The following is a 288358-nucleotide window of genomic DNA, read 5'->3' on the forward strand; positions in this document are numbered from 1 at the left end:
CCCCGACCTGGGATATTCTATCTACTACCCAAGATCCATAAACCTGGAAATCCTGGGCGCCCCATCATCTCAGGCATTGGCACCCTGACAGCAGGATTGTCTGGCTATGTAGACTCCCTCCTCAGGCCCTACGCTACCAGCACTCCCAGCTACCTTCGAGACACCACTGACTTCCTGAGGAAACTTCAATCCATCGGTGATCTTCCTGATAACACCATCCTGGCCACTATGGATGTAGAAGCCCTCTACACCAACATTCCACACAAAGATGGACTACAAGCCGTCAAGAACACTATCCCCGATAATGTCACGGCTAACCTGGTGGCTGAACTTTGTGACTTTGTCCTTACCCATAACTACTTCACATTTGGGGACAATGTATACCTTCAGATCAGCGGCACTGCTATGGGTACCCGCATGGCCCCACAGTATGCCAACATTTTTATGGCTGATTTAGAACAACGCTTCCTCAGCTCTCGTCCCCTAAAGCCCCTACTCTACTTGCGCTATATTGATGACATCATCATCTGGACCCATGGAAAAGAAGCCCTTGAGGAATTCCACCATGATTTCAACAATTTCCATCCCACCACCAACCTCAGCCTGGTCCAGTCCACACAAGAGATCCACTTCCTGGACACTACAGTGCTAATAAACGATGGTCACATAAACGCCACCCTATACCGGAAACCTACTGACCGCTATTCCTACCTGCATGCCTCCAGCTTTCACCCTGACCACACCACACGATCCATCGTCTACAGCCAAGCTCTGCGATACAACCGCATTTGCTCCAACCCCTCAGACAGAGACAAACACCTACAAGATCTCTGTCAAGCTTTCTTACAACTACAATACCCACCTGCAGAAGTAAAGAAACAGATTGATAGAGCCAGAGGAGTTCACAGAAGTTACCTACTACAGGACAGGCCTAACAAAGAAAATAACAGAACGCCACTAGCCGTCACCTTCAGCCCCCAACTAAAACCCCTCCAACGCATTATTAAGGATCTACAACCTATCCTAAAGGATGACCCAACACTCTCACAAATCTTGGGAGACAGGCCAGTCCTTGCCTACAGACAGCCCCGCAACCTGAAGCAAATACTCACCAACAACCACATACCACACAACACAACCACTAACCCAGGAACTTATCCTTGCAACAAAGCCCGTTGCCAATTGTGCCCACATATCTATTCAGGGAACAACATCACAGGGCCTAATAACATCAGCCACACTATCAGAGGCTCGTTCACCTGCACATCCACCAATGTGATATATGCCATCATGTGCCAGCAATGCCCCTCTGCCATGTACATTGGTCAAACTGGACAGTCTCTACGTAAAAGAATAAATGGACACAAATCAGATGTCAAGAATTATAACATTCATAAACCAGTCGGAGAACACTTCAATCTCTCTGGTCACGCAATCACAGACATGAAGGTCGCTATCTTAAAACAAAAAAACTTCAAATCCAGACTCCAGCGAGAAACTGCTGAATTGGAATTCATTTGCAAATTGGATACTATTAATTTAGGCTTAAATAGAGACTGGGAGTGGCTAAATCATTATGCAGGGTAGCCTGTTTCCTCTTGTTTTTTCCTACCCCCCCCGATGTTCTGGTTTAACTTGGATTTAAACTTGAAGAGTGGTCAGTTTGGATGAGCTATTACCAGCAGGAGAGTGAGTTTGTGTGTGTATGGGGGTGGGGGGGATGTGAGAAAACCTGGATTTGTGCAGGAAATAGCCCAACTTGATTGTCATGCACATTGTGTAAAGAGTTGTCACTTTGGATGGGCTATCACCAGCAGGAGAGTGAATTTGTGTGGGGGGGTGGAGGGTGAGAAAACCTGGATTTGTGCTGGAAATGGCCCACCTGATGATCACTTTAGATAAGCTATTACCAGCAGGACAGTGGGGTGGGAGGAGGTATTGGTTCATATTCTCTCTGTATATATAAAGTCTGCTGCAGTTTCCACGATATGCATCTGATGAAGTGAGCTGTAGCTCACAAAAGCTTATGCTCTAATAAATTGGTTAGTCTCTAAGGTGCCACAAGTACTCCTTTTCTTTTTAAGTCCCATTGTTGCTTTTGGAATCTTGCCCCAGTGTGACCGAATACAACACAGTGTTGAAATTATTACACTGATCAATACTATCTGAAGTGGGCGAAAGCCATTTTTAAACAGGGAATGTTACTAACTGAATCAATACTATTCCAGAAGCACTGGTCTTCCCTCTAGCCTTCTGTAAAATTGAGCCAATATTCATACAGGATCCATTACCCAGCCAAACGTCCATTATCTGAAATAGCCTGGGACCAATCTGGCTACAACACTGCGAACAACGTTATCTGAAAAGGCCCTTTTGCTTCTCCCTATCCTTGACTCTTCACCTCATTTTAGAGCTCACCTGAAAATGCCTGATTCTCCCTTGAATATGACAGGTTGCAGAGTAGCAGCCGTGTTAGTCTGTATTCACAAACAGAAAAGGAGGACTTGTGGCACCTTAGAGACTAACCAATTTATTTGAGCATAAGCATAAGCTTTCGTGAGCTACAGCTCACTTCATCGGATGCCTCTTGAATATGCCTCTGAGGGAATAGCAGAAGGGGAAGAGAAATTATTCTTTAACTATATCATCAGGTTGTTGAGTTCTGCAATATGTTTGAGATACACTTTATATGCATGGTGCTGTACAGAAAGCAACGGCTAAATCCTGCAATCCTTTCCCATGCAAAATTCCCATTGATATCAGTAGGCAAGAAAGAACCCATAGCACTGACTTCCGAAGTTCTATTGCATTGTATTCACATTGCAGCTTGTTCTCTTTGCCAAAACTGAAATATACCATCTCTTTCTAGTAAACAAAACAAAAGCATTTACTACAGAAGCAAATGTCAAAATCTAGAGATAAAAAAAGGAAAACAAAGTAGGTTTTTAAGCATCATCATTAACATCACAATCCACTGGTAAATAAATGTGACTTTAGAGCCAAAGAACTGAAGGGTTATTTGGAAAATTGTTTTGGTTGACTTTATGACAGAATGAATTTTATTTAATGTACAGCATTGAACGCATACACCAATACCAGTGCCGTAACAACAAAAACGGAATTTGTAAAGTTAGCAGCAGTTTCTGCAAGTACAAAAATACACATTTATTTCAGACCATATATAATAGCAAAATTTATCAAGATATATTATACAAACTCAAAGCATTTTAGATAATGCATTACTTTTAATATATTATAAGATGATTTAGATGGCGCATAATAAAATTACATGTGTTCTGCTTGCAATGATACATGCCATTTTACAGCAATATCAATAAACTATTCACAACTTAAACATAAAAAGAACACCCAATGGAGCACAATAAACGACACACACAGAGTTGGGAGTTGTTCGTTACAAGCTTCAGCATTTAATGTCATTTCTTTTTCAAGCTTACATTGTTTTTCTTCTTTTGCTGCAAGATGGAGAGGACTGGAACTACTGAACAGTTACCTTGTTAACAGACAAAGCACGACACTTCTTCCTTGGAGGGCAATGAAAGTAAAAACCATCATAGTTTCAAACCAGTAGTAGAATACCACAGTTATGGAATCTATGCTGACCATGTATACTGCATCAAAACCACAAAGGACACCGACTTACATCTACAAGGCTTAACAGGAGTGGTCAAGAGGAGGACTCTATATCAAACACACTACTGCACTCGCTAGTGTCTTGGATCGGAGTGCTTCTCCTAACAATTTCCTGGGACCTTCCCAGATTCTAGGAAGATAGTTAATCACAATATTAGTATGTGGGGAAGTTAATTTGATAATTCCCATAATGACAGGATGAGTTCTGTAGCCCCCCACACTGAAAATTTGTCTCTTGGGATATCAAACCCTAAGCAGATCCGACACTAGTCCCAAAGGTGGTGATTTTAAACGTAAGATTCCTCGGCAAAAAACCTTTGGTCAAGCTCTTCAAACTGGGGATCACTGCAGTGCTTGTTTGGCCGTTCCTTTTTATTTTGGACCATGGTCTTGGTCCCTTCCTCTGATTTCTGAAGACATTTATTAACATCAGGTTTAAACAAACAGTCATCAACTGCCTTTGTGGTTTTTGGAGACTGAGAGAAGCCCCTTTTGGACTCATCATCAATATTTTTTGATTCAGTGCTTGGCAAAGATTTGTTGTTCTTGGAGTTTGTCACTTGCTGGCCTCCTAAGTCTGTGGAAATCAGAGTCTTACTTAAGCTGTCCTTGATGAAAAGTTCACGTCCAGCACTGACAACATCCTCTGGCTCAGGAGCATGCTCAGCCCTTGGATTTGTGCACTGAGTGAAAGTGTTGGACAGCTGTCTTTTATGTGACTGAACAAATAGAGAGTTTGCCTCTTCCTCTTCCTCCTCCTTGCTTTGCTCAGCCAAAAGCCCCAACGCCTTTAGTCTCTTGTCCTTGGCTTCCCCTGAACAAAGTGGAGAGCTGCATAGCTGCCCACCCCCCCGGGAAGAAGAAAAGTTGCCCTCCTGCACTGTTTCCGCAGCATTAATTCCTCCTGTTGACATAAGTGTTTTTAAAACTTGCCGTTGTTCTTGACATAAGTTATCTTCTGATGCATCCGAAGAATCCGTTTGTGGTTCCAAAGTTATTTTAACAACACTCTTCTTTTTCTCCTCTTGCTTGGACACTCTTTCCTTTTTTCGGAGAGTCCAATTTTTCATCGTGGAAGCTCCGTTCTTTAGCCATGTGCTGGGATGAAGAGTTACAGGGCTTTTTTGACTCTCTTTTCTAACACAAACGGAGCTGCTGCTGCTGGCTTGGTTAGGAAAAGAACTGAGGCCAGCACCCAGGTGTACTCCAGAGAAAGGGTTAAATTCAGGAGAAAGCTCTCCATGTTTCTTTTGAGGCTGAAAAGCACAATCCAAAGGAGAGGAGGTCTCAGTTGGAGTAAATACTGAATTGTCTGAAAACTGAGAGAAAGCACTGTCCAAGGAACTCATTGAGGACCCAGATGGGGACGTTCCGGGAGAAGATAAACTAGAACAGCTAGTTCTTGAGCAAATATTTAATCTCAGCAGGGGTGGGGGCAGGAGGCAATTGGACAAGTCTTTCTTTTCACCATTTTGGCCCACGGTGCCACTCTGACCTACATCGATACCCATAACTAAACTCTGATTAATAAGCTTTTGCCCTTCCACCTGTAATGAACGAAGCTGCTTGAGACAGTCTTCATCTACGTGCGACAGCACTGCATCACAGCTGGCTTTACGTACAGCATTCTCATGAACCTCACTGCGGTGGCTGAACTTAGAGGCAAGAAGGCCAATCGTGGGCTCTGAGCAGCGTCTCTGTCTTCTCAAGCTTTTGCGAGCATCCGGGACCATTACTGATGAGCAGCCAGAGGTACTGGAGCAAAGAGACTCATTCTCAGAGTGATCCTGTAACGCAGATTCATGGTGTGATCCAGTAGAAATTCGCACTGGTTTTGATTTGGGTGGCAGTTGAATTTTAATTTCTTCCACCTCAGGCTGGTCCAAGTCACAATCACTCAGAGTCAAAACTGAGTCCCGGCTCCTGTTATCTTGACCTCGTTTTTTGATCAAGTCACTAAATGAAGAGTCAACATCATCATTCAGCTCATTTTCCAAACTGTCATAAGAAGAATCATTCAGATGAAAGGAAGAGAAATCTGCAAGAGGATGAAAGCAGCATTAGCATGTCCATGATCAAACGACAGAGTTTACTTTTGAAACAAAATGTTTCTTTCCCTTAGGTAATTGTTTGTCCTTGGAAAGTCCCTAAAACTGACACATGGCCAAATGGGAGAAGTTTAGAATTCTTCCAAAATGATCATTTTAAGATGGAATAGAAATTAATTTTATTATTCCCCAGTGCAGCATTGGGACTTAAATACATGCTTAAGTGCCGTGCTGAATAGGGATGGATTTATGGATACTCCCTAGTAATCAACCTATGGATAATACATTAATTACAGACTATTAAATCAGTAATGTTATGAACATTCAATTCAATTGCTCTGATATGTGAAGAAACCAAGGTGTAATTTTATTGTGCTCCAGAACGTAGACAGTTTATATCCAATATATTATGAGAGATTCTAGTTTCAGTTACGGCATAGCAACTAGACTCAAGCCCATAGATTTTAAGTGGTGTAACCAAGGGAGAATTTAGCCACATTGCACTAGAGAGACTACATGAGAAGTTTGGGACAACCATATTACTCAGGAGTGGCAAAGTTAGTTATGTACATCATGCCAAACGGAGTGAAAAGAGCGACTGAGATAGTATAAGGTGCATGATAAAAATCACAAAAAGAAAAGGAGTACTTGTGGCACCTTAGAGACTAACCAATTTATTTGAGCATGAGCTTTCGTGAGTTACAGCTCACTTCATCGGATGCATGCCGTGGAAACTGTAGCAGACTTTATATATACACAGAGAATATGAAAAAATACCTCCTCCCACCCCACTGTCCAGCTGGTAATAGCTGGAAATGGCCCACCTGGTGATCACTTTAGATAAGCTATTACCAGCTGGACAGTGGGGTGGGAGGAGGTATTTTTTCATATTCTCTGTGTATATATAAAGTCTGCTACAGTTTCCACGGCATGCATCCGATGAAGTGAGCTGTAACTCACGAAAGCTCATGCTCAAATAAATTGGTTAGTCTCTAAGGTGCCACAAGTACTCCTTTTCTTTTTGCGAATACAGACTAACACGGCTGTTACTCTGAAACCGATAAAAATCACAAAACTATCACCATCACTGACGAAGGGAGAGTGCATGTTTGTGTACACATTTGTGTACATCTGAATATTTTGGATGGACACGTTATATGAATGGAAAATAACAGCCTTCCTAAGAATGTACGGAATCTTCTGACTGGCTGGGTTTAGCTAATATGAATGAAACATATGTTACCTGAGCCATCCTCTCTGTTGTCACATCGTATCAGTATGTCCCCAAAGAGGGTGGAAATTTCCTCTCCAAAAATCCTGCAGCAATTTTCAATTAGAAACTGTACCAGAATAGAAACCTGCAACAAAGCAATGGCAATGAGATTTCTATACAGATCTTGAACTATTGAGCTGAGAGGAGTATAGATTGGTAACAAAACCAATCCTATGTGCTTTTCCTTTGAATGAAAAGGTTGCTCCCAATATCATGTTACAGGCTCTCTGCCAATACTGTATATGGTGCTCCAGCCTTGGATTTACCCAGCACGTGCTAAATTTTGCAGGTAGTGATTTGTTCCAAAGCAGGTCTAGATGGGTTTCTCCTCTGGACATGTTTCAGAGTTTCTCAGGCCAGACGGACCACTGTGATCATCTAGTCTGACCTCCTGTGTAACACAGGCCATAGAACTTCCCCCAAATACTCCCTGTCTGAGCTAAACACACCTTTTAGAAAAACATCCAACTGTGATGTAAAAAGTGCCAGTGATGTAGAATCTACCAGCCCTTGGTAAGTTGTTCCAATGGTTGATTACCCTCACTGTTAAAAATGTCCACTTTATTTCCAGTCTGAATTTGTCTCCCTTCAACTTCCAGCCATTGGTCTCAACACAACTGTTAGGAGACTGATAAAGGAAGAGCCAAATCTATAAAATCATTCAAGACTCCCTGGAACATCTGAATGGCCCTATGTAGGTACCTCTCATTATGAAACCAATCCTTGCTCTCCCTGTGCTCATATTAACACTAAGAGTAATAAAGGGCTCTGCGCTATAAGAGACAGAAGACGAGCACTCTAGCACTACCCCTGGTGTTTTCCCCTCTCACTACCATTGTAGCCTCCCTCACCATAGTTCCTGCTCTCCCTTTGCACAGACTGAGCCTCTGATAACTCTAGCCCCCTTCACTAAGCACCAGATCACTTCCCACACCATCCCTGCAGGCCTCATGCTCCCTGTCTACCTCCTCTCACCTGCTGGCTCTGGCATGCAGTCATTTCTGCACCAGTTCTTCACACCCATAGCATAGCCTTCCAAGGTCAGCAGCTTCTCCCAGGCTGGAGCACAGACCAAAGGAAGGGTAGGAAACTGGCAGATGATGGTAGGTGATCACATTGGGAGGACAGGGCATGTGTGGAGGGGAATGGAGTGGTACTTGCTCCATCCACGCATCCTGACCTGCCCTTACCTCCCAGTAGCCAGGAACTCCCCCACCTTTATGGCACAGTAACCCCTAGCAGATCACCACACCCAAGCCCCACGAAAATAGCCAGTCACCCAGCGACATACACTTCTAGAACTAGGTTAGTTTCCTAAGGATAAACAGGCTTCCAGCAGATGCAATTTCTTTTACCTTTAGGCAACTGCCTCCAATTTTGCCATAACAGGGCCTCTGCATCTACACCCTTCTTCCCCCAAAGCTGGAAATGAACCTACAATGGATGGATTTTCAAACTAGTATTTAAAAGTTTCTGCTTTTGCACTTTCTCATTCGGCTCATCCGTATTGTTGCCTTTATGAACAGATTCCCAATGGTGCCAGATCCCACCGTCTTCAGCTACACCATCTTGCCAAGGAGGTAATTGGATAGATTGATTGTGCTTGGATCCCACTTGGCTCCTTCCCTACTGCCATTTACAATCTTCTCCTTGGGGCCAATGCTCCCCGAAGCCCCAAGCCAACTGACTGACTGCTGGCTCCTTCCTCTGCATCTTTTCCACCCCGACCTCCTTACAGGTTTATTTGGTCCTGCTTCAGCACAGAGGGCTGGACACGATAATGTTTCAAGGTCACTTTTCACCCTCCATTCCTACGATTATACAGAGAAAACTGTTCTAAGACCAGCTGAATTAAACAGCACCTCTAGGAGGACGTGATCGTTACAAATGCACTGGATATTTATAATCTCACTCCCCCTGTTTCAGGGACAGAGTGGGGATGAATTATTTAATGTTTGCAGAGGGCTCTGAAGAGGACAAGCACTGATCTGTATTGGTGCTAATCACCACCACCTTTCTGAACAGAGAGATTCCTTAGCAAAACTGTGGTTTCACTCACCTTTTTGGTGAATTCGCTTTCTGTTTCAGGGCTAAAGGGAGCAGGAGGCCACAGCATGCTGGGTGCGATGCACACAGCTAGATTAAATGCAGTCATCTGGTTATCTTCAGATTGCTTTTCTATACTGTGTAGTACTCCAAAGAGGTAACGTAAAAGAACCACATTGGCTCTGGGGAGTTGCTCTATTAGCCTGGAAAAAAAAAAAACCCATAAAAAGCAATTTAAGAAAACACTTCCCCCCACACTCACTAGAGTTAGCATCTCATGAAACCACAGAAATCGCAGGGAGCGAATGTGGACTCGTGATTAGAGCGGGAAATGGTTACTAGTTCAAAAGCTTCTCAGAAAAGACCCAACAGGTACCACAATGAGCTCTCATTACTCAAACTTCAGTGCGTTCCTCTGATATGGTGTAATTCAGAATAGTGGCTGATACACTGTGAACTAGTCTAAGAAATAATTAACACTGCACTGTCACATAAATGGACATGTACAATTTGTGACCGTTATTTGTTTTTTTTGTTCAATTAGTTGTCAACTCACTGGTTTACTCCGTTGCAAAATTCAATCATTTGCTTTGGATACCCAGTTGTTAACGTAAATTGGCAGGGCTCCATTTAATAGGCTGCCTAGTCCACCCTCCTGCCTGCATGCCGCATGCTCGTCCCTGGGACAAATGGGACTAGTGCTTTGCCCAGTCTAATTTTAACGTCCTCGGCAACGGGGCCTCCGCCATTGCCAGACTCCAATATTTCACTAGGACACAATCTTGGCTTCAGAACAGCCACTGAAGTTTGAAACGGATGCAAAGAGAATAAAATAAAATAAAGAGGAGCGGAACTGAATTGTTGCTGCGCCCCTTTTGCCAAAGCTCCTGCACCACCCAAATCAAACTCAGCCCATTTTGGCAGCAGGCAGAAGTCCTGATCTTCAAGAGCATATTTATAAACACGCTCCTCCTGTGGTCTTGGTGAAAGGAAATGACTGAAATCCACTTACCGGCATGTACTCCCACAGCAGGCACACAGGTACTGAGGACAGGATTGAGGAAAGCACCCCTATACTTCAGCTTGTGCTTAACCTGTCGCACGGACTTAACTCCCATTTAGGTCAATGGGACTTGAGCACGTGCTTATGTGCTCTCCTGAACTGGGGGTAACTAAAGCACATATTTAAATGCTTTTCTTAACTGGGGCCTGTCAAAAATCCCATTTGCAGGGTTCCGCTTCTGTGGACTCTGCAGAGAGACAGTATAAATAACTCTACCTTTGGATGCCGTTTATCTTCTCTTCATGGTTCCCTTGGTCCATCACAGAGACCCACTTATCACAGAGCTGGGATGAAAAAATACTGCCTGGGATGTTCCGAAGAAAATCCTGATTCCAAGAGAGGAACAACAAAACCGCGTGAGCCCGCCAGGCGGGGGAGGGGAAAAGGAAACAGCACGGGCCGGGGTGCACGGAGCCGCTGAGCCAAGCAGTAAATCTCTTCACATTAAGAAAAATTTGAATTATGTTGAGGATGAATATTTTCATACCCTCTTCTCCTGAACCGTTTCTGTCCACCGGGATGCGTTTCTGATGCTTTATCTGTTTTCACTGCACCAGAGAATTAGCTCAGGGGCCAGTTATTTGGATACTGGGAGACGCCTGCAGTTTGCTCATCACCTGATTATCTTCAATCCCTATTTATCCCAGCAAAATGTTCCCAGTGCTTGTCGTGGATCTGGCTAAGCAAGGAGCACACCCTTGCTGCACTCCAAGAATGAAGAGAAGACTACAAAAGCACAGCTGCTTTCCTACACGTGTCACAGCAAGACCTGGTCTATGCTTAAACGATTTACTGGTAAAACGACACTGGTTTGGGGATGGTAATTTTTAACCAAAGTAGTTATACCGGTAAAAGTCCTAGTGTGGATGTATTTATACCAGTATAAGGGCAACTTATACTGGTAGTTATTCCCCGTCCTGTATGGGAGTAGCTACACTCGTATAAAGCACCTTTATACTGATATAGCTGTAGTCACAAGTTGGCGGTGCCACCTTAACTGTACCAGTATAGTTAAAGTGGTACAAATGTCTAGTGTAGACAAGCGATACGTTTTACAATAATTTTCCTATAGGGCCTGATCCTGAGCCATTGAAATCATTGGTAAAAATTCCATTGGCTGAATGGGGCCCATATTACCATGTGCTTATGCACTAATTATTTTGTGTTCAGTTTGTGACCGTCACAGTACTGCTGAAGAACAGATTGATTTTGATTATAAAAATTAAAGTTAGTTAGTTCCGCCTGCACATTCTCTTCAAAGTAAGACTTGTACTTCCCTGAACTACAGACACCAAGCTCAATCCTGGTCTCCAATGTTCCTATAAATAATGAACCAGAGTAGCTGCATATTGCATGGCTCCCTCATTCAAGTGGCAGGAAATATTCTTCACTGATGTTTGACCCGCACCTGAGGGAAACTCTTTAGACACAAGGTCTGAGATGGACGCTCCCAAAGAACATTAAAGCAAAGTGAATCAGGGGATAAGTCCCCGCAGAGCATGGTACATTAATTCAGTTCTCTGTCAAGTTTTCAAGTGGCAGGAAAATTTGCTCTCCTCGCAGCTTAAATTACAACTAGCACTTACTCAGCCGATCTCTCTGACTTTGCCACATGAACTTTTGAACCACGTCTACGATGCATATTACACAAACAGGCTTTTCTTTGACATCAGACATGTACACCCCTTTTTCCCACAACTATTTTTGGGACGACTGCAGTGAAAATTATGATTTCCACTTAAAATTTGTGGTAACAAACAGGGTCCTGATCCATCAAAGCACTTCAGCAGTTGCTTAACTTGAGGCACACGAATAGTCCCATTGGAGCCAACAGGATAACTCAGATGCTTGAAGTTAAGCGCATGTTGAAGTGATTTGCTTGGTGAGGGCCACGCTGCTCAGCACTTGGCAGGATTGAGCACTAGATGTGCAAAATATTTGCAATGAAATGAAAAAGTACTACAATGCTTTTTCTCCCCCCTTTTGCTACAAACAAAATACGTGGGCTCATTTCACCCCCAAAATTTTGCCCTGTTTCATATGTTTGTTTTAAACCTTAAACAGGCCACTTTCCCACAAACAAAACAAACCCTATTGTGATGTGAAAAATGGGCAAAGTGAGGTGAAACGTATGCCAGGGCAGAGGATTAGTACCATTTTGACTCCATTTAGGCAGTATTTTGAGGGTCTAAAGTGGCATGCAAAGGTGCAAGCATGAGTCAGATTCATTCAATGTCTTTGATATTGAGAACACAAATTTCAAACGTTCTAGTTGAAGAAAAAGAAACTCATGTCAAATTGTGCAGAAAAACAAAATCTGAGGAGTGTCAAACAATTTACAAGGGTGAAACCAAAACACTTTTGTGAAAAATTTTGGGGAAGATATTTCACCATCTTTACACGCACAGATATTATTCCACATACAGGTCTTATTTTCTTCTCCTCTGTGCAATCCAAAACCAGCAGAAGCTGTTTCCCACAACCACCATTTGATTTCTTTAAAAAGAGGAGGTGTGCTTTTCCTTACGTCTACATGTTATCCAGAGAGCGTCTCTCTTTTCCAGTGAACATTACCAGCAACAGCACAGCATGAGGAGGAATCTGATTCCATGCAAACCCCAAGGCAAGGATCTAACTTCATTGCTTGAATTGTTCAAGATCTCTTGAGCTAATGGAGAATTTCCATTTACTGCCGGTAGTAACAGCAGCACATTTTAAGGCCTCCAACCACTAGAGGGCGGACCATTGCAACAAGATGAGAGGCAACAACTCATGGGCATCAGAAATGATGGCAAGAGGAATAGCATTCTCTGTTAAAAAAAGTCCTACTAGAGATACTACTTGAACATATAGCAATGGAGATTACAAGCTTCCATTGTACGTAAACATGTGAAGGGTCATAAAAAAACAGGGCAAATATGCCAGTCCATATTTGAGATTTATATACAAATACACAATCAGACTAAACTCTCCCAAACAGGCTAGTTGTGAGTTATGGATGTTCTCTGCATGAAACAATACCATTACTAACATACTAGTCCTTGTGCAAAGATAATCCACAGAGAAATGAACCTGAATATTTTGGGAAGCACAATACCCTCAAGAGTCTTGTAGGTTTATAGCATCTTTACAGAATAAGAACCCAACCCTGCAAAGAACTCCCACTGCCTTTAAGGAGAGCTAGAAGACTTGGAGGATCAGGTTCTAAATGAGATCGGAGGCAAGTTTTTTTTTGTTTTTTTTTAAATAAACTCCTATTGCAGAAAACAAATTGACTAGTTGTCATATCCCTCCTCCTACCCCCACACTCAGGGAGAGAGGAGTAAAGCTCTTTGCATACCTTAAACACGGAGGCTGTCACAAATATGGATTCACAAGCTAGGTGCACTTCAGCTCCCAAATTAAGCTTCTCCTTAAGTTCTCGGCAGGATTTCGCATTTGCTGAGCGTCTGAAAATACCCCTGGTAAAAGGCCCCTCTTTGTAAAGGAAGAAAAGCATGTCCTGTGCAAAATCAAAAAGCCAGATAGCCTTCCTTACATACAGATTCTTTATCTGTTAACTATTAAGATGTGGGTTTATCCTTTTCCACTTGTGCAAGCATGTCCTACAAAGATTCACAAGTCAAAAACACATCAGGGTATATTCTCTACTCCAGGGGCTTTGCCACCCAACCCTCATTAAAGCTATGGTCTGGGGCACTGAGTTCTTCAAACAAGCTGTGCGAATATCCTCACCCAATATAATATTACTACTCAACACTGATCTAGCACATTACCTCTTCAAAGCACTGTACAAACATTAGCCAGTTTATACTGCTGTACAGGAAAAGAGCAACAGTCTATCTAGTGTAGTATCCTGTCTGACACTGGCTACAGCCAGATGCTTCACAGGGAGATGTCAAACGTCCATTCACCTGTTTGTTGCAGCAATGCTGCAAACTATGTGCTAAGGTTTCTGACTCAGCTGATGATCAATTTGTAGCCTGAACAGCCTAACATAATTTTATCAGAGCTAGTAGGCTTCTCATTTCATATTAATCTGCACTTCTAAATCCTAATTAAGAGTCAGCCCTCACTCTGCCACCCTTACTCTGTGTGACCTGTACTTTAATCCATGGAGTGTTTTGTTTAGGAATTTTTTAAAATAGTGAGATATATATATACACACACACACGTTTGTCTGAAGACCAAACTATTCAAAACAAGGAAAATAAGTAGGTCACAAAGCAGCCAAGTACTGTTTGTTTTAAGGAAGGATCTCTGAGCCAACAGCAGGGGAATGGTGGCTGGTGGAGAACATATTATCATTAAATTGAGTTATAATAACTGTAATGGCTGAGAAGTAGGTTTTGGCTAATTTCGCAGTCTGGGCTGCTGAGGAGGTCTTCCTGAAGTGCAGCAATGCAAATATGCCAAATGGAAACTATTTTTACAGTCTACTGCTTTAACATTCCTCCTCTTTTGTAAGTTGGGAGCCAACTGTCCATCTACGTGCAAATACCTTTAGAGGCGCACCATTCACGCCAGCAATACTCACAGCAGTATTTCTCTTTTCTTTGCAAAGATTTAGAGCTCATTTGTTAAAAGAGAGCTCAATCCTGCAAGGCAAGTTCTCAACTTGAGAACAAAGGTTTGGTCAGACAAAACTGGTCAATGTTTTAGGGTGACGAGTTAATGGTTTGACTTGCTTTCTGTAGGGTAAAAACTAAAACAACCCTTTGAATTTAGAATGCAGGTTATAATGCTTTAATGCAGAGACTCTCAACCTGCGTGGGGCTTTAACACCCTCAGATTTGCCTTCTCCATACAGCATCCCAGATGCCATGTTTCATTCTCCAAGGATGCTGCGTGAATGTTACTTTTTGGGATTTAAACAAGTTTTTCAGACTCAAACTACTAATTGTACTAAGTAGTGTCCGTGCACCTAGTAACTTTACTTTTCCCAAACAACAGTTCCAAAAGGATTCAAGTTTGAGAGAGATTCTCAGAACACATCAGTGGCTGCACTGGGCTTGAAGGACCCAATAGTTCTAGAATAGATTCCTAAGATAAACTGCAGCTCATCTGTGGAGGGTTAAATTGGATACCCTAAAATTATCAAAATTCGTAAAGACTGCAGTTAGAAAACAAAAAATGCTCTGGAATGTACTGAAGAGTCCTGGTATGAGCATCCCTGGGTGATGTGGGGAGAACATACCAAGGGCAAGCATAAGAGCCAGATCCTCCACTGGTGTAAACTGATGTAGCTTCACTGACTTCACAGGCTCTCCCCTAATTTACGCCAGCTGAAGATCTGGCCCTCAGACTTAGGAGCCTGATTCCACAACACTTCTGTTGAGTAGTACATACTCCTACCGAGGAGTACTCAATGGGACTACTTGCATGAGTAAGAGTTACAGAACCAGGCCGATACAGAAAAGATAGATTAGTTTTTAAAAAGCTTCAGCCTGATTACATACAATTTGCAGACTGATTTGTATTAACCAGGTCTGACCACATTTTACAAACATTTGCTGCAATTTGTGTTGATAGCCAAAGTTCTGTCTCAAAACTGGAGAGAACGTTTCCTCCTTGTTTCTCTACTGAGGATCATTTCAGTGTCCTCACTACCTAACCCCCAACCTTCTTGTTTACTATGCAAAGAAATCCCAAATATTTAATAGCCAGCCCAGAATCCGTGACTTACCAAGACAGGTTTGGGCAGATTGTCATTCTCACAGATGGCTGGCAGCGACAGACCAAAGAGTTTCCCTGGAACAGGAGACGTTGGAGACAGTGGTATATTGTCCAGCTGAGTGCCTGGACCACGCCAAAAGGCCCAGTTTATGATCGATCTTTTCCTTTTAAATGGCTTTTGGCTTAGTTCTGGGGAAAAAGTAAGGTGTTTATTAGAAGAAATGTATTTCAGTTCTGTTTCCATTATTTGTTTTGTAGTAGTTGCTACGGTTTCAGATGCAAAAAGTTTCATGAACACAACTAATTCCTTGGTCTGGCTCAGCCTATTCCATTAGTGTGCATCCTGGTACATGCACACGCAGAGAACATGCCTTATCATCCAAGCACTCAAAAAGGATCACACAGATCTGCACTGCATTACTAAGCTGCAGCTGGAACTCTTACCTCTAAATGTAGGATTAAGAAAATCAGCCCGCTGAGTTTACATGCATCTTGATTGTTCCCATCCACCTGCACAAAAACCACAGAGCCTCTTTTTTAAAGAAGAGATTCTTCTTGTGCTGGCTGCTGTATCTTGGCATTCCAGTTCCCACTGGCAATGGGCTGGAGCAGCCTCTGCACAACTAACATCAGTGAGTAAGCTGATGGGGGAAGGAGTATTAAAAGCCAATAGAAAAACCCAGTTGCTTTTCCAACTCTTTTTCCCCAAAGTGAGCATATCTGTGTACTTGTTCCAAGCATTTGCTGACCAATGCTCAAGAACCAGTGCCTGCTCTGTAATCAATGTCTTCCAGCTGGCACTTCATCACGATGCCAACACACCAATGGGCTTGGTTATTCTTCATTCATTTTGATGGTTTTCATGAGGTATGGTAACAGTGAAAACTCCAAACTGCACTACTGATGGAAGCTCTTCTTTGCAGCAAAGAGAAGGAAAGCAAGGCAATCTTAAATAGAAAAGGGATTCCCTCATGTTTATCTATGTCATTCTATATAAATTCTGGCTTAACAGCAAAGGGTATTTTGGAGGGCTGTGTTGGCAATTTTAAAGTGGAAATATGAGCTAGAAAAACAGACACACACTTTCCCTTTTCTTTTGTCTCCAAAGTCATCTGATTCAGGTTTACAGGATCCTTAAACCTCTATGAACCTTTCCATATCTTGGCTCTTTCATTCCACAGAAGGGTTCTACATTGCTAGAATCCAGGTGTGGTACTTCTATAACCATGGATTTCAGTACAATATAGACTTCTATATCATGTACTTTATCACACATGGTTTTAACATCACTAGTGACTTCTGTTATACATCATTCCATTGTAGGAGATTACGTTCCCATTGGGAATGGGGGAATTCATTTCATTACAATTTGACAGGAAAGTTAGAATAACTCAAAATTTGAACGTTTTAACATTACAAGCTGATGAAAAATACTTTCCATAAAAAAATGAGGATATAAATTTAAAACGAACCAAAGCTTCATGAAAGAAAAGCCTGACAAAGTTTAAGATTGTGCTTTCATATGTCACGCTTTGGAAGAAAGGAACTAACCCCTAATGCCTAAAATCTCAATTTTTGTTACGGTTGAACAAGATATAGGCATATCTAAGGTTTACTACACTGGGAGTTCTGTTCTTACAATAGCGAGCATATACTTATGCTCTGTTCTTGCAATAAATATATTGAGCCCATTGAAAGGAACAATTAAGGAGAGTTTCTATTTTGGAGAGTAAGGAATAATATATTAAAACTTAAGGGAATTTATCTTAAAAATTAGGAACAATGACTAGCTTCTTGTTATTTCCTTCAATTCCAATAGGCCAAAGAATTTTAAAAAATTATGCAAATGAAAAAAGACCATTTCAAGGAAATGCAGCCACCATTTGGGAGAGAAACAGCATGTGTTTAACAGTGCACTCCAACAATTATTATTATTGTTAATTATCTAGATCAGAGAGTAGAAGAGATGTAAAACTATAAGGGGAATTTAGGTAAGCAGAATTATTACCCAATCTGGAATTTAGACAGGTCACCCCCACTCTGGTGAAAAACTGTTATGAAATTTCAGAAATGTATCTAAGTAAATGAACAATGTTGCAACTAACAAAATTTCAGCCTTTCCTTTGGCTCAGCTACTCTGCTGCCACAATATCAATGCAAACTTTTCTTTATCTCCAGCTCCGCAAGGCAATAACTCACTGGTCAAACTAAGCAGGAGTCCTAAACCCAGTGTTATGAGGTCTACTTTGGATGGTGGTATATCCCTGTCAAAAACACTTTCTATAGAGCCACCACTAGAGAACAAAGCCCTGGAGAAACAGCTGTTCCACTTGGCCACTGGCTTGTTAGCATTTAAATCTCACCATCAAGCCAGGAGAAGATTTCTTCCTATCTGAAGAGGACCAATTCAACGTTCTTGAAAACATTGGGACAGAAACCAACAAGTTTCCTAAAACAATGAAACACCAGCATTGTGTCAAAAATTGACAATGTCTGAGCATCAGGAAGAAACATCCTGTGGCCACAAAGAGATTTTAAGGACAGTAAAGCTACCGCAATATCAGTTCATTTACAGCTCAAAGGGAAATGGGAGATATCAAGGAAAAGAGTTGGGGGACAGAGGGACATGTAAGGTCTTTCTTTGCTTAAACATGTGTTAAGTTAAGATACAGAGAGAAGCACCGACATGGCTGAAAGACAGGCAGCGTATCCATTGTGCTGAAGGCAGTACTTTCATACTTTGGAACACAAACTTTGTACTCCTAGGGTCTCCTCCTCTAGGCAGTGGTGCAGTCCGGATATTTTAAGTTCAGGTACTCAGTCCCTGCCAGCATGGCCATGCACGCACTGTGCGAGAGGTCACACTGCACGGAGGACACTGTTTTGCTCTTTATAATGGCATCCTCCATAAAGCTGCATGGGAGGTCACATTGTATGTGGGGGATGCCATTTTGAGAACAATCTGGTGCCCCTTGGTTCTTCTGGACCAAAATGGGGAACACATTATAGCACCTTTGTTGCAAATAAGTTCGGTGTTAGTGAATCTGGCGATACTGACATGTTCAGGACATGTTGTCCACATTTTAAGTTAGGTGCAGGGAGTCCTATTCACATACAGTGTTCTAATCAACATGCTGCTACACAATGTGACTGGATTTCCCCCATTTCATGAACTACTAAGAAACAGTCTGAATACTGAAAAAACCTCTGGAACTTATTGAGCCATCTGGGGTCTTTTTGGACCAAATCTTTAACTACTGAAGGCTTCTACAGTTTATGAGACTATTTTTGTGATGCGACCAATCTACTGTACTCTGGTCTCCTTTTTACCAGATGATTACAGAACAATTTGGATGCCAGACAAACAGTTCACACTGTTCAAATATTTGAAGTTAAATGTTAAGCAAATATATGTTTATGATATTCATTTGATAGACAAGAGCTTACAAGCATTTTTAATCGTTGTTGCAATCAACTTAGCTAGCGATGTGACGTGCTATAAGGCCCCTAAAGAAGGAACACACACGTGTAGGTCCTTTCCACGCTGTACCTAGACTATGCTTTCGTAACCAGGTCGTGGCACAGCCACCTGACTCAGTTACAACACACAGAGTTGAATTCTGTCCACACAGTAACTTTTTTTCACATTACAATCATTTGTTAACTGTGTTCACGTGTCACCACCTACCAGGCTGCCTCTGTGTGTACCTGGGCACTATGGGAAAATCCAGGCAATGATTTCCATACTGCCTCAGTAGGGGAATTGTGGCACCAGTACCACATGACTCAGTGGACTCAAATATGTCCTAATGCATAGTGATGGAGGAGGATGCGGAGAGACCAACTTGTACAGAATGGCGCTATTAGGGGATATAATCTATGCAATGTGAAAGTATTTCACCTCTGCCAGTGACCTAGAGTGATACATGATTGAAACACTTATGCTTCTGTGCTTGCTAATTGTACGTTAACCATGTTGTGTGTGGACAACCACCATGTTTAGAGCCAATTGTATCCCTAACTGGCTACAAATTCAGTTGTAAGTTTTAGGGGACATTGTATAAACTCAGTTTCCAAGTCAACTATTTTATCCTATTTCATGGAAAAGAGAATAAATTGAGATGAATCCTACAATACTGAGGTGCAGCATTATGAACCAGACCACCTGTTACCTTACACACAGCACAGACAAATCTCGCCCTTTGTTGTGAACTCTTCTGGTATGTAGATAGAATTGTGCCTAGCGGTTACATAACAACCACCACCACCACATAGCCTTTGGCCCCTCTATTTCAAGATCAGCCTAAGGTCAGCTACTAGCCTCTGTGCTGCTCTCCTTATCCATTTCCTAAATTAATCTGTGAGTGGAGCCAAGAAGAGAAAAGGAGAGTGGATCCTGCAGCATACAAGTTAATCAGGTTTGCAAACAGATAAAGCAATTTAAAATGATGTATTGCTCAACCATCTGAGGAGGAGAGTGGAAAAATAAATAAATAGCCTCTCTTACTGCCACTTTGCACAATGCTTGTGCATCATCCATGGGCTGCCCCAAGCCTCAGATCCAGAGGCAGTCTTGCTTTCTCCAATAGTTTACACAGCGCTATTTATAATGGGTCTGCATCAGAACTTGAGAGAGTTGATTTGCATTTCTATTTTCTCTTGCCAGTCAATGTCAGCTGCCAAGCTGGGCCTATAAACCTAATCACAACCGGTTTACTAATTGCCTCATTCCTAAAATACACCATGAAGTATTAGATGCTGCATAACATTGAGGGGGAGAAAGGAAATTATTTTACGATATATAAAATGCAGTTAAATTTCCTGTGTAATGTGCAATACATACACATAACAAACTCTCGTATATTTAATTTCTGGATACATTAAAAATGGTGTTCTAGGCATACACTCTGAGAAATGATATCCAGGAAATAAAAATAACTGGTGAGGCACGTGCAAAAATTCTACATATATATGATTTTATATGATTATTAATACTACAGTAGCACAAAGAAGTGACAACTGAGATCAGGGTCCCAGGATGCTAACTGCAGTAAAAAAAACATATTAAGGGAGTCCCTGCCCCAATGAGTCTACAGGCTAAGGCCCCAGCCCTGCAAAATCTTACTCATGTGCTTAATTTTAGGCACTCTGAGTAGTCTGTCTCACTGAGGTCACTCAGTGTGTGCAAGAGTATGCAGGGTTTGGCCCTATACAGACAAGAGTATTATTATCCCCATTAATGGAAGCAGAGATGTACTTAAGTACATGCTTAACCTTAAGAATGTGAGTAGTCCACTTCTGGGAGCCACTTGGAGGACAAAAAGAAAAGGAGTACTTGTGGCACCTTAGAGGCTGACCAATTTATTTGAGCATAAGCTTTCATGAGCTACAGCTCACTTCATTGGATGCATACTGTGGAAAATACAGAAGATGTTCTTATACATACAAACCACGAAAAAATGGGTATTTACCACTACAAAAGGTTTTCTCTCCCCCCACCCCACTCTCCTGCTGGTAATAGCTTATCTAATGTGATCACTGTCCTTACAATGTGTATGATAATCAAGGTGGGCCATTTCCAGCACAAATCCAGGGTTTAACAAGAACATCGGCGGGGGGGGGGGGTAGGAAAAAACAAGGGGAAATAGGTTACCTTGCATAATGACTTAGCCACTCCCAGTCTCTATTCAAGCCTAAGTTAATTGTATCCAATGTGCAAATGAATTCCAATTCAACAGTCTCTCGCTGGAGTCTGGTTTTGAAGTTTTTCTGTTGTAATATCGCAACTTTCATGTCTGTAATCACGTGACCAGAGAGATTGAAGTGTTCTCCGACTGGTTTATGAATGTTATAATTCTTGACATCTGATTTGTGTCCATTTATTCTTTTACGTAGAGACTGTCCAGTCTGACGAATGTACATGGCAGAGGGGCATTGCTGGCACATGATGGCATATATCACATTGGTGGATGTGCAGGTGAACGAGCCTCTGACAGTGTGGCTGATGTTATTAGGCCCTGTGATGTTGTTCCCTGAATAGATATGTGGGCACAGTTGGCAACGGGCTTTGTTGCAAGGATAGGTTCCTGGGTTAGTGGTTCTGTTGTGTGGTATGTGGTTGCTGGTGAGTATTCGCTTCAGGTTGGGGGGCTGTCTGTAGGCAAGGACTGGCCTGTCTCCCAAGATTTGTGAGAGTGTTGGGTCATCCTTCAGGATAGGTTGTAGATCCTTAATAATGCATTGGAGGGGTTTTAGTTGGGGGCTGAAGGTGATGGCTAGTGGCGTTTTGTTATTTTCTTTGTTAGGCCTGTCCTGTAGTAGGTGACTTCTGGGAACTCTTCTGGCTCTATCAATCTGTTTCTTCACTTCCGCAGGTGGGTATTGTAGTTGTAAGAATGCTTGATAGAGATCTTGTAGGTGTTTGTCTGTCTGAGGGGTTGGAGCAAATGCGGTTGTATCACAGAGCTTGGCTGTAGACAATGGATTGTGTGGTGTGGTCAGGGTGAAAGCTGGAGGCATGTAGGTAGGAATAGTGGTCAGTAGGTTTCCGGTATAGGGTGGTGTTATGTGACCATCATTTATTAGCACTGTAGTGTCCAGGAAGTGAATCTCTTGGGTGGACTGGACCAGGCTGAGGTTGATGGTGGGATGGAAATTGTTGAAATCATGGAGGAATTCCTCAAGGGCTTCTTTTCCATGGGTCCAGATGATGAAGATGTTATCAATATAGCGCAAGTAGAGTAGGGGCATTAGGGGACGAGAGCTGAGGAAGCGTTGTTCTAAGTCAGCCATAAAAATGTTGGCATACTGTGGGGCCATGCAGGTACCCATAGCAGTGCCGCTGATTTGAAGGTATACATTGTCCCCAAATGTAAAATAGTTATGAGTAAGGACAAAGTCACAAAGTTCAGCCACCAGGTTAGCCGTGACATTATCGGGGATAGTGTTCTTGACGGCTTGTAGTCCATCTTTGTGTGGAATGTTGGTGTAGAGGGCTTCTACATCCATAGTCGCCAGGATGGTGTTATCAGGAAGATCACCGATGGATTGTAGTTTCCTCAGGAAGTCAGTGGTGTCTCGAAGGTAGCTGGGAGTGCTGGTAGCGTAGGGCCGGAGGAGGGAGTCTACATAGCCAGACAATCCTGCTGTCAGGGTGCCAATGCCTGAGATGATGGGGCGCACAGGATTTCTAGGTTTATGGATCTTGGATAGTAGATAGAATATCCCAGGTCAAGATTCCAGGGATGTGCCTGTGCGGATTTGATCTTGTGCTTTTTCAGGGAGTTACTTGAGCAAATGTTGTAGTTTCTTTTGGTAACTCTCAGTGGGATCAGAGGTAATGGCTTGTAGAAAGTGGTGTTGGAGAGCTGCCGAGCCCCTTGTTCTTTCCTACCCCCCCCCCCCCCTTCCTCAGATGTTCTTGTTAAACCCTGGATTTGTGCTGGAAATGGCCCACCTTGATTATCATACACATTGTAAGGAGAGTGATCACTTTAGATAAGCTTTTACCAACAGGAGAGTGGGTTTGTGTATGTGTGTGGGGGGGGAGGGGGGGAAGAAAACCTGGATTTGTGCTGGAAATGGCCCAACTTGATTATCATACACATTGTAAGGAGAGTGATCACTTTAGATAAGCTATTACCAACAGGAGAGTGGGTTTGTGTGTGTGTGTGGGGGGGGGGGGCGGGAAGAAAACCTGGTTTTGTGCTGGAAATGGCCCAACTTGATCATCATACACATTGTAAGGAGAGTGATCACTTTAGATAAGCTTTTACCAACAGGAGAGTGGGTTTGTGTATGTGTGTGGGGGGGGAGGGGGGGAAGAAAACCTGGATTTGTGCTGGAAATGGCCCAACTTGATTATCATACACATTGTAAGGAGAGTGATCACTTTAGATAAGCTATTACCAACAGGAGAGTGGGTTTGTGTGTGTGTGGGGGGGGGGGGGCGGGAAGAAAACCTGGTTTTGTGCTGGAAATGGCCCAACTTGATCATCATACACATTGTAAGGAGAGTGATCACTTTAGATAAGCTATTACCAGCAGGAGAGTGGAGTGGGGGGAGAGAAAACCTTTTGTAGTGGTAAACACCCATTTTTTCATGGTTTGTATGTATAAGAACATCTTCTGTATTTTCCACAGTATGCATCTGATGAAGTGAGCTGTAGCTCACGAAAGCTTATGCTCAAATAAATTGGTTAGTCTCTAAAGGTGCCACAAGTACTCCTTTTCTTTTTGCGAATACAGACTAACAGGCTGTTACTCTGAAACTTGGAGGACAGTAGATGCCTCGCTTAACAGCTTCCTTCCTCACCACCAAAAATCCACAGCCATCACTTCCCCTCCTGCCATCTAATTTTCATTGGATATTATTCTACAACTCTTTTCTTTAGATGTAATACCATTATGGATGCTGCTCCATTTCCAGACTTTCTACAAAATACCAAAAAGCAGAAGCTGTTTGGCAGCCCCCTTGCAGGCAGGATGGCTGACCAGGGAGAGGCTGCCTCTCTGAAACCAGATGCAAATATGGACTGGCTACAACAAATCTCAAGTCAACAGATGATCTTCAGAAAAAGAAATGATGATACAATGGTGATCAAACATATTACTAGTACGCTCCACACTAAATTGCGAGGCTTGGCATCAAGACTAGACGACGCTGAGAATGGAATCTCCTCACAAGAAGACACAGTGAGTAGTATGCATATAACTGCAGAGCAACAGGAAAGAACTATTAAAGCACCACAGGAGAAGGTTAAGGATCTTGAGGGAAGAATCTGAGATTCATGGGTCTCCCAGAGGGACTGGAAAAAGGGAGGCCTGTTGAATTTTTATCCACCATACTGCCAGCACTTTTGTCTCCGGCCCCAATCAAACTTAGAAATTTAGAGTGCTCACCGCTCTCTTGTGCCAAACCCCCTCCAAATGCAAAGCCCCGGGCCATAATTGTAAGATTTTAAAAATACAATATTAAGGAACGCATTCTTAAAAAAGCCCATGAACTGAAAAATCTAACATGGAAAGGACACAGGCTGATGATTTCCCTGGATTACACCAAGAACATGCTGGAAAAAAGGGCTAAATTCAATAGATCAAGAGCCCTAGCCAAAGGATTGGGTTTGGACTACTTCATTTCCTTCCCTGCTACTTTCAAAGTTAAAGAGGAAGGCAAGATACTCATGATTCCAGTGCACAGGGAGCACCATCTACCGTGAGGTCCTGACTCCAAGCAAATCCACAGGTATCGTTGCGGAGAGTGGACCAGATGATATGTCTGGGGCGAGAAAGCAGAAGGAGACTCCGCTGGTTGGAAGGCATGAGATGCTATGTCCTGAGGTTGGGGGTTCCACGACCACCACTCCCAAGAGGAAAAGGCGGGTGGTCGTGGTCGGGGACTCTCTCCTCCGGGGGACTGAGTCATCTATCTGCCGCCCTGACCGGGAAAACCGAGAAGTCTGTTGCTTGCCAGGGGCTAAGATTCGCGATGTGACGGAGAGACTGCCGAGACTCATCAAGCCCTCGGATCGCTACCCCTTCCTGCTTCTCCACGTGGGCACCAATGATACTGCCAAGAATGACCTTGAGCGGATCACTGCGGACTATGTGGCTCTAGGAAGAAGGATAAAGGAGTTGGAGGCGCAAGTGGTGTTCTCGTCCATCCTCCCCGTGGAAGGAAAAGGCCTAGGTAGGGACCGTCGAATCGTGGAAGTCAACGAATGGCTACGCAGGTGGTGTCGGAGAGAAGGCTTTGGATTCTTTGACCATGGGATGGTGTTCCATGAAGGAGGAGTGCTGGGCAGAGACGGGCTCCATCTTACGAAGAGAGGGAAGAGCATCTTTGCCAGCAGGCTGGCTAACCTAGTGAGGAGGGCTTTAAACTAGGTTCACCGGGGGAAGGAGACCAAAGCCCTGAGGTAAGTGGGAAAGCGGGATACCGGGAGGAAGCACAGGCAGGAATGTCTGTGAGGGGAGGGCTCCTGCCTCATACTGGGAATGAGGGGCGATCAACAGGTTATCTCAACTGCTTATATACAAATGCACAAAGCCTTGGAAACAAGCAGGGAGAACTGGAGGTCCTGGTGATGTCAAGGAACTATGACGTGATCGGAATAACAGAGACTTGGTGGGATAACTCACATGACTGGAGTACTGTCATGGATGGTTATAAACTGTTCAGGAAGGACAGGCAGGGCAGAAAAGGTGGGGGAGTAGCACTGTATGTAAGGGAGCAGTATGACTGCTCAGAGCTCCGGTACGAAACTGCAGAAAAACCTGAGTGTCTCTGGATTAAGTTTAGAAGTGTGTGCAACAAGACTGATGTAGTGGTGGGAGTCTGCTATATACCACCGGACCAGGGGGATGAGGTGGATGAGGCTTTCTTCCGGCAGCTCACGGAAGCTACTAGATCGCATGCCCTGATTCTCATGGGTGACTTTAATTTTCCTGATATCTGCTGGGAGAGCAATACAGCGGTGCATAGACAATCCAGGAAGTTTTTGGAAAGCGTAGGGGACAATTTCCTGGCGCAAGTGCTAGAGGAGCCAACTAGGGGGGGCGCTTTTCTTGACCTGCTGCTCACAAACCGTGTAGAATTAGTGGGGGAAGCAAAAGTGGATGGGAATCTGGGAGGCAGTGACCATGAGTTGGTTGAGTTCAGGATCCTGACGCAGGGAAGAAAGGTAAGCAGCAGGATACGGACCCTGGACTTCAGGAAAGTGACTCCCTCAGGGAACGGGAGTCCAGGAGAGCTGGCTGTATTTCAAGGAATCCCTGTTGAGGGTACAGGGACAAACCATCCCGATGAGTCGACAGAATAGTAAATATGGCAGGCGACCAGCTTGGCTTAATGGTGAAATCCTAGCGGATCTTAAACATAAAAAAGAAGCTTACAAGAAGTGGAAGGTTGGACATATGACCAGGGAAGAGTATAAAAATATTGCTCGGGCATGTAGGAATGATATCAGGAGGGCCAAATCGCATCTGGAGCTGCAGCTAGCCAGAGATATCAAGAGTAACAAGAAGGGTTTCTTCAGGTATGTTGGCAACAAGAAGAAAGCCAAGGAAAGTGTGGGCCCCTTACTGAATGAGGGAGGCAACCTATTGACAGAGGATGTGGAAAAAGCTAATGTAGTCAATGCTTTTTTTGCCTCTGTTTTCACTAACAAGGTCAGCTCCCAGACTGCTGCGCTGGGCATCACAAAATGGGGAAGAGATGGCCAGCCCTCTGTGGAGATAGAGGTGGTTAGGGACTATTTAGAAAAGCTGGACGTGCACAAGTCCATGGGGCCGGACGAGTTGCATCCGAGAGTGCTGAAGGAATTGGCGGCTGTGATTGCAGAGCCATTGGCCATTATCTTTGAAAACTCGTGGCGAACCGGGGAAGTCCCGGATGACTGGAAAAAGGCTAATGTAGTGCCAATCTTTAAAAAAGGGAAGAAGGAGGATCCTGGGAACTACAGGCCAGTCAGCCTCACCTCAGTCCCTGGAAAAATCATGGAGCAGGTCCTCAAAGAATCAATCCTGAAGCACTTGCATGAGAGGAAAGTGATCAGGAACAGCCAGCATGGATTCACCAAGGGAAGGTCATGCCTGACTAATCTAATCGCCTTTTATGATGAGATTACTGGTTCTGTGGATGAAGGGAAAGCAGTGGATGTATTGTTTCTTGACTTTAGCAAAGCTTTTGACACGGTCTCCCACAGTATTCTTGTCAGCAAGTTAAGGAAGTATGGGCTGGATGAATGCACTATAAGGTGGGTAGAAAGCTGGCTAGATTGTCGGGCTCAACGGGTAGTGATCAATGGCTCCATGTCTAGTTGGCAGCTGGTATCAAGTGGAGTGCCCCAAGGGTCGGTCCTGGGGCCGGTTTTGTTCAATATCTTCATAAATGATCTGGAGGATGGTGTGGATTGCACTCTCAGCAAATTTGCGGATGATACTAAACTGGGAGGAGTGGTAGATACGCTGGAGGGGAGGGATAGGATACAGAAGGACCTAGACAAATTGGAGGATTGGGCCAAAAGAAATCTGATGAGGTTCAATAAGGATAAGTGCAGAGTCCTGCACTTAGGACGGAAGAATCCCATGCACCGCTACAGACTAGGGACCGAATGGCTAGGCAGCAGTTCTGCGGAAAAGGACCTAGGGGTGACATTGGACGAGAAGCTGGATATGAGTCAGCAGTGTGCCCTTGTTGCCAAGAAGGCCAATGGCATTTTGGGATGTATAAGTAGGGGCATAGCGAGCAGATCGAGGGACGTGATCGTTCCCCTCTATTCGACATTGGTGAGGCCTCATCTGGAGTACTGTGTCCAGTTTTGGGCCCCACACTACAAGAAGGATGTGGATAAATTGGAGAGAGTCCAGCGAAGGGCAACAAAAATGATTAGGGGTCTGGAACACATGACTTATGAGGAGAGGCTGAGGGAGCTGGGATTGTTTAGCCTGCAGAAGAGAAGAATGAGGGGGGATTTGATAGCTGCTTTCAACTACCTGAAAAGGGGTTCCAAAGAGGATGGCTCTAGACTGTTCTCAATGGTAGCAGATGACAGAACGAGGAGTAATGGTCTCAAGTTGCAGTGGGGGAGGTTTAGATTGGATATTAGGAAAAACTTTTTCACTAGGAGGGTGGTGAAACACTGGAATGCGTTACCTAGGGAGGTGGTAGAATCTCCTTCCTTAGAGGTTTTTAAGGTCAGGCTTGACAAAGCCCTGGCTGGGATGATTTAACTGGGAATTGGTCCTGCTTCGAGCAGGGGGTTGGACTAGATGACCTTCTGGGGTCCCTTCCAACCCTGATATTCTATGATTAAATCGTTGCACCGGACCGGGGGCCCCTTACACCTATGGATCGGCAAGGCTCAACAGAGCAGTGTGATGCTGTTTTCTATCTGAGGCACTCTCCCTCCTGGTCCGTTTTCCAACCCCTTACCACCTCCCCCACCCACTTTTAAAAAAAATCTTCCTGCCTGATGATTTTACTTGGTTTCATCCCCATCTAATTCAGAAATTCAGGGTTTATAGTAAATCTGGAAATATTCAATCCATTTGCCCTAAATGTACATTTATAAAAGAGATACCAGATCTAAACAATGGAATAAAGATTTCAGATGAAGTGAGCTGTAGCTCACAAAAGCTTATGCTCAAATAAATTTGAGTCTCTAAGGTGCCACAAGTACTCCTTTTCTTTTTGCGGATACAGACTAACACGGCTGCTACTCTGAAACCAGTTTAATGATGAATCTTTTCAATTCTCCATGGTGAATAAATCTGATCTCCTAAAAACCTACCCAAGAATAATTATTATTGCTGGTTATGATTCACCAAATTACTGAGACTGTGTTAGTATGCAACCGTCAGTTGTCTTTTCTAATAATATTCAGGTGGGGTTTTTTTAGTTATTTTCATTAAATGAGTTGAAATAAATGTTAAGCTGATTTACATTGCTGATGTAGCTATTGGGCAATGGAGTTCACACAATACTCAAGTGTGGACAAAAAAACTAGGGGGTAAAGTTTAGACAGAACTGTTCTGCCAATGAACACTTATCTGCAAATGATCCCGTTATGTTAGAATAAGGTTAAACTATTTGTATACCTTTCTTATGTATCTACTATAGACTTGTTCTTTAGACACTAGCCTTCTTCCCCTTTTGTTGTCGTGAATAGTGCAGAAAGCATTCCCTCCCTTAATATGAGACTATTTCTTCTTTATAAAGTTAGAGGGAAATCAGCTATCCCCCACATGGGTGTTTTGGAGAGGTAGGGGGAGCGAGTGACAAGGTCACCCCCTTGTAAACCTCCTGGACTGAGGTACTAGTTCCATTTGGATAAGAGTTATGTATTTTTAAGTGATCCTTGGTCAGTTCTGACCACTTCATTTCTTTTTATTCAGTTTTTCTTATCTTTTAACTTTCCAGGTCTGCCTTACCTTCTCCCCTTTCCCCTTCCCCTCATGCCCCCATGGCAGTGAAGGGAAACCCAGATTTACCATTCCTAAGATCTGGAAGTAACAATGACCCAAGCAATGACACTATTCAGGTGCCTGATAAAGAGATATTTGACCTAAACACTTCTTATGGCTAATATTATAAATAGTGTTTCCTGGACTATAAAAGGAGTTAATCATTTGATAAAAAGAAAAAGAACGGTCACCCACCTAAAAACTCTGAAAGCAGATATTATCTTCCTATAGGAAACCTACCTTAATGACTTGGAGGCAGAGAAATTGTGGAGGGGTTAGATGGGGGGGAGGGTGGGGAAGGATGTTTAACAATTTCTCCTCTGCAGCCAAAGGTGTAGTAATATTGTTTCACAAAAGACTAAATTTACAAATTCTAAATGTAAATAAAGATGAAGGTGGTAGATTTTTGCTGGAGAAGGCTAAGATTTCTGACTATCAGTGGTTTTCAAACTGCGGGTTGTGACCCAGTACTGGGTCGCATAATGTAAGGCACTCAGTCACAGCGGCTCTGGTCTGCACAGCCGACTGGGTCTTTAAAAGTCTCGTCAGTGGTGTTGCCTGGCTAAGGCACGCTAGCTCATACCTGTTCTGACACTGCGTTGTGCCCCATAGACTGGTTCCTGGCCAATCGGAGTGCTGCCCCTGCCCGGAGCACCAGCTCCGCATTCCCATTGGCCAGGAACCAGTCTATCGGAGCTGGAGGGGTGGGGGTCGGTGCCTGCAGGTGAGAGCCACGCGGAGCTGTTTGTGCACCTCCGCCTAGGAGCTGGACCTGCTGCTAGCTGCTTCCAGGGCGCAGCGCGATCCGACATGCCAGTACAGGTAGGAAGCCTGCCTTAGCACCCCCGCTCCGCCACTTACCAGGAACCGCCCGAGGTAAGCCTGTGCCCCAATCCCCTGCCCCAGCCCTGAGCCCCTCCTCCCCAAAACCCAGAGCCCCTTCCTGCACCCCAAACCCCTCATCCCCAGCCCCACCCCAGAGCCTGCACCCCAGCCCAGAGTCTTGACCCCCCCTCCTGCACTCCAAACCCCTCACCCAGGCCCCACCCCAGAACCTGCACCTCAGCCCAGAGCCCTGACCCCCTCCCACACCCCAACCCTCTGTGCCAGCCCTAAGCCCCTCCCATACCCCAAACCCCTCATCCCCAGTTCCACTGGGTCATGGGCATTAACAATTTTCTTCAACTGGGTCACCAGAAAAAAAGTTTGAAAACCACTGCTCTATATACACTCTGATTAATATATATGGACCAATATAGGTGATCCAAGATTTTTTTTTTATCCCTCCCCCAACTAATTGTTATCCCACTAGAATCAATCGTCATAGCAGGAGATTTTAATGAGGCATTGGACCCTTTTTGAGACAAGTCAGGCCAGCCCCAGTGTAGACAATCACATGCTAGAAATGCATGGTTGCCCCTCGCTTCCCCCTCCACTCGGCCCGCTTCCTTCCCTCCCATCTCTATCCCCCTCCTCAGAACTTGGCTTCTCTTCTTTATCTGAACTTCATAATTTTTCTTTGACTAGTTGGATTTTTATAAACCAATTTTGTTTGTAAATCATGGAATACAAATAGTTGCTTTATATTTTAATCATTCATATTATAGATATAATTAAATGTTTCAAGTATAGCTAAAGTTAGGCAGCAAATGGTTAATATGAAACGTTTTTGTATTATGAGAAGTTTCTGTATATATATATATATATATATAAAAACAAGCATAACATACTATACAGAAACTTCTCATAATATTTTAAATTAATCATAAGCGAATTAAAAAAAAAGTGTGAATCATCCCATTGAAATAGGTGCTTAAAGTTAGCACCTTGCTGCACCAAGGACTAAGTGGCTTGTCTGAGGTGATGCAGAAACTGTGGGGCATAGCCAAGAATTGAATCCAAATTTCCTGAGTCCCACTCCAGAGCCTTAACCACAAAACTGTCCAGCCCCATTACAGAAAAGCAAAGCCTGTGGAGACATGAATTTTCTGATCAGCAAATAAACTTAAAATAAGTGAGCAGGCTGCCTGGAGGAGATTTGGCTATTGCTTTGTTGGTTTTGGAACCACCATTTGATAGGCATTTTCATAAAAACTTAACCTGGCTCAAAAAAAAAAAAAAAGTGTAAAAAATACAGTGAACTCAAAGAAGAGAGTTCTAGTGTAAAATCTCTCATATAGCTGAAACATACATCTGGACCTTCTTCCCCACATCTCGTGCCCCCATCACATGACTGCTTTCTATAACAGAGAGAGAACCTGAAGACTCTCTCAATGAAGGACGCCTCTGTAAGGGGAGCAACTCACCATTCAGTTGCTCGCACAAAGCCAGACGACTTGGCTTCAGTATAAACTGGCACTGCAGCTCTCGGGGCAGCTGTTCCATTAAGAAGGACCCATGAAGGCTGAGAGGGTAGGCACAGTCTTTCGATTCCTGTGTCTGGGGCACAGCATCTCGAATGTGGCTCATTTTAATTCCAAAGGGATATTCGTGTCCTGCTCAAAGAGAAATCAGAATCATCTATTTCGGCCTGACTGGGGACCAGCAAAATTCAATCTACTTTAGAGAAAAACAGATTTTTGTACACTGGCTTGCAACTGTCTCTGTTGGTAACCTCGGGATAAAGCTTCTCTGATTCTCCTCTCATTTCTGCTGGCATAAGTCATCTTTGACTCCACTGTAGCCAATGTTACAGTGGGTACAAGAAAATTCGGGCCAATTTTGTTAGTCAAATTGTTCAAACGCCCAGCAGAAAATTACAACCAACAATTTTGGAATCCAGTGTTTATTCTTTTTACTGCTTTATTTTCTTGGCTGAAAATCTAGGTACTGGTTTTCCACATGGAGCTGGCAAGAAATGAAAGTCCTGCTAGCCATTATCTGCTTTGGTAACCATTATTTGCTGAACACACAAAAAGTGTTAGATTCAATATGAAAGTGACCTCCCCTCCCTGGCCTTGGTAACTGGGACAACCATCAGTGCAGGCAAAGGGGACACAGTTTCAGTTCCTGTAGGATGTTGAAATAGAAAGGAAATGTTAATCACGCAATTAACTGAAACTAGTTGTCCATGGCCAATTGGAGTCTTCAGGGACTATTCAGTGTCTATTCATTTCGGTGTAATCATACAAACACTTCACTAGAAGAACTACCTCAGGGCTTGTCTACACACACAGAAGTTGAACTGAAGGTGTGATGTTAAAGTGAATTAATTAAATTGGTGTTAACTGTATGTAGACCAGGCGTAACCTGAAATCTGTTTGTGGATACAATCTTGATTAAGGATGATTGTTTCAGCTTTGTTCTGCCTCTTGCAGTTAGATATATATCAGCAGGCAGAATGAGATAAAAATTGGGCCCTTAACTTCTCCAAGCAAACCTTTGGGTTAATATCAAGAGTAGTATCAGTTTAACATAGCCATTACATGAGCAACATACCCTCATATCTCAATGTCTGTACTTTGACCAGTTAACCTTTTACCCCCAATCGGGAATATTGCAGATTATGTATTCCTTACGCCATCCGATCTTAAACCAAACTTTGCAGCCCTTGATAAACTGTACATTATTCCCTGATAACCAGAGACCTCTATGCTTAAACTCTGTACTGTTCACTTTTTTTAATCATCATCTTAATAAAATTTTTAAATCTGTTATCAGTTTAACATCCAATATGTCTTCTATTGAAAGGCAGGGCCGGCTCTAGGCACCAGCTAAACAAGCAGGTGCTTGGGGCGGCACATTTCTTGGGGCGGCATCCCGGCACCGGCCATGCTGCCCCTAGAAATATGCCCCCGCCGCCCCAGCTTGCCTCCGCTTCTCCCCCGCCCCCCAGGCTTGCCGCGCGCGAACGGTTTCGCGTGGCAAGCCTGTGAGGGAGGGAGGGAGAAGCCGAGTGGCAGCACGCTCGGGGGAGGCGGCGGAGGTGGAGAGGAGGCAAGCTGGGGCGGGGAGCGGTTTCTCTATCCCCCCGTTACTTCCTGTGCTCACCTCCCCTCCGCTTGCTCCCCTGAACGCACTGCCTCTCCCTTGCCTGAGAGGGAGGGGGGAGAAGCAAAGGGGGGAGAAGCAAAGCGGCGGTGTGTTCAGGGGAGTAGACGGAGCAGAGGTGAGCTAGGGTGGGGAGTTGCGGGGGTGGGGAGGGCGCGAGCAGGAAGCAAGTGGGGGGGGAAATGCGGCATGCCCAGGGGAGGAGGCAGGGCCAGGGATTTGGGGAAGGGGTTGGGAAGGGGCGGAGCTGGGGGCAGAGGGGGACAAAAAAAAAGGGGGTGGCCAAAAATTTTTTTTGCTTGGGACGGCAAAAATCCTAGAACTGGCCCTGTTGAAAGGATTATATTCTGCACATGCAGAAGGAGAGATTCAATGAACTGAAAGGTCTTTTCCTTTTCTACATTCTATGATACTATAGATAAAGCCACATCAGCATTTATGTCTGAACTAAACTACATACAATATGATGAATGACAGTCTGGTACTTTTCAAAGACAAAACAGTTTACGTTGTCTATAAGGTGCACACGTTAAGACATTTTATAAATAAGAATATTGTCTGATGCCAGTAAAGCATTTGTAGTTAAGGCTGCTCTGAGAAGGAATGCTATGATTTAGCTGCAGTTAGGTTTGTGAGAGGAGAATGGGAAAAACCTGCACGTTGTTGTTCTCTGTTTCTGTTCGAGACTGAGAATACTGTATATATGCTATGGCAATATAGGAGAAAACAAGACAAACCAGGTTGGTTCTATGAGAAAGAGAAGGTGTGTGATTCGAGGGGCTAGATCAAGGTTTATAACAAATCTTAGGGAGAAAGAAATGGTACTTTCCAGTTGCTAAGAGTGTACAACACAAGAGAGCTCTCCTGCAAAAAAGGATCAAAGAACTCAACAGTGTCTGGGGTCACCCTTAAGATAGGCAAATCCACAGGACAGGAAAGTATTAAAAATAGGAAACCACATTTCTTATTTACTTTTAATATGACAGTTAATGAAGTAAAACAAATCCGTCCCAAAGACTCACCAATAAGTGGGTAAGGAGCATCTTCTTTTCCCGAATTCACCCACAGCTGATAGTCTTTTTCAGAGCCCTTTAAAATCAAAACGACCAGCCATTAGGAGAGGGATGTATTAGGTTTCTTACAGTAATATGAGAGTCTATGTCTTGAGACTATGAGCAAGGGGACTCTCCAGAGGGTGACTATGCCTGTAATTCCCAAATAAGAACATCCAAACTTCTGATGTATTTGCATTATTATCCCATCCAATATGAGGTGTTAAGAACTAGCTCCAAGCAGCATGAATGACTGCTTGGAGTCCTTCATTTCTGGGGGCCTCTTTCAGACTCCCAGTTCACAGACTGGCAATTCTCTCTATACAGTAGCCAGACCAGAGGGGAGACAGTTTACCCTGACTTGGAGGTGACAAAATACGATTGGGTGCAAAAAACGTATGCCCGTTTTTCTGCCCCAGAGATCTGTTCACTGTCAAGAATGACTATCCTGCACTCTCAACATGTGCCTTGAAACTGATGGTGCCCTTTGCAAGCACACAATTGTGTGAAGTTGGATTCAGGACACTCGTGTCCATCAAGTCTCAGTATTGATCTACCATTGATGTCACATCGGAGATTAGATGTGCAACTTCTACCATGCCGCCAGACTTTGAGAAGCTGTGTCGCAACACGCAAGCTCATGTGTCACATTAGAGAGCATTAAATAATGTACTTAATGTGTAAACTCCTTGGATTCCTTGGTCACTATGTTACTTCATTGCTGTCTGGGGTCACAGGAAACAGTAAGTCTCAAAATGGGGTCACACAGGCGAAAATTTGGGAACCTCTGTGCTACAGCATTCTTAATCAGAGAGCATCCTGGCTGCAGAAATCTGGCAAATACCCAATGGTCCTTTATTTAGATCTAAGACAGAGTCCACCTTTCTTCCAAATAGATTTACCACTACCTCCAGTCTCATTTCATCTGGATATTCTACCTGTGTCCCCAATGCTCTTGAGCCAGTTTGTATTTTCCTCCTGCGCCCACCGATAATAATCTGGGTCCACCCCAGAAAGCCATAGCCACTTTCATTGCGACTGACTGTAGTACAGCTTTCTGGGCCACATCAGAACTGCTGCCAAGCTAGTTAGCAGGTGGAAGAAGGAAAATAAATAGACTCTGGAGACATCCCTGGTGCCTCATGGCCAGAAGCCAGGAGCAAATACATACAAGGTGAACAGCACAAAAACTATTTACTTTTTCTTTGTAAAATATATAGGAAGTAGACATGGGGGGAGAGGGAAGGGTTGGTGAACTCAGTTTTGAGGGACTGCCCTTCCCAATCACAAACGCTGCTCCTGTAGGCAATACAAGGCCATTTGCTTGCACAGTTGTGGCAGTCCTGGTGTTACTGAAACACTAGGAACTCAAAATTTGAAGGAACCTTCCAACCCCCAAACCCCCTTTCCTGACTAGCTTAATAGTTTAGACCAGTGGTTCTCAACCAGGGGTCCGGGGCCTCCTAAGGGGCCATGAGCAGGTTTCAGGGGGGCCTCAAGCAGGGCCAGTATTAGACTCGCTGGGGACCAGGGCAGAAAGCCGAAGGCCCTGCACATTGTGCTGAAGTCCAGGGCCCTGAGGCCCACCACCTGGGGCTAAAGCTGAAGCTTGAGCAATGTAGCTTTGAGAGGGCCTCAGCGGCATGGGGCCCCAGGCAATTGCCCTGCTTGGTACCCCCTAATGGAGGCCCTGGCTTTTATATGCAGAAAACCAGTTGTTGTAGCACAGACTGGCCATGGAGTTTTTATAGCATGTTGGGGGGTGGGGCACAGCTCAGAAAGAAAAAAGATTGACACTTTGCAGCAATTAGCTGCAGTTTCCACTTTGCAGGAATTAGCTGCAGAAAAAAGTACACTGCACAAAATGCAGCAAGATCAGGCACAGTAATAGCCTCATTACTCACACAAGATGGGAAATGTGTTTCCTTTAATTGTCATCGAAAAATCCTCCCCCTACTTTTCAGATGCTTGTTCCTGTGTGTCATGTTATGTAAGGAAAAGCAACCTATCTAACAGAAACAATTATCGGATGGGGCTTGTGTTTTCTCTTTTTAAGCTGGTCTCAGATGATTGCTGGTGTGTGATATGCCCATAATAAAACAGCTGTTAGGCCACCAAGACGCAGAGAAAATTTGTGCTGTTTTACTTAGAAGAGTAGAATAGCAACCAAGAGTCTAAATTGTCCAGATAGATTTTCATTTTTTCCTGCTCAAATTGATACATTAAACCAGGGCAAAACCTCAGGTACAGTACGTACAATGGAATACTAATGTGAGGTTAACAGTGAAGCAGTTCGTTATCAACTCCTCCCCTCATACCAACCAAAACACTCCTTTGCAGTGTCAGTATCTTCATGGCCCGATGATTGCTCTGCAGACATGTGCAAGCGTAATAGTGGTTAAAAATAAAGTGCATTAAGAAAAAGTATTGTTGGACTTGTAACTGTCATGCTGCATCAGCTCCCTTATGTTGCACTGTGGGTTGGGAGAGAAAGTGCGCCAGATTTCGACTTGCGCTACCACCTCTTTGCGGTGTAGGGGCTCAAAAAGATCCCAAAGCTACCCTAATTAGGCAGAAGGGGAAATCCTCACGTGGTGTAGAGCTTCTGATTTGGTGTAACAGGGGTGTTTGAGACATGCTGGGACGTATGGTTGCGTATTGTGCTCAAGAAATCCCTGGCCATCAGAATAGTCCCTTGGAAGTCCCAACAGCTGGTGTAAATTACAGCGGCCCTAAAGTTGCTCTAAATCGTGTCGGGACCCTTTGCAAACCCAAGGGAACATGAAGGTGGCATTCAGCCATACTTAACATTCCATAATTGAACCTTTGCTGAGAGCACCTTGGCCGGATCCAAGTTTCAGGACACGGACACACACACGGACACACACACACGACAAAACCATTTTTAAAAGGCTTATATCTGAAGAGCTGTAATCTTTCACTTAACATTATTTCTATTTTTGTTCCACTTGAAAGAAGGAAATTAACCACCCAGTCAGTGAACGCTCATCCACAGACTTCCACTACTGCCAGTACAGGTCAGAGACACTTTGAAAAATAGTGAGAGAAGAGGGATAGGGAAGTCAGAACTCCTGACATCTATTCCTGACCCTGACGCTCACTGTGTGGTCTTGGACAAGTCATTAAGGAAAAACTTCCAATGTAGGTGCATGTGTAACCCACACACCTCCTGGGTGTGGTGCTCTATTTGATCTAATGGCATTGAGACCACTTAGAGATTAATGAGTCTGCTATACAGCCTTAGCTAAGGGCCATGTGGCTTTTAGCTCATCCAGTAAAGGCTCATGCACTAAGCTTCAGCGGTCCCAGGTTCGATCTCGCCCACCAATGACTGGGCTCTGTCGGCGTTACAAGTGGGGGCTCGTCTTGAATTTCAACTGGGAAGTCTCTGAAGCTTGGGACGCGCTTCCTCAGCTAGGGGAAGCATGTAATCCACACACCTACTGGGTGTGGTGTTGTGTCCCATCTAGTGGCACCGAGACCACTTAGAGAGAGATTAATGAGTCTGCTCTACCACCTTAGCTAACAGCCAGTTGGCGTTTAGCTCATGCAGTAGGGGCTCATGCATTTAGCTCCAGAGGTCCCAGGTTCAATCCCACCCACCAACCACCGGGACCTGTCGGTGTTACACATGCAATTCCACACCAAAGAGGACATGCAGATAACTACCCAGTTTAGATATCAAAGAGCAGTACTTGGATGTGAGATTTAGGCACACAGCCGTACACGCATATTTGCAAATGTAATTGTGCACGTCCAACTTTGAAAACAAATCAGGCCAATAAGGCCAGAGCCAACTCCCAAGGTGAATTTCAGTCTTCAACAGGAGTTGTATGGAGCTCTTAACTTGTGATCACCTCACTTCACCCATCTGCAAAATAAATTTAATAACTACCACAAATGCGGGATGTATCTCATTGGGGTGTTGGGAGGCTCTCTCAATACCTGTAATGCATTTGGTGATCTGTAGATGAAAAGCACTATACTAATATGTGCCTCCAAGGCAGTTAAGAATCACTGGTCTCTTATGGTAACCGATGTAATTGGTGTCAATGTCTTCAATTTGGGTAAAAAGTAAAGATTTGATGATAAATAAATAAATAAATAAATAAAGTCATCAAATCTGATTGTAAGGACTTACATTAATCCCCAGCTGCTGCAGGGCTGTGAGAATCACATCATTCACTGTATCAGCATTGGTTACAGTGAGCGTTTTCGACTGTGGAGAGAAAAAAAAGGGAAAAGAAAATTGGCATTCTAGACTACAGTGTTTGCCAAGAACAGCCTCCAAATGACTTCGTACAAGAATAGTAGTAAATTACAGTGCTGAAAAAACACTCCGTGCAAGATACTCTGTAAAGATGTTCACTAATAAACAATATGTACTTTTTGTGCATAAGAACAAGCTCTCAGACCTGTCCATACCTGGACCCAGCCCCACTTTCCAAACACCGATATGGGAAGGGCAGGTTGGTTATGATTTCATGGTTGAGACTCCTGCATTAAAACACACAGCTGAATCAGCCGCTAAGAACTGCACTTTCCCTCTACACAAGACAAATAAAAGGTGCATTAATGCACGGACATATAGATATAAGAAGGAGAGAATGGAACACTTCAGAATGGATAAAGTGCGTGCGTTCAATGGAACAAATGGTCAGTGTATTAACATTTAATAACTCACTTTTCTACTGCACATCTAGCCAGAGAGGATAGTAGTAGTGACATCTCTATCCATCACCCACTTCCCATGTATATGCATCAAAGCCAAATTCTGTTTGATAGCAGAAATGCTTCCTCTCAGGAATCTCTAATCCAGTCATATTTTTACCTCCATAACGTACTCCAAACTTACTGATAAACAATATGAAACATACTATCCCTATTCAGGAAGCGATGTGTATAATGAATAGAAAGAGAACATTGGTTTGACACAGGGGATGAGCTGAGCACTCTGACCACCTTGAAGTCCCTCTTCTGTATGCACTGCTGTGCTTTGATTTTAATCATTCCTGGAAGTCCTGCTTCCTGGAAGCTGTTCTTCCTTGAATGATATTGCAACACCAGTATCACTGACTGCTGGACATCAATATTATTCCTGCCTTTTGAGGGGAACATCCTCCATGACGTGTCTTATATTTTATGTTACCCTGACACATGGTTTCTAATCTTATCTTCAAGTCCTCCCTCCAGCCCATTGCAATCAATCGTTATGCCCTTGCCTCTTACCCAGCTCCCAGCAAAAAATACTTAGACCTTGTCTGCACTAGAACTTACTTCGGTATAACTTACGTCACTCAGGCCGGTGTAGACAGCGCTATGTCGGCAGGAGAGCTTCTCCACCAACATAGCTACCGCTTCTCATGGGGAATGGAGCAATTAAGCTGATCGGAGAGCTCTCTCCCGTCGCCTTAGAGAGTCTTTACCAGAAGTGCTACAGTGGCTCTGATGCAGCTGTGCTGCTTTAACACTTCTAGAGTAGATGTAGCCTTACCCAGAGCACTACATTTCACACACACACTGTACAAGCATGACCTAATTAATTCTCAATACCCCTGAGAGGTAGATAAGTGTTACTGACCCCATTTTACAGATGGGGGGAAAAGAGTCACAGAGGTCCAGTGTCACAGCGAGAGTAGGTGTCAAACCTGGGATTTGAACTCTTGACTCCTTGCCCAGAATCAGTTTGCTAGACCCTGCTGACACATACAGCACATCAGTTTTAAATTGGACACAACATTTCCAGATAAAACAAACCCATGACATTTTGCCTTAAATAAAAGATCTGGAATGTCCTTCTGTCTAAGCCCCTGATAGTAACAAGCTGCCATGGCAATCAAAGGAAAGTAGTGAGAATACTGTATATTTGCTTCAGGATGTATCTGAATGCTCAGACCATAAAAAATTTAACATTTCCCCAAAGCAATGGCATCTGGCACTTAGGAGTAGGTCAACACATTTGCATACATTTTGCTTTGGGCTAGAATATAATAAAATATTTTTGTGCTACATGTCCCTCCTCACCCAAAATGAAACAATTCCCTGGGACCCCCAGCTCCTTTAGTACACAAGAGACCGTAGCATCATAAGACGTATTTAGATTATGAAGTTTCCATCTGCTATGCCTTTACTTCATCACTGATAATATCTAGATTGCTGTATTTCATTTCCAGGACGATCAGGCTCGGGCACCCAACTCTGGCTCATGAACTAATTTTAGCCAGAAAGGTTCTGAACTATTGCCCCACTCTGAACACACAAAAGATTCATAGACCCCTTTTCAGAAATATCTGAGCACAGCTTGATTTACTTCCTTCAACCCAAACTGCCACTGTTTGCATCACTATTAACATTGGGTTTAGGGATCCAGTAATTCTAGCTGTTGTGCTCTCAATGATTTCCCATGGAAGGGGGAATACTTTATGTCTGGACTTATTCAGTATAGTATTCTAACAACTGCAGATTGCCTCTTCTGGTAGAAAAGTCTCCTTAAGGGACTTACTTCTACAAAAACAAATTGCCTCAGCAACTGCCTTTTAGGCTCTTGAACATAAAACACAGATTTTTAAAGCAGCATTTAGAGGGGAGAGGATAAAAACAGACAGGATGGATGGACGGATCTATGGATGCTAGTGTTTCTTGGAACGCTTGTCTACATACAGAAAGTGAACTTGTTCAACTTAAATTGGGTAAAAACAAGTTAAAATGGTGCAACCCCCAATGTGGGCATTCTTATATTGATTTAAAATTTGTTGTATCAGTTTAGTTTTTTCCTGAAAACGTATTGATACAGGTCTTAGCATATGAGCTATGTGCCTCAGGTGGCATGTGACCAGGATTCACCAACGAATTTGGCCCGCTGGTTGAATCATTAGCTTTCCCGGCTTGGGCCGGATACTGGCGGGGAGTGCGATATGAACACTGATCCATGGGTAAGCTGATGGAAGCCAGATTTAAATTGATTTAACAGTGTCCATGCATCAAGTCATATCAGTTTAACTAAATCAGTACAAAAATCACCCTTTCAGATGAATCAGTACAACTTTGTATCTAAATCAGACCTGAGAGTAAAACCAGAGCGTCTCTGAAGGGGCCAACGTCTAAACTACTTCAGAAGGATTGCTCTGAACTGTAGACTCTCCAGCTTTGCTTTCTACTTATTGAGATGTGCACTTGATCCATGAAAGTGTTTCTGTTCCAGAACAGTATTTTTAAGACATGACTGCATGTCTTGAATAGAGAGGAAATGTTTCACAGATTCATAGATTCCAGGGCTAGAAAGATGATCCCTGTGATCATCTAGTCTGACCTCCTGTACAGCACAGGCCATAGGACTTCCCCAAAATAATTTCTAGAGCACATCTTTCAGAAAAATATTCAATCTTGATTAAAGATTTGTCACTGATGGAGGAAATTCACCATGACTCTTGGTAAACTGTTCCAATGGTTAATTGTCCTCACTGTTAAAAATGTACACCTTATTTCCCGTCTGAATTTCTCTAGCTTCACCTTCCAGCCATTGGATCACATTATACCTTTCTCTGCTAGACTGAAGACCCCGTTAAATATTTGTTCCCCACGTCATCCTGTAACCTTCTCTTTTTTAAGCTAAATAGACTGACCTCCTTGAGTCTATCGCTATAAGGCAATGGTTCTCAAACTGTGGTTTGGGACCCCAATAGGGTCACAAGGGCTAGCATTAGACTTGCTGGGGGCTGGGACTGAAGTCAAGGTCCAAGCTCCACCACCCAGGGCGGAAGCCCTCAAGCTTTGGTGCCCCCCAGAGTGGCGGGGCTTGGGCTTTGGCCTGCCTACCCTGGGCGGTGGGGCTCAGGCTTCAGTCCTCCTTCCCAGGGTCATGTACTATTTTTTGTTGTCAGGAAGGGGGCATAGAATCATAGAATCATAGAATATCAGGGTTGGAAGGGACCCCAGAAGGTCATCTAGTCCAACCCCCTGCTCAAAGCAGGACCAATGGTGCAATGAAGTTTGAGAAACCCTGTTATAAGGCATGTTTTCCTTAAAATCATAATAAATGCAAAGTAATGCACACTGGAAAACAATCCCAACTATACATACAAAATTATGGGATCTAAATTAGCTGTTACCACTCAAGAGAGATCTTAGAGTCACGGTGGATAGTTCTCTGAAAACATCCACTCAATGTGCAGCAGCAGTCAAAAAAGGTAACAGAATGTTAGGAAAGGGACAGATAATAAGACAGAAAATATCATAATGCCTCTATTTAAATCAATGATATGTCCACATCTTGAATACTATGTGCTGATCTAGTCACCCCATTAAAAAAATATATTAGAATTGGAAATGGTACAGGAGAAGGGCAACAAAAATGATTAGGGGGTATGGAACAGCTTCCATATAAGGAGAGATTAAAAGACAGACTTTTCAGCTTGGAAAAGACACGACTAAGGGGGATATGATAGAAGTGAATAAGGAAGTGCTGTTTACTTCTTTACACAACACAAGAACTAGGGGTCACCAATGAAATTAATAGGCAACAGCTTCAAACAAAACAACACACAGTCAACCTGTGGAACTTGTTGCCAAGGGATGTTGTGAAGGCCAAAACTACAACAGGGTTCAAAAAAGAATTAGATAAGTTCATGGAGGATAGGTCCATCAATGGCCATTAGCCAGGATGGTCAGGGACGCAATCCCATGCTCTCAGTGTTCCTAGCTTCTGTTTGCCAGAAGCTGGGAGTGAATGACAGGGGATTGATCTCTCAATGATTACCTGTTCTGTTCATTCCCTGTGAAGCATCTGGCATTGGCCACTGATACTGGGATCTAGCCAGGATACTGGGCTAGATGGACCATTGATCTGACCCAATATGGCCGTTCTTACGCTCCAATCCTTTAATCATTCTTGTGGCTGTTCTGTTCTCTGCACCCTCTCCAATTTATCAACATCCTTTTTGAATTGTGGGCACCAGAACTGGGGACAGAATTCTAGACACGGATGCATCCATGCCACATATAAAGGTAAAATGATTCTCCTGTTTATTCATCCAAAGATCACATTACTCCTTTTGGCCACAGCATCACAGGGGGAGCTCATGTTCAGCTCATTATTCACCATGGCCCTATTTGTTATAGTGGGCTGGATCCTGAGCGGGGCTGGGGCCCTAAACTCCCACTGATGTCATTTGGAATTATGGGTGCTCAGCACCACTCAGGTCTTTTCCAATTAAATCTTAATCCCCTTTTTCAGCACAGGAACACTTACATATGCACAATTGCCAACATCCTTCGCAATGATCTTCAGCGGAATGCTCTTGGGATAGTCTTTTTCTTTTTCTTCTTTGATTCGACTAACAAAACAAGCAAAGACCACACCATTTTCATTGTTATTAACAAAATTGGTAATATTTTGATTTAGTAACCCAAATAATACTGTATAAAGAAGAGAGTTGATTGCAAGGTTATCATATGCACAAAGCTCTTAGGGGGAAATGATGCATCTATGTTGTTAGAATAATATTCCATTTGGATGCTGACCAGGGTTTCCAATAAAATATTACACTTTTGCATGAATAAAGCTGATAGGTGGTGGAAACCAGTATAAGCAATAGACAAGCAAGGTTTAAAGCCCCTCTGAAACTTAAATGCTCAAACTTAAATGGATGCTGCTTTCACAATGGTTTGCTTTTTGGGCAGCCCACCAAAATAAAAAGCATCCTTCTGGTAGTAAAGGGCCCAATCATTTCCCTCAGATTTGCATACGAAGGAAATCGGTCCACACATGGGTCTCCCTCTCTTCTGGACAGAAGTGGGGTCTCGGTCATTTCCACACCACTGCCCTCTCCTTGCCCCAGATTATTTGGAGGGTGCCCCATAGATCTGGGAATACCACTCCTCCACCTGATGGAGATTCCCCAATAGAAAAATACGCATCCCAGGGCTGCACTACCTTTTCCGCAAAGCCCCCTCCGTGGCAGGGATCCCCCCTAGGAGGGTCCTGGGGATCATCTGTGGGTAGAAGAGGTCCTGGTAACACAGCCCCCACTGGAGCCTCACTGCCAGGGACCAGGGCCAGAGCAGCTGGTGGCACAGAGCCAGCCATACAGTGGTACATGACCTCCACTCCAATGGCACTGGTGGGACCTGTGGTCTATTTCCAACCGGTCAGGACAATCCTCACAGGGGACTCCTTTGTGCAGCTTTCTTTCTCTCATGGGTTTTGCTGTTGGAGGGAGAGATCCAGCTCAAAGGGAGGAAACTACCCTAACAAGTGAGGATAAACCCAGTGACTGGTACATTAAATCGTCATCATTATGGGATAATCCAGTGTCGACCTGGGACCATTGACAATTGCCAAAGGATAAATAGGGTGCACAAATAGCAAGGAAGGAGAGGAGCTGTATTTGAGGACGATACAGGGTGACATCACTAAGGGGAATGGGATGAAATTAAGAATGGGTAAATTTATGCCAAATACCAGAAGAAACTTCCCATCACCAAGATGCATTAGGCTGTAAAATAGTCTCCTAAGGGAGCTGGTTGAAGCCCCATTGCTTAGAACATTTAAAACAACTGGACAAAACAAGTGGGAAGTCTAAATAATTCCAAGTAAGAATGATTGATCCACCCCCAACCCATGAACTCTGGGGAGACAGACAAACAGACGCAGATCTGAACTCCTAGAACTTTGACTTGGAATACAAAATCCCAGCCAATGAAGTTTCTGCTCATCTCTATTTGAAATGGGACAGAACCAGATCCATGTACTCAAGCCTTCCCCAAAATCCCCCTTGACTGATTAGGTTTGGAAAAACCAAAACTAGCATGGATTTTGCCCATTCTTACTGGAAAGTCCACTATAGGGAACAATCCTGCATTAGCAACAGATAGTTTTGATGAGTGAATGAGTCTTTTCCATCTCTTCTATGATTATTATAAAAGTAGGAAAATAAAAGTACCTTTGCAAGGAAGAGAGCCACTTTTCCTTCTGCTCTGGGGAACTGCAAGGATTACAAAACAGTGACAAATATAGAAGTCAGCCAGCATGCAAGTGCCAAAGTAAAACCAATAAGAACCAAGATGGACGAGCATAGAGATTCACTGGCATATCCACGAACAACAAGCAACTGTTAAAGAACTGTTGTGGCAGAGTGACCAGGCTCTTACTGACCCCTAGAGCTGGCCCCTGTCCTAAGGAGTTGTCCTGTTGGAAGGGGAGAGCAGTGAGTTCAGAGCTCCAAAGGTTGCCAAGAGAGAACCAGACAGAGTTGGTCCTCTGGTGCCTAGAAGAGCCAGGAGAAGGTAGAGGCCAATCAGGGCCAAGCAGACCAGATTAAAAGGACTGGTTACTTCTACTAGGGACCAGTTCTGGGTGAAGCCAAGACAGGAAAGGCTCACTCTCTCTCTCTGCCCTAACCCAAGTAACCAGTCAGGCGTCTAACCTTGACAGCATTTGCTCTGGATCTCTGTGAAAGTCCACAACAAATAATAGTCTTTAATGCCCAGGTGGCTATTTTGAGTTCAGTGTTAATTTGTTTTCTGTAAACCTGAAGCAAACCTACACCATGGGGCAACTGTCTAAGGGGAGTCCTTGACAACTTCTGACATGATTTGCAACTTTCAGTGAAAGCCTGCTTCCTTGCAAATTGAAAAAATATTATCTGTATCGGGGTAAAGTCCTAGCGTTCAATTTTTCACCACAGAAGTTAAAGTTTGCCAATGAAGTCAATGGAAACAAAGTTAGGCTCCTAAGCTACAGGCTGCTAAAATGCAAACAAAAAACAGGATAACTTTACACATAGGTGTTTGATTCCTGAGTTTAAGGGTATTGCTGGTATAAAGATTGGTGAAGCTCCTCCCATTCTGTTGCTTTGTCTTATTAATTGTTTACAGTAGGTTAGTACTTAAAAGGCCCCAGTGAGGACTGAGGACCCATTTTAAACAAGATTTTTTAACTTTTATCTCACCCATACACTTTGAAGTGTACTAAGCTATCCAGTTATATGTATGATTGTTCTTTTATTAGGATAATTACAGTAATAAGGAGCCTAACCTAATTTTACTTCAAACTTTCTTGATCTAAATCAATGCCCTCGATGAAGAAAAGATTTTTCCCACTGCTGCTTTTGAAAATCAGTTCTCCAAATTTTTGAGGTTGCTATTTAGGGAACTATAATCCCTGGTCAATTTTCCTCCTTCAGGAATAAACACTTGATAAACATTTGAACTTTGGTTTTGGTTTCATTGCGTGGCAGATTCTCTTGTAACTTATCTCTACTTAGTGACTTGTATAAAACTCTTCAGATCTCCTATTTACCACTGGACATGAAATCACTCCACTTACATACAATCTAGGACTCCCTTTTGACTAGGCTGTCACTGTCACACCAGACTATTTCCTTCTAGCTTTAAAGGATAGGCTACTGTCTCTAAATCAAAGCTCATTTTTATTGGCAAGAGTTTAATTAAATCGAAATTTCAGCTTTGTTTCAGACCTATTCTGTTAAAAAAAAAACAGTCAGTACTACAGAGAACAGTTTATGCAGAACAGTCTCTTGGGTTACAGACAATGTGATATAAAAACAGAACTACAGGTCTCATCTCTTGCTCTCCATTAAGGGGAAAAATCCAGTTTCCAGTACTCAGCCCAATTATCTTAGCTGGGCAACATAGATTTATTGGGCAAAGATCTCCTCCGTTGGCCTTTCTGCAGAGACTAAAATTGACCTAATGGCCAAAACTGCCTTAATGGCCCTAGTGTGCCCTCACAACAAAAACTGTGCAGAAGCAGATTTAAATGCTCATGCCTGTTAATATTCAGAGTTTCTGTTTTAGGAGGAATTTTGAACTTATTTTCTCTGGCAGAGTTTAAAAAAAGAGAACTGGGTCAACATATTACTGAATGATTCTTGCTTGCACTCAATGCAAACTCCGCCCCTTCGCAGGTGCATATGATAGACTCTTTGACCCCTGGAAAGGGCTGACACAGCCTGGCTGTGCCTGTTCAATAATTACTAAGTAGTCAAGGTATTTACAGAAATGTATTTTAAAAACCAAGACAGACAGTTAACACCAAGCACGTACACAACACAAATCATACAGCACTTTGCCAAATCTTCAATTTTCTCCGCACCCATAAGAGCTAGGTAAGTACCACTGCCACTCTTTTTGAGATCTGGAAACTGAGGCAAAGAGGTTAGCTGACTTGTCTCAAGGCAACAGAGGGAATCTATGTCGGAGCTATGGAGATCCTGACTTCCAGGCCTGTGCGTAGACAATACGTCAGTTGTAATATTTTTATTACATTACTAACCTACCTAAATTTAATAAAGCAGGAAATACACATTTCAATTCCTACCTAAAATTAGCAACACAGTTGGTGGTGGGCCAGCCTATAACGAAGGACCTTTCCGGGTTAGTGCTGCCCTCATAGACCTCTTCCATGCAGGATGCCGTCCACATCTCACAGAGACGCACTTGGCTCTTTAGTTTGAAATGAGATGGTGACCTGTTGGCAGAAATGCCAGCTATGAGACACACGAAAACAGAGAAACCCAACTTATTAAATACGGTGTTGCTGACGTGTAACTTCCATCAGAGCTAATGGAGAGACTATACTTCTTCAGTTAGAGAAATACAATCTTTTATTGGGCTTCTCTGCTTATAGATAAATACAATTTACTTTCCATTCCACAAGCAGATGTCTCTTGGCTGTCCTAGCCCTGCACTATATCGAAATTATTAAAAGCATAAAAAATTAGCTGATATCAGCAAACTCAACTCTATAGATGTAACCCACAGTCACTACAAGCAAGCACTGTAATCACCACCACCCCACAGGCAAAAGGCCGAGTTAACAGATGGGTTTACAAAGTCCAACGCCACCTCTTCTGGACAAGCAGGGAAAGAGATTTCAAGAGATGAGGGCCCTTCCCAGAATTTGCCCTGCCTGCCACCAGGATGTTTTAAGCCAAGCACTGCAAACAAGAGTACATGATCTCAGCTCACCATGGTGAAGGTGAATGGGGATGGTGCATAGATATTATGGTGATTAGTGCTCTATAAATACATACACTAAATAAACGTATTGTAAGGAGAGTGGTCACTTTGGATAAGCTATTACCAGCAGGAGAGTGAGTTTGTGGGGGGGGGGGGGAGGAGGGGGTGAGAAAACCTGGATTTGTGTTGGAAATGGCCCAACTTGATTATCATACACATCATAAGGAGAGTGGTCACTTTAGATAAGCTATTACCAGCAGGAGAGTGGGGTGGGACGAGGTATTTTTTCATGCTGTGTGTATATAATAAGATCTTCTACACTTTCCACAGTACGCATCCGATGAAGTGAGCTGTAGCTCACGAAAGCTTATGCTCAAATAAATTGGTTAGTCTCTAAGGTGCCACAAGTACTCCTTTTCTTTTTGCGAATACAGACTAACACAGCTGTTACTCTGAAACCAGTTTTAGAACTGTGGAGGATCTGGAATACCTTCTTCAGGGTTAGTCTCATTTACAAGGTATTTAATTTAGGTCAGATTGAACTATTTAAGTCTGAAATGGAACAGGACTTGAACCTCATGGGTTTACAAGGATTGTGCTCAATTCACACTGCTCTGATTTCTGATGTCTTCAGTTTAAATTCTGAAAACCGCGACAGCTGGATACTGCACCACAGATGACCCGGCATTAATGTGAATATCCACAGATGAATGTAAAAAGGATCCTGCATGCATATCTCTACAGCCACTAGCATAAAGAAGTAGAATGTCTGTAGAATATTTTGAAGTTACATATTAAAATCATATCTTTATTTTTATTCTGCCATAAAGATTCGTAACCCACTGTGCATCTGACCTTTCTTAAATCTGTAATACTTGATTCTATTTGCTCATAAAATGATTGGATTTTTTTTTTTTTACAGAGCAAGTAAGAGCTACTGTCAAAAATATTGAGTAATTGTGCATAGTGTGACCTTGGACTGAACTGTTTAAAAATTTACAAATACAAGTGTCGGAGTGAAGTCTAACGGACTAAGCATAAGATCTAATAAAATAAAGTTCTCTCTGGTGTAACTCCAGTGACACCTGCAGCGCTACATCAGGAATTCATTTTTTGGTCCAGTCTTTCCTTTTCCATTTTCTGGTAAAGTGCAAACTTTGCCTAGTATGTTACTCTCTCAACATTTACAGCACACAATGCTGGATCCCCACAAAACCAAGCGTGAATGTTGGCAGGGGCTCACACAACACAGAGATGCTTTACTGACCAGAATTGGTGGAGTGGAGTCCATGGTGTAAATTCCCCACCATCTGCCTGGGTTAGCCAGAGTTGTCAACTATTATCCATATTTAGGTACCTGAGTAAGTGGCCTGGTTTTCAGACATGCTGAACACTAAGTCGCTCCCATTAAAGTCAACAGAGCCAGAGAAGTGTTACGTCATCCATGGGCCAGTGGAACCAGGGAGCTCTGGTGCCTTTGCAATGGAAATACTGTGCGGGCTCCACCTCTGTGTAAAATCGGACACAAGAGTGGTGCCCACCATTGCAGCCCCCAGGATTGGACTGTAGAGCAGGTAGGAATCCCCCGGACCCTCCTTCCCAGACTGGAGCTGGCTCCCCACCCACTGAATCTCAGTAATTCTCCTCTCTCCCCCTCCTATCCCTTTGTCCCCGCATTCACAGGCAGCCCTCCCCCGCATTTTCATCCCCATCTGCCAGGTCCTTTCTGCAGTCAGAGAGAGGTGAGCACTTTTGAACATTACGCCACTTATTTAAGTGCTTAAATACTGTCATTAGAGCCTAACTTTAGGCACCCAGTTGTGAGACTCTTGCCAAATATCAGTTTTCTGGTCAGTTCAGAATCAACTATCATCAAAACTTAATATTAACCAATGGGGAGGGAAGAGACTGACTGGCATAAGGAGAGATTGATTTTCTTTTCAAGAACATAAATTGACATCATTCCAAAATATGCTTGTTTTTACATTGCGGATATAGGACACCATCCTGCTCCTAGCGAAGCAAAACTGCTGACTTTAGATGGTGCACAACTGGGCCCTACATGAATGTGCAGGTACACCATCTCATACCAGCGTGGCAAATCTAGTTCCTTTTGCTTTCAGTAAATGCCAATTCAGTACCTTGCTGCTATTAACAGATGGAAGATTAACTTCTCACTAGGTTAGTTAATCTCCTTAATAGGTACTTCTGACAAAAGTGTTAATGGATCCATTGGGAAATTGCTATCATCATTTCATTTATTTACCCTCCTACTAATTTCCCCCAAAGCAGCCAGACTTCAGAACAGTAACCAAATGTGTGTGTTGAGGGAGAATCTTCTATCTCTACATTCCCATCCAACACACCTGTGAGCAATCATTAGAAATCTTTGTTAAAAACAGAAAGACACAAACTGCATTAAAATATCTGTAGCTGTTGGCACATGGCAACAAATGTGTAAGGTAAGGAACTCACTACCAACACAATGCACCTAGAAACGTTAGTTTGGAGATCACGGATCTTTCAATCAGCTAACTAGCGTATTCTCTTTTCCCCCTCATCTCAATATATCTGGATTCTCATACGTTCTCCTTTCACAAGGCTGGCAGAGGAGAAACACCTGTAAACTATCAGCTGTGGAGTTACAGCTGACCAACAGTGAGTAAACATGGCTTAAATCCTCATGTGGCTGCAGCAGAACAGGAGCATTTGTGTGTGCCCAAAGATATAGCTAGGGTGACCAGACAGCAAGAGTGAAAAATCGGGACGGGGGTCAGGGGTAATAGGTGCTTATATAAGACAAAGCCCCAAATATCGGGATTGTCCCTATAAAATCAGGATATCTGGTCACACTAGATAGCACAATTATGGACTAAGTTTAAGGCTTTGATATTCCACTTTGGCGATAGTGAAAGTAGCTGAAAGGGACCCTTGTGTGGCCCTCTCAGAGTTATTTTGCTTTTAACAAGCTGACTTTGTAGCTCTGTAAAGTATTGCCTGGATATTGTTGCTGTGGAGTTTGCCTCACTTGATAAGTGGATTACTATCTATCTGAGACTGCAGCTCTTGCATAAAACTGGGTCAGCCTAAAGAGGGATCTGATTCTTCTGTGTGGCATCAAAAGCCGTCAGCAGGAAGAGTGACTGCTGGTGGGATCACAGTCAGTGAAATTCCAACCTTTGGTTGAAATACAGGATGTTGTCTGATGGTTGCGAAATAGGATGCCTTCTGTATTCAGAGTGTGCACGGGGTTTTGGTGGCATTGTGTTACATAAACACAACAAATGCTTTCCATCTTGATATGTACACATTCTAAAAAACTGAGTTTTATCCACAATGCCAACAAGCCATTCAATTGCTTTTCCCTGCTGAGCGAGGCATCCATTACATACTGGGCATCAACTAGTCTCTTTACCTCCAGTCCAGATTGAGCAACTTGGTGCTCAGCAGAAGAAAATTGCCTCAAAATTATCTCAATTTTCTTGAGAGGCGGTAAATATAACTTGATTGTCTGGGTTTAAAAAAAAAAAAAAACCAACAACTCACCATAAAGCTTGGATTTTTTCCTTACGTAAGAGCCAGGACAGTTTATTCACAGAATCAAATTTTGCATTGTACCCAATCTTATATGTGGGTTAAATGAGACACAAAGAGCTCAAATTACCTCATCCAAGGTGATAAAAATAAATCAGTGGCTCTGTTAGAAACTAGGGTATTCCTGGCTCCTAATCCTTTATTACAGGCACAGGAAACACACAGCCTCCTTATCTGGATGTTCCCAGTCTCTTTCTTTCACCTTTCCCAGGTCTCTCACCAATGCTTTCTCTCCTCAACTCCTTCCCTCTCACACACACCTTGAATGCAAGGTCTGTTATGCAAGTGCTCTGGGATATGAGAAAACCAAGCTGGAGTCATACTAGTGAGAGAGCTAGTTCTGCATGAGTGATAGGAAACAGAATAAGATAGTGATTTGTCTTTGTGACACAGGGAGCCTTCTACTTCCAGACCAGCTCCATAGAGAAAGTATGTGCCTAGATTCAAAGAGGACCACATATCACGTAGTGAAGCGAAGCAGTATCTTCTGTTCCTTAAACCTCTCCCTCCTTTATATACAAAATCCTGTGCTCAGATTCTATAGAATCGGAGGCTTGGGGGACAAAGGGGCGGGAGAAGGGGGAAATGAGTAAAAGGTAGGGAACAAGTTGCTTAAATCAATGCTTTGCATAAAAGCGGACACAAACCAACAAATAACCCTAAAGTTCTTAATACTGCCATTCTTAGTCACTTTGAGCAGGACATATGCAAAATGCAAGGAAGGTTCTACTCAACATAAATATGAAGGGGAGCATGATGGGGAGTATGAACACTTGTCCAAAGAAAGATAAAGCCTTCTCTTAGACCAGGGATAGGCAAACTTTTTGGCCTGAGGGCCACATCAGCGTTGCGCAACTGTATGGAGGGCCGGGTAGGGAAGGCTGTGCCTCCCCAAACAGCGTGGCCCCTGCCCCCATCCACCCCTTCCCACTTTACACACCCCTCAGAACCCCCGACCCATCCAACCCCCCCTGCTCCTTGACCCCGACCGCCCCCTCCCAGGACCCCTGCCCCTAACCGCCCCCCCTACTCCCCATCCCCTGATCGCCCCCCCCAGAATCTCCACCCCATCCAACCGCCCCCTGCTCCCTGTCCCCGTCTGTCCCTCGGGACCCCCTGCCCCTTATCCAACCCCCCGCTCCCCACCCCCTTACCCTGCCAGAGCCAGCCACTTTGCCCAACAGGAGCGGCGAGCCAGAGTGTTGTCAGTGCGGCGGCATAGCTGTGGAGGAGGGAGAATAGCAAGGGAGGGGGCGGAGTAGCCTCCCCGGCCGAGAGCTCAGGGGCCGGGCAGGACGGTCCCATGGGCTGGATGTGGCCCACGGACTGTAGTTTGCTGTCTTAGACACATGCAGCCCCCAAAACTAGGCAAGTACTTAACACAGAAGAATATTACAGATTAGCCATTTTTGGGAAATAATTTTGTAGCTGAGTCAAATTCAACAGGATCCTCATTTCAGTTCAAATTTTACTCTGGCGCACCACACAGTCTTAAGTTCACATCAGACGTTAAGAAGTCAACATTTATCAACATATGTTGGTACATGATACACCCCAGGTTTCCCCTATATACTACTTAGAATAGGAAATAACTACAGTATCTCAGATAATACTGCATGATAACTTTTGGCAGCTGCTGAGTGTTTAAATAGTGCCCATTTGCGATAGAGGATTCAAATATTAATTGCTGATAGAACAGCTTGAGAGATCATATCCCAATTGGTACGTCAAGACACACCAAGTAATATTCAAAATACTGTTCTTATTACTATCTTTAACAACCAGTAGAAAAGGAGGATCATTTTCTTATTACCAGAGTCTCGCTCCATTTATTCCTCTTTAAACCCTAAATTACTTTGAGCTGGTTTAACTTGTATCAAATTCACACATAGAAAAACACACATTTTTTCAACTCCTTCAGAAATTTTAGACTTTCCTCCATGTTAAATTAAGTGCTGTGTATTCAGCTACCATTTCCTAGAGGCCATGTAGGCACTATGGTAATACAAATCTACTAAAAATAATAAATACACATGGAGTAAGTTACTCCATACATGAGTTAGTACACTGCTTATGCAGAACCCAGCACAGTGGGACCCTATTTTTCCTTAATGCATAAACAAGTAAAAGCACACTCAAGATTTGCCTTAAACCACAACTGCTGCAAGAGGCTAGCATGCTAGATCCATCTTGTAAATTTGATTTAATTGTGAATGGTAGAGTGAATAATCTGAGCTCAACAACAAGCCTGATTACACATGAACAGCTACCCAGACTCCTCAATACTACCACCTTCTACTTTGCTGCACCAGAAACAGTATATGGAAGATAATTCAAAGAGGACAGAAATGCTCACTGTAATACCATAATATTAAATTTTCCATAGAAATGTTAATCGTTTGAGGATATCAAATGACTTCCCAGACATGTATTAAATCTTTAACACCATGTGATGTAGGTAGTGGTATTATACACATTTCTCAAATGAATTAACTGAGATCCAAAACGCTTAAATGACTTGTCAGCGTTTGGACAGCCGGCTACAGACAGAGCTGGGAATGGAACTCAAGATGCTTAATGCCCACTCTATCTACTACACAATATTCCCACGCTCACCTTAAGACACCACTTCTAAAATACCCACCCACATTGAATTAACATACATGTTCATGATTCCTTTACCATACTCTCGTCTGGATTGATTGACTGATTTGTGAGTGTACAAAAGAACTTAAGGGAGTTAGGAGCTCAATTCCCATTGGCAGACTAAGAAGCTCTCATGAAATCCAGGGAAGATTCACTACTGAAGATAGCAATTAGGGAAATTCACGGGATGCTGCACTGAGGAGGGATGCTGCTCTGCAAGAGTATTCCCTTAGGAATGATACTTACTTGGACTTGGCAACAACAAGGATGTCTGTGAAGAGGAAAAGGTGCCGTTCCTGGGTCTGAAGGCCCGTCTTCAACTGCACATGACCATCAAGTACAAAGGCTCTGTTGGGGCAGATAAAGGACTGCACGAGGGGACATGCTTCTGGACTGATTGGGGAGAAACAGCTTTCCCTGCAGCAGGAACAAAGGAAAGAAAATCAGCATATCATAGATAACAAAGAATGGCAGAGATTTCCCACACTAATTGCTGTAAAGACAGAACATTTAATTAATTCACAGATGAACTAAAATATTACAGGGACGCTGACTTTTGCTTTGCATAGCTTAGCAGCACTGTCACCCATGCATCTTGTACAGCACCAAGCACATTGTTAGCAATTTAGCAAATAATTTAAAACACAACCCCTGCAACTCTGTATCAGACTATTAACAAAATACTGCACGTATTGTAGGTTCCCCATAAATGAATGTTCCTTGGAGCAGGGAACATCTGAGCACACCTTTGTGTGTGGGACTTTCAGTATGAGTTTGCAATTTTAGAAAGTTATTCAGAGTCACAGTGACCAATACTGAAAAAATAAACATGAATCAATCAGGTCAGGATGTACTAGTGACAGACCATGCAACTTTCAAAGTATGTATAATGTAAGACCTAAACTACACAGAATTTGGCAGCTTGCCTTTAATACTGTTTTATTAACCAAGTCTAAATTATTTCCCATTGCATTTATCACTCATATCAATAGTTTATGGTCAGATCCTTGTTGTAAATTCATGGCAGAGTTTTCAAACTGATTCAGAAAAGGTCATTTTGCATTGGCTCTTTACAAGTGTAACTCCCTATATATTAATAAAGCCAAGTTTCCATTCCTACAAGATGATGAGTTTCTCCAGGAGGCACTGAGCAGCCTTAGTTCCCAGTGAAGCCAGCAGCGGTTAAAGATATTCAGTACCATTCAGAAGGTGCTCAGCCTCTTGCAAGATATAATTCTATATCTGTTACCCAATCCTGTTGCCACTGCAGAGAACGTGAAATACATGTGATGCAGATAGGGCCTGATTCTCAGCAATGCTGAGCACCTGCAGCTCCCAGTTACTTCAACTGGAATTGAGGGTGCTCAGCACTTTTGAAAAATGCATGCCAGGGTGTGTGGCCTTTTATTTTGCTATGAACAAACGGGGCAGAGCAAAGCAGAAGTAAAGAGTTTTCCGACTAAGCCTGTTCCTGCTCCTATCGAAAGCGATGGCGAACTCCTACTGACGTCAGCGGCAGAAGGATGGACCTTGTAAGAGGATAGCCACAGGAGAGACCGGGAAGAAGAAGACTGCAAGCAGAGAAAGTGTTCTCAAATAAGGTCACAGGCCTTCCCAAATCTCTTGCACAATCTGGCTGCTTCCCTGTGTTTGTAACCCCTTGCCTACACTTGGATTACTTGGAGGGCTTCAGCAGTAATGCTGATTTAGGAAATCCGACAGCTGGTGCTGAAAGGACAAGCACTTTGATCAGCCTAGTGAGCGTGACTCACTTTCACTGATCTGCAAGGAGGCGGTGAGGAGCTGCCAGGGAATGTCCATATTTAGCCTAGTCGTGGCTGAAGACCTGCATTTTTAAAAATCATTCCTTCATTTTTTTGGGAGTTTCCCTCCACTTTCAACTCCCCTCTAGGCAAGGGGGAGAAAGGGAGGAGCAGGAGCTTTAAAAATGAACAATGCAAAAAATTTAAAAAGTTACTGTGGGAGTGGGGCCTAATCCTTCCTATGCGGTAGGGGGTGTCAAAAGATGCGGGGGTGAGAGAAGAAAGAGCTCACATTAGTATAATGCAACCGTAGGCAGGTCACTATGTGAGTGGGCAAGGTGAGGGAGGGTGCAATGAGCCACTCTTCAGCCCCACCTTCTCCCCAGACAGGGGCCAGCCACAGCGTGGCTTGGGAGTGCTGCCAACCCTGCTCCTTCCTAGGGCCCCTATAGGCATTAACTGCCCAAAAAGGGCATGGCCCTATTCACCCTGAACTAGCCAGCTAGCTGGGCAGGCAAGGGGAGCAGGAGAGAATGCTGAACCCTCTCCAAGGGCTGTGCCAGCGTGGGCTGCTCAGGAGCCCCCTGAAGTAATGGTAGCTAAGCCAGAATTCCTTCTCAGGGTCAGAGCTGCAGCACAGCACAACATCCTCTCCAGTAATACTGAAGGGTGTCAAGGGCACCCAGTAAGGGACCAATCTCCTTACCCGTCAAACACTTAGCACAGCGGTTCCCAACCCTTATCCAGTACTCCTCTCCCAAACACACACACCCCGACCCCATCTGGTAACAGGGGGAGAGCAAGGTGGCTGCATAGGTGCTGGAACTACAGGTGTTGGGGCTGCTGTCGCACCCCCTGGTTTGAAGTGGTTTCCATCATATGCAGGATTTACAGTTTGGTTGAATGGCTTTCAGCATCCCCAATATACAAATTGTTCCAGCACCCTTGGGTGGCTGTGACCACTGTTTGTGACCCTTCTGTTGAGAAACTCTATCGTAACACAGTACTGAGGGCTCAGTATTGGAATGTATTTAGAACCAGGAGAAGTTATTACCTCAGACACAGGGAGTATCCTCAAGTTGTCACCTAAACAACCACACACCAAGAGTTGTGATATTCCAGGATTTTCAGTCAGGTCAGATCTGAACATTGGGTTAAGCGCTTCAAAACGGGATTTTCACTACTTCAGGGGAGGGCAACTGTGGAAACACTCGAGAACCATTTCATCGACTCCTGTCCTTTGAAGTCCTCGGACTTTGGTTATTCAGCATATTAAAACACTTGCGGCCATGTTATCAGGGACTCCATTATATAAACTCACTCATCTAGTGTTCAGTCCAGAAAATGAAGCAGAAATGATTAATGCTTTGGGCTGGCGGAGTTTCTCCATCAGGGTGGACGCGATGCAGACGCAACACCCACTTATCTTTGAAGTGAGTAATGACAATTGTTAGAATAAAAACATGCTTTTATGTTATTATAACCAAACCAAACATAAACCTGTGAGGGTATGTCTACACTGCAACTAACCACCTGCAAGTGGCTCATGTCAGCTGATTCAGTCTCGCAGGTCTCGGGCTACAGATGTTCAGGCTCAGGCTTCAGCCGGGCTCTAGAACCCCATGAGGGCAGAGGGTTCCAGAGCACGGGCTCCAGCCTGAGCCCGAATATCTACACTGCACTTAAACAGCCCCGTAGCCTGAGTCAGCTGACAGGCCTAGCTGTGGGCATTTAATTGCCATGTAGACATACCCTTAGGGGAATGCAGAAACTGAAATGCAAACCTGGGCTCAGACTCAGACTCGAGCCCAAATTCCCATTCCATCCACATACATATCTCTGACTCTGGCTCGGACCCTGTGGGGGTGGAGGATTTGAGCCAGAGTCAAGCCAGTCAATATCCAATATTCGAGCCCTATTACTTTACACTGTAAATGCAGCCCCCTCCAACGCAGGTCCTGGGAGTCTACCAAAAGTATCCCACAGTCCTATGGGTCAACTTCCTTTGTCCTCTCTATACCTCTCAGAAGCTGGCTGGGTTATAAATTAACTGGTTCAGTGACCAATGTAGGGACCAGATTAAGTGGCTCAAGACTGAGTACCGGAAAACCAGGGACCGGAACTGCACCTCGGGCAACTTGCCCACCTCTAGTCCATGAAAATCATACATAACTGAAGCCCTTATTATTATGAATTATTCCTATTTAACCTATAAATGAATCTAAGGCACCCTTCAGGATCAGGCTTGTATGGCTCAATATGGGCAAGATGCATTTTGATCATTGTAGTGGAATGACCACCACCTCAGATTCAGAAACCAGAGAACTTCCCAAATCACAATACGGCATAGTAGCAAAAAACTCCATCATGCAGGTAAACAGAGAAAGTTCTATTAGGCATGTCAATGCTGTTGGAGGTCAGGCAGATTATATTTGTTTCTAGTTTGAAGACATGCAAAAACCTAAGCTATTTCATAGAATCATAGAATCTCAGGGTTGGAAGGGACCCCAGAAGGTCATCTAGTCCAACCCCCTGCTCAAAGCAGGACCAATTCCCAGTTAAATCATCCCAGCCAGGGCTTTGTCAAGCCTGACCTTAAAAACCTCTAAGGAAGGAGATTCTACCACCTCCCTAGGTATTTATCCAAATGGGACCTGCACGTTGACTATCATGGCTCTTTTTCACCCAATCAGCATTCCCACATGCTGCAACACTGCTTACCAGTGGCACTAAACAAAGGTGACATTCTTTGAAAACAAAGAAAAATCAAAGACATTACTTTCAATTGGCCCCTTATAACCAAAAGCCCCACTGACCAACGATAGCGAGGGAACGGAAAACTCTCCAGCATTGACACAAATATCTTTTGGAAAGTAATTTTTGATCCATATAGTTGAACTGTTCCTGTTACAGGAGATGAATGAAACCAAAGTTCCACTGTACTGGCATTCTTTCATGTCAGAAAATCATTAAAATACACAGTTTAACTATACTTGTAGGCCTAAATTTTCTTAAATGAGTGGTTATTTTGGACCCTCAGTTTTTGGTTGATCAGCTTGGTACACCTTGGAATGCTCATCTCTGAAAATTAGGCTACTTTTAATAGACATACTCAAAAATCACTGATCACTTTTCAATGAGGGCATTATTGCTTTCTTGGTAGATCAATGGCTGAGAATTATTTTAAAAAGACTTTTCCCCTGTTCTTTTACAAATTATTTTATGACTGGTTACTTTTATTACTACAGTTTTTTAAAAAATAATAGAATAGTCAACTTTCTAGTAATCTGTTTGGCAGACAAATTCTGTTTACTGCAATATCCAATTCCATTTTTCCTAGAAAGATATCCTTCAAAGAGAACATCTAAACTTGTTTCTCTTTGTGTAGCATTGCTTCTGTAATGCTATTGTTAAGGTTCAGATGGCATTTCCATTCTAACTCTCTATTGTCAGTTGCTTATTACTTTCAAAACATATTATCTTTGCAGCAGAAATTTCCAAAGCATGTTCTTAGTCAAGAGGTGAAGTTTGCTGCAAAGTTTGAAGAAAGTCCACAAAGCTGTTCTTTGAATTATTCAAGGATGAATTCAAATGATGGGGTGAAATCCTGGCCCCACTGAAGTTAATGGACATTTTTCCATTGGCTTCAGGACAGCCTGGATTTCACTTGCTATTTTTAAATGAATCAAAATATGCACCTGTTCAGCATCATTTTAAAGAGCTTTACAATCTGAGGTGTAGGGGCTACTCAGAGTCAGCATGAAGAATCAGCTAACTGTTGAAAGATACAATGACATTGCACTCAGTATGAAAACAAACATCTCAATGCCCACTTCATTAGGACAGCTTCTTTACTAGGAAGCACAAAAACACAGCCAACCAATGTTTCTAACCCCCATGGCTGTCATGAGCGTTTCCGAGCTAACCATATCTTTACGATGTAAGTACTGAGATGTTTATTTTCATTCAGAGTGCAACAGAGATGCAGTTTTTAATGTTTATTCACAAGGGAAACAGAGCAAAATATTAGTATTGTACTCTACACAAACACTTAACATCGCATCTGTTGAGTAATAAGGCCCTGATCCTAACCCCGCTGACATCAAAGGAGCTTTACATTGACTTCAATGGACTTTGGATCTGACCTTTAGGTTAATCTCAGACAGTATCTTCTCTTCTAGCCTCCTCTCCAGAATAAGAACTTTGCAGTTGTGTGTGTCAGTTTTCCCTAAGAGTGTAGACACCATGAATTTGCATAATTGGTATCTAATGAAATAAAACAACATTTTGCTCGAATATAACTGAAGCCCTTTACAAAGGTAGGTAAGAATTATTCCTATTTAACCTATAAATGAATCTAAGGCACAGCATGGTTAGGTGTCTTGCCCAAAGACAAAGAGTAAAGTCAAGAATAGAGGTCACATTTCCTGACTCCCAGTCTTCTATCCTAAATCCTGATGCATCTTCAGATGATTTTTAAATTTTGTGAATAAGTTTCAGGAACAACGAACACAAAATCCCTCCACTCTGCTTTACAGTGCTGCTAGGAGAACAACTACTGAAGTTATTCCATCTTACAGATCTGCTAAATGTGTTACAGTTACTGTCAGGATGTACCGAAATAGGGATGGAGCCAGTGTTAGCCATTTTGGGAGGATTTTCCCCTCCCATGTAACTGACTCCTGTCCACCTGGTCATATCATTGTGCCGAGGGTTGGTCTAACCTTTTACACTGTATGTAAAAAGGGAATCTTTTAGCCACCAACGAATTCAGGAGAACTGGTACCCAGCTGCTGATGTTACAATTTCTGCATTGTTTCCAATATTAAAAAAGTAGTTTTCTTAAAGACAATTGTCAAAATAATTGGAAGTCTGGGATCTACTAACCCCAGTCACTGGATGGGTGGTGAGTGCTTTCTACTGAACTTTAACACACATATAGTGCTTTTTAAAACAAAAATTAACTAAATCAGTCACCGCAATGAATATTTGTTTACCACCACCATCCCAACCCCTGGATATTATGTACGTTTCACAGATGAGAATGCTAAGACAGAAGGATTAAGTGGCTTGACTAAGGGCACTGAGTCAGTGTCAGAGTCAAGATTAGAACCTGTCAAGGCTGAATTCCCACCCTGTCACTCCGAGTGTAGAAGGTGGGGGCCTGCAAGGATTCTAAAAATTAATACTTGACACTCCAGGCTTGTATTACATTTCCAAGGTTACAGCTTTTTTCTGACCTTGGCTTGGTAAACGCTGCCACCCCCCAAACACAAAAAAAAACACCTTTGAACCCAGGAAGGTGCACTTGGGAATTCCTCCCTGTGGGGTACCATCAAGCCCTTTCACGCCCCCCTCCAGGAAAGAGCTGAGAAAGAAAACAAAGGAAATTAGCTGTGGCTACCAGCTAATCAAACAACATGCACAAACCTCTTAGAACATCAAAAATCCAGTCCTGTTCTTAAAAAGGGTAAATTTTATTAAAAACAAAAAGGAAAAAAAATACATCTGGAACTTAGGGTTTTTACTAGACCTTAAAACAATTACAAAAATTAAGCACCCAAAATAGCTTTCTTAGGGGTTCAGCTTAAAGGTTACAAGCAAACAAAAGCATCTGGGGTAGCACAGAGGAGATCCACAAGCCAAAATAAAGAAAATAAACCTGATCGCGTCTAGCTAAACATTCCTAATTTACTTACATATTTGGGGGGTTTCAATTAAGTAATTTTGGGTATGATCTGATGAATTTTCATACCTGATTCAAGCCTTACACAGCATTGTTGTTCCATGTCTCTTTCTCCAGAGAACAACAGACAAAGGAAAGTTTTTTCCCCCCAATTTTAAAAAGTTCTACCTTCCCATTGGCTCTTTTGGTCAGGTGCCCACTTCCTTTTCTTTTACCTGTGGGCTTCTTAACCCTTTACAGGTAAAGCAAGCAGAGAACAGCTACTAAGAGGAATTTTACAGCTAACTGGCTGGCTGGGTGTCCATCAAAGGGAGCTACCCCACCACTTTATTTATCACAGAACCTCTGAGTTCCTTGCAGTTCTATGCTTAGTTATGTAGACTTTGAAGATTCTTATGCTATGAGCTGCCCCTTAGTGTGTTGGCAGCTAGCTAGAAGGGAGCTTGTAGCAGCCCTAACACATAAATCAATTCCCTTTAGAGTTACAAACTAATCTCCTTTAGAAGGAACCTGTAGGTTCCTTCTCCCCGCCCCTGCCCCCCCCCCCACAAATGTAAAGGATTTCTTTCACATAGGCCAATCACTGGGTGTCTGTGGGAAGCCATTTATTTGCCTTTAGGAAAACCAAAGTTGGCAAACTTTTAATCCTAGCAATTGAGTTTCCATTTTCCAGGTTCTCTCTGTCACACGAGCTCCTTGCACAGTCCCAGAGTAACCAGAGGTTTCTGCTAATGTGATCAGCCCTGAAAAAGTCAATCATGTTGGTATTTACTTTGTCATCATTAGGCTCTATGTTTAGCAATCCACTGAGAGGAAGGGAAGCAATTCAGACCTTTTAGGGCACCGCTGTAGCACTGTAGTGTAGCTACTTGCTATGTCAACAGAAGGGTTTTTTTGTTGTTGCTGTAGTAAATCCACCCCCTTGAGAAGCAGTAGCTACGTCACCGGAAAAATTCTCTCTTGACCTAGCAGTGTCTGTACTGGGGCTTCGGTCAGTTTAATCATGTGTCGCAGGGGTGTGAATTTAAGTTGTAGACCAGGCCTTAGAGACAGGCAAAAACAATAAGTATCTGGAGACTAACAGCTATGTTTCCACTGCAGTTCCTATGTTGGCATAGCCCCCTAGTGTAGACGCGGTGTACACCGACAGCAGGAGCTCTGCCATTGTAGGCATGCCACTTCCTTGAACGACATTAGCTGTTAGACTCTGCTACCAAGAATTTCCCACCTATTACCACCACCAGTCCACTGGTGTAAAGAGGCCGTCAGGCAGGCAGCAATGTTTTTACCACACTGTTGCCCAACTCTGCTCAGCCCTGCTCAGAAGCCTGGTGGCTTTTTAAATGGAGGGGCGGGGGAGAGAAATGTGTGAAAGAGGAGGGGGTAAGACAGAGAGAGGAAGAAACATTTCCTCTCCCACCTTTCACCAGTGGAGGGCAACAGGAGGGGGAAAATGAAAAAAACACAACAACAATTTTTTTATTTGAATGTAATAAATATTTTAATATACACATTTTCCTTACATTGAGAGAGCCACTTAAATAGTGCCAAGACAGCACCCCAGCCCACTCTCATGCAATCCAAACCTCGTGGGGCCCTGCACTTGCTCGGCTAGCAATGTCATTTTTCTCACTAACCAATCGTTTTAGCCAACGCAACAGGGTTTGCCGCACATGCTGGGTCTGCACCAGCACACACTGTTCTAATTCTCAAGCCCTTGGCCAGAGGAGATGAAGTTGGGTCCAAGACTTTTTTTTTTTTTTTTTTGTAAACAGAGCTTATTTTGTAAGCAGATCAAGTGATCAGTGGTGGAGTTAATAAGGGAGCAGGAGAGGCCTTTAGATGGATGTGTGGCACTTTTCCCAGGCATATTATGCAATACACAAGAGGAGGAGTACAACATAAAATTTCATACGGAACAGGAGAGTGAGACTGCCCCTCACTCATTCGGCAGCAGCAGCTCCTGTCATATGGGGTGGGGCCAGCTCCCCACTCTGGGCTTTGTGACATGTCATACAGGGTCCCATGTCACTGTAACGCCATGCACTAGGTCACAATGCCTAGAGTGGTGAGCCCAGCCCCATCCCTCGGGACAAGAGCTGATGCTGTTGGATGAGTGCAAGGCAGGCTCGCTTTCCAGCCCACCACCAATGACATATTGACCATCCAGTTGCAAAACCTGGCTCTGCCACTGCAGGTAACCACTTTTGCGCTGTTATTGTCTCATTTTCATGTCCTCAATCGCACAAGACTTCCTTTGAGAAAAAGCCTTCAACATAAGCTTAATCCAAAACTTGTTAGAAGAAATATGAGGCAGGCATGCACTGCTAACTGGAGCTTAGGAACCATGTTGGCTCCCTGTTAGAAATACTTTTTAATGCACAGAAATTCTACCCATATTTCCTGGCTGGAGTTTTTGCATTCAGGGTCACTATCTAACAACTAATTAACAACAACTGTACTTGAACAAACCAAAAGGCAGAGCTCTAGTTTAGATTGCAGCCCTCAGATGAGGGGGAAAAACCTCCAAACCCATAACACAGCAGAAAGTACCCATCCATACACTGTTTATATTGCACTCAAAACAAATGTTAACATTTCAAGACCTCAACACTTATCCTGTTTCATCGTAACAGTAAAATGATAGCTTGGCTAATGTCTTGCCCATGTATTATGACCGTCTTGACAATATCATGGTAGCAGATCATCATGCAATATGTGTAAAAATGTAATGAGAGTTTCTTCTGTGATGGGATCAAACTCACCATGGGCATAAGCAGATGTGAGATAAAGGAATCAGGCCTGTGAACAGCAGTGGTAAATTTGGCCCCTAGCATGTGGATAAGTCGTTAGAGCACACAGCCTGAAGAGGCTCACTTGCCATGTCAAAAAGAATTAGAGAGAGAAACAGAAGACTGTTTTACACAGAGCAGGACTATTCCTGAGACTTCCCAGCAGGTAATCCAGTCTTTAAAGAACAGCTGTATAACTATCAAAGCCCAGTTTACGCAGCTTCTCATTTTCTCAAACCAACCGGAGATACCAATTAGGAGGAAAAGACGAAAAACTGGCAAATGTTTTACGGCTTCAGAATACTAATGATATTCAACTAGATAGGTTTTCGCTATGCTCCTGCTGCCTTATTCCCCACAGGTCTTCTGCACACAGGATAAGATTTTGAAAGGTGGGAGCCTAAAGATAGGCCTGTTCCTGGTATTTGTTCTGCAGAGCCTATGCCCACACAGAGAGGACTCAGAGTTCCCATTGCCTTCAGTGGGACTCCACACAGGGATCTGTCCACATAAAACAATTTGTAGGATTGGGGCCTAAAAGGTGCTGAGCATTCACTGCTCCCACTGACTAAGTCAAGATTGGTTTTGTTGGTTGGTCCAGTTAGATATGGTTCTCTACAGGCACATTTATCTTTGACAACCATGCAGAGAATGAAGTGGTGCCTTTTCCCATTGCAACTCTCCATTGAGTTAGGGGTTTATATATAAAGCTTGAACCGCATTTTATATTATAATACATATATCACACCATGCGGCCAAGAATAAGCAAAGATCTGCTCACAAGGGTATTTTTTTTCCCTGAAAGAGATAAGTGGAAGAGGTGATTGTGGAAAACTACAATGCTGCTGTAATATTAAACTGACTAGTAATACAGGAGACTTGGATACACAAGCACAAACATTTTCATCATAAGGGCAGCCAATCCATTTCTGAGAGTTAGTCAGCAGTAAATCTGACATAGCTCATTGTGAAACCAGTGCTGAATTCTAAAAAGCTAATTAATTTATTTTGTGCAGCACACACTGCAGATTTCCTTAACCACTATATATAGTCATATACAGTAGTGTAACCCTTCTGCCAGTCAGAGTTGGCAGCAACAAGGGCCAGATTCAATATCTACGGGTTCCTTTTCAACAATACAACACCAAACCGGCTCGAGCCCCACCCTCCCAGTAACCTGGGACAACTACATACCACCACCTGGGTGCCTCTAAGAGGCAATACTTCTCTTCTTACAAATACAGAGTTTGAGGGTAGAAAATAAACTCTTAATAAAAGGAGGGAAGTAACCCAGCATTAATTTGGGAAAATGCTGCATGAAGGATTCATAAACATAGAACCATGAGCAAAAGACCCACCCCAGAATATGTTGGACAGTGTCCTTTTGCCTCAGGTTCTGAAGTCCAGCAACCGAAAGTTCCTTTAACATGCCTCTCCCTTCTCCCTCCACTGCACCTCCATCACAGCTGTTGTCCTTGGTCCGTGAAGACCCACAGTTTAGAGGTACATCTGCGTGAGCTCACCTCCCACCCTGGTGGGGGGAGCACTGTGCTTGCTCTGCCATCCAGGTGCTTGCTCTGGTGTCAGCCACCTTGCTGGCTGCTCGCTGCTCCACTCTGCACCCTCTGGGATGTATTGAGGTCCCACCACTCAACACGGCTCTCGGTGATTTCAGCAGTTAGTGGGGGAGCCTCACTGCTAGTGGAGACTGGGCAGAGACACTGTCCCAAAGCAAGCCGAATGCAAAGACCTGGTTATCAGTGATTTCAGCTCTGTTGGTGTGCAACAAGACTCTCAGGTGAATCTTAATCAGCTGTGTTATTACACACTGGAGAGGGAAAGGGTCAAACAGTGCCTAGGACCCTTGCACCAACACCACCAGATACAAGTACCTATCCCCACCCTCTCTCCACTCACTGGGCTTTGGCACCTATGTCCCCTGCCTAGCAAGTGCAGTTTTGATGAGGATGAGTCTCTCAACCAGGGTATGCCAAACATAGTTCTGCTGCCCTTGATTCTCACAAATATAACAAGCCTTTAGTATCCCTGCTCTTGATAACAAAAAGTAACCTGTGATCCAACACCAGCCAAAAGTGATCATTTGGGCAGAGCAGTCCCATCATGCTGAGCGCCTAGCCAAGGGTAAGTGTGCCCATGCAAAGAAGGTCAGCTCCTGAAGTCCTCTTCCCCAGCTCAACACTAGATGTCAGGGGAGAGCTCATTCAGACCCAGCTTACAGTAGCTTCCATACAATTAAGCTTGAGAGATTTGTCCTGTATTAAAAACTGAAAACCAACCAACCAACGCACCCTTATTCTTGGAGTATTAGTATTTCTATTTCTTCCTGAACAGGATGTAATGTACTGAATGCAGTTCTATTTTAAATATCACTCATATTTCATTCATTCACTGGACCAATACTGGTTTTCTGGTTTTAATTCAACCACATATTGAAAAAAACTAATTGTACAAATACTTAAAGTCTCATCTTTGCATTATGCCAAAATATTATTACACTGAATTACTGGCAAGGGTTATGAAGTCAAACTGTGAAGTATGTTTCTTTTGTACTCTCCCTGAAAGGCAGTGAAGGAACCAGAAATCCAATAGAATACTCACATAGCTATTAGTGTGAAATATGTTATTTAAAAATATATCTCCACACCTTTTGCCATTGATGTCTGGCAGTTTAAATGAAAACAAACTTCACTGAAGTCATTTTTACACAGCTGAAATGACAACATTCTCTGTGCAACAGGAATGCACTGTAGTGTGGCGCCTAGAGTCAGGAAAATACACATGTGGCTTGGTTTACTTCCAGGTTTTTTGTTGTTTTTTTACAAAGCTTTAACAAACAGCTGCAAGGTGTTTAGTCTGCAAGTTTAACACAAAGAGCCAAATTCTCTGTTGGTGCAAGTTAGCATGGTACATTCCAATGGAGCTCTGACAATTTACACCAGAAAAGAATTTAGCTCAAGTTATTCAAAGAACTAACGAACACTTGAGACTTCAAATACTTGCTATGTGGATGATCTGCGAACTTTGCTAAGAGTTTCAATACTGATCAACTACAAAGTCAGAGGGCTTACGATGGAGGGAAAGTTTAAGCAAGGACATTGTTGCATGTAGAAGGCAATGATGTCTTTTTAGCCTTCAGAAAAATAGATCCTCTGTTCACAACTGCCATTTAAATTTTTATTCAGTGACGTAGCAGCAACACCACCTTGAACGGTATTCCCATAGCAGTGACATCAGGGAGATGCCGTTCCAGGAGTTATTTAAACAGGCAAAGATTTCTTTGTTCCTTCTACTCCCCTTGTCACGACAAAAAGTGATTTTTGCACAAAGTAAAAATAGAAAGGACCAAAACAAAAAAAAAAAAAATAGAGGGCTGGATCCTGGCCCCCATCATGACTTAGCCCATAATTTCCCATAGGAGATTCCCCTAGCGTAGGAGAATCGTAGGTGGTGTAGAACCAGCTACACCAATTCTACACCACCCCCATCCATCCATTCCATGACAGGGTAAAGGGATAACCACACTTTGGTGATCCCAGCTACATGGAAGGCCACTCAAGAGTCAGTGCAGCTAACACAGTATACAGCAGCCCTGAGGGGCAGAATTCACATGCTCACCAAAACACCCGTTTCATACTACAAATCAGCCACCAAACGTTTACAAGGTGCAGTGGGACTGTTTGTGGTAATGATTAGCATATCCCACTGCCCACATCTACCAGGAAACAAGTGCCTGGTAAGGCAGGACTTGGACAGCTACATAAATTACTTTTATTTAAGTAGTAGAGAAAATATCCAGAATAGTTCTAGATTACTGCTAAGCTTCTTACCACAGACTAATCGCCTAGCAGGGTTACCAGATAATAAACTGGTGTATGTTAATGCTAGGCAGGCTGCTCAGCCCCTAGCAGAGTCCCATACCAATGAGCCTTTCATTCCCTTTCAGCCGCTGAATATTCCATTCTCCAGCTGCTCTCCTAAATCTCTCTCCTCCCCAAGCTGCACCACATGGAAACGGTCTCCAGTTAGGCCACTGTATTTGAAAAAAAACAAAAAACAATCACTTGGTCAAGGTCCAAAGCAGTAAAAGACATATGAGTCTGGACAGGTAAAATTAAAGTAGATTTCAGCAGCTGTTAATTTTCAGGCCTTTTGGCAGATTCCCCTTTTTCAGGAGTCTTGGATGACTAAACGTACTGATTTATAAAGTATCAAAGTAATAAAATATAAAAAGCCTACAACAGGATTGCTAAGAGATAAATCCCTACATTACATATTCTAATATTAATGCTGGTTCTGTTCACTCTTTTTACCCGTTTCCTTTAATTTCCTTCTCTCAGGATTAACGGGATTCTATATTATGTTCACTTTTGTTACTATTTAACCCTTTCCTGCTTTAATTGGATACTTTATATGATCGTATAAAACCTGAATCAGCCACCTTCAGGACACGTACGACCGTGTCAGTTAGTGAGGAGGAGCTAAAGCCATCATGCACTTTGCCCTGCCATAGGCTGCTAAGCTTTACCAGTCTGTCCAAATGGCCATTCAAACCTGACTCTCTTTCCCCAGCCAATCTCTTAGTTCATTTTAAGTAGCCAGACTGGAACTCTTCCGGATTGTTTAAGTGGTCAGCCCGCTGATGTGACAGAGCTCATTGATTCAGCACTTATCAGACTGATAAATCACTGCTGAAACTCCACTGAAGTCAGTGGCATTACAGTGCAGATGAACTTGGCCCACTGTGTTTAGAAAGGACAGATTAATTCCCGCTACCCTGTTCTGATGACGGTTCGTCTTTGGATATTCAGGGCTCCCAACCACGGGTCACCAGGCTCCGTAAGGGCTACAGAGGAAGCACCCCCTCCCCCATCCCTTTCAAGAGGACACCCTCAGCAGGGTGTCTGTTCTGGCGATCGTTGTTGGCCCACCCACTACCCATCTCATTGCCTTTTAAACAGGCAAAGCAACAACAGTCTATGAAACAGCTGCTGGTCCAACTTTACTCCAGAATGCTTTGGGAAGCTCACTGGACTGAAAGAGCCTCGTACAGCTGGTGCAGGTGGCTCCTGCAGCAGGGCTCAATTCAGAGTGGTTGAAGCGACAGCAGTGCCACATGGCTGCCTGCTGATGTCCTCAAGCTTGTTAGGATCAGTGGGAGCCTGTTCCATGACCTCTTGATGTCCCTTCCTCTTTTGCATGTCCCAGATACCTGCAAAAAACACCCTGAATGCTGCATGTTGTTCTGATCACTCCATCACAAAAAATATATTAGAATTGGAAAAGGTACAGAAAAGAGCAACAAAAACGATTAAGGATATGGAACAGCTTCTGTAGGAGGAGAGATTAAAAAGACTGGGACTTTTCAGTTTAGAAAAGAGATGACTAAGGGGGGATATGACAGAGGCCTATACAATCATGAATGGTGAAGAGAAAGTGAATAAGGAAGTGTTATTTACTCCTTCTCATAACACAAGAACCAGAGGTCACCCAATGAAATTAATAGGCAGCAGGTTTAAAAACAAACAAAAGGAAGTATTTCTTCACACAACGCATTGTCAGTCTGCGGAACTCATTGCCAGGGGATGTTGTGAAAGCCCCAAATATCAGGACTGTTCCTATAAAAATCGGGACATCTGGTCACTCTAGTTGGGAGCCACAGCTGGGCAATACAGGAGAGAAAGGGAAAAGACACCTGAGGATGATGGTGATTGAGAATTACACTGAGCTCCAGTACTTAGAGACCAGTTTCCTCTCCTATGCAGACTCAGTCAACTGGGGTCTCACATCACCTGGAGAGGCCAGGAGAGACCGTGTCTTGGCTGAGTGAGAGGGTAACAGAAGGTCAGGAGGATATCCAGTGGGGGAACTGACCCACACTGCAGAAGGTCAGCTATTGATCAGCATCTCCTCCCACCACTCTAGTAAGACATGACCCCATCCCCATCATCAGGGGATGGGAGTTTTTTTCTGCTTTCACTGCAGTCTGTTGCTACCCGTCAACCATCACTGGTTTGTGAGTACCAAACAGCAGTGGGACTCTATGATGTAAATTCAGTATAGCTCCACTGAAAACTATTACTGAAGATCTGGCCTCATCTCTCTAGCTAGTTTGAGAAACTATTGTGCATTTCAACATGATGCCAGTCTGGCTGGGACTCAAACTAATGTCCCATTGAAGATTTAATTGCCATCTTGTTGAACTTAATCCCAGTGTTAATGGGAATGAATCTGTCTTTGGCTTGTTTCAAGGGCTTTAAACCATATTCTGATGCTAGTCCCATGGGATATGAATGATCCCTTTGCAGTGAGGAGATTTACTTGATACCTCTGGCTTTGCTAGCTATTGCATGTGTATGACCCAGATTCCTTTTGAGCTGCAGTAGACAAATTAGTTTCAACTGTGTCCATCTGTTGACTTCCTTACAATTCCTATATATGAAATTAGTCTTTTTTACAGGGATCTAGACCTATTTCTTTGAAGATTCCTATCTGATGCTAATATAGGTAGGGGGAGAGAAGACATACAAGGCCTAATTTTTCACAGCCTTGCACCTTTGTACAATCACACATGTGTAGAGTGGGTGCAGATAATGTGTAAGGCAGTGGAGAATTAGGCCTCGTGTGCTCTGAGGGGCAGCATGATAAGAACTTTTTGAATGGCAACTATTTTTATATTGGTTGCCACTTTTGGTTTGCCAGATCTAGGCCAGTGTCTGGTTATTGACTCTGGTGAAAAACGGTGTATTTGACTTTATACGTCACCCACCAAGCCAGATGTTCGCCTCTTGGAAAACACTGTTCACAGAACTCAGGAGAAAGCATGTGCAAGCTAGAGAAACTGTTGTCAGTCAAAAGGAATCAGTGATAAAAAGTTCCCAGGGGAGCCAGGACAAATCCAGAGTCTGACTACTTTCAGGGTACAATGCAAAACCCAACCTTTTGACAAAGATTTCTACCACAGCTTAATTAATAGGGCATCAGGAGAAGGCAGGGAATGGGGGAAAGGCACCCAGGAATGTATATTCTAAGCAGTGTCGCAGTCAGAAACTGTGGTGTGGATGGTCAGGCCTAGTGGTCAGAGCCAGAATCAAGACTCCAGAACAGGGCTGGAGTAAGAGCAAGGCTGGAGCAGGACTAGGAATATGGCTGGAGCAGAAGCAAGGCTGGAGCAGGCTAAGGCTTGTGGAGTCTGTTACCACTATCAGGCAGCAGAGAGTCCCAAGCCATGAAGTGACTTTGAGCAGAGACTTAGTTGCTGTTTCTCCTGTGAGGCTTATATACCCTGTGATAAATAAAAGGCGGGGGGTGGGGTGGAAGGGGGGGACGACGACTCCCTTTTATGGACCCAGTTAGCTATAAAATCCCTCTTAGTAGCTGTTTTCTACTTGCTTTACCTGTAAAGAGTTAAAAGTCTCACTGCTATCCGTAGGTAAAAGGAAGTGAGTGGTCACCTGGCCAAAAGAGCCAATAGGAAGGCTAGAACTTTTTAAAATTGAAACAAGATTCCCCTTTTGTCTGTCTGTCTGTTCTCGGGGAGAAGCAAAGACAGAGCAACTATGCTATAAGAAACTTGGGGCCAGATATGAAAAATCATCATCATCATACCAAGAAACTACTCATTTGAAATCCCACATATGTAAGTAGATCAGGAAATGTCTAGGAAGATGCGATTAGGTTTCTCTCTTTTTATTTCTTTATGGCTTGTGGACCTTATGGCTCTGCTAACCCCAAATGCTTTTGTTTTGCTTGTAACCTTTAAGCTGGACTTCAAGAACGTTATTCTTGATGCTTAATCCTTGTAAGTGTTTTTTTTTTAAATCTAGCAATAGCCTGAGTTTCCAGATGTATTTTCTTTCTTTTTGTTTTTAATAAAATTTATCTTTTTTAAGAACAGGATTGGATTTGTGAGTCCTAAGAGGTTTGTGCACATGTTTAATTAGCTGGTAGCAACAGCTGATTTCCTTTGTTTTTCTTTCTCAGCTCTTCCCCAGAGGAGGGGTGAAAGGGCTTAAAGGGTACCCCACAGGAAGGAATTCCCAAGTGCACCTTCCTGGGTCCCCAAAGGGATTTTGCACTTGGGTGGTGGCAGCATCTACCCATCCAAGGTCACAGAAAATCTGTAACCTTGGGCGTTTAATACATGGAGTGGCCAGTATTAATTTTTAGAATCCTTGCGGGCCCCCACCTTCTGCACTCAAAGTGCCAGAGTGGGGAATCAGCCTTGACATACCCATCCTGAGTGTCACCAGACCAGCTCCTGGCTTGTAGATTGGCTGAAGCCTAGCACAGGAATGAGCCAATGCAGGCTCTAGTTCAGGGATGACTCACACCTTACTGTCCCCCTCCATTAAGGAGACAAAAAACAGAAAATATTCTTGAAGTCCACATGTAACCCTACCATGCAGACCTAGGAATCTGAGAAGCGTTCAGAGAGGAGACCATTTTAAAGAAAGATAAAAGTAGATTATTGTACTTGTTGCATAGTTAGAACTCTTTATAGGCAGCACCACTTTATGTTCCAGCCGAATGTGACCCAGAGAGGTGATGCATCACCACATAAGTCCAGAATTCAACAAATATTTAATCCTGGCAATTTTCAGGGCTGTGGACACCGATGACTGCATATCATTAGTTGCTTTCCCCTTATTTACCTAAGACAAAATGTCACAAGAAACTGTCAGTCCCCGACTTCTTCAGCTCTGTCACTGACCAACTGCTATGCATAAACACAGTCATTTGACTGAGATGTTATTAACAAAAATCAGAGATATACAGGTGCTGAACGATTACTCATTTTGTCAAATGACCAGTCTCTTCTCCAAAGAACAATCTAAAAGCATGTGGGTACAGTACAATGAGAGTTTAGAACCTTCCTTTTACAGGATGTAACCACTCACCATCTTTGGCTTAAAACAGTCAACATTCTAAAGGAGAATTGGATTGAAGGACTTTTCAGCTTGGAAAAGAGATGATTAAGGGGGGATATGACAGAGGTCTGTCAAATCATGACTGGTGTGGAGAAAGTAAATAAGGAAGTGTTATTTATTCCTTCTCATAACACAAGAATTAGGGGTCACCAAATGAAATTAATAGGCAGCAGGTTTAAAACAAAAGGAAGTATTTCTTCACACAATGCACCGTCAACCTGTGGAATTCTTTGCCAGAGGTCGTTGTGAAAGTCAAGACTATAGCAGGATTCAAAAGAGAACTAGAGGGGGTGCTGATCTGCAGGGGACTACAACTCCCATGGGGCTCCATGGCAGCTCAGGGGCACACAGAGATTAATGTTGACCTAGCCTGAAATGTTTCATTTTGATCTTCTTAACGGCAAATTCTTCCAAAATAGATATTTTCCCACAGAAAAATTGTATAAACCTCATTTCCAAGGGGAATAGGGTTAGTTCAAAATTTTTCCAATCAACCCTAATACGAATATTATTTTGAGGTACTATGGAAGTGTCTTAATCACAAAACTTTATATATAAAGCGGGAATGTGATCATTTTGAGCTCACCTGAGAGAAGAATGACACTTTATAGAAGTGGCTACATATATTTTGTCATTCACTTTCTGCATATTTGCATTAAAGCTTAAACAGTACATTGCTTATCACAAACTTAAGCAAAGTCTCTATTCAGCAAGGCACTAAGAAAGTGCCTACTGTAAATTTGCAAGTTGCCCCGCTAAAGTCAATGGGACTATTCACATGCTAAAAGTTAGGAACATGCTTAAGTACACTTCTGAATCAGAGCTTATCTAGGGCCCTGATTCAGTGGTATGTCCTATAACAGGTCCTTTTCTTTTTGGAAGCTTGAATCATTTCCTGCTGAAGCAATGGAAAGGTACCCATGGACTTTAGTAAGAGTTGGATCAGGTCTTTAATCCAGTACTGCAAACTCCAAGAGTTCATGAATCATGGGGCAGGGGGAGGATTTTAAAATCAAGTTTTAAATGGTGGGTTTTTTTTGTGTGCCTTGTGGTTTGAGTCTTTAGGGTTCAGTTTTTCAAGTTTTTTCCATAACCATAAAGGCTAGAAACTTTTGCGGGGTGTTCTGTTTTGTTTTTTAAATGAAAGCTGAGATTCTCATTATCACATGACTCCAGGATCTAGGGCTCTAAGAAAGAAAGAATATTATGAAATATGTGATAAAAATCACAAGAGTTGGCAGCAGTTAATCCTTTGGTTTGGGAATTTTTGTTTATATTTTTCCCTCCCCTTCTCATTGTTCTGCAAAATGTCTCTTCTTTCCCATGTTGTTCAATATATATGATGTCTCTTGGACATATCACTCTAAACCCAGGAATGCAGAATCATAGGTCTGCAATTGTATTTTTCCTGTCCCTGGAATCCCGCAAATTCCATTTCTGCTTTGGAGGAATGCTTGGACAATACTGCCACCTATATCACCTTTAACCCTGAGAAGACAAAATCTGTTGTTGGAGAGGGATGATCCATATGAGGGGGTTTGCTCCTCTTCTGTCTCTCTCTTACTGATGGAAACAATTCAGGAGGTGAAGAATCTTGGGGTCACTTTTGACCATGCCCTTTCCATGTCCAGACAGGCAGTGAAAGAGGTGTTTCTTCAGTTGTGCATCACACCCTTATTTCTCTTGTGACAGCCACTGTTGCCCTGATGACCCAAGAGGTTAAATTAGTGTAATTCTCTCAGACTGGCTCTCTGCAGGGCTTCTCCATCACTTGCAGCTCAGAATACAGACACACATTTGCTCACTGGTTTCAGCAAACATAATGAACTAACTCCCATCAATTATTCACACCAGCTGCTTGTAAAGTGACAGACTGACTTTAACCTGCCACTGCTGTTTCAAAAGCACTTATCGTGTAGGCCCCAGGTACAGCAAAAATCTCCTCCCTGAGCCCACTTCTAATTGTTATCTCTGCATTTCAGGGATCATACCTTCCTTGTGGTGGGCTCTGGAATGTGGAATTTGTTTACTCAACATCCATCTCTGACAAGTCTTCCTCGCTTAAAGGCCTTAAATCTTCCCAGTTTCCCATAAAGGTATTTCTTAGTGTGACCTCACCTAGCCCCAAGATTACCTTTCTTGCTCATCTTCATTTTTGCCCTCTTTTCCTGTAACAGTATCCCTAAATTTGATGTGTTAACAATATTGTGTACTGTTTCAGTTTTGCACAGATTTCCTCCCCCACCACACCCCAGCACTTGGCAGGGGCTGCTTTACAAATACAATGATTAAGATTTGATTACATCAGTAACACACACACACACACATTTTGTGCATACCTAAAACTCCCACTGTAACTGGGATTGCAGTTTGACTGATTATTATTTATTACTGGTATCCCTGTAGCACCAGGGTCCCACTCTGCTAAGCGCTGTACAAAGAACAAAAAGAAAAGGAGTACTTGTGGCACCTTAGAGACTAACAAATTTATTTGAGCATGAGCACAGCTCACTTCATCTGATAGCTCACAAAAACTTATGCTCAAATAAATTTGTTAGTCTCTAATGTGCCACTAGTACTCCTGTTCTTTTTGCGGATACAGACTAACACGGCTGCTACTCTGAAAAAAGAACAAAAAGACTATCCCTTCCCATTACAATATTCTTCTTCACAGCCTGTCCTAAGCAGTTGGGTAGCAATGCTGCTGTAGTAAATAGCTGCCACATTCCAGAGTTGGCTATGTCTCAGCGGCAAGTGAAGCAATTCCTGTACATGAACGTGATTGAAAAATATTTGGGGATGAAATGCACTATGGGCCTGCATCACCGAAGTCAAATGGGAGCAGAATCTAACATTAATAGTAATGTGAGGTGTTAACCATCACCAAACATGCACAGGCTGTATTTTATCTAAAAAGAAAATGAAAATACAGCACACGGTTGCAAACTGAAATAAAAGTTTAACACGTTAATTAACATAGGCCTTTATTCCTCTCCTCCTCACACCCTGATTTTGATAAAACACTGAATACTGATCTTCCCAGGGAAGAGGGAATAGTAAAGGCTTTCCGGCAATTTACATTTATTAAATCTCTATTTTGGTCTTCCTCTAGTCACACAGATTGGCTCATCCACTATCTTCTGATTAATACTTTAGGAACAGACTGTCCAAGACTTTGGGAACACAACGTATTTGCCTAGAGCTGAGTGGCATGTATTACTGGATAACACATACAATCTTTGTTATCTAGGAATACTTAGCATTTGGCCAGGACCTTTCAAAGATAACGTGTCAGAATCATTTATTGTGATTTAGGAAAAGGAGCAGTGTTTCCACAAAACATGAAACGTTGATTCTATTTAATGGAAGGGGGGGGGGGGGAAACCCTAGGAAATTCCTTAAATCTATATTTTTTTCCCCCATGCAGCTTCAAATATAAACCTAAAAATCCAAATGAGGATTATTTTCTAATCTATTTCTTTCTGAGGTCCACTCAGAAGCCTTCTAAAAATATTATTTTAAACATTTAACACAATCTTTGCTCCTAGTCTATCAAAATACACTGAATAGCACAGGGCAGTTTCATTTCTAACCATTTCACTTGAACATGCAGGAGTCTATTTGCAAATTGTCAAATAGATCCAAAAATAAAACTGTTTCTAAAATCTCCTGAAATTATATCAGTGTGTTACAGCTTGCAAGAGTTTTGCCTTCTTCTCTTGGGAGAAGGAGTCAGCTTCATTTAGAAGCATAACAATTAGGGGGGTGTTTTTCAAAAAGCACGCAAGTATTTCCTAACTCTGCACCTGTTGAAATCAATGGGCGTTTCACAATTGACCCTCAATGCTCTGCTGAAACTGATAATTAGAAAAAGGAAATAGATAATGATGTCAATACTGGCCCCTGATACCAGCCTCCGTTGTTATATTTTCAAACCAGCACCTTCATGCTTTCTCCTATCCTGTCCTTCACTCTTGAGAGGAGTCCCCTAAAATATCTGCAAAGCTACCTCATTATTCTCCTTCAGATCTCTCCTTCAACTCTCCTCTGCTGTGATGGTTAAAAAAAAATCTTGATAATGGGTAGGCTGCTAGAGCACTGAGACCGCTGCCTGTCATGCTGACCAATATTGTCTCATTGTGTCCTTGTACTCCCCTGTCAGTATCTGTCTGCTGGATCTTGTCTTCTACTCAGATTGTGAGCTCTTCTAGGGTGGGGATGGTCTTTGGTTCCATGTTTGTACAGCACCTAGCACAATGGGTTTCTGCTCCATGATCTAGATGCTACATTAATACAAATTATATATAATAATGATAATACACACTTAAGTTCCAGACCTACCATGTGCTCAAAGTGGGAGTAGGTGTCACTTCACAAGAGCTCACTGAAGGCTCAGAAACCTGATAGCTATACTAACATCTAATGTCTCTTATCCCTCCAAACAATATTCCTGTCTGAAAAAATGAGTTGGCTTGAGACTCGTCACCGGGCTCAACGGGTAGTGATCAATGGCTCCATGTCTAGTTGGCAGCCAGTATCGAGTGGAGTGCCCCAAGGGTCAGTCATGGGCCAGTTTTGTTCATATCTTCATTAATGATCTGGAGCAGGGATCGGCAACTTTTCAGAAGTGGTGTGCCAAGTCTTCATGTAGTCACTCTAATTTAAGGTTTTGCGTGCCAGTAATACATTTTAAGGTTTTTAGAAGGTCTCTATAATGTATAACTAAACTATTGTCGTATGTAAAGTAAACAAGGTTTTCTAAATGTTTAAGAAGCTTCATTTAAAATTAAATTAAAATGCAGCTCTTATCAGTTTAGTGTGATCCTTGCCCTTGCTTTTCCTTGCTGACTTTTCAATTGTGGCACATATTTGGATATTTTAAGCTGCACACAGGCTTCTGAGTGATCAGTTGTTAACCGGCTCCGAGAGGGACAGATTTCACACAGGTATGTGGATCCAAATGCTGAAAGCATTACAAATGCAATTTTTTTCAAACAGTTAAATTTCACTGGCAGGGACATCCAGCAGGTCAGAATAGAGGCCCCATGATCTCTCTCAGTAGCTTTAAGTGCACTCCGCAGATCTCCAAACTTTGATGCCCAAAATTCTGAGCTTTTTTACTGAATGAGCTGCATTTTGAACTCTTCAACACCCATCCACTGAAATACAGACAAATCCAAGTCGCTTTCGTTGAACTTTTCAGGTTTAATTAGAAAAGAAACCATTGGGCCAAATTGCTGGAAATCTTGAAATATGTCAGAAAATTCTGATTCCAGTTCTTGCATGTACATTCCAATCTTGTTGATACTAACAGTGCAATGTGTCGATAGTTCTTATGTGTTGCAAGTAGCAGAAAGTCGAAGATCGAATATCCCAAGAAAAACTGCTAGTTTTACAACAAATGCCTTCCAGGTTTCATAAAGATCCAGAACACTTTGCCCTGGACCCTGGAGACGGAGGTTGAGTTCATTTAGGTGAGCAGTGATGTCAGTTAGAAACATGATCTTACACAGCCATTTGTCATCATCCACTTTGGGGTAGTTTTATCCTTCTTCTGACAAAAAGGCCTTGACTGCATCAAAACAGTTTACAAAGCGCACCAAAACCTTGCCACGACTTAGCCACCAAACGTTGCTGTGAAGTGAAATGAACGGACATCTAACTTTACTTTCTTAGGAGCTGACATTTTGTCAAATGTACCCCACAACTTACAGTGGGAAAAAAATCACGACAGATGGCACGCACATCATCAAATGCAATATGCTGTTCCATGTGACACGAAAGTGATGTAAGTCGCAAATCAGGACTTTAAAATATCCCAGTACAGTGGCACTGAAACAATTTTTAAGGTGGGGGTGCTGAGCTGTACCCCCTCTTGCCCCTGTCTGCACCCCTCACTGCCCCAGGCTGGGGCCAGTGGGCCACAGCTAGGGGAGGCTTCAGAGCCCCGGGCCAGCACCCCAGGATGGCAGCAGAGCTCCCGGGACCAGTGGCCGGGACTGCCAGCGGACTGAGCGGGGGCTGGCGAATGGGACCCTGGGTGGCAGGGGGACAGCGGTAGGACACCAGGCTGACAGGAGAGCCCCCGGTACCAGTGGCCAGGACCCGGGCAGTGTGAGTGCCATTAAAAATCATCTTGTGTGCCGCCTTTGGCATGTGTGCCATAGGTTGCTGACCCCTGATCTGGAGGATGGCGTGGATTGCACCCTCAGCAAGTTTGCAGATGACACTAAACTGGGAGGAGCGGTAGATATGCTGGAGGGTAGGAATAGGATACAGAGGGACCTAGATAAATTAGAGGATTGGGCCAAAAGAAATCTGCGGAGGTTCAACAAGGACAAGTGCAAAGTCCTGCACTCAGGAGGGTGGTGAAGCACTGCAGTGGGTTACCTAGGGAGGTGATGGAATCTCCTTCCTTAGAGGTTTTTAAGGTCAGGCTTGACAGAGCCCTGGCTGGGATGATTTAGTTGGGGACTGGTCCTGCTTTGAGCAGGGGGTTAGACTAGATGACCTCCTGAGGTCCCTTCCAACCCTCATATTTTATGATTCTAAGATTCAAAAGAGTTTTGAGACTCAGATTTCAAGGCCAAAAGGGATCACAATAACCATCTAGTATGACCTCACAGATAACACAGACCGTCAGATTTCACCCAGTAATTCCCTTTTCAAACCCATAAATTCTGGTGGATCTCTAGAACAGGTCATTCAGAAAATCATACAATCTTGATTGAACCACAATACCACCTAGTAGTAAACAAGATGATTTCAGCTGCACACCATTCTCAGGGCCAAATATAATTGACCTGAATTTGGTTTATGTCAATATTGCACTTCTTCATGTTGGCTTTGAGGGTGTCTTTGAAGCACCTTTTGTCTGCCCCTTGTCCAGTGGCCTGCTTTGGAAGTCAATTGTTTGGCATTCAAAGAACATGATCAGCCCAGTGGAGTTGGTGGTATATGATCATAGCTTCAATGCTGGAGGTTTTGACTTGGGACAGAACGCTGATGTTGGTGCATTGGTCATCCCGCTTGATTCAGATGATCTTGCAGAGGCACTGTTGATGGCATTGTTCAAGAATATTGAGGAGTCTACTGTACGTGACCCAGGTTTCAGCACCATACAAGAATGCAGGGATAACAATGGGCTGGTACATGAAAAGCTTGGTTTGATTACTGATGTCACAATCTTTGAAGACATTTTCTCAAGCATGTGAAAACTGCACTGGCACTTTGGCAACAGTGTTGAATTTCCTGATCGACATCAGCACTCTATGACAGATGGGTGTTGAGGTAAAGGAAGTGATCAACGTTCTCCAGAGTCTCTCTATTGATCTGAATTATAGAAGCAGGATCCCAGTGATTCGGAGGCTGTTGCGGAGTACTTCAGTTTTCTGATGTTGAGTGTGAGGCTGAGTTGGTTGTAGGCCTCAGAGAAAATGTCGACTATTTTTTTAAAGATAGTCTTCCAAGTGGGCACACAGGGCATAGTTGTCTGCAAATGGGAGTTCAATGACTGATTTAGTGATAATCTTGGTCTTGGATCAGAGGCAACTGAGGTTGAAGAGCTTGCTGTCCCTTTTGTTTTGAATGTCAAGTCCACAATGAGAAGGAAAATGACAGCAAGGAAGATGGAAAAAAAGGGCTGAAGCAAGTCGCAGCCTTGCTTGACTCCTGTCTTGACTAGGAAGGGGTCCATTTTGGAGCCGTTGCTGACCACCATCACAGACATGTTGTCATGGAGGAGTCAGAAGACATCAACAATTTTTGGTGGGCATCCAAATTTAAGGAGAACTCTCCACAGATTCTCACAACTGATAAGAGTCTAATGTTTTTGTGAGGTCAGTAAAGATCATATACAGAGGTTGATGATGTTTGCAGCATTTTTCTTGAAGTTGGTGGGTGGTGAAGATCATGTTGGTGGTACCTTGAGACAGTCTGAATCTGCACTGCAATTCTGGGAGGATTTCCTCGGTAAGAGGAAGCAGCCAGTTGAGGAGAATTCTGGCAAGAATCTTTCTGGAAGTGGACAACAGGGCAATTCCCCAATAGTTTCCACAATCCGATCTGTCTTCTTTCTTGTAGATGGTCATGATCATGGCATCCCTAAGATCGTCTGGGATTTCTTCTGAATTCCAAATCTTGAACATTAGGGCACGAAGCTGGTGATATAGTTCTTCTCCTCCTTCTTTGAAGATTTTGGTGGGGATTCCATCAGGTCCAGATGCCTTATTGTTCTTCATCTGCTTGATGGCTTCTTTTACCTTAATGAGTGTTGGTGGGGTTCTAAGGTCATCCTTAACTTAACCCCTCAACATCCCATCAAAGATGCTTTTGTCAACATTGGAGTCGTGATTAAGGAGGTCTTCAAAGTATTTTCCATCATTCATTGGTCAATTCATTGTCCCTGAGGAGGTTGGATCCATCCCTGGATCTAAGGGGGGTTAGCTCTTGGGTGCTGGGTCCATAGAGGGCTTTAGTGGCGTTGAAGAATCTGTGCACATCATGGGTGTTCGCGAGTTGTTGGGATCTCCTTTGCTTTGTTCTCCCACCACTTGTTCTTCATTTCATGTATTTTCCTTTGAACCTCAGCTTTGAGTTGATGGTGGACATATGGCTTCTGCTTGGAATTGATGTCATTCTGCCAAGCACAAAAGGCCTTGTGCTTACAGTTGATCAGATCTTGGATTTCCTGATCCTTCTCATCAAACCAATGTTGGTGTTTCCTGGCTGAGAAGCCCAGTGTTCTCTCACATGCAGCATACACAGCTGATTTGAGTGCTTTCCAGTGATCTTCGGGGCTCTACATCTCAGTTTTGGTATTCATCAGTTTCTCAGGGAGGCACTGCCAGAAAAGGTCACATTTAGTTGGGTCCTTGAGACTCTCAACACTGATCTTCCATCTGGTTGATTTCTTCCACATTTGTTGTTTTGATGCAAGTTTGATAGAAGTAATGGAGCAGATGCAGTGACTGTCCATCCAACAATTTTCGGCACCTGTCATCACTTTGGTGAAGTAAACGTCTTCACAATCACAGACAATGACATAGTTGATCAGAGGCCAATACTTAGACCCCGGGTGTTCTCATGATGTCTTGTACTTGTTCTTTTGGTGGAACCTAGTGTTCGTGATAATTAGGTTGTGTTCTGTGTATTTTGTTAGGAGAAGAATTCCGTTAGAATTGGTCTCACCCACTCCTTCCTTTCCAATCATGCCATTCCAGAGCTCAGAGTCACGTCCAACTCTTGCATTAAAATCTTTCAGGGAGTAGGAGTGTGTCCTCTTTGAGGATGATGGAGAAAATTTGGTCAAGGTTGATTTAGAATCCTTCTGTGGTTTCCTCATCAGCATCAAGGGTTGGAGTATATGCACTGATGAGTGTTGCATGCTGGTTCTTGGCAAGTTTAAGGCACAGGGTCATGAGTCATTCCTTGATGCTAGGTGATAATTCCGAGAGTTGGTTGACGATTTTTTTTTTAATGGCAAAACCAACACCCTGGATTCGTCCCTCATCGTCACCTGTTACTTTCCAGAACAAAGTGTAACTACCACTTTGTTCCTTGAGCTGTCCTTCTACATGTCAGGTCTCACTCAGTGCATCATTGTTGAGGTCATGTCTCCCGAGTTCTCTGGCCACGATTGCTGCTCCTCACTCTGTTTAGTTATTTTTTGGTGTTCATCTGGAAGCTTACTTTTCCGCTTTGGGTGAACCTGCCAGGAGTGCAAGACTCCCAACGGCACTGCTCTCAGGACCCTGGGAATACTCAAGCTGTTCCATATCAAGGTCACGATACACTGAGGCAGTCTTTTCATTATATTTCCAGTGTAAAACCTGCTCAAAGTACTTCAAATGCAGCCATCTAAATTACCTGAAAAAAGTGCTAGCATGATCATCCAGTGTTACTTTGTGAAGACAGACAGGCTGGCTTGTATGGAGAAGAAGAAAACCAAAAATAAGAGCAAAAGAACATTCCGAATATTTTCATCCTTCGGAGACAATAGGCCATATTCTACTGTTATTCTGGTGTAAATCCAGATTAATTCCATTGGTATTAATGGGATTACACCAGTGTAAATCTAGAGTAACAGCCACACAGCCCTAGATCACAGCACTATAGCAACCATCTTATAAAACATTCAGACTCTTCTATACTCCAAATTTCTGCCAATTGCCATGATAAGTAATTCACTGAATGCTGAAACAGCTAACTCCATACATCAGAACGGTTTCTTTAAGGGAAAAAAAAAAAAAAAAAAGTACTGTGAATAATCTTTACATTGCCTGAAGGCAAGTTTGCCCTGCACTTGCATTTTTATTAAGTTGTGTCGTATGCAGTCTGAGGACACCTGAGATATATAAACTGCTATTGAAATATGAACTGACTCATGTTTCGAAGTATTTCCTGCCCTTATAAAAATCTTTGCACTTGCTCATTAATTTCAACAAATATTGAGGCGAACCAGCTGTTGAGGTGAGACGATTAATATAAAACACCTCACAGATGTATGCTAACTTTGCATAGGATCTTATTATCTACAAGTGATTAATCAACCATTAACAAATCAGAGTATTGGAGTACTGGCATTGGGGATCACTGCCAGAAGGAGAATAATGGATTTTGCTTACAACAAAAGGGAACTAAGTGCTAAAATAGCTGAGAGAGAAAATATTTGGAGATTAGAAAACAGTTGTTTTTTTGTTCTTTAGCTTTCTTTTAAAATGAGAGAACACTTCACAAGAGTTAAACATTTACACAACAAGCAGAGCAGGAAGTTCAAACTCATCCCGTTTATTGAAGAAGAGGAATGCGTTTTGTGCAACAGAAGAGGAAAGCTGAATAGGGTAATACAGAAATTACAATCCTAGTGAAAAATGAAAATACCGGACGATCCAAAGGGTTACCTTGTATTCCTTTCTAAGGGCACTAGCCTGATTCTAGTATAGTGAAGGAAAGTTCTGTCACTGAACTCAACAGAGCAGGTCCTAAAATTTTAGGACTCTCTGTTGGTAGAAATGGCTCCTAATGATTGACTTTTGGGGGGATCATTATAAATGAGACCCATACTATTGGAAAAGTCCATTATCTGAGGACAGTGGGATATAACACTTAGTTCTTTTATATAGTTCTGTACGTATTGAAAGCACCAGACATTAATTAAGCTGAGCCCTTGCTTATCCCTTCCAAGGAGAGAATACTGAGCTACTGCAGATACAGCTGGCTGTAGACACGGGACCATTAAAGGGATGGACAGATGTTGAGCTAGATGCCAACAAGCTGAGGAAAACTCTGAAGACTAAGTATTGTGGGAGCCTGTCTCCGTGCGTCTAATCACAACCTCAAGCTTTCACCACTCACAGTATATAGGAAGATGCAAACCCCTCTCTGCTTTGAGAAATTCAATTCTGCATGAAAAAGTGTTCTGTGAAATCACAAATGTTAAGGTAGTTGCAAAGATGGTGAGGAAATAGTAAATAACAGATCATAAATATGAGTTACCATAGACTCTGAGTCATAACTAACCCCTTAATGAGGAAGGTAAGTAACCTAGAAACTAAAACAGAGCAGTTAAGTGACTGGTTCACGGTTACAGAGGAAGTGTCAGAGCCAGGGCCAGAACCCATGAGTTCCAGGTTTCCAATCCCATGAAGACTGCACAAAGTAGTGTAAACACCATTTGGAGGTTTTTCCCTATGTTTCTCCTTTTGATTCAAAGACAAAAAAAAAAGACCTGTAGCAGTGTCTAGTACTTTCAGTTTACTTTCCTTTGTTCTTTTGCAACTTTGATATTTTCTCATTATTCTTTTCAGATTTTTCAAATGCTCTGGAATTCCACTGGATGATAAACATGGATTCAGGTATTAAGTAGATCAAACAGCAAATTTTCCAAGGTCCACACATTAATTCCCTCAATTCCAAACCACAGTGTGGGAGAAAGTGATTCTTTGCGTAGTTGTGCTTTAACTTTCCTCAGTTATGCTTCTCAGTAAGATTCTCCATTTAGTCTGACATAATAACATTCTACTTGACTGTTCACTATTTCATAAACACTGGTACTTTGCAGGTTTAAAGTCTACTGAATTGTTAATAAGATGCCAACATAGCATAAGAGGAGAGTTATATACAGTAATGTATCACAGAAACTTAGCTCATACAGCAACGGATACTGAACTATACTTTGTGCTGCACAGGGGCAAGGGGGAGGGGAGAGAATGAAAGAGGGAACCATTCCCCCTCCTTCCCCGCTCATTCCATCACCAGAGCAGGCAGCCATGATTTGGTTTCCAGTGCAAAAGGAATGGGGTTGACGAATGCTGGCTGATGGGCTGAGGAGCTCAAATAAGGCAGGCCTGGGTGTGGCCGGAGAGCACCTATGCTTGCCTCCTTGGCATATCAGCCAGCATTAGGATAGCTGTGCTAGAGAGCAGCACTGAAAATGCCTTTTAAAAGTTGTAGCAAGAGCCACCTCTCCATGCATTCCACGCAGCACCTCTGGATGCATTATGCCTTCCAGTAGATATTATGCCAATGTAGTTAGCAGTGAAGGCACCTCCTACTACTCCTCAATATGGCTGTGCCTGAAGACATAATTTAGCCTGGTATGGATAACTGCTTGTCAAAAACATCTCAGGATTTGGGCTCAAGAACTGGAAAAAGCACAACCAGCAAAATACATCAACTCACCTGGTGATAGTTCTGGACTTGTTAAGTGCTTTGCTGAGGACCAGAGATGGTGCAGACTGACGTCTTTGAGCCAGGCTCTTCATCTTCTGATTGGAAAGAGAAACAAAGGGAACCAGAGGTGAGATTGTAAACACTAACTGAATGTATACAGACATTTAGCTCCTGTCTCCATTAATCTAACTGGAGTGCTATCTCTAAAGACTGATAACACTAAGTGTCAGTATTAACTATTTAATTGCTGATTATTGGATAGAATGGGAAAGCAAATGACAGTGAAACTCACAGAAGGCAGGGAAGAAATTGGGGATTACTACAGGGAAGGAATAAACGAGGGAAGACAGACAAGGAAGATATATTTCAGAGTAGCAGCCATGTTAGTCTGTATCCGCAAAAAGAAAAGGCTTTTTAAGGAAAATATAGAGAAAGACAAAGGATGGTGAAGAAAGAGGGGGGAAAAGAGAAAAATAGAAGTAGTTCTAGAGAGCAGCATATTTTTCTATTGTGTGAAGCTATTACAATAAAGTGAAAAACAAATAAGATTATTCTTCCCCCAAGGAGGAGATTTTCAAAAGCACCCAAAGGATTTACGAGTACACATTACATTGACTTTCAAACAGACCACTGTTCTAACCACTACCACTCCCCTCAAACAGTCAGGAAAAAACCCTAGATTTCCTGACCTCTCCAACATTCTTCTGATGTCTAGTAATTAGTTGGCAAAGCATGTGTGACATCCCCCTTTAATGGCTGGCCCTCAGAAAAGATAAGTTACTATTTTAGCTCAACTGATAGAGGTCTGTGCTGGTAATTCAAACGGCTGGAGGGTTCCAACTCTACTGATGTGCAACCAGGATCCACCCCAACCCTGGTAGTCATGGTAGAATTTGTTTTTTCCAGTTTCTTTTTAAAAAAACTGGTGTATTTAATTCACCTAGTGAAGATGTGTTCTTAAATACAGATTCTATGGCTTACACAAAATCACTATAACTTGTCTAACGTGGCACATTGTGCAGCAAAACCCAGGTATTCCACATTTTGGTCATTTGTCACACATTTAGATTGACTGTGTCATGCACTGAAGGTTGAGAGATATGCCCCTAGTCTATAGCTTCTAAGACATGTGTCTGTCCTCACAAGCTTTGATATAAAAACACTAGAATTTTCCTTTAACATTGTTCCAGATCTCAGGATTGGTGACCACGGAGAACAAACAAAAATAAAACTCTTAAGATTCATCCCATGACTTTTCAGTCAATTATGATCCAGGATTTTCTTCCTTTAGGCTAACAATAACCACTAAATACTATTAAACATTTTAGAGGACTATTAATTCTTCTGAAAATTTGTATTCTTAATATAGCACAAAACTTGTTAGGGACGGTTCATATTACATTCTTCACTGTGAGGAAAAACTATGCAATACTCCATGGTAGAATAATAATAAATGAGTATCAGACTCCAGCAAGTTCAAATAGGACTCAAATTACTGCTGTAGACATAAGCTTTCAAGTCTCTAGCCTTGCAGAGAGGCCTCAAAACATAAATAGATCGCTAAAGAGGCTTGTCTTAGGAAAAAGGAGAATTTCCCAACCAAGAGTGAAGTTAGTCAGGCCAGCTCTTTGAAAATGAAAACATTTCAAAAGTACTGCTCAACACAGCTATAAAGTTCTTCTAATTTTTATTTATTTAGACAGATTCCTAATTTAAAGAATTGAGAGTGGGAAACAATTAAAATTAAGTTAATTTACTTCATTTATTCTGTGGGGGAATGAGACAGCTTCCTGGTCTAGCGAACTGCACCCAAGACGTTTGTTATCTCTAGCTTCCCCACCCGTGTTTGTATATGCACATACACACCCTGAGGTCTCCTGCTGGCAGCACTTAGGAGACCTGAGAGGATCTGTAGGGCAAGGAAGAGCAAGCGGAGGGCAAGGGATTAGGGGGAGGAGTGACAACAGACACAGAGCCAGCATTTCTCCATATACAAATCCCATATGTCCAGATCATGAAATTCTAACATTTATATAAATAAAGGAAAGTAGTATGGTAACAAATCCTCACTGGCAGAGGCATGCAGATATGGAACATTATAAAAATCAATATCCTATGAATAAGGCTACGATTTAGTCATGGGTATTTTTAGTAAAACTCATGGACAGGTCCCGGGCAATAAACAAAAATTCATGGCCTGTGACCTGTCCATGAGTTGTACTATAAATACCGCATACTAAATCTTGGGGGAAGGGGAAGGGGAAGAGAGGGTCGCTGCTGGGCAGGTGGGCAGTGGCACCAGCCGCTGGGGGCTGCCAAGCCAACCGCAGCTGCTCTGGCTGCCCCAGGATCGCTGCTGGGGGCTGCTGACAGCAGCTGCTCTGGCCACCCTGGGACCAGTGGCGGGGACCGCCAAGCAGCAGCTGCTCAGGAGATGGGGCCAGCTGCCCGGGGCCTCCTAAGCAGCGGCCAGAGCGGCTGTCCCCGGGGCCACATGAGCAGCTGGCCCTAGAGCCAGCTGCTTGGGCAGCCCTGAGGTCAGCCACACTGACTGCTACAGAAGTCACAGAGGTCACGAAAAGTCACGGAATCCATGACTTTGGTGACCTCCGTGACAGACACAGAGCCCTATTTGATGCACATTTTTAGTACTCTGCATGGCAAAGATGGTAGGCTGGCATCTGTAAGGGGCAGAGTTAAGGTACTGTACTTCACTTACATTTACATACTTTCATAGGTGTGGGTTTCTTCTAAATTTTACATTATCGCTATGTTTCTTGAGTTTCTATTTTTTTTTAAAACTCAAACCACAGAAATGAACCTGTAATCTTAATTTCACTTTAAAGTTTTCTGTTGGGGTTATAATACCATATTAAAGTGTTATCACTGCAAAGAAACTGTACATACAATGCCAGAACCTCACCTGATATAAACTAGCATAGCTCCACAGAGTTCAACTGAGTTATGCTAAATTTACAGGTTCTGGCCCAAATCATTTAAAAAATTAGATCTTGTAATCTTATTGATGGAAGGATGAGCAGTAAAACTGCCAGCCTTTACTCCGAGTATCAACCTAGTCATCTGCTCCAGGGAAGTCCATTCCTCAATTCAAGCATTAAACTAATTTTGGCTAGTAGTTTAAGTGGACAGTCACTTTATATTGTGTTGCTCAATTATGGTATTAATCTCCATTCTGTGAAAAAGCTAATGTATGACAGTTCTTGAGTGGAGCTTTTTTCTTTTTTTTTTTTTTTATAAAAAATAAACCTAACTGAAAATACAGCACTTTCTTATGATTTCTGCATAGTATTTCATTATATTAGGCCTGGAAAGAGATCAGCAGGGCATTTGTTAAGTAGAGAACACAGAAAGAATTCATTGCACATATGATTTCTTTTGTGGGGAAAAATAATTAAGATACCAGATGTAAGTGGTACAGTGTTTATAATTTTTATGAGCATCTCGAGAAGCAAAATAGGTGTCTGATCACTCTTTTCCAGGTTAGTGAAATGAACACACATCCTTTTTCAGCTATTTGATAGCTCTACCATTCTGATTTATGTAGTATTTTTACACATTACCCTCCAGTCTCACATAATACTGATACTATTAAACTATTTAAGGCCCTGATCCTCAGCTTATTCTACACACAGACCCCTAGCCCTCAACATGCAACTAAGTTTTGATTTACTACTTTTGTGATCATCCTAGCATAATGTTTTTTTTCATGCTCAAATAATCTAAGCTCACTCAATACCATATTTAGATTAATACATGAACCTTGTTGTGTCCTAAAGAAATCAAAGATCTGGTCCAGCTCCCATTTAAATCAATGACAAAATTAGAGCAGAATCAAGTTTACAGAATGTATGTGTGTTCACAGAATGAATATTGCTGATGTATCCCAGCAACATACAATGCAAGAATGTCAGATTTTTTTTTTTTTAACTGTAAGACACTTTCTTTTTAAGGAGAGGATGGGAACAGAAGGGCTTGCAAGCTTGATAATGAAATATGGAACCTTTGGCCTCTAAGCCAATGGTCTGAACCCAGAGGAAAAATCAATACCATCTGAGGATGATTCAGTGATCTATGTGAAATGAGACGAAAATCTCAATCTATCCTTAGTGGATAGGTGACCACAACACAAACACCACCTCTGTAAAAGGCAGACACCCTTGTTGGCTCACTCACTAGAATCAAAAGGATTGTACTTGTCTGGAAACTGAATTAACTTCTCCATCCCTAAAAGCGGGTCAGGATTGAAGCACAGTGGCTAGCTACTGCAACCTTCACCCACACAATCACTGCTATACTTGTTCTGCAAGCAGAGGATTTTGCTCTTTTCGGAGGTAAATCTGGACCCTTCAACTCTTTGCTTTTCTTTTAATGAAAAGAAACCCTCTTTAAACAAAGATTTTATAGAGTGAGTTTTAAGTCAATAAGAACAGTTAATGATTTCATTCGTACAAACTCTGCCCTCTTGATGTTTGAAGTAACAAAAAAAATATCAGGGCATACACGCTTTATGGTTTAGTTATGTTATACTTAATTCATGTTTACAGACTTTTAAGGAAGCCTGTACCAAGATTTACAAATAATTGTTTTACTAAGACTAAAAAAAAGGCCCAAAATATTGCTCACTGTCCAACAGTTTATTTTTCAAGATCTACTTGTGCATCAGCACTGTGAGTATATTTCACAGCTAGATTGCAAAGGTATCACTAAGCCAGGGTTTCTCAAACTTCATTGCACCACGACTCCTTTCTGACAACAAAAATTACCACAAGACCCCAGGATGGGGGACTGAGGTTGCCCGAGCCCTTCTGCCTGAGGTGTGGGGGCCAAAGCCCAAGCCCAACTGCCCCAGGTGAGGGTGGGAGAAATGGGGCAAAGCCAAAACCCAAGGGCTTCAGCCCCAGGCAGCGGGCCTGTAACCTAAGCCCCGCTGTCCAGGGCTGAAGCAGTTGGGCTTGGGCTTCAGCTTTGGCCTGGGGCACTGGGACTCTGGCTCTGGCCCCAGGCCCTAGCAAGTATAAGCCAGCCCTGGTGACCCCATTAAATGACCCAGTTTGACCTGACCCAGTTTGAGAACTGCTGCACTAGGCCATTTATAACTTAGTAGGTAATAAGCCCTTTATGTTGTTTATTTCTCTTTTCTGCATGCCTCAATCTAATATTTGTCAAAGTCATACAGTACGCATTGAATATAAATAAATTAAACCCCAAGAAGTTCACTATTTCTTCAGTAGGACAACAGGGCTGTTTATAACTTTCTACCCCATTCTTGACCTCTTTTAATCAGAATGATTCTGATTGCTTCATGAGTTGACAGTTCAGCTGTTATTAGGTTAGCCTGTAGTGAGTGTGTTTGGATGCTCCATAAATGTACAGAATGTAAAATGTCCTTCTCAAGGCTCATCTACCATAAAGGTAGATCAAGTGAATATTTAGCAAACTACTGAGTGACTGTTTACACTGACAACATACTTTTACTTACTTACTTACAAGGACTTTCCCAAAAATAAAGTCAATTTAAGAGGGCTAATTAAAGAGAAAACAATTAGAGAGGCATGAGAGGAGAGACATCAATACAAGAGGATGAACGGGTGGCAGAGTGCACAGTAAGAGACAAAGACTAAAAGCAAAGTTGGGGTAGGAAAACAGAAGAACAGTAAGAGAAATTATGAGCAAGAAGAGATATGCTATCAGCAGTCATACTACTACCCTAGATAAAAAACTCTTAATGCTTTAATTTAAATCTGGCAGGCAGATCTCACCTATTATGTCGTTTCAAATGCTGGTGGGAAGGAGGAATATTAACAAAAAACTGGAGAAAGGGGTTGTAGGGAAAACGGAATGCTAAATCAGCAAGTCCTATTGCCAACAGTGTTTCAGCACTTCCTTGCTATCCTCCTCTTCTACTTTATTCCCGTTATTCTGCTACCGGGCAAGTGTGCGCATATACACACACAGCAAGAGGAGGATTAACACTTGGTACAGTTGTGTCCGTGCTCCTGTAGTGCGGGGCTTTCCCAGCGGCAGTTTAAAACTGACAAACTTCATATAGTTCTTCTCTATGTCAAGTGGCTATGGAGAAATACTGATGCAGCAGAAATCCCATTGGGGAACTAATAAAATTCAGGCGGGCATGAAAGCTGTGAATCCCATCCTATTACATACATCTTAAAGCCTAGTTTCTTCCCATCATTTGAAAGAATATGGGGAGATCCTCACTCTCTCACACACCCAAGCTTTAATTTAATCTCTGGCAGGATTTTCTGAAAGGTCGGAAGGGTCTCAGGAGCTACGATAGGCATCCACTAAGCATGTGTCTCATGTCACCTTCCTCGGGTGTCTGATATGTTTGCTCATTGTGCCGAGTGCATTCGTTTCCCTGATGTACTGACATAGATGGAGCAGGTCACAGCTAGGTTCCAAGGTATCTCTGCCTTTGGTTACATGTGTCAGGCTACAGAATGTAAATATGCAGCTAACCTGTCTCCAGGTGAAGAAGAGGAGACAAAGGAGTCATAAATACTACCAGAGCATAACTGAGAGCTTACCTGTGAGTACAGATTGTACATAGGAATCTGCTAGACACATGCATGAGAAGCAAAGGATTCTAATAGCCTTAAGCTAATAAAAAAACCAGAAATTTGGGTTCAGGCTGTCTCTGCTTCCTTAAGTCATTCCCCTTGTACCTAGATACTGCAAACAACTCAGAGTCCATACAAGATGTGACATATGCAATTCCTAGGTACTGGGGACTACAGTTTTTATTGAGGACTGCTACTACCTTGGAGTGAAAAAACAAGGCCAGGAAACTCAGGAACTGGGACATCATTTTATTCTGCAGACATACAACTTTCTACTTTTCCCATGGATGGCCACCCTCAAAAAAGAATCATTAATCCTGGATCCTTGACTAAAGCAACATTGCTGGGCACTGAGGTACAGTGCTACGTTATCATAAATCAATACATGCCATATAACTGGCTCATTCCTAAACAGCAAGTGGATTAATGATTTAGTTAATCTTAACTACATACTATTTTCAGTCCTCACTTGACTTAAAATTGCTCATATCACCTTAAACTTATGCAGTAATTTCATTACAAGGATAAAAGTGTGGTGTGAGAAGTGTCCCTAGGCAGCCAAGATTCCAGTTATCATTAGCAGTAATATTATTATAGTAACACCCAAAATCTGACCCCTTTGTGCTAGGCATGATACAAATTTATGGGAAGATATAAACAGCGCCCCAAAGAGCTTACACTCCAAAATAAAAAAATATAAGGGCATAGGAAAGGGATACAACATACAAGCAATGTAATCGGGGTGCTGGCAGGTAGAGAGAGAAAACAACAAAATGTATTTGCCTATTTTTACAGGGGGATGAAGAGGCAGTGAAAGGGGGAGGTTATACTTGCCCCTGCTTATTCTAATATTGCTCCCTAGTTTTTTAACTATATCCACCAAGTACAAGTTTCCACATCACCTAAATTCTTCCTTCCTTAGCATAGTAAGCAACAACCATACCCGTGATCACAGCAATTGCATCAATTTAACTATATTGGTTTAGAAACAAACAAATATCCTCAAATCAGCACAAAAACCATGTATAGACTAGCTCTCAAAAGTCAGGTCCTCAGCTGGTGTAAATTGGCACAGCTCCTCTGACGTCAATGGCACTGTACCAATTTACACCAGCTTAGAAACTGGCTTTGGATTTTTCACAAGTACAACAATACTTTGCACTTCTATGTCAAATGTAGAAGTGCAAAGTATTTCAAACGTCTCAAACATCGATTGACGATGCCTCACAAAGTCTCTGAGGTAGGTAACTACTTATATCCATTTTTGCATCTAGAGAAGATGAGGCATGCAGAAGTTCTGCTATTTGCACAAAGTCACACACAAGTAGATGGTAGAGTTGGGAGCAAAACGTAGGCAGCTTCCACCTTTCAGCCCTGTGGTTCAACAGAGATCACACACTCCTATTTGCTTTGACATCTACATGCAAACTAATAACTTAAGATAAAATAGAGTTCTGAGGAACACAGAAGAGCATAACTATTTCTGCTAAGTAAGCTTAATTCAGACTCTGAGTAAAATATAGTCATGATAAGAAGAAGGAGTTATTTAGTGGCTACTGATAGTCTCTCTTTTATTTTGAGAGGGTTCATGTCAGAAGGTTAAAGCTATTTTAACATCTTTAATCTTAAATATCATATCTCCATTAGCACTATTTTGATCTTTAAAACTGTCACCAGTCTCTATACTGATCTATTACCAACTTGCTCTCCCATATAATTTCATATGGAACCAGCACACAAGGGAGTTTATCTCCCACTGTAACAACAAGGATTCCATCCATTCTTCCGTTATACACACACTGTAAGATAAATACCATGATATATAGGTACTTACAGAGTATCCATCACTGTAGTATCTAAGCAGTAACGATACCTCATTTGAGATTCCATTCCATGCAAAACTAGGGCCAGGCCTTGACCTCTGTTGAACTAGTATAGCAAGATCATAGGAAGCCTCTTCCTCACTCATGCAGCAGCAGGACAGGTTTCCAGTGCAGTACTTAAAGAGCACTAAGGATGTGGATCTATAAAAGCCACCCCATCATCAACTCAAAGGCCAATATATGCAAAGTCGAGAGCGTGACCAACCTTACCCTCACCTAGAATGCTACATGCCATCTGCAGCATTTACAAGCCAGAGGCACAAGCTGCTTCTTTTCAAACATACATATCCCACTTTGTGTGCCTCCACTAGATGGAATCCTGACATGGCTGTCAGGATCTGTGGGAAGTGGTCATGCTAACCAGCATCCTTGCTCCCTCTCAGCATTGGCTGGAGGCTGAGCAGAATTTGAGCGGTAAAGTTCCTTAGCCTGTAACCTCCTTGGAGCAAGGGCTGTCCTTGAGTGTTTGGACAGTATCACCATTAACAACAATGCACTCTATTACTTTATATTATTTACATCCAAAATGCTGAATTACACAAAGGAGGCTGTAGTAAAATACTTTGAATCTCACAGCATTTGAAGCTTCCTATCATTCTATTGTTCTTGTTCCCCCTTCATTTCAGAGGGCATTTCGGCTTTCACAGGTGGCAAGATACAATATGCACAGAGATTACATTCAGAAAATGAAAAGGAGTTCTTGCGGCACCTTAGAGACTAACCAATTTATTTGAGCATAAGCTTTCGTAAGCTACAGCTCACGCTCAAATAAACTGGTTAGTCTCTAAGGTGCCACAAGTACTCCTTTTCTTTTTGCAAATACAGACTAACACGGTTGCTACTCTGAAACCATTCAGAAAATGGGGAAGGAACAACAGAAAAAACCCTACCTTCGGGGCCACATTTTAGATCATAGTAGTTAGAAATGGAAAGTGTCTATTAGATCAACAGCCAGGGCAGGATATAGTTCCAGTTTAAGAGGGTGCAGCGGATATCCCATAATGGTATGTAGCAAATATTTCACTGGTACTACATTTGATCTGAGCCAAACATATTCTAGGTGATGGTTTTATCTATAAAAACCAACAAGGAGTCCGGTGGCACCTTAAAGATTAACAGATTTATCTGGGCATAAGCTTTCATGGGTAAAAAACCACTTCTTCAGATGCATAGAGTGAAAATTACAGATGCAGGCATTATTATACTGACACATGAAGAGAAGGGAGTTACCTCACAAGTGGAGAACAGGGCGTCAACACTGGTTCTCCACTTGTGAGGTAACTCCCTTCTCTTCATGTGTCAGTATAATAATGCCTGCATCTGTAATTTTCACTCTATGCATCTGAAGAAGTGGTTTTTTACCCATGAAAGCTTATGCCCAAATAAATCTGTTAGTCTTTAAGGTGCCACCGGACTCCTTGTTGGCTTTGTGGATAGAGATGCACCCTCCGATACTTGTTTTATCTATCTACAGCTACCCCGATACTTGTTTTATCTATAAATTTTTACTTGCTGCCACTGAACTGGGTCAGAGCAGTGGCTGGTTACAGTACTGCAGCATGCACTTTCAGTCTGGTTGCATTCACTGTCAGATGGAAAATACAACTCTTTTTATTGTCCCTGCAATTGAGATGTAACATAAAAGCTTTCTGGCCATAAGGATTGTTTCTTCACATGGAGCAGCATTATGGAGAGACTAAGATTTGTAGCTGCCCTACAGCGCCGCACTGCTCTTGTGGCCAATAAAGTTCCATGCCTAAGCACAAGATTGAATACAAGCGTGTCCTTTACCAAAGAGGTTTCACTCCCCTCCTAACCTGATACAATTAGGGCTGGAAAGATTTATGAAGGACATTCCCAACTGAGCCAGGCATTATAATCCCAAGAACCAATCTGGCAGTATTCGGTGTAATTCTCTAAGGAAAAGGTATTTGTTTTTATATGAATTTAACATTAATTTAACATTAAGTTAACGACATTTTAATGCAAACTCTGTAAGCAAGAAGAGATCCCTATCCAAACTCCATGCATCTGATGAAGTGGGTTTTAGCCCACAAAAGCTTATGCCCAAATATATTTGTTAGTCTCTAAGGTACCACAAGGACTCCTCCTTGTTTTTGCTGATACAGACTAACACGGCTACCACTCTGAAACCTGGGTTCTCTCAGTGAGCTTCAAATGGAAAAATAATGCACAATATGCCGAGCTAAAATGAAAAAGGAGATCCTATTTTACATTGTGGAAAGAATATGGCAGAGACAATTTAACTGGCTGTATATTACAATGGAAATTTAGCATCCAACATAATCAGGCAAGGAAACAAACCCTAACTGATTTTGAAAGAGATTTTGAAGATGGCTTTGGATATCAAGCTGTGTCCCATTTTCCTATAACTGATGGAACACTATTAGCGCTCATTTTCTTCCTCGGAAACCCCTTTCTTGTTTCTTTCAATTTAAAAGCGCGTGGGGCAACGTCCAGAGTCCTCCCCCGCTGGCCCCGGCCGGACAACGCAGACCAGGAGCAAAGTAATTACAGAACAAGGGGCTATTCTGAGTCAATCCGGAGTCGATCTAATCAGTAACAATCACCTTCAACCGCGTCTCTCTCAATCATCACCGAACATACACGGACGTCTCTGGTTTGTGCCACTATCCTTCACGTTCATGTCAACAGCTCCTTTGAAACAAACCCCGTGGCTTTTCCCTTAGACACAGCGTGGATCATTATGGCAAATTACTAGAGAAAACAGCTAATGGCAATCATCGCTGTCGCAGGCAGACTCAGCACAGGAAACCGAGCCGTGCCGAGGGTGACAAACACCCCTGGATTCAAACAAGCAGCGTCCTCTTCTTGCCCTAAGTCGCACCCTCGGGGGGGACGCAGCGGGCGGCCGGCTGGACTTCGCGGGTCTTCTTGGCGATGACTTTAAATGAATGGCTCGTTCAGCCGGGGCCAGAGCGGATCCGGCAAAGCATAACCTTACATCCAGCTGCACGCCGCGGCCATCGCCAACCCGAGGGGGAGTCCGGGGACATCCTGCAAACACGGGGACGGGGACGGGGGTGCCATGGGAGAGGGAGGGGCGTTAACGCTATGGGGCCCGGGGCGTATCATCTCGGAACAGGGGCACAGGCTAAGGGATGGGGAAGTAGGGCTTCCTCCTCCGCACTGATACCTGGGAACTGGGGGGGAGGGAATGAGGGCTCGATCGCTCCCTGCCCGCCCGGGAGGAGGGAGTATGGGGGTGTCCTCGCGGCTTTCCGCTGCCCGGGTGCATCGGGGGGGCGGGGGGGGGAGTAAGGGGCTCGAGGCTCTTCACTACCTAGGTGCATGGGAGGGGAGGGGCTCTCCCCTGCCCGGGTGCATGGGTGGGGGGGAATAAGGGGCTCGAGGCTCTTCACTACCTAGGTGCATGGGGGGGAGGGGCTCTCCACTACCCGGGTGCATGGGTGGGGGGGAATAAGGGGCTCGAGGCTCTTCACTACCTAGGTGCATGGGGGGGAGGGGCTCTTCGCTGCCCGGGTGCATGGGTGGGGGGGAATAAGGGGCTCGAGGCTCTTCACTACCTAGGTGCATGGGAGGGGAGGGGCTCTCCACTACCCGGGTGCATCGGAGGCGATGAGGGGCTCGGGGCTCTCGGGGCTCTCCGCTGCCCGGGTGCACTGGAGGGGGTGTGTGTGAGGGGCTCACTCTCTCTCTCGCTCGCTCTCACTCTCTCACCTTCTTGCTCTCGGAGGCTGCGGAGGCTCTGGACTCCCCGCTCACAGAGGACGAGCGCCCCTGCCCGACGTGATCCTGTTGCGGGGACATCGCTTCCATCAAGCTCCTTTCCCCGAACTCCCGCTGGGGTCACTGGCTCATCCCTCCGGCGGCGGCGGCTGCACCGTGGACAGTGAGGCTGCGAGCGAGCGCGCGGGACCAGAGCGCGTCGGACACTCGCTCCGCTGGCCCCGCCCCCGGCAGACCAGCACAGCGGCCCCGCCCACTCGGCCAGATGGCTCCGCCCGCACACCGCTCGGGAGCGCTTTCCCTGTCCCCCCACGCGGAGGGCCGCGGCGTGGCTGTGGCTACTGCGCATGCTCTGCGCGCCGCCAGCGCAGTCGCCGGCCGCCGGGGGGCGGTGGCGCTGCAGCGGCAGGTGTCCCCGCCGCGGGGCTCGCGCTGCCCGGGCGCGCCGTGCCCCGCGCGTTCCCGGGGGCCCGAGCCTGGGCAGGGGATGCGGCCCCTGCCTGCGTGAGCGGGCGCCACTCCGTGCGCAGGGGAGGCCGAATCTGACGCTGTCACGAATCGGAGCGAGGCCGTTAGTGCCTGTTAATTCGCAGCCTCCCCGCGGGCACACACGGCATCTGCAGTCCGGGGCCGTGCCACACTCGGTCGAGCAGCCGCTGCAAAAGGGGTCAGATTTTACGCAGGCCCCGCTGAGCTGTCACGTATTCGCGAAGGATTCTCCCCCTCCTCCCCCCACCGGGTCGAATACCGAGATGTTGCGGTCTGTTTATAAATAGCCCAGGGATGTGCTGGAGCCACTGGACTGCACCGCTTGCCCGGATGGCACACAGGCTGGTTTATAAAGCAAAGGCTGCTGCTTTTAAATCCATTGCAGAGGCCACAATCTCCCCTTTCCGTCTAGCCCCCCCTCCCCCCACCGAGAGGACATAACCCGAACGATCTGCAGACTTGGGGGCCAGTTAGGAAAATCAGGGCCAGAATCCCTGGCTCGGGTGTCAGGTGCAGGCTGCCTCTGTCTAGCCACACGCCAGTTGGTTCTGCTGCCTGCAATACTGGCTCACTCCCATCTGTAGCTCCCAGCGGCGCTCCTGTGTCCCCGTCCAACCTGGGCGATCACATTTCGTAAAAAGGGAAGCAGCATAAATTACAATTAGAGAAGGGAACATCGGACAGAGCATGTTTGTTCCCCAACGCTTCCTTCCAGGGGGAGGACAGGAACCTGTCCCTTGTGGAGCTTATGCAATATGCTGTTGACACAGAAGGGCTCTTGATGGCTAGGTAGTGGGGGGAAGTGGGCATACCCCATAGCCACTTTTCCATGGTCTGTATTCCCACATTCCAGCCCTATTTAGACGCAATTATCTTGTTTTTGCACTCCTTCACATACTACAGTGAAGAGAAGCCTAAGTTCTTTGGCAACCAGAAGTGGCTATTTAGTGGTGTTTTGTGTGAATGTGTAAAAATTAGTGTAAATGGGTAACACTACTTTGGAATCAGTTGCTTCCACCATGTTTTTAACTACTTCTGACATGTCAGCTACTGCATCTATTTCACTATATGCTACATGATTCAAAGTGCTCAAACCCCATACTGCTTTTTTTATAACTTACCCCCTCACTGGACACTAGCTGTACATTAACTTTGAACCTAGGAGAAGAGTTATATGTAAAATTATTTGAGCTAGGGGCTGTCATTTACTATGTTTGTACCACCGTGTGCACAAAGAAGCCTCAACCTGGTTAACGTCTTTAGGCACTACCGCACTCATCTCAAAGAATAGTAATAAATCATTTTGGCCTAGTTTTGACATGTGACAATTGACACCTTGTTTGGAATCATTTGCTGTGGAATAATGTCTCTCATCCAATGGGACCTCTGCTATCTATCTATGGTATTTCTAGGACACCCAGTGCTGACATTGAAAAGGTCATGAAGCAGGGACCTGAGGAATTGAAGTGGAAGGGTAAGCGTACAGGTACTTTTCAGAGATTAATCTTGAGCCCTAGCTGAATGCTGGCACAAAAATGCACATAAAGAGTAGCCTCTGCCTTTTGTACACATTTGTAGCTGAAAACTCTTGCAACATCACAAGAATTTTACTCCAGAACTCAATGTGTCCATTACTACTATTCAGAAAGTCAGTTTCCCATTAATTTCAAATGGAGGATGAGTAGCTAAGGTTCCTAAACTGCTCTGAAAATCTAAACAACTACACTACTTCCTGGAGTAGCATAATTTATGTGTTGCCTGTGTGTGCTCAGGACTTCTCCCACCTGACTCCTCATTTCTGCAAGTCAGTGGAATCACACAAGTATAAAACTGGTGTAAGAGTGATTAATTTATTAATGGGCAGGATATGGTATAAATGCTTCTTCCTCATTCTCACAGAGATGCTGTATTTGCATATTTTCTGCTATTAACCCTTTCTTCCTGCCCTAAGTCATCAACAAGTCTTTCAGGTCATGGACAACTGGACAGGGCTAACTTTGATGCCATCTAAACAATACTCATGAGGTGACTGGAGGGGTTGCTTTTGCATGATGTGATGTATACCTTCCCAGTCCCTGCAAGATCCATCACTTCCTCCACCAGCCCTGGAGAAAGAATTGTACATACATTTACTGCAGAGTTTTGTATACATTAAAATCTCATGAGTTAAGATGTTTCCTATTCATTGAATTCTTATAGAGGAGCTGAAGTGATGCATTCTTGGTATCAGCACTAATTTGCAAACAGATGGCCATATTCAAAAACTCAAGCCAGTACACAATTTAAATTTTTTAAGTTTGATAAAAATAAAATCCTGCGTCACCAAAAATAAGCTGAGTATGAACCAACTATGTACCAAAACAGGTGGCAAGCTGTGACTGCTGCTTGCAATGCAAAAGTTGCTTATTTCACTGTTTCCTCACCCACCCCCTGCTCCCTCTCTGCTCACATCTGTTTATTTCATCTGCCTGTTGCATCTTGTCATACCCAAGACCCCAGTCCTGCAAAAACTTCCAGACAGTGGTGGATTAGCCACTGGGCCAATGGGGTCCGTGCCAAGGGCCACGGCCTGAAAAATGGGCACCCCCATACTCTGACCTCTCCGCCTGGTGCTCCTGCCAGGGAGCGGGGTCTGGGCGCGGGGGCTTGCCCTGCTCCGCCTGCCTGGATCTCTTGTGCCCCAACACAGCTCCCTGGCAGGAGCGCTGGGCAGGCAGAGCAGAGCAAGCCTCCACACCCCAACCCCATTTCCCCAGCAGGAGCATGGGGAGAGGAGGGAGGACTGTAGGCAGAAGGGGTAGGGAGGGGCCCCCTCACTTGCTGTGGCCCAGGGCCCCACAAAAACTTAATCTGCCTCTGCTTCCAGACATGTTTATCTTTAAGCACATGGGTTAAAAGTAAGCACATCTGTAAGTCTTTTAAGGCTTTGGGCCCAAGACTGTAAGCTCTTTGGAGCAAGAACCATCTCCTTAAGAGCTACAGTACCCAGTACAATTAAGGTTACCATACGTCCGTATTTTCCTGGACATGTCCAGCTTTTTAGTTCTTCAATCGCCATCCGGGAGGAATTTTTAAATATCTAAAAATGTCTGGGATTTTGCCATTATTATTTTTCCCCAAAGAAGAGTTGATCATTCAAGAAAGAGAGTGAATGTTGATAATTCGAGAAAGAAAGTGAATGTTGATCACTCGAGAGAGTGCCCACATTTTCCCCCTAGCTCTCAGCGCCTGTGCTGCGAAACAGTTGTTTCGCACGGCTTGGAGGGAGGAGGAGGAGGGGGAACGCGGCGCGCTCAGGGGAGGAGGCGGGGCCGGGGTGGGGATTTGGGGAAGGGATCCAATGGGGCAGGGAGGGGGCGGAGACTTTGGGGAAGGGGTGGAATGGGGACGCGAGCAAATATTCTCCTCCCACCCCGTGGAGTGTCCTCTTTTTTGAATGTTCAAATATGGTAACCCTAATACAATGAAATTCTGATCCTTGAGTGGGATCTCCAGGCATAATTGTAATATAAATACTAAAAAGGAGGGAACAAAAATATTGGATTAGGGAGCTGTATAAAATGTCTGCTCAAAATCTAGAATATTTTTAGTAATTTTGGCAGGCTATTCCCAAGAAACGTTTGCAAATGATGATATTCTTGGTGATGTTTTGGAAATTAGGCTTATTTATTTTGCAAAGGAAATGTTACCAAGCTTTCCTAAATGCCCACACATGCTTAGTTGTGTTCCTTTCTGTAGTACTGTAGCCACATTTCCTGCAATATTTACTGAATGTTTATTGACCTTTTCACATAGTAACTAAAATAAATAGATTAAAAAAACCTGCTGCATGATATGTCTGAAAATCAGAGAAGTGCTCCTCTGTGGATGCTGTGAATGTAAAAAATTCTGTTTCAGTTCTGCGACTTCCCTTATGCGGACTTTCATACACCTTTTGTTAACCTTGGATTATTTTCCTGCGCTGCCAGAAAAGCAAACAGAATGTTTTGTGCTGAAGATATATAGCTGTAAGTGACTCAGAGGAATCAACAGTTTTTAAACCATGCTTCTCTTAAACTACAGCACAAATAGTACTGTAGCCAAATGATGGAATGGACACATAGTGAACATACAGTACACAGCCACAATGTACAGCCGTCCTGAGGCGCAGTGCCTCTAAAAAGACCTTCTGCATTAGAATTGGCAGCTAGAAGGTTCCACACCTTAGAGCTCTTAATCTCAAAGCATATAAAACCAACCAACCAACCAAGAATGGCTAAAAATGGAAAACAGGAAAAATAGATTTTCCCAATGGAGACTTCAGGGCTTTACAGTCAATTTTTTTAAGGCTGTGCATGTTTTTTTCAATTTGGATTCTTTAAGGAACCTGGAAGGAAGCCAGGGGCTCAGCACTAAAACCATCCAAATTACATAATCAGGGTCTGGGTTGTATTTGACAAATGGTGTTTTTGCATGTCGATTTCAAATATCAGCTTGGGGATTCCTGTTTTGCGTGTATCATTGTTCCAAACTTTCCTTCAACTATTCAACTATGCAAAATATCACAAATATATACTAAGAACATACTCCAGCCCTGCCCTACAAAAATGTAACAGGCTAACAAGACAACAGAAATATTAACAGAGAGGAGAATTTTTGTTGCTTTGGCGACAATGACTTTGTTGTTTGGGGACCAGAAAAGCATGGATATTGAAGGGAAAAAATCATGTTTGTGAATAAAACACAGGAGAATTAGCTCATGAGCAAATCCATCTACATGGAAATATGACCCCTGTAAATCTGCCATGTCAGTGAAACCCATGGTGAACTAAATACAAATTTTATTTTTTTAAACAAGCTTTCCATCCATTTTTGCACTAGTGGAGGTTCCTTTCCAAGGAAAAGAGTGCATCCAATATAAATAAATTACAGTTTGGAAGTTGTATTTATTTACAAGAATAAACTCAACATACATGATTCTTCTAAATCTACACCAAAATACATTTTCCTGCATACTAACTTAACAAAGATCACAAAAGCTTCATGTCAAAGAAGTCATACTGTGGGTCAAATATAAGAACTTGAAAACCTAGAGGCAATCGTATTTACAAGTAGATCTGGTGCATCAGCCTTCACTTCCTAACAATCTACTACCATTCATACATTCTAAGTGGCTAAATTTAGGACCAGATCCCAAGCAGAACTGAACCACACCCGGCACAGCTGAAGTTTGCAGGGGTTGCTGGCAACAGTGGCTTTATGACATCTTTATGCCCTCCCCTGATCCTGGACCTGTCTGGCTGCTAGCCTGGTCCCCCACATAAATTGAGCGGCAAGCCCTGAGGCTTCTCTAATGAGCATTTCTGGTTGCTGGGGTGATCACTAGGGCAAGGGCTGACTTAGACATGTCCCTGTCTCCTAGACATTTCCCTTTTTGCTGGGATCTGAGAGGGAGTGAGATGGGAGCTACAACAGCAGCTGTTCACCACCAGAAGCACAAAGGGAATCTGCCACTGTTCAGTTCCACAGAGTTTACTGCTGCTTTGTGCCAGCAGGCCAGAACGAAGTGAGTATCATAGAGCTGAGTCTGGACTGTGATATGTGTGGGAGACACCTTGTTGCTAGGCCCAGTTCTTATTCTTTAGTTTTGATGGTAGTTGGCAGTTATAAATGGTTTGCTATGTAAACCATTGCTGGTGGGGATCCATGAAGTCTACTGGTTCAGTCTACAGGGGTTGCACTGGCTTGTTTGCATGGAGGCTCAGGTTCATAGCGAACATGAGCATTTATGATAAACAACACTCCTTCTACCCCAGGCCATTTCTCTTTTGTCAAAAGCAAAGGGTTGACTTATAGCTTGTATGTGTGCTGGATGCACGTGCTGTATCAGCCCCCTACATCTTCCAGGGGTGCTGAGCATTACTCACCCCCTTGTCTGTACCACTTCTGAATTGTAGATTTTATGAAATTGCAGTGTTGCCAACTCTCATGATTTTGTCATGAGTTATGATCATTATTGTTTTCCTAAAAGCCCCAGCTCCTCAGGTCAAATGGCTATGCAATGATTTCAGCCTTCATTCCCAAAGAAAAAGTAAGTTTCTAGCCTTCCTGGTTGTGGAGAAAGCTTCAACTAGTGACCCCAGGGCACGCTAAAGGCTCAAAAAACAGAAGACAAATAAAAAGAACACCAAATCTATTATTTTTTTACATAATCTCTTGATTTTTGGTGAGCCTGACTCACAATTTTTGAACATTTAGGGTTGGCAATGCTGAAATTGTACCATGAAATTACTGCGTTCTGGAAAGCCTACATGTATGTGGCTCCACTGTGAATAAGCCACAGGGTTGTACCATGCCTCTGCCAGGCCAGAGACAACGGGTGAGTGAGCAGCACTCTATCCAAAGTAAAACACCATGGGATAATGGGTATGCTCTAGCTAGAAGATCACACTTCTTCCTCTTGTCTGAAAGGAGTGGGGCTTGGAAGTAATGGAAAGTTACCAGGAGGAGAACAAAAAAAGCAAGTGATGTTAGCAGGAGTCTATTAAGGGATTCACAGGGTGGAACTAGAGAGAGCATAGGCGCGACTCTGTGGGTGCTCTGGGGCTGGACCACCCACAGAAAAAAAAAAAGTGAGTGCTCAGCACCCGCAGCCCCGCTGATCAGCACATCCCCTTCCCCCCCAGCGCCTCCTGCCCAACAGTGATCAGCTGTTCAGCGGTGTGCAGGAGGCACTGGGGGGCAGGAACGGGGGTAGGGCGTGCTCGCGGGAGGGGGCAGAACAGTGCAGGAAAAGGCAAGTGGAGCAGGGGCTGGAAGAGGCAGGGCAGGGGTGAGGACTTGGGGGGAGAAGGGGTTGAGCATCCCCTGGCAAATCACTAAGTTGGTGCTTCTGGGGAAGAGAACCATTTTGCACCAGAGTAAGAGGAATGAGGCTGCTGCAGGGGCAGGATAAGGAAGGGGGCAGAGGACCCTGCTTGCTTGTGTGAACACTGATGACATCCCAAGAACTCCCAAAGGAAGGGTGAGGTAGTGAGGGACATGTAGGATGTTTGATTGGTTTGTATAATCAGTACTCTTCTGTGCTTTACATGATAAGTAAACTTTATGCTCTTTTATTTATTCTTCAGCCTCTATCAGTCCATTTCCTGTTATTTTCCTTCATAATTACCATCATAATTCTTCAGAGGCAGCCAAAATTAAAACTCTGACAAACAGATCCCTGGTTTTCCTATTGAAGGAACAAAACCCTTTCATATCTTGGGAATTGAAGAGTAGCTGGAGAACCTGAGAACAAAGGCTGAAGGAACTGGGTATGTTTTTTTTGGGAAAGAGGAGATTAAGGTAGGGGGACATGATAACGGTCTTCAAATACTTGAAAGGCTGCCATAAAAAAAGATGTAGAAAAATTGCTGTCTCTTACCACAGAGGGTAGGACATGAGGCAGTGGGTTCAAACTAAATCATAGCAGATTTAGATTAAATCTCAGGAAAATCTTCCTTAACTGTAAGAACAGTAGGGCAATGGAACAGACTGCCTAGCAATGTTGGGGAAGCTCCTTCACTGGAGGTTTTCAAAAGGAGTCTGGATTGCCATCGGTCTTGCATGGTTTAGACACAACAAATCCTGCATCTTGGCAGGGGGTTAGACTAGATGACTCTTGCGGTCCCTTCTAACCCAATGGTTCTATGATTGTATAAAGATATTAGATTGGGCAATGTCTGTGTTGACCGCTTCACAACTGCTGCATGTTCTTTAGCGAGTTAAAGTGTAAACCAGCAGCTTCACACCTTCGGGTAGAGCTCTGGGAGAGGGATATGTTCAAGTACTGGGGAGTCTGAAGGGTCAGTGCTGTGCCCAGAAGGGCTAGGCGTCTGGACAGTGGGTTTCAACACTCAGAGGGCAGTACCAGACAGAAGGTCTGTGTCCTGAAATGCTCCTCTGGACCCCAAGAGCAGAGTAGTGGCTGGACTTTGTTCAGGCTCCAGGGGCTTGAAACCCTCTGGGGATCCAGAGTACATGGTCTTGGATTCCACTCACAGCAGTCCTGTTGGTTTCCCAGGAAAGGGCGTTTGCCATGATCTGTGACCCACTCCCCCCGTAATGCTTTTCAGAGGCCACCAGAAAGAATCACTACTTTCCTCTACCTTTAGCAGGTCTGCAGAAAGGTCAAACTCATTCTCCCAACAACACACGGGCAGTAGGAGCCAGGAAACAGCCCCAGTCCCATTGCAATTACTCAAACTGACATGGGGCACTGAGCACTTCATAATCTTTAACTCAGGGTAGCCATGGCACACCTACAGTTCCCTAGCTGCCACACACAACAGATTATGAAATGTCCTTCCCAGCACACAGTTGCTGGTGAGCCTGGAAGGTTTGTCAGACTGCTCCATTAGACCTCAAGAATGCACCCTGCTCCAGGATTCTGTGTTACCACAGCCATTACAGCTTTCTGACCTCCAGATCCAGGTTTCCCGCCCCTCATTTCCCCTTACACCCCTCTCTCTTCTTGCTCTAAAGCTCCCCTACACCCCCAGACATACCTCTCCCAGCTCCTTTTCTATTGGCCCAGGTGTCCATTTCACCCACCCTTAGCTCTCTTTCTGATACCTCCTACTCCTTTTCCCTAGAGGTAGGCTTGGCAGAATTTTTTTTTTTTAAATTTCAACAGATATCATTGCTGTTTATTTTTAAGCTTTTTCATTTTTATCAATTTTAATTTTCACTGTTTGCCTGAAATTATGGGTTAAGCATTTTTTTTAATCTATTTAAATTTTCACGGTTGCAGGAACTTATGGGGAGGTCAGGCAATAATTATTCAATGACAGTAGATGTTAAGATACAAAAAGTTATAACAGCCTTATAACAGGTAAAATACAAATTGTCAATATCATGTCAAAATACAGAAAGTAAAAAAGCCTTAAAAATCAAACTCTAATACGTTCTCAAGCAGCAGTTTCTTACTTTATCTATCCGTATATTCCAATGATTATTGATGGAAATATTTTTCATTGGTTTGTGTGTGGTGAAACTGCCATTTACTGACATTTACTGACAAAAATCAAATGCTTCTAAGCCTACCTATAGGCTATGCCCACCTCAAGAACCTGCTGGCATCCTCCACCAGCTTCTATTATTAGCCTTCTCTGACTGCTTCCTCTGAAACACTCCCCTCTCTAATGAATCTTAGTATAACTTTGGCCCTGAGCTCACAAACACTTTAATCACATGAGTAACTGCTTAGTGTATGCGCAACGTACCTCAGGTTTAAAACTCACGGGAGTTTTAAAAACATGCATGTAAGTAATCACCATGATATATTTGCTTGTGTATTGTATCCAATCTTCTTTTTTTCATCTATTTACATTGTATATTCTTTGGGGGTAAGGACTGTGTTTCCTATATCTTTGTACCCTGTCCAGAACTTCTTAGATGATATTGCGATGTAAGTAACAAATCTAACGAATCTCAGATCAGGTAGCACATGACCAGGATTCATGAATTTGGTCAGCTGGTTTGATCATTAGCTTCCCTGGCCTGGGCCGAGTACTGACGGGGAGCACTACATGAACAGTGATCCACGCCCCCCCAGGAGTAACTGTGTAAAGTTAAGCACATGTTTAAGAGTTTGCAGGATCAGGGCCTTTATTTGGAATCCTAGTCCCGCCTTGCGCCATGCAACCCTCTCCCTAGATATCTTTTGATAGCTGCACTCCTGGATTCTTTTTCTAAAGGGACCAATTCTTTGTAAATTTAATTTGTTCTGCCTCATAGAGTGGACCCTAAGTACACAGAAGAGCACCCCTCTTGGAAAGTTTAATTAATGCTTAGCTACTGTACAAACTATCTGTGTAATGGAGTGCACTCACTCACCTCTCGCGAGCACCCCGTCTCAGTGCATTAGCCTACACACTCTCTCTGTTTGTGGTGGGTCTTCAGTGACTCAGCCCTCTAGCCGAGTCACACACAGTCTGTCTGTGTGATAAAAGCAAAGCAAATCCCTTCCAAGGTATAAGTCCAACAGTGGGCCCATTTCAGCACCCTTTGTTAGGTCTTTTGATCTGCAGCCTTATCCTAGGGCTCACTCTTCAATCAGTCTAGCAGGGCCTATCACAGTACCCTGGCCTAAACTGTTTCTCAACCCCTTCTGGTTTCCCTCAAATTATCCCTGTTCTTACAGCAGTCCCCAGCCCTGGTGTGGGGCCACATCCCTCAGGGCTCCCTCCCTGAAGGCTCTTTGGCCCTCTTGGCCTTTCTGACCCCCGCTCTTCAGCTGGGCCACTAAAAGAGTTCAGTTCCCCTCCTGTGGTGTTTAGGGTTGACAACTTTGTAATTGCAGAAAACCAACCACCCTTGCCCGCCCCTTGCCCTGCCCTGCTCCACCCTTTCTCCAAGGCCCCGCCCCTCGCTCATTCCATCCCCCCCTCTCTCCGTTGCTCGCTCTCCCCTACCCTTGCTCACTTTCACCTGGCTGGGGCAGGGGGTTGGGGTGTGGGAGGGGGTGAGGGTTCCGGTTGGGGGTGCAGGCTCTAGGTGGGGCTGGGGATGAGAGATTTGGGGTGCAGAAGGGGGCTCCAGGCTGGGGCCAAGGGGTTCAGAGAGCAGGAGGAGACACAGGGCTGGGGTACGGGTGCAGAAGGGGGGTCAGGGTGTGGGCTCCAGGGGGCACAGACTTCAGGTGGCTCCCAGGAAGTGGCAGCATGTCCCTCTGGTTCCTAGGCCGAGGATGGTTAGGGGCTCCTCACGCTGCCCCTGCCTGCGGGTGCCGCCTCCGCAGCTCCAATTGGCCACGGTTCACGGCCAATGGGAGCTGCAGAGCCGGTGCTCACGGTGGGGGCAGTGATGGATGCCTGGCAACCCTAGGGTGCATCAAAGTCCAGCCACTTTCCCAGTGACCAGTGGGGAGGACCCAGGCCCCACCTCTACTCTGGGTCCCAGCCCAGGGACCCCATAGATAGCAGCCATCCACCATGTACCTTTAAATACACTGTGTTGCTGCAAAAATTCCCAAGGCCATATCCCCATGGCTTCAGCACATTCTTCAACCTTACCTCAGGGCCTTGTCCTGATGGAGTCTAGCAGCTAGTCCAAAGCATCATCCACTCTTCTCTGGCTCTAGCAGCTCTTCTTATACTAGCCTACTGGGCGCTGATTGACAGCTTCCCACACAGCCACTCCAGGCAGCTTGGAGGACCTCTCTACTGCCCTTTTCTGGAGCAGGGTGTGGCAGAGCCACAAGGCCTCCAGCAGGGGGCCTCAGGGCCTTGTCCACCCCATCACAATCTGCAAACCTCTTTGATTAAAAATCCCAAAAATATTCGAACATGTTTAAATGTGGAGCAGTTAATTTTGTTCAGCTGAGATGAATGTGGGGTTCTTCCAAACAACATTTCGAACCAAGGCAATCTTATCATTTTGTGCTATCTGATTAATAACTTCATAGTATCAAATGGGAAAGTGAGAGCACTGGGAAGTGTCAGGCACTTAACTCCATTTTACAGTTATGTTTTTTCCATTTGAGCCATGCGCTGTGGAGAGTGCTTGGACCTCAATTAAATTTAGGCTAGGGTTTCTGATTCAGATTTTGCACACCCACACATAGGCTGGCACAATCTGGCCCTCAATGAGAATGACTCCTGTAATGAACACATAGATTTGTGATGCTGTGTGAAATTAAGTGAAATATATACAAAGTGAAGTTTGCCTGCATAAGGACATTGTTGACACACAAAAGTTGCACCATGTCAACTAAAATTGGTTTCCAAATCAATGTAGTTAAAACAATTGTTGTGTATAGACCAGGCCTGAGTAATGTCCTCAGGATTTGACCCACTATCAACGCATACGCAGACTATATGAAAATTTACACTTTGCTACTAATTCTTATACATAATTACTTTTGCTCATAATAAAAGGCTTAAGAATGATTATTGTTGGCCTGCTGTGGTTTGATGATTTCAGGAGGTTTCTGTGGTTTGTACTGAGACATGATCATTGTCTTTGTCAGACATACATCATTACATAGGTGATCCCTTCTATTTAGCTAACTGGAAAATAAACATAAAAAGAATGCTTTCAAGAAGCACACTCTTTTCTCATCAATCCATGGGAAATATACACTTCTACCCATGGCTTTGCTTTCCCAGGGCCTAAAGAAGAGACGGATTCCCAAAAGCTTCTTGTTTTTACTCTTATTTTTAGTTAGTTCAAATGTAGAGATCACACACAATCTCGTGTTGTTCTTTGGTTTGTACTGTATGCTAAAAGCAGCCTGCATTGATTATAACTAAGTACATCTAAACTCCAAGTAAAAACAATTGCATAAAAAGTATAGATTTCCATTGCATGTATAGATTTCCTAACACTGAATCACATCCACTGCATCACAGAAATCAATGTGGAGAGCCTTTTTAATGTGGCCTTGAACAATTTACATGATAACAGTGCGTGAATTAACACACAGAGTAATGCAGGCTACTGGGAGCAGCTTAAGTCAATTATTGATATCCCAAGAATAAAGCAATTTAAATAGATTCACAAAGTCATTTGCACACAAAACAACACAGCAGCCTATTCAGACTTACCATATTTCATTATCTTGGCCAAACTCTACTCTACTATACGCATGAAGTCAGTGGGAGTTCTATGCATGTATCTAAGGTCAGAATTCAGCCCCAAGAGACGGAACACGCACCACTCTGAACAGTGGAGGCATCACAACCACTGGGGCCTTTAAAGTGCAGTTCCACTATGAAAAGTGACTGTATACAAATGTCGTTGTGGGTTTCCCTGTTTGTATTTCAATGATTTCCAGATCAAATTGTCTCAGATTTTTTTTTCTAAATGGCAACCCTGTAAACTCAAGTTGGGGTCCAAAAATCAAGCTGTGTTCTTTCCTTCTCATGCATCATGACCAGCAATAAGCCTCCCCTAACCAAATTATGTCTTCAATTATACCTCTTCACATAGGGTGACCAGGTATCCAGTTTTAAACCAGAAAAAGGTTTAAACCCAGCCGAAAAAGGACCCTGGCAGGTGCTGACCAGGCCATTAAAAGTCTGGTCGGCGGGGCTGTGGAGCTAAGGCAGGCTAGTCCCTACCTGTCCTGGCTCCACGAGGCACCTGGAAGTGGCAAGGAGGACTGGCTCCTAGGCAGGAGGGCCACGGGGCTCTGCACACTGCCCCCGTCCCAAGCAGCAGCTCCGCACTCCCATTGGCTGGGAACCATGGCCAATGGGAGCTGTGGGGGCACTGCTTGCGGGTAAGAGCAATGCGCAGAGCTGCCTGCCATGCCTCCGCCTAGGAGCCAGACCTGCTGGCCACTTCAGGGGCGCAGCTTGGTCCACGGTGCCAGGAAAGGCAGGAAGCCTTCCTTAGCCCTCTTGCTGCATCACTGACCAGGAGCCACTAGAGGAAAGCCCGCACTCCAACCCCGAGCCCCAACCCTCTGCCCCAGCCCTGAGCCCACCCCAAACCCCTCATCCCTGGCCCCATCCCAGAGTCTGTGCTCCCAGATGGAGACCTCATCCCCTCCCACACCCCAATCCCCTGCCCCAGCCCATTGAAAGTGAGTGAGGGTGCGGAAGAGTGAGCCACTGAGGGAGGGGGAATGTAATGAACAGAGGGCAGGGCCTTGGGGAAGGGGTAGGAAAGGGGCATGGCAGGGCTAGGGTGTTCGGATGTGGAATTAGAAAATTGGCAACCCTATCTTCACACCATGCTTTAATGGGTTTGCACAATGTAACTAATATGGAATTCACTAAACCCTTGTCAGTCACACTTTATATAGTATGGGCTAGGCTAGTTGAAAACATTTAATCAAAACTGCTTGATAGAAAATTGGACTTTTGACAAAATGAAATTTTTCTTGGAAAATGTCTGCTTTCTGTGGACATTTTTGAGTGAAAGAAAAAAGTTTTTTTTGTCAAATAAATATTGTTCTTTTTGACAAAAATCAAAATTTGCAGTGAAATATTTTTCCCCCGACCCACTCTAGTAAGGACAGATTTGTAAGTAGTTTATAAAAAGGATTAATAAATAATTAATGGATGTCTTAACAAACAGTTAATCTGTTGTTATAAAGTCCAATAAACGAGGCTTAAAACCATCTATAACATTTTCTAGTGCAGTGCTCATATTCATCTTAACTTATAGCAGCTGTTAATCATTTATTGACTCTTTATAAATGTACTGTTAATATAAAGTGTGACCCAATTCTGCTGCTGATGCACAAGGGCAGCGTACAGCTCCCTCTCCCAGAAATGTACTGATTCTACTGGTCTGGCAGCATTAAAAGTAGTAAAACATCATTTGTGTCACTAAAGTAAGCAGCTAGGACTTTTCATACACACATGGAGAAAATCTGTTTAGGGACAAGGTGCCATTTTTGTACAGTCACTTTACAGATTAAAACTACATTTTCAGCTTTCAGCTACAAATTAAAAATTAAAGTTTTAAAGTTAAGAACTGGCAATTCGTCTATGAGGGACCTGGCATATGAGCCAAGTATTAGACTTTAAAGGGTAACGTTTCAGATAAGCTTAGGTCTAGTTTTCCCAATTTATGGGTATAATGTCTAGAGTAAATCTGAGTACTTGTTTCTTCATCTACCCGATTTATGCTCACAATCAAGTGGCTAGCAATCCAAGAACTTAGAACAGTGTCTACAATTCAATTATGGGCACAAAATGCAGGTGCCCCTGGAAAATGGGAGGCCATCTTTTAGGAAACATACCACCAAGTATTCAAGTATTTCCAGAATATGCACATTTTAAGTTTAAACTTGTACTTGATTAGGCTGAATTGTCATCCAACAGCAGACAGCCACCGATCAGTCATCTAACTCAGTGACTCTAATTTGAGCTCATTTCAGGGGCATTTAGGATCCTCTTCAAGAAACTTCTGAGGAATTAGGACCCAACCCTTGCTGCGGAAGTCAGTGAGAGGACAGGACTCTCGGAGGACCTCATAAGAGTCACTCAATTGCTTCAGAATAGAGCCTTTCAATTACAAGGCATAAATCAGGTTTAGTTTTCTGGTTACATGTCTGCAGTTAAAAACAGAACATATACTGATCCCAGGAAGGGACAGTGGGGAAAGGCCTTGGAGACAGGCCCAGGCAGGAAGTGGTTCAGGGAGGAAGCAAGGGAACTGAGTGGATGGACCTTGGCTGCTTGCCACACAGTACTGCCAACCTCAAGAGATCAAAAACCAGGAGTTAGACCCCCCCAAATCATGATGTTTTTTAAGACTATTGTGTTTTTGGTCTGTCTCTTGATTACTTAACACCCCCTACCCTTCCCCAGTGTGTGCGTGACAGATCATGCTTCCCTCGCTCCCAGATTGACTGGGTAAGGTGATTTTGGCCCCTGCTGAAAGAGCTCTCACTCTCACATCTGCCCATCCTCTGCCCAGCAATTAATCCTGCACCCACTCAGCCCCCTCCCCATCTGTTCAGCACCCCCCTTGACCCCCAACCTGTCAGTGCAACCCCCATCTCTTCATCACCCAGCCCCTCATTAGTTCAACCCCCACATCAGTTGACCCCCACCCTGTCTCACCTCTGCTCCAACTGGGTTTTTCACTCTCCCAGGCCTGGTGGGGAGCTGCAGCAGGGTCCCCTCTGCCCCTTCCAGGGCTCTTTGCTCCCCTCTGCCCTACCCAGGCCAGGGGCTATGCGGAGGAGGAGCACTGCCACCAGCCTGTTCCCACTGCTCACAAGAGGAGAGGGTGCAGAGCTGCACTGAGTTGCTGGGCTTTTTAGCTCCCTCCTTCCCCCGTCCTCCTGTGAGAGCAGCTTCAGCTTGCCCAGGGGAGGAGGACCAGGAGACCACACTGTTCTTGTAGAAGCTCTGATTGGTTGCTCAGCCCTAGGGGGTGGGCAAATAGGGTAGGCAGCCACCCAGAGAGCTCAAATTCACTAGCGAGTTGGAACTTCTCCTATCATTGCGAGACTGGCTCCGGCACCAGCCAAAATCATGTCACAAGTGAAAAAAATTGTGAAAGTTGGCACAGCTGATAAGCCAGTCCTGAAACATTGCACCCAGCCACAAGGGGACATGCCAGCTGGTGCTGCACTCGTCTACAGTACATTATAGAGGAGACTGGTAGAGCAGACTATTATTAAGGTTGTTCAGAACTTTCCATTATTAGGTCCTATTTTCAGTTGCTTATTACGTCCCAGATTTTAACTGTTTGTTCTGAAATCTCCCATGATGGTTATCTGCATCAGGCTGAATTTTTCTGGAACTTTTCAGATCAAATGGTTCAGCCGTATTCAAGATTGACGGGGGAGAGATAGCTCAGTGGTTTGAATGTTGGCCTGCTAAACCCAGGGTTGTGAGGAGAATGGAACTGGGATGTTTTTTCAGTTTGCTTTTTTTAAAAACCTAGAAAGTTGCACACAAAACTTACATTAGAACAACATTATTAAAGTTGCAAAGTTGAGCACTCAAAAGTGAGGAAATGCCAGAAATAAGTTTGCCTGTAGGCTTGAGAATCCTCCACTCAGGGAGCAGAAACAGTGCTGTGTGTCTTGAGTGATGAACCACATGTTACAAACTGGGGCTGGCCTGAGGCAAATAGAGGGTGCTCATCATTGCCCCCCTCCCCCTGAAGTGTTTAGCACCTTGCTGGATCAGACCCATTACAAACAGTGAATACCTGAAGCAACTGACACATTGAGAAGTTTATGAGCAACTCATCAGCTGAAATACGTTTATATAACACCAGCTGTCTAGTATTTTTGAATAATTTGTGACTAGAAAATGGGTTAGATTTGTTGAAGAAATATGCACTGTGAAGAACTGGCCCAGCTCCCTGAGAGCTTCTTTTCTTGTCTCTTGGCATTGCCCTGCATGTGACAGCAGCCCAGGGCCTGAGGAATAAATGTTGCTGAGGGTCATGACTCACTACAAAGCCTATGTTTCCAAGGGCCTTCAAAACACCAACCTAGGATTTACCTGCCAGAACTCCACATTTCTGAGCAAAGTCAAAGAAAATAGAAACTTAAACCGTCAGCTCGTGGGACAGGGATTCCACATAACCCAGCACATTTGAGCTGATCATGTCTGTTTAATATACACCTCAAGTAACAGCAGAAGTTCTGGTAAAGTACTTATGCTTGCTGCTGTTGACAAGAATGTTGTATAGATTAATTAACAGGAAAAGGGCAGAACTGTTGATTTAAGATGCAACAGTGGGTGACCATATCTTGCATTAGAGGCTGATCAACGTGCATCAGTAATGTGTACTTTATTTTGCTTTTTGTTTCCAGAAGGGATTTTGTGCTGTGTTTACATTTGGGAATTGCTTGTGAAAAATAATATTTATTTTGGGTCACAGTTCAGGTTGTTGTGTTGAGAAGAACGATGCTTTTTTTGTCCTGGATAATACTGGACCACATTCTCTGGTGCACTGGCTACATTACACTACTCTAGCATGACAAAGCAGCTGTAAACCCAGCCCCTATTATTACACCGAGAGTATGATTTCACTGCAACTAAAAACCCACGGCTGGCCCATGACAGCTGACTTGGGCTTGGGCTAAGGGGCTGTTCAGTTGCAGTGTAGACTTTCAGGCTCGGGCTGGGGCCTGAACTCTCGGGTCCTGCAAGGTGGAAGGATCCCAGAGCTCAGGCTCCAGCCCAAGTCCAAATGTCTACACTGCAATTAAACAGCCCCTTAGCCCAAGCCCTACAAAGGCTGGCCTGGGCCCATCGTACATGTCTAATTGCAGTGTAGACGTACCCTGGGTGGCCCGTTAAGCCACGTTTACAGCTCTTTCACGTTGCCAGAGCAGTGCAAAGCAGCTGGAGTGCACAATAGCAATGAATCCAACCTCATATGTTTATATTATATATTTTAGGGCTGTCAAGCCATTCAAAAAATTAATTGCGATTCATCGGGCGATAAATCGCACTGTTAAGCAATGATAGAGTATCATTTTTTTAAATAGTTTGGGATTTTTCTACATTTTCAAATATATTGATTTCACTTACAACACAGAATACAAAGTATACAGTGCTCACTTTATTTTTGATTACAAATATTTGCACTGTAACAAAAGAAATAGTATTTTTCAATTCCCCTCATACAAGTACTGTAGTGCAATGTCTTTATCATGAAAGTTGAACTTAAAAATGAAGAATTATGTACAAAAAATAGTAGCATTCAAAAATAAAACAATGTAAAACTTCTGAGCCTACAAGTCCATTCAGTCCTATTTCTTGTTCAGCCAATCACTAAGACAAACAAGTTTGTTAACTTTTGCAGGAGATAATGCTGCCAGCTTCTTGTTTACAATATCACCTGAAAGTGAGAACAGGCATTCACATGGCACTGTTGTAGCTGGCATTGCAAGATATTTATGTGCCAGATGTACTAAAGATTCATATGTCCTTTCATGCTTCAACCACCATGCCAGAGGACATGCTTCCATGCTGATAGTAGGTTCAATTCGATAACCATCCAAAGCAGTGCGAGCAGATGCATGTTCATTCTCATCATTACAGTCAGATGCCACCAGCAGAAGGTTGATTTTCTTTCTTGGTGGTTCGGGTTCTCTAGTTTCTGCATTGGAGTGTTGCTCTTTTAAGACTTCTGAAAGCATGCTCCACACCTCATCCCTCTCAGATTTTGGAAGGCACTTCAGATTCCTAAACCTTGGGTTGAGTGCTGTAGCTATCATTAGAAATCTCATATTGGTACTTTCTTTGCATTTTGTCAAATCTGCAGTAAAAGTGTTCTTAAAACGAACATGTGCTGTGCTTGGTCGTCATCATCCGATACGGCTGTAATATGAAATATATGGCAGAATGTAGGTAAAACAGAGTAGGACACATTCAATTCTCCCCCAAGGAGTTCATTCACAAATTTAATTAATGCATTATTTTTTTAACGAGCATCATCAGCATGTTCTCTAGAATGGTGGCCGAAGCATGAAGGGGCATACAAATGTTAAGCATATCTGGCACATAAATACCTTGACATGCTAGCTACAAAAGCGCCATGCGAACACCTGTTCTCACTTTAAGGTGAAATTGTAAATAAGAAGCGGGCAGCATTATTTCCTGCAAATGTTAAGCTTGTTTGTCTGAGTGATTAGCTGAAGAAGAAGTAGGACTGAGTGGACTTGTAGGCTCTAAAGTTTTACACTGTTTTGGTTTTGAGTGCAGTTATGTAACCAAAAAATAAATAAATCTATATTTGTAAGTTGCACTTTCAAGATAAAGACATTGCACTACAGTACCTGTGTCAAGGTTCCTTCCCTACTCTGAACTCTAGGGTACAGATGTGGGGACCTGCATGAAAGACCCCCCCCCCCAAGTTTATTCTTACCAGCTTAGGTTAAAAGCTGCCACCACCAAAGTGTTACACAAAGAACAGGGGAAGTGCCCACTTGGAAACGTCTCCCTCCCAAAAAAATATCCCCCCAAGCACTACACCCCTTTCCTAGGGAAGGCTTGATAAAAATCCTCACCAATTTGCCTAGGTGACCACAGACCCAAACCCTTGGATATTAAGAACAATGAAAAAGCAATCAGGTTCTTAAAAGAGAATTTTAATTAAAGAAAAAGTAAAAGAATCACCTCTGTAAAATCAGGATGGTAAATACCATCAGATTCAAAACATAGAGAATCCCTCCAGGCAAAACCTTAAGTTACAAAAAGACACAAACAGGAATAGACATTCCATTCAGCACAACTTATTTTATCAGCCATTTAAACAAAACAGACTAACGCCTATCTAACTAGATTGCTTACTAACTCTTTATAGGAGTTCTGACCTGCATTCCTGCTCTGGTCCCCGCAAAAGCATCACACAGACAGAGAGAACCCTTTGTTCCCCCCCAACTCCAGCTTTGAAAGTATCTTGTCTCCTTATTGGTCATTTTAGTCAGGTGCCAGCGAGGTTCTCTTAGCTTCTTAACCCTTTAGAGGTGAAAAGATTTTTCCTCTGGCCAGGAGGGATTTAAAGGTGTTTACCCTTCCCTTTATATTTATGACACACACTCCAAATCACAGATAGGGGGGAACGCTGGCTGGAATTTCTTCCTGGAGCTCTAGGAAAAAAACAGAGTTAATAAGACACATGCACCTCTAAATATACTACCAAGTATATAAAGACTATCAATATTTTTCACATCTCAAGGACGATTTTAACTAGTTGATTCTGGTAAACTTTCACGGGAGAGTGCATCAGCCACTTTGTTAGAAGCTCCTGAGAGTGTTGTATGTCGAAATCAAAATCTTGGAGAGCTAAACTCCACCATATAAATTTGTTATTTCCTGTGGCGGTATGAAGCCACTGTAGCGCAGCCTGGTTGGTTTGCAGGTGGAAACGCTGTCCCCAAACGTATGGGTGTAGCTTTTCCACAGCGTAGACAATGGCGTAACTTTCTTTTTCACTGACTGACCAGTTGCTTTCCCTCTCAGACAGCTTCTTGCTGAGAAACACTACAGGGTGGAATTCTTGATCCGGTCCTTCCTGCATTAAAACTGCTCCCATACCATGCTTGGACGCATCTGTGGTTACTAGGAACCGTTTGTCAAAGTCTGGGGCCCTTAGCACAGGGTCAGACATGAGTGTTGCTTTAAGCTGGTTAAAGGCCTTCTGATACTCTTCGGTCCACAGAACGGCATTTGGCTGTTTCTTTCTGGTTAGGTCTGTCAGTGGGGCGGCGATTTGGCAGTAGTGTGGTACAAATCGTCTGTAATATCCGGCCGAGCCTGAGAAGGATTGGACCTGTTTCTTTGACTTTGGAACAGGCCACTTTTGGATAGCATCCACTTTGGCCTGTAGGGGGTTGATAGTTCCTTGACCCACCTGGTGTCCAAGGTAAGTCACTCTGTTTAGGCCTATTTGACACTTCTTAGCCTTAACAGTTAGTCCTGCCTCCCTTATGCGCTCGAAGACTTTTTGTAGATGTTCCAGGTGTTCTGCCCAGGAATCCGAAAATATGGCCACATCGTCAAGGTAGGCGACTCCATAGTCTCCTAATCCCACTAGGAGACCATCTACAAGTCTTTGGAAGGTGGCGGGTGCATTCCGCAGCCCGAAAGGGAGTACATTAAATTCATACAGCCCGACATGTGTGGTGAAGGCTGACCTTTCCTTGGTGGATTCATCTAGCGGTACCTGCCAGTACCCCTTGGTTAAGTCCAAGGTAGAGATAAACTGGGTCCATCCCAGTTTCTCTAATAGTTCATCTGTGCGTGGCATTTGATAGTTGTCTGGGCAAGTTACAGCATTTAGCTTACGGTAGTCCACACAGAAACGTATCTCACAACGTACAACGTACATTCACCCCATGAGCTTCCCAGAAGGCTTTCCATAGTTCCTGCCAGGAAATTAGTTCCTGCATCTGTGAGGATGTCGGAGGGCCAACCTACCATGGCAAAAATGTCTGTTAGTGCCTGGCACACACTTTTAGCCCTGGTGTTGCTTTGAGCTACTGCTTCCGGCCATTGGGTGGCAAAATCCATGAAAGTCAGTAGGTACTGCTTGCCTCTGGGTGTCTTTTTCAGAAAAGGACCCAGAATATCCATAGCTACTCGCTGAAATGGAACCTCAGTGATGGGGAGTGGCTGGAGAGGGGCTTTGACCTGGTCTTGGGGTTTTCCCACTCTTTGGCATACCTCACAAGACCGGACATAGGTAGAAACATCCTTGCCCATTCCCTCCAGTGGAATGACCTCCCCAAACGGTCTTTGGTCCTGTTCACCCCAGCATGGCCACTAGGATGATCATGGGCTAAGCTCAAGAGCTTGACCCAGTACTTAGCTGGAACTACTAACTGTCTCTGAGGATGCCAGTCTTCTTGGTGTCCACCAGAAAGTGTTTCCTTGTATAAAAGTCCTCTTTCTACAACAAACCTGGATCGATTAGAAGAGCTGAGAGGCGGTGGGTTGCTCCGTGCCGCCGTCCAAGCTCTCTGGAGGCTTTCATCTGCTTCCTGTTCAGTCTGGAACTGTTCCCTTGATGCTGAAGACATCAGTTCCTCACTGGATTGTGGACCTACGCTTGGTCCCTCTGGAAGCGATGTAGGGGATGGGACTGTTTCCATTGACTGTGAACCGCTCTCCGCTGGTTCACTATGTTGGGGTTCAGGCTCCGGCTGAGCCTCTTGTGTAGGGTTATCGACTGCTGCCGGTTCAGGTTCGGTGGGACCCTCTGGTGTTGGGGTTGCAAGTACTGGATTCAGTGCTGACAATGAGTCTGGTGTTGGTTGTTCCGCTGGTTCTGCGACTGGCTCTGTCTGGGTCTCTGGGACTGGATCCACTACTGCTGTTGCAGACATTGGCATGGGATCCGGTTCCCATCACTTATGGCCGGGTCCTGGTAGAAGTTTCCAGAACAGAGCTAGGCGTGACGGCTTGCTTAGCCTGGCTGCGGGTGACCATTCCCACCCTCTTGGCTAGCTTCACATGATTGGCCAAGTCTTCCCCCAACAGCATGGGGATGGAATAATCATCATAGACTGCAAACATCCATGTTCCTGACCAGCCCTTGTACTGGACCGGCAACTTGGCTGTATGCAAATTGAAAGAGTTGGACTTGAAAGGTTGAATTGTCACTTGGATCTCTGGGTTGATTAAACTGGGGTCCACTAAGGAAGCATGGATAGCCGACACTTGTGCTCTGTTTCCCTCCACGCGGTGACCTTCTTCCCGCCCACACTCACAGTTTCCCTCTGCTCCGAGGGTATCTGGGAGGTATCTGGGCCTGAGGACCTCTGGTGTGATTCCGGTGCAATGAACTGTAATCTGTTGGGGTTCTTGGGGCAATTGGCCTTTACATGCCCCAGTTCATTACATTTAAAACATCATCCAGCTGACGGGTCACTGGGGCGAGGTGGGTTGCTGGAGAATGATGTGGCGGGACAATAAGGTGTCTGGAGTATTCTTTGGTGTGTAGTTGGGGTCTTGGGCTGCCCCTGGTAGTAGGGTGTGGTCTGAGGTTGTCCCTTCTGGTATCCGCTCCAACTGCAACCAGGGTTGTTCCCGTCTCCTCCCTCCAGCCGTTTTGTTCCAGCTTGCCCCGCCTTTCTGGCAGTCTGGGACTGCTCATATTGATCAGCATAAGAAGCAAGACTTTCTGCTGAGTCCATTTCCTTATCCCATAAACACTGTTTTATTTCCTCCTTGGACATATTCAGGAATTGCTCCTGAGCTATCAAATCACACATTCCATCAAAGTTAGTGACACCCCTTCCTTGGATCCATTTATCTAACAGATCCTTCATCTGGTTTAGATAAGCCACATTACTTCATACAGGCCCTCTCTTAAGGGTTCGAAATTTTACTCTGTACATTTCAGATGTAATTTGAAATTGCTTTAAAACCAAATCGTTGAACTACTTATAGTCAGAAGCCTCATCAATGGGCATTTTATTGAATATGTCCAGAGCTCTTCCAGTCAATTTTGAGACCAACGTGGTCATCTTGTGAGCTTCAGGAATTTTATGAAGAGTGTACAGTCTTTCAAAGGTGAGAAAATATTCAGCAATATCACTGGATTCATCATACTGTGGACATAGTCGCTCCCATTTGTAGATTGTTGGAGAAGGATTGTTAGGGTTATCCAGTAGATTCCGCTCAGCCCTTACCTTCTCCAACTCCAGTTCATGCTTCCTCTCTTTTTCCTTCCTCTCCATTTCTCTTTCCCTTGCCTCCATTTCTTTTTCCTTTGCCTCCATAGCTCTCCTGTGGGCAGCCTCTTGGTTTTCTTCTGCCTCTTTCGCTGCCTCCAGTTCTCTCCCGTGGGCAGCCTTTTTGGCTGTTTCTGCCTTGGGCTCTGTCATGTTTGCCTCTCTGTTTTTAACTAACTTTACATCCGAGACTTAGAAATAAAACAAACAAACAAACAAAAACCTGGCTTGTCAAAAAAAAAAAAAAGGTTGCACTGTAACCGGATACTGATGTTCTCTGATAGTGATCGTCAGCCTACAGAAAAATCCTTTAAAAAAAAAAACCTGACACCTTTGTCTCCAGGCAAATAGACAGAAAAACCCTCTACTTGCTCTTAACTAAAAAAAAAAAAAAAAGCCCCCTCTTCAGGTCTGTGAAGAACTTGTGAATTTCCCTGCAGGAGGTTAACTATCCTGCCTTTAGGTAGAGAAAACTCCAGCTCACAAAAGACAAATCCCTTATGTCTTTGCTCTGGCCCCCAAGCAAAGACAAAAAACTCTAACTGCTTTCAGCTTAAAACCTGCTTTCAAGCAGCCCAAAGGAAAAAAAATTTCCTTTTAAAATATGTGCTTCTGGTTAAAAAAAAATCTCAAATTGATCTCAAAATGATTTCAAGTTAATCCCACCGCTCTGCCACCATGACCAGGTTCCTTCCCCACTCTGAACTCTAGGGTACAGATGTGGGGACCTGCATGAAAGACCCCTAAGCTTATTCTTACCAGCTTAGGTTAAAAGCTGCCACCACCAAAGTGTTACACAAAGAACAGGGGAAGTGCCCACTTGGAAACGTCTCCCCCCAAAAATATCCCCCCAAGCACTACACCCCCTTTCCTGGGGAAGGCTTGATAAAAATCCTCACCAATTTGCATAGGTGAACACAGACCCAAATCCTTGGATCTTAAGAACAATGAAAAAAGTAATCAGGTTCTTAAAAGAGAACTTTAATTAAAGAAAAAGTAAAAGAATCACCTCTGTAAAATCAGGATGGTAAATACCTTACAGGGTAATCAGATTCAAAACATAGAGAATCCCTCCAGGCAAAACCTTAAGTTACAAAAAGACACAAACAGGAATAGACATTCCATTCAGCACAACTTATTTTATCAGCCATTTAAACAAAACAGAATCTAACGCATACCTAACTAGATTGCTTACTAACTCTTTACAGGAGTTCTGACCTGCATTCCTGCTCTGGTCCCCGCAAAAGCATCACACAGACAGAGAGAACCCTTTGTTCCCCCCCAACTCCAGCTTTGAAAGTATCTTGTCTCCTCATTGGTCATTTTGGTCAGGTGCCAGCAAGGTTATCTTAGCTTTTTAACCCTTTAGAGGTGAAAGGGTTTTTCCTCTGGCCAGGAGGGATTTAAAGGTGTTTACCCTTCCCTTTATATTTATGACAATCTATGAGGTGAATTGAAAAATACTATTTCTTTTGTTTGCCATTTTTACAGTACAAATATCTGTAATCAAAAATAACAATAGAAAGTAAATGGTGTCTACTTTGTATACCGTGTTGTAATTGAAATCAATATATTTAAAAATGTAGAAAAAATCCAAAAATATTTAATAAATTTCAATCGGTATTCTAGTGTTTAACAGTGCAATTAAAACTGCGATTAATCGTGATTAATTTTTTTGAATTAATGTCGTGAGTTACCTGTGATTAATTGACAGCCCTAATATATTTTATATATAATGTGGGCAATGTAAGTTTTAACATGCCCTAAACTTTTCATTTTTCCTATTTTTAAATGCTTAGATTTTGTAAAGAATGTAAGAGGAAACTACCCAGTTGTCATTTAGGCCTAACCCTGCTAATGCTAAGCACTTACATAGCTTTATTCCCTTTGGGTTCAGTGGGACTACTCCAATGCATTAAGTTATGCATGTCCTTAAGTGTTTGGACACCCAAGGCTTTTGCTACCTTCACTGTTTTTTTAAATCAAGGGATAAGTGTTTTGCTTCTTGGATGGGAAAAATAAACTCCATATGTTCAGTAAATTGTTATTTCTTTATAACAGAGCAACGTAACACTGACTAATAAAATAATGTATGTGAATTGGACTATAGCAGGAAGATTATTCTGGCACACAAAATTCAAGTGTAGTGCCAACAAAAGTAATGTAACAGAAAGAAAAGAATTTTATAAAATGTATTTAAACCACACAGTGAGTCTTTTCCAAGTGGTGATGCATTTAGTTTAATTTTTTGTTGGTCATTTTGTGCTATATAACTGTAATTTTTAATAAAGTAAACCATGAGGTCTGATAATTTGCTGCCTTTTTTTTTTAAAGAGGGTTTAATATTTACATTGATTCAGTAGTAAACCTTTTTATCAAGCTCAAATCTTGGAGTAATTCAAGTTTAGATTTCTGCCAGAAAGTATTTACTTAAACAGCAATGACCCTTTGCTCATTTGATTTAATCAGAAAACTAATTATCATGGAGCTCCAGACACTACTTTATTTGATATCGATAGTTAAAGTCCCACTGACTTCAAGAGAAGCAGGATGACAGCGTTAGTGTAAAGAAACAAGCATTATCCACATATTCTCTTGAATCTCACCTAAAATTACGCTGTCAAAGTGTTTTAACGTTTTTAAATGTATTTTCTGGCCTCATTGTTTATAATGATGGTTTGGAAACTTGAAACTGAAATTGGTTTCCTTGCTAAATGTTTTTCCTCCATCCTGGAGTATAATGAGTGTTATTGTACATGGTAAATGATAGGGTGCCAGGATTGGGTTTTTGTTTGTTTGTTTTGTTTCCCCCCTTAAGTTAATAAAAAAACCACAAGTAGTATTTTCGGGGAAAAACATATGCACAGATTACATAGTCTTACAAACAAATGTGGGGGAAAGGCAGGTTAAATTTTGAACCTATCAATCTTGTTACATTTCCATACATAACGTGAAACACAGGTTCTCTAAAATTACTTGTATTTATTTTAAGGAAAACAACATGAAGAAAGAACAAAAGTAAAGTCTGCCTGAGAGAGTGCAGTATGTGCCTCTCTCCTGTTACAGGCTACAGCAATTCTCAGAACAAAATGGCTGCTGAACGCTACACACAGGGAGAATATTTAGAAATGAACATGTTCAGTGTAATGTAAATAAAAGGCATCACTGTTTCATGTGGTATACATACATACATAGCTATAATTCCACTGAAAAACAGTATAAAGGTAGATTTTCGAAGGCTAATTCCTTTTTACTTTAATTATATAATAGTTCTGCATAGGCCAAAGTAAGTTTAAGGTGGAAAATTAGGGTCATAAAAATGTTTGAAACCCTTTAGTGTCCAGTTTCAATTCTGGGTCAACTTATGATTTTGCAAATTAGCAATAATGCATGTTTTTGCTATGATGGTTTCTACTGAATTGTAAAACAAGCCCTTGCCCGAGTGAGCAACAAGGATTGAAACTGGGACCTTTAGAGCTGAAAGCACAGGCCTCACCAACTTGAGCTAAAGGAACAGTTCCACCATCGGGTCACTATTATAGGCTGTTATCCCTCAGCTGACCAGCCATTAGAGAGGGACACAACCCACACTTTGCCATTATATTACAGTTGCACAAAGTGACAATTGAAGATAGGAGCACAAGTCTATGTGAATTAAACCAAAACAAAAAAAGTTTACATAACTGTAGAGAAAATCAAAACTGACACTGATCATAACTGATGTGTTGTCTTTAGTATTGAAGGCAAAGGCAAACCCCCTACATCTATAAACAGGTGGGGAAATTTCACTCTGTGTCTCCTTCTAATGTTAATGGAATTCACATCACAAAAATATCAAATTAGTTATATTGAACATGTAAAGAAAAAAATTGGCAGAGGCCGATCACTGCACATACCCAAACATAGTTCTTTCTGGCTTATCTGTTACACATAGTTGCAATGTTATGCTAGTAGCAGAAAGGCAAGTTATAACAATATTTGAAAAATACTATATAAGCTCACACATGCCTATGTAGTATGTAAAGCCTGGACATACGGGTGCACACTTGCTTTTTAATATATTTATTTATATTTTAAATGATTTTTAGTCATATATTTTAAATATTTTAATTCACAGTTCATAGACTTTAAGGCTGAAAGGGACCATTAAGATCATGTAGTCTGACCTCCTGTATAACACAGGCCAGAGGATTTCACCCAGTGACTCTTGCATCGAGTCCTATAAGTTGCAGGTGAGTTACAGCATCTTTTAGAAAGGAATCCAACTGTGATTCAAAGAAGCCAGGTGATGGCACATGTACCATATTTGTACTATCATAACATTATACTATTTAGCCTGCCGGTATGCAAAACTAATAAAGAAATAATCATGTAAATTAATTGAGAACATTTAGGATCTTGATCTCTTTGTTAGCGAAAAACAAAGATTTCAGTTAGACAAGTGAAAAATTGAGTGTACAGGCTTCTTTAGGTCACATATACTGCACTAAATGTTTTCCTCGTCTTGTAGAGGGGAGGGGGAAAAGCAGCAGATCTGGGAGTGGGAATGAGAAGAGGGGAGAATGCTGGCTTCAAACTCAACGCTTGCCTGTACAGTGGCCTTGTAGGTGACTACAGGGAGGGCTGAGGCAGAGGACTGCTGTACTTTATGGCACTGTCACCATTCAATCAGATAATGGAGGTGGGGCATTATCAAGGTGGTTAATGCCAAATCAGTCAACCTGGATTCCCTTACAATGAGGCAATATCATAAGTGGGCTTTGGGAACCAACAGCTGGTGGGGAACACTGTGGGAGCTGCCAAGAGAGAAATGAGGTAGGAACTAGTTGGAGACACAGTCTCCAAAGAGATGGGCCTGGCCTCTGGGGTATCTCCAGAGATCTATGGGTGTCAGAAGTCAAACCCTCTTCCTCTCAGCACAGCAAACCCCACCAGCTCCCCCACAATCAACTGGAAATTCCATGTTTCAGAACACGTGAAACTTCCTGTCCCCTAGTAGAAATAAATCATGGAGAGTCCTATTTAGCCCATAAACAATATGATTCAAGAAACTCCATACTCAACTGAGGTAAATCAACAAAGTACTATTGACTTCAGTGGAACTAACAGACTTCAAGATAGCTTGCACCATGGTTGATTTACACCTGCTGAGGATCAGGCCCTCAACTACATTTTTCAACTTCATGAAAAATGTCACTGTTTCGTCATGGAGCCATGGTCAGCAGGAGGATGTCTATCTCATTTTTTATTTGAGTCAGTTTTAAAAGTATCTCACTCTTGTGGCGAAGGATTTTGTATTGTGTTTCAACAGGACCTTTAAAAATCTCACCCATAACTTTTTTTCCCCCTCTCTCTCTCTCTTTCAGGCTGTCACAGCTTGACAGCCCTGCAAGATGTTATAATAAAAGATTCCTCTACAATGAATGGGAAAGGGTAAATCTAGGGACTGATAAGTGAAAATACAACCCATCAGAATGTTAAAAATACAAACTGACAAAAAAAAATATGGCCCTCTGGGTCCTTAAACACACTTCCAGTAAAAGCTATCCAGATTGTGAATTAGAGAGGCTGAATCCACCACCTGAAATGAATCTTGAGCAAGGTAGATAATGTGATTGCTTTTTATCAGGATATAGTATTTTCAGATGAAAAAGGTCCCTTGTTCACAAGGGATTTCTTTACTTTTTCTTGACAGCTGATGTCAACATGCTGAAAAATCACTGCTTTCTGTTTCTCATAAATTTAAGGCCCATCAACCACAAAACAAAGATGCTCTATTCTTAATGCAACACAGATACCTTCCCATTTTAGTTACAATAACATTCCTGTTATTAATGTGTAATTCTTGATGGGACCATATATGCCAGCTTTCCTCCTGTTACATAATATATTACACAGTATCACATTGGGAGATCATGTTCATCTGATTATCCATGTTACTAAGGCAGCCAGCAATAAAATGCCTATGCACCATTTCTTCAGTAGTTACAACTAAAAAGAGAGGAACTCAGCAGTTTCTAACTCAGCCTCTAGGGACAATCCCGTCCAGGGTATAAAAAATAAAAAAGGTCCTGATTAGAGCTAGCTGGAAACTGGAAATCCTATTCCAGGGGAAATTCCAAAATTAAAAAACCAAAAGAAACACACAGATCCGAAACACGCAACACGCCCCCGCCCACACACAGACACCAAGAATTCCAAAATGTCATTTTGAAAAAAGAAAAACAACATTTTATTCTTAACATTTTCAAATTGTTTCCAAGACTCTGTAAGTTGCTTGGAGCCCTGCCACAGACAGGGATCTGGGAAGCTCAGGAAGCTTAGTAGCTTGGCAGATGGGGAGCCTAGCAGCTCAGGCTTTCCAGCAGCCCACCAAATGGGTGGTCAAGGAGCAGGGAAGCCGTGAAGCTATGAACAATTTTCCACCAAAAAAATCAATTTTTTTTGGCAAAACTGAAATTTTCCTGTGGAAAATTTTGATTTTGTGGAAAGTGAATTTTCCATCGGAAAATCATTCCACGTAAAAAAAACCTGGCAAATTATATTATTTTTCTGGCAACTGGCAAATCCATAAAAAAAACTGGGCAGCGGATCAAATACCAGGCAGGTGATAACCCTAGTTGATCCTCTGCTAGGCCTAATACTACACTGGGTCTGGCCTTCCCTCCAAGTGCCACGAGGTGGGCTAATTGGGACCTCAGGATCCTGTTAACCCTTTGTTGCCAATGTGTGGTTTATACACTCCATCACATGCTCAAAGATTTCTATTCTGCACATTTTGTCATGCTGAATTGTTTCATTGCTCTCGACAATGATTATACAGTATACAGGGCCCCACGTGGTATGCTGCTGTTGGCGTCTCTACCCAGTTACTACCTACTGCCAGGGCAGATGTAAGTCTTTGAACCACATCTAAATAGTAATAGGAACAGAGAGAGAGAGAGAGAGAGAGAGAGAAGCAACTGACTCTCACTTAAAGCTTTTCCATTCCCCCCCAAGGCCTTTCATTTTCATTTTTTATTTTGTTTAAAAATTTCCTTGTAATTTATCAGTATTTTATTTCAAAAATTAAAAATGAGTGAAAATAAGAGGAAAAACTAAAATTCAGTTTTCTGGGTACATATCAGGGTTAATATTGGCAGATGGGAGGACAGAATAAAGCAACAAATAGAGAAAAATAAGAGTATGTAAAAGCAGTTTATTTCATGAATTGTACATTAACAGTACATAAATGTATGCAAACGTGTGTGTGTGTGTGTATTTTCCACTAAATTGCCTTACTTTTACAGACATCCTCACATTTGCACTTAGATGACTTTATTACTAACATCAACACATCTACCTAATGTAAAGGATTGGATTTTCTTAACATAATCAGTATTTTCATGTACTTGAGCGGTCCAAAACTGGGGCGGTGGGAGGGGGGGAAAAATCAGTAAAAAACAAACATTTTGTAGAACCTAGGAAATTTTCAATCAAAATCAATAAAATCTGAAAATGAAGCGCCTTACTTACCCCATGCACATAGAGCTAGGCCATGGTAACATGAGGTCAGCAGAAGCCTGGAGACCCAGGGAGAAGGGCTGTCCAAGCCAGTAGCAAGCTCCCTTTTTTCTTCAGAGATCCATCAGATCACATAGTACTGAACTAGCTAGATTGACAGATCAGAAGTTGAAACTAAATGCTGATCTGCTAGGATAATGTAGTGATAGACTCAAAGAGCTTCATCTATTTAGTTCATCAAAGAGAAGGTGACTTGATTACGGCCCTTAAATACCTGCATGGGGAACAAAGCTTTGATAATGAGCTTTTGTGCCCTAACCCTCCCGCCCCCCGAACCCTTCTGTCCAAGCCCGGAGCATTCTCCTACACCCCAAACTCTTCATCCCCAGCCCCACTCCAGAGCCCCCACCCCACCCATCATCTCCCAACCCGAGCCCAGAGCCCTCTTCTGCACCCTGAACTCTTCATTTCTGGCCCCACCCTGGTGCCTACACCCCCAACCAGAGCCCTCACCCCCTCCAGCACTCCAAACTCAATTTTGTGAGCATTCATGGCCCGCCATACAATTTCTATTCCCAGATGTGGCCCTCAGGCCAAAAAGTTTGTCCAACCTTGGTCTAGACAAACCCTAGGTGTGTGAGGGACTGAGAGCTTTGGACTAGCTCCTCTCCCCAGCTCCCAGGGCAAGAGGGACAGGAACTATGGGCTGGGCCAAAAAAGAGAATTCCACGGCCAAAGTCATGGGTTCTGTGCTGTTGTGGCAAAATGCCATGTTTGGTGGCAAGTTCCAGCATTGCATGTAGTGTATACAGGGCCCTGATTAGCTGGAATGCAGGCAACTGTCATTGGGCTGCATCAGGACAGTTGCTACAGGACTAGCTCCCTCTCATGATACTGTACCCACAAAATCTAAATCATTTTGTGAACTGGAAAGTTTTATATTAGGGGACTTAAAGGTTAAACATAATTTCAAGGAACAATTTTGGTACCAGAGGGCTTTCCATTTATTCAGAAATGAACGCCAAGTAGCTGTATAAGGTGTAATTGCTAGTTCTTTCCACTTCAGTAGTTGAGAAAGATGAGTTTCATGCTTTATAATGATAATTATCTTATTTTGTCTATTTTTAAATTTGAAACACAGCTGTACTGAACTAATTGTACCAGGCTGCAGAGAGGCACAGAACAGTATGAACAATGAGAAACAATCCACTTCTGATTTTCCTCTTGTTCACAGAATGAAGAGTTAAGGCACGGTGTCTGCCTCAGAAGCCATGGCTGCACTGGGATTTTGCCATGATTTCAACCACTGGTGGTCAGTGACCTGTGCAGCTGTTACAAGTTACTATTTGCATTGGTCAACTAGTTCCTGCTTGGGAATGGCATAAGCTGAATCATGACTTTCCTAGTCCCTCACCCTTAGGAGTAACACCAAGGTGGACTGTAACAGGAAGGGAATAGAGGGAAGAAATATTTTTCCTCTCTTTTTCCCCAGTTTGTTTACTTCATGTCTACACCGCAGCTTGGAAGTGTAATTCCCAGGTTGGGTAGATGTATACCTGCTAGCTCTAGTGCACTAAAAATAGTTGTGTGCCTGTGGCAGCATAGGCTAGCCATCCAAATACATAACTAGGACCTAAGACTGGACTGTACTCAGATGACTAGCCTGAGCCACTGTGGCCACATTGCTATTTTTAGTGTGTTAGCTGGACCAGAGCTAGCGCATGTATGTCTACCGGAGCTGGAAATTACATCTCCTAGCTACAATGTACACATACCCTTGCGGTCTAGTCACTTCCACTGTTTCCCAGTACAGTTTCTTCTGTTTACATGCATCTTTCACACAGCAACAGGGGAGAGGGAAAACGTTTTAAAAACAGGAAAATGATTACAAAATGGGGCACTCAGCAAAGGCGGGAAGGGAAACTTCCAAGCATGGAAACAGTGTGACAGACGTTAGGAAGCCAGGGAAAGGGAGGAGGAGGTGAGAGGTATGGGACTGGCATGGAGTGTGGGAGGAACAGTAGGCACAACTGACAGAAACAACAATTCTTGGCAAAGGAATAATTGGATGTACTAAAAACTGTACTTAATAGTAAGTGGACTTCATTGAAAGCCAGGTGTGTTTCTTCAAGAAACTTGACTTTTTCTGATGCATTTATATTGGAACATTGGGGGCCAATTCTCAATGAGAGTTCTCCCTGTGGAGGGCTTACAGGGTTGGGAATTTATAATTAGTCAATATAAAGTAAAGGGATGCATGCAGAATACCACGGTCGATGTGGATATTGGCACATGTAGTGTCATTTACTGTAACCATAGAATGCAACACCTCTTTAAAATTCATTTAATGTGAGGTATCACAGGCGGTCATCAGTGTAACAGGATCAAGATGCATTAGCATAGAAAAAATAGGAGAATGTACACATAATACAGGCAAACCCATGGAAAGATAAAACTTGCTATATAGTTAATCACTGTGAAATGCCCTACAGCACCTATCTTCTATGTCCAATATGTAAGTGCATAGCCTTCACACCTCTCATGTATACTTTAGCAGTTGTCAAATAACAATTGGCTGTAAGATTAGTTACCAGTCCACAAGGACTTGACAGAAGGGCTTAAATGAGGATCACAAAGCTTGCTGTGCATTTATTAAATAGAAAGTCCTTTCATAGAATCATAGAAGATTAGGGTCGGAAGAGACCTCAGAAGGTCATCTAGTCCAACCCCCTGCTCAAAGCAGGACCAAGCCCAACTAAATCATCCCAGCCAGGGCTTTGTCAAGCCAGGCCTTAAAAAGCCTAAGGATGGAGATTCCACCACCTCCCTAGGTAACCCTTCCAGTGCTTCATTACCCTCCTAGTGAAATAGTGTTTCCTAATATCCAACCTAGACCTCCACCACTGCAACTAGAGACCATTGCTCCTTGTTCTGTCATCTGCCACCACTGAGAACAGCCTAGCTTCATCCTCTTTGGAACACTGCCCCCCCCACACACCTTCAAGTAGTTGAAGGCTGCTATCAAATCCCCCCTCACTCTTTTCTTCTGAAGACTAAATAAACCCAGTTCCCTCAGACCCTCCTTGCAAGTCATGTGCCTCAGGCCCCTGATCATTTTCATTGCCCTCTGCTGGACTCTCTCCAATTTGTCCACATCCTTTCTGTAGCGGAGGACCCAAAACTGGATGCAATTCTCCAGATGTGGCCTCACCAGTGCTGAATAGAGGGGAATAATCACTTCCCTTAATCTGCTGGCAACACTCCTACTAATGCAGCCCAATATTTTGTTAGCCTTCTTGGCAACAAGGGCACACTGTTGACTCATATCCAGCTTCTTGTCCACTGTTGTCCCAAGGTCCTTTTCTGCAGAACTTCCACTTAGCCAGTCGGTCCCCAGCCTGTAGCAGTGCATGGGATTCTTCTGTCCTAAGTGCAGGACTCTGCACTTGTCCTTGTTCAACCTCAGATTTCTTTTGGCCCAATCCTCCAATTCATCTAGGTCACTCTGGAGCCTCTCTCTCTCTCCCCCCTAGCTTAGTGTCATCCGCGAACTTGCTGAGGGTGCAATCCATCCCATCATCCAGGTCATTAATGAAGATGTTGAACAAAACCAGCCCCAGGACTGACCCCTGGGGCACTCCGCTTGATACCAACTGCCAACTAGACATGGAGCCATTGATCATTACCCCGTTGAACCTGACTATCTAGCCAGCTTTCTATCCACCTTATAGTCCATTCATCAATCCATACTTTAACTTGCTGGCCAGTTTCCTCTATTTACAACTGGAAATGGTAATCAAAGGACTAGCACCTTGATTCTGCCGCCACTACGGGTTCACTGCTTGTTTCTGTAAAGCAGAGGTTTGCCTTTGGCTAGAAGAATTATAGATCAGTGGAAAATGCTGATCTCCAAAAGCCTGTTGGAAAAATGAGTAAATTATGGATTCTGGCAAAGTCATGTGCTTAAGAGGCCAATTTTAAGGAACCAAAAGTCTGCAGAAAAATTCCTTTCAAATGAACTGTAATGAAAATGCATGTAAATGTATATCCTATACTTTGCAGGCTTGTTAATGGTTTGCAGTATGACATAATCCCTCATTTTTCATATCATCAAAAGACTTCTGCTATGTTCAACAGCTATGTTCAACAGAACTGACAGTGATGTCACATAATCCGCTTTTTAGCGCAGTACTTTATATAATGCTTTGTAACGTTATTTGCTGAAGGATTCCATAATTCAATGTCACCTCATTGCGTCACTGAGGAAAAGTAGAAAGCTGCCAACATGATGTTATTTCCCATATCAAGCTGTCAGTCAGACCCAAACCTTTTCAATTTTGTCTTTCGTTTGTCACCAGTATCTCTTCCAGACCAGAGCACAAATGCATAAAAAAAAAAATGTTTCAAGAAACCTCTGCTTCACTTTTAACTTGCAGGATGTTCATAAATCACATTTCCTTAATGGCGGAATAGATGTAAGTCAGAAGATTCTAGCCTAACAGCCACATTTGAAAAGGAGCAGTGGGCCAGATCCTGAGCTGATGTGTGTTAGGATACCTCCATTGACTTCAGTGATAGTGAGGAGCCACACTGAGTTACACCAGCTGAGGAAATGGCCCTTTGTTTTAGTTTGAGGGTTTCCATTGGCATATTAATAAAATTGCCCTATTCCATAGTGTGACTAGTTTACACTGCAAATTCCACAGTACTGAGTATTACATAGTAGTTGCTATTGTCAGGTATAAGACCCTGCTTCTCATTTACACTAAGACCCCTTTAGATCCCATTAGCAGTGTAAAGAGACTGTTAAGTAGGGGTTCCTTTAAGTCCCATTTACACTGCCAGGAGGTGTAAGGAGGCCTTAATGAAAATGAGAAGTAGGCCCATGGTGTCTGGAACTTCACTATAGCATCCTGTAATATATTTTTATTAGTGACACTGTAAAATTCACATTGAAACACCTTCCCTGCACAGCAAGTAATGGTTTAAAGAGTTAAGGTATGTGCTTTGATTTGTTAAAAAAAAACCTCTTTAAAACTCCAGGCACTTGCACATAATGTAAAATGTGCAATCTATCAAATCAAGCCTGCCTACATAACAAAATTGATCAACCCACTGAACCACAGAGCATAGAAGAATATATTATACTCACTTTATGGAATCACAGGGATTTTTGAAGTATCTACCAACTCCAGCGCACACAGGCAGGACTGAACTTTCAGCTAAAACCCCAGATCAGGTAAAAACATAACACACATGATAACAACTTAACATTAATATAAAGGTACAACACCGTCTATTGGCGGAGGTGCGACCTACGCTGATTGTTACAACTTTTTCCCCTCTAATTAAAATAAGAGCTTAAAACAACAATTCCTAGGAATCCAGGCAGTCTACCATCCATGCAGGTTTCCTGTTGGTCTGCCTACTCGCTCAAGTCCTATATTCAGTCAGTGAGACATCACTTGTAGTTGTATCTAGATTATCAGCGAGGACAGGGTTTGCCAGGTCAGACCTCTTTGTTGTGGACAGACGGTCTACTGAACACTGCTGTGCGTGGAGGTTCTGAGGACACCCTGGCAATTCCTCCTCTATAACTGGATGGCGATCTCTAACCATGAGTCACAGGAACCTGGTGGGGTACCTCCAAATCCTCTTCTGCATCCCTCTGGAATGGCAGTTGAGTTCTCCCTTTTCTGTCAATGAATCTGTGCACCAGTTCTCCAAAGAGCTCGTCCCTTTGTATCAGCAAGGATAAGTTGTTTAGTTTGTTACTTAATGTGTAAGATCCCTGCCAAAAAGAAGTAAGTCTGGGATTTTTTCCAGGCTGCTTTTTCCAGGTGTGTAGCCATACCTTCTCTCCTTCCTTTTTCCTGGTTTTTTGTGGTTAGCATGCTTGTGGCTCATCCATTCCTCCACCATATGGAATGATTTCCTCAGGTCACTGATACAAGACTTCACCATATCTCTCAACTGTGTACATGCAGGGTGTCTTGCCTGTTCTTGCTGCCTGAACATCAAGTCACAGGGAGGCATGGGTTTATGAGATTATTTATTTTTGGACTCTGGTAAGAAAGTAATGGATAGTTGAGACCTGGCTGGTGTTATATGCAAAGACAACGAAAGGTGTCTTCATATCACAGTCTTGTCGATCTTCACAGACTGAAAGCATAGATCCAATGGTGCAGTTTACTTTTTCCACTTTCCATTGCTCACAGAATGGGTGACAGTGGTCCTCACTTTGGTTATCTGGAATTCTCAGCAATCATTGTGTAATAACTGATTCAAATTCTTTCCCTGATCACTGCAGACGCAGCTTAGTGGGCCGAACGGCAACATTGCATGTTTCATCAAAGCAGCTGTACCTGTGGAAGCCCTTTTATGCTTCAGTGGCTGTACCACCACATACTACCAACAAATACCAATATCCAGGTGATGTTTCTGGTAGTAGGCCTTTCAAGTCAATCTGTATGAACTCTCAGGGCTCAGTAGGTTGGAGCATTTCCCCTAAAGGAGTTCTGCCTCTCCTTGCCAGTGCTTTCCTTTCTTGACAGGTAAGATAGGAAAATATCCTTAGCATCTGCAGACATGTCCAACCAAACAAAAAAAAAATCTGTTGGATACCTGCCTCGGTGTTTTTTCATACCCCTGATGGCCTGCTGCTTTATTATCATGAAGACCCTCCAATAGTGTTCGCTGCAAGACTGCTGGAAAGACATTTCTGTTACTTTCATACACCAGCAAGTTGGCACCTGGATCAATTGATAATCGTTCCTGAATTGCATTGAACCGCCCCAGTATGGGTCTCCTTTGGTAGATCTGTTGATTGAACACACTGAACACAACCTGGTTTTGTGAGGCTGAGTCTATTCTCACTGCCCTTACCTGGCTGAGAGCATCCGTAACCACATTTTGCTTTCCAGGTTTATGGTGAGCTGTGAATGTATATTCAGACAATTTGTGAATCAAACTCCACAGGCGTCCTTCAGTCCATGAATGGACGGGATGGATCTGGGAATTTAAGTACAAGATAGTTTAGAAGTCCTTTTCAGTGATTCAAATGCTTTTTCCTGTTGCACTGTACAAAGTCGCTCTTACTTGCCTGGTGCTCCCTGCTCAGTGTATTTTTTTTTTAAACAAATCTCCCATAGAATCCACGGAGGCCTACAAACCATTGTACCTGGTTCAGGGTTGTAGGACCCCTCCAGTCCCTGATAATATTCAGTTTCTGTGGTTGGGATTCCAACCTATTCTCATTGACTATATGCCCTAGAAAAGTGATGTGATTTCTCACAAACTGACATGTTTCCCGCAAGTTTAAACTCTGACTCCTTAAAAATTAGAATCCTTTCCACTTCTACCAAATGTTCCTCTCATGGTTTGTGGAAACCAATGAAATAATCTAAGTACATGAACAGGTCTCAAATTCTCAAAAATTGTGTTAGATCATTTACTACCCTTTGAATGTCCCTGGTGCATTCACGAGTCCAAAAGGCACTCTGCAGAATTGAAACAACCCATAGGGTGTCACAAAGGCAGTAATCTTTCAGTCACCAGGTGCCGCTTTAATTTGATGGTATCCAGATACCAAATCAAAACTATTAAAATATTTTGCTCCTGACATTTTATCCAGGGTGTTTGCTATGTGAGGACCTTATAGCTACCTTGAACTGTGAATTAATTCTCTTGTAGCCAATGCATATCTTCAAGTCTCCATTGGGCTTTTTCACAGTTACAATGGGGGATGCCCAAGGTGATGCAGATTGCTCAGTCAAGCCATCCCCTAGCATGCAATTTAGCTGCTCTTTCACTGCTACTTGATACGCTAGGGGAATCCAATTTGGGGCTGATGCACAGAAGCACTTTCTGGCTTAAGCACAATTCAATGGTAACCCCAGTATATCTCCCAAGCTCTTCACTATTCTTGGAGACACACTAGCATACTGTAAGAGGTGCTGTTGTAATCACTTCTTTTCATTGCCTTCTACAGCTGCTTCTGCTTAGGTCTTTTACTGACGAGGCTGCTTCACAGCTCTTGACTTCTGCTTCTGTGAGAGGCTTTGACACACCACCTACCTTGAACATGATCTGATCTTTTCCACTAACTGCATTTCCTGGTCAGTTACATTAATTGCTCTTATCCAGAACTCACCCTTTGGTCCTGCTTGAAAGAGGGTTCTGCTAAACGCAATCCTGACCGGGTATTTGTAGCTTCAAACACTCCTACAGATTCACAGCAACAGTTATTTATCCATAAGGGTATTCTTGCCTGATGACCTGGCTTCACCACAACTTTATTCTGAGCCACCACAGGGAGCAGTTACTCTGTCACCCTGTAGGCATGAGAGAGGCACCTCTCAGGCCCCAAGACTTGTCCCCTACTTCCAGCAGTGGTACCTGAATATTGTTCAGTGACTTGTGTTCTGTTAATACCACAAGAGATTGTGATTCCCGTGGATGAAATCCACTCCCAATTCAACAGCACTAGAAATATCGGTCACCACAACAAAAGTCCATTCAGTAGGCAGAGAACCCAAGTTCAATGGAAGCTGGATTTCTCCTGTTGTCTGCAGTAGATTAACAGTCACCAATTTAACTCCTGTAGTATAAATAGTCTTCTTCTTCAGCACTGGGTGTTCTCCAGGGATCAAACTTATTTCAGACCTGTGTCCAACAGCATTGTGGTTTTCCAACCATCGATTTTTCCAGACACATACTAACAAGTATCTGGGCAGCATTTCACGTGAGCTGTTCTAATAGTTGCTGATGGTGGCCCCATTGCATCAGCAACTTCTCGTTTCCCCTGGTGTGGCTTCCCTCTGCCTGGGCAATTCTGTCTCAAATGGCCTTTTCGCCACATCTCCTGCAAATATTGTCTGGCCTAGGAGCCACTTGAAAAACAGTTTCTCCTCTGACACATGGGACGATTACAAATAGCTTGCACCTGGACCTCTTCCAATTTTTTAGCCACTTCCCTAGCAATCTTTTCTTGAAAAACTGCAAAGGAATCATCCTGGGGCTGGGAATTAACATCTGATACCTTTAAGGAAACACCAATTTCTTCTTCCACATTTTGAACTCTCCATATAAATCTGGTCCAGAGGTTTATCCACTATGTTCTCTTCCTTCACCTGAAGGTCATTGAAGGTCTCCCGTTAAACAGTTTATAAACTGATTTCTCACACAGGATTCTCTCATGGCTTTCCACCGGACATAGGCCCGCTGTATTGCCAGTTACAGTTTTGGTGCAGCAGGTTCTGCTTCACTCAAGCCATCTCCTGGCCTGGGTGGTGCAGAGAAAACCCCATCAAACGGGCTCTGCAATGCACCCAAATGACTATGCAGGGGTTCTCCTTGCCGCATCCTGTTTTGCCATTTCTTCTGGTGTTTCAAAAGGGCCAATCCCCTCTCATATCAGTCATTTTCACCTAACAGTCTATGAGATCCATATTCTCACTGGGAAGCTCCTGGTAAAATTTTTTGGCATCGCCATCCAAAAAAACCCACTGCTAGGTATTGGGCTGCTCTCTCACTAGAGCACTCATTCACAGGAACAGCAGCTCAAAGTATGTCAGATACTCAGATTCCAGTCTCCCCTATGTGACCAAGTAATTTTCTTCTCAGGAGAAAGTGGTCTTGTCATCTTGAAGTCACAGCCAATAGTTGCACTACTCACTTACAGAGATTTATTGGAACACCACAAATACCAACTCCACCACAGACAGGCAGGACAGAACTTCCTGCTAACCCCCACACTGCAGGTCAGATACATCAACTTAACACTAAGAGAAACAGAACACACCGTCCAGTGGTGGAGGTGCTGACCCCACTGCTCATTTCAGTACCCTATCACCCCTAAAGATAATACAGCCACTTTGTGTCTCTGATCCCTCCTCAAAAGCCTGGTAAAATAGATGGGACGTGTAGCATGCCTTAAAAAAAAAAAAACAAGTCAGGGCATCAGTGAAATCCAAAACCAAGGAACTCAGGTTTTTGAGAACACCCTGCCAGGACTGGCTCTAGGCACCAGCAAAGCAAGCACGTGCTTGGGATGGCACAATTCCAGGGGTGGCATTCTGGCCACCCCCCACCCCCTTTTTTTTTTTTTTTTGCTTGGGGAGCTTGGGGTGGCAAATTTTTTGCTTATGGCGGCAAAAAACCTAGAGCAGGCCCTGCACCCTGCTGTCAGCTCCTTCCCTTTGAAACCAAGGGGGCTCATAATTCCAACCGCTAGCTCGCATCTTTGGTGAATGCCAGGGAAGAGAAACATCTTCTGATGCAATTGTAATTGGCTGGCTCTACTCAGTTGCCCCAAATTGTTATAAACAAACAATATAAACAAAATTGGGGCTGAAAATGTTCCAGAATACTGGTCCATCCTAGTGCATAACCAAACAAACATTTCTTAAAACTATTAGCCTAAGAGTTTGAGGGTGGCTAAGCTTATGTTTGATTTGCACATTCATAATTTCAGTTGTTTTATTGTTGTTTGGAATATAAGGGCCTAACATTAGCCGATAAATAATACGCAGGTGCTTCAAAAAGCAACAGCAGCTTTCCATCTCAGATAGTTATGTCAAAAAGCTAGAGACAGACAGGTAACAATCTGATCATGCCGATTACTATAAGCAGCCTTTTCCGCTCATAACTTGGAAGTACTGTGAGACATGTCAATGGAAAAACCAGTTTGTTAAGAAATAATAGTATCCTTCTACTAAATTAATACCTAGATGACATCTCTGAAAGACTTTCATTATAAATACAATTATTTTCTATTATACAAATTGATTGATGTACAGCGGGTATCATTTTGTCTGATGGTTATTGCTGCAGATAGTTAAGTGAGAGTTGCACGCTACATATCTGATCTTGTAAATTGCTGAACATCCTCTGCTCTCAATGGCTGGAATGGGCACTCAGCACTTTTCAGGAGAGGTTCAAATTGGCAAAATTTAGCACTGTACCAATCCTGGACTGTTGTATTATGACTAACGTGGGAAACATGTTTTTGTTTATGGTGACTAATAAAGTATTGACATTCATTTTTAAAGTGGTTACAGACAGATAGTTACTGGAGTAAAAATGCACATTCTGTGAATGTTATTGATATTATAGCAAATGTAAAAAGAAAAAGAAACGTAGTAAAGTCAAATAGCTGTGAATGATGTACTTCCGTACATGAAGGACAAATGGGACTCTATATTAGCATTCTGGAATTTCTGAGAGCATGATTTTGCTTTGATCTGAGGATTCCACTATCACCCTAGATCTCTTTCAGCAAATCTGCTTCCCAGGTCTCTTCCTCTCATATGTTCAGGAATATTTTCCCTAGAATTAGACTATTTTTCCAAGATGAATCTCATTTTATTTTCTGCTCATGTTTCTAAATTTTCTATTTGGATTTTCTCTATTCCCATTACTGTTTACAACATCTGTTTAGTAACACCTACACAATTTATCAGCATGCCATTTATTCTCGTCTAGAGCATTAGTAAAGTTGTTCTCTGCAGTACCTCTGTAGGCAGGTCCATTTGGATGCTTTGCTATTCATCGTAACTCTTTGTTTATAGTTCTTCAGCCAGTTTTCAATCCATGAGATGTTCACTTTCAAGCTACTTTTAATTATTCTTTGAGTAAAATACTATATCAATTGATTTGCTAATCCAAAGATATTTCATTTACTTCATTCTGTTTGTCCAGTAACATTATAACTCCATCATACAATACAGTACAGATTGTTTGGCAAAATCTTTTATATAGAAACGAATGCCACTTCTTGCACAGAATTCCATTGCCCCCTACACATTCTGTGATTATATTTTCAATCTTAATGTTTTCAGGCTTTTTGCATTTATCTTATACTATGTCTGACTATTTTTGATGTACGTAGTACATTTCCTGAAACATAGAAAACACAAATACAAAAACTATATTTTTTCAAGTGGTTTAGGTTGTTTGCAAATTGGTATTTTGAGTGGCCTCTTATGTTTATTTTATCATTAATTCTTGGTGGGAGGGTCATCTTTTTCCCAAATGTTTATTAGTTTAGCAAACTAACATTGCTTGCAAAATAACTTGAATCATAGATCTAAAGCTTATAAAATGTACTAGCGATGCCAATGAAATAATGTTTTCAAGAATTTTCTATCTTCAAAGCTGTGGTTTACTCCAGAGACATGGTTTACCACAAGTTTAGCACAGTGGCATGAATTTTAAACATGTAAATAAAAGTCCTGTCTAATTTGGAAACAGTGCTGGGGAAAAGAAAGGTAAGAGGGAAGGGGGTGAAAGGAAACTGTCTATATCAGCCTTTTCTCTGTTTTTATTTTTATTTTCAATTTTTCCTTTTCTTTCCAACTCAGCAGCAATGAGAGGTGTGGGTATTGGGCAACCTTTGCTCCCCCATCTGGTATGAGTCATGTGGAATAGTAATGGACTCTCCAAACAAATGGATTAGTCCATATTACAAACTTCAGCTTGACTCCCCCCTCCAATATCTACATGGAATGTCCCATTCTGCACACTTCCAAAATCTGAATTAGACACAAGTATGTGCACCCACAAAATACTGTCCACACTGCACACGTCTAACTACTGAATCGTGCACACAGGGCATCAGACATCACTGTCCTCTTAACTCGACCAGGCTCTCATGTCCTCCAATTCATATAGTCCATTTTGCACACTTCCAGGTCTTGAATCTCTCTCTGTTTCTCTTGCATACACAATATGGTCCATACTGTATATTTTCAGACTCTGAATCGTCCTCTAATGACTGGACTGGTCTATACAACATGCTTGTGGTCTCAAAATTCTTCCCAAACCCAGAAGATCCTTCAATGCTCTTTTGAAAAATGGACAGTTGTATCTCTAGTATTTTGTCAAATTCTCCTGTCTTACTGTTTCCTGGTATTTAGTTGCTTCTGACTGTTACTTATATTATGCTAAATGGCACTTCTTTAAAGAACAATGATAATAATTAACACGTATGCAGTCCAGCATTTCCCTTGTCCACAGTGCTGTTCAAAAACATTAATTAACCTTGACAACCCCCTGAGAGATTGGTTAAGTGCTAGAGCGTTCCCACATCAGAATTTAAGATATTTTCCTCAGGGTTAAAGCCGGTCCCTCAAGTGCAGGGGACTCACAAATATAGATAGCCATCACCAGGCAGGGCAGCTTTTCATATCAAATGCAATAAAATATAACATATATATATTTGAAAACCAAACATGCAACCTTCTCTTATATTTGCTCCTTAGTTCTGGTTTTCCCTTCTTTGTAAACACTATTATTACAATATACAATTAATGCAAACCAAGTCCAGCTCATGTTCAAAGGACATATAGTTAACAGAGAACTAGTGTCAAACAATGTGGTTGTCCATATGGAAAATGAGTAGCTTAATTTCAGGTAGATGTGTGTATATCCCATAAAAAAAGAGAGAGCAATGACAAATACCCCTAGCAGAGACTATACCACAAGTCAGTGATATTTCTTAATTAGGATATACAGAAGCTGTTTAGCTCACCAGAGTGAGAGAATGGTCCTGTAGTCATCCATTCTCGCCTTTGGCAACAACTGATGAGCCTGAACACCTCTGGTACCAGGGAAAATGTGTAAAAAAACCCAAAAAACTGCACTGATAGCAGGCAAATGCCACATTGGGGTAAACAATTTAATAGAGCAAGAGCAAACCAGATCCTGCCATTAGCAAAGATTTTAAATAAACTTCTTAATTTTTTTAAAGGAAGCCTTGCAACCAACAGAAATGTTGGAGAGAAACAGTTACCAAATAAACAGGATTGAGGATTACTGTTGTGCTTAACAACATTGGAAAATAATTGAGGGGGAGCCAAATATACTTAAAAAAAAAGTAGCAAAGAACACAGGCAAGGACCATCCTATAGCTATAGTGGGCCAAGCCCAGTTGCAGCAAAGCTGGTGTTAAAGGAGGTGCTTCAAATTAATAATTCAGCAGAACACTGAAGATTGGAAAGAGTCCAGCGAAGGGCAACAAAAATGACTAGGGGACTGGAACACATGACTTATGAGGAGAGGCTGAGGGAACTGGGATTGTTTAGTCTGCGGAAGAGAAGAATGAGGCTGGATTTGATAGCTGCTTTCAACTACCTGAAAGGGGGTTCCAAAGAGGATGGATCTAGACTGTTCTCAGTGGTAGCTGATGACAGAACAAGGAGTAACGGTCTCAAGTTGCAGTGGGGGAGGTTTAGGTTGTATATTAGGAAAAACTTTTTCACTAGGATGGTGGTGAAACACTGGAATGCGTTACCTAGGGAGGTGGTAGAATCTCCTTCCTTTGAGGTTTTTAAGGTCAGGCTTGACAAAGCCCTGGCTGGGATGATTTAGTTAGGGATTGGTCCTGCTTTGAGCAGGGGGTTGGACTAGATGACCTCCTGAGGTCCCTTCCAACCCTGATATTCTATGATTCTATGATCTCAAAGAACTTTACAAAGATGGGTAAGTATTATCCCTGTAAACAGATGGAGAAACTAAGAAGTTAAATAACTTGTCCAGGTCATACAGGGCCTGATCCAGAGCCCACTGAAAAAAATGGGAACTTTCCATTGACTTCAACAGGCTTTGGATCGACCCCACAGTGAGCCAATTGCAGAATTAGGAATAGAACCCCAGTCTTCTAACTCCCAGCCCTGTGCACTAGACCAGGGATTCGCAACCTTTTTCTTGCTGAGCCCCCCGCACCCCTTTCCAACATACTATAAAAACTCTACAGCCTGCCTGTGCACAACAACTGGCTTTCTGCATATAAAAAAGTCAGGGCCGGCATTAGGGGGTAGCAAGCAGGGCAATTACCTGGGGCCCCATGTCACAGGGGGCCTCACAAAGCTACATTGCTCAGGCTTCAGCTTTCACCCCAGGAGGCGGGACTCGGTTCCGCGCTTCACCCCCATGTGGTGGGGCTTCGGCTTTCTGCCCATGGCCCTGGCGAGTCTAAATGCTGGCCCTGCTTGCTGGACCCCCTGAAACCTTTTTGCGGCCCCTCAGGGGGCCCCAGGCCCCTGGTTGAGAACCACTGCACTAGACCATGATCTGGTGCCTCTCAAAAACTGCAGATCACACATCCTGTGATTATGGGTGTGTTACTCATTTAACATGAACATTATATAAAAGATGTTTTTGTCAGCATTCCTTCCTATATATATCCTTACAAATTCTGTTGCGTGAAAACATTACCATCAACCTCATTTCTTCAGTGCACATCTGCAGTACACCCTGCTTTCACGTCTCTCGCTTTGACCATTTTGTGACCTCAACTGCCTGTGTAACCACACTTACTATCAGCCTCTCATAATCAACAGGCCTCAGCCTATAATGAAACTAGTAAACTGCAGCTTTCCAGTGATATCTGCTATAGTTTCCTACTGAATTTAAATGAGTAAATGCACGGGAAAGAATTTCCTTTCCACTTTTAAATTGGGATCTCTTACATCTCAGAAAAATCAAGTGCTCCTCCCTCCATCAAGACTGATTACTGCAGTGCACAGGGAGAGGCATACAACAGATTTTGATCCAGATGGGGTTGTACAACATGAACTGTTGGAGTCACAGAGGATTAATAGATCAAGCAGCAAAGTACAGAGAATGCTGAGCAAAAGATGCATGACATATAGCAAAGGTCACTTCTGGAATGCAATGGAGCATTGATATCTTGTAGCACTATGTTGTTTACACACATGTGCATAGACAGCTGCTGCCTCAAAAACAATGCCAAAATCAAATCCTTATTTCCAAGGGACAAAATAATAAGCACCAGCAACTTAAAAGGAAGGTTTGGATAAATATTATATAAGAAATACTTCTATCCGTAGGAAATTATTATTACCTATTCTTTGTATTAATGGAAAGGAGAACATATGAGGGGTTTGGGACCCAATCCTACATCACTGAGTACAACAGGGCCCAGATCTTCCTTCCTCTCTGCCTCCCGCCCCCCTGCAACCTCCTTCTTTGCACCATTCAGGCATAGCAGAGGATCTTGCCCTGAGAGTTTTCCCTTTGATTTCAATGGCAGTAAAATCTGGCCCCACAGCTTGTTACAACAATAAATTCTTTTAGAAACATCCCACATAAGCTAATTTTCAGAAACGTACCTAATGTTTCCCACATTTGTTGTTGTTATCAATAAGAAATGGTGCACATAAATAGCACATCTCCAGTCCAGAGCATGTAACCCGATTTTTGTAAGCATAGCTGTTTGATTTCACCTCAGTAAGGGGTACTTAGCATAATGTGTCACTATGCCTGCGTAACAGCAATGGCTGTAATTCTTTATGAGCAAACACATTTTTCTCTTATTGAAATGTGTAAACATTCCCCAGCACTTTCAGTAATTTGCCAAATGACAGCAAAAGAATGTTGTGTAAATTTGTTTGAATGCCATGCTGCTAAAACCAGCATGAACAAGACTTGCTCTTGGCTGAAGAGCAGTTGGCTGAAACCAAAACCAGGGATTAGGCAGGAACTCTAATGGATTAAGAGAAGTACAGAGGAGAAATAACCAATCCTATTCCATCACCCTCAACACAGGTTGTCTGACCAACCATCATCAAAATGGGAGATAGTGTAGGAGCCTCTCTTGATAATGGACACCCAAACAGTAATGTTCACAAACACCTTCTTCTCCTGTCACAGTAGCCACTGTAATCAATGGATGCTGACTACTGTCCCGTGGTGAAGTGTTGACCTTTATAACATTGACCCAGGTCAGGTGGCTGCGGATAGGAAATAAGGTTCAATCTCTTAGAAGTTGTGTGTGTGTGTCACACCCTTATTACATGGTGTCAGAAGTGTATTGCTATTACTTAGGGAGAGAAAGGTAATTCCCTTTCATGGAGGATTTTGATATTTTGAAATCTGGTTTCATTCCAATTTGAAACAAAGCCCCCAAAATTCAAAATTCTCTATGAAAGGGAATGGACCCCCAGCTTTGGGGTAGTCCCTCTGGGCTGGCTGCCCTGGAGCAGCACATCCTGGAAGCCCTGGAGTCCCCACGTCTGAGGCAGTTCACCTGGCGGGTTGCCCCTAAGCAGAAGGCCCTTGAAGCCCTGGGAGTTTGGACTGCCAAAGAACCAAAGGTTGGGATCCAGGACTCTCAGGACTTCCAGGCTCCTGGCTTCCCATCAGCCTATCAGGAGGGTTTCTTAAGAGAAGAACTGGCAGGAAACCAGGCAAGTTTCTCTTGGAAACCTGCCTAGGTTCTGTCAGAACATTGTGGAAATTGAACCTTCTCCACAAAACATTTGATAAATCAGCAAACCGTTTAATCAGAATTTTTCCTACAAGATGTTCTTGAGATTTGGAGCCATACAGATATTATTGTATGGTTCCCTCTACTCAGAAATTGTATTTCATTAGATTCTTTGGACCTTTTTAGGAATAGTGCCACTCATCCACTTCTATGACTTCATCTGTCCTTGCTGCATACAGCAGACTGCGAGTAGAGCTAGTTTGAAAATATAAGAATGTGTACATAGTACAGAGCTTACCGGGATCTGTAAATAGTGACATCTCCCTGAATATGTATATTTAGAAAGATGACTGTCATTTTGCATGTGTTGTCCATGAAAATGTTGGAACTGTAGGTGACGTTTGGAGTGGGGAAGGATGGAAGGCGTACACAGAATATGTCAAATAAATGAGTTATTTGAAATGAGTGGCTCCTAATTTATCAGTAACCCTCTGTGTGCACCAAGCACCAGACTATGTGTGACACACCCCAGAGTCTGTTTCTGCCTTGGCAGTGACAGAGCAGATGTGGGAACCTTCTGTACAGGTGCGTTTCATTATTGCTGTCTGAAAACGGAGTCTGCATCACTGAGCTACTGGTGATGAGCACAGAAGATAGATCAGACCACCCTGCCATAAGGCACTGTGTTCTCTCTCCTTAGTTTTAAAACTTCTGCTGGTTTTGACTTAACATCAACCTCCTTTACGATTGGCAGGCAGGTTTTGAACTAAAGAGGAGATTTAAATTAAGTGGGTGACCTGTGAAATGCCATAAACTTATCTCTTCTTCTGGGATCTAGAATTCTGGCTGTTCCCAAACAAAGTTCTCCTGTGCAAAACTGGCCAGTCACCAAACTGTCTAGCAACAGGTTTTCTGCTCTGCTCACAAAGAATGAAAATAATAATGCCCCAAATAGATGGACTTGATTTTCCTCTCTTAGTGGTACAACTCAGAAGAAGCCTGGTATAAATCAGGAACAAACTCCATTGTTTTCAATAGATTATGCCAATGTAAAACCAATGTAAATGAGGAGAATCAGACACAAGGTGGTGAAACTGGAAAGGCCGGCACTATGCATGCACACAAAATCAATGATAAAACATTTTAAAATAACTGGATATGGGTTTGGACTGTAAAATTTCAGATGTAGCTCCATCGCTAAAGAAACCAAGGTTCATGGGTGCTTGGATTCAGGGGGGTTGATCTGGTCCAGATCCTTATTTAAAATAGAGATTTGTAAAATTCAATTACAGACACAAAAGAACCAAAAATTCAGGCAAGTTCAGATCAGGTTGTATAACCAAATCCTCAAGCATCCTTGCTAATTAGTACTGTAGTACATGACCATCTTAATTTTTGATTTTGTACCATGTTGTACGACATGGAGAAAATTACTAAGTGGAATGGAAATTCCTGATATTCAAAGAATTGTCTCAGACAGAATGAAGCTAAGGGCAATTTGCTGTCATTACCAGACAACATACAAATAGCTTCCATGAAGAAGCTGCTGGCACCTAAAATGAAAGGTGTGTTTCTTTGTTTTTTTAATTTACATAAGAGCCTTTGAGCCAGAATATCATAGATAAATTTTTTTAAAAAAAAAAACCTCTCTTCATGACAGACCTGCTGAGGAGATGTTCAGGAAGCTTGTCATATTGTTTGTAGATAATGTTTCCAGGAGATACCAGGCAAATTTGATCATGTCTTCCAGACAGCCTATTACTCATGAACACGTAGGAGCCTCATCACCTGGCCCAGACCTCCATTGTACTAGGTGCTGTACACACACAGAACAAAAAGATGGTCATTGCCCCCAAAGAGCTTACAAGCCAAGTATAAGACAAGAAACAGATCAGAGAGCACAAGGAAACAATGAGACAATATGGGTCAGTGGGATAGGTTACTGCACATCAGCTGCCCAGCTATTGTCAATTTTTTTTGTAGGCATCACAGCCAAAGGAGAATTTTAAGGAGGGATTTGTAAGATGACAATGATATAGCTTGTGGAGGTTTACATAGAGCTCCTCCCATGACTAAGGGTCAGACGGCCCAAAGGTGCTTCCTTAAAAATTAACAGATAGGTGATTAAGGCTGCTATCATTCCCAGAGCAGAGGAAGAAGTTAACATCTCAGTAGTGTATGAGAGATGCTAGGTAGCATGGGGAGTCTATTTACTTCTGTGGTTTTTGGATAAGGCTAAAACTTGGTACAAAAATGAATTTTGGATTAGCAAGATGATGCGGTTTAGACTGAGGATGGTGAATCCAGAATTTGAAGATATTCCCATTTCACAGTAGAACTGCAGAAGGACAGTCTGGCAATCTGTTGCCAAGTGGAAAGGAAGATAATATCTTTGGCCTGTGCTGTAGCTTTCTATGGTGCAATAGAGAAGGAAGACAATGTGTGCACTACTATCTAAGTTCTGGGTCAAGAGCCAGATGCAGTGGTGCCATCGTGTTCCTCCTGACAGCCAGAGTAGTAAATGGAATCCTGATAGAGGGAACAGTAGCAGATGGTGTGGGAGAAAATTAATGAAGCATTCTAGACAGGTGTGTGAGTGAGAGAGATGGGGGAGGTTAGTATGGCCAGAATACACACAGTGAACCCCCCAGAATAGACAGAAAAGAATATATTTGACATTTCCCCAAAAGGAGCCATCCTTTCATGCCACAGGAAAAAGAGATAGGTTGTAATTGCTTTGTGGTAACAATCTACCACAATAATAATAATCAAAAAGCCTGAGATAATAACTTGATTTAGAGTTTTGTATCATCCATTGGACAAGAAGGGGATGGAACAAGTGTTTAAAACAAAGTAACTGGATAATGATAACTCTGAACAGAATGACTAAAGCAATTTATTTGGTTTTCTCCATGTGGGAAACTCACAGAAAACAAATGAGTGCTGAGATATCATTTTATATCAGTTCTGCTGCAAGAGATCTATGAAATTTATTTTTGTTGGAATTTTTCACAGAAACCTTTGATGCTTTGTTTCCTGTACTTTCAGACATGTCAAATTTCACTTTATTCACAGTTTTAACAATATGGCAATTTCCTCCCTAAAAATAAAATAAAATCAGATTCTGACACCCTCCCCCCACCCAGCTCCACCATTCAATGTTGTAAACCAAATTCAGACAACTAAACAGTAAGAGCCTGATCAAAGCCCACTGAAACAAAAATCAATGAGAGACTTTTCAGTAGGCCCTAAATATGCAGTAGGAAGAAATATAATGATGCCACAGGTAAACAGATTTAAAATATACTATAGTAGGCATTTTACATAAAACTACTTTTATCTATCTTCACATCTTTTCAACTTAAATTTAAAAAACCTTCTAAATAGTTCACAAGATTTATCTGGCATGATCTATCTTTTGTGAATCTCGGTTGACTACCTTTCAATAAATCATAATTTAATGTTGCCAGATTCTTTTGCTGAAATCAAATGTATAGACATGCATTTTCTGTATCCTTTCTTAAATACAGCTGTCACATAAGCATGTCTCTTATAATATCTCCAGGACTTTACAAAGTTAAATGGATCTTCTCTATCTTTTGTTTCTTCATTTAGAATTCTGAATACATTTCTTGATTTGTACTCCAATGCGATTGTCAGTATTCCTCCTTTTTCTTCCCATACCTCAGTTCATTTGTCTCCCATGCCAGTCTGACACTTGCTTGCCTCCTACTTCCCTAGAAACTAAAACAAGAAATTCATGAAGGTAAGTCCATCTGTCCATAATTATTAGACTCTGTATTGACTGAACTATGCTATTTCAGGACACATGCAAAATGCACCTCCCTATAGACCACATGGTGCAGTGCACATTTCCACAGGGACGGCAATCCTATTTGTAATTCTGGGATGTAATATTCTGTTATTGTTTGAGTCACATAAGTAACAATGCCTGACTCATTTGCAACATGCACACCCACTTCTGAATACACCATGCACCTTTTGATGTATAGTATCTAACTTTCTACCATATAACAAAATAAACAGTAAAGAAGAAAAAGAAATACTTTTATGTTCTCAGTTTACCAAGGTCAAAATCCAGAATGGATGACCAGCTCTGTGGTGCTTTGCTATATTGTGACATGTAATTACTACTTAGTAGGCGATCAGTGGACAAAGAGGATCAGTAATAGCAACGAAAGTGACCTCTTTTAAAAATTGGATACTTGCCATCCAGTCATAGCCCACAGTACATTATGATATTACAGCCATAGCAACAAAAACTGAGCAGCAAGTCCAAACGTGTTGCAACAAACAACTTCAGTCTTTTTGAGCTGAGACCTAAATTATTCACGGTCACTTCAGTTAATTATTTTCATCTGATGCGTCCAGCATGAAAAAATGAGTTGAATTCATGCTGCGTGCCTGTTCCCAGCCAGAAAGCGACTCCATGAATTTACTGCTATCACCGTAGCTCAAAGTTTACCATGTGCACCCCTACCTTCCCCTGATCCCCTTTGCCCTGCTAAAGGTACCTGCAGATGACATTACTGCCAGGAGTCCCAGACCACCTTTTGAACTGCTTCACATAGTGAGTGGCAGGATGTGCTGTGTGCACCCAGAATTATTCCCCCTCAGAATCTAGTCACATCATAGCTTTTCTAGGTCGTCGGTCCTTTCGTCTGGTGAGGAGGAGCCTTGAATGCATCGTGTCTCCTGCTTAGCACTTGTGAGAGATGCTCGGTGTTCAATGCACAGGCTTTTTTGCACCACCCTATCAATAGATCTCAGCCTGTTTTGGAGAGACAATTACTAAGAATTGCAAAGCTCTTTGATAGCTCTTTTCAGCAGTAGATCTCAAAGCATTTCAGAAAGGAAGCCCCCCACTTTTACAGATGGGAAAACTGAGGCACGGGGCAATTAAGCAACTTGCTCAACATCATACCCCCTGTAACACATTGTCTCAAAAGGGTATTTCTTATGTATTATCATCATGGAATCTAAGCTCACACCTAGTGCCCATTCAGTCTTTTATAGTACAAGAGGATATATCTACACTACAAACAGAAGGTGTAAATTCCAGCTTGAGCAGACATACCTGGGCTAGCTCTGATTGACCTCATGTGCTAAAATTAGTGTAGCTTAAGTGGCACAAGCAGCGGGAGGAGCTAGCCACCTTGAGGATGTACCCATCTGAGACTCTAATCGTGTATTCGGAACAGCTAGCCTCTCCTGCTGCCCGTGCCACTGTGGCTGCATTCAGTTTTTAGCTCACTAGCTTGACCAGACCTAGCATGGATATGGCTCCTCAAGCTGGAATTTACACTCCCAGTTTGAAGTGTAGATCAGCTGTCTGTCAAAAAGGCTTCATTGTGGCACAGCTCAGCCCACTCTAGGATTAGGTTTTCATCTGGAGTGGAGGATTATCGCTTTAGGAAGCAGTTTCCCTACTAGCCTGAATCCAGCAACTGGGCCAATAGGTACAACATCACTGCATTTCAGATGGGCCATTTATTAGCCCAGGAAACAGTGCTGCAACTCACCTGAGCCCCATCTACACTTCTTTGTGCTCCGTTTCTAACATTGGTGCAACTGCACCATTGCCAAAAAACAGACACTGAATTTGCTAGTGTGGACAAAGGCAGACACTAATGAAATACTTAATAAGCAGACTGGGACTTACCATTTTTGGAACAGCCCTGATAAATAACGACCACCATGATCACATCAGTCCACACAGAGCCAGGCTAATGATTTAGGGAAGGGTTAGTGAGATGATTCACCCTCAAGCTTAACTGACTCACTTTATTAAAAGATGGGCTTGTATTAGGAGGATCCATAAGGTCTTCCCCAGGTTCCTGCTGTGGAAGTGGAACTCTTTTAATCCTAGTAGAGCCATATAAACTGATCTCATTTCCAAGGCTCTCTACCTAGGGAAAATAGCTAGATTTTTTTTAAATGAACACTGAGGCTCTCCTACTGGATCCAAAGGCTCGCACTGTTATCGTAGACATCTGCAAGCCCCCGCCAGCTTCCCAGTGGCTGTGTGCCTAAGAATGAAACAGGAAAGCAAACTCCATGGTAACTATCCCAAACCAGATTTTTGCCAGATCTGTTAATACCAGGACACGGAGGGGAAAAGAAGAGGATAAAATGAGTGGCTCATCACAAGTGCAACAGTGTGCTGGTTTGGCAAACTGTTATTTTCTAGATGAAGCTAACTTTCCAACCTTATATATAGTTGGCCCTTATAGAGAAGTTGAGCCAACTGAAGAAAACAGCAAATGGAGGAACCTACATAGATTTGAGTGTCCATTTAGCCACTACTTAACATTCTAGCATACAGTACTAAAGATTGGCCTAGACCAAAAACTAAGATCAAAACACCCCTGATCTTTATGTGGGGAGGGAAAGTGTTATGGGGTCCACACACCATGAGTGGCTCCTCTTGCTAGCCATCCTGGGGTTTAGCTCACCCAGCTTATGCTCTCCCTCCCGTGGGGTCTCTCCCTGATTTCTCTCACTCTGCAGCCCCACTCACTCCTGGGTCTGCAGTCTCCTTTTTGTGGCTTAACCCTCCAGCCAGGTCATCCCCTTCCAAGGGATTCAAGGTCTTTCCAGACCTGCTGGCTGGCACTTCCAGCACCTGAGCCACTGCCCAGTGGCTGGTAGGGAAACCCAGGCCCACCCTCTACACTGGGTTACAGCTTAGGGACCCTTTAACAAGGGGTCACAGTCCCTGTACAGTCCTACCCCTTACTGCTGTTTCCCCTGGCTGGCTCCATCCTGGGTTTGCCAGCCTCCAACTCCTTCTACTGAGAGAATAACTGCAGCCTACTTCCTTACAGCCTCTTTCTGCAGCCAGCTTCCTGGTTTTATACAGGCCTCACATGTTCCAGCACAGGTGAGCCTGTTCCTAATCAATCAGCTCCCTGGCTTGCAACCCATGTGGCCCCACCTTAGCTCTTGCCAGGCCAGTGTGGGGTGCACGCCCCATCACAGAAGGTCAGATAGTGGGTCTTTGCTAGCTATGAACATCCACAGCCAGCTCTGAATCTTGTGGCTCAGGCTCATATCTATGTAATACGCAGTCCACATTTTACCCCTACAAAGTTATGAGAGGCAAACTAATCAAAAGGTGTTTTCTCAGCAGAGCACAGAATGGCTACTTTCACTAACAGAGTGAAGTACTGATAACAGCATTTCTATCAGAAAGAGAATCCAGCCATCAGCTGCACTCAAAGAGCAGGCGACAGCCCAAACACACATGCTGTGATTCTGGCATTTGACACTTTGAAATGGAGTTTGTTTTGTTTCCAGCTCCAGATGACTTTTTACCTTCTCAGGCAAGTGTGCATCCCCACTTACGTTACCCCTACATCATAATCTCCTCAGCTCTCTGCCTTTCGGACAACAGCACAATCCAAAAATTATTCCTTTTCATCCAGGACATTTTCCGTGTTCAATCCTTTATGTGTTTGTGTGGGCGAATGAGAGGGAGACAGATCCTGTGGTTCTCCCAGGGCTTTAAACACGGTGCTACACAATGCTCCCGCATGAGCTAGCCTTGGAGTCTGTGCAGGATGTCACCTGCTGTGACTGGAGAGTCCAGTGCTGGCACATAAAACCGTTTGTTTTTTCTTCTCAGGGCTGCACTGTACCAGTTTATATGTCTTAAAAACCTTTGGTCCTTGTTGCTCTGAACTGACCCTACATGCTGAGTTGGACTTGTGAGCCAAAAGACCTGAAGCCAAGCAGGGCCTTTGTAAGAAGTCCTTATGATAAGTGGGGGTCAGCTGGTGTTTGGGTGTATTGATAGGCAAGCTGGAGGATGGAGGGTGAGGAAAGAGGGACTGACCATATGTCCCCATCCTGACTCACTAGGAGGGAGAAATGATGAGAGGAGGTAGGTCAGAAAAATGAGAATTAGGGGGAAAGGAAAGACTGAGGGGTTGGGAGCTCTCAAATCCCTGACGTCCTAAATCCAGCCCTCCCTGCCCCCCGTCTGACGTATTGTCCCATCCTGAATCTTGAATTTTCAAACATGTTTGAAGTCCTGTTTTAAGGCAGGACAGCAAACTGCCAATCCAATGAGGAGCCTTTTATGGGGGCGGAGGGTTCATGAGTGCTGTGCTGCCAACAGAGTAGAGGCAACCATGTAATAGAATGTTCCATTGAGCACCAGTTTGCAGCGCTGGGTAACCCAGACCAGCAGCCGTGTTTCCTACTGAATGGACTTGTCGTGTATTTTGTCATGAACATCATCCGTGACATTACTGTACAAAGGATTCGTTAATGCTGTTCAGCCACTGGTGGTTGGAAGGGGTAATCAAAGAGGTTGCAGGGAGCAGACAACAGCCAGAGGCACTCCCTTTGCAACCTGTCTGCCACACTCCTAAGATTTTGCAGAGGGATTGGTAACATCTAAGCAGGAAACAAGGGGACAGTCACCATCACTGTCTAGCTCCTCCGCATGTTCTTCTCTCTCCCTCCGCTTCCCCGACCAACACCTCTTCTGTTGAATTCTCGTGGATTTGTTCCACCCCAGGGCATGAGGGTGTAACATGGAAGGGTATACAGAGTTTTTCCTGAGTAAGGCCAGAGGGCCTGCATCTCCATGTCACTGCACCTAGTGTAGTTATTTACATCAGTGCAAAGTGAGTGTAAAATGCCATGATCCTGATTTGGTGATGTTTTGCTCTGGTGATGTTTTGCTCTGGTATAAATAACCACACAAAGTGCAAGGAATCAGTGAATAAGGCCCTGGAATAGGCCTGCAGGATTTAAAAGGAAATCTGCTGTAATTAATGCAGTAGAGTAATGCATTAGCCTTTTACCTCCTACCACTTGAATCCATATTGAGGGTTAGGTCATGTAAAATACATTTTCTGGTCTCAATTCTGTCTCCTGCCACCACTCCTATGAGGAGTGCTTAATGTTTGTGTCATAAATATAAAGGGAAGGGTAAACACCTTTAAAATCCCTCCTGGCCAGAGGAAAAGGCCTTTCACCTGTAAAGGGTTAAGAAGCTAGGATAACCTCGCTGGCACCTGACCAAAATGACCAATGAGGAGACAAGATACTTTCAAAGCTGGAGGGGGGAAGAAACAAAGGGTCTGGGTCTGTCTGTGTGATGCTTTTGCCGGGGACAGAACAGGAATGGAGTCTTAGAACTTAGTAAGTAATCTAGCTAGATATGCGTTAGATTATGATTTTTTTAAATGGCTGAGAAAATACGCTGTGCTGAATGGAATGGATATTCCTGTCTTTGTGTCTTTTTGTAACTTAAGGTGTTGCTTAGAGGGATTCTCTATGTTTTGAATCTAATTACCCTGTAAGGTATTTACCATCCTGATTTTACAGAGGTGATTCTTTTTACTTTTTCTTCTATTAAAATTCTTCTTGTAAGAAATTGATTGCTTTTTTCATTGTTCTTAAGATCTGAGGGTTTGGGTCTGTGGTCACGTATGCAAATTGGTGAGGATTTTTATCAAACCTTCCCCAGGAAAGTGGGGTGCAAGGTTTTGGTGAGGATTTAGGGGGGAAAGACATTTCCAAACGGCTCTTTCCCAATAATAAATCCGGTTAGACTTTTGGTGGTAGCAGCGAAAGTCGAAGGGCAAAAGGTAAAATAGTTTGTACCTCGGGGAAGTTTTAACCTAAGCTGGTAAAAGTATGCTTTGGAGGTTTTCATGCAGGTCCCCACATCTGAACCCTAGAGTTCAGAGTGGCGAAGGAACCTTGACAGTTTGTATGGAAGTAGTGCTCAAAGGACCCAGTTAGATTCAGGACCCTGTAGTGCTAGACACTGTACTCATATATGGAAAGACATAATCCTTACCCCAAAGAGCTTGCAAAGTCTTAAAAGCATTATATGAAAGATAGGAGAGTCACCCAAGCAAAATACAGAGGAGATATGCATAATGAATCTGTGTCCATTGGCTCTATTTTTAAATGAATAAATGCACATCAACTATACCAACTACCTTGATCAGATCATTAATCAGCATGCAGCATTCATTACCAGCTTTCATTTCCAGCAATTCTGGTAGCCACAGTTTGGCACAATTGCTTGACTCTATTCAGGAGGAGCAAAGGACCAGACTAGCAGGTCTGCTGTGAAAAACAAAATAAAATAAATAAATTGGGGGATGTATGTGTGTGTGTTGCGGGGAGGGAGGAGGAAGAGAACAAGAATCTATAAAGATGTTCTTAGCACTCATATTTAATAGACGGCAATTCAGTGCTTTCTTGTCCATGAAGAGGCTGACAGTAATTCTAGCACTTACAACAAAGAAATAAGCTGCCACAATAAATATGATATAGCATCAGCTATGAGTTGAAAAATGAAGTAGTCTTCTTTCAAAGCCAAAACTCCACAGCACAGACAACTACAAATTTTGTAACAGTAAAAGGCACATTTACAATAGATATATTGTGACAATTTGGGGCATCTATGTACAATTTATTAATTCTGTTTGATATTACGAGCTCTCTGTAGTATTTAAATCAAATTACAAACACAATTTTGATTGTAAGGCTGATCTGTACCTTCCCTGCTGTCTTTCTACCTCCATCGTGGGCTGAAATTCCCACGGATATTGACAATGGGGGGTTGTTAAACCTTGATGGCCCTTTATTCAAGTGGAGGCACCTTTAGGTCAGTGAGATGGCTACTGCCCAGAAGAACCAGCCTACCGATCTCCTGATAAGAGATCCAAAGATGACCAGGGCATTCCCTCACAAAAGAAACTGGAAATTATAAGATGAAGATTCTCTCAATGGCCATTTTAGAGAGGGAGAACAGTCCGGAACCATGTGGAAGCTGGTTGTAGGAGTGAGAACAGACTCCATGTCTGGGAAGAAAGGCCCTGACATGCAAAAGGAAGGTCCAGGAACAGAAACTGGAACCCTGAGAGGACCCTGAGCAAATCCCAAAGAATGCTCAAGAATGTTGAGGAAATTGAGGCAAGGGGATTCACATGCAGGTATTTATTGTTTTTTAACCTAGATCTGTATATCTCATGTGAAGTCTAAAGTAAACAGGGATTGTTTTTAGAAATCTTTCTGCGAAGTCTATATCTGTTTGGTTCAAATATCACATGTCCCTGAAGGGATAAACTGTAAATCAGAGTGCCCACAAGAGTAGAGCCCAGGAGAAGGGTGTATTTAAGTTACTGGAATGTCTTGGGAGGTTAGGACTGGTCCTGGGGCGTAGGGCCTCATTTCTGAGTAGGAGTGTCAGACAGAGCAGCTATACCCAGGAAGTGTGACAGAGTGGTTAAAAAAAGAGGCAGTGCTGGAGCCTATTCAGGCCAAGGGAAGCTTAGCCCTGGTCTACACTATGGGGTTAGGTCGAATTTAGCCACGTTAGGTCGATTTTAAAAATGACTGCGTCCACACAACCAACCCCGTTCTGTCGACCTTAAGGGCTCTTAAAATTGACCTCTGTACTCCTCCCTGACGAGGGAAGTAGTGCTAAAATCGACCTTGCTGGGTCAAATTTGGGATAGTGCGGATGCAAATCGACGGTATTGGCCTCTGGGAGCTTTCCCAGAGTGATCCAATGTGACCGCTCTGGACAGCACTTTCCACTCCGATGCACTAGCCAGGTACACAGGAAAAGCCCCGGGAACTTTTGAATTTCATTTCCTGTTTGGTCAGCATGGAGAGCTCAGCAGCACAGGTGGCCATGCAGTCCCCCCAGAATCGCAAACGAGCTCCGGCATGGACTGAAAGGGAGACACTGGATATGATTGCTGTATGGGGAGAAGCATCTGTGCAGGCTGACCCCCGATCAAAAAGAAGAAATGAAAATATATATGCCAAAATCGCACAGGGCATGTTGGAGAGAGGATACCACAGGGACACACAGCAGTGCCGCGTGAAAGTCAAGGAGCTCAGGCAAGCCTACCAAAAGACAAAGGAGGCAAACGGTTGCTCCGGGTCAGAGCCCCATACGTGCCACTTCTATCATCAGCTGCATGCCATTCTAGGGGGGGGACCCTACCACTACCCCACCACGGTCCATGGACACTTGCAAGGGGGGAGTCTCACGCAACAGGGAGGAGGATTTTGTGGGTGAGGAAGAGGAAGAGGAGCAGAATGCACAGCAGGCAAGGGGTGAATCTGTTCTCCCCAGCAGCCAGGACCTTTTCATCACCCTGGAGCCAATACTCTCCCAAGGCAGGATCCCCAACCCTGAAGCTGGAGAAGGCTCCTCTGGAGAGTGCATATTTGTAACTACAGTACAGGGTTTAAAAGCAATAGTCTCTAATGTTTGATTTGCCTGAAGAATTGGGATGCATTCGCGGCCAGTACAGCTACTGGAAAAGTCTGTTCACATGTCTGGGGATGATGCGGGAATCCTCCAGGAACATCTCCATGAAGCTCTCCTGGAGGTACTCTGAAAGCCTTTACAGAGTGTTTCTGGGGAGGGCTGCCTTATTTCATCCTCCATGGTAGGACACTTTACCACGCCAAGCCAGTAGAAAGTACTCTGGAATCATTGCAGCACAAAGCATGGCAGCAAATGGTCCTGGGTTTTGGTCGCATCCAAGCAACATTCAGGCTATATCTTTGTGTGTTAGCCTCAGTAGAGTGATATCATTCATCGTCACCTCGTTGAAATAGGGGTATTTTTGTAAGGGAACAGTAAAAGGACCCCATTCATGCTGGGCTGTTTGTGCTTGGCTAAAAGGGATCATCCCAGAGAATAGCCACGCAGCGGGGGGAAGGGAGAAGGGATCATCCCAGAGAATAGCCACGTGGTGGGGAGAGGGAGGTGTGTGCTACAGATCCACCCGAAAACCGCAGCCCCTCCTTTTAAATGTGAAACTCAACCCATTGCTTGCTATGGGAAAGGAGGGCACTGCAGTTTGAAAACATTCCCACATGTTATAAAGGTGTAAAAAGCCAACCCTGCATACCAAAAGGTTTACCATGGCTGCCTGGAAACTGAATTCTGTTGCCCAGCCGTGTGTGTGTGTGATGTGTCACCACACCAGCAGGCGCTCAATATAAAAGGCAAAATGCAACCTTGTACCTAAAGCACATGTGCTGTCTGCTGTGAATTGATTGATTCACTGTGAAAGAGTCTCCCTTTTGTTCTCAGAAATGTATCGTCTTAAATTTTACTCTCCCTTTTTATCTACCCCCAGGTGCAAATGTTTCTACGCTCCCCCTATCATCGCCATTTAGGGATCTGGGGCAAAAATTGTGGATTGGTCCTGCTTTGAGCAGGGGATTGGACTAGATGACCTCCAGAGGTCCCTCCCAATTCTATGATTCTATGATCTCCGTCCCTGAGATTATCACAGATTAGAAGGTGAAAAAAATGCACTCGCGATTACATGTTTGCCGAGCTTATGCAGTCCTCCCGCACTGATAGGGCACAGCTTAATGCATGGAGGCATTCAGTGGCAGAGGCCAGAAAAGCATTAAGTGATCATGAAGAGCGGAGGCAGGACGCGATGAAGTGTCTGTTGGGGGAGCAAACGGACATGATGAAGTGTCTGTTGGAGCTGCAGGAAAGCCAACAAGAGCACAGACCCCCCACTGCATCCACTGTATAACTGCATGCCCTCCTCCCCAAGTTCCATATCCACCTCACCCAGATGCCCAAGAAAGCCGGGGGGGGAGGCTCCGGGCACCCAGCCACTGCACTCCAGAGGATGGCCCAAGCAAGAGAAGGCTGTCATTCAAACAGTTTGATTTTTAGTGTGGCTACAATAAACAATGTGCCCTTGTCCTTCCCTCCTCCCGCACCCCACCTTGTTCGCTATCTCATTTTTTTTTAATAAAGAAAGAATGAATGGTTTCAAAACAACAGTAACTTTATTTTGAAGGGGGGAGGGTGGTTGGCTTACAGGGAATTAAAATCAACAAAGGGGGTGGGTTTGCATCAAGGAGAAACACACACAACTGTCACACCAAAGCCTGGCCAGTCATGAAACTGGTTTTCAAAGCCTCTCTGATGCACAGCTTGCCTTACTCTGCTCTTCTAATTGCTCTGGTGTCTGGCTGCTCAAAATTGGATGCCAGACGATTTGCTTCAACCTCCCACCCCAACATAAACATCTCCCCCTTACTTCACAGATATTATGAAGCACACAGCAAGCAGCAATAACAATGGGAATGTTGGTTGCACTGGGGTCTGACCTAGTCAGCAAACAGTGCCAGCAAGCTTTTAAACATCCAAAGGCACATTCTACCACCATTCTGCACTTGCTCAGCCTATAGTTGAACTCTCCTTACTACTGTCCAGGCTGCTTGTGTAAGGCTTCATGAGCCATGGGAGCAAGAGGTAGGCTGGGTCCCCAAGGGTAACTATTGGCATTTCAACATCCCCAATGGTAATTTTCTGGTCTGGGAAGTAAGTCCCTTCTTGCAGCTGCTCGAACAGCCCGGAGTTCCTAAATATACGAGTGTCATGCACCTTTCCTGGCCATCCCACGTTGATGTCGGTGAAATGTCCCTTGTGATCCACCAGTGCTTGCAGCACCATTGAGAAGTACCCCTTGTGGTTTGTGTACTGGTTGGCAAGGTGGTCTGGTCCCAAGATAGGGATATGTGTTCCGTCTATTGCCTCACCAAAGTTAGGGAACCCCATTGCAGCAAAGTCATTCAGTATGACCACACAACCACTTCTAAATAATTCAGTACATACATTCAATTTTTACTTGCACGTCATAATCATTCAGTTACATAGTAACTCAGTGATCCAACTCAGAGGTCCAGGTTAGGTTTATCATAGAATATTCCTAGTTATCAATCAACCTAGTTTAACCTAACTTGTGACTAACTGGCACAAACTCTCCACTTCAGTTCTGTTTTCCTAGATATCAGATTTCACAGGGCAAAAGATTTCAGGGCAAAACACTTTTTACCGATTCATGATCTATTGGGCTCAAATATCAGATGTCAGTTTATAGTGGGGTTATTACAATTTATTACTGGTATTACTGTAGCACCTAGGAGCTCCAGTCATGGACCAGGACCCCATTTTGCAAGGTGCTGTGCAAACAACAAACAAAAAGATGACCTCCTCCCCCCCCCCCGGCAGAAAGCTTACATTTATATCGTAAGACAAAACAGCAACAGATAGATACATACAGACTCGGGGGGAACACAAGAAAACAGAGACAATATTGGTCAGCATGATAAGCAGTGGTCTCAGCACACCAACAACCTAGTTGTCAAGCTTTTTATAGGCATTACAGCAAAGGAGAGTTAAGAAGGGATTTGAAGGAGAAGAAGGAGGTAGGTTTGCAGATGTTTGTGGAGAGCTCCTTCCAAGCATAAGAGGCTGCACGGGAGAAAGCATGAAGGTGCTTCTTTGAAAGTTGAAGAAGTGGGTGATGAAGGTTGGCATCATTGGCCGACTGGAGATGGAAGTAGACCTTTTTATATCATATGACAAATGATAGGCTATAAAGCGTTCTTGAAATACAAGAGAAGTAACAGTGTTTGACATGATAGAGAAGGGGAAGCCAGAGGAGGGATGCAAGAGGTGACATGGATTAAGAGAATGATCTTTGCAGCAGCATTTTGAGTGGTTCCAAGTGAGCAAGACTGCGTTTGTCAAGCCCAGAGAAGAGGATGTTGCAGTAACTGAGACATGAGGTGTTGAGAGTCTGGATGAGAATTTTAGCTGTGTGGATTGATAGGAAATGCCATAATTTAGGGATGTTATGCAGAAAGTATTGGTAGGATTTAGACACAGCCTCGATGGTGTGAAGATCTAGAGAGAAGGCCCAGTGGAAGATGCCCAGGTTATGGGTCTGAGTGACAGTGATATTGTCCACAGTGATCGAGAGAGAAGGGTGGGCTTTGCATTGAGGAGTGAGATTAGGAGATTTGTTTTGTCCTTGCTGAGCTTACACTGATGGCTGGACATCCACAAGGAGATGTCAAAGAGATGGTCAGAGATTTTAGTTTGGACGGAAGGAGACAGGTCAGGAGTAAAGAAGTATATCAGTCATCAGCATAGAGATGGTTGCTGATTTTTTTGTTTGCAGATGAGATTACCCAGAGCTAAGGTACAGAGAAAGAAGAGAAGGAAGTCATGGACAGAGGCCTGAGGAACCACCACAGAAAGTTGGAGGGAAAATGTGGAGGATCTTCTGAATGATGCATTGGAGGAGCAATGCGAGAGATGGGAAGAGATCTAGGAGAAGGCAGAGTCAGGGAAGCCACAGTAGGACACAACATCAAGAATGAGAGCATGGTCAACTGTGTCAAAGGTGACTGACAGATTGAGATGATAAGGATGGACTGGTTCTGAGCTTGGGCCATGAAGAAGTCATTTGAGACATTGGTGAGAGTGGTTCAGTTGAGTGCAAGGGGAAGAAACTGGATTAGAGAGAATCTGGGATAGAATTGGAGGAGTGGCTCTCCAGACAGTGACTATAGAGAGCAACTACTACTCCACTCGTTTACTTCTATGTACTATTTCAAATGCTTCAATTAAAAAAATCAAATAAATAACATGTATGACTGATTAAAATAATAATTAAATGTTTACAAGGTTACAGTCCAAACTGATTACCATATGTAAATGTAGAGGAATAGCATTCCAAATAATTCTGCATGAGTTACTTGTATTGACTTCCAGCTCTGTTGAAATACATTGTAAACACCTCTTTCAGAACTAACACGTTGCTGGAACAACCAGTTCCTTATTTCTCAGGGACAGTCTTATATGGTGGAGAATAAATGCAGATAAGCACCTAGGTGGTTAAACCAATGCTGTCGCCTACTTTTAATATGTCATCTTTAACTCTTCATTGTCAGAATCTCTTAGAACTCTGGTAACAGCACACATTTCCCAAATGATGATGATGTTTGCCAGGCACTGATTCTCCTACTCCCTGTGTTCTACATGGAGCACAAATCAGAAAAATTCTTTTACCTCTTTATTATTCGCCAGCATCATCATTGATGCCAATACAGCTGTAGGAAGAATATGAGGGGGAAGGGAGTCCAGGAAAGCTGGCTGTATTTTAAAGAAGCCTTATTGAGGGTGCAGGAACAAACCATCCCGATGGGCAGAAAGAATAGAAATATGGCAGGCAACCAGCTTGGCTTAACAGTGAAGTCTTTGATGAGCTTAAACACAAAAAGGAAGCTTCCAAGAACAGGAAACTTGGACAGATGACTATGGAGGAGTATAAAAGTATTGCTCGAGCATGCAGGGGTGTAATCAGGAAGGCCAAAACGCTGGAGTTGCAGCTAGGAAGGGATGAGAAGGGTAACAAGAAGGGTTTCTACAGGTATGTTAGCAACAAGAAAAAGGTCAGGGAAAGTGTGGGACCCTTACTGAATGGGGGAGGCAACCTAGTGACAGATGATGTGAAAAAAGCTGAAGTACTCAATGCTTTTTTTGCCTCAGTCTTCACTGACAAGGTCAGGTCCCATACTGCTGTCCTGGGCAACACAGTATGGGGAAAAGGTGAGCAGCCCTCAGTGATGAAAGAACACATTAAGGACTATTTAGAAAAGCTAGACATGCACAAGTCCTTGGGTCCAGATCTAATGCATCCGAGGGTGCTGAGGGAACTGGCTGATGTGGTTGCAAAGCCATTGGCTGTTATCTTTGAAAACTCGCAGTGATCAGGGGAGGTCCTGGACAATTGGAAAAAGGCAAATATAGTGCCCATCTTTAAAAAAGGGAAGAAGGAGAACCTGAGGAACTACAGACCAGTCAGCCTGACCTCAGCCTCTGGAAAAATCATGGAGCAGGTCCTCAAGGAAACTATTTTGAAGCTCTTGGAGGAGAGGAAGATGATCAGGAACAGTGAACATGGATTCACTAAAGGCAAGTCATGCCTGACCAACCTGATCGCCTTCTATGATGAGATAACTGGTTCTGTGGATATGGGGAAAGCAGTGGACGTGATATAGCTTGACTTTAGCAAAGCTTTTGATATGGTCTCCCACAGTATTCTTGCCAGCAAGTTAAAGAAGTATGGATTGGATGAATGGACTATAAGGTGGATAGAATGCTGGCTAGATCATCAGGCTCAGCAGGTAGTGATCAATGGCTCGATGTCTAGTTTGCAGCCGATATCAAGCGGAGTGCCCCAGGGGTCAGTCCTGGGGCCAGTTTTGTTCAACATCTTTATTAATGATCTGGATGATGGGATGGATTGCACTCTCAGCAAGTTCACAGATGACACTAAGCTAGGGGGGAGAGAGAGCTACGCTGGAGGGGAGAGAGAGGGTCCACAGTGACGTAGACAAATTGGAGGATTGGGCCAAAAGAAATCTGATGAGATTCAACAAGGACAAGTGCAGAGTCCTGCACTTAGGACAGAAGAATCCTATGCACCACTAAAGGCTGAGGACTGACTGGCTGTTCTGCAGAAAAGGACATGGGGATTACAGTGGATGAGAAGATGGATATGAGTCAGCAGTGTGCCTTTGTTGCCAAGAAGGCTAACGGCATATTGGGCTGCATTAGTAGGAGCATTGCCAGCAGATCGAGGGAAGTGATTATTTCCCTCTATTCGGCACTGGGGAGGCCACATTTGGAGTATTCTGTCCAGTTTCAGGCCCCCCACTACAGAAAGGATGTGGACAAATTGGAGAGAATCCGGCAGAGGGCAACAAAAATGATCTGGGGGCTGGGGCACATGACTTACAAGGAGAGGCTGAGGGAACTGGGCTTGTTTCGTCTTCAGAAGAGAAGAGTGAGGGGGGATTTGATATCAGCCTTCAAGTACCTGAAGTGAGGTTCCAAAGAGGATGGAGCTCGGCTGTTCTCAGTGGTGGCAGATGACAGAACAAGGAGCAATGATCTCAAGTTGCAGTGGGGGAGGTCTAGGTTGGATATTAGGAAACACTGTTTCACTAGAAGGGTGGTGAAGCACTGGAATGGGTTACCTAGGGAGATGGTGGAATCTCTATCTTTAAAGGTTTTTAAGGCCCAACTTGACAAAGCCCTGGCTGGGATGATTTAGTTGGGGTTAGTCCTGCTTTGAGCAGGGGGTTGGACTAGATGACCTCCTGAGGTCTCTTCCAACCCTAATCTTCTCTGATTCTATGATTCTAAGAACATTTCTTAGTCAACTTGTGCTCCTGCCACTGGTTTCACAATAGCAAAGAACAGACCAGAGTAAATCATATATAAACAATGGCTAAACTTTATTCGTATTAGTACGAGCAGGGAACTGGATGACAGGACTTCTGAATTCTAATCCCCACTCTACCACTGATTTGTTGTGTCATTTTTGGCAAGTGACTTATTCATTTTGTGCCTCATTTAACCCAATGTTAAATCCAAGGGACAAATAGACAAAACAAAAACAGGGTTATCCAGGGAAAATAGTAGGTTAGTGAAAGCAAAAAAATATAGAGGACCAAATTTTGCCCTGGGATGTACTTTCCCAACTCCCACTGAAGTTATAAGCAGGCGTGTGAATCTGTGAGCATGTAGTTTGGACCAGAGTTTTCAAACTGATTTATAGTGTCCATCTGGCTGTTCTGAATCAAGGAAAATCAAAACCAAGTGCAATTTTGCCTTTGGAAGATTGTACAGCTTCTGAGACCATGTCTGTAGATTTCTCTTCAGCTAAAACAAAACAAAATAGAATACAGAAAACAAAATTCTATAAATACATTAGGAGCAAGAGAAAGGTGAAGGAAAGTGTCGATCCACTGCTTAGCAGGGAAGGAGACTTAATAACACAAGACACCAGGAAGGCTGAGGTGTTTAATGCCTCTTTTGCATCAGTCTTTAATAAAAATGTTAATTGTGTCCAGTTGCTTCACACAGTTAACAACAAAAGGGAAGGAACACATCAGAACTGGGGTGTTGGTAGTCAGGCCTAATGGCTAGAGCAGGGACCAGGAGTTGAGCCAGAAGCAAACAGGACTAGAGCAAGGGTAGGAAGCAGCATGTACAGGAGTTATTGCAAGTACAGGCACATGTGTTGAACAGCCAACAACCTGTAGCTGCTGAGCTTAAAAGTAGGCCTGCTGGCTCCTTTCAGCCAACCAGGCATTCCTACTGCAACCCAGCGGAGCTCATTAGCTTACCTAGAGGCTGAGCTGGCTTGTCCTCAGCTCAGCTGAAGGAGTTCACTCAGGACAACATAAGCCAGAATAAAGAAAGAACAGGCTAAAGAATATTTAGATAAGTTAGATGTAGTCAAGCTAGCAGGGCCTAATGAAATGCACTCTCTAGGGTACTTCAGGAACTAGCTGAAGCAATTTCAGAACCATTAGAGATTATCTTTGAGAACTCATGGACGATAGGTCAGGTCCCAAAGGGCTAGAGAAGGGCAAACAGATTGGAAATCCCAACACTATCCCTGAGGTGTTCAATGTAACTCAATGAGGATCAGGAGTTGACATTTAAACTGAAAGCATCTTTATTAGTTCAAAGGCTGATGAGCCCCATGCCATATTGCAAACATGTAACAATTCATAGAATCATAGAATATCAGGGTTGGAAGGGACCCCAGAAGGTCATCTAGTCCAACCCCCTGCTCGAAGCAGGACCAATTCCCAGTTAAATCATCCCAGCCAGGGCTTTGTCAAGCCTGACCTTAAAAACCTCTAAGGAAGGAGATTCTACCACCTCCCTAGGTAACGCATTCCAGTGTTTCACGACCCTCTTAGTGAAAAAGTTTTTCCTAATATCCAATCTAAACCTCCCCCACTGCAACTTGAGACCATTACTCCTCGTTCTGTCATCTGCTACCATTGAGAACAGTCTAGAACCATCCCCTTTGGAACCCCCTTTCAGGTAGTTGAAAGCAGCTATCAAATCCCCCCTCATTCGTCTCTTCTGCAGGCTAAACAATCCCAGCTCCCTCAGCCTCTCCTCATAACTCATGTGTTCCAGACCCCTAATCATTTTTGTTGCCCTTCGCTGGACTCTCTCCAATTTATCCACATCCTTCTTGTAGTGTGGGGCCCAAAACTGGACACAATACTCCAGATGAGGCCTCACCAATGTCGAATAGAGGGGAACGATCACGTCCCTCGATCTGCTCGCTATGCCCCTACTTATACATCCCAAAATGCCATTGGCCTTCTTGGCAACAAGGGCACACTGCTGACTCATATCCAGCTTCTCGTCCACTGTCACCCCTAGGTCCTTTTCCGCAGAACTGCTGCCTAGCCATTTGGTCCCTAGTCTGTAGCTGTGCATTGGGTTCTTCCGTCCTAAGTGCAGGACCCTGCACTTATCCTTATTGAACCTCATCAGATTTCTTTTGGCCCAATCCTCCAATTTGTCTAGGTCCTTCTGTATCCTATCCCTCCCCTCCAGCGTATCTACCACTCCTCCCAGTTTAGTATCATCTGCAAATTTGCTGAGAGTGCAATCCACACCATCCTCCAGATCATTTATGAAGATATTGAACAAAACCAGCCCCAGGACCGACCCTTGGGGCACTCCACTTGATACCGGCTGCCAACTAGACATGGAGCCATTGATCACTACCCGTTGAGCCCGACAATCTAGCCAGCTTTCTACCCACCTTATAGTGCATTCATCCAGCCCATACTTCCTTAACTTGCTGACAAGAATACTGTGGGAAATTAGAAATCAATTTCTTACCCCCACTTAAGTACCATGAGTAGTAATCAGTTATTCACAGCAGAGGCAGAAGCAGAACCCACCACATATTCCAGGTGGTCTGCAGCCTTGACTACTTGCAGATCTTCTGAGCAACTTGTTATTTTTGTTACACACGCAGACTCACCCTTGTTCAGAGCACCTAGAACTTGTTTAAACTAATTTTAACCCAATCTTGATTACTTCTTGGTTAGGTCAATCAGAGGCCAACCAAATTTGCCCAGCAACTACGTCACCTAAGCATCATTTGTATTACGGCAGCCATTACTTATGTAATGATATATTCCTTCACATAGTACTTATCTTCCAAAGAGGGAAGAAAGAGGACTTGGGAAAGTACAGTCCAGTCAGCCTAACTCCTATACCTGCAAAGGTCCTGGAAAAATTTATTAAACAATCAATTTGTAAGCACATAGAGGAAAACAGGGTGATAAGTAGTAGTCAACATGGATTTGTCAAGAATGAGTCATGCCAAACCAACCTAATTTTCTTCTGACAGGGCTATGAGCCTATTTGGTGGGGGGAAAGCTGTTGATGAGATATATCTTGATTTTAGTGGCACTTTTGACACAGTCCTACATGACATTCTCATAAGCAAACTAGGGAAATATGAAATAACTGTAAGGTGGGCCTATAATTGGTTGAAAGACTGCACTTGAACAGGAGTTATCAATGGTTTGCTGTCAAACTGGGAGGCATATATAGTAGGGTCCCACAGGGGTAAGTCCTGGGTCTGGTACTTTTCAACATTTTCATTAATGACTTGGATAATGGAGTGGAGAGTATGCTTATAAAATTTGCACATGACATCAAGCTGGGAGGGTTTGCAAACTCCTTGGAGGACAAGATTAGAATTCAAAATGACCTTGACAAATTGGAGAATTGGTCTGAAGTCAATAATATGAAATTTCAATAAAAATAATTGAAATGATTAATTGTTCTCCATGTCCACTGAAGGTATGACAATTAATAATGGGCTTAACCTGCAGCAAGGAAATTTGGAAAAAACTTTATCTGCAAAGGGTTGGTAAGTACAGAAATAGCCTTCCAAGGAAAGTTGTGCCATCCCCATCACTGGAGGTTTTTTAAGAACAGGTTAGACAAACAGCTGCCAGGAGTGATCTAGGTATGCTGGGTCCAGCCTCAGCCCAGGGGACTAGATTAGATGACTTCTTGAGGTCCCTTCTAGCCCTACATTTCTATGATTCTATTCTTTTGCTCCTCAGGATGTGTGTATAGGGGCTTCTATTGATTTCAATGGAGGAACACTTATTTTTACTTTAGTTCTTAATTATAAATAATTCCTATGTATTTTTAATATATGGAAATCCAAAGGCTGCAATATAAAAATGAAAGTGTTTCTAGATCCAGATTACATAGTCCTTGATTTAGCAAACTGTCTAAGCTTGTGTTTAACTTTAAGCACTTCCTGAAGTCCAATTGACTTCACGTATTTAAGTGGGACTTCAGCATGTGCACAAGTGCTTGGTTGTATCAGGTATATCTTGTTTATTACATATTGCTGATGCAGTAGCAATTGGGCTTCAACAGCTACAGAATCAGAGAGTAGAGAGCTGCTAACTTTTAAAAGCCTGAAGTAGTCAGATCTCACTCACACATTGCTCATTGGGAAGAAAGCGGTCAGGACTCATTGGATATAGAGTTTTTCACTTCTAGGATACTGTTGTGAATCCTAGCGAGGACAGGTAGTTACCAGAAATCATGACCATCCAATGGCTGTTTGGTGGCTTAAGCTAGATGAATTGATAGGCTCTCTTCAATTGCTAGTGCAATGATGCCCATCAGAAACAAAAAAACCCACCCACTACTACAAGTGGTGTCTTCACTGGTGTTTTCAAAACAATGGCCAAGGAGTCAATCAGCATGAAGATACCCCTAAAGGTATCCCTTCTAGGGTTGACCTACACTGTTGGGGTAAAGTGAGGAAGCTTGTTCTATACATTTCTTGTCTACACAGTATTCTATAAACAAAGAGACTATTTCCCACTGCGGTCATAGGAACATAGAACTGAAAGGGACCTCTTGGGTCATTGTCTTGGCCCCTGCTATCACTTTCACAGATAACCCCTTCCAGAAACTTATCAAGCTTAGTCTTGAAACTAGTTAGGTTGTTTGCCCCCACTACTCTTATTGGAAGGCTGTTGCAGAACCTCACTTCTCTGATGGTTAGAAACCTTCTTCTAATTTCCAGTTTAAATGTATTTATGATCAGTTTATACCATTTGGTCTTCTGCCAACAGTGTCCATTAGCTTAAATAACTCTGCACCCTTCCTGCTGTTTATTCCCCTGACTTGTTTATAGAGAACAATTGTATTCAGAGTAACCAGGATTTCTCGGTAAACTGGGCACAAGCAAACAATATGCATTTTTTTACACACTTAAGTGTAAATGTATATATCTAGGAACAAAGAATGTAGGCCCCACACACTTACAGGATGGGGGACTCTAGCCTGGGAAGCAGTGACTCTGAAAAAGGTTTGGGGGTTGTGGTGGATAATCAGCTGAATGTGAACTCCCATTGTGACACTGTGGCCAAAAGAGCATATACAGGGGAATCTCAAATAGGAATAGAGAGGTTTTACCTGTCTATTTGGCACTGATGTGACCACTGCTGCAATACTGAATCCACTTCTGGTGCCCACGATTCAAGAAGGATGTTGATAAATTGGAGAGGGTTCACAGAAGAGCCATGGAAATGATTAGAGGATTAGAAAATATGCCTTATATGCCTTAGTGACAGACTGAGCTCCTTAAGTCTATTTAGCTTACTAAAGAGAAGGTTAAGGGGTGATTTGATTGCAGTCTATAAGCATCTCCATGGGGAACAAATATGTGATAATGGCTCTTCAATCTGGCAGAGAAAGGTATAACGATCCAATTGCTAGAAGCTGAAGCTAGACAAATTCAGACTGGAAATAAGATGTATATTTTTCTCCATCATTGACAAAAGTTTAAATCAAGGTTGGATGTTTTCCTAGAAGTCGTGCTTTAGGAATTATTTTGGGGAAGTTCTATGGTCTGTTATACAGGAGGTAAGACTAGAGGATCACAGTGGTTTCTTCTGGTTGTAGAATCTATGAATATCCCCCCTCACCATTCATTTTGCTTGGCTAAACTAGTCAAACTCTTTCAGCCTCCTCTCATAAAATAGGCTCTCCATTCCCTGATCATCCTAGTTGCCCTTATTTGCATCTGTTCCAGTTTGAATTCACTCCAGTACATTTCATAAGCAATTTTTTAAAGACCCATCACGTATCCTAATTCCATATTCTCATAAAAAGATTCCTCAGTACCATCCACAGACAATAGTAACCTCTGGACTTCACTTCCTGCATCCAGAAAGGAGATCTCCAGCTACAGTGCTGAAAATTTAATTACTGATAAAATGTTCCTGTCATAAATATAAAGGGAAGGGTAAACCCCTTTGAAATCTCTCCTCGCCAGGGGAAAGCTCCTCTCACCTGTAAAGGGTTAAGAAGCTAAAGGTAACCTCGCTGGCACCTGACCAAAATGACCAATGAGGAGACAAGATACTTTCAAAAGCTGGGAGGAGGGAGAGAAACAAAGGGTCTGTGTGTCTGTCTATAGTCTGTCTTTGTAGGGGATAGACCAGGAATGGAGTCTTAGAACTTTTAGTAAGTAATCTAGCTAGGTATGTGTTAGATTATGATTTCTTTAAATGGCTGAGAAAAGAATTGTGCTGAATAGAATAACTATTTCTGTCTGTGTATCTTTTTTGTAACTTAAGGTTTTGCCTAGAGGGGTTCTCTATGTGTTTGAATCTAATTACCCTGTAAGATATCTACCATCCTGATTTTACAGGGGGAATTTCTTTATTTCTATTTACTTCTATTTTTATTAAAAGTCTTGTTGTAAGAAAACTGAATGCTTTTTCATTGTTCTCAGATCCAAGGGTTTGGGTCTGTGGTCACCTATGCAAATTGGTGAGGCTTTTTATCCAACATTTCCCAGGAAAGCGGGGGTGCAAGTGTTGGGAGGATTGTTCATTGTTCTTAAGATCCAAGGGTCTGGGTCTGTAGTCACCTAGGCAAATTGGTGAGGCTTTTTACCAAACCTTGTCCAGGAAGTGGGGTGCAAGGTTTTGGGAAGTATTTTGGGGGGAAAGACGCGTCCAAACAGCTCTTCCCCAGTAACCAGTATTAGTTTGGTGGCGGTAGCGGCCAATCCAAGGACAACGGGTGGAATATTTTGTACCTTGGGGAAGTTTTGACCTAACCTGGTAAAGATAAGCTTAGGAGGTTTTTCATGCAGGTCCCCACATCTGTACCCTAGAGTTCAGAGTGGGGGAGGAACCTTGACAGTTCCTGTCAAGGTTCCTCCCCCACTCTGAACTCTAGGGTACAGATGTGGGGACCTGCATGAAAACTTCCTCAGCTTACTTTTACCAGCTTAGGTTAAAACTTCCCCAAGGTACAAATTAATTTTATCTTTTGTCCTTAGAATAACCACCAAACTCTAACTGGGTTTACTGGGAAACGTAGTTTGGACACGTCTTTCCCCCCAAAATCCTCCCAACCCTTGCATCCCACTTCCTGGGAAAGGTTTGGTAAAAATCCTCACCAATTTGCATAGGTGACCACAGACCCAAACCCTTGGATCTGAGAACAATGAAAAAGCATTCAGTTTTCTTACAAGAAGACTTTTAATAGAAATAGAAGTAAATAGGAGTAAAGGAATCACCCCTGTAAAATCAGGATGGTAGGTACCTTACAGGGTAATTAGATTCAAAACATAGAGAACCCCTCTAGGCAAAACCTTAAGTTACAAAAAAGACACACAGACAGAAATAGTCATTCTATTCAGCACAATTCTTTTCTCAGCCATTTAAAGAAATCATAATCTAACGCATACCTAGCTAGATTACTTACTAAAAGTTCTAAGACTCCATTCCTGTTCTATCCCCGGCAAAGCAGGATACCGACAGAGAGAGACAGACCCTTTGTTTCTCTCCCTCTTCCCAGCTTTTGAAAGTATCTTGCCTTCTCATTGGTCATTTTGGTCAGGTGCCAGCGAGGTTACCTTTTAGCTTCTTAACCCTTTACAGGTGAGAGGATTTTTCCTCTGGCCAGGAGGGATTTTAAAGGGGTTTACCCTTCCCTTTATATTTATAACAGTTCCTTTTACAATTTTTCAAATTATGGGGTGATTAATTCTCTCTTTTTCCCCCCAAGGGTGGGAGTAGGCAAGTATTGTTAATGGTGAATCATAGGCTTAAAGGAAAATCTGTCCTAGCCCTGCTTTATCCAGGGGAGTCCATGGGAATGGTCCCCTGAAAAATATCTGCAATTCTTAATCCAAAAAATGTTATAGGATTATAAAATAAAACCCATAATAACAGAGAAAATTACAGCTTCACTCATATGTAAACTCTAAAGACTAGAGCAGGACTTGAAGAACACTCTGGTCCAGACAACCATTGACGACGAAAGTCAATACACTGTGGAGTGTATATATCAACCATAAAGAAAATGGAGAGATGAGACAAAGATGCATCAGAAAAAGAGAAGCTGCTGCTGAAGACAGAGGGAAAAAAATAAAAGGGAGGGGAGGATGAGAACAGGGATTATTACAATAAAAATAGAACCCTCAACACATCTTTGTTTAAAAAGAACTAGTGAAATAAATATACTGTTTCAGCTGTTTTTTCCTGCAAAAACTATTTTCTACTTCTCTACTTTTTGTTCCTTCTCTTCCCCTCCCCCCTCCAGTTTCCTGCATTCTTACTCTCCTTATTTGATTTAGCCATTTATGATGCCCCTTTCCCCATACACTTTTGTTCAACACATGAGAGGAGAATGCAAGTAGAAAAAGTCTCTCTATTCTCTTCAGGTTCTCGTACAGCCTTCCTCACCATACTATCGGAGTGTTTTTGCATAGTGCATTAAGAGATGTGACTAACAGCTGACACATGTGGTTCTCTCTCATCCTCTCTCCAGGAGGAAAATCGTGGGTACAGTATAGTGTTTTGATAGAGTCTTTTCCTATTTTTAAAAAATAAATATGTTCTGGCTGCTCTGTGTTCATTAGAGAAGGCAAGAGCAAAGAAATGTGTGTTGCACTTGGAGTGGAAAGTGGTGAGGTTTGTGATGGTCTTTAGTTCCAGTGAGAGTTAATTCCATGGTCTCAAACCAGCACCCCAGAAAGCTCTGTCTCCTGCAAAGGTAAGTTTTACTCTTGTGGCAGAAAGTTCCATTATGCCAGAGGAGCAGAGTTGTCAATCATGGTCATTGTCCCAGAGCTTTATTCCAGCAGTTTTCAAGCTGTTTTCAAGCCCCTGGGGTCTGCAGACTATATCTAAGATTTTTCAAAGGAGTCCACGCCTCTGTTCAAAGTTTTTTAGGGGTCTGTAAATGAAAACATTGAAAGCCACCACTTTAGTCAATCTTTTAGGTATGCTGTGCCCAGGTCACTGGGCACCTTGAAGATAAGGACTGAGACCAAGACTTGATACTCTATGGGAAGCCAGTGTAGGACAGGTTTGTTTTGCTTGTGGTAGCCTGTGTTGCTGAGGTGACATACAACAGCATTCTGTACTAGTTGGAGTTTCCTAAAGACTGATGGCTTCATGTCCAGGTGTTCATGCATTGCTGTAGTCTGCAGGTTAATGTCAATGAAGAATCCAGGAGCACTCCTGAACTACAGATTGAACTGACCAATTGTGGATGTGAACCTTCAACCAAGGACGACTGCATCATGGCCGCAAGCTCTCCAAAGTGCTATTCTCTGCCCACCAGCATCACCTCTGTCTTACTCAGGTTCAGCTTGAGCCAACTGTTCTTCATCCATGAGCTGATTTCGCCCAAGCGCTGGGCCACCTTTGTGTTAGTGCTCTGGTAGTCATATGCAGTGCAAGATAATTAGAGCTGTGTGTCATCTGCATATTGCTGGCACTTGAGTCCACGTCATCTAATCAGTTCTCCTAGTGTCTGTGTAAACTTTGAGTGGCCTGGAGTTTACTATCCCTCTCCCAGCGCTTCAACACAACTTCTAGACAAAGTCAATGGGAGACCCAGAATTCAGCCACTGGGGATTTTCAGCAAGGATTGCACAGGGTCAGCCTCCTCACAATGAAGCCCAGAAAGAACAAGAGAAATGAACTTTAATCCTAAGTACCAACTTTATAAGAATAAAGATAATAGCTTAATTTCTACTAAATGAGGCTACTTCATGATCCACACACAGTAGCTTCACAGTTATATATAAATATAAAAAAAACCAAATTAAATCTAAACAGGTCAGTCCTCACAGAAACACAACGAGTTTACCTGAGACACGGTTAGTGTTTGTTCATCAATTCTGTACAGTCTGTTGACTCAAAAGCACTGTAGCAAAAACATCCCTCCTGTTGTCTGCAGAAGTCTGCCATTGGAACCTCTGGTGGACAGTGGAATCACTCAATTAGCTAGTTACCTAATTAACCAACCAGTCTTATGTGCATAAATGAATAACCCCGTTACAAGAAAAACACAAAACTGAGAATAGCAAAATATAGATGACTTTTTCTGTACCATTGCATTTAAATAAGAAAAGAGCTTGTGAACCACACTGGTTAAGACAATTTGACTAAAACAATTTAGCTAAATAAATCAAACATTCAGAATATACAATTAAAAGGAAAAATTAATTTTCTCTCTCAATTTCCCCTTTCTATAACAAACATTGCCAGTGCTTCCCTGTTGGAAAGTTAACAATATCACTAACATGGTATAAAACACTCCAGAGGTAGGGGGGGAAACAGTCTGCTTCTGCGGTTAAATTTCTCTGAGCCCAGCACATAGGTCATTTGTCCTTTTGTAAAGCAACTGCCCTGACTACTTGCCCTCAGTGCAGTCTATTAATCCAGCTACAGGAAACCTACTGAGCATGCCCAAAACTACCACACCCAATTCCAGAAACTTCTGGGCATGGAATGCTAACTGTGCGTCTGCAGAGCAACAATGAGGCAAACACATTCCTCCACACGCACACACGCCACCTTCATCTCTCTAGATCTCTTTAAGAGAGCTCTCTCCTTATCAGGCATGTGGGTTACACTTGCATCCTATTTGTGCAGTGTCCATCACACAGGACACATTTAGCTCTGCCATGGGCCAGCCTAGTCTTGTGGACTTAACTTTCACCAGTCCTTTAGTTGCAGGGCTTGTCTCTTCTCTTCCCCTAAAGCCCGTGACTGAGTAATAGTTCTTCCTCTCTTTTCTCCAGCCAAGACCCATATGGCTTAGTTGCCAGCTCCCTCCAAGTCACTTGGTAGCATCATAGCACTCTCTAGTTCCTGAAATTTAGACTCACATGATCAATTTACCTTTGCAATGGAAGAAATGTTAACCCTTCAGTGAAATTTTAGATTTTGTGGAATCTGGACTCCTCACCTGGGACAAGAATCTACACAGCTGTGCAGTGATTAACATTTGTCTACTTAAGCACTGTAGCTGCAGTGTTAAACTTTTTAAAAAATATAAACGTGAAATTGGAGTGATGCAGTGCAGAGCTGGAAACAGAAAAAGCATTTGATTTTTCATGGGAGTACGTTGGGTTCTGAAATGAAGCACAGCAGATGCTGGAGGAAGACTGCCCAGCTCTCCGAAGAGGTCACATGCCTCTGCACTGTTGTGTTCTGGCGAAAGGCCTGAGCAGAACTGCGTGTAAAACAGTAGCCAGCAGAGAGAAACGTTACCTGAACTTTCCTGAAGAACATGCTGATAGAAACAATACCCACTGAAGGCCTGCAGACTGCTTACTGCAGAGCCCACCAGACCTGTCTCAGCGGGGTTGACATAGCCCAACCCGTTGTAGCAAACAACTAATACCAACCCTATCCTAACGTCACCAAAGCATATTTCAAGCAGTGTCCTCAACAAAACAACCCCTCCGTTAATTTTCAGTAGTTACAAAGTTACATTTGCCTCATTCTAGCAGTGCCTGGTAACCACTGTAGTTAAGGTGACAAAATACTTAAGGGCACAACTGTGACTTTGCATCAAGCCCTGAGCAAGGGGCAGCATATAGCTGCACTGCCCCAGGAGCAGACTGTGCCACAATCCAGTTCCTAATCTAGCTCCTGGTTCTCCCAGTCTCCAGGGAGAAGTAATCTGTACCAGCCCTATACATGTTGTAGTTCGCATGCCAGCTCAAGGCTCTCCCTATTCACTGTCTGTCCTGCCACTCCCCACCTACATACACGAGAAGGGGAGTAGCAGCCCATGGAGGCTGTTTTTCTCCTCCTTTTCCTGTGAAATAGGTAGTCCATGCAAAGAGGAAAGAGGCGCTTTACTTGACCAGTAAGGCAGCTCACAACTGCTCCTTAAGGTTACAGAAGTATTAATTATAACCTGTTTTCACATGCTTATGACTTTCTGAAAAATGTGTCTATGGGTTGATATTTGCCATGCTTATCAGCCTGGGGTGTTTGGTTTGGGGCTTTTTAAAAGGAGAGGGGAGTTTGAGCAAAGCCCTTTCATCTGTTTTTGAGTTATTGTGGGAGAGTGTGTGATGAAAAATATGTGTCCATTATAGAAAGAAAACCAAAGCTAGAAGCTGAAGCCTGAGATGTGGCCGGGGCATTCCCTTTTTCAAAACTTTGTTTGGCTTGAAAATAAATTGGTTTTGATGTAACTAGGTCTGACAATATGAAAACTGTGCATTGAGCAATAGCGAATTGTGTTAAGCCTACATGTACGTACCTACAGATTGATGCACAGTGAATGTGTGAGCAGATAGTTAAGTGTGTGACTAATTAAAGGCCTGAGGCTGTAAGGTGCCAAATACCCTTAAAGCCCATTGATTTGGTACCCTGCGAGATCAGGTTCTTAGTGCACAGCTGGAAAAAAGAGGCAAATCACACACACAAAGGACCCTATTAACGTGGGAGTACAAGGCCCATTAGACCTTTACTGCCATCTAACCCAACTCTGGACTTGGCCATCCAACCCAGAACACTGTCGTCTCGTGGCAGAAGCTGTCACAGAGTGATTCCACCCTTGCTCTATGGGAGGTTGTCGTGGAGTCACTTATGGCATGGGAGGCAACAAACTCATGCTAATAAGCTCTCTGTCCCCAGGTTACCATCTGTACTTCTCCGGCCATGGTGGTTACAGCATAGGGCTATAGTAATCACTTTGAAGCAGCTGCATGGGAGATATGGACAGAAGTAGGGTCCCAAATATATGCCCCTCCTCCAGACAGCACTGGCATCTCTCCAGAAGGGTTATGAATGGGTGTTTCTCCCCCCATAATTGCCACTGGGGATCTTCGCACCAGTTGCACTATCTTCTCTCCCAGCTGATGAAGCCAGCTAAGGCCGTGAAACCCACAGGCCCAAGAGCTGTAGAACAAGTGCCTTCTATGCACAGCAAACAGTATTTTTGTCTTTTGTTTTAAAAAAAAAGACCCTAGACCATTAAAGCAAAAATTGTTAAAGCAACAAAAATGAAGGAAATGGTAATGTTAGTGCACGTGTTTAGTCTGTTCCTGTAGTTCTTATTAAAAATGCTGTTATTATTGTTTAAATCCAGGGGTGGCACCAGCCTCTTCCCGGTGTGGGGCAGGGAGGGAGGCTGAAGTGGGCCAAACAGAAAATGGGGGAGCTGTGCCCCCCTGGCCACAAGGCCGTGCCCCTCTCTGTGACCCCACCTCCACCATGGCCCTGTCCCCTGGTCAGATTGGAGGCTAGAAGCAGGAGCTAAGCAGTGTGGGGCGCTGGCTGCTTGCAGCCGGTAACGGCTGCCTGGGCAGGGGAACCCAGCTCTGGAGTTAGCAGAGCCCACAGGGAGCAGGGACTGTGGGGAGCAGGGTCCAGGAGCCTGGGCTGAAGCAGGTCAGTCCAGGCTGCTGTGGAGAGCCCCTGACCCTCCATTAATCCGGGGTGGTGCACTCCGGCAGGCAGGGATATGGGCTGGGGGCTGTTCTCGGGCACCCCAGCCCCCTGCCTGGCCTTACTTCTCTGCCGCTGCTGAAGCTGGACGCCAGACTAGCAGTCACAGCTCTCTCTGCTCTGCCTTTAGAGCTGGATGGCTGGAGAGCAGCAGCTGCTATGGGGTGGCTACAGGGAAGCTAAGGCAATTTTGGGGGTGGCTGTAGCTCCCACAAGTCCCCCCCCCGCACCACTCCTGTGTAAATCATTAAAAATGTATGCCATAATATATACCCAGAGGCACAAAACCTCACCCAAGGTCACATGGCAGGTCAGTGACAGAGCTAGGAATAGAATTCAGGTCTCATGAGTCCCAGAGTAGAGCTCTGTGCACTAACCTACACTGCTACATTTTCCTGATTCTGTTCTTAACCGGGCAGATTTAACATGCCATTAACAGTCTTTTGCATTTAATAAAAAATACATTAAAAACCATTGCTAATTGCTTTAGCAATGAGATTAAAGCCCTTAGGGCTGGAGAGAAACATAGTAACAGAGCCTGATGAATATCAGGGTTCCAAAATGTTTGTTTGTTTTTTTAAATGCATTTATTTTTGATGGACACAAAGGAAAGAAAAAAGCCACGGGGCTTACATTAGAGATAAAGGCGAAGTAATTTTAGGCAGACGCAAAATGAATATTAAACCAAGCGTTGCAGTTCTCAGTGACACTGCCTAGAACTAGCCCTGCATCCCATATTAGATGCAATGGCTTTTAAAGAAGAAATGAATCAGCGCTGAAATGCATGGCTGTAACACACTATAGTAGTGGTCACAAAATTAAGAATGCAATTGGAACACACCATGGAACGCTCAAAAATAACCGTTTGGTATCAGAGGTGTGTAAAGAAGCCCTCGGTTTCCCTAAACGGGTCAGAACCTTTGAGGGTACATCTTCACTAAGAAAAAAGATGTTTTCTAAATTCATGCTAGCTAAAACATGGTAACCACTACACGGTAAAATCCTAGTGAAGACAAGTTTTCACACAAATAGTTTTCACACAAGTTAGCGGGTTGAGGAAGCTGCCGCAAAGTCTTTACCTCAACCTGTTAACTTGTGAAAACTGCAAACTCCCTTGTCTTCACTAGGTTTTGACTGCGTGTTCGTTACCACACTTTCTTAACTCCTACTAGCTAACACACTTTTTTTCCTATTAAAGTCAAGGCCTGAGAGTTTTGATCCCATGTGTTCTAACACAGAGCATCGGAGGTATCCACAATACTGAAACAGATGAGATGCCCTGACAACTTAAAGCTAGAAACAGCAATCGCCAACAATGCCATTGGGTAGAGGAAGATATAAAATCACCTTGTATCCAGTTTAAAATATAGAGCTTTCGGGGTCTGGATCTCTGTTGCCCTGCACCTTGTATAATCATTTATATCAGTGCCTGGGGGTATATAAGGCTGCCCCGTGGTACTGGTATTCAGTTTTCACTCACTTTGCACCAGTGTAAATGACTGCACAAGATGTAATGAAACAGTGAACCAAGCAGATAGAACATGCACTGTTACTGCAAAAGAGAGGACGAAGAAACAAGAATACTGAACTTCTTCTATACTATGCATCTTGGGACTGAGCTGACGCCCGTTGAAGTCAGAGGGACTCTTCATCCTCTAAAGCAACAGTCCTGAAAAAGCTAAGGTGCATCACTCATCCTTCCAACCACAGCCAGTCAGCTTTGCAGTTGTTGGACAAATAATATCCTAAAAGCAACCAAATGGTATAAAATCCAACCAATCACTGAAGTGTGTTGAAAATCAGAGGATTCGAAACTGAAATTGTTGTAGCGCATGAATTTTGAAAATAAATGGCCCCCTGATACTCCTGAGCCCCACCGTATTACCGACAGTTGCAATTTTATCATGAGTTTCATGGTCTTTGGTGTTTTTTCTTAAAGCCCCATGTCCTGGAATCGAGTGAGAATGCCAGCTTTCATTTAAAACAAAAAATTAAGGGCTTGTCTACATGGTCGGGTAATCCACATTACAGGGGAGTGATTTCTAAAGCGCACAAACGTGTTGTGCATTAATTGGTCTGGGTAGATGCTGTTCATGCTGTTTCAGCACTATGTTAAAGGGCACTAGGGAACCTCTACTGTGCACCGACAGGGTCTACATGGACCAGTTAATGTGCGACATGCTAGTGCATTTTATAAACCACATCCCTATAGTGCAAATTACCCTACTATGTAGACAAGCCCTACATTCTAGCTCTCTTGTTTGTGGAGAAAACCTAAACGTGTCCAAAGTGAGTTCAACCGAAAGGTTCAGAAAGCAAATGTTAAAAGGCCAAAAATTATATATAAATAAAGTCATACTTAATTTGCAAAATTGCAGATCCCATAATATTAGGCTTCAATCGCAATTTTGATTTAAATAGCTTACTTTGCACAGGCCACAGTTTTGCATACATTTTGAGGTTTGCAACACACTTTTCCCCCCATTAGTATAGTAGAACCCCATCTATCCGAGCTGATAGTGCCTGGGGTTTGGTAATATAGTATCAGCAAAATGTCTGGTTATCAAAAATGAGCAGGCATGATATAATACTGGAGTGATTCTATAGTTCCACAATCTTTTCTTCAACAAATAGGCCTTCTCTGGGTTTTCCAAATCACTGCAATGAATTTGTTCATTAAATTAATTAAGTACTGCAACTATATTATTACTTTTCCACTATTTTCCATGTCTTTGTCCGCAACTCAGCCACAATTATTTGACAATCATCCCACAATTGAAGTATGGCCAAATTTATAAAGTCTCATGATTTTTAAGACTCAATCTCAAGATTTTGGGCGCCTGACGTGATTTTTGAATGCTCAGGGTTGGCAATACTGCATTTAAGTACAGATGATTATATGAAACTGCTAATCCTCAATCATCATGATAGAAAGTCTTTCATGCTCTACCCACTGGAGTTATTTTTATAGCTGTTGGTTGGTTTTTAGTTATTTTTGTTTTAAATTGCTCTCACTTAGCAGCAATTTGATGTTATTTAGCACACAATTAAATGGGGGAAATGTATTTAGTCTCAAAACCATTGAGAGACAGGAAAATGCAAAAGTTACATTTCCAAAAAGCAATGTTAACTTGGTCATATTACGCTTGTTGTTTGTTTTATTGTATACATTTTAGACTATATAACTACAAATTTAACTGAAAACAGTAACAGGAAATAATAATGCAGCAGGGTGGCATTGCTTTTGGAACCTAGATTTTTACAATTCTAGACTTTGTAAGGTTTTTTAAAATAAAAAAAGTCACAAATCCCCAGAGAGGACTATGTTCATGTCAAGTTTAAAATGCCAAACTTCAGCCATTTTGGCTGTAATTGTTTAAAAAAAGAGAGGTTAGAATTATTTTCATTTATTATTAGCTATTTTTTATATTACATTGCTGAATAGAGACCTTGACTTAGGTTGGGGCCTTGTTGTGCTAGGTGCTGTACAAATATATGGTAAAAGACAGTCCCTGCCCCCAAAGAGCTCACTACCTAAATAGATATGGAAGAAAAGGGTAGGGGAATGGAACTATTATTATCCTTATTTTACAGATGGGGAGCGGAGACACAGAGATTAAGTAAAAAGAAAAGGAGTACTTGTGGCACCTTAGAGACTAACCAATTTATTTGAGCATAAGCTTTCGTGAGCTACAGCTCACTTCATGAATTGCTGTAGGGCACGCAGGAAATTGGTGGCAGTGCCTGAATTCAAATCCTGACTCAATCTAGAGCCTTAACCACACAGCCTCTTTTTCCATCTCACAGTGGGAAAAGTATATTCTTCTCTCACTCATAACTAGGACCCAGCGAGGTGAAAAGGTCTGAAGAAGAGCTCTGTGTAGCTCAAAAGCTTGTCTCTCTCACCAACAGAAGTTGGACACTGTATATATAGGTAAAAAGGAGACAGAGGGAAGCTGACTGAGAGCTACAGCTGCCCTGAATCATAACCCAGCTCCGGGAGGAGAATGAGGGACTCCTGACTTGGGAAGAGAGAAAGTTTGGGCTATAACCCAACTCGGGGAGGAGGACTGTTGACTCTTAAACTCAGGAAAGGATGCTTGTTCAGTATTAACTCCAGGGTTACAAGAATGGTTGGGCTCTGTAAAATGAGATAAGAAATGAGACCCTGCAAACAGGGATGTTAAAAGACACCAGAGTCCCACTCATGGGACCTATTCAAGGCAGCAGAACTCTGAGGTCATATATTGTGGGCCTAATTCTGCTTCTTGCTTACACTCGTGTACGTTGGGAGTAACTCCATTTAAGTTTATGGAGTGATGCCTGTGTAAGTCAGAAGAGAATCAGACCCTGTCCTATTCAAGTCTGAGTTGTTTCTTTGCTTTTAATTTTAATGTTTGTACACCTGGTGTGATATTGGGAGCCTCCCTTCTTCCTCTTGAACACAAACCTCTGAAGATGGAAGGCTGGATAGATAGTTTGCTGTTTAGAGAGCAAAACTGGTAATGTTTGGTGCTACTGCACTATTATGATCCCAAGAACCTGGTGGGCAAGATTTAGGGTGGAGTCATCTTTTGGGTAGATGAAAGCTGCCCCCCCGCCCATTTTTTTGTGCTTATTAATGCTTATTTTGTTGCATTCAGATACCATGGTGATGTGCAGAATATATTATAGAGTAGACTAGATGAGATGATAGCTGGACATTTTTCTTGTAGGGTTAAATTGTGATTTTAGAGAGAGCCTTAAGCAAAGGTGGTGTGTAAGCTACAAAGTAGCTGGTAAATAGCCCTGAGGAAACACTGACTTAGACTCATTTCTGAGTAATAATTTCTCCCCTATTTCTTCCTCGGTCTGGGGCAAGTAATTTGCTGTTGTCCTATACCAGCAGGAAATTCTGACATCCCCACACCCGCTGAAATGCACTGCCCACCAAGTAGAGGGTAGGGCCAAGACTGACCCATTTCCCCACTCCTCCCTAACCACCTGCTTCAGAGGGAAGCAAACAGACATGCAGCACCTGCTTACTCCTATGCACCTGGGCCGAACATCTGGGTAATCCATGTACAAGGAGCTCTAATTCCCCATTGCCTTTTTGCATGGGCATGTAGTTCAGGTCACAGTCTAGCCCTTAGCAAATGCCTCACTTGTATTTAGCCCATGAAAATAGTTCTGACCTATTTGTACTCAAGAGGTAAGAACTAATGCAGAACTAATGCAAGCCTCCACAAAGAAAGAGAAAATTAGTGCAAATTCCCCATTGCTCTTTAACCGGCAAGCAGAGGAGAGACATTTTCCTCTCTAACCTGCACTGTAGATGTTTATTGTATATTCTCTGTTCATTCTTTGGGCGGAAAAATACAGTGATGCCAATGGGTGGAGTTCCCTGACCAGCATGAATGCAGCATTGATAGATTCATAGTTTAAGGCCAGAAGGGACCCCGAGGCCATCTAGTCTGATCACCTGTATAATACAGATCATAGAATTTCACCCAGTTGCCCATGCATGGAGCCCAATAACTTGTGTATGGTTAAAGCATAGCTTCCTGAAAGGCATCCAGTCTTGACCTAACGACATCAAGAGTTGGAGAATCCTCACCTCCCTTGGGCAGTCCTTTCCAGTGGTCAGCAGCCCTCACTGCCAAAACCTTGTACCTCATTTACAGTCTGAACCTTCCTACCTGCAGCTTCCTGCCATTGGTTCTTGGTATGCCTTTCTCTGCCAGCCCTGCAGTACCTGGCATTTTCTTCCTGTTAAGGCACCACACAGTACAATCAATTAGAACTGTACAGAGAATAAAAATTCCATTTCATGGAGGATTTTGAAATTTGGTTTTGCTTCAGTTGGGAATAAAACCTCAAAATTCTAAAACTCTCTGGAAAAAACCCAAAACCCTTTGTTTTGGATTGATAACATACTTAGTTTTGACAAGTTCACTTCAATATAGACTATCTATGTATATCTATATATATTTATCTATAGATTGATAAAATTAATACAAAGTAAAAAAATTGAAAATGTCATTTTGAAAGGAAAAATTGAAATACTTTGTGCTAAAGTTGTCAGAACATGATGTTTGCACATCATCAGAACTTTGTTCCCTTTTTCCTCTGAAAAGAAATTTGTCAATTTCACAAAGTGCTTTGATTTCAATCGACCTGCATTGTCAGTGAAAAAGGATTCCATCTAACTTTTTCTGACCAGCTCTACTCTCCTGACAGATGTGGGCCTAACAGATGAAGCTCTTCAAGTCTCCCACTGCAAGGCACTTTCCCCAGCTTCAAATAATTTTTGTGGCTCTTTTCTGAACCCTCTCCAATTTTTCAACATCTTTTTAAAATGTGGGCCCCAGAACTGCATATATCAGGGGCTCTCAAACTTCATTGCACCACGACCTTGTTCTAACAACAAAAATTCACTACACCACCCCAGGAGGAGGGACTGAAGGTTGAGCCCAATGGCTTCAGACCCAGGCGTGGGCAGTGGGGCTCAGGCTTCAGCTTCGGCTCTGGGTCCCAGAAAGTCTAAGCCTGCCCTGGAGACCCTATTAAAATGGGGTCCTGACCGATGTTCCTTCTAATTTTTGAGAGGCCGTGTGTGCAAAAAATGTCTTCTGTGCAAATTTTTGAAGCAGAGTTCAAATTTGTGCACCATGAGGCAAATGCTCCCAAGCGAGTAAAATGCTTATACATTTAAAAAGTTTTAATTTGCAATTTGTGATAATAATAGTTTTACACTATGTTATTTTAGAAATGTCATTTTAAAATACTTAGAAAAAGGAAACTTAACCATTCTTCATGAAGCAGAAGTTAGTTTTAAGGATTATGCTTTATGATCTTTTTTATAGAAAATCACGAGCATATATCAAGCACATATTAATCATGATCATTATCAGTCCATAGGCTTCTGCCCATTGGTGTCCACTTTCACCTTTCATTCTATACACATGTCCGAAAAGATTTTGATAAACATATAATAAAGACAATTTAATAAATATGCCCATTATGTCAATTTATATGGGTTTTCAGATAGAGACATCATAAGTAAAAAAAGAAAAACAAGAGTTTGTGTTTTACATTTAAAATTTTCCTAAAAAATATCAATAAATGATTATCAGCCAAGAATAACATATGTAATTACAAATGCATTTTAATTTCCTTATTGGTCGAAATGTCAAGGACTGCTAAACTAACCTTACTGTTTTTCCCTGCGATCTTTTTCATTTGCCCATTCAATATAAACTGTCCAGATCTATCAGTCCTCCATCCAGATGGTAACTCTTAATACACACCAGCATGTCCAAATGATCTACTTGTAAACGACTCCGTAGTTTGTGTTTTAGAGTGTTCATTAAGCTAAAGCCATGCTCACAGTCTGCACTTGATGCTAGGAATGTTCCTCCAATATCCATCAACTTTGCAAGCTCCTGAAACTGTTCGTTCTGGTGAGCAAATGTCACCATATCTGGGAAACTTAAAACCAATTGGCTTTTGATTCTTTCGGCTACTGCAAACTTGAAGTCATTGTACTGACTGACTATAACAATCTCTTCAGCAATAAAGTCTTTGTATTTTGAACATGGGGATTTGACCTGATGAATTCCAAAATTGAAGTCACGTTTAACTATTGCTTCACAATCAAAAGTGGACCACTCCTGGACTTCATCCTCTGGAAACCTGTCTGCCAAATGTGCACACAAGATGTTTATGAAAGTTATTATGGAACTGGTATCAATTTCATTATTTTCTTGAGAGCTCATATCTAAGAGAGCCTTAACTTTGTCACTCCATAAGACTGAATCTCCAAGGTACTGTCTTCTGATCTTCTTCAGTTTACCTTGGGCAAGGTGAAATGCTTCAAGAGATGTAAGGCCCCATTTCTGGAGCAGCGTGGATAGTGAAGCCAGCTCCAACAAAACGTCATTAAAAACTTCTAATGTTATTCGGCATTCCATGGTATTCAGCTTTTTGTGGCAGTATTTAGAAACTGGATCAGTATCTTTGTCTTGCTCAAAATATTCCAGAAGAGGATGATAGTTGCGAATAATTGCTCCAAGTGCAAAGTGCCTAGATAACCAGTGCACTTCACTGAGTGGCCTGAAAGCCACTGACTCACATTCAGAAGTATCCACTCTTTCCTGAAATTTGCATTTTCTCCTGGATGACCGAAAGAACACTGTGTAGACAGTTCTCATTAAGGTATCGATGTCTCTTATCAGCTTGACCTCTTTCCATGCTTCAGAAATCCCCAAGTCTTCCCTGTGTGCAACGCAAGGTTGCTGGACTAAGTGTGGAATATCACGTTTCAGCTGAGCCGCCACGCCATTGAGTTTGCCCAACATCACAGAGGCACCATCAGATGTGAACATCAGCATTTACATTAGATCAAGTTGGTGTTTCTTATAAAATTCTTTGATTGCAGACACTATTGAAACGGCATCACATTCTTGCAATCATAATAGTCCACCAAACGAAGTTTTATAGTCTGCAGAATTTATGGATCTATATTTAAAGTAGAGTATCAAGTATCTGTTAATGGATATATCAGTGCTTTCATCAACTGCTAGAGTATGAAACATTGCCGATGCTATTTCATGCATGAGGTCATTTTGGACAATGCAGTTGATAATTACAAGAAATTCAAAAGCATAATTTTTACTTCTCCAGCTCGCTGGTATGCGCACATACTTTTCCATATGGTCATTAATATCCTGAACAGAAAGCACTGAGCTGTTCATTCTAATAGACAACAACACACTGTCAATTAGTACCTTGATTTCTTCTGGGTTTGAGCGCTTGCATTCAAGATAATTTGCCTCCTCTGCTTTTCAGCTGGACTTTCAAGAATCATGCTAAGCAATCCGCTCCATAAGGAAGGGTTTTTGTTTCTAAGTCTTGTTACACCATCTATATGAGACTTACTTGACAGATAACACTTTAAGAAATCCAACTTCCATACATCATTCCACATTCTTCCTGTTGAAAATTCTCCCGAAGCTCTGGCATCTCAACAATATACACATCATATGTGAATATGTGAATATTTCACGAAGGTTAATAAGCATTAAGGAATTGGCGGCTGTGATTGCAGAGCCATTGGCCATTATCTTTGAAAACTCGTGGCGAACCGGGGAAGTCCCGGATGACTGGAAAAAGACTAATGTAGTGCCAATCTTTAAAAAAGGGAAGAAGGAGGACCCGGGGAACTACAGGCCAGTCAGCCTCACCTCAGTCCCTGGAAAAATCATGGAGCAGGTCCTCAAAGAATCAATCCTGAAGCACTTGCATGAGAGGAAAGTGATCAGGAACAGCCAGCATGGATTCACCAAGGGAAGGTCATGCCTGACTAATCTAATCGCCTTTTATGATGAGATTACTGGTTCTGTGGATGAAGGGAAAGCAGTGGATGTATTGTTTCTTGACTTTAGCAAAGCTTTTGACACGGTCTCCCACAGTATTCTTGTCAGCAAGTTAAGGAAGTATGGGCTGGATGAATGCACTATAAGGTGGGTAGAAAGCTGGCTAGATTGTCGGGCTCAACGGGTAGTGATCAATGGCTCCATGTCTAGTTGGCAGCCGGTATCAAGTGGAGTGCCCCAAGGGTCGGTCCTGGGGCCGGTTTTGTTCAATATCTTCATAAATGATCTGGAGGATGGTGTGGATTGCACTCTCAGCAAATTTGCGGATGATACTAAACTGGGAGGAGTGGTAGATACGCTGGAGGGGAGGGATAGGATACAGAAGGACCTAGACAAATTGGAGGATTGGGCCAAAAGAAATCTGATGAGGTTCAATAAGGATAAGTGCAGGGTCCTGCACTTAGGACGGAAGAACCCAATGCACAGCTACAGACTAGGGACCGAATGGCTAGGCAGCAGTTCTGTGGAAAAGGACCTAGGGGTGACAGTGGACGAGAAGCTGGATATGAGTCAGCAGTGTGCCCTTGTTGCCAAGAAGGCCAATGGCATTTTGGGATGTATAAGTAGGGGCATAGCGAGCAGATCGAGGGACGTGATCGTTCCCCTCTATTCGACATTGGTGAGGCCTCATCTGGAGTACTGTGTCCAGTTTTGGGCCCCACACTACAAGAAGGATGTGGATAAATTGGAGAGAGTCCAGCGAAGGGCAACAAAAATGATTAGGGGTCTGGAACACATGACTTATGAGGAGAGGCTGAGGGAGCTGGGATTGTTTAGCCTGCAGAAGAGAAGAATGAGGGGGGATTTGATAGCTGCTTTCAACTACCTGAAAGGGGGTTCCAAAGAGGATGGCTCTAGACTGTTCTCAATGGTAGCAGATGACAGAATGAGGAGTAATGGTCTCAAGTTGCAGTGGGGGAGGTTTAGATTGGATATTAGGAAAAACTTTTTCACTAAGAGGGTAGTGAAACACTGGAATGCGTTACCTAGGGAGGTGGTAGAATCTCCTTCCTTAGAGGTTTTTAAGGTCAGGCTTGACAAAGCCCTGGCTGGGATGATTTAACTGGGAATTGGTCCTGCTTCAAGCAGGGGGTTGGACTAGATGACCTTCTGGGGTCCCTTCCAACCCTGATATTCTATGATTCTATGATTCATTACGCTCTGTGACTTTGGTGTAATCATCTCTATAGTCTCATCCAGCCATCCAGATTTAAATGAAGTCGCTGTTCTTTTATGCTTTAGACCTCTAGACAGTGACATTTTGGGATTGATATTTTTACCGGATTGGTTTATTTAAAATTAATACTTTTATTATATGGCTACTATTTCAATGCGCTTGACAGTGTGACTCGACAAACGGGCAAACGGGAGATCATTCAGATCAGGATACCGGAAGATTGTGCATAGCTCCGATCACGTCCATGCATCTGCGGCAAAAAAACGTGGAAAAATGGTAAAACAGCACGAGTAAATGTATGAAGTCCAATGCCTTTGAAAGATTTCAATCATGAAAACAACACTTACCTTTGTTTATTTCTGGGAAATCTTTGCAGTTCCTTAGCAACTACGGCCAGGCATTTTGACTTATTCGCACATATTTGAGTTTGTACACAGCCAAATGAACAGACTACAAGGAGATGTGTGGGGTCCCGACCCACACTTTGAGAACTGCTTGCATACAGTATTCCAGTATATTCCAGAATATGCATCGTCATCTGCAGTGGAGACTGAAGAGAAGTTTGCATATAAACTGATAGTTTCATAAAGCTCTAGCAGTGGAAATATAAAAGTGGCTTATGGAGCCTGCATCATACTCCTACAAGACACTGACATGACACATTATAACATCTCCTTGGAAACCACTGCAGTGTGTGGGCTGTCAGTACATATAAGCCATTCTACAGATTATATATTGTGGAACTATTATAATGACAGTATGCCATGAAATCAGTCAGTCAATAGGACTTTGCATTTTGCTTCTTAATGCCTTTCTATATGGCTCCTGCTAAAAGTACTTTCACAGTGATTGACTTTCTAACTTAAGTATATGGGGTGTTTGAATCTCAAAAGAATGCAGCAAACAGTCCACATTATGGACTAGGACTAATAAATGATTTCTAATTTAGCATGTATAGGTCATCCAGGTCCCAGTTCAGCACTGACTGCAATGGGACTTAGTCACTTCCTTAAGTAGCCTGCTGAGTATGTGTGGGATAACATATGTGCTTAAAGTTAAGCATGTATTTAAGCGCTTTGCTGAACTGGGCCTATGTTAGATATTTAACCTGATTAAACTGCTGCTTTATCTGGCTTTCTAGTCTCAGACATATTCGTGGGACATTTCACATTCAGACACTGAGACGCAGATTTATTGTTTTGGCTTTAAGAAGCAGTAGCATTTATTTAACTTTTTGCGTATAGGGTCATAGATCTGCATGGTGCTTTATATACAGCAAAATGAGACAATCCTTGCCCCCCAAACCATACAATCTAATATGTGTACGACAAGACCTCCGTAATAGTATCTCCTCCTGCATATATACATATATACATGCAGGAGGAGATGATATGGGGGGTGGGGAATAAACAAAATAAAGTCTTGACGTTGCTAGTTTGGTAGAGTATGCACCAGGTTCCATCTTCATTTTTAAAAAGTTACACCATAAAGAAGAAAAACAAGGCGAACCCATTTTTTTCTCCTCTGAGGTTAACTTTAACAAGGACCAAGAGTTATCACCAACAAATCCCCTCCTCTCCATTTCCCCACTACGGAAAATAATGATTTCTTCACAAATTTTCCTTTCTCGCTTTCCCCAACACACACTGTTACTATATACTGTTTCAGTTCAGAAGTTCAGTGAAGCAAGTTTAATCTGTGTGCCAAATAACAAAGCTGTAACAAACTGGCTAGCATGTCTGGCCATGATCCAAAACTCATTGAAAGCAATTAAAAGATGTCCATTGTCTTCAGTGGGTTTTGGATCAGGCCCTGTGTATGCACTGCTCTCTACTGGACAGAATAAGACTTGCTCAACTGAGTCACTGGTAGAGCTGGGTGACATTTTCTTGTGCAAAACCGTTTTTTTTTTTTTGGCCAAAAAGTGTAGAATTGGATCCATCAGAACAATTCACGGCTCTGTTTGATTTCGCTAATTGTTTTGGTTGGAAAAACAATGTAAGAAGTTTGGAAACAATTCATTTAATCATTTCCAGAATGAAACATTTCAGTAGTCATTGGGGACATTCTGTTTGAGCTCTGCTTGATCACAGAGATTTAGAGTAGAAAGAACTGATTTCTGTGGCCATGATGTGCAACAAAGTGACAACAGTTACCTTTCTAGATGGCCAAGGAAGTGCTGGAATATGCTATTTCAATAAGTAATTTAATTCATATTTGTATAATGTTTAGAAAATATAAAGCTCTATAGGATTAGGGTTTAGGACCTGATTCTGCAAAGATTGATGCATCTGCTGAACTTTACGCACTGACTAATCCCATTAGCATCAGCGGGACTACTCACAGTGTGTGAAACTAAGTATTTGTGTAATTCTTTGTAAAAACAAGGGCTTGAATATCACTATTGTTATAAGTATATACTCAGAGCCAATGTGAGATCATTTCAATCACTGTTGGAAATACGGCCCCTCCTGCCCAGTCTCCATTATAATGTAATTAATGTACTGTTCAGTAGGAAAAGGTGCAAGAAAATTGCTCAGATAACATCTAAAACTACAAAGCATCAGAAAGACTGACACGTATCGCATTGAAATGGCATACTTTTTGCCTGCGTGCATATAATTTAGTGGGTAATTTAGTGGACCAGCTGCAGTGAGGACAGAGTGGATTCTGTAGAAATGTGGCTTCAGTACATTCACCACAAAGTGATCTTTTATTTTTATATTTTGTGAGTGTAACTCTCCTGGAAGGTGCTAGAGCAAAAGCACTGGAGAATGAAGTCTTCTGTTCCTTCAGAGTGAAAATCATCCCTGTGCAGAGGGACAATACAAGGTCTATGCACCAACTAAATCCAAATTAAACCCTATTTTTAGGGCTTACAGACGTGGTGCACAGGACTTCTGCTGGCCCTTTCCACAGGTATGAATTTCATTCACACATCGTGGACAAGCAGCAGTGCTAACTTCTCCATCCCATAATACCCACCAGCATTGCTTGACCCTGCACAGGCAGAGACCACCTCTAGGGCTGAGGGAATGGATGGTATTTTAACTTTTTCAAACCCATTTTACTATAGTGAAATATTTGCAATGAAAATAGGAACTGTTCAATGAATGACAGCAGTCCTGGGACTTCATGGGTGGAGAAAATCCCTTGTTCACCTTTTATATGAGGTGTGAGCTCATGGAAACTTGGAGCACTTTGCCATTCCCCTCCCAAACACCCAATCACCATTTAAAAACTTTACAATGTCCCTCAGTGGATGTATATTAGCACCACTCCCCGGCTTGCAGACACTTTCAGAGAAGGTGAATTAAAAGCGTGAAAAAAAAAAGACAATAAGACAGCGATCAATGAATAAGCACAAAGAAAAGTGGTGCTGGGCAGCCTGTTTTCATTCTGTTGCAGCTCTGTAGGCAACATCCTTCACTGGGGTATCTAAGAACTGGTCAACTCATTGCACAGTTGTTTTACAGGTGGAAGTAACATAGATGTTTACAGTTCTCTCAGCCTTAATAAACTAAGGTGTAATTAATAAAATAGGAAGGAAATGTATTTAAAAAAATAAATGGCTGAAGTTGACATTGAACAGTCATTAATTACTATTATTTACATTATAGATTAGGGCTCCATTGTGCTAGACATTGTACAAGTAAAAGATTGAGTCCCTAAACTAAGATTGTGAACGCTTAAGACAAGATATTACATATAGGTAAAACCAATAAATCGGGCTGGGGCTGAGGGAAGGGAGAGAAGGAGACAGCAATGTGAGCCTGTATTTTCATAGACTATCTGTGTGTGGTTTAAGCATAGAGGTTCTTTGTTCTGTTGTTCTAGATAAGCCCTGCAGTGGAAGTATTCACAGCTTGCTTCCTGCCAAGCTGTTATCAGCTGGAAGGACTCTATAGATGTCATGGCTAAGTGAGTGGTGTCTGAGTAATGGCTTTACTGATCCACCTTGTAGGAGGGTGTCCCACAGATAAGAGGATGCACATTAGAAAGTATGAAGATGGTTCTAGAAGAAGCTGATGGTTGAGGCTGGCAATGTTGGAAGTTGACGATGCAGTACGAAAATAGAGCAGATAGGTAGTGACGTGGCCAGAATAACGGGCCAGGAAGAACACACTTTCCGTACAGTAGTACTTCACTCACTGGAAAAAATACCCATTCACTGTCAATTGTAAGCCCTTCAACGTAGAAACCATCTTTTTGTTCTGTTAGTACCAAGCCCAACAGGGCCATGATCGGGCCTGTAGGTGCTATCGAAAAACAAATATTATTAATGGCAAGGGGACTGATTTCTTTTCAGTTGGGTTCCCAATTTTGGTTGGATGTATTCCTGGAAGTTTCATCACATGACATTATCTTTAATTAAAGATTAATCTTTAATTCCTGGAGACTCCAGTACAATCTTGGCGGTTTGACAACCATGCTTTTCAGGCATGTCTGCAGGATACAGCATCTCCTTCAGAAAAGGTGGGGAAGATTATTTTTTAACTAACAAAACAATGTGGAGTTTTTTAAACTACTTTCTTTTTGTAACATGCTCTAAAGCTTTACACTCTGGAACGTGTTAGTTTAAAGTCAGTGAATCAGGTTAATCAGCCAACCTGCACAGCAGAAACATTTTCAGATTCTGGAGTGACCACTAGAGGATGGTTCAAGACAAGAGTGCTTTCAAATAGCAGTAATGTTGTTAGCATCTCCAGGGATCTTTGACATTGTGCCATAGTCAAATTCATCCCTTGTCTCTACTTACATCAATAGAGTCAAACTAGGGATGAATTTGGCCCACGTATTTTATAACCGGTTGCTTTTACAGACAATGAATTATTCCAAAAGTAAAATACAGCATATATTTAACCTATTTTTCATAAAAATTCTATTGCTTCTTGCAAATAGGTTATATTATATGAATACATGTTAGTATACTCTGTGTGTGTGTGTGTGTGTGTGTGTATCAGCTGGTATATATGAAAGCTCGATTATGCATAATTTACAATTCTCTGAAATTGTTTTTGGAGTGTTTTTTCTAATATAAATCATTAATAGCTTTAAGGTGCTTTGTCAGCCTCCAATCATCTTGTTGTTTTCATATGATTTTTAATTAGCTACTTTTCCTGTGACTTTGTCACAATCAACTATATTTAATCTTCTTGCAATTAAACCATGGAAATGTGGAGGCATTCTAAAACCATATTATATCAAATGTAATGTAACTTCATGAATTAATTAGAAGGCTACATTTTCACCTGAGATCCAAGAGGTGGTTCTCAGATAAGCAGCTCAAATGAAGGATTATTTTGCATGAGGTATAGAAATGTTGATCCTTGTGTTGCTTTTTTTTTCCTTTTTATTTCAGCGGGACTAAGGCCAGAGGGGCACCCCAATAATACTGCAGCAAATGGATTTCCAAAAGACATTTGTTCTGTTGGAAAAGGAGGGGCCTTTAGTCTAATGTATTGTCTATTGCCTCGACTCTTGCTGAAATTAAGGTTTGTTTAGGCAAAACAAAATTTCACCTGTTACATAGAACAACTGATGGATGGGCAACAGCCAATGCAGATATGGAAGCCAGCAAACAGATAATATAGCTACACCCTATATATAACTATATTGAGGCTATTCATCACTAGAGCTAGTAAAATAAAAGCTAATTATTTGTCCAGGAAATTTTGAAAACAAACACATTTTTTCCAATCCCTTCTCCCCTCAAAAAATTATTATAAAATTATTTTGACATAAAAACTCTGACTAGCTCTCTTTAACACCTGGCAGGACCAGGCATTAACTGACTTGTAGCAGTTATCATCAAAGCTTGCCAAATAACTGATATTTTGGGTTGCAGGCAATTCTGGAAAAAAAACCCTATCCTTTTAGGTCAAATGAAATGTTTTGTTTGACCCCAAACCTAATATTTCATTTAAATTTTGAGCTTTTTAAAATTATTTTTAATGAAATTGAAGGCAAAGTAAAATGCAAAATGAAAAGTATTTCAAATCAGATCAAAACGTTTCATTTCAAAAATGAAAAAAGGGAATATTTTGAGTTCTTCAGAATCTCCCCCTCCCCGCCAAAGATGAACAAATTGGCAAAACTGACACACATTTGTGAAATATTTCGGTGTCACTTAATCTTCATTTTTTCACTTGAAAAAAGTTTCAGCTGAAAATTTTCATGTAGCTCAAGTTATCATGCCTTGATAGAAAGTTCTAAATTCATTAAATCACCTCTAACTTTTGGTATAGAATGTTATTGAAAAGCCTTTACCAAGACCAATTTGTGTTGAATAGTCATTTAGTTCATCTACTTTGACTCCAGAACAAACATAAATGCAAAGCAGATAATGTTGGTCTTAGTTAAGATAATGATATACATAAATTCAGGTTGGATGATAAGTTTGTGTGTAATGTAAAAGCTCAACACAAGGCAAAAGCAACTATCCAGAGAAGGATACTTCAGAGATGACCTCTTAGCAATAGGAATCTTGGAAACAGGCCATTAAAGTGGATTTCTTTTTCCAAGGATTTCTTTAATGCTGCATGTTATATTCACATCTTTCACACTGAGATGCATGTAGTTCTCCAGGCTTACAAAGTAAACAGTATAATAGAACTTGGACATCCACAGAAACCCCAGTTTGGCTGAGGTTTCAGAAATAGAGAAGCTTTCAAAAAGGGGAAACAGTATCCACATCATATGAAATATTAAAGAGATTCAAGTGAATTCCTAGGAAAAGACAAGTGATTCATCATCTAATCATGCTTCTAATAACTAATGTAGGCTGCAAAAATGACAGCATGACACAAGCTATCAGTTTAATTAAGAAGAAGTAGGATGACATCAGCTATGAAAACAAGGGAGAGGAAAAGATTGTTGGGACAGTACCTTTAGGGAACAAGCTGAAAATTTTAAGCATACGGTCAATGAGTCAGCAGGAAGAATTAACATCGCAAAACATATGGAAGAGAGTAAATCGCAGTGCAGTCTTATAGACTATTTGTGTTGCAGCCTAGCATCAGGGAAGACAGCTCATTCCCATTACCTGAATCTTGCACGTAGTTCATAGAATCATAGGCCAGGGTTTCAACAAGTTTTTCCCCACATAGGGTTTTAAGAGGTTTTATTATTTTTAAGCAATGACAAGGTGCTTGATGTTGAGAGAAGCAGGATGGTCCAGTGGTTAGGTCATAAGCCTAGCCTTGAGACACCGGGGTTCAATTCCCTGCTTCACTATAGACTTTGAGTGTGACCATAGGCAAGTCACTTAGCCTCTCTGGGCCTCAGTTCCCCATCTGTGTTTAAACAAAACAATAATAATAGCACTTCCCTACCTCACTGGGTGTTGTGAGGATAAAGACTGTGAAGTACTCAGATACTGTGGTGTTGGGAGCTCTCTAAGTATCCAAGATAGAGACAGAGGCCCAATCCCCAAGAAACTTAAGACAATGGTGAAAAAGGACAAACAAAACAATAGACACAGAATTCACTGGGCAATCAGAGGGTGGAAGCACCACAGAGAGTTTTTTCCCCTGCAGGATCACTTGATTATACAAGACATGGAGCATGATACCGCACAACGTGTGAACACCACAAAGTCACTTCCAGAGGCCAGCCACTAATATCATCAGACCCTTCCCTCAGAAGGCAACTGGTAGGTGCTTCTTCCAAAACCAAGAGCAACCTAATTTCACATTAGTAGACTGAACAACCGTGTATATCCCATAGGGAGAGTGTTCATGTGCCAAGATTCAGAAAAATATGCCACACGAAGGCTTGAAAATGTGGGGAGCAGCCAGCTCCATTCCAGGTAGATCGCTGCTTAGAATGAGGCTTGAGCCCACCAGACAGATGAAAGGTTCCAAAATATCAGGGGAGTGTAGCATTCATACAAGGTTCATGCACTTGGCAACATTCAGGGCACACCCAGAGCAAGGAATGCGGTAGATAGAAATTGGTAAATAAGAATGTTGAACAAAGTCATTGTATTCTTTTTATCTGTTGGAGAATGTAACGCGCGGGGGGAGAGAAAGAATAAAGGAGAGGGTGGAAAGCTGACAGGGGCAGCCGTCGGCAGACCAGCCAGCTTGCTTGCTTAAAGCTTTGTGCTGTCTTGTATTGGACCGCAACAACTGGCACCCAAACGTGGGGGCCTCAGCACTCACCTCGCCCGGCAAGGATTTCAGACACGTCACTCATCCACTTCGCGGATCCCGGTGAGTATTTTTCGTTGTGGTAAGTATGGGAAGCTCCCTCTCTGCTTTGCAAGTGCAACACCGCAATGAGCTACAGTATTTGCTGCGTAAGGCTCAGCATGACTGCCCCACTTGAGAACTCACTCTCCTGCTACAGGAGGTGAGTGCCCAATGCCCGTGGTACCCTGAAGCCGGAACCCTTAAGCTAGCGGACTGGGAGCGGTTGGGCCAGACATTGCACAAAGAGCCTCAGGCGCCCGTGCAGGCTTTACATGCCTGGCACCTCTGCCGCGACGCGGTACAGCGTGTCACCTCGGAAAGGCCCTCCCTTGCGCCAATAGAGAGGCTGGTGATCTCGCCACTCCCGTCCGCTCCTGCAGCCATCCCCCCTCCTTGCGATGCGACACAGCATGTCGCCTTGGAAAGACCCTCTCCCGCGCCAATAGAGGGGCTGCCGATCTTGCCACCCCCGTCCGCTCCTGCAGCCATCCCTCCCCCTGCTTCGCCCCCAGTGCCTCAATTACTGCTGCCTCCTTTGTCTTCCCCTCTGGAGCCAGTGTGTGATCACCGTCCCCCCGTGGGGCCCCATGCTCCGGGGTCCCCCAGGGGATCGTCCGCGTCTGCTCAGGGGCTTTCGCTGGTGCAACAAATGGTTCACGCAGCGAAGACTCACCCAGATCTTACAGCAGAGGAATTAGCTGATCTGGTCTCAGTTTGCCCGGTGACCTGGCAGGATGATGGCCAGGGCAACCAGCTTGCAAACTGGGTCAGTTTGCCTTACTCGGTGATCAGAGACGTAAAGAAAGCGATTTGTGAGTTCAGCCTGACTAGCACGTATGTACGTGGTCTCCTTGAAGGGCTAGGTACTGGGTACACCCTGGTCCCGGAAGACTGGAAAGTGCTGTTGCGCATGATGCTGACGCCCAGTCAGTATGTTATTTGGCTTAGTGAGTATCGGCAGATGGCGGAACGCCAAGCCCAGGTATATAGAGAGCAAGGTGTCATTTATGAGCACTTGGCAGGGGAGGGCCAGTTTGCTACCATTCAGATGCAGTCTCAACTCCCTCAGGCCGTCTTCCCCATTATTTCTGCCTGCACCCAGCATGCTTTCCGGAAGGTCCCAGATTCAGGCAAGCCTACCAAAAGCTTTGCCAGTATCCATCAGGGTGCATCAGAGTCCTTTATGGATTTTACCAACAGATTGCAGGAGGCTATCCTCCGACAGGTGGATAACCCTGCGGCAGCTCAGGAGATTCTGTTAAAAATGGCAGTTGAAAATGCGAACGAGGATTGCCGCCATGCTCTCCAGGCAGCACAAGCGGCTGGCATTCTAGAGCTGTCGGACATGCTGTGGGCGTGCCAAAACATCGGCACACAAGCACATAAAGCTGGGGTTCTGGCCGCCGCCCTGCGGAAAAGCGGGAAGGAGGGGAAGCGTTGTTATCGCTGTGGTAAGGAGGGTCACTTTCAGCGGGAGTGCCGCTCATCGACGGCGCCCGCCCGCCCCTCAAAGAAGTGCCCCAAGTGTCGGAAGGGCTATCACTGGGCTAATCAGTGTCATAGTGTGTCGGGAAACCGCACGATGGGTCCCCCCCCGAGCCCAGGACCAAACGGGCGTGTTCCCCACTCAGACAACTGTTCCTCTGCCTTAAAATCCATAGACTCCATGAGGGCGGCGACTGCCAGAAGTGCAGGGCTTGATTTGATTATGCAGGAGGATGCTGGTTTTCAGTTGCCGGGGGAGGTTTACGCCATACCTACACAGGTGATGGGACCTCTCCCTGCCGGATTTGTGGGTCTGGTTCTCCCTCTCTCACACGCTGGGAAACAGGGTTTTTTTTGTCATCCCAGAGGTCATTGACGCCGATTACACCGGCGTTATTAAGGTTGAGGCGTGGACCCATCTTCCGCAGACGCTCCCACGTGGACGGTCAATTGCACAATTGATTTTAGTCCCCTATCATGTGCCAGCTGCAGAGGATCGAGCCCGGAGCGGAGGCGGCTTTGGATCGACGCTGTCTCAGTCGCCACCTCACGACACGTCCTCTCCACTTGTTGCTCTAACAATGTCGCTCCGCCCCTCGAAACCTGAGTTAACACTTCTTTTAAATAATTTTCCTTTTACAGGGCTGGTGGACACTGGAGCTGTTGTTACGGTGATTCGTGATCAGGACTGGCCGGTAGGTTGGCCAACAGTTCCTTCTAAAGAGTTGTGGGGGATCGGGGGTAGCAAACCCGGGTGCCAAAGTTTGTCTTGGGTCACGGTCTCTAAACCAGGAGGCCGTGCCCTTGCTACAATCCGCCCTTTTGTGCTCCCTATCCACCTCAGTATTTGGGGCCGTGACTTACTTGTAAAGCTAGACACCACCCTCGATATTAATATATAATGGCCCAAAACCCTCCCCCACCCACCTTGCCCTCCGCATTACCCTTGGTATGGCAATCCTTAGAGCCCGTATGGATTGACCAGTGGCCCCTCCCCCTAGAAAAGCTGAAAGCGCTTCATTCGCTTGTGCAACAACATTTGCACGCACAGCGCTTGGAGAGCTCCACTAGTCCTTGGAACTAGCTGCTGTTATTTTGGCCTTTCAACTTTTTGCTGATTGTCCCTTTAATTTGATTGTGGACACCCATTATGTTTATTAAGTAATTGATCATTTACCCCTTGCCCTCATTACCCCTCAGGTCGATGCGGACCTTCTTCGCCTGTTTTTGTCCTTACAGTATCTCATCACCACTTGTAATTTCCCTTATTTTGTTGCTCATATTCGCAGTCATACCCCTCTGCCTGGGCCACTCACTGAGGGCAATGCGCGCGCCGATCGCGCATTACGTGGTCAGGTAAATTCCCTCTTTTCTGACCCCATCGAAAGCCATTCCTTTTTTCATCAGTCTGCCTCTGTTTTGGCCCGACAATTTCACATTCCTGCTGATCATGCACATTCTATTGTTCGTTCCTGCTCCCACTGTGCCGCTGCTGCCCCTACCTTTTCTTATGCCGTTAACCCCAGAGGTACCGCAGCGAATCAGCTGTGGCAAATGGATGTCACTCACGTGCCACAATTCCGCCCCTATTCGTTTTTACATGTTTCCATTGATACCTATTCAGGATTCCTCTGGGTGACCCCACAGCGTGGGGAAGCCACTCCCAAAGTTATTCACCATTTGCTAGTCTGTTTTGCTGTTATGGGTCGCCCAAGCCAGATAAAAACAGATAATGCCCCAGCCTATTGCTCCACAGCCCTCTCCACCTTTTGTGCCCAATGGAACATCCGTCTCAAACACGGGATCCCTTATAATTCCACAGGCCAAGCCATTGTTGAACGTGCAAATCGCATGCTAAAAACCTTGCTTGACAAACAATTAAAACAAGGGGAGCTGCGTCTCCGAACCTTAGGAGACATTCAGCAACAATTGCATGTCCTTTTGTTTACTTTAAATAATTTAACACTGAATACAGATCAGCAGACCCCTGCGGATTGGCATTTTCATAAGTCTGAGGTACTGGAAAGACCTATTACCGTCAGCTGCCCGATCCGCAATGGTTGGGCCCAGTACCTTTAATTACTTGGGGGTGGGGATATGCTGCTGTGTCTCTCCCTGCAGGACCGTTGTGGGTTCCGGCCCGGTGTGTGCGACCAGCACTGAAACAGCATGGCGTGGCACCAGAGGCTGTCGAACCCCATACCGGAGTTTCAGCTGACCTTGGAGGAGAACGCGGTGCCTCCTGGGTCGACAATGGCGGGATGGAGACGGAGGAGACGTAGCATCCCAAGCCAGCCCGTGACATGGGGAGCAGTGAAAGCATTGGTCGCCGCGGCTCAACGAAGACTGGCAGCAAACCAACAGTCAGAGACTCCTGAGACTCTGTTTGTGGCCATTCTCGCCCAAATCACTGCTAATTCTGTATTGATCGTGTGCCTTATGTGCCTGCTATTTCCTGTAGGGGTTGACTCGGGAGCGCCTCCTCCGTTACGGGCCCGAATGACATATAACCTATGGGAAAGATTGACTTTAATAGTAAATGTTACCCACTTTTGTTTATCTGATTTTGTAGCAGCTGAAGAATTGTTAGGTACTTGCCTTATTCCAGTATGTTGTCACCCTGAGGAAATAGGGAATGAGATGATACTCGCTGCTTATGCGAACCTCTCTTCCCAGTACTCTAGCATGGCTAATTGGGGCCCGGCCAACTACACTTTACCTTCTTGGGCTTATTTTTTGCTGTTGCTGTTTGCAATGTATTTCCTTTTTGTTAAGGCTTTGTCGAGACCCGCCCTGGCAGGCTCCACGAGTTATGACCTTGTTTGTCCAGGAGTTAATTGGCTTGCAAAAGCAAATTGATGGCTACCAGGAGATGGCCGAGCACAAATAAACAAAAAAGGAGGGGATGTAGCATTCATACAAGGTTCATGCACTTGGCAACATTCAGGGCACACCCAGAGTGTTGTGTAGGAGCAGTGCACACACGGCTCCTCTCCAGGGCATGAACCTTGGAATCTCGCCCAGATGACATGAACTGTGGGAAGCCTCCCAGGACTGGGCTCAAGGCCTGAGAGCAAGGAATGCGGTAGATAGAAATTGGTAAATAAGAATGTTAAATAAAGTCAGTGTATTCCTTTTATCTGTTGGAGAATGTAACGCACGGGGGGAGAGAAAGAATAAAGGAGAGGGTGGAAAGCTGACGGGGCAGCCGTCGGCAGACCAGCCTGCTTGCTTGCTTAAAGCTTTGTGCTGTCTTGTATTTGGACTGCAACAGGGGAGAAGTCTTCATTTGTTTGAGAAAGTTTTGGGAGTGAGGGGGAATAGGCTTCTAGTGGGAAACTGTCTTATGACTTTAACTGCAACGTCATTACTGCTACTCTGTAACTCTAGGGCACCTGACTGACAGGCTATACTGTGACAAGCACAAAGGGAGAGCCAAATTATATACTCCATTCCCAGCACAGTCGTACCACAGAGCGTCCTCATAAGTCCTTCCTTGCATTGTAGAGAAGTAGCTGAAAACAGGAGCTTTAACATCTTTACAAAAACAAAGTTCAGGCAAACAGAATCAAGGAGGCCTTGAGCTACAACTCTAAATGTCCTGCAGGTCTGTCTACATTGCAATTAAAAACCTACCATGCCAGCTGAATTGGGCTTACGGGGCTTGGGATGAGGGGCTGTTTAATTGCAGTGTAGATTTTCCGGCTCGGGCTGGAGCTCAAGCTCTGGGACCCCCTGCCCCCCACCTCACAGGGTCCTAAAGCCCAGAATCTGAACGTCTACACTGCAGTTGAACAGCCCATTAGCCTGAGCTCCATAAGCCTAAGTCAGTTGGCACAGGACAGCCGTGGTTGTCTCATTGCAGAGTAGAGGTACCCGCAGGAGGTTAGCCTAGTACTACTGACATCATCACAGAGACAGTGTACAACTCCCAGGCAACCAAAACTCCTGCATGGCTGTAAATGAAGGATCAGGATCTACCTCTCTAGATCACATGCTATGGCAAATTATTTTAATCTTAAACACATCTCCTAAACATAGCATAAAAATCCAAAAATAAAATCACACTATGGACTCAAGACCAGACTAGAATAAAGAGAAATTTTAACCAAATCTAGCACCCTGGGGGACCTTACAGTGGATTTAATCTATACTGTGTGCACATCAAGGGCTAGAGAGCCAAGATGGGGGAGGGAATGTCTTTTACTGGACCAACTTCTGTATGAGAGAGAAAAGCTTTTGAGTTTACACAGAGCTCTTAAAACCTGAAGAAGAGCTCTGTGTAAGTTCGAAAGAGTGTCTCTCTCACCAACAGAAGTTGGTCCAATAAAAGACATTCCCTCCCCACCTTGGCTCTCTAATATCCTGGGACCAACATGGCTACAACAACACTACATCAAGGGTTCTCCATTATGTATTTTAAGAAAGCCTGCCAAGCCCTGCTTGCTCTTTCCCCTAGGGTAGGTGCTTCCTAGCCAACAGCTGTAACTACACTGAAGACAAGATGACAAAGTTACCCTGTATTCAGCAAAGCTATGGTCACATGACTCCTTAGACCTTACAGCTACAGACTGACTCATGACGACAGGAAACACCAAGCACATTCTTTTCTGTTGCACATAGGTGCCAAATTTTGTGGCAGTTACATACATTCATCTCTCTTGGGAACCAGAATGTTAGTTTCGTCTTATTCTATGGTCTTAGGCAATCTTTGTGCACTGTTTTGGTTTACTGGAGGCTGTGACAATGAAACCATTGTCAGCTCTAGCCAAGAGTTGTGTCCAGGATTGTTCCACACCCTAGAACACTGTAGCTCACTGACAGCTGCATTTAGGTGGTCAGATAGATATTGGTTACCCAAGCAACCCCCCTGTTATATTTCCTAAACAACTAAGATGTTGGAAGTCTGAGGACAGTTGAGGGGAATAGTTTTGGAAAAATAAAAACTGTTCTCCAGTCACACTGATCTTGCATACAATGTATACGGGTAGAATCTGATTATTAAACTGTTTTAAAGTCTCATCATTTCAAAAAACTGACTGGCTGATGGGATCTAAAATTTTAAACAGGTATTTTATGGCCCCAGTTTCCCTTACTGAATTAATACTGGAAAATAAGGTGGGCCAGCCCTGTAGAAGTGAAAGTGAATTAACAGACAGGTCACGTAGTTGCAACACGTAGTTCAGTGAGTGCCACAATGTCCCCAGTGTAGGTTCCTCGCAAGCAGCCAGTCACAACTTATGATTGTTTCACATTTAAACGCTGGTGAAACAGATAGTGTAATTGAAAAATATGATGAAGATTATGAAAAGCGATGGGTCAGATCCTGAAGTGGCTCAGATCAGTATTCTGTAGCACCTTAAATTCACATGGCAGTATTCTGTGTATATGCAGTACCTACTTCAAATTTCATTGCAATAGTCCATAAGGACAAGAGATTAGTGTGTTGCAGAGAATGATATTCACAGACTCTCAGTATAAGACAGTTTTCATAACTATGATTATCTTCTTTTAGATTCATATTCTGTAACCTGAAAGAATTCCCCAGTCCTTTTAACTTCAAACTCAGGTTTCATTATGTGGAGTAGCTCCTATTAATCATAGATTTGTTAAATATTTAAAATGTCTACCTTGTGAAAAGGTATGGGTTTCTATAGAAACAAGTGTCTTCAGCAGGAGAACAGCAAAGTGTAGCTGGTCAGGCGTAGGTATAATTTTGTATCAAATGACGTCATGCATTTCTACCTTGACAAGGTTAATTGTAAAGTTCGCTTTTTTTCAATCAAAAACCTGCTGAACTGTGCCTGATGAAGTTAGCCTGTGCTCACAGAATATAACTTCACTGAAATGCTGCAGATCACTTGTTATCCTATCAAAATATTAAAAAGTTATGTTTTTGTTTGTTTTAAATATTAGTACAAAATGGGTCATCTTAAATCGGTCTGTAAGTAACAATCATTGTGATAAGAAGGTTCAGTAAAAACCACTGGACCTGATTCACATTTCACTTTAACCAGTTTTACCGCAGTGTATCTCGATTGACTTCAGTAGAGCTACTCCTGATTTTTGTCGTTAATTCAGAGGAAAATGAGGCCCAATATAATTTAACAGCTTAATCCAAAAAGTTCAAGTAACACTGACTGCTCTGTGACACAGGAAGCATGGGACCTAAATTTTGAGCCTAAACACCTGGCAGTATAAGAACCAGAACAGAGTAGAATGAATAGAAAACATTGGATACTAAACCAAATTCACAAGGCTGGCAAGCTAACAAAAAAGCTAGCAGTAGACTTACACAGATGTAACTGAGGGAAGAATATGGTCCAGTTTGGATAAAAATGGATCAAAATACCTTTTTGGCACCAACCTCAAGTACCATGAAAATACCTACAGCCAAAAGACGCTGTTAGTAATGCAAAACAAAGAAACAAAACTGTACATTTCTATTATTTGTATTATGGTGGTACCTAGGAACCCCATAGTACTATGTTCTGTACTATGCATAGTAAGAGACAGCTCCTGTCCCAAAGAGATTACAATCTAAATAGTCAAGACAAAGGAAGTATTACTATTACAGTTTTACATCTGGGGCACCCAGGCACGATGACATTAACTGACTTTTCCAAGGCCTCACAGGAAGTCTGTGATAGTGCCAGGAATGAAACTTCCATCTCTAACTAGGAGTGTGATCAAACCAGCAGACAAAGAGGGCACCATTGTAGTCCTCAACCGTGACTACATTAATAAGGCCAATCGACAACTCTCCAACAACACCTGCTATAAAGAACTCAAAGAAGATCCAACACCACAATTTACCCAGGAACTTAAGAATATAAAGCAATCAATTTGCAAACATCTAGAAGATAATAAGATGATAAGTAACAGTCAGCATGGAATTGTCAAGAAGAAATCATGTCAAACCAACCTGATAGTTTTCTTTGACAGGCTAACAAGCTTTATGGATGGGGGGAAGCAGTAGACATGGTATATCTTGACTTTAGTAAGGCTTTTGATACTGTCTAGCATGACCTTCTCATAAAGAAATTAGGGAAATGCAACCTAGATAGAGCTACTATAAGGTGGGTGCAAAACTGGTTGGAAAATTGTTCCCAGAGAGTAGTTATCAGTGGTTCACAGTCATGCTGGAAGGGCATAATAAGTGGGGTCCTGCAAGGATCAATTCTGGGTCCAGTTCTATTCAATATCTTCATTAATGAGCTAGATAATGGTATAGAGAGTACACTTATAAAGTTGCAGACAATACCAAGCTGGGAGGGGTTGCAAGTGCTTTGGAGAATAGAATTAAAATTCAAAATGATCTGGACAAACTGGAGAAATGGTACAAAGTACTCCACTTAGGAAGGAACAATCACTTGCACACATATAAAGTGGGAAATGACTGCCTAGGAAGGAGTACTGTGGAAAGAGGTCTGGGGGTTAATAGTGGACCATAAGCTAAATATAAATCAACAGTGTTGCAAAAAAAGCAAACATCTTTCTGGGATATATTAGCACAGGGGTGGGCAAACTATGGCCGGGGGGACACATACGGCCCTTCAGATGTTTTAATCTGGCCCTCAAGCTCCCACCGGGGAATGGGGGGCTGGGGCTTGCCCCGCTCCATGCATGCTGTGGCTCCATGTGGCTCCCAGAAGCAGCGGCATGTCCCCCCTCTGGCTCCTATAGGTAAGGGCAGCCGGGGGCTCTGCACACGGCCCCCGCAGCTCCCATTGGTCAGGAACCGTGGTCAATGGGAGCTGCAGGGGCGGTGCATTCGGACAGAGCAGCATGTGGAGCCCCCTGGCTGCCCTATGCATAGGAGCTGGAGGGGGGACATGCCACTGCTTCCGGGAGCTACGCTTGAGATAAGCACCACCCGTAGCCTGCACCCCTGACCCCTTCCTGTGCCCCAACCCCGTGCCCTAGCCCTGATCCCCCTCCTGCCCTCTGAGCCCCTCCATCCCAGCCAGAGCACCCTCCTGCACCCCCAACCCCTCATCCTCAGCCCCACCCCAGAGCCCGCACCCCCCAGCTGGAGCTCTCACCTCCCACTGCACCCCAACCCCCTGCCCCAGTCTGGAGCCCCTTCCCACACCCTGAACTCCTAATTTCTTGCCCCACCCCAGAGCCCTCACCCCCTCCCACACCCCAACCCCAATTTCATGAGCATTCATGGCCCCCCATACAATTTCCATACCCAGATGTGGCCCTTGGGCCAAAAAGTTTGCCCACCCCTGTATTAGCATGAGTGTTGTTAGCAAGACACGAGAAGTAATTCTTCCTCTCTACTCCACACTGATTAGGCCTCAACTGGAGTATTGTGTCCAGTTCTGGGCGCCACATTTCAGGAAAGATGTGGACAAATTGGGGAAAGTCCAGAGAAGAGCAACAAAAATGATTAAAGGTCTAGAAAACATGACCTATGAGGGAAGATTGAAAAAAATGGTTTTGTTTAGTCTGGAAAAGATATGACTGAGAGGGGACATGATAACAGTTTTCAAGTTCATAAAAGGTTGTTACACGAAGGAGGGATAAAAATTGTTCTTAACCCCTGAGGATAAGACAAGAAGCAATGGGCTTAAATTGCAGCAAAAGCAGTTTAGGTTGGACATTAGAAAAAACTTCCTGTCAGGGTGGTTAAGCACTGGAATGAATCACCTAAGGAGGTTGTGGTGTCTCCATCGTTGGAGATTTTTAAGAGCAGGTTAGACAAACACCTGTCAGGAATGGTCTAGATAATATTTAGTCCTGCCATTAGGCAGGGGACTGGACTAGATGACTTCTCGAGGTCCCTTCCAGTCCTATGATTCTGTGAATATCATCAAATCCTTCCCCAAACAACTCCAAGAGAAACTCTACAAACTTATCCCCCATGATCCCACTCCAGGGGCCATCTACAAGCTTCCCACAATACACAAACAAGCCAGACTCATCATATCTGGCCATGGCACTTTCACTGAAGGAATATTGAGACTCATAGAAACCATCTTCAAACCACTCAACACATCCCCTGGAGCCACCCCCCTGCCCATGGAGCCTGGCTGCCATGAAATGCTCCCCAAGATGCTCCCCGGAGTACTCATCCCCTTTGGCCAGCTGCTTCTCAGCAGCCCATTCACACCCCGCTCACCAGCCGTGGATCTGCCATTGCAGCTGGGTCACTCTCCCCACACTCCCTGCGAGCAGAATGGAACCACCCCTTGCTTCCCTTGGCTGGCCTGCACCAGCCCCATAACTGCTGGGCTTATGGTTGCACAGCCCGAGCTCTGCGCTTTATGCTGAAGTCAGAGCTGAACAGCTGATTTTGAGGGCAAGCATTGTCTATCGTGGCAAGTGTGTAATGAACAGGCTGGAATGTACGTGCACCATGTACCTCTCCTGGTTCTCCTGGATGTCATGGTTCCTACACTGCTAACAGATAGCAGAGATTCTCCGTTAGCTCAGGTATCAGGGCCCCGTGCTTTGGTGCAGGTGACGGGGATCTGTGAAGCTCTGCAAGGCTGTTGTGTGCAGCACAGGGGCACATGGTGGTCCCATCTGGCTGTGGAACCCTCACAACGGAGCAGCACCTCCCCGAGGCATTCCTTCGCCTACCCAGTGAGCTGTTCAATGCAGTGAAAAGGCTGTTACAGAATAGAACAGGGTGAAATAAAAGCTGGTCACTGTAATTTGAAATCCATGGGTGACAGGGGCCATCATTTCATCAGCAGCTGTGAAAACTTTGAACCTCCAGACCCCTCAGCTGGAATTGCAGCCTGGGACTCCCCAGTTCCCTGGAGCTGGCCGCACATGAGTGCCAGGGGGCACTCACTGCCATGTGAGGCTCTAGGAGGCCTTTGCTCCTTGCCATTGCCATGAAGTTGTGTCAGGGTCAAAGGTTTGTCAACAACTAAGGGGCAGAGGCCATCCCCGTGAGCAGCAAAGGCCCCAGGACAGCACCGACCCTGTGAGTGGCCAGAGCAGTGCCCCATGGGTATGTGTCAGTGTGATTGTGACAGGATCCCCAGGGTACATCCTGGATCTGGGGTACCACTGTGTCCCCCTTAACTCTCCACCCCAGGCTGTCTCTCACAATTCTTTGCTAGTGACAAGCAGCAAACCCCTCCAGGCATTGTTATCACGTAACCTAACAGCACGTGGAGCCCCACACCCAGCTAAATTGCATGAATGCTCCCTAAGCCACTCATGAATCACACAGAGAAAGGCACCAGCAAATCTCTCAAGCCCCCAGCCTTGCACCCCTGGAATATACCATCTTGCCCTGTCAGAAGCCTGACCAGTGTAAGTGTATTAACTAGTCCGCACCTCCCTTGATGTGGAGAGGCCACACACTAGCCTTTGTAAACTGAGCTGAGCTGAGCTTTCCCAAGCACTTCAACCAAAACACACTGTTTTAGGTAAAATATAAAACAGATTTATTAACTACAGAAAGAGAGATTTTAAGTGATTACAAGTGGTAGGCACAAAAGGTCAGAGATAGTTACCAAAGAAAATAAAAGTAAGCACACAGTCTAAATCTTAAACCTTATTTAGACTAAGCAGTATTTGGATCAAGCAGTTTTCTCACCCCACGAGATGTTGCAGTTGTTGATACACAGGCTTCCTCTCTCTCCCCCAGTGCTGAGAAGGGCCAGGCCCCGGCGGGCCACACAGTTCTGCCAGGGATCAGCCCTGCACACAGGTTAGGGAGTGTGAGCAGAGCCAGTGGCGCATGGCCAGACAGTGGGTCTGGGGAAGGAAACAGCTCCATTCTGAGCTAATCACCCACACAGAGAGCTAGTCCATGATGGCAGCAGATCGTTGTGGAACCAGGACTCAAGAGGGTGTGAGAGCGGAAAAGTCCCTTTAGTGCCACATCCTGAAATGAGGGAGCACTCTTGTGGCAAGTGCACCCTATAACAATCACACTAATGCAGTTTATAATCAGACTAGAAATTAAATTTTGTTTTTAGCTGACACGGCGCTGAGACCCCATTGTGCTCACATTGGAGTCGATGGTAAAACTCCCGTTGACTTCAGTAGGGGAAAGATTGGGTCACTGCCTTATTTTTATAGCTCCTTTCATTTAAAAGGAAACTCAAAACACTTAATAAACTTAAATTAATTAACAAGCTATATACCAGATTCATCACTAGCTCTGCTGATCCAGACTGCAAACATGGCAAGGAATGCTGTCTGTCTTCAGTTTGCTAATAGACATCACCCCTTCCTCTTGGATAAAGATCTAGTCACAGTGATCCATCTGTCACCTTCAGACTGAATCAGTGTACATCACTAAATCTGGGACTGAAAGAAGCAACAAAGAGGTTCCAGCTGGAGAACTGGCTGCTTTGCAGGGAGGAGGCTGGCTGCGGGCCACCTCAGGCATCAGACAGTGCTCCACCCTCTACCTTGGTCACCTATCCATTGAGGTCAAGAACCGATACGCACTACTGGCAGCAGGAGAAGAGGAGCAGACCCCAATGGTTGGGAGATAAGCCACTTGCCCCCAAGACTTGGAGGCTCACAGCAACTACCCCAAGAGAGTGGTGGTGGTTGGAGACTCCCTTCTGAGGACCTGACCTGACATCCTGGGTGTATGCTATTTGCATCTGCGACGCTATGGAAAGGGTGCTGAGGCTCATCTGACTCTCTGACCATTACCCCACGCTGCTCACCCACATGGGCCCTAATAATACTTCCAGATATGACCCTGAACAGATCAGTAGTGACTATGGGTCTCTGGAAGCAAGGGTGAAGGGGTTGGGACTGCTGGTTGAGAGTAAGGGCCCAGATAGGGAAAGACACAAGGCCAGCTCTAGGATTTTTGTTGCCCCAAGCAAAAACTTTTTGACAGCCCCCACTTTTTTTTGTGCCCCCCCAACTCCACCCCTTCCCAACCCCTTCCCCAAATCCCCGGCCCCGCCTCCTCCACCCGGCATGCCGCATTTCCTCCCCCCAATTGCTTCCTGCGGCTCCCCCACTGCAACCCCCCACCCTAGCTCACCTCCGCTCTGCCTGCTCCCCTGAACACGCTGCTGCTCCGCTTCTCCCCTCTCCCTCTCAGGCAAGGGAGAGGCAGCGCGTTCAGGGGAGCAGGCAGAGTGGAGGTGAGTGAGGGGGGGAGCGCAGGAAGTAACTGGGGGGGGAGGGGTAGAGGAACCGCTCCCCACCCCAGCTCACCTCCGCCTCCCCCGAGCACGCTGCTGCTTGGCTTCTCCTCCCTCCCTCCCAGGCTGGCCGCGCCAAACAGCTGTTTGGTACACGGCAAGCCTGGGAGGGAGTGGGGAGAAGCAGAGCGGCAGCGGCATGCTCAGGGGAGCAGGCGGAGGCGGAGCGGAGGCGAACTGGGGTGGCAGGGGCACATTTCTAGGGGCGGCCTGGCCGGCACCGGAATGCCGCCCCTAGAAATGTGCCGCCCCAAGTACCTGCTTGTTTTGCTGGTGCCTAGAGCTGGCCCCGGATAGACACATCCTGGAGATTAACGCCTGGCTGCACAGATAATGTCAATAGGAGGGCTCTGGCTTCCTCAACCATGGGATGCTGTTCCAGGAAGGAGGACTACTGGGAAAAGAATGTGGGTCCACAACTTAGCAGAGAAGGAGTGCTAATAATGGATGACACTTGCTTTGCTTTGCTTCAGTCCTCACTAAATAAGGTTAATTGTGATAAGATACTTATCACAATTAATATTAACAACAAGAGGGAAGGAACACAAGCCAGAAGAGGGAAGGAACGGGTTAAAAATATGTAGATAAGTTAGATGTATCATCAGCAGGATCTGATTAAATTAACCCTAAGGTATTTAAGGAACTAGCTGAAACAATCTCAGAACCATTAGCAATTATCTTTGAGAATTTATGAAGATGGGTGAGGTCCCAGAGGACTGGAGAACAGCAAACATTGTACCTATCTTTAAAAATAGGAACAAAGAGGACATAGAGAATTATAGACTAGCAGCTTAACGTTGATAGCTGGAAAGATAATGGAACAAATTATTACATAATCAGTTTGTAAGCACCCGTAAGATAATAGGGTTATAAATAGCCAACATTGACTTGTGAAGAACAAATTATGCCAGACATCCTAATTTCCTTCTTTAACAGGGTTCCTGGTCCAGTGGATGAGGGGAAGCAATATACATGATAGATCTTGATTTGAGTAAGTCTTTTGACACAATCCCACATGATATTCTTATAAGCAAATGAGGGAAATGTGGTCTAGGAGAAATTATCATTAATTGGGGGCATAACTGGTAGATAAACCATACTCAAATAGCAGTTATCAATGGTTTATTATCAGGCAGGGAGCCTGTATCCAGTGAGGTCTCACAGGGATCTGTCCTGGGTCCAGTACTATTCAATATTTTGTCTGGATTGTGATCAGGATACAGGGCAGTCAGGCTTGATGGTCAGAGCCATGGGAGATGATCAAAGCCAGAGATTAGAACAGAGCCGAGCTGGAGTCCAGAATCAGGACCATGGGATGCTCAGGAGGCATAGATGAAAACAGCAGTAAGAGTCAGAGCCAGGGATCAGAAGCCAAAAGCCAGAGCTAGTTGGGGAGCTGGAGATGTGGTCAGGAAGCAGATCTAGGGGTGTAAAGAATGGAGAAGGGTAGGAACTGAAACCAGCACAGAAAGAAACAGGATGAACTGGAGCTGCAGACACAAAATGCATTGAGTAGCCAGCAAGCTCTGGAGGCTGCTGGGTAAAGTAGTAGCTAGCTCCACCCCCCTACCAATCAGGAAGTGCAATCAATCAAGCAGCGCCTGCCAGGATCAACTGTGTCCAGTGTGTTGCTAGCAGACTGGCCCTGCAGCAGTTGGCTCCCTGGAAATTTTTATTAATGACTTGGATAGTGGTTTGGAGAGTATGCTTATAAAATTTGTGGATGACAGCAAGTTGGGAGACATTGTGAGCAATGTGGCTGACAGGATTAGAATTCAAAATGACCCTGACAAATTGGAGAATTGGTCTGAAATCAACAAGTTGAAAATCAATAAAGAAAAGTGCAAAGAAGGAAAAAATCAACACAGGGAATAACTGACTAAGCAGTAATACTGCTGAAAAGGATCTAGGGGTTATGGTGGATCACAGATTGAATAAAAGCCATATGGGGTCATTAGGAGGGTTAATGAGGAGACATTGGATAACCTATTTTAAGTATGCTGATGACACTTAGCTTTAGATCTACATTTCATACTAGGCTGAAGAGACAGTTGAGGACCTTTGGGTAGAGACTGAAGTATGGATGAGAGCAATTTGGCTGTAGAATTGCAGTATAATTGCTCTGAAATACATGAAATCATTATGTAATGCTGTTGCAATTAAATTATCTCACAGTGTAGAGAGATGAATGGTGATGAGACATCTAGGCCAGGATTTAGGGGGCCTAATTCTCCCAAGGCAGGATACTAGTAACTTCCAGTGATGCCAACAGGAGATATTCTTATCCAGCGGATGGAGAATTGAGCTCCAAGACTGGAATTAGTGAGAAAATGGGAGGAAAGGGTTAGTGTCATTTAAACTGTTTCCCCCAGTGTATGCTAGTGTTAACAGTTGCAAACAAATACATTTCTGCTTTCCAAAATACATATGGGGATACCCCATATACTCATGTATACTTCTATGCATGGGCACCCTAGAAATCAAGATTATTATAAACCAAATTATTCTTCTGCATCCCAGGCTATGCTCTATGCAACTTTCAGTAAGAAAGGTTGGTGTGAGATGAAGATGTTGAAGGTTTGCATACTTTGAATTTTCCTTAATAGTAGGTCAGTTCCCTTTGATCCATGTTGATTTCAGGTCAGACAGTCCATGGAGATTTTAATTTTTAAATTAAAGGTCTGGTTATAGCCTAAAAATTTAGGAAATTCTGAATGAAACTTCAGTTTGATCCTAAACTGTGTTGATTGGTCTTGCAGCACAGAGAACAATATACAGTGGGTGTCATTTGCCTTCCCAGTACGGGTAGACAGATATGCACTAGCTCTGCTCAAGCTCGCTTGTTAAAAATAGCAGCCTGGCCACAGAGGCTCGGGTGCCCAAGTACTTACCCAGGGGGTTGGGTACAATTGTACTTGGGCGGCGAGCCTAAGACCCCACCCACCACGCCCCACTGCTCTTTTTAGCACACTAGCTTGAGCATAGCTAGCACATCTGTATACTTGCACTGGGAAGCACATACCCAGGCCCAGCTGCAGTGTAATCATACCCTTAGAAACAATCAACATTTACCACAGTGTGGTTTGTGTGGTGTTTCCAGTACACAGAATGGAAAGAATCACAAATGTTGCAATAAACTGAACTATCATAGATGGTAAATCTTTATAATTTTTTTTGAGTAGCACCCACTGTACATAGTGTTATGAAGATATGCATATGTCTAAACTGAATAACTACATGACCATATTGTCCTAATAATCCCTCCTTTGATTGCTTGTTTGTTACCCTCACTTGTGTTCTGTTTAATTATAGATTATAAAGCTCTTTAGGGCAAGAACATAAAATTTCCAAAAGTACCTATGGTACAGATCCTGAAAGATATTTAGGTGTCTCACTCCCACTGAGGGGAGTGAGGTACCTACATACCTTTCAGGACCTGGGCTACGTGATTTAGGAGCTAATGTCCCACTTTCAAAAGTGACTTAGGCATTTATAGAAGATAAAGGCCTGGTGGAAAGCCAATGAGACTTAGGCTCCTAGATACCTAAAATCACTTTTGAAATGAGGCTTCTAAATCACATAGGTGTTTTTGAACATTTTATCCCTTGTCTTTCACTTGTTTTTGTGAAGTATTTAACCACTTTTGGCTGCCATAAAGATAAATAAATACTATCTCTAAGATGACACCCTGATCTCATACCCCTTGCTGTACCTGGGCATCGGCCCTTAAGGCACGTTTTCAAAAGGTCTCCACTTTGTGTAGGTGCAGAACATGAGCATGATCCGAGCCCACAGCTCCATGCCTCGTGAGGTAAACAGGCACAGTCACCCAGTCTAGTTGCACACATGTGGGGCCGTACCGCTGTAACTTTTGTGCATGCATGAATCAGAGACCGTTTGCATGTTAATGTAATGTAGGGGAAATTGGTGTTTTAATAGCAAGGGTTATTGGTGCAGATGCAGTTATTTATAAACCATTTCATTGATTCAAACAGGAAAGCTTGCCTGTACAATTGGGGTATGGAGGGCAGAGAGAGAGAGATTAATGGTGTTTTTTTACATTTTACCAGTGTGTATATATGGAGATAATGAATTACTAACTTCTCGAGTGACAGTGTGCAGGCACCCATGACTGCAGTTGTACATTTACTTAGCAACATTGATACGTAGAAGGAGGCATTTCCTGAGTGCCAATTAAGCTGTGCTGCTCTTAGTGTGAGAAGGAATATATACCAGGGTATGCTGAGACAATGTTTAAAAGGCGATACCTCACCGAGGGGATGAGAGGAGTGTTACAGGTGGCTCTTCCCTTTCCAACCCCCTACCCACCTCCCCATCCTGAGAGCCATGGGAAGCAATTTCAGCCCGTGCAGCACAAGTCAGGGAAGTCCTTCCCCTGTTCTGTGGCTTGAGCCAGCTTGTAAAGACCCCGTGGAGTCTACTACACCAGAGGGGATCATCCAAGCACAGCACGCTCGCCTCGTTCACTCCCATCCAGTACAACTCCAACATGCCTCAATTCTGGCTTTATGCCAGGCAAGGATTTCCTTAGAACAGCTTTTAATCTCCTTCATGCCGCCAGAGCGAAAAACAGAGCAGTGGAGAATCAGGCTCATGGTTCCTGTTTCAAACAACTTACAAAGCAGGGAGTTGCACCAGTCTTCTCCGGGAGTTGCACCAGTTTAACTAAAGATGTGAATTTAAACCAAAATAATGAAACCAGTGCAAACCTATGCAGACACGCTTATTTCAATTTGAGTGGCTTATTGCAGTTTACCTAGTGTCCATTAAGAACTGGTTTAAACTAAACTGAAATAAGCTACTCTTAAACCAAAAAGAATGTCCACACATGGAGTTGGCACCGACTTAACTAAACAAGTTTAATTAATCCAGTGCAAATTTGTGTGTAGACATGGCCTAAGAGTTAAATACTGGCAAGTGCAGAGGGAAGGGAAGTAACATAAAAGTAACCTACACTGAGTTGTTGGTATATGCCTTTTATTTCTAAGGGTTTTCATTTAGTTATTTTGCTTATTTTAGTCATTTATAAATCATAATGGGTCATATTCTACCATCTTTAATTGGTCGACATTTCCGCTGACTGAATGAAACAGGAATTTAGTATAACCAAGCGCTATTAGAATATGTCCTTATTCTCCCTTATTCCTCTGTTTGGCTGCAGATGACAGTTTAGCCAGATATTATTCCTTTCCATTGGTATTATTTTCTTTAACGATTAAAAATAAAAATAGCTTCCATTGTAAATGATATTGTTACCCCAAAGGACAGAAACTCAAAGATGAGGCTGATGTTCTGTCTCTTCATGCTGTGTTGCGAAGGACAAAAGCCCAGAGGCATGTGGGAAGGACGGAGTGACATTCTCATTTGGAAATTTCCTGAATTCTGTTAGTTTGTGCTAACTGAAATCCTGAAACATGCAGCATTTAACGGGACAGTGTCAATACCAAATAGAAATCACATTTCTGTCTGAAAATTATTTACCTCCTAGTGTTACACATCAAACCATAGCTGAGTATAAATGAGAGGGATTAGAAAGAAAAAATCTCTGTTTTTCTTCTCATTTTGCCTGTACCTTTCACAGCACTTAAGCAAGGGATGATGCATCAGTGGCAGTACCACAGGAGACACTGTGCCTCAGAAATATTCCCCCTCAGGCACACTTCCATCTTTCTCCAGTGGAGTAGAAAGTAATTTGTTGACGGCCTATACCAGCAGCCAGTTATGATCCCCTGTGCCAGCTCAGCTGTGCTTCTCACCCTTCACCACCCATCTCTCCTGGAGGACAAAGCGGGGTTTGGACAGGGCTGGTTCTCAGCGATACGGTGAGCTAGCACCTTCCTCAGCTACTAACTTGTTCTCCAAAATCTCAGCTTCCTTTTTATAAACGAAAGTCGTCATTGTTATGGTTGTTAAGAAAGCCTCAGAAACATGAACCAGGTGTAACAGATTGTGATGGGGCATCTGCCCCACACTGGCAGAAAAGGGGTTAAAAGCAGCCCTATGGAGGCAGTGCAGGAGACAGCCAATCTGAGAAGGGCTGATGGGAGCAGCCAATCAGGGCAAAGCAGGCCCATATAAAAAGGGAGCTGCAGGGCAGCGGAAGGGAGTTCTCTGCCAGGAGCCCAGGGAGGAAGAACTGGGTCCCTGAAGGGCTGAGAGAACTGCCAGCACCCTGGACAGAGCAGTGCTGCCAACAGGGGCTGAGGGAGCAAGAGACAGTTCCTGGTTGGCTGTTGGGAGTTGCAGATTGAGGCCCTGATGCAAGGGCAAGGAGGGTGCTTGAGCCACATGGGCTAGACCATGGACTGCAGTTTGCCACTGAAGGCTGGACAGTAGACTTCAGGTCCCCCCAAAAAGGGGGGGGGGGACATAGAGAGTGGCACAGCAAGAGTGCAGTGTCATTGAAGAGGATGCTGTGGTCCTTGGAGTGACATGGGCCCAGGAACAGAGGTGACAGTACACAAGACAACACCCAAAGAGGGTGCAGTGCTAATTCCTCAAACAGCCAGCAGGAAGTGCTACAGTGGTGAGTCACCCCTCATCACACAGATGTCTATGTGAGTCTGCAGAGAGCTTGGAACAAAGCTCCAAGGGGTGCAAACTGCCCCATTCACAGTATTGCCAACTGTTCAAAATAATGAGATTGGCTTAAAAATTAAGATTTTAAAAAGTTATAAATGGTGGCTTCTCTTTATTGGCATTTTGGATTTTGAGCATTTGCCTGTCACATTTTCAAGATTTTTCACTGCCACCACTAGAGGGAGACATTTACTTTTTAAAATACAGCTGAGAGTCTCATACAAATCCATAAATGGGGCACTAAAAACCCCCACCATATCTTGTGAGACTCATGAGAATTGGCAATCTCTGTTAACTCAGATGCCGATGATGAGGATTTCAGTGTCACCATTGTTACCTCTAATTCCTTTTGTGTAGGAAAGGAGAGGGAGGCTCACAGGCCTCTGCACAATTTACAGTGAGTGACCCTCTCATTTTTGTGCCATGAGTGTGTGGTGTTTGGGACAGCCTGCCCACTCAGGAAGAAGCCTAACCCAAGAAACTTCGTAGAGCCTATGGGCATGCCCATGCTCTACCAAGGGGCATCCAAGCTCCAGGGGTGCTCAGATAGCATGCATAATTCTGTTTTTTGACAATATTCATAGTCTACGGCGAGCAACATCTCATTTTGGTGACTTGTTGCGTGTGGAGTTTATTTTGTGGGTGGAGCCTGGAAGAGCCCCATTGTCTATACTTTCCAACTGTGACATCTCTGAGAAGGTATTGGGGGTTACAATGTCCCACAGTTCTGGATGCCCAGTCAAAGTCTGGGTAACCTACCTCTCAGTGAGAGCCAATGGGATTCTAACTACTTGAGGCATGTAGTCCAAGTCGCTATCTATCCCGACTTGAGTGGCACCAAATTTCAAATAGTTTTGTTCAAATCTGCATAATCTAACACTTATGTTTATAGATAAAGTGCTGCTCATCTAGCTGTATAACTTTATGGTCATTAGATGTTTGTACAGAGACTAGCCTAGCAATAAGGCCCCTTGATCAGTGATTAGGACCGTTTGATACTACTTAATCATCGATAATAAAAAATACAAGACACTGCAGAGAGAGAGATACAGTCACATGTCTGGCAAATCAATTCAAGACAAAACTAAACATTTATTTCATTCAATTTTATCTGAAATGATATTCTGCTCCCTTGCTCTCTCTATGAGCTTGTCTACACAGTGGGGGTAATGCGCCTACAGGGCTGTGATTTCTAAAACACACTACATGTTGCACATTAATTGGTCCATCTATACCCTGCTGGTGCACCCTAACTGTTTCCTAATCCCCTTTAATGTAGCACTGTTTGAAGCAGTTCTATATTAAACCATGTTAGGGAACCTTTATGGTGCAGTATATCAGAAATGTATCATACACCCATCCAGGTACTACCCCTTAAAAGGTTATGCAGACTCAACCATCTTTCATTGCACAGCTTCCATAAAAGGTTCCTGGCTTCCTCTTTGTAGCCATAATCTGCAATGAAGCTCTTCAAGTGAAAGTCTCACAGTGTAGACACATACATCCCACCTTAACTGTCTCCTGAGAATGAAGACACCTGAAAAGTATAACTTCCTTCCAGGGCCTGCAGTGAGGGATTTGCAGAGATCCTGCAATGAGTCCTCATTACAATCTGTCTCCCTCAGGGTTCGGCTCTTTTCATCTGTCTTCCCTGAGCGAAGGCAGCAGAAAGTGGCTGCTATTAAGGATTTGAAGGATTCAGGACAAAAATCAAGGGACTCTTCATTATTTCAGCATAAAGGGCTTTACAAAACTGCTGAGGCCCTCTCCACTGCCCTTAAAATCAATGTAGCATTCTATAACAGTTTTTAAGTTCCATATCTCCATTTTGGTAAGTACGTCTTAAGAAAGGACGTACAGGGTTAGGCCAATGGTCCATGTAGCTCAGTGGCCAGTGCCAGATGCTTCAGAGAGAACAGGACAATTGAGTGATCATCCCATCATCTAGTCCCAGCTTCTGTCAGTCAGAGGTTTAGGGACACTGTGAGCATGACGTTGCAGCCCTATCCATCTTGGCTAATAGCCATTGATGAACCTTGTGATGGGTTCCCTGTGGGGTGCCACCTGGAACTGGGGTACTACTGAACCCCCTGACCCACCAGCTTGGGCTCCCTCTCTCACTGTACTGCTGTGACAAGCCAAAAAGCCCTCAAGCCTGCACTTTCACTGTCATATATGCAGGTTGGGACACACTCAGCTGAAGTTACAAGTAGGCTCTCTGACCAGCTTGTGCATGGGAAAGCTATTCCCAGCTCCTCAGATATGCACCCCCTCTGGAGTATAAACCCAAAATTATACTGTCTTGCACTGCACAGGGAACTGTACAGTATAAGCTCATAAAATTTGCCCCCTCCCTCAATGTGGAGAGGAATATGCAACAGCCTTTTGTCCCTAAATTATGATTCCCACAGACAGATAAAGCCAAAACAAGCTTATTAACTACAGAAGATAATGTGATAGCAAACAGATCAAAGCAGATTATCTAGAAAATAAACAAAAAATGCATATTAAACTTAATATACTAAATAGGCTATGAATAACAGATTCTCACCCTAAGAGATGATACAAGCAGACTACATATTCTTAAGGGGCAAGCTGCACTTGCTTTACAGCTTGGAATCCCCAGGTGTTTTTTTCACAGGCTAAACATTCCTTTAGCCTGGGTCCACCACTTCCCCCAGTTCAGTTTTTGTTCCTGAGGTGTTTCCAGAAGTCATCTTGGTTGGGGAGTGAAGAACACCAGATGATGTCACTCCCTGCCTTATATAGCGTTTGCATTTGACAAAACTGCAGATTTTACTTCCTGGTCATTTTGAGAATGCCTAGATCCCAAGCTATTTGTAAATTCAGTTTGATTGATCTCTCATCCTTATTGCAGATGTTGCTTTTAATGCTTTGTTCCCAAAGCTTGGTTCCCAGACTGGTCTGTGGAAGAATACTGACAACCCAAGATGGAGTCTAGAGACATGTGGTCTCATCACATGTCCTTGCAGAGTCATAGCAGCCATCATTCACAGACTTTCTAGAGCTTTCACAGGAAGGCTCATCAGGTGGATGATAAGCTTCTCCTAAGACCTATTGTTTTTTCCTAAATGCCCATTACCCTGAATAGGCCCTTCCCCACCCACTGTCTAGACTGAAAACATCTTGTCTAGTGGGCGTTACCCAGGTGTAACTACATTTGAAATACAGATACATAGTCAATATTCATAACTTCCAATACAAAAATGATACATGTATACAAATAGGATAATCCTATTCAGCAATCATAACCTTTTCAATATCTCATGACTTATCTTGCATAAAATATATTATAATGTTATAATCATATCATAATAGTATCACTTTGAAGAATATGGGGTGCAGTGTCAAAGACCTATCCTCCATGAACTTATCTAATTCTTTTTGGAACCCTGTTATATTTTTGGCCTTCACAACATCCCACGGCAATGAGTTCCACAGGCTGACTGTGTTTAGAACTACTTCCTTATGTATGTTTTAAACCTGCTACTGGTTCTTCTGTTGTGTGAAGGGATAAGTAACACTTCCCTATTCACTTTCTCCACACCGTTCGTGATTTTATAGACCTCTATCATATCCCCCCTCCTTTAGTCATTTCTTTACTAAAATGGGCTATTCCCTTCTCTTTAAACCCAGCCTTCCAAGCCTTTTATCATTTCAGTGATGAGTTATGCCATGATGAGACTTGTCTGAACTTGTATCTCTTTTTATAATCAAAAACCTAGAGCAAATATTTGGCTACCCAAATTAAATTAAAGATGAATGGATAACTAAGGGCAATCACTTCTACTCTCAGGGTTATGTGAATGTAATTTTATCTATAGTTTCTTTTATCAAAGAAGTTGTGTATAGAGATGATTGGAGAAACAGAAATGGTACATGGACCCATTCTACCATCTGGATAGGCTCTGGCTCTGGAGATCACAACATTTTCCAATGACACACAAAAAAAACAAAACAAAAAGTGTGTGTGTGCGGGCGGGGTAATCAATGGGTCTGATGATCTCACCTCAGTTTTACACAGTTTATCTACAGGGACTGCATTGGCTGATCAGTGACTGGTGCTGGAAATATTGAGGAAACAATTAGTTTTCAATATTCCTTTAAAGTACCATGACAAAACTTGTTTTGGCTTTTTTTGCTGGCAACTGATTCTTGGAAATAACACTGCAGATTTCAGTTCCTGGTCATTTTGAGATAGCTTGGGATCTAGGCAATTTATAAATTCAGTTTGATCTCTCATCCTTATTGCAGACATTGATTTTAATGACAAAGGTTACAAGGCCCTCAAAATTCCAGAAGGTCTGCAAGTGGGGGGACATCTAAAGGCCTGAAAAAGTGTCCTGTGTTTTTACTACACACACTGCTTAATTTGTGCCAGGGCTTTCTAGGGCTGAGCCCAAGCACATCTCGGTATGGCAGCTCATAGCCTGGGCACCTCTGGGCTTGCTGTGTCAGTTATGAAGGTAAAAAAAATTGCTTGAACCCCGGCACCTCTTTCATTACAAATTAAGAACTGACTATCCAACTTACTGGTTCTTCAGACTGGCAGTGCTACCTTGAATGACAACTTTCCATGAAGAGTTTCAAGATATATGGTGCTGTTCTTCATGGTGTGGGTCATTATTCCTAGCTTTGCCACTGTCTTTTGTTTAAGCTTGGGCAAGTCACTTACCCTCTCTAAATCTCCATTTTCTCCACTATAAAAGGGAAATGATGATGATTATTACCTACTTCATAGAGTCTCATGAGGAGACATTCATTAATGTTTGTAAAATGCTTAAAATCTTCAGATGGGAGACAAAATGCAAAGTTCTTTGTTATTAGTACTGTCTGACATTATGATATTGTTCCATTCTCCTGTGGGGTATACAGCGAGGGGATATAGGAACAAAACCACTGGGGGTCAGACATAAAAGTAGGAAGCTGTACCTGGCTGGCCTTGGGTTGTTTCTATTTTTTTTAATGTTCAGTCGTGTCCTGATGCTCATATCCTATTCCTGCACTCTGATGCAAATAGACATTGTAATGTAGGCTCCTAAAGAAATCTGCAAACAATGCAAACTCCTTGTGAGTTACTCAAAACGGTCTGTACATACATATTGCTTAAAACCTTTTAAAAATCAGTACCCCCCAGGGAACATTCTTGGCCAGCAATACACTTCTTGTTTCTTTTGCCACACCACCCTGAATATTTATGAGGAGGCATGTGATTTGATGGTATCTGGTTCCATATGTAATGCTGATGTCATGTGTTTTAAATTTAAAATGCCAGTTCCACTTTGCAGTGCATAATAATTTGTTTCTTTGGCAGCCTATAAAGAATTTCACTGAATCTTGGCATTTCTAGTTGCAACAATGTGGAAATATGGGAGTCTTATTGAACTCTAGGAGTTGCATCAATACTAGTACAAGTTATATTTCATGCCTGAAAACACGCACAGAGATCAAAGTAATGCTATGCCCTTCCATAACACCGTCTATTCAAAGCACTTTACCAATAGTCATGCATGCTGTCCCTCAATATCTGTGAGGAGGATAAGTATCATTATTCAGTTTAAAGATTGGGAAACTGAGATACCAAGAGCTGTGGAGGGTTACACAAGACATCTGTGACTGAGCTGTGGTTGAACCCCACTCTTATGGTTTCTAGGCCTTGGTGAAAGCCACAAGACCATCCTTCCTCTCTGAGGGCTTGTCAACACAGCCCTGCAGTTTGGACTATGCGGCTATGAATTCCTGTGCATTTTAGCATACTGCACTGTAACTCCTCCGTGTGGGTGCTACAGGAGCAAACTAAAGGGCACTGTAGTGGAAAGGTGTGATGACCAGCTGGTCTAGTGGTCAGGTCATGGCCCTAGAGTTTCTGCCAGCTTAGTTGTCCCACAGATAGCCCCGGCTGCAGCCTCAGTCACCCCTACATGCTCTGATTGCTCCTCCAGACATTCTGTCACTACAGAGCAATCAGGAGGGGGCAAGGTAGAGGGACTCAGACCTACACACTTCACCAGGTCCAAATCCAGGGCCATAGGGAATTATCAAAGCCACCCCAAATTATGTTTTCCCTTGGGTTACTCCGTACCAGACTGGAACGTCTCAGTTTGGGGTGTGGTCACAAGTTTAGCAGATTTGCCTCAATCTCTTAGTGTCCTGTTCAGTTAGTCTCAATTAGGGCTTTCAACACCCAAAAAGGGAGGGATAATCCAAGTCCTTGCACTAGAGCAGCCCGCACCAAGCTGTTGCCACAGCTCTCAGCATCAGCCTTGCTTCCTGATACCACATGCAGTTCATTTTCTTCCCTACACCCCACCCTTTTCTCAACTACCACTGTCTTTTTAAACTATTCCTCCACTAGGAACATGCCCTGCACCTTTTGAGGGGTGGGGCCTCCCTAGCCCAGGATAGCTCTGCTCCCAGCCCTGGTTCAGTGTGGGGCCTGTAGACCCCATCGCAGGTACATCTCTACCCTAATATAACACAACCCGATTATAACACGAATTCAGATATAACACAGTAAAGCAGCACTCCGGGGGATCAAAGCAAGTTCGATATAACGCGGTAAGATTTTTTGGCTCCTGAGGACAGCGTTATATCCGGGTAGAGGTGTACCTAGTTTGTGCTAACGTAGTTCTCCTTTTCAAGAGGACTACATTAAACACAAACTAAGTGTCTTTAGTTCCGATCAGCAGCAGCCACTCCAGGGAGTTGCAGCAGAGCACACTGATGTGCCTTGCAGTTCATACCCCCATAGTCTGAACTGTGGGATGTGGAGACCTAGCCTGAGAACAACCGTTGTACTGGCACTAATTGGCTACCCCTTTTCTAGGTGGCGTTCTCATTAAAGATGGGTCAAACCCAGAACCATTTATACAAACCCTCCTGAAGATGGGAAGTTCTGCTCAAAAGCCCATTGGGCTCCGTTCATGCCCGTATCTAATTATAAAAAGAAAAGGAGGACTAGTGGCACCTGAGAGACTAACCGGTTTATTTGGTCTCCAAGGTGCCACTAGCACTCCTTTTTTCTTTTTGAGACTACAGATTAACACGCCTGCTACTCTGAAACCTGTCACATCTAATTATATTCCCATTTCCAGCACAGAACAAGGGACATACTTCTGGGGAAAAGATGCTTTATAGAGATGAGCAAACTGGATAGGATAAGAAAGAAAAAAAAATCCAGGCCTAATACTCTGACAAACAGAATTTGAACCCCAAAGGTAACAATAACAGAAACTAGTTAGGCTTACAGTAATCAGAACAATAAAGAGATGTATCAGTTCAGTATTTATATCAACTGAATATAACTCCTTTGTGAAAAGCAGATGAATTCTTCCATGTAACTGCATAAGGAATAGGAACAGCTTGTAAATGTAAGTATGTTTACAGTAATGCCAATGACATGCTAGGGACTTTCCAGACATTCAAGACAGGCTGGTCTCTGCCAGAGGAGCTCTCGGTCAGGGCTAGTCAACACACAGTTTGTGTACCAATTCAACTATATCGGCTGCAGCAGATGTAGTTCAGTAAGTGCAGGCCCCTGTCTATCTCAAGCAAGGGCTATATTAGAAAGCATTTGCTCATCTAGTTATACCAGCAAACCTTCCTAGTGTAGACCCAGCTTATACCAGCAAAGACATGCTTTTGTCAGTATCGCTTATACCAGTACCAAAATACGCTTTACTAGGGGGGAAAAAAACAATTTTATGTTGGTGTACATGTGTTTGCACTAGAGCTTCTGCTGGTGTAAAAGCGTTTGTGTTTAAAAAAAAAAATCACACCCCTAGTCAACAATGTGATACCAGCAAACGTTTCTAGTGCAGACCTGGCCCCATCACCATAGTACCTGAGAGTCTCATAATCTTAAATGTAAATATCCTCAACACCTCTGTGGGAGATGATCTATTATCTCCATTTTACAGATGGGGAACTGACACACCGAAGGTTAAGTGATTAGCCCAGGGTAGCACACAAGGAATTCTGTCTCAGAGCAGGCAATTGAACCCAGGTCTTCAGCTAATGTTCTGATCACTGAATCATCCATCCATCCTTCCTAGTGTGGAGGCCGTTATAATGATGTGCTTATATCAAGATAGTTTATTCACATAAATACAAGCATCTTTCTAGCAGTAAACCGTGCCAATACAAGGGGTCTGCACTGATTTAATTATACCTAATTCTAAACCACTATAATTAAATCAGTACAAAAACTGTGTGGACCAGCCCTAAGGAGCAATAAAAAGAATGCCAATGAAGGATAAAGGGAGAGAAATCAAAACAATAGTCAACTAGACACAAATAGATGCAGAAAGGAATTATCTGTAAATATTTATTTGAAATAACTGGAAATTATACAGAGAATTTTATTTATCTGTAAGGTCAGTAGTTGGCAAAGGGTCTGGAAGGATGAAATCACAATATACTACAACTCAGCGTATCATATATTGCTGTTGTGGTTTTGTTTGGTTTTTTTAACTTCACTTGTATATGCACCAGTTGGTTTTATCTTTGACTAGAAGCAACGTTATCAGTTGAAGTATTCATTTATCATGGTGATATGAACAAGATAAGTGCCTAGGAAGGTTGATTAGACAAGACTGAACTTTCTTATTTTGAACTTTCTTATTATTGACCTAACCAAAACCAGCAAGTACCAAATAGCTTATTCTCATGAAATGTCTAACCTGTTCTGCAGACCAACGAGATTTCAATAAGCCTGAGCAGACAGCCAGCATTTAGACACACTTCTGAATCTCTGCATTTATGCCTCAGAATATATACATAAACTGGCTTTTAAATTTCACTTGCTCAGAAAGCACTCATCAAAATGTAGAGGTGAAAGGCCCATTGGTAAGAAGCAATGGAATTGTCATGGCTAGTGCAACACAATCGACAGTGAACAATTTATCTGCAAATGTAGCTTTATTTATTTTTAATAATTGTCCACACACAAAAAGTGAGTTTTGCAGATATGATTGCTATTCACAGATGTTAGAAAAACATGTGAACAAATTTCAACCTATAGATTGTGATTTAGTAGTTGGGGCCTAGCTTGGTTAGTGTAGCCCCTATGGCTATCCCTAGGGCTCCGTGTCTGTCACAGAGGTCACGGAACTCATGGATTCCGTGACTTTCTGTGACTTCTGCAGGGGCCAGTGTGGCTGACCCCAGGGCCATCCAAGCAGCTGGCTCCCAGGACAGCCACAGCTGCTCCTGGAGAGACCCCTGGGATAGCCACACCAGCCGCTGCTCTGGCGGCCACTGGCAGTGGTCCCCAGGCAGCCAGCTGGAGCAGCTGCAGCCCCTGGAGCCACTGGCCCCAGGGCCCCCCCCCCCCCAGCAGTACTCCCCCGCCCCCCCACGAACCTTCCCCAAGATTTTAATCACAAGTATTTTTAGTAAAAGTCATGGACAGGTCACAGGCTGTGAATTTTTGTTTATTGCCTGTGACCTGTCCATGACTTTTACTAAAAATACCTGTGACTAAATCGTAGCCTTAGCTATACGGCATATGCATAGCTTCCTCAAGCTGCCAACTTGTTCTTCAGAATCTCACTTTACTTTTTATTTTAAAATGTAAGTATCTAGCTGGTATAGTTCAGAAGAAAACCTCAAGTATTTGAACTGAGTGTAACTGATGCAGAGATGTCATTTGAAGAGTCAGGAACAATAACTCTGAGAGGTGTGAACCGCCCCATTCCTCTCTGAGAGTTAGCTCAGATGCCCAGTAGTGATGATTTAACTGTAACACAGTCCACTTTTTCACTTGTCATGTAAGAAAGAGAAGATCACAAATCTGCACAATTTACTGTGAGCAATGTCTCATGTTAGTGCCTCAAATGGGTGGTGTTTGGGACATCCCACCGCTGATGTTTTTTCCCCCCAGTCATGGAGCCAAGTCCAAGAAGCCTAGTGAAGCCTAGGTGCATATAGAAGCCTCGGGATAGCTAAGATCAAGGAGCCCTCTGGAGGTCAGACAGGTCTTTTGAATAGCTGCCTAATCTACTGTGGGAGGCATCTCATTTTGGCGACTCACATGTGGAGAGCTTATTTGGTGGGTGGAATTTGGAACAATGCCACCACTTTTCTTTTCTAATTTGACTTAGAATCATAGAATATCAGGCTTGGAAGGGACCTCAGGCGGTCATCTAGTCCAACCCCCTGCTCAAAAGCAGGACCAATCCCCAATTAAATCATCCCAGCCAGGGCTCTGTCAAGCCTGACCTTAAAAACTTCTAAGGAAGGAGATTCCACCACCTCCCTAGGCAACGCATTCCAGTGTTTCACCACCCTCTTAGTGAAAAAGTTTTTACTAATATTCAACCTAAACCTCCCCCACTGCAACTTGAGACCATTACTCCTTGTCCTGTCCTCTTCTACCACTGAGAATAGTCTAGAACCACCTCTCAGGTAGTTGAAAGCAGCTATCAAATCCCCCCTCATTCTTCTCTTCTGCAGACTAAACAATCCCAGTTCCCTCAGCCTCTCCTCATAACTCATGTGTTCCAGACCCCTAATCATTTTTGTTGCCCTTCGCTGGACTCTTTCCAATTTATCCACATCCTTCTTGTAGTGTGGGGCCCAAAACTGGACACAGTACTCCAGATGAGGCCTCACCAATGTCGAATAGAGGGGGACGATCATGTCCCTCGATCTGCTCGCTATGCCCCTACTTATACATCCCCAAATGCCATTGGCCTTCTTGGCAACAAGGGCACACTGCTGACTCATATCCAGCTTCTTGTCCACTGTCACCCCTAGGTCCTTTTCTGCAGAACTGCTGCCTAGCCATTCGGTCCCTAGTCTGTAGCTGTGCATTGGGTTCTTCCGTCCTAAGTGCAGGACCCTGCACTTATCCTTATTGAACCTCATCAGATTTTTTTTGGCCCAATCCTCCAATTTGTCTAGGTCCCTCTGTATCCTATCCCTGCCCTCCAGCGTATCTACCACTCCTCCCAGTTTAGTATCATCCGCAAATTTGCTGAGAGTGCAATCCACACCATCCTCCAGATCATTTATGAAGACATTGAACAAAACCAGCCCCAGGACCAACCCCTGGGGCACTCCACTCGACACCAGACACTTGACTAGACATGGAGCCATTGATCACTACCCGTTGAGCCCGACAATCTAGCCAACTTTCTACCCACCTTATAGTGCATTCATCCAGCCTGTACTTCTTTAACTTGCTGACAAGAATACTGTGGGAGACAGTGTCAAAAGCTTTGCTAAAGTCAAGAAACAATACATCCACTGCTTTCCCTTCATCCACAGAACCAGTAATCTCATCACAGAAGGCAATTAGATTAGTCAGGCATGACCTTCCCTTGGTTAATCCAAGCTGACTGTTCCTGATCACTTTCCTCTCATGTAAGTGCTTCAGGATTGATTCTTTGAGGACCTGCTCCATGATTTTTCCGGGGACTGAAGTGAGGCTGACTGGCCTGTAGTTCCCAGGATCCTCCTCCTTCCCTTTGTTAAAGATTGGCACTACATTACTTTCACTTCTGTTTGTATTACCCTAGTCAGTGCTTGCAGGTCAGTATTCAAGTTTTATGACTGATCAGCTAAGCTAGGTGGTGGTGGTTTTTGTTCTGTGACTAGGTCACCTAGCCTTTCTAAACATGCTAAGGCCCTGACTGATTCACTGGGGCTTTGATTCTCTTGTGGGGAAGGGGAGAACACTTTACGGAGAAGGAGATAAGAGGAGAAAAAGGCCTAGGAAATTTTGATTCTTTCAGTCCTTTCCTCTTTTCTACAAAAAAGAGCTTTACACATAGCTACATGCATGAAGTACATATGCAAAAATACCTGGGTCCCTTCCCAACTGAAGGAGAAAGAAAGACATACAATGTAAGGCCAGGTCTATCCGTAGAAGTGCTTTGCCAGCAAAGCCCCTCGTGGCAGCGTGCACCAGAAAAAGCTTCCCCCAAGGATTTGAGCTTTGCTGACAAAAGGCTGCTTTTGCCAGTATATGCTGTGACTACAGGAGGTTTCACTGGCATAGTTATGTTGGTTAGGGTGTGATTTTTGGAGTGTAGACCTGGCCCTAATGTGGACTCATCTTAAATCAGCAAAACTGCACTTGAGGCTGCTCTAACTGGAAGCAGGTTGAAAGAATAATGTGGCCCAACCACATTCTCTCCTGCCTCTTTATGCTTCTATCATCCCTGGCAAGCCTTCAACACTTTCCCCACTGAGCTGGGGAAACTCCAGGCCAGGGAAATCTCCATTCCTCCACTTAGGACAGCTTTACAGCCTTTTCAAGCCACTTCAGCAGCACAAAGGGGCTGTAGCATGGACTAGGATTTAACCCAATATGTTTCTCTTCAATTTAAGGCCCTGCCAACAACCCACTCTTTAAAAAGTATTTTGTAAGTGTGCATAAGCATCCTGGAGTCATTTGCTTGTTTCTTTTTATTTTCCATCTGATGGGAGCTCACATAAAACCAAATTACTGACCCCCAATTAAACCCACGTGTGATAGGATATACTCCGCTCCCCCAGCTCTGAGAAGGCTGAGGTAGGTCAGGTTGGCCCAATTAGACAATTAGGCTGCAAACTGGGGGAATTAAGAGTGAAAGGAAAGCCCGAATTATGGGGAAGCTTACCTGAGCAGAGGTGGCAGAGTTAGTATAAACCCAGAAAGATGGCTGCTGTAGTAAAGGCTGCTGGGAGGAAGTTTGCAATCACTCTCTGTTTAGTAGAGAGGGAAGGAGATGGACCCTGGGGGTCTGGCCCAGAGGGCAGGGTGTACTCTGAAAAGAGCAGGGTGGCGAGCCTGTGAGATGTGGGGTAGGAAATAGTAGAGGGAGTAATCAGTAAGGCTGGGGACTGAATGGACTTTGGCTGTGGTTGCAGGTTCCATGGGCTGCAATCCAGTGTCAAGGGTGGGCCACAGTTCCCCTGCCTGCCACTGGGGGTGGGGTAGTGAACTGGAAGACTGCCTGGGTCACTGCAGGAGTGAAAGGGTCAGGGCATGAGGAGGACTGCTTAATGCCCCTTGAACAGAAGAGACTTTGATGGACTCTACCCTGGAAGGGAGAAACACTGAGTGACCTGGATGGACCACCGAGTCACAAAGAGGCAGCAGCAGCTCCTTGGATGAGAGAGGGGTCTGTGGACCAAAAGCACGCTGTCGTTCTGGTTCTTGCAATGGGGGAAAGGGTGTCAGCCTCAAGGAGCTAATCCCAGAATGGCCAGTGGGAGGTGCCATTCCAGCAGTAAGTAGAGCGCCCCTGTCATATCATGTAACCCCGTGAATGCCGTGGGATTTCATGAGTACAGTTAAGGGTTAAATTTGGTTAATAATTTTAGCTGGCTCCAGAAAAAGACCCAGAAAATGAGGTTTATTTTCCATTGCACACTAGCAAATCCTGTTAGTGAAACAAGCCTGACTAGTTTAACTAAAAACTAAATTGGAAAAAATATTCCTTTTATTCTAAACCTGGTTTCACAGATTATAGAGCATTTATCTAGAGCCAGTCTGGATAATTGTAGTTTTAGCCCCTAGATAAGTAATATCATGAACAGCTGGTAATAGTTTTCACTCTGAAGATTCATCAACACTTTGCCTTGACAGCATACTATAAAAATTGAAGTTAAAAGGAATGTAATTTCACATCTCATCAAAGAAAAGAAATTTGTTATAGCGGGTTGGGGGGGAAAAAAGGTTATCCATCAAAAACTTTCTAGGCTGAATCACGCCACAACTGGGAATCTCTGCTGTCATATTTATGGATCAATTCCCATATGTAATAATGCTTAGCACTTGTATAGCACTTTTTATCTTAGCACCCTCCATCTTCAAAGCATTTTACAAAAGTTAACTCCATAGTGCCTGCAGCACTCTGACTTGAGCTGGACAGGTTAAGTGACCTGCTCAAGGCTAGAAAGGGAGTCATTTTCAGAACTGGGATTGTATCTCAGGAGGTGTTCCTATCTCCCCGTCCTGTACTTGGATCACACCACTTTCTGTGAATGTCTGTGATGGGGGTGTACTCCCCACACTGGCCATGTAAGAGCTGAATTGGGCAAAGTGGGCCCAATCAGCCAATTAGGCTGTTAATGGGGGAAATTTAGGCTGGAGGAAGCTAATTAGAAAGCAGCTTACCTGTGAGGGAACAGGCGGGGCTTATATATATCTTGGAGGCTGGAAATAGTGTGGGAAGGCAGCAGAGAAGAAGCTGAAGTCTCCTTCTCTGAGAGAAGGAAGGGGAGAAGGAGTCCAGGGGTGAGAGTACTGAGGTTGGTTCAGGACCTTAACTGTTCACAACAGGGCCCTGAACTGGAACCCAGACTAGAGGGTGGGCCCAGGTTCCCCTGCCAGCTACTGAGTGGCAACATGGGGCAGTGCAGAGAAGACTGCTGGCAAGAAGAGACTGACATCCCCTCCGGAAAGGGAAACCACATAGTCACCTGGCCGGAGGGCCAAGTCACAAAGAGGAGGCTGCAGTTCCTGGAATTAGAGGGGGGGCTGCAGAGAGAGACAGAGTGCAGCTGCCAGAAGTGGCACTGGTGTAGCAGAGCTAATCTCCAGAACTGCCAGGAGGCAGCGTCGTCCCAGGGTGAGTAACGCTTCCAGTCACGATATCACAATCTATCTATTTTAAGATTGTATACTGCTGCCCATCAATTATCTGAGCACCTTCCAAATCAATAGCAAAGTACTTAATGGACTTTATGGAGTCTCTGGCACTTCTCCATTTTCAGGGTAAAAGCTCTGCTTGGAGTACAGTTGGTGGGTTTGCTTTTTAAAAATTAATGTACTTTTATTTTTGTTCTAGGTTGATTGGTTCCAGGGAGTTTTGGGGGTGGTTGAGGGATTTTGGCTGGGGATCTTTCAGTAGAAGAGGTGTCAGTTTTGTAAGTGTCATTTTTATCATGGAAAAGCCTTTTTAGAAAAATGCTGAAAAACATTGCTCTTAAGTTTGGACACTGAATTTGCTTGATCCCCTCTAGAAGTTTGTTCCATAGTCACATCCCGTCCACTGAGCATCCTTTGTCCCCAGCTTTCACGCTCTTCATCCTTGGCTTTGTACCCAACCCATTGTTCTGTACTGGCATTTTTAAGCATCCGCTCTGGAATGGCCGTCGGTAACCATTTGCTGAGTGCAGGAAAAAAGAAGGTGCTATCAGCCAGGTCTTTGCCTCGAGGGTTACAATAAGTTTATAGCAAAGTAAAATAATTTAAAACAATCCAAGAGTAAACTGAAAAAGTCCTTAGCTTGGGGTTCAACCCGTATGTGGGAAGCCCAAGTGTGGATACCAGTCCTGCAAAACAGTCTCCCTGCTCTGTTTTCCAAGCCTACTCTTTGCCTGCACTCCTGTTTGAGAGGTTTTAATCCTTCTGATAAGTACCAGAATAACAGCCAGAGGATGAATAATATGATTTAACCCATCTCCAAAGATGACAAAGTAGTTCAGTCTTGAGACCCATTTGGCTTTTGGCCTCTTTGTTCAGGTCCTTGATAATCCCTCTGCAGGACATTTGCTTTTACTATAAGAATGGAGAATCTGAGTGGAAGCACAAGAAGGAAGTTTTGGCATATGTCAGTGGAGAGCTAATTGGAGAGTTTGAACTCAAGTTAGAATGTGAACTGTGTTTTTCACGGACAGCGCTGACAAAACAGTCATTTGTATGTGAACCACAGGCATGGAAAGTATGATCATTCTTAACAAAATTCAATCCATACTACTGAAAACAGACCACATGCAGGAGAATTAGCCAAAATAGTGGCCACCTGGTAGCATCTATAAATGATAACAGAACTGTATCCCCGACTTTCAGCATATTATGCAAAATGGGGGGAAAGTAACGCATGTGCTTTAAGGAGCTGTTGCCCCCAGGCAATGGATTCTTTGAAAATTTGTGAGGCATTTTATTTGCCCTATTGCTACATGCCATGCCAACTACATGTACATAAAGATTTCCATTTTGCTTTTATTAATAAAGGATAACCCCTCCCTTTTTCCTCCTCTATTCATATCATCTGGTTTTATGAAACAGGGATTTCAGGTACTTTGGATTTATATCCAGTCAACCTGTGGAACTCTCTGCCAGAGGATGTTATGAAGGTCAAGACTATGACAGGGTTAAAAAAAGAACTAGATAAGTTCATGGAGGATAGGTCTATCAATGGCTATTAGCCAGGATGGGCAGGGATACCAAACCATGCTCTGAAGTGTCCCTAGCCTCTGCCAGAACCTGGGAATGGGTGACCGGGGACGGATCATTTGATGATTACCTGTTCTGTTCATTCCCTCTGAAGTACGTGGCATTGGCCACCCTCATCAAACAGGATACTGGGCTAGATGGACCATTGGTCTGACCCAGTATGGCTGATCTTATGTTCTCCTATTAATAATTTACAATTAGTATCTTTTTATCCAATAGAAGCCACAAATGTTTCACAAATTAAAATGATCTATAGGACTAACTTCACCCACAGCTAAAGTGTAGCATGTGGGAAGAAAGATGGCAGCTGTTTAAAAAGCATAGAGAGAGGCTATTTAATAGGTTTGGGAAGAAGTAAAGAATTCTGGCCATATTTTCTAACCTGGGTGTGTACAGTTAGATGCCTAAATCCATGATTAGGCACCTAGCAGCTCTCACTGAAGTTATTTTAGGTCACTCATTTAGATGCCTAAGTCTGAAATTGGGAACCTAGCTTTAGACCCCCATTTTTGTCCATTGGAATTGGGACACTTAGGTGTCATTCTCCGAATAGCTAGCTAGGTGTCATAGCTAGCACCTCTGTTACTGAGACAAGTATATGTTACACATGTCTAATGTGTGTAACCTTTTCTCCATTGCCGTCTGTTCCTGCTCTCCTGCTTCCCCTTATCCTCCCCCCCACAAACGGGGGGGAAAAAAAGTAAAATAATAAATATAAACCTAATGGAATGTATGCTTCTACATAGCTAAACAACCCACATGATTTTCATTGGTTATAATCCTTGTCTTTTTCCCCTGAAGCCAACCACCGCTGTCTGTCGTCGTCCAGTGTTTCATCAGTTGTTATTAAGCCAACATCATGGGTAGCAGCATCGGGGGCAGTAAACAGTCTGCAGTGTCACTAGTGCTCCTCCCACGCAGAAGGGTTGGGAGTGGGCAGGGAAGGGACGGAGTTTTGGCTCCATCTCCCTTAACTCTTTGCCAGCACAGTTGCAGCACGGGAAGTAATCAGTGCCAGGAATAGGGCTGGCACAGATTATTTTCCCCCAGGAGCAGGCTGGGAACTAGGAAGTAGACTGTAATTCAAAGAGACAAAAGCGGGTTCCCAGTCTGCTCCTATGGCAGTGTCCCATGCACAGGGCTTGTGGGCAAACCAAAACAGAGCCCTTAAAAACCATCCTCTTAATTCTGCCAGTGGTTTCTCTTTTACTTAAGAGTGTTCAGACAGGCTTATCATATGGCTGGGACACCGTCTCTCCAGCAAAATAAGCGCGAAGCTGGAATATTTTGATCATCCTTTTTTAGACTGGTGCCATCGTTACCCCATGTATTTCAATAAATCTCCTCTCTGGAATGTGTTGCCCTCAATGCCAGAAGGAAAGTTAAAATACATTCTGTTCATCACTATTCACCTCAGCAGGTCAGAGCAGAACTTTGATGTAAACTGAAAGGCATTCACACAGATCGATGGTTAAATGAAACACATGCTTAAAAGGCTCTTCAACATTAGGCTTTATTTTTATTTGACAAGTTTTAATGACATACACATGACAAGAGTTACAGAAACAGAGCCAACCTACTGTACGATACAGCTTGATTTAATACCCAACATGACCTAAAAGTATTAAACAAAAAGGAGCCATTATCAATCTTGCCACATCAAAATATTTAACCATTTTCAGGTGATAGCATGCATATTTGTGTTTTTCACTTTAAATGGATTGTTTATCATTCATTGCAAAGAAAATGTGTTGTCTAGCTGTTCTAAGGAGTTCTCTAGTGGTAAGGTTCTGTTGCAGCAGTGTATATTTCCTAGCACACAGAAAATAAGCTCTTTTACTACTTTATGATTTGGCAGCTCTTCATTTTTGTGGATTCCAGTCAAGTTACGTTGCTGGCTCCTCAATTCCTCTCTGTGTGTTCAAGACAGGGGATATGTTTGTGGCCAGCTACAGATGATATAATCACCTCCACCCTGTTTCTGAATTGTTATGTATCAGACAAAAATATAATGGACCATATTTCAGTAATCACTGAAGCAGTGAGTTTTATGGCTCGTCCGCTCTGAAAAACAAGAAATGGGAACATTTTAATGACTTATGAATAATTTATGTTATTAAGGCTGGAATTTTGTTTGGTCGTTTTAGGGAGTTTTCTGTGGGCTTTGTGGTATTTGTTAGGCTAATTTTATGTGAAATTATTGAATGCTTAAGATTGGTTAAAACCTCTTTTGGTGGTGGCAGCTGGGGCTTTTGGAGTGGCTGGGATTTTCTCAGTTTCTTTTGGCTTGTAGCTCTTTCAGCCCTTTTTTGAGGGGGAAGGAGGACTAACCTGCATATGAATGACTAAATCAGCTAATGTAAATTGTCGTCATAACAAAATAAAAATACCAAGCTCTTAAATAGCAGTGCTGATTCACACCAAGTGAGGACCTGGGCCAAATAAAGTAAAGATATATTGGGTCTGATTTTCCTCTTACTTGGGATCAAACTGTAGGAACTCCACTAGAATCAATGGTGTTACACTGGTGTGAGAGGCAAATTACACCTGTCAGTGGAGTTAATCAGGGTTACCCTGCTATAAGTGAGAATAGAATCAGGCCTGTTTGTTTTTTTACATATGGATTATCACTTTGCCCATTAAATGAGATACAGTGGGTGGAGACAGGTTTTATTCTGAGAAGCAGTTGAAATCCCCTAAAGAACAGCTTATGTTCCCTTCTTTGCCGAGTTGGAACCAGATATCCAGTGACGTAGTTACAATGGTGCTAGTGTGCAGTTTGTGCCAGGGCCCACACAGTTAGGGTTACACCTGTATAGTTACACCACCATCTGCATAGGCAGATGGGTCTCGAGGAGTGGGAAGGAGCCTCTAGCTAGGCAAGGGAGCACTCTTGCTCCCTCCCCAGCTGCCCAGGCAACCCACAGCCTCTTCCCGACTACTGCCACACTGGACTCGCACTGCAGCCACCACTTCAACAGCCAGGTGTTCATCCGAAAGGTGAGGGGCCTGGCAATTACTGGGGACCAGGCGGGGCAGGGTGTGGAGAGCAGGGGTTGCCCAGATCCTATTGTGGTTGAGCTGAGTAGCTCCGGGGAAGAGTTGCACAGGAGAGTGCGGCAGATGGACAATGGGTTCCCAGCCCAAGGGGTGGAGGAGGCCAGGAGAAGGTTGCAGGGGAGGAGGTGGAAGCAGGTGCCCAGGCCTGGGGTGCAGAAGGCCAGGGGAGGGTTGTCCAGTACATCTTGCCCTGAATGGGGTAGGCTCAAACCCTATCCAAACAGTGTGTGTATCACAGAGGAATATATGATGTTACAGATGTTGGTGTGGGCTGGCTTTTTATGTAGGTCAAGTACCATTTCTACTATACAGAAGCAGACATACCATAAGTGCCTGACTTAGATAGTAATGTAAAATGGAATCTGTGTCATGATGATTGAAAAATACTGAGGATGTAGATGTTTTGTTTTAAATTGCATGGCACTATGGATCCTTGGGTTTGGTTTCTGTGTTCGTACAGTTGTGATAACATTTGTTTGCATTTGGTACCCAGTCACACGATGAGTGAATGCAAAACAATTGCTGTTTGTGTTCAAAATGCAAGTTTTTCCATGGGCAAACTTGTGGGCTTAAGTATAAAGATTTCAGGCTTGATTCCCCACGGCGTTATTCCCCTTGTACAGCAGTGTAACTCTGTTCATTTAGTGCAGTAGAGTTGCACCAGCTTGAAAGTGGAGTTACAGATATCACAAAGATTAGGATGCCCAGAATATAAACTTTTAATATTTCCATTATAGAATCCTACTTCTTAACAGTGCCGCATTTCACAGTACATCACAAATGAGAGCCACTTCTGTACAGCATCCCCACTTTGACCTGCCTGAATTCCCCACAGCAGTTGCTTGGGGGTCAACTGCAGTGAAAAGGGAGTAGGGAGGGGAGTGCACAAGACCAGGCCCCCACTGGCTCTAGCCTACAGGGAAGGTGCTGTGAACCCATCATGCCACCATTATCTGCATTCTGAGCGCAAGCTCACAAGGCCTTCGCAGCATGCCACAGCACCTTCCATCGGCATCTGCCTTCCTGCCTAGGAGAGAGGAGCCAGCCACAGGAAGAGACAAGGTGTGCTACTACCTCAGTTCAGCCACACCCTGCACTCCTGACCTGAAAGCTGCTCTCAGATACCCGGAGCTACTTTCTGCTGTCAGCTGCCTCCATAGTGGAGGTGAGGCTCATCAGCACCTTGCACTCAAAGCAGAAGAGCTGCAGAGCAACCAGCAGCACAGGGAGCTACTCCTGAACCTCTGTTTGTGAGAGGGCAGCTGGAGGGAGACAAGGGAGGCTGAACCAGGAAGAGGGGAAGCAAGGGAGAGTAAAGGGGCTGTTTGGTTGCACATCACACCATAACTGACAGATTAATAGGTTTTACAGATTTTTAATGGTGAGAATTAAATAAACCAGTTTTGCAATGTGATTTACCGGAAGAAAACTTTTCCACAGAACGGGTTTTATCGTGGAAAAACTCTTATAATCTGTTAATTATGGTGCAATGTGCAGTAAAACCAGGGTGTTCCACATTTAGGTCATTTGTCCCACATTTCAATGGCTTGTGTCACTCAGTGGCATGCATGGAGGTTGAAAGGTATGCATAGAATAAAAAGGGATAATCTGTGCCAGGTACATACTTTATAACATATGCTAACAACATCCACGATATACGATCTCTTATGAGCACATAAGTGTTCAAACAACTGGTGCAAAACTAAATTTCTTGGAACTCAGGAAGTAGACAAGACAAACGTTTATTTAGATGGCTAGAAATTCTGAAAAATTAAACCTAGGCACCATTGGCACAGTTTTAAATATGTGCTAAGTGCAGCAATACAGTTTAAAATAATCCCCCACTAGTAAGACAGGCACCTCAAATCCTCCTCCCCCTCAAACAATGCCTCATCCATACCCCCTTTCCAGAGGGGAAAATATGAGCTTTGCAACATGTCATGAAGGTCATCTGCTTGGGGCTAGTTTGGGCCACAGGAGGGAGAGAGAACACCCTGCTAACAGTCTCCTTCCTCTCGTACAAATGTAGTTCCAGGTTGAGTGCCTCTGCTGCTCTCACTGGTGGCAGTTTGGGATGGAATATGCATCGGGCTTGGTATAATATTTTCAAAGCCATGAAAGTATCACTAATAACGTGCCAAAGTAAAGTGAAATCCCATGTGGCGTCTCAGTGGCAAAAAGAAAAGGAGTACTTGTGGCACCTTAGAGACTAACCAATTTATTAGTCTCTAAGGTGCCACAAGTACTCCTTTTCTTTTTGCAAAGACAGACTAACACGGCTGTTACTCTGAAACCTATCAGTGGCAAAAGTAAATCCTATGGGAGACCTCAGTGGAGTTAGCAGCAATGAAAAGGCCTTTCATCCTGGTTCAGCTTCTGTACAAGGACCTGGATCCTTTAGTACCTTCCTCTTCCTAAAAGGAAAGATGGGAGAGAAGGCAGAGTTATAGCTCTGACCAGGACGCCCAACGACTTGAGGTACACATGCATGAGAATGGAAGAACTTGCTCTGCGTAAAGCACCCAAACACTGACTTCAGTAAAGCTGACTTCAATTCAGTAGAGTTGCATCAGGGATGAATTTGACCTACTGTGCCTTTACTCCCCTTAAATGAACAGAATTGCCTATTCTTGACATCACAGGTAAACTGTATTTATCCATGTTGACAATAAAGACCTTGTGTTTTACATAGGGAAGAAATATCTGACAATACTGCAGCTGAGACTTGGAACTACTGATCTGTGTTTGTCTGTGAGTCTCAATGGTTCATGATGAAGGTCCTGTCTCCAGACAAAAAGGCTTTGGAGAGAATTGTACCAGTGTCCTTACCCGCTAGGCCTTACCGCTTACTTTCTGTGGCATATTCATAAATTCTCAGGCCAGAAAAGACCATTATGATCATCTAGTTTGACTTCCCGTAATACAGGCTGTAGAAATCCAACAAAATAATTCCTAGAAAATCTTGCTTTTAAAATTGTCAGCTATGCAGAATCCACCACAATCCTTGGTAAGTTGTTCCAATGGTTAATTACTCTCACTATTAAAAATTTACACCATAGTTCCAGCCTGAATTTGGATTGTGTTACATCTTTCTCTGCTAGATTGAAGAACCTGTTAAATATTTGTTTCCCCTGTAGGCACTTATAGATGATGATGATCAAGTCACCCCTTAATCTTCTCTTTAAGATAAATAGACTCAAAGAGCTCAGTCACTATAAGACATGTTTTCTACTCCTTTAATCATTCTCGTGGCTGTCTTCTGAACCCCCTCCAATTGATCAGCACCTTTCTTGACTTGCGGACACCAGAACTGGACACACTATTCCAGCAGTGGTCTCACCAGTGCAAAATACAGAGGTAAAATTCGAGCTCCCTTGTTTATGCGTCCCAAGATAGCATTAGCTCTCTTGGCCATAATATTGCACTGGGAGCTCATGTTCCGCTCATTATAGGTATGGTCGACATTCCTTGTTCCTTGATTGTATAACTCTACATTTGGTTGTATAAGAACACACACTGGGCGCAAGCAATGTACCATGTGATCCAGGCAGCTCTGAATCCTCCATTATTTACCGCCCCCACTCCCCGATTTTGTGTCCTCTGCAAACGTTATGTTTTCTTCTAGGTCATTAATAAAAAATATAATGCATCATGGGTCCAAGAACCAGTCCGTGGGACCCTACTGAAAACAGACCCACTTGATGACATCTCCCTGTTTACAGTTACATTTTGAGACTTATCAATTAGTCAGTTTTTAATCCATGTAATGTGTGCCATGTTTTAATCAAAATGTCATGTGGTACCAAGTCCAAGTATGTCAACACTATTACCTTACTCGACCAAACCTGATCCAAAAAAAACATCAAGTTAGTTTGCCAGGATCTATTTTCCATGATGATTTGCATTAATTACATTGTCCTCCTTTAATGCTTTATTAATCAAGTCCTGCGTCAGCCACTCCATCTTGCCTGGGAGAGGTGTCTGGCTGATAGGCCTATAAGGACTCTGATCATCCTGTTTTACCCTTTTAAAATATCGGCACAACATTATGGGACATATTCTAATGCCTTTGTTCACATTGAATATTGCCTGCCTTCACATGCAGTCCCATGGAGTAAGGTGCTACTAATATGAGCAAGAGTAGCAGAATCTGACCCTTTGCAATGGGTCATTAGGCTGTCAGAGCCTGAGGGGGGGGGGGGAAATGTATGCCCTTCTGCCTAAGAGGACCTCAAATTTACCAGTACCTAAACCTCCTGAGAACATTTCATCCAAGTGCTGAGTATGGTGGTACTGACTGACCTGCAGGTTCAAATAACTGGAGAATGATGTTGCTGTACCTTTTAAGTGGGGGAGGGGGATACACATTAGAAACAGCTAAGGAGAGAGCACTGGGTCATCAGGCTCAGGAGTCTTCTCTTTTGGCAACTGGAATATGAGGAAAAACTGCAGTGTGTTAAGTCCTCCCCTCTCTTGCTCCCTTTCCTCTGTGCCCTCCACAGGAAGAGTATGGATATTACTCATTATTCATATTAATCATTTATATTGCAATAGCCCCTTGAGGTCCCATTGGGGTAGGCATTGTATAAACATATGGAAAAGGGAGACCCAGCCTGAAAGAGCTTACTGCAGCACTGTGGCTACAATAATGTAACTTCTGTGGCCCCATTGTGCTGGAGAGGGCAGGAACCACATAGGTCAGCTAATTTGCTAGAGTTTTCTGCCTCATGCCCAAGCATCTCCATGCTTGCCTCCCACACAGCAGCGTTATTTTTCGTATTTACTATCTGATGCATAGTGCCCAGAGGCCTCACTCCGGCATCATGGCTGAACTGAGTTTTCAGGACGACAGTGGGGCCTCTGTGAATATATATATATATATATATATATATATTTTTTTTTTTCCAAGTAGCTTCTTCCATGCAGGAGGGAAAACATGAAGGTGCTTCTTGGGAATATGCAGAAAGGGCTGTGGCTGGAGCACAACCTTGGCGATCCCTGGATAGCATAACAACACTCTGGAGTCCTTTACCAATGGGAGGAAGCTAAGCCAGCCCTGAGGTTTCTCTAACTTGTATGGCAGCTGAGCTGGCCCTCTATAGCACTGGAGATCGGAAGAGCGCAAACGTGAAATACAGTCACCTTTGCTCCAAGGCCTGCAAGATCCAAGGGTCTGGCTTTTAGGCTATGCTACACTTCAAATGCTACAGTGGCACAGCTGCAACACTGCAGTTGTGCTGCTGTGGCTCTTCTGTGTAGACACTACAGCAATGGGAGGGGTTCTCCCGTCGCTGTAGATAACTCCCCTTCCCGAGAGGCAGTAGCTAGGATGCCAGAAGACCAAGGGCTGTCGATACTGTGGATTTTTCACACCCCTCTGAGCTGTAACTAGACCGCTGTAACTTTTCAGCATAGACCAGCCCTTATTATATTTTTCCTGCAGGCACTTGGTCTTATTAGCACCCTGGTCTCAGGTTATCTACCCAGGCTATCTAAAATGCATGATGGTGGTTCTGAAGTACATGCAGTCCTGTATTGATATCACTGCCCTCCTATGAGAAGACATGATAATTCCTTTCTAACTTGGTGCTTTCACTTTGGTCTCATACAGTACATGACACTTCAAGACATAAAACACCACTCTGGAAAGCCCATGTGAATTCCTTACACTGTGCGTAATGGAAACAGGTGAAGTTTAAACAGTATGCTCACATACTAGCCTAGTCCCCATTAGAGTTTTGAAACTCTCCTTTATTTAAATGCTACATTTGTCTGACACTTAAAGTAGTTAAACAATGTGTTTGAGAACGAACATAAACCAGTGTTAATACTGTTCTTTCTCTTGAGAAAATTGTTCAAATCACTATTCAAAATTGTCTTTAAGAAATTGAAGTTGTTGGGGTTAAACTGTGTGTGTGTACACATAGGACAAAATGAGATCTAAATATACAAACAATTTAAGAAACAATGTACTATATTTGTTTGGAAAGAAGTTACCATCACAGACATACTGCAAAGAACTCCAGATAAAGTACCAAATTTGTATAAGCTAATACAGTAATACCAGTAGGATACAGTACATGTTAATAAACACACAAAGTCAAGATTATTTTAAGGGAAGTATTCTGAGATAGTATTTGTTTAAAATAGCCATTTAGACTAAAGCAAGTAGAAGGGCTATAACTCCACATAGCCTGGTTTTATATCCCTAAAATAAAACTCTAGAGATTTATTTTGCTATTTTTAGATACAGTATTTAAATATTGACTAAATAAATCCAGTGTCGTCATCTTATGATCAAGTCTGTTTCTATCACTTTAGTTGAAAAAAGCAGTGAATCTCATTACCCACTAGATCACAAAGGTTTATTTCAGAATAATTCTAATTCAGATTATTTTGATTTTGTAGGTAAATGTCTTTTGTGATACCCTACCATGTAAACTAGCTAATTTTTGTGCCAGTACTAAAGACTGGTAACCCAGATACAGTAGCTACATGTATTTGCTGGGTCTCACTTTATGATAAATCTTTGGGATTTCTGATATAATATACTTTTAGGCAATTTCCCCAAGCAATTACTCTGAGTGTGGTCACTTCTTGTGAAGTGATTTAAAAAAAGCCTGTCTCTTTTCCCCCACTAACTGAATATGGTCTTCAGGAAGGCATGAATAACTTGCTGTAAGGATGAAAAGACACTTATATTCTGGTATAAGCTGGAATTTTCAAAAGCACCTACATGATTTAGGAGCACATCATTGACTTTCAGTGGGACTTGTGCTCCTAAGTCACTTAGGAACTTTTGAAAATTGCTCCTGTAAATGCTACTGGAGAATACAATCAGCCTATTAGCAGGAGTAAAGTAGTCTGGTTACATCAGTGTTCAATTTTCAGATTCATTTATGCAGTGTAGATATGCATGGGTTGTGATACTGACAAGAAATTATTTTGGGTGACCCCCAACTGATCATTTCCACACTTTCTAACGTATATTTGGGAGTTGGGGGGGGGGGGTAGAAGGGAGGTGTTCATTATTTTGCCCAGGAATGATGTCAAGCTATCAGGCCAATAATTACCTGGGTAGTTGTATGACCCCTTTATAAATATTGACACACTTGCTTTCTGCCAGTCCTCTGGAACTTCCCCAGTTTTCCAAAAATTATTAACAGTTAGCATAAGATTTCCAAGAACTCCACAGTCCACTCTTTTAAAGCTCTCAGGTGCAATTTATCAGAATACGTGATTTTAAAATGTTTTAACTTTAGTAACAGCTAAGTCCCACTCGGATATTGCTGGGATGGAAAGTATTTTATCATCACTATATGATGAGTACATCATCCAGCTTCTTTCAAAATACAGAACAGAAATATTTCTTCACACACTTGTTTGTCTACATCATTATCAACAATTTAACCATCTCCACCTAGTAGTGGACCTATAAAATTGTTAGGATTCTTTGTGTTCCTCCGATACTCTTTAAAATCCTTGTCCTAAATCCTACTGGCCACAAATTTTTCACTGAGACCTTAAGCTTCCCTTCTCAATCATCCACATTACATTTCTAATATTAATTCATTGCTGTCAACTTCCCTTCCCCTCATTGTATGTTTTTAAATGTATTACTATTTTCACTTTTTCTCTAAACCAATATTTGTTTTTAACCTGTGTAGCCTTCTTATGTGATTGTGGCTTTTAGACCATCTAGTAAAATGTCCTTAAGCTACTCTGAATTATCATTCACATTTTTCTAAGTTTTTCCTCAGTCAATTTTGCTCATAAATATTTTCAGCTTTCAGAAATTGGCCCTTTTAAAGGTTTACTGTCTCTCCTGCTTTGGGCACTGTTTGCATTACAGCAAAGAACATGTTACATAATCAATACTACAGAATCCATATCGTGCTACTAGATATTCTACCCCTTCGTTCCAGAGCACCACCTTTCAGTACAGAAGGTTACCTCCACGGGGTATCCTTAAGCAACAGTAACTGCTGTGCCATGCACCCAGAGAGCTAAAAATACCAGGTCTTCCTATTAGCTCATGGCAAACCATCATCTACAGGGAAACTGAACTACAGACATTTCTGGACCGTGGAGAATTACTCTGCTCTCTCACATGGGCATTTAATTATTTCCATGCAAATATGTCAAGATGAGCATGTTTAGTTTTAGTTGTCAATTTAATGTTGGAGGTGGGGGTTGGGAAGAATGCTAGTGGCAAGCCTAGTTAGGAGTATCGCTGCAGTAGTACAGAAGGCGGCTCACTCTCTCCATTTGTCACGCTCAGGCTCCTCATGCTTCTGCTCTCATTGACGGGACTTGCTGTCGTGCTCACCCGCCGCCCCCCCCTCCCATGTTGCTGCTGTCCTAGCATCACAAAATGTCCATCTTATTCATTGTCAGCAGCTAAATTCAGAGAGCCAGTAAGTGAGAACCATGATATTATGTCTGTCAAGGGGGACCACAGCTACAGTACATACTACTTAGTGGCATATTTTCAAAGCCAGCATCCTCAATCCGCACTTTGAATGAAAGAGTAGATATCTTTTAAATGATGGGCTTACTCAGGAACCCAGTTAGGAGTTGTGCCTCAGCAAGTAGCTGCTTCAGATTTGGTTCCTGGAAACCGATGGATTGGTTGCTATTAAACTGTTTAACCCCTCAGCCAGTGACAATGATAACAGCTCACACCTCTACAGAGAAAAGTGGGCTTACTTTGCATACCCCCTACTACATTGCTGAATACAATATTTATACTTTAGGCAATTTGTACTACTAATGATAGCAGAGAAAAATCTCACTGAGAAGCGGAAACTGGACCTCCTTTCCTTGCACTGTTTGCTTTTTGTCCTTGTTTTGATTTGCTTGGCAAATACCCCTGACAGAAAGCAGATTATAATGTTGTGGCTATGATAGGCAAATGGATTTTGTGCTCAGATTTGTACATTTTCCATGAGAATGTTGTAAGCCTCAGCTATGCATTCTTCTGCAAACTTCACAAAGAATTGCTCCCTTCCTTCCTAGGGACTCAATTCTGCTGAAAATAACTCTGTTAGTATACCATGCAGAAGAAGTTAAAGGTTGCACCAAAGATCTTTGTTTCTCAACAGGCCAATATTTTCAGTAGCACAGCAAAATTGCCAGGCCTGCAGGAAGCCTCCTTTGTAGGAATGTTTGTAATTGGGGTGGAGGGGTGTTGCAACAAGCCATCTGCTGCACTTTGTTGCCATCTTGCTGAAGAGTAGCATTTTGGGGAAGTCTGGGAGCATGTGTAATTCCCTGGGCAAGTTAATGATAGAAAGGTAAGGGAGGTGTCATTTGAGTCATAAAAATCTATATAATCTTAATTTGAATAGTCACCCTCTGCGGAATGGCGCAGGGGGGCTCTCTGCCCCCCACCCCTGGCTTCCAGCTTCAGGTCCTCCAGTTGGTGGAAATTTTGATAATACATGGTCAGAAATGGGACAAGTTGAGTATCATTTGAAAGCCTTTCTCCCACGAACACAATGGGACCATAAAAAGGCTAGAACAGTCAAGCAGATAAATATTTAAGAAAATGTTTAAAAAGAAAAAACTTTATTAAATTATACTTTAACATGGGCATATCAAACGTGCAGTCCTCACCAAGGCCTGGTCTACACTAGTGGGGGTGCAGAATCAATTTAAGCTATATGAATAACTTAGCTGAAGTCAACATACTTAGATCTACTTACTGTGGTATCTTCACTGTGGTAAGTAGAGGGCTGACGCTCCCATGTCGACTCCGCCTACGCATCTCGTTCCAGTGGAGCACTGGAGTCGATGGGCGAGCGCTCAGTGGTCTATTTATTGCATCTAGACTAGACATGATAAATCGACCCCTGCTAGATTGATTGCCCGTCGATCCAATACATAACGTAGACATGCCCCAAGTTAAATTGTGGCTCCCGACTGACAGTACTGTGTTATCAATTAATGCTCTGAACGCACCCGATTGATTTTTGTACTTACTATGGATGAAAGGAATGCTTCAAGTTGATCTGCCATCATCCGCCCAAAAAAAAAAAAAAGGCAGTTCAGTAGTATGAAGAGCTTTGTGGATTATGCTAAAAGCATTGTAATGAGGCATTAGTTAAGTCATGAGCATCCTGACAGAAATTACTGGAATCTAGCTGCAAATGGTATGCACTTAGTTACACAACAATTAATTACAATTCCAAAATAATTTATTATAAAATCCTTGATTTTTACTTGGGTCTTTATCACTTTTATGCAATGGAGAGATGAAGTGCACCGACTAATAGCTACATTTTTGGAGAATATCACTGTGGAAGACCTGTGAGAACACGCTGCTCAGTGGCATCTTGCATGCTATAAGAAGTGCAACCATAAACTGAATTTGGCAGGGTTGGAGAGGAAGCACATCAAGCAGAAGAAAAAGTTGAAAATGCCAGGACAGATGCTAACTGCAGGCGAGACTTGCTTGATGCTAGTTCCCTTGGCATACATTTTGAGAAGAGCACCTGCTTCTTCTCTGGTAAGCCTGAAAGCATCCATTAAGCACAGTTTCAGCACAAGACTTGTGTGTCTCACCAGACACTCATGAATACAGCATTGCATATGACATCGAGTGCTATCCCAAGAATGTATGTAATGTGTCGCATCAAAAGGTAAAGACAACAGAAATAAATAGTGATTTTACTACTGCAAATTGTGCAACTCAGCTGGAGCTCATAAATTGCCTGGCAAAGGCTCTAATGGATGGGAAAGTGGTGGTGATAGCTGATGCGCAGGTAAGTACAGAGAAGTATGTGCTTTGAATGGGATTGAAGAGGAGCACTTGCTTCGCGGAAAGTACTTTATGATGATGAATTATGGCATATGGATGTAGTTTTTATCAATCCTATCTGCAGAAATTAATCATAACCCATTCTTAAAAGCTGCAAAAGACCTGGAGCTATCAAAAGTGGAAAAAAGCACTGATGTTAACAGTAATATGAAAACGCTTTGCAATGCTTAAATTTTCATGGAAAAGAATTTTTGTCCTGCAGTATGTGGGCATTTCAGGGATCGGTAGTTGACGCCAAACCTGGGGGGGAGGGGAATACCATGTGACCTGTACTACTACTTTTATTGGTGCAGTGGTGGTCATCGTGACTTCAGCACCAGCAAGTGTGACCGTAAGGAAATGGAAGGGCCAGCCTCAGCCAAAGATGTTGGTTTTCCTTGTCCCCTCAGGTGAAGGACAACTTAGGGGTTAATTTCCCCTCTCTTTATAGTCCAGTAAACTTTTGATATGTATCCTCCGATGAAGTTCCTTCCCCTTGCTGGGTGTGGATGCCATGGTGTCTGGTGTAGCCTCCATGTTGTCTTCTCCCGTGCTGGTAATTTTTACAGTGCAAATGATCTCTTCCCGCTGCAACCTCCAGTACAAATAAATAGCCCATTGAATTTGGCCACACCTGGCCTGAGATATCGGCCTCTTTCCTTTGGCTGGAGAAAACCTGTTTATCATCTTCCCCCAAAGTGCCTAGTTTAAACACCTTGTAGTCACAGACTTTAAAGCATAATATCCATGAGTATCCCTAATTCCACAAACAGCTTTGTCACAAATATTTCACAAAGATATTAGTGACCAGTGTGTTGGTTTTCAAGTGATACCACACAAGGCATATATATATTTGTACAAATATTATTGCAGTAGTGATTAGGCTGTGAATGTGAATACAGCCTGCTTTGTACAGAGATGTGCAAGTGTGGCACAGCCAAGGAGCAGCGTGACAATGGGTCTAGCTTAGATTGAGATGACACACATGGTGGCTTTGAATAAATGTTTTCAGTCCTACGTGTCAAGGCTAATTTCCTTAGGATAAAAAAAACCTAATATTGCTCTTAGTTAATGTAACCAATGCATGCTTGTGTTTACCAATTTTTAAAAATAATTAGTTAACATTTTCTTGATGATATATCGACATAATTGTCTTATGTTTGTCATATTTGGTACCATTGGGCTCATGGCAGAAAGGGTTTTTGAATGATACCCAACTCAATCCATTCCCAGCAATATTGTATTAAAATTTCCCTCAACCAGAGCTGGGACCTGGTGCGGATGGAGTGGGTGGATGGGAAGTGAGTCCTCCCTGCCATGCCACAGAGGATGATACCACTGAAATGGATCGCTGATTTTTATGACTCAAATGACACCCCTGACCATTTTATTACTAGCTTGCCCATGGAATGAGATTTTACTACACTGTGCTCCCAGACAAGAGTGTCCAACTCCAACTCTAACTCTGTTTGCAATCAGTGGGAGTTTAGTGATTATTGGTTCAGGTAACTAGTTTCCATCCAACTTTAATGCTGTTTTAAGCTTCAAGAGAACTGTATTGGGTAGGCAGATATGAACTATATCGTTTAAATATCAAACACTGAAGTTATTCTTTTGATGTTAAAACAGAATTCAATCGGATAGAAATGTGTTTGAAATATTACATTGGGCTCCTTATTGCTGCTGTCACAAACCCTGTGACTTGTCAGCAGGGGACACTGCAGCAGTCAGAAGTGCCAATTGTTATTAGAAAATTAATGTAAGAGTATCCCTAGTGAGACATGCCTCTGTGCCCCTTGTTGTGTTGAGCAGGATGGGGACAATCCTCTGTCAATTTCTACCCTCAGCTTCCTCACACAGTGTGAAGAGAACGCTTAATTCTAGGATTCACTAAGAGGAGGGAACTGCTGCTGTTGAAGGTCCCCAAGCAATGCTACAATCTGGTATATGGCACTTGAGCCTTGAAGGGCATCTAGCTAGGAGAAAGCATGTGTGTAGAATCGAATCATGCCCTTTGTTAACCATTTCCCTGGATAATGTGAGAGACCCTGAAAAGAACACACCATCAAATAGCAAAATCCTCACATGGTTGTGAAAGGAAAGGGCAAAGCCACAAATGACATGGAATAATGTTATATACTTATTGTGCAGTGTGTATTCATTTATTGCTGGGGGGCATGACAATGACGACTTGTATTCTATACAAGGGGAGAGGCAATGATGTTGAAAAGAGAACTAAAGTGGGGAAGCTCTAGCACGGACTTGTGAATGAAAAGCACTTCCACAGAGCTCAATGCAATACCTGGCCTGCTCGTCATAATATCTATGACTAGCACCTTCAGTTACTCTGTCTTTGGCAATCTGCCCCTCAGGTGAACTCTGCTTGATTAGGAAGCAAATTCAGCAGCTCTAAAAACTATGGAGCTGATCCTCTTTTTATTTACTCCTAATTTACATTGGCTGAAGTCAGTTGAGTTTAATGGAGTTACACTGATGTCACTGAGAGGAGAAACAAGACCTAACTCTTTATATCCTGAAAGACATTAAGTCCTTGCAGCACATGTAGAGCTGGTGCTTCTACAATGAAAGGCACAATTTTAATGCCGGTAGCTGTATGATGGAATGCACAGAGCCAGTGTGAACTTGGAAGGGGACAAGTGTCTGTCAGTGCCAGGTTTACAATGGTGCCATGGCTCCGGGTCCACACACGTAAGGGGCCCTATCCCCGCCCCCTCCACTTGCGCTGCGCCCCAAGACCCTGCCAGCCCATGGGCTCCTCTCCACCCCCTCACCCCTGCCCATCGCTCGCACCTCTCAGCTGACTGGCCAGACCACAGTGCAGCTCTGACTCCTGCAGTCTCTGCTGCCCACCACCTGTGCGGCCCCGCCTGCCTCCCCAGAGCCGAGCTGCCTGGGACTGGTACAAAAGCTGGGCCAGTCATGGCCAGTGGGGGGGAGGAAACAGGGGGGACCCTAGCTTGGCCCCTCCAGGCAAGTGGGTCCTGAAGGAGCCAGGCAGGGGCAGGCCCTGATCTGGCTGATCCCACTGCTCCCGAGGGGCCAGAGCGATTTCCCCACCTGGGAATGGGACCAGCCCCAGCGGCGCTGCTGGCTCAGCCTGGCAGGCAGTCACTTCCCAGCAGAGCCCGTGACTGCGGCTGGGGGGGCAGAGTATGGCGAGTGAGTCTCTGAGGCCATGCTGGTCTGTGAGGCGGTAGGAAGTGCTGGGCAGTGGGGTAGGTTTGTGTTTCAGGGTGCTAGGCGGGGGGGTTTCTGTGTGGGATACTGGGCAGGTAGGGGTGGTGGTGTGCATTTGTGGTGGGGGGGGTCTGTGGGATAGGGTGCTGGGCTTAGGGAGTCAGGAGCTATTGGGAAGGGGGGCTGTGTGGTGCAGCATAGGCCCTTCTCCTTGAGGAGAAGCACAGGGCCAGGTGGGCCACTATGTGGCTGGTGACTGCCAGTTTGTAAATTAGTGCCCTTGCACTGGGCTGACTGGAGTGGGGCCACCTGTGCCATGCCATAATCCATTGCCCCTGGCTGGCCCTTCACTCTGGGGACTAACTGCACCATGTCCTGCTCCATTGCCCCATGGGGGCCCACAAATATATTTGGAGCCAGGCCCACAAAAGGTTAATCTGGCCCTGGTGTCCTCCTTCAGTGCAGAGACTGTAGTGGGACCCAGCTGTGAAAGAATTGACTAGAGTTCAGCTGGAGCTTTTTGTTCATTAGAAGGGAGAATTAAAGGGTGTTTGTTTTGGACATTTGGCTGTTAATGGGATGTACACCTGCTGTGGATACTGGACTCCCTATGGGAGCAGGAAAGATCCTTGCTGCAAAAACTTTCCTGGGCACTTACACAACGTAGGGTACAAGAAGCCTTATTCTTCTTTTGTTGTGCTTGCACTTTGACTCATTGAGGCCAATAAATTTGTACTTGGCTGTTGCTTTAGCCTCAACAGCTGGTCACAGTGTAAGCCACCTACTTCCTGATGGGAGCTTACTATGGTCATACAAGCTTCAAGAGAGGAAGTATATTTTCCTGATAGCCACAATTACCACATGCCCCGTCCTGCTGTGCTCGAAGGCAGCATTTATGGGACTGGCAATATAGTGCCAGGGAAATCAAAGGGCTCGGTTTTGTAACTGACATTTCTGGAAGTGACATCTTCAGGAGGCAGAACAGACAGAAGGCTCCCTGTAGAGCAACATGAGGCACTTTCCTCCAGCCGAGAGCTGGAAGAGATCAGAACAGAGTATCAAAACCAAGCCTCCAGCATGTCAGTGAACAGCTTTAATCACTGCACCATCCATCCAGCTCATTAAATTTATTAGCTTCAGGAGATTTGTTGGCTCCTTCCTTTAAAGCAACTTACATTTCCCAGTCATTCAATAACACTAATACTGGCAGACTTTCTAGGCTTATTCTGCATTTGGGGCAAAATTCACACTTATATGCAAAGGGTCAGGACACTGTTTACCCAACAACTAGAATCCACGTAAGCCCTATTTTTAGGACTAAAGTGGTGCACAGATCTGGTGCTGGCCCTCTGCACAGAGATTTTGCCCTTGGAGCCTAAAAATTGAACGTTGGTTTGTAGAGAGAAGGTCATAGTTTAAAGCACTGGGTAGGTAGCATTTTAGCCAGAATATGCCAGATATTTTTACTGGCAAGCATACAACTAAAGATCTGTGCAACTCCTTGGAAATAAGGACTGAATCATTTAATCTGGACCTTTTGGTGTATGGTGGTACTTTGGCCATATCAGCCATGGTGATATTCAACACCATTACTCATCGCAGTCACTTCCTCTGATGAGATTTCATCCTGACATCTCCTCAGGAAGAGTTTAATGTAAAGTTCTTCCTCCACTTCTTGCATGTGGCAGTTGGAGCTGAAAACAGAGCTCCCCAAAATATTTAAGAAAGGGAAACAGGAAGGGGAAAATATCCCTTGTGTAAAAAATTTAGTTGACAAAATGTTGTCGTTTTTGAATTTTTAGGTGGTGATTGTGATGAGATCCCTGGGGCACAGTCTGGAACTGTGGGACTACTATGCCCCTTTAAATCTACAGCCTGGCCTATCTCTCTCAATGCTTTTAGTGACCAGCAGCAAACCTCTACAGGTGCTGTGGTCACTCAGTCAACGGCAGGTGGAGACGCACCCAGCTAAGTTACATGAATGCTCTCTAAGCCACCCATAAACCATACACACGGAAACACCAGCAAACACCCCAGCCTGGCACCCCAGAAATGTACTGTTTTGTGCTGCTCAAGACCTTCTCTTGAACCATGCAAGTTCAATAATTAGTTCGCCACTTCGTCAAAGGCTGGAGGACGTGTACCAGCCTTTGTAATCTGAGCAGATTCCCCAAAAACTTTAGACGAACTCGCTGGTAAGGATAAAACATTAAATATGCATTAAGTGATAAGTGGTAGGCATAAAGGTCAGAGATAGTTACCTAAGAAAATTAAAAGTAAATATGCACTCTAAATCCTAAACTTTCAGACTAAGCAAGAGTTGAATCAAATAGCTTTTCTCCACACTGGATGGTGTAGGTAGGTTGCAGTTTTTAATACACAGGCTGAATTTCCTTCTCAGCCTGGGACCTGTTTCCTCAGTTCAAAGTCTTTGTCTTCCCAGCATTCTTGTTGCCTTCAGCATAGATGGGGGAGGAGAGAGGTGATCTCCTGGTGCCATTATCCCTTATTTTATACTCTCAGTTCATGTCCCAGGGAAGATACTATCCCAGACACGTCCTGGTGGGCCTTACTGAGTCAGAGTTGAGCAGTCACGATTGCTGGGTGCTTACGCAACTGTCTCCTAGAGAATTGTAAATCTGTTGTTTATAACTCCCCTGCTGGTCAATAGCTCATGATGGTCGCGTAGCGTCAGCTTAAGTGTGGTATCACGACCTGTATTGTCATGGAGAGCTAGCAGAGGGTGTCTCATGACCATACAGCTGAGGGTAACATAAAATCCTTCCTTTACCTGTAAAGGGTTAAGAAGCTCAAATAACCTGGTTGGCACCTGACCAAAAGGACCAATAAGGGAAGAAGATACTTTCAAATCTGTGGGGGAGGTTTTGTTTGTGCTCTTTTTGCTGTTTTCCCTGACAGAGAGGGACCAGGGCAGGAAAAAACATCTCCTAAAACCCTACCTGAAATAAGCATCTAAGATTATAAAAATTGTAAGTAATAGCAAGGAAATGCATTAGATTTATCTTTTGTTTTAGCTTGTGAATTTCCCTGTGCTAAGAGGGAGGTTTATTCCTGTTTTTGTAACTTTGAAGTTGAGCCTAGAGGGAAATCCTCTGTGTTTTAAATCTTTTTACCCTGTAAAATTACCTTCCATCCTGATTTTAGAGGTGCTTCTTTTACTTTTTTCTTTATAATAAAGTTTTTAGGAACCTGATGGGTTTTTAGCACACTAAAAAACAAAGGGTCTGGTCTGTGCTGAATTGGTTGGTATATTATTCTCAAGCCTCCCCAGGAAAGGAGGTGAAGGGGCTTGAGGAGATATTTTGGGGAAATAGGAACTCCAAATGGTCCTTTTCCTGAATCTTGGTCTAAATCACTTGGTGATGGCAGCAGTACCACCCAAGGACAAGGAAAGGATGTGTGCCATGAGGACGTTTTTAACCTAAGCTGGTAGACATAAGTTTAAGGGGTCTTTAATGCAGGTCCCCACATCTGTACCCCAGAGTTCAGAGTGGGGAGGAAACCCTGACCAGGTGTCTCCCAAACTCCCAACAACATATTTTAATAACAACCATATAGCAAAATCTTATAACTTCATACACAACAGCAGTATACATATTTTGACAGAACAATAAGTTTCAGCAGATCCTGACCTTTCATATGATATCTTACAAGACATGCTTTGTATTTTCTGTAACCCCTATATCCATCACTTGTATATGGCTGTGATATTTCATACAAAGTTAAGGTACATGCCACACCCCCAACACAACCTTAACTCTGCCCTCTTTGAGCGATGTCCCAGCACACCAATAACATTCTAGCACTCTACCCTACAGATACTACAGAACACTTCAAGAATAGAGCACATGAGCATGTAAGACACAGTCTAATACCTTCTCTTTGCTATGGCAATGCTCTGGGTTAGGTCGGGCATTCCTTACAGCCCCACCATGGGAGCTACCTGCACCTTGGCCTAAACTCACACTGAACCTGGTTTACACAAACTATACCAAATTTGCAAAATGTTACCTCTACTTTATCGTTTCCCTCAGGAATTCTTCTGAGACATTGCCTTCACTTACCCCATAGTAAGCCCTGGAGATCACAGTCATGTATTCCACTAGATGGCTAGCAACCCCCACTGCAAAAAGACAGCCCTGTGCACCAGTACTGATGCAAACTACAGAACTCAGTGCTGAAATGGAGCATACTGGCTCCTTTGAAGTACATATACACCTCATCATATCAGAGTGACAACTCTGCCAAACTGCTCCAGCTAATCCCTTCAGCATTCAATACATCTACACCTAATCCAGTAAAGGTAGTGGAGTGAATGCAGGTAAATGCTGAAATTCAAATCAGTGGAGTGCAATACAAACAATGGCAGATTCTTTTAGAACTTTCTTTTGGAACTGCCCTGGCTGAAGCATCCCCAGTGACTACTGCCAGCTCCAGGAGGCAGAGTTAAGGTTGCATGGAGGTGGCATGTACTTAACTTTGTATTTCCTGGTTTTCAGAGGTTTAAGTTTAGCCATAAGGCACCCCTGGGCAACCTTAACTCTGTGTTAACAGAGTTTTAGGGCATTTAATTAAAGAAACAAGCCTAACCTGTGAATAGCAGAAACTTGAGACTGCTCTTTATTATGCTAACCATGATCTTGTCACTATTACCTTATCCCTGTTTCTGCTGTCTCTCATCATGTACCCTAGTTCGTAAGCTTCTTGGGGCAGAGACTGTCATACACGTGTATACTGTCTTACATGTGTTAACTAACTGAGGCCTTGTAGGCACTACTGCAACATAAATAAAATCCAAACTCTGAAAGGATTTATTTGTGGAGCTGGTCAGAAAAATTCTGGTAACAGAATTCTTTTGTCAGAATTTGCTGCTTCAGCAAAATCAAAACATCTTATGTAGGCAGTGCATTTTCGCCAAAGGTCCTGCAGAACTCAGCTAGAACTCTTCAATTGGAAGCCTGTTTGGTTTTCTGGTTTCTGCCAGCTGTCTTATGTCCTGGGGAGGTTGGGCTTCCAGGGGCTGCCGCACTGGTACTAGGACCTTCCAGGGAGACCCAGCTCTGAGGCAGCCAGCCAGGCTGACTATCTCGGAATTGAGGCTCCATTTCCTTTTGTGAAAAATTTTGGTTTTCGTTCTGAATAAGAATTGAACCAAATTACAAAATGAAATCCTCCATGAACCAGAATCCAATTTCCCTGCCCAGATTCACTTATTTGCTGTACAACATGCTGAAGATTTAAACAAGACTGTTTCAGGATAAGAAATTCTTACAACTGTGCAAAACAAAATTTGTACCTTTTTTTTTAATAAAGTAGTTTTAACTGGCATCTTGCCTGCCAGCATAATTTTAATAGTATAACGGAAGTGTGTCTCAAACATGCTCATTGTGCTTTGCAAATCTTCTGCAGTCAAATAACCGGCAGCTGTTGGTCCAACTGTTTCCCATTTTAAAAAACAAAGTTTATTAAAAAGAATGTCCAGTAAGACATTCTCCCCTTTCTGTTTTACAGATGCCTTCTTTAATAAAAAGTCCCTACTTTTTTTGTTCATGGGGTCTTCTGAATTTCACAAAACGTTTATTTATACCTTCAATAGCATATTCTTCTAAAGAGTGGAAATTTAGCTATAATTAAGTTTGCTTAGTTTAATTTTGTTATGAAACTACTGGTCCCAATTATTGGCATTTTCTCTGAAAGAAATAGCACATATATCAAAAAACAAGCAAATTGCTTTCCCCCACACTTTTTAAAAAAATGTTCTCCACAAATTTTCATTCCAATGTTAATCTACAGGAGATTGTAATGAGATCTATTGAGCAATCTGTTGAAAGACAATGCACAGAAAGGATGTGACAAAAACTTCTTTGTGCTTTTCGAATCTTCTCAAGAGCACTATCTTGCATCGAGATGCAACATCCCCAGGGTCTGTGGTGGTTCAGATCTGGGGTTTTAATTTGGGCACTCTCTAGAAGCGCTAGAGCTGGGAGCTAATTTAGCCCTGGCATAAGCAAGTGCAGCCTTCCATTGAAAACAATGGTAGATAGGATTTCACACCTGATTGGGCCTTTCACTGCTACCCTAATACTAAAAATTCATAGTAAATAATAATGCTTGTTTATGGTAGGGCTGCATTTGGCCCATTTTATCTTAAAACAAGAAGTAGTTTCCTTCCGTTAAGTTCAGCTCATTCCCTCCTAACTGAATGTATTTACACTCACCCAGCGTGAGGTTTATTTTGTTCGGGCACATTGAATAGAGTCCTACAGACTCTGTTCAGCTGCCAAGTCAGTTATTAAACTTCTCTCTCCTTTTGCTGTTTACATTTTATGCACAGACACGTGCGAATGCCATACACAACAACACGAATGACATACATTTATAAAAAGAAAGAAGCACACTGCGAAGAACAAAGAGGTGTAAGAATAACAACCAAATCTAGTATTCTATCAGGAGTTGGCTGAAAAACACAGGCTAAGCTTTCACCGTTCCAGTACCAAGACAGAGACATAGAGATATTCCTTAAAGAAAGAATGTAAGATGGAATGGTTCTGGAAATTGTTCCTGTCTAATTTGGACACAGCAAAGACACAGATTAATTGTCATTTTTGTCAGACTACATAAAACATTGTAGCTGTTAGTGTACCCTTCAACCACCAGCTTTTTCCAGACAGACATAAGAATGTTTAACAGACTGTGTGTTGGACTCAATTATTTCCCTTTCTCTACAGCCCAGCCATCTCCAAGTGTGGTCCACTGTTGAAAAAGAACAAGGTATGGCAAACTCCTCTCCCAGGAGTGGAATGTAGACCAAATATGGTCTGCCATGATACTTCTGTGGAGCACTAGGACAGGTGCGCCCCAATATATACCTGATGTACCAAGTTATGGCATGCTCCAGACAATGTAGGGGCAGCCATGCATATAGAAACATAGAATGGTTATGGTAAGGAGGCTGCTTCCCTACATTTCACAAGTGTAAACCTTTATGGCCAGAAGCTCTAGGGGGAAAGAGGTTTCTACCCCCTATGTTGGTGAAAAGAAGTGCTGCCATAGAAAGCTTCATTTGCATAGGCTAACTACCCACAGGCCCAGTAGTGATGCTTGGGAGATCACCGTATATACACAAAGAGAAAGAACTCTTACCTTGTGGGAAAGAGCTAGTTTGCAAGCAGTCAGAACTCTGCTCCTGGCTCACTTTCTGGGAGGATTTCACGATAAGAGATGACACAGAGGATGGCAGCAGAGGTGAGTGGATTCCCCAGCACCTTAATAGAACCTGACTCACGATGCTGGGTTAGGTTGTGACGCTTCCACATGGAACTGGGCAAGCAGCTCCCGTGGGACTGGAGACAGACCTGCCAGGAGACATTTGAACTACTGCTACATGCTGATCCCAACTATGAGAGGGGTTTGGTAGATGGATGAGGTGGCGTGGTCAATATGGGACATTCTCACCAGCAGGTGGGAAGGGAGTTAAATGAACTGTTGCAAAGTTAGTGGAAAAGGGGGTATTTTATTCTTTCTTTGCATACGTTCTGTTGCTGTGCCCTCCCAAGTTTATGACTATGTTCCCTTTTCCTCTGATAAAGACTCCCTTGTTTGTACACAATCTCAGGCTATTTGTGAGAGGGGATGTTCTGCCTGTTAAGGGCACCTAGGAAAGATGTGCTTAGCTTCCCCAGGATTCTGGGTGGAGGTTTGAGCTAGTTTAATTATTTTGTCAAGGGGGACTCTAGATATATTGAGCCTGGCCCTTTTTGCTGCGGTTAACCATCTGATAGAAGGTTTATACACTATTTTAGCTGGTCATGGCTGCTTCAAAGTGCACAGCTAGAGATAACCCCAGTGGGTACCATGCAAGGGTACCAGAGTACAGTAACCAGCCAGTAAGCTCCTGGATAAGATGGTGTATGTATGGTTGCCCATTGCTGCTAGAAAGTTATGGATAGGTTTGTGTTGTCCATGGGGAAGGATTTGCAACCACGGCGTGGATTGAATACTATATTGTCTGGCAATGATGTTGGAATATTCCATATTGCTCTTGGGCCAGTGGGATTGGCCTGCTGACATAGCTTACCTTCAGAAGAGAGACTGTAAAGGTTTAAGGCTTAAAGACAGTTTCCTTGGAATTATAGGATGGCCTTACTTTTGAGCAGAGTTATTGTGAGGTGCACTTCACACAGCCTCTGCCCCTTTTGCTTTCTTTACTTCCCAAGGTTAGGGTTAACTATTACTTTAGGCTTTTATTTTTTCCTGCACTACTACTAATGTACCATTTTTTCTCACCCAAGTGATCTATTCTAATGGTATGTAAGAGTTTAGAGTTAAGGTTATGTTAGCCTTTAGCTATGGACTCTTGCTTTCTGGAATTTGTAAGTCAGCAATAAAAAATTGCTCAAAGAAGAAACTTGTCTTGCAAAACTTCCACTGAGGAGACTGAAGTTTGGGGAAATCACTTTTTGGTTTTGAATTTTATAAATGAAAATGTTTTAAATGTGGTTATCAGTTTAAGATTTCTTTTTGTAAAGATTATAACTCCAACGTCTTCAATTTAAAATATAGGTGATACGATCTAATGACTTTTGGTATGAGGAAAGTTCAGTTTTAATTTGATTACTTACCAAAGAGACTACATTTCTCTCCCACACACACTTTCTCAATCTGCATAATTAAAGAACAGATTATAGTCACTCTAACAGCTCTGTTCCAATGCACTAAGGCCTGCAAGTAATGTGACTTAAAATTTACCTGATTATGGACCCAGTTCTGTCACCCATCTTCATGCTGAGTAGTAGTTACTCATAGGAGTAGTCCAATGGGTGCAACCGGACTACTCCTAAGTGCTACTCAGTATGAGCGAGGGTGTCAGAGCTTGAATATACCTCATAGATCAGAACTACTCCTCCAAAGCTGAGAAAAATAATACAAGGAATTTATTTTAGATCTGGGAGAATTGCTGATAGATAAAATATTATCTGATGAATTCAGAACAATTTTTTTCTATTTCCTTAGGTAAAATTTCTCTTTTTTTAAAAAAAAAATTGCTCTATGTATTTAAAAATAAAAAAGAAAGTTTGAGGGGGAAGGGGTTAAACAAACTGATAAAAGCCAGGAAATTCACTGTGACTATTCAAGCTCACGGTATTATGTTTGCAGACAGCTAAAGTTTTTTGTTAGTATTTGAATGTGGGTCAGGAAACAGACACCGTACCATGTGACTTAAGCAACCAATTACACAGCTTGGATATAATATTGTGAATAGTCTTGTAATGGGGTCAGCCACCTCCTGACTGCCCCCTCATGGCCAGGGGTCACTTTGCAGGCACTCTGTCCCTGTTAGCCCCCACATGCAGGTCCCTTAAGTACATCACACAATCACTCTTGTGGCTAATGGCACTCCTACCCAGAGCTAGATTAATAACAGCAATGGTTCAAGCAGTCCTCAGGGGCCCCAGAATAAAGTCTATAACCATAACACAAAAGTTCATACTCAGCCCTGGTTCTTCTGCCATACACAGTCAGCTCCATCAAAAGTGCCAGTCCTAGCTCTTTCTGGCTGGAGTACAGCACTCTGGCTTCCAGGTCCCCCAACCCTTTCTCCCAGTTGGGATCTCCATCAAGACCGAGGCCCACTACTCCCAGGCTTTACATGGCTGAAGTTCAGCCCTTGGGTTATGACTTCTACGCCTAAATTTTTGCTCAGTCGGGGTCTCTAGCCAGAGCCTCCTGCTCACTGCAGCTCCTCTCTGTCACAGCTTTCTTAGTGTCAGGCTCTTCCCTGCAGCAGCCTTTCACTGTCTACAGTTTTTTGCATTTCCTCTTCATTGCAGTCTCTTGCTGTTCTTTGCAGGGCTATCACCCTGATCTCTTCAAGGTTTGGCTTATTCTGTAATCAGGGTTGGCTAGCTCTAGTCTGTAAGGGGCAAGCTATCCTGTTACAAGTTATAGGCTGGAAATGGTTCAACTGAATTCAAATAGTTCTTAGATTTTTAAGCCATATAAACGTTCTTTATAAAAACTATAGTCTGCCTGCCTGAGGAGAACATACTAACAAAATGGTCTAAATTCACTCAACAAATTATTGATCTCAAATTACTCATCTAGCTCTACTCCTGCTTTTCCTTACATATACATTTAAAATGAAAGTATCTCCTTAATTTTGGCTTCCTTGGCCTCTATCTGTATTATGAGTGTTCTATATAAAAAGCAATACCTGTTCACATACGTGTGTGTGTGTGTGTGTGTGTGTTTAGTTAATACTTATAAAGAGCGCCATCTACAGGCATATAAGAATAGGTCTGCAACATTGCTCATAAGTTTGTAGGTTCAATACAGTCGTTACACTGCAAAATGACTTCTTATAAATAAAAACATAATTAGCATTAAAATATTATATTGATATATGAAACATATAATGGAATCTGTAAATAGGTAAAGGGTAATAATCATTTAAGAGAGTGTCCTTCATTAGCTTTGCCACGAAGACCAAGGGTGTTAAGAGCTAGTATACACAGCAACCAGAGGAAGCCATTTGCAGTATATTTAACGAGTTTTTTATCAGCCTTACAAAACTCAGGAACTATGCTATATGATCTTGGCCTCTATCTACTGGCACCTTAACTAACTGTTTACATACATACAAGTTATAGAACATTCCGGTAACAAGGTAAATATTCGAGATGGTCAGAAAAATTCCAACAAAACTGTTTTTTGTCAGAATTTGCCAATTTATCTAAATGTAAATGGTCCACAGAGATGGTTTGATTTTTGACAAAGTTCCTCTGGAAACCAGGGAGGGTGAAACCTGACAGGCAGGTTACCAATGGAAGCCAGCTTGCCCATCTAGCTCCTGAGCAACCTATCTGGCTGCTTGCTGGGGAGCTTGAGCTCCCAGGATCTGCTGCTCTGGGGCATTCCACCAAGTAGACTGCCGCAGAGTCCAGACCCCCAGGTCTTCCAGAGTCTGCAGCTCCATGGCTCCATCCCCTTTCATGGAGAATTTTTGGGGTTTTGTTGTGAACTGGAATGAAACCAAATTTTGAAATGGCAAAATCTTCCACAAAACGGAATTACCGTTCTCTGCCCAGCTGTAGTAGATATTGTTCTGCTTCATGAATAAGGTACTCGCAGATGCGCACACACACGCATACACATCCAATGACTGATTTCTGAAAGTCTGGAAAGACTCCAGCAGCTCCTTATTGCAGGTATCCTTCCCTGTGGCAGGGAAAGTCTCCTCCAGCTCCTTGCTGCTGACCAGTAGCTCCCTGCTACAGAAGTTTTCCCTGCTGCCTCCCCCTCTTTCACTGAGGTGTAGCTACACCACAGCACAGATGCAGTCTGATTTTTCTCTGTGGTGTGTATCTACACATACTCAATGCACTGCTGCAAGAGGTGTGCAGTGTATACTTAGCTTTTTCCATTACAAAGCGGAATGTATGCTTGTAGAATGCATACCAAACTGATCACCATAGGTGCTGGAATTAGTGGCATGGGGGTGGGGGGGTGCTGGAATTAGCTGCCATGCCCTCTGGCTTGAAGGGGTGTCTGTTTTATACAGGGTTTACAGTTTGGTTCAATAGCTTTCAGCACCCCCACTATAAAAATTGTTCCAGCAACCCTGCTGGTCACCAAAGCAATCTGGCTGTTCTGGATTTAATGCTTCTGGAATCATTCCCCCTGCAAAATGGGGATTATCCAGTGATGTAGGACTGCCATAGGCTCTCCTATGCTCCCCCTGGACACAAGCACAAGAGGTGTGGTTGGACAAAAGGGAGTATGGCCAGCGCATTTCAGCACCTTGCTAATCCCTTGAAGTTGGGACCAGTCTCTTGGAATGGTGGGGAGCCAGGCCCACATTAGAGCAACCTTCAGACTGTTTCAGCCTCTGGATAGTCTGAGGATCAGGGAAATGTAAAGATGGCTTATAACCATCTTTGTCACAGCACCCACCCCCATCCCAGATCTTGTGCCAAGCACAGCTCAGCCAGACAAGAGAATCTGTTCTATCATCCATAGTCAAAATCAAGATGAAGACACTGATATCACGTAATGATATTGTAAACTAATGTGTTAGTTTCTGAGATTTGGACATGCTGGTGGGAATTCCACTATTCTATGCTAACTGTTAATATAACTCATAAGTAATGCAACGATTTGGTCATGGACATTTTTAGTAAAAGTCATGGACAGGTCACGGGCAATTAACAAAAATTAATGGAAGCCGTGACCTGTCCCTGACTTTTTTTACTAAAATGTCCATGACGAAATGGGGGGAGAGGAGGGTCAAGTACCCTGCCCTGCTGTGGCTGGGAGCTGCGGCTCCATAGCTGAGAGCTGGGAGGGACCCCTGCCTGTGGTGGCTGGGGAGCTGTGGGGGATCCCCTGCTGCCCGGGGACTGGGGAGCTCTGGAGGATTCCCCCCGAGATGGGGGAGCTGCAGGAGTTCCCTGGCTGCTGGAGGTGGCTGAGGAGCTCTGGGGTATTCCTGCCGTGCGCTTCCCTCTTTCCCCCCCCCCCCACAAGGTGGCTAGGGAGCTGCAAGGTATCCCCCACCGCCTACAGGGACTTGATCTCTGTGGCATTCTCCTGCCAGCAGCGGCAGCTGAGGAGCTGCCGGGGATCCCCACCCACCTTGGGGACTGGGGAGCTCCGAGGGATTCCCCCCACACAGAGGCTGGGGAGCAGTGGGGGACCCCTGCCACTCCAGGCAGGAGGGGTACCTCAAAGCTCCCAGCCACCATGGGAGCCGGGGGTAGCCTGCAGCTCCCAGCTGCTGCAGGCTGAAGTCATGGAGGTCGCAGAAGTCACGGATTCTGTGACTTCCGTGACCTCCATGACCAAATCGTAGCCTTACTCATAAGCAATTTCATTGATCCATTTTTGCATGTGGATGGTTATTCATACCCAGATTTTAGCACCTATGTAAAAGGGAAATAGCCCATGAAATCTTAAAATTCAGTAATTTACAGAATGTCAAGTGTCAGTATGTGGACACATTTTTAGACTGAGGAAATGGAGATGGGGAAGGAAACAAGGTAATCAAATGCTACGCTCTGTACCTGTTTATCCTGAATACTATTTTTTAGAAGTATTTATTTATTATTTCATACATATTATGTTAGTGCTTCGAGACCAGCCAGAATAGGGCCCATTGCTAATTGCGTTACATAAATGTATTAAATGACAGTCCTTGCCCCCAAAGCATATACAATTTAGAAGGATCTAGACCTACAATCTAGAAATGGGCAAGAGCTAGCTAATACGTTATCTAGTGTGCTGCTTCCCCTGGGTGCAGGACTGTCGCCTATTGAACCTTTCTCAGTGTATTTTCCAGGCTAGTTAAATGGAACATGTGATGAGGTTTCAGTTGCTCTCTTGAGAGACTCATATCTTACTATCAGGAAGTTTTTCCTTTTCAATTCCATTCTAGCACTCCGAATCCTATGCAGAATATTTGGTTTTCCTCTTTGAAGTTTATATTAAGAGCCTTCATATATTTGTAGTCTGTAATCTTAACTCCCCCTGACACATGCACATCATTGTCATTTAATCATGCTCTGTCTAGCCTTATCCCCTTACAAGAAAACAGAAACAAGTGCTTGCTTGGAGATTCATTTATTCTTCCTTCCATCCAATGGCAGAGGGGGGTATTTGGCAGTAGTTATTTTTTTCATTATGGTTTTGGGACAGCTAAGGTAAAAGAGATACTCTTCATTTTGAATGTGCAGAAATTCATGATGATTCTCCCCTCTCGAGGAAGGGCATTCCATAGCCATGCACTATCTGCTGAAAAAGCTCTCTCTAGTTTTCAGAAGCCTTATCTTTGTTGTAGACTGCTCTGTTTTTCCTGAGGTACAGAGCTGAAAAGACTCTAGTCATGGAGTGCTAAGCAGTTTGGACCCAGCCCATTGAAAGCTTTGAAGTTTTGGCCCTGGGACTTTGAACTGGACCTGTTACTCAGTGAGGAGGCAGTGTTCTCCTCCCTCCTCCTTGACCAGCCACCCCACAACCTGAAGCCACAAGATGACCTGCCTGCTATCGCTGCTGTTTGAGGAACAGCTGGTGTTAGGAGGGAAACACTCAGAGGAGCCTGCATGTGGTATGAGAACAGAAAAGCTGGATGGGTGATGAGTGGTAGGGACTGGAATAATTGATGGATTTGTAGGAGGAAGAATATAGACTTGATGCAGAGGTTTTTAGCAAGATGGGTGGTATTGAGTATTTTACTCAGGGAATGTCCCATGTATCAATGGGTAACCTAGGTGTTATTTTCAACTCTGACCTCTCTCTAGGTCCTCACATTAAGGCTATGTCTAAATCTTACAGATTCTTCCTGCATAACATCTCTAAGATACAGTGTTAGTTATCCATCTACACAGCTAAAACTCTTGACCAGGCTATTCTTTCAATGACTGCAGCAGCCTTTTCTCTGGCCTTAACAAATGCAGCCTTGCCCTGCTCATGTCCATTCAGAATGCTGCTGCAAAGATCATCGTCCTAGTCCGTCACTTTGATAATATCACCCCTCTCTTTGCACCCCTTCATTGGCTCCCTCTTCTCTATCATATCAAACTTAGGCAACTTGTCTTCTCTTTCAAGGCCATTCACAGCTTGTCCCCATCTTATTTATACTCTCTATCTGACTCACGTTGTGTCGATTCCCATCCCTGACTGGCCCATGATACCAGCCTTCCTCTCCCACTTGCTAAATGTTCACACAAGCGCCTTTGTGTTTTCTCATATGCTGTCCTTCACATTTGGGAGGTACTCCCACCCACAGAGCCACTTTATTGTTCTTCAAAATCCCTCTCCTTTGCTGTGAAACGGATTTAAAAAAAAACACCTCAAAAATGGTTACGCTGCTGGTGCATTGATACCCCTACCTGTCATACTGAACAATGTTGCCTCATTGTTTCCTTGTAATCCACCATTTGTCTATATCCAGATTTTGTTTCTTGTCTTATATGTACACTGTAAGCTTTTGGGGGTGGGGGCAGGAACCATCTTTTTGTTCTGTTTTCATACAATACCTTACACAATGGGTCTTGGGCCATGTCTGGGGCTCCTAGACATTATGATAATACAAATAGACAATAATAATTTATAATGTTGGCTTTCTCATTTGTTCAGATGTTGGCAGCACATCACTGCATTATAGACTCCATTTCTAGAAGGAAACCGTAGTCTACGTGCTGTTCCTGGGGGTGAGTGGGAAGTGAAGGTGTGTTTTGTTTCCATCCCATTTAACCAACGCTTGAAAGCACGTTGGAATCAGAGTGCATTAGGTACCATCAGTAATGGGCCTGGCATCTCCCTGCTCTGCAGTACCAGTGGAATGAACAAATCTGGTTGTCTGGGTCGTTTGCTGGCACATTTTCTGAGGAAAAAGTGATTTATAAGATGAGAAGTAACCTTCCAAACTGAATGTTTTGTACGCTGTGCTCACCTCGGGCTGTAGCTACAGACACAATGTGATGCCATGGTCTGATAATGCAATACCAGGAATTATAAAAATAGCACAAAGGAATGACAGAACCTGCTATAAAACCTTGCTTTATGATTCATTTCATTCCTGATAATACATTTCTCAATTGTCTTTTTATGCTATGAAATTTTTTCCCCTTAGATATTTGATATAAAAATGGATCTTAAAAATATATTGTGAATGAAGAACAATGTGCACCATTTCTGTAAAAGAAGATTGTCCCACAGTTTCATTCAATGAATGTTGTACTGTGCTTAAGAGAGGCTCACAACTGAAATAGCTTCACATCAGAATAAAGGTGTATTGGTAGAGGTTTGCCTCACACCAATGCTATCCATTCTTTATGCATTTTAAAATAAGGAAAGAACACACCAGGTTAAAAAGTGATGATGATCAGCTGCAAGGAAAAAAAATCTGTACACCTCAAATTAAAAATAATTAATTGGGAATCACAATATGATATGTATAAGCATATCTTTTCTAAATGTTGTGTTATAACAGAAGCTGTAACCTCAGGAGGCTGTTAATTCTATATAACACCTGCCCTCTTCCGCATCATCACTTGATTTCTCTCTTTTTGGCACCTTCCCTGCTTCATTTAAACACACCATTGTCTCCCTCATCCTCTCTAGACCCCACCAGCCCCCTTTCCTTTGCCTCTGATCTTTTCCTAACATGCTGCAACTCGTGCTGAACTGATCACCTCTCCAACAACTGTCTCCTTGATCCCGTGCAATCTGGCCTTTGCTACCACCACTCCACTGAAACTGCCCTTCCAGAAACCACCGGTGACCTCTATTTTGGCCAAACGTCAAGGCCTCTTCTCAGTTCTTCTACTCAATCTATCTGCCTTCAGCACAGCTGATCACTTCCTTCACTCAGCTCACTCATTCTTTGCTGTCCTGGCTCCCTCCCCACTTGTCTAACCATTTTCTTCTTGATCATCTCATCTACTATACTGCAGCCTCCTTCTCTTTGCCCTCCATGTCTCATAACTTGTCCTCTTCAATCCATTCAAAACTCAGTTGCAAAAATAGTCTACATTACTAACAACACAAACATGTTCACAGACCCTTTTTAATCCCCTTCACTGGCTCCATGTTTTCTTCTGCATCAAATCCAAGCTTTTACTTCTTGCTTCATTGTCTTCCACACTCTAACTGCTTTCTACCTCTGTGTTCTTGTCTCCCTTCTCTCAACACATCTCTCCCCCGCCACAATTTGTTTTGACCAAGTTATCTAGGCAACCACATATTTGTATGCCTGTTGCTTTTATCTTCCCACAACTCCTCTGAGTGTTTGTCAACCTATCTTAACAGGGCCTGATCCAAAGACCATTGACTTCAACAGAGCTTTGGAGTAGGCCTTTGGAGTAGGCCTCTAAGCTCTTCAAGGCAGGAGCTCCATATTTATTTCTTTTGTAGAGTGCCATGAATATTTTGATGCTATAAGTCAGTGTTTCCCAAACGTGGGACGCCGCTTGTTCAGGGAAAGCCCCTGGCGGGCCAGGCCGGTTTGTTTACCTGCCGCGTCCGCAGGTTTGGCCGATCGCAGCTCCCACTGTCCACGGTTTGCTGCTCCAGGCCAATGGAGGCTCCGGGAAGCAGCACAGGCCGAGGGACATACCAGCCGACACTTCCTGCAGCCCCCATTGGCCTGGAGCGGTGAACCGTGGCCAGTGGGAGCCGCGATCGGCCGAACCTGCGGACGCAGCAGGTAAACAAACCGGCCTGCCCTGCCAAGGGCTTTCCCTGAACAAGTGGCGTCCCAAGTTTGGGAAACACTGCTATAAGTAATAAAGAACTGGCCCTTAGGAGCAGATTTGTCATCAAAGCATGTTGCTTACCCTGTTGAAAATATATAAACTAACACTGAATTATATGCGTCTTCTTGCCAATGGGATCTTTATTCATTCTGTAACAGCCTAAATGTAAAGATTTACAGCCCATGACAAGGAAAAAATAGCTCTACGTCCACTATAGAGCATTTGTTCATATCAGACAGCACACTTTTTGCTTTTTGGCATTCTTTTCCTAGGGTACCTGGAGCACCCTAATGCAATGGCTATGACCATTTGATGCATAGCATTTTCTACAACCTGTCAGTTTAAAATCCCAGAACATGCAAGCTGATTCTGATTTCTCTGGAAGATTCACTGTCAAGGTTGGCGGTATTTAACATACTGTAACTTCTTAAAGTACATTTCTTATTGGGTTTATTTGATTTTTTCCCTGAAGGATAGGAAGAAGGGACAGAGGGTAGAGTGAGACTGAAAATTAATGCTTTAATTTTTTCTTAAAATAAAAATCACTAGAAGCCCAGCGCTCAGGAGCTACCCTATAATAACATACCAGTATACACACATGATAGGAAGGGGCAAATTAGGACTGAAACAGACTTCATTGGTAAAGGAAATAATAGTGAATGAAGCAATAGTTTAAAGGTGAAATTTACTGTAACTGGACAGTATCTTTTAAAGTAGATATTGGTCTGAAGCCACAAAATTCAGCACCCACATATTTTCAAGGGCTTTGGTTGGACCATTCTAGAAACAGGGCCAATTATGAAATTTGGATCTGTATCCAGTTTTGATTACTTCTCCTTACAGTTAGTGATGTCTGGACCTTGGGGTCTTGCATTGTTCTGCACTCTTCTTTTAAGTTTGTTTCGTTTGAAAGACTTTTTTTTCTCCAGGTGCTGAAGATGAATATCACATACCATAATCTAGCATGCTGCCACGTATTAACCAGTAACTTTGATTTCGATATTTGAAGGAGTTTCCAAAATATTTCAGATGCAGGTCTTTTGCTAAGTGAATTATTTTCTCCCACTTGCAGTGAGGATAACAGATTTGCAGTTTCCTGGCATGTAGTTCTTTAGTAATGACATAGTTTGTTTCTAGTCAACTATACAAAATTATGGTAAATTATATTATTTACCATTTATATTAGTGTATGTTTCAGTCACAATATTCCAAATTCTCTGTTAACTTTACAATCCTTTATTTCACAGAGTGCTAGTGAAGCATTAAAATTTTGTGTTGCGACTATCAGCTTGGTTATAAGTAGGGACTGAACCTAGCATCTATGCTAAACTAAGCATGAACAGCTACATCTTGAGCTAAAGGGCAACTTTGCGTAGTTGGAGTTACAGCAGATTCATATCCTTAGTTGATCAAAGAAAGAGGAGGCTCTTTAAAATATATTGACCAGTGGATTACACTTACAAGTCCCAAACAGCTTTCTTTAGTAGGAAAATTAGCCAAATAAAGCACATATGTTACTGGAGACTAAATTTTCAGCATCTTTTTTTTCCTGTTTCTGCTCATCATGAAGAAGAGCAAAGGAATAACCAGCACGATGGGGAATAAGGCTTATAGTAGAAACTAGCTTTCCTTGTAGGCTGAATTTTCCAAGGAGCCTAAGGGAACCTGTGACGCCAGGAGTCCCTCAATCTGAAATGGCAGAGGGTAGCCATAACATAACTCACATCAGGCCTGACACACTCATTGTCCCAACACCCTGTTGCCATAATCTGTAGCTAAAAGGTGTCATGTGAGGTATCCTATGCAAACTGGCAACATGTTGTTAATTAATATTGAGTGATGTGTGTATGGGTGGTGTATAAAGAATTATAGATATGTGATGGAAATATGTTCTCAAAAGGTATTTTGTGAGCAGTGCATTAACCCAGCCTATCCTAGACACAGGAATATTGTTTTCTGTTTTTTCTGTCTCCCCAATGTAAATTGAGCTAGGCAACACCTCCGAGGAAAATGGAAAGGACATCTACATAAAAGGTAAACAAAGCCATCAACTAAATGAGCAGGGACAGATGAAGGGAAGTCCATGTAATGATCACAATGGGAGATGGAACTTGCACCCTCAGGATGCTTTCCTAGCTCTCCTTGAAACAGAGACAACAGATTTTGGAAAAACTAAGCTGAAAGAAAGATGCCAAAATGGCTCTATCATCTAGGGGACAATTGTGAGCAGCACCCTATGAGCTCATGAAAAGTATATCATCTTGGCCTGAAAACCAAGGAAATGAGTATAGGTGAGAAACCTGCTTAGATAAAGATTGTAACTCTCTGAAGTTAAGTTTTAGTTGCTAGAAAGTTTTTGTTGTTTTTACTTGTAATGATATCTGTGCCTTCTGTTCTTACTTATTATTATGTAAATATCTGCTCTCAATAAACTTATCCTTGTTTTATTACAAAACTATCTCAGTGCTGTGTATTAAACTGAAGGGTGAAATCCTCAGCTAAACTAACAGGCTGGGTGTGTGCTCTGTCTCTGGATATAGTGAACTTAACTTTGGTGAGGGAGTGTCCAGCAAGAAGGACTGGACGCTGCAGGGGAGACAGTTCTAGGAAGACTCAGGACTAGAAGGGCTGTTGGTGTCATCTCGCAAGTAGTAATCAGGCTGGTGGAAGCCAAGATGAGGCCACTGTGCTGTGAACATGCTGCTGATGTCAGGGCTAAGCCAAAGCTGTACCCAGAAGCATGCAGGGTTACAGGGCAGGTGGGGACACAACGCCTTACTGGTCTGGATGAACCCCAAAGTGTCTCAGAACCTGACTGGGATTTTGACCCTCTACTTCCCTTAGGGTTCTGAGACTCTCCCCTCTCACTGCATTTCCAGCCTGAGCCCAAATGTCTACACTGCTATTTTTAGCTTCACAGTGTGAGCTCTGAGAGCCTGAGTCAGTTGACCTGGGCTCTGAGATTTGCTGCCGTGGGTCCTTTTTTTATTTTATTTTATTTTATTTTTATTTTTTTTTTGCTGTTTAGCTGTAACCTGGGACACTCTGCCACAGATCTTTTTTTGCAGTTCAGACGTATCCATAGACTTCTTGGAAAATTCCAGCCTTAATATTGCCTATTATTGGATGGGCCTGATCATGAATGGTCCTTCTCCTATTTCAGTCAGTGAAAGAGGAGAGCACCCAGACCTGACATGATTGGCAAGTATCTCTGGAGGATCATATAGATCCATTCGTATTCCACAGTGCAGAACCCATGAGGATTTCTAGTCCGTTCAAATCAATTAAATGAACTGAAGGTAGATTCATGGCTTCAGATTATGCTTCAGCTTGTATTTCAATTTATTGTTCACCTCATGGCTCCCTCGACACTGTATAAACTCTCTATGAACATTGTCATCATTAAATACAAGCACCATGTATTTTATTTAAAGCCATATATATTTCACAACCCCAGAGAACAGCGAAAGAAATTAATGTTAACAGATTTGACTCTACAGATACTCTCTTGGGTTATTTGACTGAATGCAATTATAGGAAGGTTCTTGTTAGCCACCTGCTGGTCAGCCCCCAGGTCTGGAATTCATCAGTACATATATCAACTTTTAAAACATTTTTCTGTAACTTATTTTTAATAAGGCCTGGGTTACAAAATTACTTGGTTTATGTTTGTAAGAGCTGCCAAGGATATGAACAAGTAAAGAGGGGGAAGTTGATTTTACCCAGAGGTACGCTCTTCAATAACTCCTTCTCAAAGTAAAATATTGCACTATGTTGCCAGCTTTCTGCTAATGCACTGTGCCATACCGTGAGATCTATGCTTTCTCAGAATAAATTAGGAAAAAGCTAACTCCATAATATGAAGCAACAAATCCTCTTCTCTAATCCATACTATCAATCTCCTGTCTAAACACATCTTGGGTGACATCTACCCTCAGGGCTGGATTTAGTGTCGGGCGACATTCTGGAGGCTTGGGGGGGGGGGGTAGGAAGGGCGCAGAGCTCGGGGTGCTTTTTTCATTGTTAGTGACAAAAGGAAAAATAGAATGTTTGACATAAAATGTTTTAGGTATGTCAGATCATTTTTCACTAACCTATATTGAAAGCAATCATCTATTGAGATCCATGTGAAACAAATCTTACATTTAACTCACTTGTCCTGCTTATACAGCAGATCAGTTTGCAGGTGTTGAATACTCCAAGTAAATGATCTGGGACATGATCATGAATCTGGCCAGGGCCAGATTTAGGGGCAGTCAACCCAGGTGACCACCTGGGGTACCAGTCTTAGGGGGCGCTGGGCTCAGAGTGCTGTTTTTGTTGTTAGTGACAAAGGGGAAAATAGAACATTTGCAGTAAAATGCTTCAGGTATTCCATATGTGGGTTCATTTTTCACTAACCTCCTAGAATGTTCTGAACCTTTGTAGAATCTCGTGGAACCTTCCAGACTTTCTGAGAACTACATTTTCCTTTGAACCTCCTAGAATACTGTCAGCCATGCCCTCATAGGTATATAAGGGGCAGGGCGTCACAAGTCAGTCCGTGAGATATCAGAAAGAACTGAAGTGAGAGCCCAGCTGCGATATTGTGAATGGCACTCCCAACATTAATCACAGTGAAAAGATGTCATTTACAGTAAGATTTGTTGATGACAAGGATGGCTGTATCCAAGTAAAGGAACATTTTAGCTGTTTCCTGTCTGTGGACAACTCTACTGGAAAAGGCCTAACAGAACCGTTTATGAACGTTTTGCATGAAAATAAAATAAAGCTTCAGGACTGTTGCGGCCAAGGCTATGACAATGGCATGGACATGCAGGGAAGAAACAGTGGTGTTCAGGCAAGAATCCTTGCGCTGAATCCAAGAGCTTTCTTGGTGCCTTGTGGCCACCATTCCTTCAACCTGGTTTCTGTCAGATGCAGCGTCATCTTCTTTAGATTCAGTATGTCTCTTTGGAGTACTGCAAAGGATATACATCCTGTTTTCAGCATCAGATGAAGATCCTCCGGGACAATGTTACAAATGTGACCGTGAAGCTGCTAAGTGACAGTGACTGGGAGAGCTGCATTGACAGTGTAAGGCCAGTGAGGTACCAAGTGACTGAGCTTTGACACCTTAATGAAACTGGTGCAGTTGAGTAGAGCCAAGGCTGGAATCCGACACAAGGCGCAAGCCTGGCAAACCGGATCACTGACTTCAAATTTCTGGTCTCAATTGTGGGTTTGGCACAAAATCCTGTTCCAAGTAAATGTTGTAAGCAAGGCATTACAAACTCAGTCATTGGACATCACAAACGCTACTACTTTAATGAGAAGCTGCTTTGATTTTGTTGTGACCCACAGAGACAACTGATTTGAAGATGCCATCACTGCTTCAAAGAAATGGCAGAAAACTTAAGAGTTGAGCCTGTCTTCAAGGAAACTCCTATTCATCGGAAGAAGAAATAGTTTGGTTATGAGGACAGAGATGAGGTGATGGGAAGCTCAGAAGAAAAATTCAAGGAGTTTTTTGCTTGTTGACACTGCTCGAGTGTCCATTTGAAGAAAGATGTGGACAAATGTAGCACCAGGAAAAGGCTTGAGGGTTTTTGTACGACCGTAGTAAGCTGCCGGCAGACAGGAAAACACTGTTGAACCATTGTACAGACCTTCACCAGATGCTGACACAGGAAATGTTTAGAAATCAATGATAAAGACCTCTGTCAAATTGGACAATGTCCGTCACACTTTGCAACACAAGAAGCACACTCCACCCCAAGCTCACCAATTCATTCATGATGCAGAACTGAAGGACACATTTCCTAATGTGTGGCTAGCTTTGAAGATTCTGTTTATGCTACCGATCACAGTCACAAGTGGTGAGAGCAGCTTTTCGAAGCTCAGGCACATTGAAACACATCTTCAACCAAAGATGGCCAATGAGAGCCTGACATCACTTGCTGTTTTATTGCTAGAAAATGCCATTAGCCAGCCTTTGGATCTCTCTGATGTTGCACTTCAGTTCACAAGGGCAAAGACGAGAAAAGCGACCTTTTGAACTAAAGGTCTAGGGTTAACATTCTGAGGCTGTCACCAACTGTAACGCTATTTAAAACTGGTCAACCCAGTTTTTGTGCACAGTTCAATTTCTTGGTGTTAGTACATTTCAGGTATTCTTAAAATTAAAGTTTCTATAAGCATAGAGGAAATTTTTAAAATGTATTTATGTCTGGCATGAATAAATACAGATTTACAGATCCTAGCATGCAAATGTATTGTCCTATATGATAAACCCTGCATCAAAGTAATGAAATGGGTTACAAATGCAATAAAAAATAAGGTATTCGAAAGTTTAACAAATGGGGGGGAGGAGTGCTGAAGAGGCTCCTCGCCTGGGGCACCATTTGGTCTAGGGCACCATTTGGTCTAGGGCTGGCCCTGTCTACCTTCAGACCTCCCAGCTTGCCAAGGCCTAAATGAGGAGTGTGATGTGTAACAATGGCTCAAAATGAGGGACACAATGGCTTTAAGTCTGGGATGTTCTTTTAGTATAAATAATTCTTTCTCTGAATTTGGGTTCATCATGATTTATTTTATATAAATAAAAGACTTGAATATTTTGTGATGGTTGCTCATTCCCAAATAAACCTTCAGGTTGTGACCATCTTCTCTACTGTATATAAATGAAATGCTGTCATGCTGCACTATACTAAAAGAACTGGAAAAAAATTATTCTCAAAATCTCATCTGTGGAGCATCTCCAGGTGATCCATGGGGCTGCTTTCAACACAGTGATTAAGCATGAGCAGTTGTAACAAATCCGAGTTGGCCCTACCATCGTAGAAATTTTTATTTGTAGATTCAGCATTCTTCAAGCAGCTAGAGGATTCATGTACACCTACAATTGAGTTATTTGTTGCACAGGAAACCTCAGATATTTAGGCTCCTAACTTCTACTGAAATCAATGGAAGTTAGCAGTAGAGCTTAAATATCTTTGTGGATCTGGGCCGAAGGCACTTAGCAAGCCTCCCGCTTTGATTGGTTTCAGAGTGGTAGCCGTGTTAATCTGTATCAGCAAAAACAACGAGGAGTCCTTGTGGCACCTTAGAGACTAACAAATTTATTTGGGCATAAGCTTTCGTGGGCTAAAACCCACTTCATCAGATGCATGGAGTGGAAAATACAGTAGACTGGTATATATACATAATACATGAAAAGATGGGAGTTCCCTTACCAAGTGGGGGGTCAGTGCTAACGAGACAATTCAGTTAAAGTGGAAGTGGGCTATTCTCAACAGTAGAATACCAAGGGAGGAAGAATCACTTTTGTAGTGGTAATGAGGCTAATGTAATCAGGGTGGCCAATTTCAAACAGTTGACAAGAAGGTGTGAGTAACAGTAGGGGTGAAATTAGTATGGGGAAATTAGTTTTTGTAGTGACCCATCTAATCCCAGTCTTTTATTCAGGCCTAATTTGATGGTGTCCAGTTTGCAGATTAATTCCAGTTCTGCAGTTTTGTTGTTGAAGAATTGCCACTTTTAAGTCTGTTATTGAGTGTCTAGGCAGACTGAAATGTTCTCCAACTGGTTTTGAATGTTATAATTCTTGACGTCTGATTTGTGTCCATTTATTCTTTTGCGTAGCTATCCTGAGCAATTTTGTGTCATCTGCAGATTTTGCCACCTCACTGTTTACCTCTTTTTCCAGATTATTGATTAATATGTTAAATGACGGGGCCTAGTACAGACCCGTAGGGGACACCGCTATTTACCTCTCTCCATTCTGAAAACTGACCATTTATTCCTGCCCATTGTTTCCTATCTTTTAACCAGTTACCAATCCATGAGAGAACCTTCCCTCTTATCCCATGACTGCTTACTTTGCTTAAGAGCCTTTGGTGAGGGACCTTGTCAAAGGCTTTCTGAAAATCTAAATACACTATATCCACTAGATCCCCCTTGTCCACATGTTTGTTGACCGTCTCAAAATTCGAGTAGATTGGTGAGGTATGATTTCCCTTTACAAAAACCATGTTGGATGTTTTCCACATGTGATAATGTGATGTTGGATGTTTTCCACACCACAGAGATATTAAATGTAATTATACCATGGTCACTATTACCAAGCGGTCCAGCTATATTCACCTCTTGGACCTGATCCTGTGCTCCACTTAGGACTCAATCAAGAATTGCCTCTCCTCTGGTGGGTTCCAGAACTAGCTGCTCCAAGAAGCAGTCATTTAAGGTGTCAAGGGTCTTTATCTCTGCATCCTGTCCTAAGGTGACATGTACCCAGTCAATATGGGGATAGTTGAAATCCCCCATTATTATTGAGTTTTTTATTTTAATAGCCTCTCTAATCTCCCTCACCATTTTAGTCACTAGCACCATCCTGGTCAGGTGGTCAGTAATATATCCCTACTGCTATGTTCTTATTATTGGAGCATGGAATTACTATCCATAGAGATTCCATGGTACAGTTTGGTTAATTTAAGATTTTTACTTCATTTGATTCTATGCTTTCTATGACATATAGTGCCAATCCTCCACCAGCATGATCTATTCTGTCCTTCCGATATATTTTGTACCCTGGTATAACTGTATCCCATTGATTATCCTCATTCCACTAAGTTTCTGTGATGCCTATTACACCTCTACCCTGATCTAACGCAGTCCTCAGAAGCCAAAAAATCTTATTGTGTTATATGTGAAACCACGTTATATCAAACTTGCTATGGAGGGCCAGGTAAGGTAGGGAAGGCTGTGCCTCCCCAAACAGCCTGGCCCTGACCCCTATCCAACCCCCACCTACCTCCCGCCCCCTGAGTGCTCCCCTCAGAACCCCTGACCCAACCAACTCCCCCCCCCCGCTCCCTGTCCCCTGACTGCCCCCCAAGACCCTCTGTCCCTTATCCAACCCCCTGGCCCGGCCCCTTTAACACGCAGCTCAGAGCAGCATGTCTGAGCGAGACACACTGCCACCAAAGGTGCCGACTCTGTGGGTGCTCCGGGGCTGGAGCACCCACGGAGAAAAATTGGTGCAGAGCACCCACCAGCAGCTCCCCACCCCTCCACCCCAGCTCACCTCCACTCCACCTCCGCCTCCTCCCCTGAGTGCACCGCCACCGCTCCACTTCTCCCTCCTCCCTCCTCTTGCCGTGAATCAGCTGTTTGGCACAGCAAGCCCGGGAAGGAGAGGGGAGAAGCGGAGCAGAGGCGCGCTCAGGGGCAGAGGCGGAGTGGAGGTGAGCTTGGGTGGGGAGTGGTTCCTCTGTGCCCTCCCCCTCCCCGTTACTTGCTGCGGCCCTCCCCGCGCCCCCCCACCCCAGCTTACCTCCACTCCACCTCCTCCCCTGGGCACACCACGGTTCTGCTTCTCCTACCTCCCTACCTCCCAGGCTTGCGCAAGCCTGTGGGGGAGGAGGGGAAATGCTTCACCGCGTTATATCCGAATTCATGTTATGTCGGATTGCGTTATATCAGGGTAGAGGTGTATACCAATATCCCCATTTAATACAAAGCACTCTAGTTCACACATCTTATTATTTAGACTTCTAGCATTTGCATATAAGCACTTTAAAAACTGGTCACTTTTTAGCTGTCTCCCATTACGTGATGTAATTGAATGAAACTTTTTTTCATTTGACTATTTCTCATCAGATCCTACATGGATTTTATCTTCTATACTCTCTTCCTTATTAGGACATAGGGGAGGATCTATTAATGGAGATTCTCTAAGGGATGTCTCTGTCCGAACCACATGCTCCTCCGCGCCTGTCAACTTCCCCCAGCCCTTAGTTTAAAAACTGCTCTACAACCTTTTCAATGTTAAGTACCAGCCGTCTGGTTCCATTTCGGTTTAGGTGGAGCCCATCCTTCCTGTATAGGCTCCCCCTTTTCCAAAAGTTTCCCCAGTTCCTAATAAATCTAAACCCCTCCTCTCTGCACCATTGTCTCATCCATGCATTGAGACTCTGCACTTCTGCCTGTCTACCTGGCCCTGCATGTGGAACTGGAAGCATTTCTGAGAATGCCACCATGGAGGTCCTGGACTTCAATCTCTTACCTAGCAGCCTAAGTTTGGCCTCCAGGACCTCTCTCCTTTCCTTCCCTATGACATGTACCATGACCACCAGTTCCTCCCCAGCAATACACATAAGTCTATTTAGATGTCTTGAGAGATCCACTACCTTTGCACCAGACAGGAAAGTCATCATGCAGTTCTCCCAGTCATTGCAAACCAAGCTATCTATGTTTCTAATGATCGAATTGCCCATTACTAATACCTGTCTCTGCATAATAACTGAAGTTCTCTCCCCTGGAGAGGTATCCTCAGTGCGAGAGGATACCACAACATCATCTGGAAGGAGGGTCCCAACTATGGGATCATTTCCCTCTGCTCCAGTTGGATGTTCTCCTTCTCTGAGGCTTTCATCCTCCTCAACAGCACAGAGGTGGTCAGACCAGGTGTGGGACCATTCTAAAGTCTCATCTATGTACCTCCATTTATGTACCATTCTAAAATCTCATCTATGTACCTCTCTGTCTCCCTTAGCTTCTCTAGCTCAGCCACCCTGGTCTCCAAAGCCCGTATGTCATCTCTGAAGGCCAGGAGCTCCTTGCCCCGAATGCACACATATGCCTTCTGCCCATAGGGCAGGTAATCATACATGCTGCACTGGATGCAATAAACTGGGTAGCCCCAACTCTGTTGCTGGACTTCTGCCTGCATTCTCTGTTTACGCCTGCCGCTCCTTCCTTTGTTGTTGTTGTTTTTGTTTTTATCAGGGGGTGTTTTTTAGCTTAAGTTTAAGGAATGTTAAGTGTATCTAGCCCCTGGGTTCACGCTCCCCCTGTAAACTCCCTCACAAAACTCTCCTGTTAGCCGCTCCTGTTCACTAGCTCCTCTGGTCGCTTAGGAGTGGGCTTTTTAAAGCCCTTGTCTTCCTGAGTAGCCCTGACCCTGGTTAAGGGTTGATGAGTGCTAAAGGGCTTAGGGATCAAAGCCTTATTAAGAAGCTCGCAGCCTTGCCTAGCAGGCCGCTAGGCTCAGCACACGGTCCCCCAAACAAACAGACCACACAATCCCAGCAGCAAGCACACCACAACAAACACATACACCACAGGTTTTGTTCAATATCTTCATAAACGATCTGGAGGATGGTGTGGATTGCACTCTCAGCAAATTTGCGGATGATACTAAACTAGGAGGAGTGGTAGATACGGTGGCAGGTAGAGATAGGATACAGAGGGACCTAGACAAATTGGAGGATTGGGCCAAAAGAAATCTGATGAGGTTCAACAAGGATAAGTGCAGGTTCCTGCACTTAGGACGGAAGAATCCAATGCACCGCTACAGACTAGGGACCGAATGGCTAGGCAGCAGTTCTGCGGAAAAGGACCTAGGGGTGACAGTGGACGAGAAGCTGGATATGAGTCAACAGTGTGCCCTTGTTGCCAAGAAGGCCAATGGCATTTTGGGGTGTATAAGTAGGGGCATAGCCAGCAGATCGAGGGACGTGATTGTTCTCCTCTATTCGACATTGGTGAGGCCTCATCCGGAGTACTGTGTCCAGTTTTGGGCCCCACACTACAAGAAGGATGTGGAAAAATTGGAGAGAGTCCAGCGAAGGGCAACAAAAATGATTAGGGGTCTGGAACACATTCGTCTTATGAGGAGAGGCTGAGGGAACTGGGATTGTTTAGTCTGCAGAAGAGAAGAATGAGGGGAGATTTGATAGCTGCTTTCAACTACCCGAGAGGTGGTTCCAGAGAGGATGGTTCTAGACTATTCTCAGTGGTAGAAGATGACAGGACAAGGAGTAATGGTCTTAAGTTGCAGTGGAAGAGGTTTAGGTTGGATATTAGGAAAATCTTTTTCACTAGGAGGGTGGTGAAACACTGGAATGCGTTACCTAGGGAAGTGGTAGAATCTCCTTCCTTAGAAGTTTTTAAGGTCAGGCTTGACAAAGCCCTGGCTGGGATGATTTAATTGGGGATTGGTCCTGCTCTGAGCAGAGGGTTGGACTAGATGACCTCCTGAGGTCCCTTCCAACCCTGATATTCTATGATTCTATGAACAAACTTACCCTGAGGGTCATGTAATCACTCCTCCTTCACCTGGAAAAGTCCCTCACAAAACTCCCCTGTTAGCCACTCCTGTTCGCTATATACTATGGTAATGAGAGACTAGCAAGGAATTGAAATATAGAAATGAAGGAAGATCCAGTGATTTGAGCCTGAGCCTGACATTGCAGAGGCCCGGGTTCAATTCCCTCTTTTCTCACAGACTTCTTATGTGATCTTGTGCAAGTCACTTAAGGTGACTAGCTCGCCAAAAATAGCACTGTGGGTGTGACCCAAGGACCTCTTATGCCAACCCGCAGCGGGTACAGAAGTGAATAAGAATTACAGGGATCCCCTGGGTCTGATATTTATAGTCTAGTTCACCAAAGAGTGTCATGTAAGGCTTCTACTGCAAGCCCATGTCACAAATGCTAATGAAGAGATTGCCAGGACTTCAGAAGGAAAAATTCACCGGAAAAGGTAAACAGCAGGACGGGAACCCTGTTTTGGAGGTGGAGAACAAAGGATGGGTCTAGTATTGCTGGAGATGAAGACAGATGCCTAGCATCCTTCATCCACCGAGGCAAGTTGCCAGCAAGGAGGGTCTCAGACATCTTGGCAGAAAAATGCTGTGAGGAGGACTTTAGGTAAACAGTTCCTTACTCGCCAAGAAGGCATCTTGTTACTTGCGTTTAGGCTCTAGAATGTGTGGTATGATTTTATTTTATATGTGACCCTTTGTTTTCAGTATTTATGTTTGCTATCATTTGAATCTCTCTTCTTTGTTAGGTTTGTTTGTAGAGAAAACAAGTATATGTTTATTTAAGTGATGTGTGTTCGTGTTCTAAGGTGTAACTAGTAACCTGTGGCATGCTGTTCTTTTGGGAGTAGTGGACCTAGTAATTCTGTGAGTGTCCAGTGGCTAAGGGGTTAGACACCACAGAGGGAATCTCAGAGGACTCTGGGAGGGTAGTGTGCCTATCGCCAGTGCATGAGGGACAGTGAGGCCCTATGGGCTGAAAGGGGAGTGCTTGTATTGCTTGTGTTTGGGACACCCAGGGAGCTGACTCCTGGCGAGCACAGAAAAGGGTCCCTCATGCTAAGGGCAGATGGTAGTGAAGTGCCTCTCAACCCTGGCCAGGGAGTGTTACAGTGGGCTTCAATGTGGGCTGCATCAGCAAGTACATACCTGGGGGTGGGGGGGGGTGCAAAGAGGCTTGTGCAATCCATGCCACCATATCCTCACTGAGCTGGACAGATTAAAGATAGTACAGGTTCGTCTATATGAGCTGCAAATCACATCCCCAGCAGCAGTGCAGATGTACCCTTAGTCTTTCTATGCCTCAGTTCCCATCTGTGAAATGGGGGTAATAGCACTTCCTGACCTCTTAGTATTGAGGATAAATACTATGGGGATGGGGTAGGGAGGCATATAAGTAACCAAGGTAAAATAACACAGGCTTTTTATTATTACTTAAATGTGGACCCTTTATTACCTTTATTTATTATTTTGTTAGTCTTTCTCTGCCCCTTGTTCTCCCATTTATACATATAATACATTTGAGATATTTAGTCTCATTTTTCCAGCCTATTTTGACTCTTCTCTGACTTCTCCATAAGCTGTTCTTGTGACTGCAAAGATCTCTGTGCTAATAAAAAGCCTCACTATTCTTGGTGGAGTCCTTGAGTAGGAAAAGTCTGTTTCTAATTGTTTTCTTATTGTTGGCTTTGAACTTCACATCTTTTGTGCTGATGTGTGCCTTGAAATCCCTTCAGAGGGGATATAGTATTACTAATGTGAGATGTTGATCAGCCCTCATGGCAGGATGTTTATCTGCAGAAGAATGTTTTGATCTGTAGCTGTACTATGGGTTTGGATCTTTTGCTTGTGTTAATTTGGATACTGGTATTTTGGTTCTTTTGGATTATTTTTACTGTTTCTTGTTTTTATTACATAGGTTTTGGGTACTTTTATTTATCAGTGGTCAATGATTCATGATTTTTCCACTTTTAACCAGATTATAGTTGTTACAATTTCAGCAATTCATATTTAATATGTAGGGAATTTCTAATTTATGAGCAGTACTGTTAATCTTGCTCTCTCCAATTAGTAACAGATGTCTCTGCATTTGGTGTGTACTTTGGTTTATATAGTATTTGTTACTTTGGATTAAATAAAGTGCAGTCCTTGGGATATTACACTACTTACATTAAAATGTTACCAAGCAACATCACAGGGTTTTTACATCTGTGAAAGTCACAAGAGAGTCAGAAATATTGGTTCCATATCTAGCTTTCAGCTTTCACACAGAAAAGAGGGAAATTACAAAGGATTTGCCACACAGGATCAGGTCATTGATCCATCTAGTCTAGTATCCAGCCTCTCATACTGGCCAATACCTGATTCTTCAGAGGAAAGCAAAGAATGAAACAAACAAAAATTCATAATACACCTAGCCAATTTTGCAATGCTGTAAACACAGTCATGGAGATTCCTTTTTGACCTTCATATACTGTAAGCCTCTGCCCTGAAGCATGAGATTGTAATTACATTTATGAAACATTTAAAAACGTTAACTAAAATGATTTCAAGTGCAACCTCTGGAAGTTAGCATTCATGGCATCTAACACGAGACTAATCCGAGATTCAATTTCCTTGCAAGCTGAGAGGGGGCTGGATGAGAAGGTGATTGTGTCTGGTCCAGCTCCCACTGAAATCAGTAGAGCAGCTCAGCATCAATGGAATTGAATCAGGCCCCTAGATATGTCTCTGCACCCCACTCAGCACCTATCTGTCACTGAAGATTTGCTGACTCCAAAGTACTCATTCAGTTAGAATTAATTGGAGCCTTCATGACAAGAGGGAGGTGGCCCAAAGATCAGCAAAGGACCTTTATAAGCAAATTAATTTTAAATTTTAAAATGAGGCACTTTGTCCTTTTACTTCCATTTCTGGTATCCATTCCATTTCCTCTTTTATCGCTCCGACCTCTTTCAAGATTCTACCTTGTAGCTACGAGTTTTCTAGCCAAAAATCACTGGATAGAGCTCCTTTATGAGAGTAAACATTTTGTGATCCTCTCCTATGTCCCTGTGATTTTCTGCTCCCAGGGAATTCCTTCCAAATCTTATAAGGCTCTGTGAAGCTTGGCATAGATTAAGCAGCACTTTTAATAGGATGTACTTTTATTCATTTAATCTCTTTCCCCTTTCTTCCCCAGCATAAAAACATCTCAGACACAGAGCAATAAAAGTAATATTGGTCATGTTGTGCCTTCCATAGGGTTTAATAGCAGTTTAACAAGTACATTTTCAGACCAGTGTATCAGAGAAAAGATGCACAAATACCGTTACGTAAATCAAATCTGCACATTCTGGACCTGATTCTCATCTGATATAAATCAGCATAGCTCCATTTTGCCCAGTGAATGTATACTGGTGGTGATCTATAACTACACGCACACAAATTACAGGGGAAATTAAAATCCCAAGTGCATTGATTTGTCTCTACCATATATTAATAGCAACAATTAGAGGTTTCCAAGGATGCCAGTTGACGCACACAATGTTGAACAGAAACCCTTGGGAAATGTTTGTACATGCAACTTTTCAACTATTGATTCTGTGAATGCACCAAAAGAATGTGAGTGAGTGGAAATAACATCTGGATCTCAGCCAAGATCCTACTAAGTGATACTATTCAATGATTAATCCTAGTGCTGATCCTTTAGGAAACAGTATAGACTTAGAATTTCCGTATGAAATCAAAAGGGGTGGGAGTGGAGATGAGTGGAATTTTATAGTGGGAACTCCACAGTTAGGGCCTAAGTTTGAAAAGTGATTTAGGGAGAGATTTTCAACAACGTCTAGAGAGATTTTTCAAAAACAGCTAATACCCATTGAAAATCAATGGGCGTTAGGTGTCTAATCCGCTTACGTGCTTTTAGCCACTGTACAAACCGATAATAGACAGTCCCTGCCTTGAAGAGCTTACAAGACGGACAAAGGGTGGCTGAAAGGGGATTAGGTAAACAGAGACAGTAACAGGGTTGCCCAGCGCTTTAAGCCTCAGGAGGCCTAGGGCCAGCCAATCCTGTTCTGAGGCAGTACCCAATTAAAAACAGGTATTTGGGCCTGGTAGAGGGAATTATCAGACCCAGCTGGAAAGGGGTCAGGTGGTTGCCTGACTCCTATAAATAAGACCCAACCAAAGTCATAGTTCACTTTAGTCAATTTTATGGCCACAGGGTCTTTAAATTGGTCAGTTTCACAATTTCAGATGTTTACATCTGAAATTTCACAGTGTTGTAACCGTGGGGGTCCTGATCCAAAAGGGGATTGTGTGGAGGTCCCAAAGCTGTTGTAGGGGGTTTGCCATGCTCACTTCTGTGCTGCCTTCAGACCCAGTTCTGAAGGCAGCAGCTGCAGAGTGTCCTGCAGCTGGAGGAAGTTCCCAGAGGTGGAGGTAGGTCCGATCTTTCCCTTGCTGCTAGGAGCACCCCAACCTCACTTCTGCACTGCCTGTGGAGATGGATCTGATCTCCCTCTGATAACAGCCGTGCAGGGGAAGGACAAGTCCTGTCCCTCTCCAGACCAGTTGATTTCAGGAAGATCAGCTTTCATGGGGAAGGGCTTATTTCACAGTCCGTGACATGTTTTTCACGGCCGGGAAATTGGTAGGGCCCTACCTAGTGATGAGCTGCCAAAATCTTAATAACCAGTTCCCTATAAAAAGTTCTGATTTAAGGGATGTGCCACATTATGTATTTTTGTACCTTTCTCCATAAGAAGGGGCAATGCATTGAGTCACTGGGAGTCATACTTAACAATAAAAAAAATTTTTTGTACATGTTTACTACAATAGAAACAAAGTATTGCTTTATTAAACGCATATCAACATAACGAATGAGGCAAGTGCGATCCCTGTTAATAAAATAATGACCTAGACCAGGGTGGGCAAACATTTTGGCCCTCGGGCCACATTGGGGTTGCAAAATTGTATCGTGGCCCGGGTAGGGAAGGCTGTGCCTCCCAAAACAGCCTGTCCTCGCCCCCTATCCAACCCCCACCCACTTCCTGCCCCCGACTGTCCCCCTCAGAACCTGCAACCCATCAACCCCTCCTGCTCCTTGTTCCCTGACCACCTCCTCCCGAGACCCCCGCACCCTACCGGCCCCCCAGAACCCCACCCCCTACCCAACTTGCCCCACTCCCTGTCCCCTGACTGCCCCGACCCCATCCACCACCACCCCGACAGACCCCAAGAATTCCCACGCCTACCCAACCCCCCTGTCCCCTGACTGCCCCCCCCAGAACCTCTACCCCCTCCAACCGCTCCCTGCCCCTTATTCAACCCCTCCTCCCAGCCCCTAGGCCTTACCATGCCGCTCAGGGCAGCGTGTATGGATGCCGTGTGGCTCACTGGAGCTCGCAGCCCCACCCCCTTACCATGCTGCTCAAAGGGTTTTCCTGAAAATCTATTATCTCTAGGTTGTCATACGTCACAAAACTAGTTTTAGAGTTTTCTAACTTTAGATATTGGCCTTTGAAACATACATTGTTCTTGAGTTTTGTGTGTTAGGAAATTGATCTGTTGCTAACGGTCTGTGGGCTAAGTGCTAGTGTGTACAAGAGAGTTGCACCGGCGGTGCCGCACACTGAGGCTCTGCGAGAGGCGGGAAGGCGGGGGAGGGGCTGAGGGAGCCTCCCGGGCCAGGAGCTCAGGGAGCTGTTACAATTTTTAACAACCGGTTCTAAAAAGCTTCAAAATTTAATAACCAGTTTGTGCGAACCGGCTCCAGCTCACCACTGGCCCTACCTATAGAAGCTGATATAGCTAGGTTGAAGTGCAGGGCTATAGGAAGCAGGCTGCTCCTGTGTGAAAGGAAGGTGCAGGCAGATGGCCTATAGCAGGCCTGGGGAAGAGCTGCCAGGAGCAGGCAGGCTCTGGCAAAGAAGCCCCATGGTCAGGGAAAGTTAGCTATTGGATTTATGTTGCGCTGTTTTATTTTGGGGTTAGCTGAAGATGGGTGGTGCAGAGGGGCACCATTTACTGGGGGGGGGGACCTGCCCCCTTCAACCCTGAGTTTCGTTCCATTGGCTAGGAGCAACCTCACTCCCCTCACCAGCTGAGAATGACCCCATTGCTCACTCCTCTCCCTCCTCCCCTCACTGGCCTATTCTTTGCTCAGCAAATAAGAATGCAGAGGTGTATCTGGCAGAGCTGGGAGCCTACGCAGCACTTTTTCATTCCTGCATCAAGCTCAGGGAGTGGGGGGAAGAAGGAAGCTCCGTGATTATGTAAGCGGGGGAACAGTCCCGCTAT

At 43.4% G+C, this 288358-nt stretch overlaps 1 protein-coding gene across 2 annotated transcripts; it reads right to left on the bottom strand.

Annotated features, from left to right (window-relative positions):
- Nucleotides 1-2953: 2953 nt before the first annotated feature.
- Nucleotides 2954-99344, bottom strand: ARHGAP20 (Rho GTPase activating protein 20). Of its 2 annotated transcripts, none has more exons than XM_073339232.1 (15): nucleotides 99075-99344; nucleotides 86879-86964; nucleotides 55255-55425; nucleotides 48128-48277; nucleotides 45729-45770; nucleotides 44036-44120; nucleotides 38930-39007; nucleotides 34738-34804; nucleotides 32032-32220; nucleotides 15771-15949; nucleotides 13425-13586; nucleotides 10301-10410; nucleotides 9035-9224; nucleotides 6946-7060; nucleotides 2954-5692 (listed from the first exon to the last, which is right to left on the bottom strand). In XM_073339232.1, exons 1-15 carry the CDS (start codon nucleotides 99171-99173, stop codon nucleotides 3942-3944), a joined length of 3474 nt encoding a protein of 1157 aa, XP_073195333.1. In that variant the 5' UTR covers nucleotides 99174-99344; the 3' UTR covers nucleotides 2954-3941. The 2 variants fall into 2 exon arrangements, with proteins under 2 accessions (XP_073195333.1, XP_073195339.1); XM_073339238.1 differs by lacking the exon at nucleotides 99075-99344 and adding an exon at nucleotides 97943-98547.
- Nucleotides 99345-288358: the final 189014 nt, after the last annotated feature.

This window comes from Lepidochelys kempii, chromosome 1 (assembly GCF_965140265.1).
Source record: "Lepidochelys kempii isolate rLepKem1 chromosome 1, rLepKem1.hap2, whole genome shotgun sequence".
NCBI lineage: Eukaryota > Metazoa > Chordata > Testudines > Cheloniidae > Lepidochelys > Lepidochelys kempii.

Excerpts from the sequence above, each read along its gene's own strand:
- ARHGAP20 (XM_073339232.1), bottom strand. The coding sequence starts at position 99,173 with ATGGAAGCGATGTCCCCGCAACAGGATCACGTCGGGCAGGGGCGCTCG. Across the intron at positions 32,221-34,737 it reads TGCTCCTTACCCACTTATTG|GACACGAATATCCCTTTGGA; the intron begins GTGAGTCTTTGG and ends CTCTTTGAGCAG. Across the intron at positions 10,411-13,424 it reads TGACAGCCTCCGTGTTTAAG|GATTTTCTTCGGAACATCCC; the intron begins GTATGCAAAGAG and ends TCTTGGAATCAG.